This window comes from Meles meles, chromosome X (genome assembly GCF_922984935.1).
Source record: "Meles meles chromosome X, mMelMel3.1 paternal haplotype, whole genome shotgun sequence".
NCBI lineage: Eukaryota > Metazoa > Chordata > Mammalia > Carnivora > Mustelidae > Meles > Meles meles.
In genome coordinates this window covers 10,752,236-11,040,593 of record NC_060087.1, presented here as the reverse complement: position 1 = coordinate 11,040,593, position 288,358 = coordinate 10,752,236, and the positions used below count along the sequence as shown (strand labels likewise).

The 288,358-nt window shown below is 39.6% G+C and overlaps 1 protein-coding gene across 2 annotated transcripts; it reads right to left on the bottom strand.

Moving 5' to 3' along the window:
• Window positions 1–102,783: 102,783 nt before the first annotated feature.
• Window positions 102,784–278,053, bottom strand: GLRA2 (glycine receptor alpha 2). 2 transcript variants are annotated; one of them, XM_045995593.1, is made up of 9 exons: window positions 277,513–278,053; window positions 275,213–275,346; window positions 236,897–236,964; window positions 228,514–228,737; window positions 210,456–210,538; window positions 207,361–207,498; window positions 205,428–205,642; window positions 139,774–139,923; window positions 102,784–103,147 (listed from the first exon to the last, which is right to left on the bottom strand). In XM_045995593.1, exons 1-9 carry the CDS (start codon window positions 277,578–277,580, stop codon window positions 102,869–102,871), a joined length of 1,359 nt encoding a protein of 452 aa, XP_045851549.1. In that variant the 5' UTR covers window positions 277,581–278,053; the 3' UTR covers window positions 102,784–102,868. The 2 variants fall into 2 exon arrangements, with proteins under 2 accessions (XP_045851549.1, XP_045851550.1); XM_045995594.1 differs by lacking the exon at window positions 236,897–236,964 and adding an exon at window positions 236,734–236,801.
• Window positions 278,054–288,358: the final 10,305 nt, after the last annotated feature.

The following is a 288,358-nucleotide window of genomic DNA, read 5'->3' as shown; positions in this document are numbered from 1 at the left end:
CTCTTATTAGGACTCTCCCAAAATAAAAGTTTTTGTACAGTGAAGGAAACCATCAAAAAAAAAAATGACAAGACAACCTACTGAATGAGAGAAGATATTTACAAATGGTGTGTCCAATAGAGTCAATATCCAAACTATATGAAGAATTTAACCCCCAAAAAACCCTACAAATAATCTAATTAAAAATAGGCAGAGGACTGAAGAGACATTTTTCCAAAAGACAGATAGTTGACCAACAGACACACAAAAAGGTGCTCAACATCACTAGTCATCAGGAACATGTAAATCAAAACAAGAATGAGACATTACTTCACTCCTGTGAGAATAGCGAGAATGAAAAACACAAAAACAACTGTTGGCCAGGATATGGAGAAAAAGGAACCCTCATGCAATCTTGGTGGGAATGCAAGCTGACGTGGCCACTCTGGAACAGTCCAGAGGTTCCTCAAAAAATTAAAAATAGAATTACCATACAACCTAGTAAATCGACTACTGGATATTTACCCAAAAAAGGCAGAAACACTAATTCAAAAAGATTTGTGCACCCCTATGTTTATTGCAGCATTGTTTACAATAGCCAAGATAGAGAAGCAACCCAAGTGTCCACTGGTAGATGAATGGATAATGAAGATGTAATATATATGTATATACAATGGAATATTACTCAGCCATAAGGAAGAAATCTTGCCATTTGCAGTGACACGGATGGATCTAGAGGGTGTAACGCTAAGTGAAAGAAGTCACAGAAAGACAAATACCATATAATTTCACTCATGTGGAATTTCAGAAGCAAAAGTGAACAAAGGAAAAAGAGACAAAAAAAATCTGATTCGTAACTACAGAGAACAAGCTGGTGGTTGCCATTGGGGAGGTCCGTGGGGGGACGTGTGAAAGAGGTGAAAGGGAATAAGAGTATACTTATCTTGATGAACACTGAGTAATGTATAGAAATGTTGAGTTATTATACACATGAAACCAATATAGCACTATGTTAATTGAATAATAAGAGAAAACCCCCAAATTCCCATGCCCTTTGACAAAGAAATTCTACTTCTAGGAATTTCTAAAATTCCTAAGTTACATTTTCAAACAGGTGTTTATGCATGTGTGTACACACCTACAAAGTTGTTTCCTTTGCCATTGTTTATGATGTCAAAAAAATGAGAACTGAATGGAGTGGATGAAATAAGTTGCATACAAGCATTCAGGGCTGCTCTGTGGGAATGTGCACATGGAGGTTGCTCTCTAGGCAGTGACAGGGAAAGATCTCAACATATATCGTTCAGTCAGTAAAGCAAGATAAAGATCTTTTATGGTAAATTACCTTTTGCGTTGAAAAGTGAAAAAACGTGGGTAGATTTTCCTATGTGCTTACATTTGCTTATGTCTGGAGAGTAGGAGTCTGTGGTAGCCTAAGTAATGGCCACTAAAGATACACTCACTTCTTAATCTCTGGAATCCATGATTGGTACTTACTTGGAAAAGATGTGATGAAGTTAAGGAGATTATCCTGGAGGTTGCAGAGGGGCTCTAAATGCCATCACAAGCATTTTTTTTTAAGATTAGTTATTTATTTATTTGACAGACAGATCACAAGTAGGCAGAGGGACAGGCAGAAAGAGAGGGGGAAGCAGGCTCCCTGCCAAGCAGAGAGCCTGACATGGGACTGGATCCCAGGACCCTGAGATCATGACCTGAGCGGAAGGCAGAGGCTTAACCCACTGAGCCACCCAGGCGCCCCCATCACAAGCATTTTCATAAGAGAGAGGCAGTGAGTGATTATACGCGGAAGAGGTGAAGGCACTGTGACCAGGGAGGCAGCTGATGGGGGTCAGAAGCTGGAAGAGGCGAAGAGCGGTCTCCCCTAGAGCCTCTGGAGTGAGCGTGGCTCAGCTGACACCTTGATTTCCTTTCAGTGACACTGAGATCAGGCTTCCGACCACTAGAAATTTGGGAGAATAAACTTCTGTTGTTTTAGACCCTAAGTTTTTGGTACTTTGTTACAGTAGCCGTAAGAAACTGATTGAGCCATAAGAAACTGGTTGAGAAGCTAACAAAGGTTCTTTGGAGAATTGGGTGATTGAAGTAGAGCTGGAAGGAAGATTTTTCACCAGTGATCTTTTTGATCTTTTTATGGTGTTTTTTTTTTAATTAAAAAAATGAGATGAATACATTTATATTTTAAAATATAAACTGTTAAAAATTAATATCTCATTCAATTCGACCTTTCCCCCCTCTTGTGAGTTCGGGCCCAGCCCTCAGGTCTGGGGAATAGGTTCGACTGGGGACCTTCCTATGCTGTGCTGTCCTGGCTGGCTCCTAACATACAGACTCGAGGCAAAGAGCAGTCCCTATGGATTGGTAGCTGTTGGGACCTCTGCCACCGAAGCAGGTCCTAAATGCAGGCTCTGTATTTCACAGCTTGTGTGTGTGAGCTTTTTGGAGATCTTTGTGGAAGCTTTAGTACAGCCACATTTCATGATGAGGGTGAGAAATGACTTCTTGGGACTCCACTTTAACTGCTGGCTTTTGAACCTTGGGAAGCAGCATGGTGTTCCAGTGTCTTTTCCCACACTGAATAATGGATGTCTTCTCCTCTGCATATTTACATAACCAAAGGATTTCAGTCGGTTTTATAGAACAATAAAGATCAGTTGCAAGGACACCACCCACTCGCCACAGGTACCCTATTCGATATCTGCCTTGACAGGTCGTCTGTCATGCAGGCAGTCCCAAAGTTCTGCCATTCTGATGCCAAAACATTCCTCAATTCCATTCATTTTTCTGGCCACTACCTTGTTCGGGCCTCATCTTTCACCTGGATTATTGGGGCGGTTTCCTAACATCACCTGCCTTTTATTACTGCTCTCCCATCCACTCTCTGGATGGCAGCCAGAGTACTTTTTCCAGACACAGAACAGATCCTGTCCCCTCTTTGTTTATGACAAGTGCAGTGCTTCTCCTCCACCTAGTGAACCCCTTGACATGTTTTTACTAGACCCTACTTTTACATGTCCTCTTTCCCTGCCTTCCCCACCGCTCACCGATCCCTTTCCTTCTCTCCTAGTCATATCCTCCCATCTTCCAACAGCAGTTTCTTGCTGCTCCCTTAGTCCCTTTGACTTATCCTTAATCCTCCCTTGAAGGAGGACAAAATGTCCCAATGAGAAAGAAAAGAAAAACATCAGGATGCTCTCATTACTTCTCACTTTGAGAAATCACCTCTCTTCTCATTTTCCTAAGAAATCAGTGTTTCTTCTAAAGAAGCTGGACGTAGGTGATGGTCACTGAATCAGTCAAGATATGACTATGACATCACCTGTCTTTAGGATGACGAGATATCAGATACCCATGGACATCAGCTTTGGGGGCTTCATGGACCCCCAGGTGATAAGAAAAGCCCCATTTAATATCACTTTACATTAGCTGAACTTGGCCTGGTAATGTGACTGTATGAATTTGGAGCAGACTAAAAGAGAACTGAAATAATCATCTTTTAAAATAGCTAGGTTATATATGTCATAGATTATGTTAAATATCTTGTCCTATTCTATGGAATATTTTATGACATGTCAGATGTCAGAGAGATAAGTCAACTGTATGACAGAGGGGTAATTTGCTAGAGGGCAACATTTTATGAATATGTATTTTAAGATGTAATGAAAACATGAAATTAGACACTTTTTCTTCTGCTTTACTGGCCTTTATCAAGCTTATATCCTCACCGTGGAGCTTTGGTTCCCACAAGATTTTTTTTCTCCCTCTCTTAAGGGCTTTCTGTATTGATACACATAATCTATTACCAACCTGTGGTACAATTGCAGTGTATTTCAACTACACTGATGTAGTAGTTTCTTACCTAAAAATAGTATGTAGTTATTGTAGAGATTATGGAGTTTTGAGAATCAAAGCTGTTTATGGTAAAAATGCCTTAATTTTCTATATCTGCTTTTATCTTTACAGTAAGAAGAGAAGGTTGTAATAGACCAAACTCATCATGATGCTTTTAGTAATGCAATGGAAAGAATATTTTAGGCACTCAGAATACATCTCTGAAATCCTTGATCTGTATTAATTTCAGAAAATATTCAGATTCTCATATCTTTGGCTTGACATGTTTGCGGAATTTTTTGGGAGAGGATTAGATAGCTAAGAAGAAGAGAACACACACACAAAAAAGCGTATTTAAATTTTTTAGATCATTTTAGAGTTCTGAAGGGTTGCAAAAATAGTACAAAGTTCCTGTGTACTATTCCCCCAGTCTCCTTATGTTAACATCTTTCATAACTATAATAAAATTCATTTTAATAAATATACTATTTTCATATAAAGATCTGTATAGCTGAGATTATTGCCATCTGTCTTTCTAGTTATCTATTTTATTTTATTTTTTTCTAGTTATCTTTTTTAGATTTGAACTTCAAGAACGTAAAATACAGGGCTAATCGGATTTGTACCGTGGCAAAGACTATTTATTATCACCAGTCCATACTTAATAGTTCAGTTACTCGTGATATTATATTTTATTAGGTTTTATTCATTTGTGTGACATTTTTATTCTGTACCTCCTATGGATTAAACTCTTACAAAGTCCCTGCCTACAAAGAACTTCCCTTCTAGGTGGGAAACATGAAAAGACAGAACAAATGAAATGGACAATTACAATACAATATGAACATGACGGATGTTCTAATACAATAAAATTACTTCAGTAGTTAAGGGAGCATACAAGACATGACTCTAACCTAGTCTTGGAGAATCAGCAAAGACTTTCACTGAGGTGGCTTTAAATTGTGACATGAAGGAGTAGGAAGTATATCAGTAAAGAATAGAAGGGAGGTTATTTCAGGCTGGGGAAAAAGAATGAGAAAGTCTGGGAAGTGAGAGATGGGAGAGGGAGGGAGGGGAGAGGAGAAAGAGAGAGAGAGAGAGAGGTTATTTGCCAGAAAGGGAAAATAAATTAGGAAGCAAGGACTAGGAAAGGGACTGGTGAGCGGTGGGGAAGGCAGGGAAAGAGGACATGTAAAAGTAGGGGCCGGATCATGAAGGTCTTATAAAAACATGTCAAGGGGTTCACTAGGTGGAGGAGAAGCACTGCACTTGTCATAAACAAAGAGGGGACAGGATCCGCTCTGTGTCTGGAAAGAGTACTCTGGCTGCCATCCAGAGAGTGGATGGGAGAGCAGTAATAAAAGGCAGGTGGTGTTAGGAAACTGCCCCAGTAATCCAGGTGAAAGATGAGGCCCGAACAAGGTAGTGGCCAGAAAAATGAATGGAATTGAGGAATGTTTTGGCATCAGAATGGCAGAACTTTGGGACTGCCTGCATGACAGACGACCTGTCAAGGCAGATATCGAATAGGGTACCTGTGGCGAGTGGGTGGTGTCCTTGCAACTGATCTTTATTGTTCTATAAAACCGACTGAAATCCTTTGGTTATGTAAATATGCAGAGGAGAAGACATCCATTATTCAGTGTGGGAAAAGACACTGGAACACCATGCTGCTTCCCAAGGTTCAAAGTTAAGGAGACCTGTAAACATAGGCCAGGAATACCTCTGCAAGAACTAGCAGTAGACATGGGCAGTGACATCCTGTAAACAGGACTGAAGCAAGGGGGTTGCTGAACAGCCACTGAGACAAGGGTTTTGGAGTTTATGGGGAAGGGCTGGTTGGGGCATAATCTGTGGCTGGTGCTGGACCCTCCTTCAGGCCTAACTTCCTGGTGGTGCATGATACGGCATTCCTCCAAACCAGAGATGGGTGCTTGACCAGTCTTTCCAGCAGTCAACCATACAGGACCTGTTTACAGCATCAAAATTGTGTGAGAAGTCTGTCAGATACCAGTTATCTAGCTGGTTCCCCACTTACTTGAAGAATCAAAACCATCCTTCCCAGCCTGATCCCACTCCTTGGATTGAGGAATCCCTGGAGGTCTTGGTCAGCTGTGGGGAGATATGATATAAAGGGAGGAAGTGGACTTGCTGCTATCAGGAGGGGTGGAGGCTTGAGTGTATACTTGTCCGTATTTCCCCCCGGTGGTGGTGAAACAGGTGATACCGGTTCCATTTGGGTGTTAGGAGTGTGGAGAAGGAAGAGTCAAGGATGTTTCTTACGATATTGTTTTGGGATCTGCGTCAACAATAACACCATGCCCGCATGTAGGGAATTTATGTCCTATCCCTATTCTATACTTGGCCAGGCTTTAGGCTTTTATGGCTCTATCAAGACACTGGACAATAACTAGCATTTGCATAGTACTTTATCATTTGTCAGGAGCTTGCACAAATATTATCAGATGTGCTGCTTTCCAGTGCCCTGAGAAGTCCACCAGGCAATCCACTATTTCTCTTTTTCATAATAAGGAAATGAAAGCTCAGAGAGGTAGAATGAGTTGTTCAATGTAATACAGCTAAGAATTCCAGCTCTGAATCTATTTCTTATAATTTAGTCAAATACTTGTTCATTTATATATCCATTCTTTATTTCTTTTTTTTTTAAGATTTTATTTATTTATTTGACAGAGATCACAAGTAGACAGAGAGGCAGGCAGATAGAGAGGGGGAAGCAGGCTCCCCGCTGAGCAGAGAGCCCGATGTGGGGCTTGGTCCCAGGACCTGAGATCATGACCTGAGCCGAAGGCAGAGGCTTTAACCCACTGAGCCACCCAGGCGCCCCCTGTTCTTTATTTCTTATGCAAGTCTTTATTGGGTACTTCCTAGACCAGTTACTGGGCTAATCTCCAGAGATACAAAGATGTGCATGATACGGGTCCTGCCCTGAAGGCTTGGCACAGGCAGATGTGTTCGTAAGTAGGAAAAATGCAAGCAGATTTCTCCAAGAGAGTAAAGGTGTTTTAAGGGCCCAGAGAAATTCACACGAGTCAGCTCCATGTTCCCAGAGGGATATTTTAACTGGCACGTAGATGACACGTAGGAGATGTCAGGTGGAGGGGAAAGAAGGACACTCCAGGCAACTGCTTTCCCTTATTGTGTGTTCCATGGTTCTCTGATTTCAAAATCTTGAATGTCATTGAGAGAAGTGTAAGGTTAATGAGACTGAGTTATATCTTTTATGAAAAATTTGGGAGGAGAGAGGCAAAGATTGAATTGAGGGAGAACATTGTTTTGTACAAATGGTTAGATTTAATGAATAAATTCTTCCTTTAAAGATCTTTTTTTTAAAGTCAGTTGCGCAATAGAAGGAATTATGTTTCTAAAGTGGGTAATTATCTCTATTGTATTTCACAGTTTGAACTCAGAATACTATGCATTCCTTCAAATTATAAGGTAGGGGAAATGGAAGTCTCATAACTAACAAACAGAAAAGTGCAGTTGTTCACCAGGGTAGCATTAAAATCTCTTGCTAGAGCAGGTGAAAGTATGGTGGTCCTTTTGATCCTTAATAGAAAATACTGTGACATTTCTTTGGGAAGAGAAGCTCTAAAGTTAGACCTTTCTATCCTAATTCAATTTGAGCACTACTCCTTTCAAATGTTAAATGGTATAATGTGTCCTCAATTTCTATTGAACTCAATGTCTTCTGAATTTTCTTGCCTCATAATTTGTGGTTTTGCTGTACGCCCGTACCCATCTCATTGCTGCAGCTCACGGGCAGGAGACCAACACCAGCTGGCCTCCCAGAGCCCTTCGCTGGCTCCTGCGCCATCACTACTGTATAGACGAAGATGTCTCCATTATACCAACTCCACACAGCGCTCACGTGTCTTTTCCCTCTAAGCTAGGAATCGAATTACTTGGTTGTTGTTAGGAAAAGTAAGAAGAGCACTTTTACATATGGTGAATGGAACTCGGAGGAAACAGGATAGGATTGAGGCTGGTCCGTGTCCAAGGCAAAAAGCACTGTCGGTGACGCTGTACATGACTCCTGTGGTGTAGGACAGAGACACTGCTGCGGGCCCGGCCATCTGGGAGGCAGGCTTGGCTGTGAGCCTAGCGGGGCACTCTTCCAGGGCAGCCCACCTGCCTTCTCTCTAGAATGTGAACACCTAGACCTTTGTCTCAGCAAATGCTGGCGGAGTGAATGAGGCCATGGAACAGATCTAACCTGTCTGGTTCAGTCTCTTTGCCCATTGGAAGCATTTCTTTGAAGACTTATCTGACCCTAGAAATCTGTTGTTCCTGGGGTGGCTGCTGCCTTTGCACTCGAAATACCTCCCTGGATGATCTCACTCACTCAAACGGTTTGATCTGTCATCTATTTATTGGTAAATATTAAACTTAAAACTTAGTCTCTTTGTGTCCTTCTGCCTCTCCCTCCCCTTCTCTCAGGTCTGCTCCCGTCTCCTTCTCCATTCTTGTTTTCCGTAATAATTGACCCATTACATTCCCAAGAGTTCACTAGGCGCTTCAAGTAATCTGTGAACTCCAGGGGCACCTGGCTGGCTCAGTGTGTAGAGCAGGCGGCCCTTGAACTCGGGCTCCTGCGTTTGAGCCCCACATTGGGTATACAGATCACTTAAAAAAGAAATAAGTAAAAAAGCAGAGGCACAGAAACGTTCTTTAAAAAAAAAATCTGTGAGCTCCTGAAAACCACCATGGAATATAATTTCCCCTGTTAAATGTGTGTAGAGGATAGAAGAGAGACAAAACAAACACAAAACAAAAACCCAACATAACACAAAGCAAGCAAAACCCAGGTCCCTCCGAGGTCTTTATCCGGGTTTCTTCTGTGTCCTGGCTTTTCTTCGGCCTCGTCAGTTCTCCTGTCCAGCAAACAGCCTCTCAGATCCTTGCCTCCGCCTCATTCTTTTTTCCTACCTCCACTTCTATCCCTCATTATTTCACATTTTATTTACTATGATAAACTATCCGTTTGTCTCCCTGACTTTGTTGCATTTTTTTTAAATTTCTCTATTCTGTTATAGATTAGTCTCCCTAGAAATCTGTTTTTCTCATGATATCTTCTTCCTTCTTGGCAACTCGCATAGCGCAGCTCTGTGCTGTGTCCTAGCTCCCTCCAGATACCCTGAGTCTGCCATCCATGGGCCTTCTGTCACCTGGGAACCCACCTTTAGACCTGCACAGCCTAACTTGTTAACTACTAACGACATGTATGCTTGAACCCTTGAAATTTGACCTGTGGTCCTGAGGAATCAAACTTTTATTTAATTTTAATTGATTGACATTTAAATTTAAAAACTGAAGCAGTTTTGTCAAGGTGGATGCGAATATTCACAAAATGATAATTGGTATTTGATTCAGTTACTGGAAAACTTTAAAGTATGCTTGGAACAACATCGGTATGTGAATTCATCTTTTCAGTTACAAATCTTAAAGTATCTAAATATAGATCAAATATTTCTGATGAATTTAGCACCCAAGATATGAGATAGGCTCTAAGTGTAGAATACATACAAGATGTCAGAGACTTAGTATGAGAAAAGAATGTCAGGCGTCTCAATAGTTTTTGTATATTGAACTTTGTATATTGAAATAACATTTTGGATATATCACATTCCAGAAAATATATTTTTAATATGAGTTTACAGGTATACGTCATTTTATTGAGCTTGCTAGTTTATGTTTCACACAGTGAAAATTTGTGGCAACCAAGCCCACATTGAGAAGTCTGGTGATGCCATTTTCCCAGCAGCCTTTGCTCACTTTGTGGCTACATTTTGGTATCCTCACGATACTTCAAACCTTTTCATTATGACTCTACTTGTTATGGTGATCTGTGATCAGGGATTATGACTTGCTGAAAGTTCAGATGATGGTTAGCTTTTTTTTTTAGCAATAAAGTGTGTTTTAATTAAGGTATGTACTTTTTTTAGATCTTATGCTATCACATGCTTAACAGACTACAGTACAGTATAAACAGAACTTATATATGTAACTGGGAAACCAAAAAATTTATGTAACTCACTTTATTGTGACCCTTGCTTTATGGTCTGGAATGGAACCTTTAGTGTCTCTGAGATATGCCTGTAATCTGTTGCATTTTGCTTTTTTTTTTAATGGGGCCACTAAAAATTTTAAATTACATGGTGGTATGTATTATATTTCTATCAGACATTGCTGTTCTAGAGCAATTAGACCATTTTCCTTATTCTCCCCTCCCTTCAACTTAAATTTTCCAGGTCAGGCTAAATTTTTATTATTTCCTATAACTACCCTCTCCCCTATCTTCATAAATAACTCATACTTGTAAGATAATCTATTGAAATGAATGGCTTAGAAAATGTGATCCAGGCTTCCACCCCCATTCAAGAGTTTTCTAATCTTGTTCTTTGCATCTGGGTCATCTTTGTTTTCGTTTCCAAAGTCTATATTATCCTTTGGATCCAACATGGGTGACCTGCGTTACCCCTGTGCCATCCTTGACCATTTGCCATGGGTGGGTGTTTCTTATCTCTCAATTCCCAGAGGACTTAGAGTTGGTTTCCACATCCTAAGACTCATTGTCATACCCCATACTGCTTTGCATCACTCTGGTTTCTTACATGTAAATCATCCCTTCCCTTCTAGATAGTTCAGTCATTTGAGTTAGGCATCATGCTGTCTCTCTTCTTTGACACACCTACCAGATTTGAACTTTTTTTTTTTTTTTTAGCAACACAGAGGCTCAGTAAAGACCAATTGATTAATAAATCAGTGCGGAAGAATTCCATATAGTTGAAGCACACCCTTACTGAGTTTCCAAATACTAAATTTGGCAATTTTAATTAATTAAAGAAATATATTTGTATTTTCAAAGATGTACATTAGTAGAAACAGAGCTTGCCATCAAGTCAGCAAAGTAAGGCTTTATTTCTAGTTCTGCCTCTGTGGGCATGTGGCCTTGGTAAGTGTACTTTACCTGTCTGTAGCTGACTTGATTCACTTAGACAACAGATTAGCTCATCTAGCTCTCTCTAAGGTATAGGGCAAATTACATAGTTTATAAGTCTGTGCTGGAAATCGTTCTCAAATGCCAAACACAGTACTCTGAGTTTTTTAAAAATGGAACATGCTGAATAGATATTAGCAGTTTTTAAAATGTCAGAGTCATTATTAGGGATGTCAGTTATTATGTACAGACAGCATAAAGCAGCTAAGGGGTTATTGTCATATGTATGGCTGTTTACTCTCCAGAGCATGTGGTTCTCATTTTTTAATTAATGTCTGCTATTTAATTTCGTCTTTGAATGTCAGACTGTCACCTGTCACTTATTGGTGGTACCAGTTCTGCCTGTATTAATACCTTCCCTGTACTCATTCCACCTAATTTGGGACTTCTAACCTAAGGTGATTTGGGAAAACCCGGTAATGATAATATCAGCTCATCTGACTTACATCTGAAATTGGTCCTTTCATCCCTCAGCAACCATGGATTGGGTGCCTGTACCGGTGTGCGAGGCACCAGATGGTGCAGGCGGTAGAGAAAGAATAGTTTATGCGTTGTCTTAACGCACTTGGGGGACTTCCCGGTGAGAAACGTATCTAAACATTGGTGCAAGGGCTTCTGCAGGCCTTTTTCTTCACTTCTCATTTTCCAGCCCCTTTTCTGATGGCTACATCTCCCAGACAAGTCACCTGTAGGTAATACAGAGCTTAATAGTGACAGTGGTAAGTCAACACAGTGAGGAATTCTCCCAGGAACATGCAGAGACAAGTAGCACAGGACAGAAAGTGCAGAAATAGACTCCATGTTTATATAGGAACTGGCTTTATATAGAAGTGATTTCCTTAAACAGAGAGAAAAGGAGGAGTTGTTTATTGTCTCATTTAATCTTTACAATAAGCTTGTGAGCCAGGTGACATTATTCTCCCTATTTTATAGATAGGGTGAAGAAGACATTCACAAGTCTTGGTGGTAAATCTGGGAGAAAGTGTATTCTCTTTGTTCTGTTACTACCTGTCCTCAATACTGGGTTATTTCATGTGGTAAAGAATCTGAACTCTTCCTAGTGCTCAAAGGAAGCAAATAGAAAATATTCTGAACCAGTTTTCCATGTTACCCCCCAGGGATATTTAACAACAGCCGGAGACATTTCTGGTTGTGACAAGTGTAGTGGGAGGGTTGCTATTGACATCTCGTGGGTGGAGACCACGGAGGCTGCTAAATACCCTGCCAACACAGGGCAACCCCCAAGAAGGATCTGGCCCAAAACATTAATAATGCCAAGGTTAAGTAACCCTGCAGTAGATCAAAGAAAACTCTTAGTCCTTCACTGGTTCTGTAGATTAGTTTAAAATAAATAATGTCTTCAAAGTCTGTTTTTCATTCCTCGGGGGGGGGGTGGTCACACCATACTGAAGCAGGAAACAAGTGGGAGGAAGGTGGGAAAACGCTTCTTATGCTTAGAAATACTGGAGACATTTTCATTTTATCTTTCCTATAGGAATACAAGTAAAAGCTAAAGACCCACTATGTATCTACAGTAGACATTACTAATATTTGCCACCAAGATTTCCAAGGCTCCTCTTTTTGGTTTCGCACACATGCCCTCTTGAAGTTAAATGTAGTCATATGACTGGAATGTGAGTTGTGGATGGAGGCCAGTTTATGATTTTCCATGTTCTCTTCCTAGGCCACAGCAATTGCAGGAGTATATATTGGGATGCAGAAACCACAAAATCTGACCAATGTGGAAAATCGTGCCAGCACACGAGGAACAGCAACCCTGCCCAGTCTCCCAGATCTCCTAAAGACTTTGAGTAAGACATCATCCTTTGTTGTGTTACACAAGTGAGAATTTGGGGGTTATTACTTAAGCATATTCTAACTTATCCCAATATACCCGAGTTAATGAGCAAGTACTCTGGAATTCTTGAACACAAAAACTTCTGGGTTGTTACTTTTGCCTTGGGAATCAAGATATATTAGTATTTCATATACATATTCATTCCCACTGTTTTGTCAAATTCTGATTCACACTGAGGTCCTAGAGAGATGTTAGTCTCTATAAAACTTCAGCGGCTCGGGGCGCCTGGGTGGCTCAGTGGGTTAAAGCCTCTGCCTTCGGCTCAGGTCATGATCTCAGGGTCCTGGGATCGAGCCCCACATCTCTGCTCAGCAGGGAGCCTGCTTCCTCCTCTCTCTCCCTGCCTGTCTCGCTGCCTACTTGTGATCTCTGTCAAGTAAATAAATTAAAAAAAAACAACACAAAAAACTTCAGCGACTCTGCTTTAAGCACCAGGTGTTCTCACACATAGTTGTTGGGTGGGTATGTGAAGAAATTTTTTCTTAGGCTTTGGAAATACACCTTATGTTTGAAATGATTTCTTTTGGCATTAAAATATGCTCTGATTTGTGACATCCAAAGCTTGATGACTTTTACCTGCTTATTATATAAATTCTCTTATGTAAGCTATAAGGTAGATTTTATTTAGTTTCCTGAATTTCTAGATTAAAAATTAGGAAAATTCTAATCAACTTCTCCCTCTTTTGTAATGTTACTTTATCTCTACAGTCCAATGTGACTTTTGCCAACCCCTTCTATGAGTGTGTTCATTTTAACTTACACCTAACATAGTTACTACTGCATTTATTTACCTGCTCAAGAAGATTGACTTCATTGCCATCTTATAACTTTGTTGTATCAGCTGTTAAGTGTAACCCCAGGGTCGACTGCCTGGAAATCGCCCAGTCTTTCTGCCTTATGGGAATTGCCTTTTCCCTTGGATGTCAAATAAACTATCCTGAGACACAATGCCTCAGGTGGTAGAAAATCTAACGTGCGATCAACCTGTCTGAACTGTTTTCCGCATCTGACTTTCTGTGGTCAGTCCATGCCGTGGCTTCTTTCATTGTCACCCCCTGAACCCTGGCAACTGCTGTCTTGTAGCCGGTGCTGTCTCCATCGCTGCTTTACCTCTGGCTTGGATTACTGTTCTGCACCGACCCAGAGTGCTTTGGGACAGATCTTTTTAGAGGGTTTAGGGGGAATAGAGGAGTATCACGACACAAAATAGTCAAGACTCTCCCTATAAAATGGAATCACAGGCACTCCAGTTCTCAAGAATCCCTTGTCCAGCCCTTATCACTGGGAATCGCTCAGTGGGCGTCTCTTCTCTGGCCCCAACATATCCTCCCGATACTGGGCTTTCTTTCATTATTACGCTCTCTTCACATAGCCCCTTCCCTCATTCCTCAGGGCCCTACTCACTCTTTATCCAGTTCTCCCTTGAAACCCATAATTGCCCTTACTCTAGCATATACTATAATTTGACTTTCCCAATCTTTAGGGCAACCGTGGTCCTGCTTTTTCATTTTATAAACTTCAACCAGACGCTCTGCCAAACAAAGGCCATCTACTCTGGGCAGACCCCCTTCAGGAACATGTTTTCAGATGAGCATTTTCTTTCATCTGTCACACTGTTAAGAATGAGAGCTCCTGGGGCGCCAGTGGGTTAAAGCCTCTGCCTTCGGATCAGGTCATGATCCCAGGGTCCTGGAATCGAGCCCCGCATCAGGCTCTCTGCTCAGCGGGGAGCCTGCTTCCCCCTCTCTCTCTGCCTGCCTATCTGCCCACTTGTGGCCTCTATCTGTCAAATAAATAAATAAAATCTTTTTTAAAAAAAAAAATGAGAGCTCCTAATTTCCCAGTGAGGAGCCAGCAACATAAAGCATCGAGGCATTTACAAAGCCTGGGAAGGAGTAGATGACTTTGTGGGCAACAGCAGCAGATGAGAGTGCGGCTAGGTTGTTGAACTGCAGCTGATGGGATCAGAGCGGTCAGGGCACCATGGAATGGAGGCTCTTGGGAAGTATCATGTGGGCAGAAGGTTATTATTGAAAAGTGTAAGGAGCAGAACATCACACTCCAAACCAGAATTATCACTGTGGCTTCAGTCAGAGGGCCACAGTTAGTGTGGAATCAGAGAGAACAGTTGTAGGACTTTACTCCAAAAGGAAACATAAAATGCCCGGGGCGAGGCGAGACAAGGGTAGTGGGGAGAAATGGATTTGAAGCTATTAAGAAGGTGGGATTAAAGCTGGGTGGCCAGATGAGTCAGTGGGGCCTGGCTTGAGCAGTTTAGCGGGGTGATGGTATGCCCTGTGAGATAAGGGGATGAGGGAGGAGGAGCACTTGGGAGTGAGGATGGAGGAACTGAGGGATCCGGTTATGCGTGGTTAGTTTGAGGTACCCTCTTGCCGATGTTGAGTAGGCAGCTGTGGACTCACGGGTCCTGGCACCTACACACGTATCAGACTTGGTTTTAAATATTCTTGAGGGTCATGAGATTGCCAAAGCACAGACATAAATCAGGAGAAGAAGGAGTGGTGTTTCAGATGAATCATGTGGCCCGTGGGCAAGAGTCACACGTCTACTTTTTAAAAAAAATTTTTATTTCAATTCAATTTAATTAACATATACTGTATCATTAGTTTCAGAGGTAGAATTCAGTGACTCGCCAGTTGCGTACAACATCCAGTGCTCATCACCCCAAACCCCCTCCCTCAGGCCCTTCTCCCCATCACCCCATCCCCCTACTCACACATCTACTTCTTGAGGAATGAGGAAATTCAAGAAAGCTGGGCTCTGAGACAAAGGGGGAAAGTCACGGGTAGTAGGATGAGAAGGAGGAGGCAATAAATACAATGGAGACAGGTAGGGTTTGAGTGGCCAGAGCGACACACAAAACCACTAGAAAGTCAGGACTGGGGCTGGCTTAGGGAAACAAGTCTAGTCTGTTTTGCCAAACGGCTGCCTTTGATTCCTAGCTCTGTTAAATGGGGTGGAACTGAGAAGCAGGCCCTGGCATTTTGAGTTTGCTCTACTTTCTACAAAGCACCCTGTTAAAATTGGCAGAGGCAGGTAGCTCTGTAATAATCTGCAAAGGGCTGGAGGTGACTAATACACTTGGAGGAACAGGATAACATCTAACCCACATCAGTAGAATTATAACTTTGTTGTCTCTACATGCTGTGGGTGAAAAACAAGCATGGCATTTGAAGCCAGAAACTTGCTAAATGGGCAACTCTTAGTTTAATTTTTCTTATTTTAATTTTGCTGATGGCTCTGTGATGCTCCCCACCACCCTCCCTCTCCCCAAAATCTTGGCAAGCTTCTTCTCCTTCACACTCCTTTGCCACCCCCCCCCCCCCACCACACACCCAAAGAATTGTTATAGGTAATTTAACTCGAAAAGTCATTTCAGAATGTGATTTCTTTTTTGGTGAAGAAACACATGGTGATCATTTTAAAATTTTGAGTGGCTAAAGGAATTTCTGAGGTCTTTAAGGCAACTGATTCAACTGGAGTCTTGTTCTGCACTAACATATGCCAGCACCAAGGTCATTGCTGAAATCCAAGTACCATCTGTGCTTGGCCCTAGCACCATACATGCCTATGGTTAGTTGACAGGTCTCGAAATCCCTGGGTGATCTGCACATCTTGTCCTTAAGAATAAAAATCTCGGGGATACCTGGATGGCTCAGTTGTTAAGCATCTGCCTTCAGCTCAGGTCATGTTTCCAGGGTCCTGGGATTGAGCCCCACGTCGGGTTCCCCACTTGATGGGAAGCTTGCTTCTCCCTCTCCCACTCCCCCTGCTTGTGGTCTGTCTCTTGCTGTATCTCTCTCTGTCAAATGAATGAATAAAATCTTTTTTAAAAAAAAGAATAAAAATCTCTCCCTTTAGGGGCTCTTGAGCCTGAATTTTTCAACAAAATACTTTTGGTGTACGTAAAACAGTAGATTTCTTGGAGTCCAGCGACAAATTTGTGAGGTCGGAACCACAGCGTGGCCCAGCTGACTCTTTTCTACCAACTCAAACACCTTGGCCTTAAAAATGAAGCTGAGTTTTCCTATACTGATGTGAAGAAAATTTATTCAAGTCTTAGCACTACCTAGATCAGAAGATACCAGCACCAGTGTCCCAGTTTTTCTAGGATTTCTAGAATCCTTTCTTTCTGAACTGTATCTCTAATGCTCATAGTAGAAACTGTTCCCTGGTGACTTTGAAGGGAAGGGTTGATTGACTGAGGCCTGTAAATTTTTTTTTAAGATTTTTTATATTTATTTCAGAGAGAGAGAGAGAGCATGAGTGGGGGTGGGGAGGGACAGAAGGAGAGGGAGAAGCAAGCTTCCGGCTGAGCAGGGAGCCCAAAAGGGGGCTTCATCCCAGGATCATAGGATTGTGACCTGAGTGGGAAGGCACAGGCTTAATGGGCTGAGCCACCCAGGCACCCTAGGGCCTGTATATTTCTTGGGTTGTTTGATTATACTTCAGCTTCGAAAACAAAAGAGGGTAGCAAATCCAATTATCTAACATCCTCATTCACCTGAGGTCCCCAGGCCCAAACCAGACTTCCTATCTCTGCCCACACTGTTGCTCTCCTCCCACATTCCTGTCCTGCTGGAGAGTACGCCATCTACCTGGACACCCAGCTGAGAAGGATGGGAGTTTTCCAAGACATCTCCTGCTTCTTCACCAGTCTCCAGATTTTCTTGGTTCTATCTCTACAGTGTCTTACTTCTATTCTCTTGTCTGTTTTCCCACCACTTGAATGAAGGTCCCCACCATGTCTTACATGGTCTTTAATAGTGTTCTGAGCTTTACTGCTTCTCTGCAGCCTCTCACCCCTTATCTCAGCAATTGGCCTTGTCCTCCTTCTAGAATGGCCCTTCTGTGTTGCAAGTCTGACTTTCATTACAGTTTAAGGCCCCTCAGTGATTTTCCATGACTCCAGGATGATGTCTGAACTCTTTAGCATGATCTGCAAGGTATTGTCTCTATGGCCTGGTCACTGCCTTCCTTCATTACTCCACAATCCACCATTCTGCTGGTTGACCCAATGTTTCAGCCATGTCATGTGATGCCATGTGATGATCCTGTAACACACCCAAGTTCCACAGAGTTGTCCTTTGTTTCAAGTAGCCTGCATATTCCGTTCTCTCTGTCTGGAGTGTCTTTCCTCTTGTCCTCTGATGGGGAAAGTCCAGTATGTGTTTATGTGTATTGGATCATAAAAAAACTGTATATCGTTCTGTGAGTCATGTTTTTGAAAGTTTAAAAAGCATAGCTTTAGGACATGATCATAATCTCTAAATCCCCTTTAGTCTGAAAGGGACCACTGGCCCCTTGTACACATACACAAACGTGTGTGAAAAAAACAAGAGAGAAAAAAGTTTCATGAAATAGTTAAGTTTACTACATGGCAGGCGTTCTGGTATTTTTAATTCTAATTAGTCTATCCCATTCTATTTTGTGCTTTTTTTTTTTAAAGATTTTATTTATTTATTTGACAGAGAGAAATCACAACAAGGCAGAGAGGCAGGCAGAGAGAGAGAGAGAGAGAGAGAGAGAGAGAGGGAAGCAGGCTCCCTGCTGAGCAGAGAGCCCGATGCAGGACTCGATCCCAGGACCCTGAGATCATGACCTGAGCCGAAGGCAGCGGCTTAACCCACTGAGCCACCCAGGCGCCCCTCTATTTTGTTTTTTAAACAATCCTGGTTATAGTTATTCTTGGCCCGACCTAGAAACAAGTGGGAGCCAGGCGTGCTTGGTGGGATCAGTATCAAGCTGAAGAATAGAATTCCTTGCATTTTAAAGAACTGGAAAAATGTGTGACAGGCAGCTCAATTCTGAGTCTTCAAAGAGCCCAATGAAGTTTCCTGATTAAAAAAGCATGACCGGGCGCCTGGGTGGCTCAGTGGGTTAGGCCGCTGCCTTCGGCTCAGGTCATGATCTCGGGGTCCTGGGATCGAGTCCCGCATCGGGCTCTCTGCTGAGCAGAGCCTGCTTCCCTCTCTCTCTCTCTGCCTGCCTCTCTATCTACTTGTGATCTCTCTGTCAAATAAATAAATAAAATCTTTAAAAAAAAAAAAAAAAAAAAAAAGCATGACCTCAGATACTGGAGTGGTAGATGACCATTCAGAGCCAGGGACTTTGGTCTGATGGATATGCAAGCCTGTGCTATGGCCCCATCACTTGAAAATACTTCCAGCAGCCACACTGGGGGTCAGTCCCACCGGTGTAGTGCTTCTGCTTCATTTAGTTCCGCTGCTCTGGTTGTTCACTGCGCATATCGCACCGACTGATAATTAGCAGCTGAGCATGTCAACAAAGTCCACGCAGAATTTAAATCCCTTCCTAATGAGCAGTGATGTTTGTCAAGAGAACGCTCTTGTTTACTCTCTTGGATTTACATGCAAAAATATTTTTAGGTATTCCTATCTCCATGGGAGAAAGGAAGAGGAAATTAGAGAGCAAGGCAGATGCAAACAGGCCAAAATGACAAGTGACATAGCTTTTAAATATATCTTAAGCCAGATTTTAAATGAAATTATTTAATTATTAAGTTAGTGAAATCTAATTGTTTATTAAATTAAAGCATTTATCTTTTGTTCCCTCAGCACTCCCAGAATATATGTAGGTTCAATGTAAGAGGAAATTTCAGCTCATCGGTTCTTATTTTTAGTACTTCTTATATTGGCTTCCGAGGGCTGTTGTAATAAAGTTTTACAAACTGGATGGCTTAAAACAATAGGAATTTATTCTTTCATGGTTCCAGAGGTTAATATTCTGAAAACAAGACCATGTTCTGTGAAGGCCCTAAGGGAGGATCTCTTGCTTCTCCCTAACTTCTGATGGTTTGCTGGCAGTCACTGGCTTTCCTTGGTTTATAGATGCGCCACTCCACTCTGTCTCCCCCATCTTCACATGGTGTTTTCTCTTTGTACCTCTGTCTTCACCTGGTGTTCTCTCTGTCTCTCTTAGTCCAGGCTGATAATGTTTTTGCTAGTATAAAATTCTCATTAATTTGTCCATTTTCTGGTGAAATTCATGGGAGTCCTAGCCATTGGACATGAGGGTCTTCCACTGATCCTTCCTGGTTGATTCCATCTTTATTCCTATCTTCTGCCAAGATGGTTGGTTGGATCCATAAATCGGGTGTCCAATCTCTTCAACAAATTATTATCCAGCCACACACACCCTTGGTGTTCTCTCCAGAGCACATTTTGTCATCTTTTGCTATCTGAATAGACGGAGAATTTTTCAGATCATCAAGTGCTGGTCCCTTTTTGTTTGACAATTCCTCCTCAATCTGTCCCTTTCCTCTAGCATTTTATTATAAGCAGCAAGGAGAAATCAGGGCACACCTTCTGTCATTTGCTTGGAAATCTCCTCAGCCCCATGTCCAAGTTCATCACCTCTAAGTTCTATTTGCCATAAAACTCTAGGATACGATTCAACCAAGTTCTTTGCCACTTTATAGAAAGATCAACCAATTGTGCATGTTAATCACATCTACAAAATACCTTCACATAAACATATAAATTAGTGTTTGATTAAATAACTAGTTACTCTAGCCTAGCCAAAGTGATAAATAAAACAATCCATCACACCCCCAAAGTCAGACTTGGTCACATTTTGTCATAAATACTAAGTATTTGAACTTTTCTTTTAAGATAAAGTATTGCTTACTTATGCTTTTATTTGTGAGTTTTAGGCTTCATACTTAGAAACCTCTTGTATTTGTTTTATGGTCTTGTGTTGTAATACATATGGTTTTGAAAATGCTAGTTATTAAATTCTCGTCTCTTGAATATCATGCCTCTATTTAAAACATATTGCTGGGTTGCATTAAGAAAAGTATTTTGAATTTTTAAAATTTCCATAATGAAATTGAGGTGTTTTTTTTAATCACATGCAGTTTTCACACTTATTTGCACGATACAGGCAACATTAGGGCTGGCAAAACACAAACTGCAGCGCTGTGTGCTTCTTGCTAAGGGCTTACAGAATCAAGAGACACAAGAGTGGATCCACATGATAGAAAGAACTCTTGGCTACCTATTAGAATCACTTGGATAGCTTTTAAAAATCCCAGACTCTTTAAATCAGAAGGTCTAAGGGTGGTAGCCAGGTGTTAGTATTTTTTAAAGTTCTCCAGATGTGGTGGTTTAAAAATATACCCATAAATTCTTTGATACTCCTTTCTTCAACAGGTAAAATTTAATTTCTCCCTTATTGAGAGTGGGCTGGACTTAGTAACTTGTTTGTCACAAGACCATATATGGTGGTAGTGATTGTGTATGACTTCTAAAACTAGGTCATAGAACACTCTGAAGCTTCCTCCTGACTTTTTCTCTTGAGCCACATGCTTTGGAGGACGTGGACTACCATGGTCATGAGGACATTCAAGTAGCTCTAGAGAGTCCCAGGTTAAAAGTAACTGTGAGGCTTCCTACCAACAGTCAGCAAGGAAGTGAGGCCTTTGCAATGGTTTATTTTCTGTGTTGAAGGGAAGGAAAAATTCTTACTCTACCCTTCAAGGTCTTCCAGCTGGACCAAGAATTAAATTGACATGAGCGAGACTATTTTAGAAGAAAAAACCCAAGTTTTATTACATGTGCACAGAGGCGCAATCATTAAATTGAGACCTAAAGACATTACCAAGGCAGGCGGGCTTTATGCTTTTTAGGCAAAGAGACAATAAGTCTGGGAGGAACTGACAGGACAAAGAAAACTTAACGTTGGGATCTGTGATTAGTAAGGAATTCTAAACAGAATTTGGGCTAGGGTAGTCAATTAGTCAAAAGGAACAAGGGTTGTTTATACAGCTTTCTCAACCCTGAATTCCCTATCTTTGGTGAAAAGGATGTCTCTTTACCTCCTGATTCAAGGAAGGTGCCTTTCATGTGGGAGACTTATTTCTTGCTTTCAGGGGGACAAAGGAGCATCTGAGTGTCCTTCTTATACAGGCTGTCTCTTAAGTAGCTTTTCCTTAAAATAATAATAAGGTAATAATTTTGGAGCAGCCTGCCCTTGGGCCCCACAGTTTCAACTTGTTTCCCTGACATTTGGACAAATATTATTTTGGATGTGTCTGTGAGGGTGTTTCTTGATAAGGTTAACATTTGAATAGGTAGGCTGAGTAAAGCAGATTGGCATTCCTAATGTTGGTGCCCTCATCTAATCCATTGAAGACCTGAATAGAACAAAAAGACTAAGAGGGAACTTCTTTTGCCCACGTGCTTGAACTGGAACATCAGTCTTTTCCTGCCTTTGGACTTGAACTGAAATATATATTCTTCTTGCGTGACGAGCTTGCTGGCTTTTGGACTGGAACTGACACCATCAGCTCTCCTGGTTCTCAGGCTTCTGAACTTGGACTAGAACCACAACCTTGGCTCTCCTTGGTCTCCAGCTTGCTAACTATGCATCTTGGGACTTAGTAGCCTCTGTAATGTAATGTAATGTAATGTAAGCAAATTCCTTATTTTATAGATATTTGTATCCTATTTGATCCTCTTTGGAGAAGCCTGTCTAATACAGCCTTCTGCCAGTAGCCATGTAAGAGCACCATCTTGGAAGCCCCATTCAAGCCTTCAGATGACTGCAGCCCAGGCTACAGCAACCTCATAACAATTCCTGAGCCGGAAACCTGAACGAAGCTACTCCTAACTTCCTGATCCATAGAAACTATATGGGATCATAAATGCTTGTTGTTTTAAGCTACTAAGTTTTGTGGTGATTTGTTATATAGCAGTAGATTAGTACTGTACTGGGTGATAGCAATATACAGCCAAGCTTAAGGAGTACCATCTTATTCTTCAGTCAGTAAAAATTGTGAAAATCTGGCCTTTGAGTAGAGGGATCTTGACCACAAGATCTTGATCTTATATTGTAAGAGATCTGTCAAATGTCTAACTGAAGCAACAGATCTGTTGTGCTAACTCTTCTGTACTTCTCAGTATTTTCAAGTTTCTCCTTATGTCCAATCAAATTCTCTATCAGTGAGCTTCTTACCTGGACTATGTTAAACTGATCTGGCCCTTTCCTCTGTGCACTCAGAATTAACTTCTCAGCACTAGTAATTCTGGTATTGTGTTTGGGTGTTGACATCTTTGTGTTTGGGACAGGGTAAAAGCTCTGTGAAAGACATAATTTTGTTCAAATTTTCTCTGCTTGTTTGAACCTTTCTTCTTGATTTTCATAGGAAAAATCCCATAAAAAATAATAGAAGCCATTAGACACAAATTACCTGAATTTTCTTGTCATCAAACTGCCTTTGTATGCCATCTTTTCTCTCCTATTATTCTTGAAGAGTTGATGTCCTCTTTTCATAGGCTAATGTTTTCATAGGCTAATGTTTCCACCAGTGCTCTACATCACATATCTCCTCCTCTTCTCAGGAGCTGGTCTACATCTTCACTGCTCCCGCACTTCTGGCTTCTTCTCATTGAAACTACTCATGACTTAAGGACTGGACTCTTTCCTCAGTTGAACTCTAGTCTTCTAGAAGGCAAGAGCGGTGTCCTATTAATGAAGATTCATTGAATATAAGAGCGAACATATTAATTGTGAAAATACTGAAACACTTGATGAAGAATAGAGTTACTCTTTTTCCATATCTCCTCCCAAATTTGTATTTCATTTTGTTGAAAAGGAAAACTAAGATGAAAGTTAGAGCCTGTTTTCCAGAGATGTAGTAAAAGGATCTATAGATGTATTAAACTTAAAATAGAAATGTATCTGGCTGATGGTCAACTACCAGTGTGGCAACCTAATGGCCATTTAACAGCATTGAAAGCATTATATTGAAATAAGAAGCTGGAGATTCAAGACACTTTTTCTCTCTTTTTTTTTTAAGATTATTTATTTATTTATTTTCAGAGAGAGATCACAAGTAGGCAGAGAGGCAGGGAGAGAAAGAGAGGAGGAAGCAGGCTCCCCGCCCAACAGAGAGCCTGATGCTGGGCTCGATCCCAGGACCCTGGGTTCATGACTCGAGCCGAAGGCAGAGGCTTTAACCCACTGAGCCACCCAGGCGCCCCAAGACACTTTTTCTCTTATTGATACATGAGTATTCTTGATTTTTCTTTATTTTGCATAGTCAGAAAGGCATGTCTACTCAAAGAGCCTAATGAAATTTTCCCTAGGAGGCAGAGTAAGAGCCATTATTAGGTATGAGAATCACTACAGCAGGGTGGCTGCCATCCCTCTCAATTACACCCTTTATTATAGTCCTCTTTTGAAATGTAAACTACAAACCGACTACATCATTGGATTCTTCCATTGCATCCAATAATGTGTCTATTTTCTCCTTATTCTATAGGGCTTTTTTTTTTTTTTTTTTGGTTTTGGTTTTTGAAGTTCCATTTATTGCCATGACTTAGAGAAGGTCAACAAGACACAGAGGAAAGAATATGGACTTTGTATTTAATGAGAGTTAGTTGAATCCTGGTTCTGCCATTTATTAGTTATGTGACTTTTGGGAAGTTACTTGGTCTTTCAAAATCTCTTCCAAAATTTAAAAATGTCCTCATCAGTAAAAATAATGTATGGCTCAGAGTTGTCATGGACATTAAATGAGATAATTTTAAAACACTTGTTACAGTGACAGTTTCATTTCATTCTATATTCACAGATGACTTCCAAATATCTAACCCCAGTTTTCTCCTTAGATCCAAATATGTGATTTCAACTGCATATCTGAAAGACATCTCATAAAGGTATCTTCAATACACTGACTCCACTTCTTATCTTTCCTTTCATCCTTTCTCTTCTGCTGTTCTCTAGTTTAATTAAGAGTAACGTCATTCAGTTATCCAGCCTAAAACACCTTTGCTTCATCGTGCATCATTCATCTTCCTTTCCCTCAGTCTTCATCCCCAGGATCTGTCAGTCAACAAACTGTTGATTTTTCTCTAAGGTACTTTATTTATTTATTTTAACTTAATTAAATAATTTATTTCTATTATGTTCAGTTAGCCACCATATAGTAAATCATTAGTTTTTCATGTAGTGTTCAATGATTCATTAGTTGCGTATAACACCCCGTGCTCATCACAACATGTGCCCTCCTTAATACCCATCTGCTGACTACCCCATCTCCCATTCCCCTCCCCTCTGAAACTCTCAGTTTGTTTTCCAGAGTCCATAGTCTTTCATGGTTTGTCTGCCTCTCTGATGTCTTCCCCTTCATATTCAGTTTTTCTTCCCTTCCCCTATGGTCCTCCATGCTCTTTCTTATATTCCACATATGAGTGAAGCCATATGATAATTACCTTTCTCCGCTTGACTTATTTGACTTAGCCTATTCCCCTCCAGTTCCACCGATGTTGATGTGAATGGTGGATATTCATCCTTTCTGATGGCTGAGTAATCTTCCATTATCTCTAAGGTACTTTAAAAATATAGGCTCTCTGCTTCCTCCCCATTTCTACTGCTTTGGTTCTGACTCTTGGTTCTTCAACTTGGCCATTGCCTGGGTCCATGTAAACAAAAGTGTGTCATTCATTTGGTTACACACAAGACACATTTGTAACAGTGTCCTAGAGGACCCCAACAGCACTTGTAGCTTCTACAGATCCCCCATAGTACTTGCCAAGGATCATGCATTTGATGCTGTGGACCCTAGTAGCTTGAGCCGATGAGTCACCACAACCCACTAGACCCAGAGTCTCCAAACACCCCTTCAGTTGGCACCTTGCATCGCTAGATCCAGGGTCACAGCATACCCCAGTGTGATGCCCCCACAGGTGAAAGTCTTTTCTTACTAAAGTCAGCCCACAAATTCTGGAAGAGATGACACCTTCTTCAAATGTGCAGACACCTATGGAAGGCTGTAGAGATCATAAAGAATCACAGAAATATGACTCCACTAAAGGAACAGAGTAAACTTTCAGTAATTGACCTGCAAAGAAGTGGAGAAACAGGCATCGCTCAACAAATAACTCAAAATAATTGTTCTAAAGATGATTACAGAACTAGGTACAAGCCAACACACTTAAACAATTTAATGAAATCAACGAAGCACTCCAAGAACAAAATTAGAAGTTCATCAAAAGGAGAGAAAACAAAAAGAACCAAACAGAAATTTTGGAAGTTGAGAAACAATGACTGGACCAAAATTCCATAGAGAGCTTCAAAAGCAGACAGGACCAAAGAGAAGAAAGAGTCAGTCAGCTCAAAGACAGATTGTTTGAAATTGTCCAATTAGAGGAACAAAGAGAAAAAGGAATGAAAAGAAATAAAGAAAGCCTATGGGCCTTAGGGACACCACTAAGAGAAATAATCTATAGATCAGAGGATTCCCAGAAGAAGAAGAGAGGGAGAAAGGGCCAGAAAGCATATTTTTAAAAATAGTGGCTGAGAATGTCCCAAACCTGGGAAGAGACTTGGAAATCTAAGTTCATGAAATTAATAGGCATCCCCAAAATTTCAATCCAAAGCAGTCTTCTCTAAGACACATTATTACAATGCTATCTAAAAATCTAAGACAAAGAGAAGTTTTAAAACAGTAGGAGAAAAAATTCTGTTGTACAGCTGACCCCATATAAGGCTGGTAGATTTCTCAGCAGAAATCTTGCAGGCCAGGAGAGAATTGGATGGTATATTCAAAGTGCCAAAAAAAGAAAAAACTGCCAGCCAAGAATAGTCTACCCACCAAAATTGTCCTTCAGAAATAAAGGTAAGATAAAGACTTTGCCTAAGAAACAAAAGCTAAAGGAGTTCATCACTGCTCGACTTGCCTTAAAGAAAATGCTGGAAAGAATTCTTTAAGCTGAAATGAAAGTACCCTAACTAATAATATGAAAATATAGAACAGACTGGTAAAGGTAAATATATATAGCCAGATTCAACTATTCTCCTGAAATATGGGGGGTATTAACCACTTAACTTTACTATCAAGATTAAAAGAAAAGTATTAAAAATAGCAAGAGCTATTGGGTGTACAATATAAAGAGATGTAAATTGTGACATCAAAAACCTAAAATGTAAGGGTGGGGGTAAAAGGAAGAAGTTTTGTATGCAATCAGAGTTAAGGTCTGCAGCATAAAATATACTATGGTATCTATTAAGATGTTCCAAGTAAGCCTAAGGGTAACTACAGAGCCAAATCCTAAAGTAGATCTATACAAGATTAAGAGAAAGGAATCAAAGCTTACCATTACAGAAAATTATCAGTTTACAAAGGAAGACATCAAGAGAGGAAGAAAGGAACAAGGGAACTACAAAAAAGCCAGAAAACAATTGACAACAAAATGGCAACCGCAAGTTCTTACCTACCAATAATTACTTCAAATGTAAGTGGAATAAATTGTCTAACTCAGAAGGCACAGAGTGACTGAATGGATTTAAAAAAAAAAAAAAACAGACCCACTGATATGCTGCTGTCAAGACTCACTTTAGCTTCAAGAACACAGATAGGCTGAAAGTGAGGAACGGGAAAAGATATTTCATGCAAATGGAAACTAAGAGAGCAGGGGTAGCTATACTTATATAAGACAAAATACACTTTGAGTCAAGTGCTGTAATAAGAGCAAAGAAAATAATTACATATCAATAAAGGGAGCAGTTCATCAAGAGGATATAACAATTGTGAATACATATCCCCCTAATATTAGAGCACCTAAATATATTAAGCAAATACTAGCAGATCTGAAGGGAGTCGTAGACAATAATATACAGTAGGGGACTTCAGTACTTCGCTTTCAAAACAACGTAAGTATCTGTCAGTGGATGAATGAGTAAACAAGATGTGGAATATATGGATACAATGGAAGATTATTCAGCCATAGAAAGAAGGAAATCCTGCCATTTGTGACAACATGGATAGATCCTGAGGGCATTATGCTAAGTGAAATAAGAGAAACACAAATACTATATGATCTTACTTATATAGGGAATCTGAAAACATTGAACTTATGGAAACAGAGAGTGAGTAATAGTTGTCAGAGGCTGAAGGATGAGGGAAATCAGGAGATGCTGGTCAAAGCACACACATTTGTAAACATACAACTAGCAGGTTAATAAGTTCTGAGCATCTATTATACAGCATGTTGACTAATTAACAATACTATACTGTATTCTTGAAAGTTCTATTAGAGTAGAGCTTTAATGTTCTCACTGAAATAGCAGTAACAACAAGAACAACAAAACAGTTATTATGTGAGATGAAGGATATATTATAAGTAACTTTATTGTGGTAAACATTTTATAATGTATGCATCTATCAAATCATCACATTAAACTTACACAATGGTATATATTAATTACATCTCAAAGAAGCTTAAAAAAGAAGTAATGAGAATGCATGTTAGGAAAAATCTGCATTTGAGATCCTTATCCAATAGCCTGGAATCTCAACAGCACATTTCCTTTTTTAATTTACAAAGTTATAAATCGAGTTATTATTTATAATAAATGCCTCGATTACTTCCAACTTTTCGTGTTTTTAACTCTTGACAAATTATAACTCTTTTTATAATGAAGCAATATGTTTAATTTTTAAAATCATGCATCGATGCTAAAACCAAGTCCCTTATTTCTGTTGACCAACAGGGTTTGACGTATGTGTTCATTCCAGAAAACTGCTTGGCTTCTGGAAGGGACGAGTCAGCCAGGTGGAGGAGAGTCAGGTTCTAACCAAAGCAGAGCATGATAAAGTGACTGGCTTTCATGAAGAGCCTTGCTTTTTCTTCAGATCAGGCATATTCAGCATCTTGAAAATGTCCTTTCAGTAATTTGTGCACATATTTTGAGACTGATGCTCTTGGAAGGAAAGTACAAAATGCCAGTGTCTGAGAGCAATGATTTTAGCAATATATTCCTGACCCAGTTAAAGAATCTCACATTTCAGGCAAAAACCCATGCTCCCATTTTCCTTGGCAGGTCTATGACATTTTTAGTGAATTCATTACAATTTTTAAACCTTTTCCCATATAAAATATAATGACTATAATTGTAAAATTTTGAGGTGTAATACAATGGTCATCCGTTTTTTTGTTTGCTTTTGTCATTCTTATCCTAAAAGGAATGGACTCTGCTTAGGAAATCAGGCTGTTAAAATGTCCCCTGTTCGTGTGTTGACAAATGTGATTGGCTCATACAAAAGAGGACATGGAATCTTAACGTCTGCCTTAGGAAGAAAAGGTACATTAACAATTGAGAGGATAATGGCAGGGTTAGCCACTGCCTCAAATAGAATGAGCACATAGGACACACCTTTTGGCAGTGGAGGCGCCAGTTCCAGCCACCGCATGTTGTAGCTTTCCCGCTCTTCATTTAGGGGGAGCTGAGAAACATGTCTACCTTCCGTGGACTCTGTAGATGTCTGTAGTGCCCATGTCACCTCTCTTGCTCGCTCCTAATTTCCGCCATAGCTGTGTTGCTCAGTGTTTTGTGTCAGGGAGCAAGAATGCTTTGCCACCTTCACAGGGAGCAAGAGCCCCTGTCCCCTTTAAGGTCCTTCTGGCTGGACTAAGAATCAAATCGACATGAGACATGTTAACAGGAGAAAATCAGATTTAACAGGTGTACATACGGGGACTCCACATAGACACGGAAATTCCGGAGACAGGCAAAGTAAGGTCTGTGTGTCATTCTGAACCAAGGAGAGGGGGGCAGGTATCTGGGAATTCAGAGGAAATGAATGCCCTTCACCGGGTGATAAGAAGAGCAGAGGTTTGGTAATTAGATGTTTGCCCTACCATACACACGGGTCACTCAGATAAAGTTTATCTCTGTAAATAACCCTTCTCCTGAGAAAGACCCCCAATTTAGATTCTTCTGTGTGGTGAAGGGAGGGACAGAAGTTTCTCTTGAGCCCACAGGGTCTCAAATGCCTTCAGTTTAAAATAATCCACATGCCACAAGTGGCACCTTTTGGGGGGGAGCTCTCCTGAACCCCTTCACTTGCTTGTGCAGATTTGCCACACCAGTGTCTGTATTAGTTTCCTGGGGCTGCCATAACAAAGTACCATGAGCTGAGTGGCTTATGTAACAGAAGTTGTTGTCTCACACTTCTGGAGGCTAGAAATTTGAGATCAAGGTGTTGACTGGCCACACTCCCTCTGATGGTGCTGGGGAAGGCTCTCTTCCAGGCCTCTCTCGTAGGTTCTGGTAGTTTCTTGGCTTGTGGAAGCAGAACTCCAATCTTCACATGATAGTCTCCTTGTGTGCTTGTGTCTGTGTCCAGATTTCCTCATTTGGGTAAGGATACTAGTCAGATTTAGGGCCTGCTCTGATAACCCCATTTTAATTTGATTTCCTCTGTAAAGACCCTGTCTTCAAATAAGGTCACATTCTGAGATTCTAGGGGTTAGGGCTCCAACTTTCGAAGTTTGAGGTGGGGGGGGGAGACACAGTTCAACCCAGAATAGTGTCACACCTTAAACTCACCTTAAACCCTTGCTTTTTTGTCTTGTGCCTTCTCAAAGCTAAAGCTGTAGAAATCTGCTGGGCTCCAGAGGTGAGATTGTTGACATCGTTGGGGCCATCTTCTGTCAATCAGAGATGGGAACCCGTGAAAAAATGCACTGGCCTCCTTTCCTTTGGATGGATTCTTCTGGCAGGTATTCTGTCTTTTCTTAGAAGTCCTGAGGAGACTGGTTTCTAGTTACTTAAGTAGCAACTTCACTAATGTACTCTGACTTTGGCATTCTCTCCTGTCTCACTGTCCCTATGTCTGGACTACGACTTCTTGGGATCCCCTCTCAAACAGATTACCAACATTCTGCTGAGATTATCTCTTTGTCGCAGACTCTACTTTTGAGACAATCCAAACAGCTGCTTTTTTTTTTTTAAAGCTTCAGTAGAAAAACCAAGTAATGCCCTATAAGGTTGCATCTCAACTCAAGTTATACATGATAGTAGTGCCTATGGTTATGATATTAAGTATAAAAACTGTATTTTTCTAGTCCCCATGAACATGGCCTGTCTTGCTAGTATGATTATAGTAGACAGATAGAAAACATAATTTTATTGCTGAAAATAACTTTGAGACCCTACTCTCATGTTGGCAGGTGAGAAAATTGAAGCTCAGGGAGTATAATTGATAATACAAGAAGTTAAAAGTAGAGATAGGGCTAGAACTTAGATTTTCTGATGTCTAAATTAGCAATTTCCCCCACTACACACTTAATTCCTGTTGCCAGGAATACTTCGTATGTTAATAATTGTCATCCTTTCAAAGAGTGTTTTATAAGCTTTTAAGATAATGGAACATAAAGACAGGGCAGATTCCTATTTGTATTCTGACAAATGGGGTTAATGTCTCTCATAGAATGGGTGTTAAAGAGACATAATATTAGCTCTATAATGGCACAGATTTTTTTTAACTGAAGTACTGTTGACACAAAATCTTGCATTAGTTTCAGCTATACAACATAATGATTCAGAACTTCAGACTTTGTGCTCTGCTCACAAGTGTAGCTGCCATCTGTTACTGTATAACGCTGTTACAGTACCATTGGCTCTATTCCCTAGGCTGTACCTTTGCTCTTTGTGACTTATTCATTCCATAACTGGAAGGCTGTATCTCCCGCTCCCCTTTTTTCATTTTGCCGATTCCCTCTCATAACCCTCCCCACTGGCAACCGTCAGTTTGTTCTCTGTATTTATGGGTCTGTTTCTGCTTTTTTAGTTTGTTTGCTCATTTGTTTTTTAGGTGCCAAATATAAGTGAAATCCTATGGTTTTTGTCTTTCTCTGTCTGACTTCACTTAGTATGATACCCTCTAGGTCCATCCATGTTGTTGCAAATGGCAAGTTCTCATTCTTTTTATGGCTGAGTAATATATTGTGTATATATACACCACATCTTCTTTTTTCATTCATCTATCAATGGACACTTAGGTTGCTTCCATGTCTTGGCTATTGTAAATAATGCTGCCATAAACATAGAAGTACATACATTTTTTCAAATTAGTGTCTTCATTTTCTTAGGATAAGTACCCAGTAGTGGAATTACTGATCATATGGTGTATCTATTTTTAATTTTGGAGGGGATCCTCCATATTGTTTTCCACTGGGGCTGCACTGATTTACGTTCCCACCAGTAGTGTGCAAGTGTTCATTTTTCACCACATCCTCACCAACACTTGTTATTTCTTGTGTTTTTGATTTTAGCCATTCTGACAGTTATGAGGTGATATCTTACTGTGCTTTTGATTTGCATTTCCTTGCTGATGAGTGGTGTTGAGCATCTTTTCTTATGTCCCTTGGCTATTTGGATGTCTTCATTGGAAAAATGGCTATTCAGGTCCTCTCCCCATTTTTTTTTTCCTCTGCTCATTTTTTTACATTGTGTTATTTGGGTTTTTGTTGTTGTTGCTCTGTTTTGTTTTGTTTTTTGGTGTTGAGTTGTGTAAGTTCTTTATAGATCTTGGAAATTAATTCATTATTGGATATTTCATTTGCAAATGTCTTCTCCCATTTAGTAGGTCGACTATTCATTTTGTTGATGGTTTCCTTAACTGTGCAAAATTTTTTTATTTTGGTGTAGTTCCAATAATTTATTTTTGCTTTTGTTTCCCTTGACTTAGGAGACATATCTAGAAAAATGCTGCTACTGCCGATGTCAGAGATTACTGTCTATGTTTTCTTCTAGGAGTTTTATGGTTTCAGGCCTCACACTTAATCCATTTTAAGTTTATTTTTGTGTATGGTGTAAGAAAGTGGGTCACTTTCATTCTTTGGCATGTAGCTGTCCAGTTTCCCCAGCACCATTTATTGAAGAGACTGTCTTTTCTCCATTCAATAGTCTTGCATCCTTTGTCATAGATTAGTTGACCATATAAGCATGGGTTTATTTCTGGGCTTTCTATTTTGTTCCATTGATTTATGTGTATCTCTTTTTGTGCCAGTACCATATTGTTGTGATTATTATAGCTTTGTAGTATACCTTCAAATCTGGGATTGTGATACCTACAGCTTTGTTCTTTCTCAAGTTTGCTTTGGCTATTTGGGGTCTTTTGTGGTTCATTGCAAATTTTAGGATTATTTGTTCTGGTATTGTGAAAAATACTATTAGTATTATGATAGGGATTACACTGAGTCTCTAAATAGCTTAGGATAGTATAGACATTTTAACAATATAAAGTTTTCCAATCATGAGTATGTATGTCTTTCCATTTGTTTGTGTCATCTTCCATTTCTTTCATCAGTGTTTTATAGTTTTCAGAGTGCACCTCTTTCACCTCTTTGATTAAGTTTATTGTTAGATATTTTATTCTTTTTGGTATAATTGTAAATGGCATAATTTTCTTAATTTCTCTTTATGTTACACCATTATTAATATATAGAAATGCAATGCATTAACTAAGTGAAGGATAAAAATTCTATGATCTTCTCAATAGATTCAGAAAAAGCATTTGACAATATTCATTATTGATTCGTGATAAAAAAAAACTCTCAACAAAGTGGGTTTAGAATGAACATAACTCAGCATAGTAAAGGTCATAAATGAAAAACACACAACCCACAGCTAACATCATATTCAATGGTGAAAAACTGAGAGCTTTTTTCCTAAGGTCAGGAATAAGAGAAGGATGTCCCCTCTCACCACTTTTATTCAACATAGTACTGGAAGACCTAGCCACAGCAGGCAGACAAGAAAATGAAATAAAATGCATCCAAAATATTAAGGAAGAAGTAAACCATTATTATTTGTAGATGACATGATACCATGTATGGAAAATGCTAAAGACCACCAGAAGACTATTAGGAGTAATAAATGAATTCAGTGAAGTTGTAGGATACAAAATTAATAAATAAAAATTGGTTGTGTTTCTATAATGGGTCAGATTTTTGTCTGGTATGTTAGTGATCTATCCCAAGAACCTAGAATAATGTATGGCACAGAGCAAGCATTCAACCAACATTTTTTGAGTGAACAAATGAATGTATCCACGCTCAAAAGACAAGAAATAATTCTCTTTGCCTTCTTTTAGAGGGCCACCCAAAATCTAGTAATAGTATAATTATACATATCAAAGAGTATTTTAGATTGTTTATATATATCAAAGATATAATTTAATTTTTACAATATCCCTGTAAGGTAGGGAAACTGAAGCTTAGAGGGATTTTGTAACTATTCCATTTTCACAAAACTATTGCTTGTCCCAACCATGTCTTGACTATTTGCCTTTGATTTGCATAAGTTAGATAGGTGCAGTGTGAATGCTATAGAAGATGAGGACACAAAGATCTCTAGCCTCTAATCATAAATGAAGCATCAAAATAGAGCTCTAGTCTCTAATCATAAATCATAATCAAAAGATGATTTGCAGTCATCTTGCAAATGTCATAAGCCAAAAGGTGAAGGACTCATTCCAAGGTATTTCTAAACATTAAATCAGACGGAGTGTGAAAACTTATCATAAAATCTGAAAGAAACTTTATTTCTCCTTCGTGGGTTGTTGTGAGTCTGCTGGGAGTGAATTTTATTGAACTGAAATTACTTCCAGTTTCATAATTCCTTACGGTATTAAGTGCCATTATTATTAGGTTTCTTTGTCCAATTCATTGTTTCTCAGAAAAGTAATGTTCTACTGAACAGTGGCATCCAAACAAAATCTTCTTCTTGTGAAATGTCACCTTCCTTTGACAGCCTGAGAAACATATCCCAGAGGTTAAATCAAGGGCTCTGTATCAACTGTGTGGCTTTGAAAAGTTCCTTACCCACTCTAATGTCCAGGTTCTACATCTCTACTATGGGATCAAAAAGTACTTAGCTCATAGTGTTGTGATATTAAGTGGAATACTGAGGTCCAAGTGCATTGCACAGAACCTGACTCTTAATGTAAATGCTGCATAAAATATTGCCATTGCTACCACCACTACCGTCGTCATCGTATTGAAGAAAAGTCCCTTTGGTAATGGCATAATACTATTACTTGTGTGAAGAAAGATCACCTTTGCTTGGTTGGGGATGGTTTCTCTGGGTCTGAAGACGCAACAGACAGGGTGAAACTTGCCAAGATGATTTGTGTTCCTTCTAATGTGATTTTGGGCCTCACCATCCTCCACAGCTGTGTTGTCCTACGTGGTAGCTACCAGCCTCATGGAGCTCTTGAGTGCCCCAAACATAGGCAGTGCAACTGAGGAACTGAATTTTAAATTTTACTTAATTTTCATATGTTTAATTTTCTTTTTTTTTTCTTTTTTTTTTTTTTTTAAAGATTTTATTTATTTATTTGACAGAGAGAAATCACAAGTAGGCAGAGAGGTAGGCAGAGAGAGTGAGAAGGAAGCAGGCTCCCTGCCAAGCAGAGAGCCCGATGCGGGACTCGATCCCAGGATCCTGAGATCATGACCTGAGCCGAAGGCAGCAGCTTAAACCACTGAGCCACCCAGGCGCCCCATATATGTTTAATTTTCAACTTAAATGACAACTCGTGGCTAGTGGCAAGCTGACTGGCCAGCACTGTGCTTTGTCACACTGGGGAGAAACCTTTGCCAGCTAATGCCCTCTTAGGCTCTACCAGGAGGGGGAGCTAGAGGGAGATGTCCAGGTTGGGAGGAGAAGGGCCTTGCTCCTTCCTGTTCACTTTGGTTCCCGTCAGGCAGTATCAACATGGCAGTGACTCTTCCCTCTGACTGTGGCATTCGGTTTCAGGACTTGCCACACTCCCAGAACTAACCCTATTGCACCACTCCAAGTCACCAGGACCACCCAGCTGCCCAGGGCTCCCCCTCCTAACCTTTCAGTTCCAATTACCCAAACCGCTCACACAGGGGGATGTTTACTCCTTTTGTCTTTTCAACCCCCTGACAACAGTTCAGTCAACTCTCTAGATGAAGTCTTTTCGGTTCATATACATGGCCTGATGCCCTTCTCCTGCCTGGACTCCCCATACGGACTTCCTGGGATCTTTGTCCATGTGAGGCATGTTCCTGCTACTTCAGCCAAATGCAGTTCTAGCCCCATGACTTTGCCTTGAAATTCACTTGGGACTTCACTGCTAATACAGTTTAGCCAGAGTTTCCTCCTTTCTTTCTGCTAATTCTTAACCTCACCTTTTAACCAAAAAGTTGGAGGTTTTATTTATTTATTTTTTAAAGATTTTATTTATTTGATATATACAGAGAGATCACAAGCAGATAGAGAGGCAGGTAGAGAGAGAGGGGGAAGCAGGCTCCCTGCTGAGCAGAGAGCCTGATGCGGGGCTCGATCCCAGGACCCTGAGATCATGACCTGAGCCGAAGGCAGACGCTTAACCCACTGAGCCACCCAGGCGCCCCTGGAGGTTTTATTTTAACTACCTCCTTCAACTCCTGTTTCTATTGTATTTCTCACCGGATCTCAGTTTTTTTCATCTTACATTTATTAATTTTCCATTTTTCTTTAAATGGGTTTTCAGTTATTATTATTGTTATTTTTATTTTATCTTTTAGTTTCCTCCTCTCTTACTCTTGGTTTCCTAACTCTCATCTGTTTCATTTATGTTTTCCTTTCTGTTATTAATATCGGGTAGGTTTATGACAAAAACTTTAAAATGAACAAATTAACCTTTATTTTAAAATTTATAAATTTATGTCTCTGCTTCTCTTTCCTCATTTCTTTGTTTCATATATGCTTTAAACATGTTTAAAATTGTAGTAAGATACACTTAACATAAAGTTTGCCATCTTAAGCATTTTTAAGTGCATGGTTCAGTGGTATTAAATACATTCATATTGTGTAACCATCACCACCGTCCATCCCTGTGACTGTTTTCATTTTATAAGCCTGACACTTTGGCTCAGTGAGTTAAGCCTCTGCCTTCAGCTCAGGTCATGATCTCAGGGTCCCGGGATAGAGCCCTGCATCGGGCTCTCTGCTCAGCAGGGAGCCTGCTTCCCCCTCTCTCTCTGCCTGCTGCTCTGACTGCTTGTGATCTCTTTCTTTCTCTGTGTCCAATGAATAAAAAACTCTTTAAAAAAACCTGAAACTTGGGGCCCCTGGGTGGCTCAGTGGGTTAAAGCCTCTGCCTTCGGCTCAGGTCATGATCCCAGGGTCCTGGGATCGAGCCCCACATCGGGCTCCTTGATCTGCAGGAGGCCTGCTTCTCCCTCTCCCACTCCCCCTGCTTGTGTTCCCTCTCTCGCTGAGTCTCTCTCTGTCAAATAAATAAATGAAATCTTAAAAAAAAAAAACTGAAACGTTGCATCCATTAAACTACAACTCCCCATTCTTCCCTCCTCCCAGCCACTTGAAATCCCTATTCTACTTTCCATCTTTCTGATTTTGACTACTCTAAGTACCTTATATAAGTGGAATCATCCAGTATTTTTTTTCTGACTAGCTTATTTTACTTAACATAATGTCCTCAAGGTTCATCCGTGCTGTAGCATATTGTAGAATTCCCTTCCTTTTAAAGGCTGAATAATATTTCATTGTAGGTACAGACCGCATTTTGCTTATCCATTCATTCATCAGTGGGCATATGGGTTGATTCCACATTTTAGCTATTGGGAATAATGCTATGAACATGGGTGTATATCATGTATGTTTCAAATGACTTTTCATAAAAAGAGCAAAAACTGAGTGAGTCCCAGAGGCCACTGATGAGAGAGTTCTTTAAATGCTGATTTTATTTCTCTGGCTTCCCCTAATGGATCCCTCAGCCTAGATGAGGGATGTTCTCCCAAGGAGTTGACTATGTAGTGATGAAGTCATGTGAAAGTTACCTCTCGATGTGGAGAAAGGGGAACCCTCTTAAACTGTTGGTGGGAATGCAAGTTGGTGCAGCCACTTTGGAGAACAGTGTGGAGATTCCTCAAGAAATTAAAAATAGAGCTTCCCTATGACCCTGCAATTGCACTACTGGGTATTTACCCCAAAGATACAGATGTAATGAAAAGAAGAGCCATCTCTACCCCAATGTTTATAGCAGCAATGGCCACGGTCGCCAAACTGTGGAAAGAACCAAGATGCCCTTCAACAGACGAATGGATAAGGAAGATGTGGTCCATATACACTATGGAGTACTATGCCTCCATCAGAAAGGATGAATACCCAACTTTTGTAGCAAGATGGACAGATCTGGAAGAGATTATGCTGAGTGAAATAAGTCAAGCAGAGAGAGTCAAGTATCATATGGTCTCACTTATTTGTGGAGCATAACAAAGAACATGGAGGACATGGGGAGATGGAGAGGAGAAGGGAGTTGAGGGAAATTGGAAGGGGAGATGAACCATGAGAGACTATGGACTCTGAAAAACAACCTGAGGGTTTTGAAGGGGCGGGAGGTGGGAGATTGGGGAACCAGGTGGTGGGTAATAGGGAGGGCACATATTGCATGGAGCACTGGGTGTGGTGCAAAAACAATGAATACTGTTACGCTGAAAAGAAATTAAAAAAAAAGTTACCTCTCCTTGGAGTCATAATCCCCATTTGCGTTTGATCCATTTTCTTCACAGGAATACTTATGAACTGTGACATTTACATTTCACATCATCTAACTCATTGTGCTCTAAATCTATGGTTTATGAAATACGTTATCATTGGATTCTAGGCAAATCCTTCTGGTGTCACAAACCCGGAGAGCTCGGCACTAGAGAAGTGGTAGCCAGGGCAAGTCTGATTCCATGGTGTTCTCAGGTGGGCATGAACTTCTTGATACCAGTGGAGGCCAAATAAGAGGTTATATTGCCACTTCTTGGGCAGTTTTACCCCAGTCTGCTTTCTGCCTACTTACATTGAGGATATTTCTTTTCAGTTTTTGAAATCAGAGACATGGAAAGGCTTTTTTGAGGTACATTTGTCCTTAACTCCCTTTCCTTCCCATAAAGGCCGAAGAGAGAATGGGTGAAAGAGTAATTAGCACAAATATGAGTTTAAAAATAGTTTATCTTCTTTTGGGGAGGTTCTTTGATTTGCCAGTTTCTATTCTTGGCAACTGATGGTAAGGAGAAGGACCAGACCCCAAGGCTTTTATGTAAGTGGTCCAAGATGCCGCAGCTCCCACCTGAGGGTCCGGAAAAGTCATCTCAGCATATTAAAGCTGCTGGGGCACGGCTTTCAAAAAAAATTTATTTACCATAGCCCTTATTTTAGGTGCTTCCCTGTTTTTCCTTCAGGACTGAAGCCCCATCACCCTCACCAGCTGGGTGCTGGTGGCGACCGTACTCAGTGAGGATCCCTCTGTGGGAATTTCCATGGGCTGAAGAGAGCCACCTCACAAGGGTCAGACCACTTCCCCGTGGACACGCACAGTCATTGACTGGCTGATGCAAGAACAGATCTGGGCCCTTTGCTTCATTCTAGTCAGGACAATTTAAAGGTCAGTTCAGCATCAGAGCTCTCCACTGGGGTTCAACTGAGGGTCACTGTTGTGAAAATATTGCAGTTAACTTCTCTCTGTGCCAAAACCTGCTTTCCTCACACTCTGAGAGATGTTCCCAAGAACACTCCCACACCTAAGAGATTTGGTGCCAGGAGTGATGATAGGAATCTCACTCTAAAATAGGATTTGGGAGGTGGATTACCCACCAGTTAGCTAACAATCAGGGCCCCATCACTGGGGCGTAGTGAAGCATGGACAACCTATGGCATACTGTAGCCCTGGGATTATTAAAACTTCCAAGGGAAAGAAAAAACAAAACACAACAAAACAAACTTTCAAGGGTAGCAAACTGGAATAGAATCCTATTATCTCCCGCAGCCAAATAGGGGATAAACTAAGGTCATATCACAACATAACCCTGTCAGAGAAGTGCTGGCCTTGGAGAGAGGAAAGGGACTATGTCCCAGAGTTGCTGCAGGGTCTAGCCAACATAGGATATTAGGATCCAGAAGAGAACTATGGAACTGGGTCTTGAAGTGTGGATCAAGGGGAGTGAGCCAAAGTTGGACCCAGGAGAGGGTATCGATTTGCAGACACTCTCCAGTGACAGAGGATTTGACTTTCTGACAAGGACGCAAGGAGATGCTGCTGACTCGTAGTCATGATGACTCTCAGAAGCTTGGAGAAAACGATGGTCTGCACCAAGTCAAGTAAAATGGCAGAATTACCATAGTAGATGGTATAAGCAGAGCCAAAAGGCTCAGAGAAATGGGCACTCTAGCCTGGATGTACTGTGTAAGACTGGAAACCCCAACAGTGATGATACTCCTAATCCCCCAAGCCGGTGAATATGTTACTTTACATGGCAAAAGGAACTTTGCAGCTGTGATTAAATGAAGGATTTTGAGATGGAGTGATTATCCTGGATGACCTTGGTGAGCCCGGTGTAATCACAAAGCTCTTTGTTTTTTTTTTTTTGATTCTTTAATTTATTTATTTTTTCAGCGTAACAGTATTCATTGTTTTTGCACAACACCCAGTGCTCCATGCAAAACGTGCCCTTCCTATTACCCACCACCTGTTCCCCCAACCTCCCACCCCTTACCCTTCAAAACCCTCAGGTTGTTTTTCAGAGTCCATAGTCTCTTATGGTTAGCAATCACAAAGCTCTTAATAAGGGAAAGCGGGAAGCAAGAGAGTCCAAGAAGATGGCATGACAGAGCAGAGGTTGGAGCCACAGGATTGCTGACTTTGAAGATGAAGTAAGGGGCCATGAGCTGAGGAATGCAGTAGGCCTCTGGCAGCTGAAAAGGCAGAGAAATGAATTCTCCTCTAGAACCTTCAGAAAGGAATGCATTCTTGCCAACATCTTCATCTTGGCCCAAGTCTGAAGACTTCTGACCTCCTGAATGATAAGACAATACATTTGTGTTGTTTTTAAAAGCTGCTAAGCTTGTGGTAATTTATTATAGCAAAATAGGAAACTCAGAGTAATACAGGCATATACTAACACATCTGCCTCCATTGGCATTTGTAGCTGTTGGAATCACGGTAATGGGCCAGTATCCAGCCACCCCAGAATACCTTCTCTTATAGGTATGCCCCAGCATTTCCATACTGAAATATGTGCTGTTTTATTGGGAATTATAGACTTTTTTATCCTTTCTTTATATACTCTTCTCTTTGGGTTCAAACTCCTCAAGATCTCTTCCCGCAAATATCCCTCTGGTTTTTGCTCTGATCATTTAACAAATTCCTAAAGGTCTCCCATTGTATAAGCCTTCTCTTCCCTAGTGTGGTTCTGCACTGAACTCTCCTTTCCTCCTAGGGCATGCTGCAGTCTGATTGTGATTGTTGACTGAATGACGGTGACAGTTTTAGCTTTGTCCTACAAGGGTACACGCTCAGGCCAGGAAGGAACAATTTCTCTAAGCTAGGGTAGGAGAACTGCTGTTCAGACACAGGAGACCCAGTGGGAAGCACATCATAAGGGGTTGGGAAATTCAGGTCCTCCTCAAAGAGTTCCAGATACTGCCATTCAAATTGCTGGAACGGTACTCCTTCCAAGTCACTGCCTTCACTCATCCAAGACCTGGCAGGGCTCTGAAACCCAGTGACACTGCAATTAAGCAAGTGGACTTAGACTGGGTCACACTCAAAGTCTCAGTTAGATTTTGGGGTATTTTATTCCTACTGCTGTAAGAGAGAACATTATGTAAAAATCATATTATAGAAAAATCTTTGATTGTAATCTGTGCTTTGAGGTAGAAATTGAGGCATAGGAGGTTTTCATTCTCACGGCCATCAGGAATAGCCATCCAATTTAATTAGCCATCTCAGCCCTGCCTAGTCTGAACCCCTGAGTTCCTATATCTGATTATGGACGGAAAGTTCAGTGCCCTTTCCATTCTTGCTACTCAGCGAGTATGGTCCGAAAACCAGCAACAGGGACATCCCCTCAGAACTTGTTAGAAATGCAGCATCTCAAGCTCTACCCTAGGTGACAGTGAATTGGCTTGCATTTTAACAAGAGCCCCAGGATCCATGTGCACATTAAAGTCTGAGAAGCACTTTTAACACTCTATGTCAGCCAGGTAAACAAGACCAGATTCAGAGTTTGGCTTCTCACCCTCTTCTGGTTCTGCATTCCCTGAGGTTTTCAGTCTGAATCTTCAAGGGCTGGCCCTAGCCTCAGTGTGCTCTATATTCCCTCAGATTTAGGCCTAGGAGGAATGCGCACTGTCCCCTCCCCTAGAAGCTCAAGAAAAAGGCTGATTACCTCTCAGTAGTTTAACTGGGTCACACATTATTTCCAAACACATCACTAGGGCTAGGGAAAGGAGATGTGTTGACCATGTTTGCAGGCTCCATTGCTCTAACAAGGAGTGACATCCAGTGCAAAATGCTCAATGAACATTTTTTTAAGAGTAATTGATGGGATATCCCAAGAGAAGATCTGGGGACTTGATGAGTATTGATGAGTATTGTTTTACTAGAAAGGCAAAAAAAATTCTGGGCAGACAAAACAGCAGTTGTGTACTATGCATTTCCTACTGAGTTTCTGTGATGGCTCCCACTAAGAGTGATTTCTCATTCCTGATGGGCTCTTCCCCATCACTGTTCAGTTTTGGACAGCGGTAGTTCCCCTCATTCTCCCGAGTGGAGGATGGGTGCTGCAGGCTGCCATGCTCTCCTACTGTCTTTCTTCCCAGAATGAGTTGTTGGGACTCATCCTTTGTTGCATGTACATGCTTTTTTGTGGGGTCTCTCTCTCTGTGTGTCTTTCCTCTCCCCCTCCCTTGACCCCCTTTCCTTCCCTCCCTCTCTCCCTCTCTTTATGTGCCTTTGTTCCTGCTTCCTGGAGCCACCTCCCAAATAAACTACTCGTACTCCAATCCCTGCCAAGTCCTGCTTGGGGGAAACCCAAAATTGGGATACCAGGTTCTTGGATCAAATCTACCCCACTGCCTGTTTTTATATAACCCCCTGGTGAGCTAAGAATGATTTTCACATTTTTATCTGGTTGAAAAAAAATCAAAAGAATAATATTTTGTGATGCATGGGAATTATATGAAAATCAAATTTCGGTGTCTATGAAGTTTTATTGAGACAGAGCGATGCCCATTAGTTTATATATTATTTGTGACTGCTTTTGTATTTCAATACAAGGTTGAGTAATTTTGATGGAAACTATCTAGCCTACAAAGCAAAAATTATTACTGACTCTTGACAGCAAAAGTTGGCTTACCCATGATCTAGGCAACAAGTGTCACATTAAAATCAAATTGTTATATTATCTATCAAGTATAGACTAAACTCTAACCTTCTGTGTTACATCAGAATAATTTATTTCGGAATATCTTTATTTTTCTTTCAGAATATTTTAGACACTTAAAAAACTTAACAGATGTTCTTCTACCTGATTACCGGTAATGAAACTTCCTTTTTATTTTTTTTAAAGATTTTATTTATTTATTTGACAGGCAGAGATCACAAGTAGGCAGAGAGGCAGGCAGAGAGAGAGGAGGAAGCAGGCTCCCTGCTGAGCAGAGAGCCCGATGCCGGACTCGATCCCAGGACCCTGGGATCATGACCTAAGCTGAAGGCAGAGGCCTTAACCCACTGAGCCACCCAGGCACCCTGAAACTTCCTTTTTAGACCTTAGAGTAAGAGTTAATGTTGTAGGATACCCTCTTCTGGTTATATCTACAGAATATAGAGTTTAAAATCCAAAAATATTTCAGTATTTTACTTTAATATTTACTTCTTAATCTATTTAGTGCTTGACACATAGTAGGCAGATAGAGAATATTTAATAATGAACAAATAAAACGTGACCATAATTTTCCGAGGTACCAAGTAGTTCTCCTGTTTCATGTTGGAAAATTACCTTGTTATAAAGACAAGTGTTTCATTTTGTAAAATAAGTGGTCCCAGGCCACAGGGAAGCAGCTTCCCTTTTATGGTTGGACATAATCACAGTTCAAAGTCATTTGATCTACTCATATATTTCTAGAGCATGAAGCTACTTTGTACACAGAAAGTAATCAACACCTAAGAATTTTTCATTTTCCTTTATTACATTTTGCTGTACTTGCAAGTTCCCCATTACTTAGTAATGTACTTGGAAAATGTCCAATAAATTACATTTAGTATCAGCTAAGGTTTATTAATGTAGCCAATTCTATTTCATGTGGAATACTCTCCCTTACTGAAAAAAAATTGTTAATAGTTTTCTCTTGCTCACAGGCTACGTCCAAATTCCTGACTTAGACTTATCCTGGGTGCAGTCTATGTCTTTGACCATATCTCCCACTATCATCCAGTTGAACTTCGTCTTGCTCTAAGAAGCATCCCCAACCTCCCTAGCCCCCAAGTTGCCTCTTCTTATGCGTTACGTTTCCCAGAAACAGATTTGGAGACAAGGCTTTGTGTCTAAGTGATTTGTTTTTCTTTTTTTTTCCTTTAATTTTTAAAGGTTTCATTTATTTGAGAGAGAGAGAGAGCACATGAGCAGGGAGAGGGGCAGAGGGAGAGAGAGAAGCAGACTCCTGGATGAGCAAGGAGTCTAATGCGGGGCTCGATCCCAGGACCCTGGGATCATGACCTGAGCTCAAGGCTGATGCTTAACTGATTGAACCACCCGTGTGCCCCTGTCCAAGTGATTTCTTACGGAAGTGTTCTCAGGAGAAAGTGGTGAGGGAGTGAGGTAAGCAGAATAGGGCAGAGTATGATTGCAGGTGAGGCCTGTGAAGTGCACCTCAGCCTGATCCTACAGGGGAACTCAGGAGTGGGAGTTACTGCTCAGACCGCTCATGGCTCCATATCATTGGCTGATGGCTACTCGGGGGCAAGTAGAAAACCAGGCACAGTGGGCTTTCCATGCATGTGGGCACACTGGCCCTAGGCACTAAGGGAATCTTTTGAACAAAGTCATAGGTACAAGCTGTTAGAAGCAGAAGCACACTGAAGCTAGGGAAGGGTACATAGAATCAATAAGAGGGATTTCGAGTCCTATCACATTGTTTCCTCTAACATATACTTGCTGAGCGACATGTATCACCTTCTACTTCCAAATACCATTGGAAGGAAAGAACCCTGGGAGAGAATCTTGGCTTCGTACCCTACCAAGAGACCTTAATCATATGTCGGAACTTCTTAGTCTCTTAGATTGTGCTTCTTTCTTTCTTTCCTCCTTCTTTCCTTCTTTCTTTCTTACTTTCTTTCTTTCTTTGAGAGAGCACACAAGCATGAGTATAGGGGAGGGACAGAGGGAGAGGGAGAGAGAGAATCCCAAGCAGGCTCCATGCCCTGTGCACAGTCTGCTGCAGGACTCAGTCCCATGACCCTGAGATCATGATCTGAGATGAAGTGAAGAGTTGAACACTTCCCTGACTGAGCCACCTGGCTGCCCTTGGATTGTGCTTCTTTAAGTGAGCATAATTCTACACACCTAAGGACTGACAATTCTGCAGACTAAAGAAGATACCTGGGAAACTAGTACAAGATAGGTCTTCCATGCTTGTCACAGCTGAAATCATCCCACTTTGTTAGTCTCTAGCAAGCCCTTGCTCTCCTGGCCATAATCTAGACTTAGCGTCTATCGTATGACACAATGGAATGAATTATGAGCTTCTCTATTTAGTATATGTGCTGCCAAAGCGAGCACTGAGCTTCTCTATTTAGTACAGTTAAAAACCATTGCAAATGATGCATTATGCTCTAGTTGGGTTAAGCAGGAGTTTTCAGCCTCCATTGATATTTTGGTCTGGGTAATTCTTTTTCATGGGAAGCTGTCATGCACATTGTAGGATGTTTAGCAACATTCTTGACCTCTGCCCACTACATCCTACTAGCATTCCCCCAAGCTGTGACAACAAAAAGTGTCTCCAGACATAACCAGATGTCCCTTAGGGAGCAATAGCACTCCTGGTTGAGACAAGTGGCTTAAGTAAATTCCTAGGAGCCTGTGCAGAATTGATTTCAATCTTGGAAACCATGTAGTTTGATTAATGGCAGCATCTTTTTAAATATTGAATCAGTAACATTACATCAAAAACTAATGATGTATTATATGTTAGCTAGGTGAACATAATAAAAATAAATAAATAAATAAATAATTTTTTCAATTTAATTAATTAACATATACTGCATTATTTGTTTTCAGAGATAGAATTCAGTGATTCAGTAGTTTCATACAACACCCAGTGATCATTACTTCAAGTGCCCTTCTTAATTCTCATCACCTAGTTACCCTATCCCCTCACCCACCAACCCTCCAGCAACGCTGTTTGTTCCCTATAGTTAAGAATCTCTTACGGTTGGGGCGCCTGGGTGGCTCAGTGGGTTAAGCCGCTGCCTTCAGCTCAGGTCATGATCTCGGGGTCCGGGATCGAGTCCCGCATCGGGCTCTCTGCTCAGCGGGGAGCCTGCTTCCCTCTCTCTCTCTCTCTCTCTCTCTCTCTGCCTGCCTATCTACTTGTGATCTCTCTCTGTCAAATAAATAAATAAAATCTTTAAAAAAAAAAAAAAAGAATCTCTTACGGTTTGCCTCCCTCTCTGTTTTCATCTTATGTTATTTTTCTTCTTTCCCCCTGTGTTCATCTGTTTTGTTTCTTAAATTCCACATATGATTGAGATCATATGGTGTTTGTCTTTCTCCGGCTGACTTGTTTCACTCAGCATAATACCCTCTGGTTCCATCCATGTTGCTGCAAATGGCAATATTTCATCTTTTGATGGCTAAGTAGTATTCCACTGTGTATATATACCACATCTTCTTTATCCATTCATCTGTTGATGGACATCTGGGCTCTTTCCATATTTTAGCTGTTGTGGACACTGCTGCTATAAACATTGGGCTGCATATGCCACTTCAGATCATTATGTCTGTATCCTTTGGATAGATACCTAGTAGTACAATTGCTGGGCCATAGGGTAGCTCTATTTTCAACTTCTTGAGGAACCTCCATACTGTTTTCCAGAGTGGCTATACCAGCTTACATTCCTACCAACAGTGTAGGAGGGCTCCCCTTTTCTCCCCGTCCTTGCCAACATCTGCCGTTTCCTGAGTTGTTCATTGTAACCATTCTGACCGGTGTGAGGTGGTGTCTCACTGTGGTTTTGATTTGTATTTCCCTGATGCCAAGGGATGTTGAACATCTTTTCATGTGTCTGTTGGCCATTTGGATGTCTTCTCTGGAGAAATGTCTGCTCATGTCTTAACAGCAGCATCTTTTAAAGGCCAGAAATATTTTCTTCTTTTCCCTTTTTAAATAATAGAATTTTTCATGCTTTTTTTTTTTTTTGCTTTCTTTTGGACTTTCACAAGGTGAAAGGGAGGAATCTCACATGTTCCAAATGCAAGAACTTGAGGAGCCATACTTTGAGCAACATTTGGGTCTCAGAGACCCAGATGTCTCATATATGTCTTGTCCCAAGTCTCTGAAGGAATAAGGATTTGAATGCAGACTGCCTTGTTCAATGGGAAGCAGCCACTGAAAGACTGTGATATTGGGAAATAATTGATTATTTCCTCCATAATATTTTATTTGGGATGAGAGGAATAGAATAACTGTTACTGGATAAGACAGGATGTGCCAATCTCTTATTTAAAAGGAAAGATTAACAGTGTTTTGGGAATGTGAGTCTAATGAAGCATATTTAGGAGCCAGTATTTCTATACAAAATGCTATCCAGTAATCTTATCTTTATATGACCTATGGGTTCTGATTTCAATTTGTTTCAGTCATTCTTGTCAAAGAGAAAGCCAGACTAATTGAAATCGTCAAATTACTATAACTGTGATACTAATCCAGTAATTATCCTCTGAATTTAGTTTTCAACACTGAATATTTATATCTCTATTAGGAGCAGATAAAATTGAAAAAAAATTGAGTATTACAAATCGTAATCTCAGGAATTTGAACTGATAAGAAGACATAACTTTTCCATCTTAGAAAAATAATTTGCTATTTTCAAGCTCACCAGAAGTGATGATAGCTAACTGCGATCTCTCAGCAGGTGCCCTAACAAGTAGATCCCTGGGAAAAAATCACCTAATTTACACTATGACAGGCCTTTATTCAAGAGGTACAAACTTCCAGCTATAAAATAAATAAGTCACTTTACTTAAGTATAGTATAGCACAGAGAATATAGTCAGTTATATTGTAGGAACTTGGTATGGTGACAGATGGTAACTACACTTATCTTGGTGAGCATTTTGAAATATATATAAATGTTGAATCACTATGTGGTACATCTGACACGACCATGTTGTTTGTCAAGTATACTCCGATTAAAAAAGAGAGAGAGAGGTTGTTGAAGAGCTTCTGGGTTGGTGAACATGCGGAGGTGCAGGAAGAATGGTATACTTGGAGAGGACATAGAATTTCTGGGCCCTTTCCCCCATAACCTGCCCTCGCATCTCTTTCACCTGACTGTTCCTGAGTTCTATCTTTTTACAACAAACCAGTAGTCTAGTAAAAAGGGACAGAGATGGAGGCTTTTGAATCTTCGGCATTTGGGTTTGTAAACATTTAAAGATTTCAGCATGTTAATGATTGGTTTTATTTTTGTAAACCTGCTTTTATTTATTTATTTTTTTAAAGATTTTATTTATTTATTTGACAAAGAGATAAATCACAAGTAGGCAGAGAGGCAGGCAGAGAGAGAGGGGAAAGCAAGCTCCCCGCTGAGCAGAGAGCCCGATGCGGGGCTCGATCCCAGGACCCTGAGATCATGACCCGAGCCGAAGGTAGAGGCTTAACCCACTGAGCCACCCAGGTGCCCGTAAACCTGCTTTTAGATTCAGCAGTGCTTACAGGGGTCCTGAAACAACCCATTCTTGGTATGTGGTAAAGCAGAAATACCCACAGAGATCAGCAGACGGGGCCAACATCGTCTGACCCATTCCCCTCGAGTCACCTTCCAGTTACTCTGAGCCCAGCTCACATGGATAGCCAGTCGTTCTATCTTGGTCCCTCTTTCTGCTTCTTCTTCCAACCTGTTCCCTCAGTTTCATCCCTTTGATGACCCAAACGCCCACCAAGTGGTCCAGGTGACAGGTCTTCTTGCCTTGTATTAGCAAGTTTCATTTTGCCCAGAATCCTCATTCTGGTCAGAGTTGCACACCTACAAGATAAACACCCATTTCTCTTGCTAGTGCTGATCAGTCCTCACAGATTTACTTTGACTTTTTCTCATGATTAACTATTTTTGTTTGGTTAAGTGATTGTCAAACTTGGTTTCAGCAGCCAGGTTTTTCCCTTGAATAAAAACAGCTAAGCAGTCCCTGCATGTGAAACAGACCCACATCTTGCTCCTGGAGGAGTGGGGCTGGGGCCCAGGGGCCATCTTAGCTGGTCCTCACAGCTCCCTTCTCAGCTTAGGCTCTCCATAGACTGGAGCTTTCTGTTCAATATTCTTTGTGAGTCACCGCTCTAGTTCAGCCTCTTTATTTTGCCCAGAGAGAGGTACATGTTTGATGTTTCATTGCTTATTTCTGCCAGGGCCAACGTTTGAACTGGCCTGGTGCTCTTTTCCCGGTGGCCCTCCCCGCCATCGTGGCCAGATGTGCAGCAGGTGCTTTTTAATAACTTGAAGCAAATAGGCATTTTCCCTAGGATCATTCTCAACTACTTGCTTTTATCATTGTTGATGAGCTGAAAAATGGTCTAAGAAGACCCTGCATCCAAGCAGATGGTGTGCCACTTCTCACATCATGAGGATGTGAGAACCCCTCTTTTCCTCATTTCTGCTTTTCCTGCAACTGCAGAACGCTTGAGACCACCCTGTCTCCCCGCCACCCCAGTGGTTTTGAGAGCTATCAGGGCATATAAACCCGTGGTTTTGAGAGCTATCAGGACATATAAAATGTGACCACAGACAAATCGCCAATTGTATTCCCCTTCTCCTGATGATCCCCAGCAGGCCCGCTGGTCTCCAGCTCTGCACTCTGCAGTGTTTGTGGGCACTGGTGATCTCTTGCTTGGAGAGCTTGTGTGGAATGTATGGACAGTCTCTCTTTTCTCTTTCATCCTCCATAAAGTGGCATCTTATGCCCTGGCGCTTTGTGGAGTTTTTAATGATTATGACCAGGAATACTCTATAAGGCACAGACATTTGTCCAATAGTAGATGCTCAGTAGAGAGATAATTCTAAATAACCATTTCCATGTGATACTCAAAATAACCTCAACCCTCTGATCATTATAGCTAGGTAACTGAATCAAGCCAGTTGAGCAGGACTTCTTGGTTTGTTTTGTTTTAATAAGTTTTGTCTCAAGAATTCCCTTAATTCCTCAAAAAAAGTTGGGGGATTTCCAGCAGGCTTAATCCGCTGGGCCCACAGACATGCCCAGATACTCTCAATTCCTCTTGGTGACCCAGTGGAAGCCCAAGCTGAGACTTCACTATGCTATAAAAAGTAATTCCCACAACTTAGGATTTGTCTGCAAGTTGGACTTTTGTTTGTTTGCTTGTTTTGTTTTGTTTTGTTTTTAAATAAAATTCAATTAATTAACTTATAATGTATTATTAGTTTCAGAGGTAGAGTTCAGTGATTCATCGCTTATATAGAACACCCAGTGCCCATTCTATCACATGCCCTCCTTAATGTCCATCACTCAGTTACCACATCCTGCTACACACCTCCCCTCCAGTAACCTTCAGTTTTTTCCCTATGATTAAGAGTCTCTTATGGTTTGTTTTGCTTTCTGATTTCATCTTGTTTTATTTTTCCCCTCCCTTCCCCTATGATCCTGTTTTGTTTCTTAAATTCCACATATGAGTGAGATCATATGGTATTTGTCTTTCTCTGATTGACTTATTTTGCTTAGCATAATACCATCTAGTTCCCTCTATGTCATTGCAAATTGCAAGATGCCATCTTTTTGATGGCTGCATAATATTCCGTGTGTGTGTGTGTGTGTGTGTGTGTGTGTGTGTGTGTACCACATCTTCTTTATCCATTCATCTGTGGGTGGACATCTGGACTCTTTCCATAGTTTGACTATTGTGAGCATTGATGTTATAAACATTGGGGTACAGGTGCCCCTTCATATCACTATGTTTGTACCTTTGGGGTAAATACCTAGCACTACAATTGCTGGGTCATAGGGTAACTCTATTTTCAGCTTTTTGAGGAACCACCATACTGTTTTCTAGAGTGGTTGCACCAGCTTGCATTCCCACCAACAGTGTAGGAGGGTTCCCCTTTCTCTACATGCTCGCCAACATCTGTTGTTCCCTGACTTGTTAATTTTAGCCATTCTGACTGGTGTAAGGTGGTGTCTCATTGTGGTTTAGATTTGTATTTCCCTGATACTGAGTGATGTTAAGCACTTTTTCACGTTTCTCTTGGCCATCTGGATGTCTTCTTTGCCGAAATGTCTGTTCATGTCCTCTGCCCATTTCTTGATTGGACTATTTGTTCTTTGGGTGTTGAGTTTGATAAGTTCTTTATAGATTTTGGCTACTAGCCCTTTATCTGCTCTGTCATTTGCAAATATCTTCTCCCATTCTGTCAGTTGTCTTTTGGTTTTGTTGAGTATTTCCTTTGCTGTACAAAAGCTTTGGATTTTGATGAAGTCCCAATAGTTCATTTTGCCTTTGTTTTCCTTACCCTTGGAGACATGTCTAGCAAGATGTTGCTGTGGCCGAGGTCACAGAGATTGCTTCCTGTGTTCTTCTCTAGGATTTTGATGGATTCCCGTCTCACATTGAGGTCTTTCATCCATTATGCGTCTATTTTTGCGTATGGTATAAGGAAATGGTTCAGTTTCATTCTTCTGCTTGTGGCTGTCCAATTTTCCCAGCACCATTTTTTGAAGAGACTCTTTTTCCTGCTGGATATTCTTTCCTGCTTTGTCGAAGATGAGTTGACCATAGAGATGAGGGTCCATTCTGGGTTCTCTATTCTGTTCCATGGATCTATGTGTCTGTTTTTGTGCCAGTACCATAGTGTCTTGATGACTACAGCTTTGTAATAGAGCTTAAAGTTTAGAATTGTGATGCCACCAGCTTTGGTTTTCTTTTTCAACATTCATTTAGCTATTTGGGAGATCTTTTCTGGTTCCATATAAATTTCAGGATTATTTATTCCAGTTCTGTGAAAAGAGTTGATGGTATTTCATTAGGGATTGAACTGAATGTATAGATTGCTTTAGGTAGCATAGACATTTTCACAATATTTGTTCTTCCAGTCCATGAGCATGGACTGTTTTTTCACTTCAGTGTGTCTTTCTCAATTTCTTTCATGAGTGTTCTATGGTTTTCTGGGTGCAGATCCTTTGCCTCTTTGGTTAGGTTTATTCCTAGGTATGTTATGGCTTGGGGTGCAATTGTAAATGGGATCAGCTCCTTAATTTCGCTTTCTTCTGTCTCGTTGTTAGTATATAGAAATGCAACTTGTTTCTGTCATTGATTTTATATCCTGCCATGTTCCTGATTCCTATATGAGTTCTAGCAATTTGGGGGTGGAATCTTTTGGGTTTTCCACATAGAATATCATGTTATCTGAGAAGAGTAAGAGCTTGACTTCTTTGCCAATTTGGGTGTCTTTTATTTCTTTTCCTTGTCTGATTGCTGAGGCTGGGACTTCTAGTACTGTGTTGAACAACAATGGTGAGAGTGGGCATCCCAGCTGTGTTCCTGACCTAAGAGGAAAAGCTCTCAGTTTTTCCCCATTGAGAATGATATTCACTCTGTGCTGTTCACAGATGGCTTTTAGATATTGAGGGATGTTCCCTCTATCCCTACACTGTGGAGAGTTTTAATTTTAAAAAGATGCTGAATTTTGCCAAATGCTTTTTCTGCATCAATCGAGAGAATGATACGGTGTTCTTGTCCTTCCTTTTATTAGTGTGATATATCACATTGATTGATTTGTGAATATTGAATCACACTTGCAGCCCAGGAACAAATCCCACTTGGTCATGGTGAATAATCCTTTTAATGTACTGTTGCATCCTATTGGCTAGTATCTTGGTAAAAATTTTTGCATCCATATTCATCAGGGATATAGGTCTGTAATTCTCCTTTTTGGTGGGGTGATTGATTTGGGGATCAAGGTAATGCTGGCCTCAGAAAGAGTTTGGAAGTTTTCCGTTCCTTTCTGTTTTTTCAAACAGCTTCAGAAGAATGCGTAGTAGTTCTTTAAATGTTTGGTAGAATTGCCCTGGGGAGCCATCCAGCCCTGGACTCCTATTTATTGGGAGATTTTTGATTACTGCTTCAATTTCCTTGCTGGTTATGGGTCTTTTCTGATTTTCTCTTTCTTCCTGTTTCAGTTTTGGTAATTTATATGTCTCTAGAAATGCATTCATTTCTTCCAGATTTCCTAATTTGTGTTATGTAGTTGCTCATAATATGTTCTTATGATTGTTTTTATTTCTTTGGTATTGGTTGTAATCGCTCCTCTTTCAATCATGATTTTATTTATTTGGGGTCCTTTCTCTTTTCTTTTTGATAAGTCTGACCAGGGCTTTATCAGTCTTACTAATTCTTTCAAAGAATCAGCTCCTAGTTTGCTATGTACTTCCCTCTTAGGATTGCCTTTGCTGAATACCAAAGGTTTTAAACAGTTGTGTTTTCGTTTTCATTTGTTTCCATTATTTTTAAAAATTCTTTAATTTTCTGGTTGAACCGTTCATTCTTTAGTAGGATGCTCTTTGGCCTCCATGTATTTGAGTTCTTTCCAAATTTCCTCTTGTGATTAAGTTCCAGTTTCTAAGCATTGTGGTCTGAAAATAGGCAGGGAATGACCCCAATCTTTTGGTACTGGTTGAGACCTGATTTGTGACCCAGGATGTGATCTATTTTGGAGAATGTTCCTTTTACACTTGAGAAGAGTTTGTATTCTGCTGCTTTAGGATGGAAAGCTCTTAATGTATCTGTGAAGTCCATCTGGTCCATTGTGTCATTCAAAACCCTTATTTTCTTGTTGATCTTCTGCTTAGATGACCTGTCCCTTGCAGTGAGTAGGGTGTTCAAATCCCTTACTGTTATTGTATTGTTATTGATGTGTTTTTTAAATTTTATTATTAATTTATTTATATAAGTGGCTGCTCCAATGTTAGAGGCATAAATTTTACAAATTGTTAGATCATGTTAAAGAGACCCTTTAATTATGATACAGTGTCCTTCCTAATCTCTTATTACAGTCTTTTGTTTAAAATCTAATTTGTCTGCTATAAGGATTGGCACCCTAGCTTTCTTTTGATGTCCATTAGCATGGTAAATTGTTTTCCACCCCCTCACTTTCAATGTGGAGGTGTTTTTCAGTCTAAAATGAGTCTCTTGCAGACAGCGCATCAATGGGTCTTGCTTTTTTATCCAATCTGACACCCTGTGTCTTTTGATTGGGGCATTAGCTCATTTACATTCACAGTAACTATTTAAAGATATGAATTTCGTGCCTTGTATTACCTGTAAAGTGACTGTTTCTGTATATCATTTCTGTTTCTTTCTGGTCTGTGTTATTTTGGGGGTCTCTCTTCACCTAAAGGATCCCCTTTAATATTTCTTGGAGGGCTCATTTAGTGATCACAAATTCTTTTAGTTTCTGTTTGTCCTGAATGCTCTTTTTAAAAGATTTTATTTATTTATTTGACAGACAGAGGTTACAAGTAGGCAGAGAGGCAGGCAGAGAGAGAAGAAGGGAAACAGGCTCCCTGCTGAGCAGAGAGCCCGATGCAGGGCTGGATCCCAGGACCCCGGGATCATGACCCGAGCCGAAGGCAGAGGCTTTAACCCACTGAGCCACCTGGGTACCCCTCCTGAATGCTTTTTATCTCTCCTTCTATTTTGAATGACAACCTTAGTGGATAAAGTAATCTTGGATGCATATTTTCTCATTTAGCACCCCAAATAAATCATTCCAGTCTTTTCTGGCCTGTCAGATCTCTGTGGATAGGTCTCTTGCCAATCTAATGTTTTACCCTGTAGGTTATGGACCTCTTGTCCCAAGCTGCTTTCATGATTTTCTCTTTGTCTCTGAGATTTGCAGGTTTCATTATTGTATGTCAGGGTATTGACCTATTTTTATTGATTTTGAGGGGGATTCTGTGTGCCTCCTAGACTTGAATGCCTGTTTCCTTCCCCAAATAAGGGAAGTTCTCTAGTATAATTTGCTCCAGTATACCTCCTTACCCCCATCTCTGTTCTTTCCTCTTCTGTGATCCCAATTATTCTAATATTGTTTTGCTTTATGGTACCACTTATCTCTTGACTTCTCCCCTTGTGGTCCAGTAGTACTTTATTTCTCTTTGTCTCAGCTTCTTTATTCTCCATCATTTTGTCTTCTATATCACTAATTTTCTCTTTTGCCTCATTTATCCTAGCAGTCAGAGTCCCCATTTTTTATTGGATCTCATTAATAGCCTTTTTTATTTCAACTTGATTAGATTTTAGTTCTTTTATTTATCCAGAAAGGGATTCTCTAGTGCCTTTTATGCTTTTTTCAAGCCCAGCTAATATCTTTATAATCATTATTCTGAACTCTAGTTCTGACATCTTTCTTACATCCATACTGATTAGGTCCCTGGCAGTCAGTACTGCCTCTTCTTCTCTTTTTTGAGGTGAGTTTTTCTGTCTTGTCATTTTTGCAGAAAGTGGTCACTTTCTATTTGTAGAGTTGCAGCTATTCTTTTCTTAGATCTCCAGTTGAGTCCACAAGTGTTCAGAATGATTTGATAGCTACCTAGCTGAATTCCTGGGATCAGACAAAACTAAGGTCTCTTACTCCTCTACCATCTTGGACTCCTCCACAAGTTGGTCTCTTTTCTAGCCGACTGAGCTGGTCTGGAATAGGTATCTCTTTTTCCATGCTGCTTCCTTTCAGCACCAGGCTTCCCAGGTGTCCACCCAGCAGTGTATTCTGACTCAGCGTAAGTTCTTCTGAGGTTCCTCTACTCGATACTGACTGGCCAAGCATGGACTGTATTGAAAGGTAGAGTAATAGGGCAGGGGAATGATTACCAGTAAGAAAATCTGTAAGTGTAGAAAAGACAGTTACATTTTAAAAAAAAAATTTTTTAAGATTTTATTTATTTATTTGACAGAGATCACAAGTAGGCAGAGAGGTGTGCAGAGAGAGTGAGAGGGAAGCAGGCTCCCTGCTGAGCAGAGAGCCCGATGCGGGACTCGATCCCAGGACCCTGAGATCATGACCTGAGCCGAAGGCAGTGGCTTAAACCACTGAGCCACCCAGGTGCCCTGACAGTTACATTTTAATTAGTGTTAAAAAACAGTTTGCAGTTTATAAAGGCTTTTATATATACTTAATGCACTTAACCCTCAGAGCTGGGCATTATTTTCCTCAGAAGTTTCAATTTCTTTGATGATACTGTGCCAGGAAAATGCTGTATGTCCTCAGAGGAACTGATATTCACTCTCTTTAATGAAAACCAGGTACTTGTGACCTCATTTTTCCCTTCATACCTTGGCTTCTAGGAACCTCAGATTCTAATGTGATGAAAATTTATGGCTTTTATCAACCTTTATAGTTGGCATGCTTTCTCCCTTTTTTGGTTCTGATTCTTCCCAGCTTCACTTACTCTCTTTTCTTTGTTTTGCATTCATTCATTTTTCTTATTTTACTGTATGTTCCCTCCTTCAAAACATTTGAAATGGATTCTGGAAATTTATACCAAATGATACCAAAATAAAAAGATTGGGTTAGAGGACTGGAAATTAGAGTGGGAATATAAAAGGGCCCCAAAAGGAAATGTCCTAGTTTATAGACAATAAATACATTTGGCCAGAGCTTTAGGAATCTGATCCTTAGCTACCTGTAAAAGGATAGGAAAGAAAATATGCATTAGAACATTTGTACTTTTCCTCAGAGTTATATACTTCCCATGAATCACAGGAAAGTTTTCATCACTCCCAGGTTTAGATGAAATTTGCTCACTTTTTTTTCTTCTAGTCCTTTTAAAATTTCTGTTTTACCTTTAAATCATCGATGCATTTGGAATCAATTCTGCTGCACAATGTAAAGTGTAGTACCAGCATTTTTTTCCACAGGGCTACCTAATCATCTCTATATTTCTTAAAAAGTCAGCTTTATCCAACAGGTTTGAAATGCTTCTTCTATCATATGCTAACTCCTATGTGTATTTCTATCCTATATTTCTAGGCTATTCAGTTACATTGACATTTCTAATTGTGCCTAGTTACATATTTTTAAATTATTTTGCCATTTTGATACAAAAGTTGGGTATTCATCCTTTCTGATTGAGGCATAATATTCCATTATATATATGGACCACATCTTCTTTATCCATTCGTCTGTTGAAGGGCATCTTGGCTCTTTCCACAGTTTGGCGACTGTGGCCATTGCTGCTCTGAACATTGGGGCACAGGTGGTGGAGGAAATTATGCTGAGTGAAATAAGTCAAATAGAGAGAGTCAATTATCATATGGTTTCACTTACTTGTGGAGCATAACAAAGAACATGGAGGACATTAGGAGAAGGAAAGGAAAAGTGAATTGGGGGAAATCGGAGGGGGAGATGAGCCATGAGAGACTGTGGACTCTGAGAAACAAACTGAGGGTTTTGGAGGGGAGGGAGTGGGGGTTTAGGTGAGCCTGGTGGTGGGTATTAAGGAGGGCACAGATTGCATGGAGCACTGGGTGTGGTACATAAACAATGAATCTTGGAACACTGAAAAAATTAAATTAAATTAAAAATAAATAAAAAGAAAAATGTGCTTTGAAGATAAATTATAAATAAATAGTTGTGAAAAAAAATTGTGCCATTATAAATGTTTTAATACCTAGTCACACTTGTTATTCTTCATTGCTTTTATTATTTTTCAGGTGTTTACCTAACTATTCTTGCCTGTTTTCTCATTTAATTTTAGCTTGCCTTGTTCTAGAAAAAAAAATGGCATTTGTTAGAATCTTACTGAATTTATGAAACATAATATAGAATTTTTAATGACTACTTAATATTCTTTCATGTTGGGGGGCTCCTGGGTGGCTCAGCAGTTTAAGCCTCTGCCTTCAGCTCAGGTCATGATCTCAGGGTCCTGGGATCGAGCCCCACATCGGGCTCTCTGCTCAGTGGGGAGCCTGTTTCTCCCTCTCTCTCTGCCTGCCTCTCTGCCTACTGTGACCTCTCTCTGTCAAATAAATAAATAAATAAATATTTAAAAAAATATATTCTTTCATGTTGGTATACCCTAATTTATCTGACCATTCTGCTATTTTGGGACCTTTAGGTTGTAGGCATTGATTGTTTTTTCTGGTTTTTATTCACCCTATTTCTTTTGGGTAGTTGCCCCTTTCTCAGTCTAATCATTTTATTTGGTTGAGGGCCATTAAACAAAGGACCTCATCACAACTTGGTAGTTGGTTCAACAGACAAATTGATAACATAGGCCAAGCCAGTTAGACTCTTTCCCTACCTAGGATTTCTTTGAATAGGGAAGCTCATTGTAGGGTTTAGAGAATGTGACCTTTTTAGCCTAGAGTTGTAAGCGAGGATGGTTTTGCTTCATGGAGAACACAGCAATAAAGAAAAAGGCTGACATCTATAGAGTGTTCCCTTGACATGATCTCCTGCTCTAGAATCTGTAACTAGAATCACACTCTTGCTGGTTATGAGAGCTAAGAATCTCATTTTGTAATGATAGTCCCCCCCCCATTTTATTAAAGTATAATTGACAGAAATTTTATATATTTAGGATGTATAATATAATGATTTACTATATGTATACATTATGAAATGATTATCATAATCAGGTTAGTGAACACATCCATCACCTCTCATAGTTACCACACAGATCTAGTCTCCAGGGCACTTGGGTGGCTCAGTCAGTCAAGTGTCTGCCTTTGGCTCAGGTCATGATCCCAGGGTCCTGGAATTGAGCTCCACATAGGGGTCCCTGCTCCGCAGGGGTTCTGTTTCTCCCTTTGCTCCTCCCCTCCCTGGTTGTGTGCTCTCACTCAAATAAATAATAAAATTTCTTTTTTAAAAAAAGATCTATTCTTTTACCAAAGTTCAGGTATACAATCCAGTATTATTAACTGTAGTCACCATGCTTTGCATTAGACCCCCCAGAACTTATTCGTGTTGTAACTGGAAGTTTTTACCCTTTGACCAACATCTCCCTATTTCTCCCACCCCGTGGCCCCTGGAATCTACTGTTCTAGTCTCTGTCTCTGAGTTTGATGTTTTTAGAGTCCACATACAAATGAGAATATACAATATTTCTCTTTCTGTCTGGCATATTTCATTTAGCATAATATCCTCCAGATTCATCCATCTTGTCACAAATGGGAGGATTGCCTTCTTTTTATGGCTAGGTAATATTCCATTGTGTATCTACAGCACATTTTCTTTATTCATTCATCTGTCAATGGATACCTACGTTGTTTCCTTATCTTTGCTATTGTAAATAATGCTGCAAAGAACATGGGAGTGTAGATACCTCTTTAATACACTCATTTCATTTCCTTTAGATACATACTCAGAAGTGAGGTTGCTGGATCATGTGGTTGTTCTATTTTTGGTTTTTGGAGGAATCTCCCTTGTATTTTCCTTAGTAGCTACACCAATTTACATTCCCATCAACACAGTATGAGCTTTCCCTTTTCTTTATATCCTCACCAACATCTACTATCTTATCTTTTTGGTAATAATCATTCTAGCAGGTATGAGGTGATATAAAAATAGTTTTAATTGAAGTAGTATTGAACAATAAAAAAAAAAAGATATTTTTACTCCTTTCCTCCCTCTATGCCTTTGTTTAGATATGAGCATCTGTTTGAGCAGTGGGTATCTTCTAAATTTCAGTCATGGCCTTTCTGCCGGTATCCTATTCTGTTCCTTCCTGCAGCCGATGTGTCAGCCAAACTGCTTTAGGCCTACACCTTTGCCTTTCCTGCCTTTGAAACCTCTTCTGAGACTCCCAGGTCCTCCTATTTTCTGATTTGAATCGCACTATCATACATCACCATTAAAAAGAAGCACGTTCATAGCCTTCACAGATCCTCCACCCTTGCCAAGTTGAAATGCTTGTTCATGCTTTCTTCTGAGCTGAAGGTTTTGTGCAAGATACGTATGTATCCTAAGGCTAGCTCTTTACTCATCACAGATGCTTTTGGTTTTACTCAATTGCTGTTTTTCATAAACATTTTTTTAACCTCATCTTAAATTACTATATGCGATATAAGACTCAAGACAAATGGAGGTCAGTCAGTGAAAACACACATGACCAACTAGTTTCATACATTAGCCCTGTGATGCCTCCTTTACCTGGCCTATGGCCTTGTAACAACTGCTTTTTAAATGTTTGCCTGAAGAAAATGATCCATTATCAGAGTTACACAAAGCTTTGATTATTAAATCAGCAGGATTTTGCTTCCTTTTTTTCCAGTTTTTTTTCTATTTACATTCAGTATTAACTCAAGATTTTGGTTTTTTTGAGGAAAGAACACAGATCTGATTCCTCCTTCATAGCACTTCCAGGTGCTTACTAATTTATTTAATGGCTGAATGAATTTCCTATACACAGTTTTTCCCAAAGTGCCTGGCACAGGGAGTTGCTCAATAAAAATTTATTGAATGAAGTATGAATGTATGAATATGGAATGAAAGAGTGTAGAATGGATCAATGAACTAAGTGTTTTCAAAATAGAAATGTTCCAAATACCAGAGTGTTATGGCAATCTGATTTGTCAGTATAACAAACAATTCAGATGGTCCCTGACTTATGACAGTTGACTTGTGATTTTTTGAGTTTATGTTGGTGGGAAAGTGATACACAGCCCATACTTGGGATTTTGAATCTGGATCTTTTTCCGGGCTGCTAATATATGGTATAGTCCTCTCTTGTGATGCTGGGCAGGGCAGGGAGCTGCAGTTCCAGCCAGCCACATGACCACAAGGGCAAACAACAGATAGACTGACAGCCATTCTGTTTTTCTCTTTTGCCATAGCATTCAATGAATTACATGAGACAGTCAATACTTTATTATAAAAGAGGCCTTGCGATAAGATGATTTTGCCTGACTGTAGCCTAATGTAAGTGTGCTGACCAAGGTAGGCTAGGCTAAGCTATGATGTTCAGTAGGTTAGATGCAGTAAAGGCATTTTTACCTTAAAATATTTTCACCTTATGATGGGTTTATCAGGCTGTAACCCTGTAAGGTGGGATGTAACCCACCTTATGATGGGTTTATCAGGATGTAATTCCTGTCATAAATGGAAGAATATCTTCCATTTCTCTCTCTCTCTTTTAAATTACAAAACTACTTTTAATACTTTGGGGTAAGCCCCATAGGGGGAAAAAAAAACAACCCTGGGAAAAGGTAACCTCCACAACCCCAGGAGTGGCCCAGGGGGAGAGAGGCTCCCTGAGGGGAAGGAAGCACAGAAGGGACCTGGTACAGACTCAGGCCCAAGGGAGTGCCTTCAGTGCTGGGACCCGTGAGCACTAGAGGAGAAAACACAAGCATGATGGACCTGGCTCCTGGCACGCAGGCCAAGGGCAAGGGAGTTGGACGTGAAGCTACAAAGCTCTTGGATTGCTCCTTCTCTTTTGCCCTTGGCTGCTTGTGCCACATGGTCTCTCAGTCCCTAGGGGTAGAGAGGCTGTGGCCGTCTGCTTGCAGGCAGCAAGAGAAAGCCTGTCATCTTGGCACCTTCCCTTCACCAAGTCGCTCTGCATTTTTCTATTCTTCTGGCGGGTGAACTCCTGCTCATTTCTGCAGGTCATGGCAATGGCAGAGGCTCCGGCCTGCCTCTCTTGCATCCCCTTGTTCTGTCCACTCATATATTTCTCTTATTAAGCAGCATTTCTCAACCTCAGCACTGATGACTCTTTGGGCTGGATGATTCTTTGACGTGTAGAGCTGTCGTGTGCACTGTAGGATGCTTAGCAACAACCCTGGTCTCCTCACTAGATGCCAGTAGCTTCCACCACCCCGTTTTGACAATTAGAAATGTCTCCAGTCATTGACCAGTGTCTGCTGGGGAAGAGGGGCTGTGACAAAATCGCCCCTAGTTGAGAACCAGGGCTCTTAAGATCCTTTGCTTCGTTTCCTCCCTTCTCGCCAGCTACATGTTTAACAACGTGTAAATCATTTTTAAACATCTTTCTGTTCCTCCAGCGGCCGAGTGGACCCTGGCAGATCTCAGTAGTCTAATGTGCACTTGTCGTTCCCCTCTTGGCTTAAGGAACTGCAGGACCATATATTTCTAAGAGATATCACTTGCCTATCGTCAGCATTTTCAGGCTGAATGTAGCTGTCGGGCTTCGTTATGTTGAAGATGCTGTTGCCAACTTCAGTAAGCAAGCACACCCAAAAATGCCTTCTGACTTCCCTAACAAGTAAGTCCTGTTTGGCAGATTTAATTCACATAGATACTGAGGTATTTCATTAACAGGTGATGACCTGTCATTTCTGAACTGTTTTCTTACTCCTTGACGAAAGAAGGGGATTTGCTTTTAAACAATGGAACCATTCTCAATTACTGTGTCTTGTGAAAGAGAGAGGCTGATTGGGCAAGATAGTGGGTAGACAGTAACCTGTTATACTAGTCATCACTTACTGTGTGATAAATTATTCCCCAAACTTTGTGGCTTTATTTATTAATTTTTTATTAACATATAATGTATTATTTGCCCCAGGGGTACAGGTCTGTGAATCATCAGGCTTACACATTTCATAACACTCACCATAGCACATACCCTCCCCAATGTCCATCACCCAGCCACCCTGTCCTTCCCCTCCCCCCTGCAGCAGCCCTCAGTTTGTTTCCTGAGATTAAGAGTCTCTTATGGTTTGTCGCCCTGCATGGTCCCATCTTGTTTCACTTCTCCCTCCCTTCCCCTATGATCCTCTGTCTTGTTTCTCAGATTCCTCTTATCAGTGAGATTATATAATTATCTTTCTCTGATCGACTTATTTCATTCAACATGATAGCCTCTAGTTCCATCCACGCTGTGGCAAATGACAAGATTTTTGTTACTTTTGATGGCTGCATAGTATTCTACTGTATGTATGTATGTATGTATGTATGTGTATATATATGTGTGTGTATATACCACCTCTTCTTTTTTTTAAAATATTTTTTATTTTTTTTTAAATATTTATTTGACAGAGAGAAATCACAACTAGGCAGAGAGGCAGGCAGAGAGAGAGGAGGAAGCAGGCTCCCTGCTGAGCAGAGAGCCCGATGTGGGGCTTGATCCCAGGACCCTGGGATCATGACCTGAGCCGAAGGCAGAGGCTTAACCCACTGATCCACCCAGGCGCCCCATACCACTTCTTCTTTATCCATTCATCTGTGGATGGACATCTAGGTTCTTTCCATAGTTTGGCTATTGTGGACTTTGCTGCAATAAACATTCAGGTTCACATGCCCCTTTGGATCACTACATTTGTATCTTTAGGGTAAATACTCAGTAGTGTGATTGCTGGGTCATAGGGTAGCTCTATTTTCAACATTTTGAGGAACCACTGTACTGTTTTCCAGAGTGGCTGCACCAGCTTGAATTCCCAAGAACAGTGTAGGAGGGTTCCCCTTTCTCCGCATCCTTGCCAGCATCTGTCATTTCCTGAGTTGTTAATTTTAGCCATTCTGACTGGTGTGAGGTGGTGTCTCACTGTGGTTTTGATTTGTATTTCCCCAATGCCGAGTGATGTGGAGTACTTTTTCATGTGTCTGTTGTCCATTTGGATGTCTTCTTTGGAGAAATGTCTGTTCATGTCTTCTGCCCATTTCTTGACTGGATTATTTGTTCTTTGGGTATTGAGTTTGATAAGTTCTTTTTAGATTTTGGATACTAGCCCTTTATCTGATATGTCATTTGTGAATATCTTCTCCCATTCTGTCAGCTGTCTTTTGGTTTTGTTGACTGTTACCTTTGCCGTGCGAAAGCTTTTGATCTTGATGAAGTCACAATAGTTCAGTTTTGCACTTGCTTCCCTTGCCTTTGTCAAGGTTTCTAGGAAGTTGCTGCAACTGAGGTTGAAAAGGTTGCTGCCTATTTTCTCCTCAAAGATTTTGATGGATTCCTGCCTCACATTGAGGTCTTTCATCCCTTTTGAGTCTATTTTTGTGTGTGGTGTAAGGAAATGGTCCAGTTTCATTCTTCTGCATGCGGCTGTCCAGTTTTCCCAACACCATTTATTGAAGAGACTGTCTTTTTTTTCCATTGGATATTCTTTTCTGCTTTGTCGAAGATAAGTTGACCATAGAGATGAGGGTCCATTTCTGGACTCTCTATTCTGTTCCATGGATCTATGTGCCTCTTTTTGTGCCAGTCCCATACTGTGTTGATGATGACAGCTTTGTAATAGAGCTTGAAGTCTGGAATCGTGATGCCACCAACTTTGGCTTTCTTTTTCAATATTCCTCTGGCTATTTGAGGTCTTTTATGGTTCCATATAAATATTAGGATTATTTGTTCCATTTCTTTGAAAAAAGTGGATGGGATTTTGATAGGGATTGCATTAAATATGTAGATTGCTTTAGGTAGCATAGACATTTTCACAATATTTTTTCTTCCAATCCATGAGCATGGAACATTTTTCCATTTCTTTGTGTCTTCCTCAATTTCTCTCATGAGTACTTTATAGTTTTCTGAGTATAGATTCTTTGCCTCTTTGGTTAGATTTATTCCTAGGTATCTTATGGTTTTGGGTGCAATTGTGAATGGTAATGACTCCCTAATTTCTCTTTCTTTTGTCTTGCTGTTGGTGTATGGAAATGCAAGTGATTTCTGTGCATTGATTTTATACCCTGACACATTAATGAATTCCTGTATGAGTTTTAGTAGTTTTGGAGTGGAGTCTTTTGGGTTTTCCACATAAAGTATCATATCATCTGCAGAGAGTGAGAGTTTGACTTCTTCTTTGCCGATTCAAATGTCTTTTATTTCTTTTTGTTGTCTGATTCCTGATGCTAGAACTTCTAGCACTATGTTGAATAGCAGCAATGATAGTGGACATCCCTTCCATGTTCCTTACCTTAGGGGAAAAGCTCTCAGCTTTTCACCATTGAGAATGATATTTGCTGTAGGTTTTCATAGATGGCTTTGATGATATAGAGGTATGTACCCACTGTGCCTACACTGTGAAGAGTTTTGATCAAGAAAGGATGCTGTACTTTGTCAAATGCTTTTTCATCATCATTGAGAGTATCATATGATTCTTGTTCTTTCTTTTATTAATATATTATATCACATTGATTGATTTGCAGATGTTGAACCAACCTTGCAGCCCAGGAATGAATCCCACTTGGTTGTGGTGAATAATCCTTTTAATATACTGTTGGATCCTATTGGCTAGTAATTTGGTGAAGAATTTTTGCATCTGTGTTCATCAAGGATATTGGTCTGTAATTCTCCTTTTTGATGGGGTCTTTGTCTGGTTTTGGGATCAAGGTGATGCTGGCCTCATAAAATGAGTTTGGAAGTTTTCCTTGCATTTCTATTTTTTGGAACAGTTTCAGGAGAATTGGTATTGATTCTTCTTTAAATGTTTGGTAGAATTCACCTGGGAAGCCGTCTCGCCCTGGGTTCTTGTTTGTTGGGTGATTTTTGATGACTGCTTCAATCTCCTTTACTGGTTTGGGTCTGTTCAGGTTTTGTTTCTTCCTGGTTCAGTTTGTGTAGGTTATACATCTCTAGGAATGCATCCATTTCTTCCAGATTGTCAAATTTTCTGGTGTATGGTTGCTCATAAGATTCCTTATAATTGTTAGTATTTCTTCATGTTTGTGTGATCTCTCCTTTCTATTCATTATTTTATTAATTTGGATCCTTTCTCTTTTCTTTTTGATAAGTCTGGCCAGGGGTTTATCAATCTTCTTAATTCTTTCAAAGAACCAGCTCCTACTTTCATTGGTTTGTTCTACTGTTCTTTTGGTTTCTATTTCATTAATTCTGCTCTGATCATGATTATTTCTCTTCTCCTGCTGGGTTTAGGCTTTCTTTTCTGTTCTTTCTGAAGCTCCTTTAGGTGTAGGATTAGGTTGTGTACTTCAGACCTTTCTTGTTTCTTGAGAAAGGCTTGTATTGCTATATACTTTCCTCTCAGGACTGCCTTTGTTGTGTCCCAAAGATTTTGAACAGTTGTATTTTCATTTTCATTTGTTTCCTTGAATTTTTTCAATTCTTCTTTAATTTCCTAATTGACCCATTCATTCTTTAGAAGGATGCTCTTTGGCTTCTATATATTTGAGTTCTTTCCTACTTTCCTTTCGTGACTGAGTTCTAGTTTCAAAACATTATGGTCTGAAAATATTCAGGGAATCATCCCTCTCTTTTGGTACTGGTTGAGACCTGATTTGTGACCCAGGATGTGATCTATTCTGGAGAAGGTTCCATGTGCACTAGAGAAGAATGTGTATTCTGTTGCTTTGGAAAAAAAATGTTCTGAATATATCTGTGATGTCCATTTGGTTCAGTGTGTCATTTAAAGCCTTTATTTTCTTGTTGATCTTTTCCTTAGATGATCTGTCCATTTCAATAAAGGGGGAGTTAAAGTCCTCTACTATTATTGTATTATTGTTGATGTGTTTCTTTGATTTTGTTATTAATTGGTTTATATAATTGACTGCTCCCATGCTAGGGGCATAGATATTTAAAATGTTAGATCTTCTTGTTGGACAGACCCTTTAAGTACGGTAGTGTCCTTCCCCATCTCTTATTATAGTCTTTGGCTTAAAATCTAATTTATCTGACATAAAGATTGCCACCTCAGCTTTCATTTGGTGTCCATTAGCATGGTAAATTGTTTTCTACTCCCTCACTTTAAATCTGGAATTGTCTTTGGGTTTAAAATGAGTTTTTTGTAGACAGCATATTAATGGGTCGTGTTTTTTTAATCCATTCTGATACTCTGTGTCTTTTGATTGGGGCATTTAGCCCATTGACATTCAGGGTAACTATTGAAAGATATGAGTTTAGTGCTGCTGTATTGTCTGTAAGGTGACTGTTATTGTATATTGTCTCTATTCCTTTCTGGCCTGTTACTTTTAGCCTCTCTCTTTGCTTCGAGGACTTCTTTCAATATTTCCTGTAGGGCTGGTTTGGTATTTGCACATTCTTTTAGTTTTTGTTTGTCCTGGAAGCTTTATAATCTCTCCTTCTATTTTCAAATGACAGCCTAGCTGGGTATAAGTATTCTTGGCTCATATTTTTTTCATTTAGTTCTCTGAATATATCATGCCAGTCCTTTCTGGCCTGCCAGGTCTCTCTGGATAAGTCTGTTGCCAATCTAATATTTCTGCCATTGTATGTTACAGACCTCTTTCCCCAAGCTGTTTTCACGATTTTCTCTTTGTCACTGAGACTTGTAAGTTTTACTGTTAGATGATAGGGTGTGGACCTATTTTTATTGATTTTTGAGAGGGTTTCTCTGTGCCTCCTGGATTTTGATGCTTGTTCCTTCACCAAATTAGGGAAATTCTGTGTTATAATTTGTTCCAATATACCTTCAGCTCCCCCTCTCTTTCTTCTTCTGGAATCCCAATTATTCTAATATTGTTTCGTCTTATGGTATCACTTATCTCTTGAATTCTCCCCTCGTGGTCCAATAGTTGTTTGTCTCTCTTTTACTCAGCTTCTTTATTCTCTGTCATTTGGTCTTCTGTATCACTAATTCTCTCTTCTGCCTCATTTATCCTAGCAGTAAGAGCCTCCATTTTTTATTGCACCTCATTAATAGTTTTTTGGTTTCAACTTGGTTAGATTTTAGTTCTTTTATTTCTCCAGAAAGGGATTTTATTTCTCCAGAAAGGGACTCTCTAATATCTTCCATGCTTTTTTCGAGTCCACCTAGCACCTTGAGAATCATCATTCTGAACTCTAGTTTTGATGTATTACTAATGTCCGTATTGATTAGGTCCCTATCCATCAGTACTGCCTCTTCTCTTTTTTTATGGTGAGTTTTTCCACCTTGTCATTTTATACATATAAGAATATGTGAATGAGAAAACAAAATAGTAAAAGGGTAGCAACAACCCCAGAAAAATATACACTAACCAAATCAGAAGAGACTCAAAACTGGAGGGAGAAGTATGGGGGGGGAAAGAAAAAAAATATGTATGTATGTGTGTGTGTACACCCACCCACCCACACACACACACACACACACACACCTATATATATATATTAGACTGGTAAATAGAACAGAGCCACACACTTGATTTTGTGTGTATTTTAGTCTGTTAGAAGAAAGTACCTCCCAAAACTTTAAAGAAAGAAAAACTTACATGTATAAAAAAATATGGGCAAACATGATGAAGGGATGCAATATGACTGTAAAGATGAAAATTAAAATAGATTCTAAAAAAGGAATTGATATATAAGAAGTTGGTTGAAAAAAGAAAAGAAAAAAAAAGAGGAAAGAATGTGATCAGACTGGTGACTAGAACAAAGCCATGTGCTTGATTTAGGGTATATTTTGATCTATTAGAAGAAATTGTATCCCAAAATTTTAAGGAAAAAAAACCCATGTGTATACAAGGAATAAGGTTAAATACAATGAAGGGATAAAATATGACTATAACAATGAAAATTTTAAAAAGATTTTTTGAAAGGTGTCAATAAGATAAAATAGTTAAAAAGCATTAAAATAGGAAAGAGGAAAAAAATTTTTAAATGCCATAAGAAAAAAATAAAATTTAAAAAATTTAACTTTGAAAGACTAAGGGATCATGGGGGAAAAAGCCATGAATTCCATGTGTTGCTTCCCCCTAGCTCTGGAGTTCTTCAGTTCTCATTGATTGGTGAAGTTGGCCTTGGCAGGATGTTCTTGCTAATCTTCTGGGGGAGGGGCCTGTTGCAGTGATTCTCAAATGTCTTTGCCCCAGGCGGAATTGCACCACCCTTGCCAGGGGCAGACTGAGTAATCTGCTCGGGTTTGTTCTCGGAGCTTTTGTTCCCTAAATGCTTTCTGTCGAGCTCTGAGAGACAGGAATGAAAATGGCAGCCTCCCAATCTCTGGCCTGGAGGAGCCGAGAGCGTGGGGCCCCACTCCTAAGAGTGCCCGTAGAGAAAAGCAGTCAATCTCTCCCATCTCCCTGGTCTCCGGTTGCACTCTGTGCTCACCCAGCCTGTAACTGAGTGTTTCTATCTCTGGCACATGGTCTCCTTTGGAGTCTCCAAACCCAGCAGATTCCCGGTGCACTGCTCCTCATGGAGGAGGAAGGTGAGTCTCCCCAGATCTGCCACTTGTGGGGTCCCTTCTTGAAGAGCAGTGGCCCAACTGTGCCTTGGAACTTGGTTTAAGGTAACCCCAAGCTAGTAGCTCACTCCTTAGCTCCATCTCCGTAGTCCGCTTCCCTGCTCTGATACCTGGGGGCTTTGCCACACTCAGACACCCCTAGTCTGTTTGTAACCCTGTGGGTCCTGAGACCACACTGTCACCATGAAGGCTTCACCCCCACTTAGCCTCTGGAGCGACATCCCTCAGGGGAGCAGACTTCTAAAAGTTCTGATTTTGTGCTCCGCTGCTCCACCACTTGCAGCGAGCTGGCTCCTCCCCCCGTGGTTTTTTTTTTTTTAATTTTATTTATTTGTTTGACAGACAGATTACAAGTAGGCAGAGAGGCAGGCAGAGAGAGAGAGGAGGAAGCAGGCTCCCCGCTGAGCAGGGAGCCCGATGCTGGGTTTGATCCCAGGACCCTGGGACCATGACCTGAGCCGAAGGCAGAGGCTTTAACCCACTGAGCCGCCCAGGCGCCCCCCGCCCCTGCCGTGGTCTATCTTCCCATTGCTTCCGAATCACTTCTCTGCATGTCCTACCTTCCGGAAAGTGGTCGATTTTCTGTTCCTAGAATTGCTGCTCTTCTTCTTTTCTATCTCCTGTTGAGTCTGTGGTATTCAGAATGGTTTGATAACTATCTAGCTGAACTCCTGGGATCTGATGATATCTCAGTCTCCTACTCCTCCGACATCTTGCTCCTTCCTCCTCGTGGCTTTAAATAACAAACATATATGGTCTCAGTTTCTGTGGGTCAAGAATACAGGAGCAGCTGAGTCTGCAGGTTCTGGTTCAGGGTCTCTCCCAAGGTTGCAGTCCAGATGTCAGCTGTGGCTGCATTCAGATGACGTTTTGATCGAAGCTGTACTGGGGAATCTGTTTCACAGGGCTGCTGGCAGGGAAGGCCAGCAGATTTTGGAAAACAAGCAGACAATAAACACCCCAGGGTGCCCAGTTAAATTTGCATTTCAGATAAACAACAAACAATTTTGTAATATAAATCTGCAGTATTGGGGACATACTTTTACTATTATTGTTTATCAGAAATCCAAATTTAATTGACATTCTTTTTTTGAATCCCATAACCTTATTGGCAGGTCTTAATTCTTTGCCATGTGGGCTTCTCCATAGGGTTGTTTCAGTGTCCTTATGGCATGGTGGCCAGCTTCTCTGAGAACAAGTGACAGAGGTTGAAACTGCATGGTCTTTTTTGATACAATCTCAGAAATCACATGTCATCACTTCTGCCAATTTCTATCAGTCACATAGACCAATTCTCAATGTAGGAGGGGATTACAGAAGGGTATGATCATAGGGTGCCATCTTGGAGGCTGATTCCCACATCTATAATGTGGGATTTGAGAGGCACTTGTAGGATCTCCCTCATTCTCTAAATATTACTTATTTGTACAAGGCAGACTTCTAAGGCAACCCTTAATGAGTTATACCCATGTACAATATCATCTCATTGAATGTGGGCAGAGCCTGAGACTTGCTTCTAGCCAACATAATAAGACAAAGGTGATAAGATGTCACTCCCTTCATTAGGTTATATTATATGACAAAGGTAATAGGAATTCCTTTTCATAATTCTTTTGCATTATGTGAGTCCCTTTTAACCTACTAGAGCAAGAGACTCTCCCTTTCTGGCTTTGAAGGAGCTGCCATGTTGAGAGACCTGCTAGAGGGTCTGCGTATGACAAGATGGGTTGAATCTAAGAGTAGAGTGGCCATCAACCGACAGTCAACAAGAAAGAGGGGATCTCAGTTCTGCAGTGTAAGGAACTAAATTTAACCAACAACCATGTGAGCTTGGGAGAGGACCTTGAGATTCCCAAAAGGAATGAAGCCCTGGTGTCACCTTGGTTGTACCTTTGTGAGACCTGGAAATAGAGGACCCAGCTAATCTGTACCCAGGGTTGTGATGCACAGAAACTGTGAGAGAGTAAGTATGTGTTATTTTAAGCTGCGAAGTTTTTGATCATTTGTTACAAAGTAATAGATAATTAGTTCACCCTTGTATCTTTTGTACTGTATTGGGGCTGATATTCTACTCTCGGGAGAGTATCCTTAAATCTTACTCCCTTCTCATGCCCTCTGTTAAAATCTGTGCACTTTCACAATGTGCCTGAAAAGATATATAAAGCCAATTTGCAAAACCTGATCCAACAAGTAGTTGTAATTAAATGTGGAGAGTTGTTTAGATAGGTGAACAACAGGGGACTTTGAGTACACAGCAAGATGAACTAAAATAGTCTAGGAATTCAGGAAAGTGGTTCTGGAGAAAGTGATATTGAAAGTTGGAAGAACAATAATTTTTAGGCCAAAAAATGCAGAGTATGAAGGCAGAGAATTTTTTTAAAGTGTCAGCTATTGTGGTATGTCAGAAAAAGTACATAAATCCTAAGTGTGCAGATGAATACATTTGCACAAAGCAAACACCCACGTGACTGTAACTCACATCAAGAAATATTGTTACCTGCCTCCCAGAAGCCTTCCTGTGTTGGATTCTAGAGAGGAACCTGCCCTTCTCCTCTGCAAGTGTAAGCCTGTCCTAGCTTGTAACATCATAGTTTAATTTTGACACCTTTTAGACTTTATATACTTGAACTAATAGAGCACATGCTCTTCTGTACCTGGCTTTCCTCCCCAGTGTTATGTTTGTGAGATTCATTCATGTTGTTACATCTACCTGTAGTTACTTTTGTCTCATGCCTGCATGGTATTGCCTTTTAGGGGAATACCACATTGATTCCTGTTCGTGTGAATGATCTGGGTTGTTTCCTTCTTGGAACTGTTATATACAGCGCTGCTATGAACATCCTTGTGCATGGCTTTGGTGAAGGACAATTATGTTGAGTAGATACCTAGGAGTGGAATCAGGTGATAGGATGGAGGCATTGGACTTTTATTTATTTTTTTTAAAGATATTTATTTATTTATTTATTTGACAGAGAGATCACAAGTAGGCAGAGAGAGAGGAGGAAGCAGGCTCCCCGCGGAGCAGAGAGCCCGATGGGGGGCTCCATCCCAGGATGCTGGGATCATGACCCGAGCCGAAGGCAGAAGCTTTAACCCACTAAGCCACCGCACCCCAGCACTGGACTTTTTTTTTTTTTTTAAGATTTTTTTATTTATTTGACAGACAGAAATCACAAGTAGGCAGAGAGGCAGGCACAGAGAGAGGGGGAGGCAGACTCCCTGCCGAGCAGAGAGCCCGATGCGGGGCTCGATCCCAGGACCCTGAGATCATGACCTGAGCCGAAGGCAGCGGCTTAATCCACTGAGCCATCCAGGCGCCCCAGCACTGAACTTTTAAAATCAAGGAGTGAGGCATCTAATGTGGTTTATAGGAAACTGCCAGCAGTCTGCCTTTCCAGGCTTGGTTTAGACCACTCTCTGAAATACAAAAGAGTAGTTTAAACATTTAGATGCCAGAAAGCTAGGTCAGTTCTAGATGGCTCACTGCCCTGCAAACTACGTTCAATTTTGGACTTTATCCTGAGGAGCCATTAAAAGATTAAAGTAAGTGAAAGATCAAAATTCATTTTTTTCAATCCTCAAGTATTTATTTAACTCTCATTGCTTGCTAAACACAGTGCTAGACACTGCAATAACACCAGAAATATAAAAATATCATAGTTCATTGGCTACAGTTTGAAGAATGAATTGAAAGGAAGCAAGCCTGCTACAGGGAGACAAATTGACTGCTCTTTCAGTAGTTGTGAACCCCAGAAATATTTAATCTTATAAGGGTTTATTGACTCTGGTATTGATGTTTTCTGAAGTGAAGGACGTTGCATAGAATCATTGCTTTTTCCTGGATTAGCCAGAGGACTTAACTGGCATTTTTCCCAGAAGAACGGGGGAGGCTAGAGGAGCTGCCGGTTTGCTTTTGTTGACTGTCATCAGGCAGTCCTGTCGTAGGTGTGCACTCCGCAAATGCTACTGTAAAGAAAATAAGAAAAGCCTGAGGACTGCTGTCCTAATGGGGCTTTCGACCATAGTAACATTGCGGGCTGGGGAAAGAAGCACGATTCCAACACTTACTTACTTAATTTATCTGATAGAGAGAGGGGGGAGGAGCAGAGAGAGAATCCTCAAGCCGACTCCCCACCGAGTGCAGAGCCCAGGCAGGGCTTGATCCCATGACTCTGAGATCACAACCTAAGCCGAAACCAAGAGTTAGATGCTTAACCTATTGAGGCATCCAGGTGCCCCTCATTCCAGCACTAGTATCAGAAATGCAGACTCATGTTTGGGCCAAGAGGGCATCCTTAATAATCTCTGGTAGACATGTGTGGTCAACACACTCTCCTCTATACATGGAGATGGTTCTGTCCAAAATGGACCTTTCCCCATGTCATGACTAGGCTAACCCCCATCATGCTCTCTTTATTCATCCCCACCAAGGTTTAACCATCACACCTACACCATTCACACATTCATAGTGCCCCCTCATTCACTCTCTTTAGAGAAAGCTAACTCGAGACGTGCTCATCCTCTCCAGCAAGGATTGGAGCTACCTGAGACTTGTTTCATTCTATTCCCCAGGTATCCATTATCCACCTTCCACCCTCCACTGTTTCCCAGCCTTTCAGAATCTTTCTCACCACTCTTTATCCATTCACTAAATCCCATCTGTTCTACCTCAGAAAACCCTTATGACCAATTTTTTTTTTCTTTCCACCCCTACTGCTGACTTTCTCCCTCTTTCAGGCACTCTCCATCTCTTGAATGACCCCAACTGAAAGACCCCAACTGACCTCCTTGCTCATTCTCCCTACCCTACTTCATTTTCTTCATATGTCCATAAAGTAGTGCCTTTTTGACACTGTTCTCCCAGCTGCAATAAGGGTTCCTTACAGTAGCATTTGCAGAGTGCACGACTGCTGTAGCAGTGCCAGAGAGCCAACAAAAGCAAACCAGCAGCTCCTCCAGTCTCCCCATCGCTTCTGTGAAAAATGCTAGTTACGTTCTCTGGCTCATTCAGGAAAAAACAATGGTTCAACGCAAGGTCCTTCATGTCAGAAAACATCAATATCAGAGTCAATAAACCAATGAGAGCTTCTGAGATTGTTGTTGTTCATTCTGTAAAACCCACGATCACTGATCTGGAAAGTGATGAGATGCATGGGCCCAGAATGGACCCACTTTCCTTGAGCCTGGTCAGAAGAGACAATTGTTTCCTAGCCCTCTGAAAGCTCAGTCTGGGCCCAGATCTCAGTCATGCTGCTAATCCTTCCTCTAAACACCTTCCCCCAGTGTGCAGATGCTTAAGGTTTAAGATTCCCCTCAGAGCTGTTCTTGATATATCACTAAGTGTTGATCATACTGCCCTCTACTCCCAGCACTGTGTCCCCAATTCCTTATGATATCTCGCTGTTATATCCAGTCATGATTTCCTATCCAGTCTCTTTCAACAGCGTATCTCATGCCAACCTCTTTTCTCCACCTTTTCTGCCATGCCTTAATTCAAACCCTCATTGTCTCTGGAATCGTTTGCAACTGACCTCCCTGTCACCATTCCCCCTTAATTTATTTACAAGTAACCAGATTTTTCACAAATACTAAATTGCAGTGTTACTCTTAAAAACCTTCTGAGATTACTTCTTTAAGGGTATATATTTTGTGGCTATTCACTAATATTCTATTGTATGATATACACATTTTTTAATCCATTTATCAGTGAATGAACATTTCAGTTGCTTCTAACTCTTAGTGATTGTGAATAGTGCTGTTATAAATATTTGTGCACAAGTTTTTATTGGAATACCCGCTTTCTGTTCTTTTGGGTATATATGTAGGAATGGAATTGCGGGGTCACATAGTAACTCTATGTTTAACTCTTTGAGGAGCTGCCCACTGTTTTGCACAGGATTTGTACCATTTTACATTCCTACCAGCAATGTAAGAGGGTTCCACTATCTCTACATCCTTGCCAGCTCTTATGATTTTCTCAGTTTTGATTATAGCATCCTCGTGCATGTGAAGTGGTAACTCATTGTGGTTTTTTTTTTAATTTTTTTTTATTTGTTTATTTACAGCATAACAGTGTTCATTGTTTTGGCATCACACCCAGTGCTCCATGCAGTACGTGCCCTCCCTATTACCCACCACCTGGTTCCTCAACCTCCCACCCCACCGCCCCTTCAAAACCCTCTGGTTGTTTTTCAGAGTCCATAGTCTCTCATGGTTCATCTCCCCTTCCAGTTTCCCTCAACTCCCTCTCCTCTCCATCTCCCCATGTCCTCCATGTTATTTGTTATGCTCCACAAATAATGCTCATTGTGGTTTTGACTTACCTTTCCTTAATGCCTAGTGATGTTGAGCACCTTTCATGTGTTTACGTGCCATTTGTGTATCTTTTTTGGAGACAAGTCTATTCAAGCCTTTTGCTCATTTGCCCTTAGGATTGTCTTTTTGTATTGTGTTCTAAGAGTTCTCTTTACATTCTGTATATGAGACTCTTATCAGATACATGATTTGCAAATATTTTCTCCCATTGTGCAAGTTGTCTTTTCACTCTTATGATAGTGTCCTGTCATGCACAAAAGTTTTTAATTTTGACGAAGTCCAATGACTATTTTTTCTTTTGTTGCTTGTGCTTTGGGTGCTACAACTAAGAATCTATTGACAAACCCAAGACTAAATTTTAAGTTTCCATTTCCCACTGTGAACCTTTATCCTATGGCTTACGCAAAGTGAATGTCTAATAAATTCCTGGAAAGCCATTTCTCTTCCTTCTAGATTCAATTCAAATACCACCTTGGTGAATTCGCAAAACCCAAAGGGAGTGTTACTTATTTAAATACCTCCCTCCTTCCGGCAACGATCCTACCTCTGTGCTCACCTCGTATGTCGGTGTGTCTGTGTCTTTCTTTTTCTTTTGAGATTGTGGTTCTTTGAGCTCAGGGATGAATTTTATTTTGCTATGAAGCCTATGCCTTTAGTAAATGCTCAGTGTTTGTGGAATGGATGGATGAATGAGCAGTTATGGGAGCACACATTCTCTTGTTATGTCACTTTAAAGCCACTCCTTGCATCCCATTAGTTTTGTGGAGAGCGGGGAGCGATTTCCCTCTGCAAGGGTGAGATAGGTGTAAGACTGATTGAAATACATGGCATTGTCATTTGGCACCGAACCTCCAGCAAGGTTCTTGTCTCCTCATACTCCCTATGGCCCTTTTTGGAGACCTTCCAATTCTCTGAGGCTCCCTGCGACCCTCTTTACGTGAGAAGCTAGGAGAGGGGAACCTCACGTAAGATCTAACTTGGGCTTCATATTTATAAAGGGGTATACCACATCCTCTTTTATTCAAAGCTAGAGACGTGCTATTAGGAAGGAAAAAAGTCATCATGGGAGTTAGGAACTCTTTGATGGGAGTATATAAAAACTGAACACTATCCAGCTGCCTGAATGTTAATCTATTCTCTGGTTCCAAATGTAGTTGTAATAAGACACAAGACTACCTTTACCTGGGTTTCTTCCACCCCCCTTCTGTTCCTCTTCAGTATCCCATGCTTTCTCTTATTCACTCCTTTGTCTCAGTATTGAGACATCAGAAAGACTCTGCTTTAAGTAAAATACCATTTTTTTGGACTTAATGGTTATTGTATTTCATGAGGATAGGAACATCACATTTCAGAGAAGCAAGATTCACCTGTCTACATTGATAGAGCACTTGTTGGATCAAAATGAGAAGTGGCCCTGACTTTCTACTTGGAGAGCCATGACGTCACAGAGGAGCCACACCCCTTGTGGTAATAAGCTCATAGCCCATTGGTAGATATCATCTATGCCTGAATAAGGCCATGACGGTGTAACCTTTGCAGTGCCCCACATTAGTTCTACACTAATTCCAATTCTTCACAAATTCCAATAAATTCCAATAAATCACAAAAGTCCTCACTCTGAAGGAAAGATAGCCCATGCTCTAGTCACAGTAGCAATCCAACCCCAAAACAAGAATTAAAGCTGTCTTAGCTGTCTTATCTGAAACCCAGCCAATCAGTGTCAAAGTCTCACACTTTGACAGCCATTTAACGGGAAGCCTCTGACTTTGAACATGTATCTAAGACTGACTACTCCTATATCTTTGACAGTGTGACCTCAAAACAAACCCGTCCCTTAAATCAGCAGTTTGTTTTGCTCAGAGAGACTGCCTGACCAGCAAAGCTCTCTCTTCCTTAAGTAGGAAATAAATTCGGGCTTTTGATTTCAGAAATTGTGTCATGGTCTTGTTCTTTGTCAGTTTTCCATTACCTCTTGAATGTCTGCATATGGCACTATTATAAAGTTCAGTCGTCTATACTATACATAATATATCATGCTGCAGATGATAGTTACTGAGCTTAAAGTGTACCCACGCTGTGTATACAATGCTAAGTCTTGTAGTTATTGAGCATAAACAGAGGCACATTTTACACAGTCACAGGTTGAGAGACGATGTCTAAGGGGATTGGGTAAGTATTTCATTTATCCAAAATTTAAATCCTTTCTGTTTCTGTTTGATTTTTTTGATTGTCGGTTAGATAATTGAGTTTTCAAATGCATGGTCCTTGGGCCTAATTTAGCATATGAATGTGCTCTTAAAAATACTTGAAGCAATGTTTAGAGAGTCTGGAAATTTCACATTTCAGTCCAGATTTCCATCTTTTCCTGAAACACAATGGTAAACGTGGGTGTTCCAGGGCCTCCTTCGCTGCCTAGCAGCCCCCAGCACTGTGGAAGGAGCTGCCGGTACTGCCTGTGCAGTGGGTGCAGGCTCCCTTCTTTATCACAGTCGCAGGCCTCCGGCCCTGCCCCAGCAGGGAAGAAGACCACCAGTGTCCCTTTCTCAGCTCTCTCCTGTTCATCTTACCATGGGGACATACTCCTCTGCACAGAATATTCTGTCAGAGTGCACAGTGCAGTTCCTGTACAGGCTCTTAAATTTGCCCCCTTTGACCAAATGAAAAAGGGCTGCTTGTGTTATAAGCCCTTTTCCCCTCAGTGGTTTGGCACCTTGATTTCAGATTCTTCAAAGATTTAAATTTTAAGGATTTGTACCTCACTGTTTTGGAGGCTTTTTTCTTTTCTGCTCATTTCTTCCATTCATAGCATATTCTTCCTTAAAAAAAATTCATCCCCTGTGTTTAGCAGGTATGGTAGATTATAGAAATGGCCACAAGTTATTTTCCTTTTTTCTATCCATGATCTGAGAGAATGTTATCCCACACTGACTCTGAGCTGGCCTTGTGATTTCTTTCGGCCAATGGGACATTAACAAAGACGATGCAAGCAAAGCCTGGGGAAAGGTTGGGGCACTGGGGCTTGAGCTTGAGCTTCAGCACTGCGGCCACCATCATGTGAATGAGCCCAGGTTAACCCACTAATGCGGATGACAAGAGACACATGGCTAGGTCATCCTTATGACCCCAGCTCATGTTCACCCGATGGCTAGACATGTGAGAGAGCTCGTCCTAGACCATCCAGCCCCAGTCAGGCTCGCCCAAACCAGAAGAATCACTTAGCTGACCCACCAAATTGAGAGAAATGATAAACTTTTGTTGTAATAAATTTTTGTTTTAAGCTGCTAAGTTTGGGGCTGGTTTATTATATAGCAAAAACTAACAGATACAACCTAGATTAAAGGACATTCTATTACCAAAAAAAGACCCGCATTTTAAGAAAATTCAATATCGTGAAAGAAGAGAAAGACCAAAGAACTGTTCCAGATTGGAGGATAGTGAAGAAGCATGAAAATCAAATGTAATATGTCATATTAGATTGGATCTTAGACTGTGTGGGGGAAATGTTCTAAGACACATTGCTGGGACAATTGAAAAAAATTGGAAAGTGTACTTTGGAATAGATAATAGTATTGTCTTGAATTTGATAATTATATTGTGGTTATGTATCCTTGCCCTTTGGAAATACACACTGAAGTGTTCTGCGATAAAGTGACATGATTTATTTAACCTCCTCAGAAAAAATACTAATAATGATATTCTCTCTCAGAGCATAGATGATGATGATGATGATAATAATAATAGTAATAATAATGTTTGTGAGAGAGAGAAGGAAGAAGAAGATGAAGGAGGTGGAAAAGAGGAAGGTAGAGGACAGAAGAAAGTGTAGCAAATATTAAAGCAATTGTAGCAAATATTAAAAATGTATCCGTCTGGATAAAGTTATATGGGGGTTCTTTTTTTAAAAAGGGTTTTATTTATTTATTTGACAGAGGCACAGGGAGAGAGGGAACACAAGCAGGAGGAGTAAGAGAGGGAGAAGCAGGCTTCCTGCCAAGCAGGGAGCCTGATGCAGGCCTTGATCCCAGGACCCTGGGACCATGACCTGAGCCAAAAGCAGATGCTTAATGATTGAGCCACCTAGGTACCCCAAAATGGGGATTCTTTATACTCCTTTTGTATCTTTAAGTTCTAAAATGTTTATAAAAAGGTAAAAAGGAAAACTCAACAATTGAGGAAATAAAAAATTAATGTATGGCTTCCTTCAGAAACTTCCTAATAACATTATCTTTATACGTGTGTTTTAGGCAAAAGCCAAGATACTTTTTGAGTTTATCTTTGTACATGGTGTAAGAGAATGGTCGGATTTCATTCTTTTACACGTAGCTGTCCAAGTTTCCCAGCACTGTTTATTGAAGAGACTATCTTTTTTCTACTGTGTATCTTTTCCTGCTTTGTCGACGATTAGTTGACCATAGAGTTTCAGGTCCATATCTGGGCTCTGTACTCTGTTCCACTGGTCTATGTGTGTTTGGGCCAATACCATGCTGTCTTGGTGATCACAGTTTTGTAGTAAAGCTTGAAATCAGGCAATGTGATGCCCCCAGTTTTGTTTTTCATTTTCAACACATCCTTAGCAATATGGGGTCTTTTCTGGTTCCATACAAATTTTAGAATTGTTTGCGCCTGCTCTTTGAAAAATGCTGGTGGAATTTTGATCAGGATGGCATTGAAAGTATAGATTGCTCTATACAGCATAGTCATTTTAATAATGTTTATTCTTCCGATCCATGAGCATGGAACAGTCTTCCATCTTTTTGTGTCTTCTTCAATTTCTTTCATGAGTGTTCTGCAGTTCCTCGAGTACAGATCCTTTACCTCTTTGGTTAGGTTTATTCCCAGGTATCTTATGGTTCTTGGTGCTATAGTAAGTGGAATCAATTCTCTAATTTCTCTTTCTACAGTTTCGATTTTAGTGCATAAGAAAGCAACTGATTTCTGTGCACTGATTTTGTATCTTGCCACATTACTGAATTGCTGTATGAGTTCTAGTAGTTTGAGGGTGGAGTCTTTTGGATTTTCCATATAAAGTATCATGTCATCTGTGAAGACAGAAAGTTTGACTTCTTCTTTGCCAATTCGAATACCTTTTATTTCTCTTTGTTGTCTGATTGCTGTTGCTAGGTCTTCTAGTACTATGTTGAACAAGAGTGGTGAGAGTGGGCATCCTTGTCGTGTTTCTGATCTCAAAGGGAAGGCTGTCAGCTTTTCCCCATTGAGAATGATATTTGCTGTGGGTTTTTTTTAAAAAGATTTTATTTATTTGACAGACAGAGATCACAAGTAGGCAGAGAGGCAGGCAGAGAGAGAGGAGGAAGAAGGTTCCCTGCTGAGCAGAGAGCCCGATGCGGGACTCGATCCCAGGACCCTGGGATCATAACCTGAGCTGAAGGCAGAGGCTTTAACCCACTGAGCCACTCAGGTGCCCTGCTGTGGGTAGATAGATTTTATGAAGTTGAGGAATGTTCCCTCTGTCCCTGTACTTTGAAGTGTTCTAATCAGGAACGGATGCTGTATCTTGTCAAATGCTTTTTCTTCATCAATTGAGAGGACCATGTGATTCTTCTCTCTTCTCTTATTGATTAGTTCTGTAGCACTGATTGATTTGTGAATGTTGAACCCCCCTTGCATCCCAGGGGTAAATCCCACCTGGTCATGGTGGATAATCTTTTTTTTTTTTTTTAAGATTTTATTTATTTATTTGACAGACAGATCACAAGTAGGCAGAGAGGCAGGCAGAGAGAGAGGAGGAAGCAGACTCCCCGCGGAGCAGAGAGCCTGATGCAGGGCTCGATCCCACGACCCTGGGATCATGACCTGAGCCGAAGGCAAAGGCTTAACCCACTGAGCCACCCAGGCGCCCCAGTGGTGGATAATCTTTTTAATGCACCATTGGATCCTATTAGCTAGGATCTTATTGAGAATCTTAGCATCCATATTCATCAGGGATATTGGTCTGAAATTCTCCTTTTTGGTGGGGTCTTTGTCTGGTTCGGGGATCAGGGTAATGGTGGCTTAATAGAAAGTATGGAAGTTTTCTTCTGTTTCAATTTTTTGAAACAGCTTCAGGAGAATAGGTATTATTTCTTCTTTGAATGATTGGTAGAATTCTCCAGGGAATCCACCAGGTCCTGGGCTCTTGCTTTTGGCAGGTTTTGATCACTGCTTCAATCTTGTTACAAGATATTTGTCTATTCAGGTCGTCAGTTTCTTCCTGATTGAATTTTGGAAGTTTATAGGTTTCCAGGAATGTATCCGTTTGTTCTAGGTTGCTTAACTTATTGGCATATAACTGTTGATAGTAATTTCTGATGATTACTTCTATTTCCTTACTGTTAGTCGTAATCTCTCCCCTTTCATTTATAATTTTATTAATTTGGGTCCTCTCTCTTTTCTTTTGGATTAGTTTGGGCAGTGGTTTATTGATCTTATTGATTCTTTCAAAAAACCAGCTTCTAGTTTCGTTGATGTGTTCTACTGTATCTCTAGTTTCTATCTCATTGATTTCTGCTCTAATCTTGATGATTTCCCTTCTTATGCGTGGGGTTGGCTTAATTTGTTGTTGATATTCTAGTTCTTTAAGGTGTAAAGAGAGCTAGTATATTCTGGATTTTTCAATCTTTTTCAGTGAGGCTTGGATGGCTATGTCCCCTTAGGACCGCCTTTGCCATATCCCGTAGGTTTTGGACTGATGTGTCTTCATTCTCATTGGTTTCCATGAATTGTTTAAATTCTTCTTTGACTTCCTGGTTGATCCAAACATTCTTAAGCAGGGTGGTCTTTAGCTTCCAAGTGTTTGAATTCCTTCCAAACGTTTTCTTGTGGTTGAGTTCTAATTTCAAAGCATTGTGGTCTGAGAATATGCAGGGAATAATCTCAATCTTTTGGTACTGGTTGAGACCTGATTTGTGACCCCGTATGTGGTCTATTCTGGAGAAGGTTCCATGTGCACTTGAGAAGAATGAGTGTTCTGTTGTTTTAGGGTGGAATGTTCTGTATATATCTATGAGGTCCATCTGGTCCAATGTGTCATTCAAGGCTCTTGTTTCTTTATTGATTTTCTGCTTGGATGATCTGTCTATTACTGAGAGTGGTATGTTAAGGTCCCCTACTATTAATGTATTCATATTAATATGACTCTTTATTTTGATTAACAGTTGGCTTATGTAGTTGGCTGCTCCCGTATTGGGGGCATAAATATTTACAATTGTTGGATCTTCTTGGTGGATAGACCCTTTAAGAATGATGTAGTGTTCTTCTTTATCTCTGACTACAGTCTTTAGTTTAAAATCTAATTTATCTGATATGAGAATTGCTAACCCAGCTTTCTATTGAGGCCCATTGGCATGACAGATGCTTTTCCATCCCTTCACTTTCAGTCTGGATATATCTTTAGGTTCCAAATGGAACCTAGACAGCATATGGATGGGTCCTGTCATTTTATCCAATCTGCAACCCTGTGCCATTTTATGGGAGCATTTAGGCCATTCATGTTGAGAGTGATTATTGAAAGATATGTTTTTATTGACATCACATTGCCAGTGAAGTCCTTGTTTCTACAGATTGTCTCTGTAAATTTCTGTTCTATGTCACTCTTGGGTTCTTTCTTCTTTTATAGAACCCCCCTTAATGTTTCTTGTGCCGACTTGGTGGTCACATACTCTTTTAAACCTTGCTGGTCTTGGAAGCTCTTTATCTCTCCACCCATTGTGAATGTCAACTTTGCTTGATAAAATATTCTTGGCTGCATGTTCTTCTCATTTACTGAATGTGTCTTGCCGACCCTTTCTGGCTTGCCAGGTTTCTGTGGACAGGTCTGACATTATTCTGATGGACCTTCCTCTGTATGTAAGGAATCTCTTCCCTGTATCTGCCCTCAGAAGCTCTTGTCTAAAATTATGATTCATCAGTTTCACAATGAAAGACAAACTCGACATGGGTAAACGACCTCAACATGAGGCAGGAATCTATCAACATCCTAGAGGAGAACATAGGCAGTAACCTCTTCGACATTGGCCACAGCAACTTCTTTCAAGACACGTCTCCAAAGGCAAAGGAAACAAAGCGAAAATGAACTTTTGAGACTTCACCAAGATCAAAAGCTTCTGTACAACAAAGGAAAGAGTCAACAAAACAAAGAGACAGCCCACAGAATGGGAGAAGATATTCACAAATGACACTACAGATAAAGGGCTGATATCCAAGATCTATAAAGAACTTCTCAAACTCAACACACACAAAACATATAATCATGTCAAAAAATGGGCTGAAGACATGAACAGACACTTCTCCAAAGAAGATATACAAATGGCTAACAGACACATGAAAAACTGTACATCATCATTAGCCATCAGGGAAATTAAAATCAAAACCATATTGAGATACCACCTTACTCCAGTTAGAATGTCCAAAATGAACAAGACAGTAAACAACAAGTGTTGGAGAGGTTGTGGAGAAAGGGGAACTCTCTTACACTGTTGGTGAGAATGGAAGTTGGTGCAGCCACTTTAGAAAACAGTGTGGAGATTCCTTGAGAAATTAAATATAGAGCAACCCTATGACCCTACAATTGCACTATTGGGTATTTACCCCAAAGATAGAGATGTAGTGAAAAGAAGGGCCATCTGTACCCCCAATGTTCATAGCAGCAATGGCCACAGTCACCAAACTGTGGAAAGAACCAAGATGCCCTTCAACGGACGAATGGATAAGGAAGATGTGGTCCGTATATACTATGGAGTATTATGCCTCCATCAGAAAGGATGAATACCCAGCTTTTGTATCAACATGGACGTGACTGGAAGAGATTATGCTGAGTGAAATAAGTGGAAAGAGTCAATTATCATATAGTTTTGCTTATTTGTGGAGCATAAGGAATAACACAAAGGACATGGGGAGATGGAGAGGAGAAGGGAAATGGGGGAAATGGGAGGGGGAGATGAACCATGAGAGACTGTGGACTCTGAAAAACAATCTGAGGTTTTTGGAGGGGTAGGGGATGGGAGGATGGGTGAGCCTGGTGGTGGGTATCAAGGAGGGCATGTATTGCATGGAGCACTGGGTGTGGTGTATAAACAATGAATTCTGGAACACTGAAAAGAAATTTAAAAAAAAATAAAAATTAAAAAAAAAGAAGATATGGTCCATATATACAATGGAATATTATGCCTTCATCAGAAAGAATGAATACCCAACTTTTGTATCAACATGGATGGGACTGGAGGAGATTCTGCTGAGTGAAATAAGTCAAGCAGAGAGTCAATTATCATATGGTTTTCTTATTTGTGGAGCATAAGGAATAATACAGAGGACATTGGGAGTTGGAGAGAAGTGAGTTGGGGGAAATTGGAGGTTGAGATGAATCATGAGAGGGTGGAGTCTGAGATACAAACTGAGGGTTTTGGAGGGAAGTGGGGTGGGCGGTTGGGTGACCCTGGTGGGTGGGTATTAAGGAGGACACATATTGCATGGAGCACTGGGTGTGGTGCATAAACAATCTTGGAACACTGAAAAAAAAAATAAAATTACACCAAGAAAAGAAAAAAAGCCAAGGTACTTATTTATGTAGACATCAGACCTTGGGGCTTATGATCGAAGTGGGACATGGAGAATGCTGGGATCATGCTTATTTTATGTCCAGTACTTGGGGAGATAAACAGAAGCCCTTTGAAAATATGCAGTAAAAAGTACGCTAGATAGGGAAATGAAAATCTGGACTTTTGTCTTTGGTCTGCCACAACTACCTTTATGTTTTAAAGCAAGTTATTCAACTCTCTTGGCCTCAGTTTCTTCCTAGATTAAATGGAAAGGTAATTTGTTAAGGTTCCTATTGATGCTAACATTTTATATTTACATATATACAAATTTATATGTAAATGTAAACATATTTATAAAATACGTATAAAACAAAATCACATGTGTTGAGCAGTGACTTCTATTGTTGTCATCTTAGTGACTCTTTGTTATTATGTGGTAACTACACATGACATTTATTTATGGCTATAGTTGGGTGCCTCATTAAAAATATGGATGTGGATGTATAGTGAGCCCAAGCTTGAGTTATGTGGTTGCCCTGTAGAAGCTAGGCTATCTGGGATGATACTAGCAGAGAAAGACTTTTGCATGATCATGTTGTTGGAAGCCTCCACTGGTGTTAAGGGTATGTGGTACGGATTGTGAGGACTGGGGTTGGTAGGGATCAACCCCTTCCTCATACACATACATATAACCATATCTCCCCACGATGACACAAGAAAGAAGAATCACAATGACAGAAATGACAGGGTGACATATGGAATAGAAAGACACATTATAATCTGGAAGACATGTAGTTGATTGCCCATAGGGAAGACTTGTATTTTTAGCAGCACTAAAGCTTAGCCCAAATAAGGAGGCCTGTGTCACTGTAGAAAAATATCCTGGACCCTTTTGTTATTGTCAGGGATTTGGGGCGTATAACACAAAATGGCATTTTTAAGACAAGTGGTAGATATCTCTGGCTCTTGGTACCCTCCAGCCTTATTCTGCGTCTTCACCATCTCTCCTCCCGTCTCCGTGGCTTACTTTCACATTGCTCCCCTCCTGTTCCTTTTAACTCTTTTTTTCCCCTACCAAAGGCTGATGGCACTCACGAGTAATATTTAAGTATGTTAGAAGTCTCTCGGAGGAAAGGGGCTATTTAAAAAATTTTTTATTAGTGTAAGTGTACAGCTTAATGAATTCTCATAGACTGAATCTGCGGTGTAACCAGCACCTCCCTCCTTCCGAAAGAGAATGTCACCTGCCTCCTATAAGCCATTCTTACGTCTGTTCCCATTCCATGGCTTCTTTGAAGGGTAGCCATCATTTTGACTTCTAATGGGATAGGTGAAATCTGTCCGTCTGGAACGTCATATAAATGGGATCGCACAGTAGGTTTCTCTTTTATCTTCTGCTCGATAGTTGTGAGATTCGCCCATATGGGTGCATGTCGCTGTGGTTTGTTCATTTTCATGGCCGTGTAGTATTGCATGTAAGATATGCTACCTTCTATTTGTCCGTCCTATTCGTAGTGGGCATTTGTGACATGTTTGCATTTGAGCTATTATGAAGAGTGTTTCCTGGATCATTCTGGTACTTAACTTTGGGTAAATAGGGATATGCATTGGGTATAAACCTGGCCATAGGGAATATATGAGCTCAGCTTCTGTAGATGCTATGAGGGCGCTATTTTACAAGTGCCTTTTATAGGCCAAGAACTTGCTGTAACATCTTGCTGAGTCTTCACAAACTCCTTTCAGGATCTTATTATTGAGCTTATGCTATTGCCCAAGACACTGAGGTTTAGAAGGGTTAAATAAATTGTGCAAGGCCCATGATTGTTTGGGCTGGAGCAAAGATTAAAACCCAGACTGACTTGACTTCAAAGTCTTTTTTTTTTTTTATGATGCCCTCCCATAAGCTTCTGATCTCTGATTTAGAACCACGCTAGACTATTTTCATATGATTTAAGGATAAATGGCAGTGGCTTTCCAAGCAATGCTGTTTTATTGGTAACATTTCTAGCTATAAAAACATTTGATGCGTGTATTGCATAGAAATGCTGGCAAAAGGAAAGGACGCAAGATGTTAGAAATCTGTGTTCTCTTTGTTCTATGGCGAGGAAGAGATGGCTACCTGTTCCCCAAAAGTCTGAACGCCTTTTTCCTAGTGCGGAGTTGTCGCTGGCCAGCCAGGAACTGCATTTCATATCTTTCTTGTATCTAGTGGGACCATGTGATAGTTTGTCACCACAGGAATGTGAGTGACAGTGATGTGTTCTGTCTCCAGGGATCAGTAGTTGAAAGCAGGTGTTCCTTCTTCTCTGTCTTTTTTCTACACAACACACAGATACAGAGGATTCAGCATGGGCCTTGGAGTCCATGATGATGCCTGAGCCATCAAGGAGCCTGGGTTCCAAATTACTGCTTGAAAGAGAGGAGAGCTACCTGCCAATCAGAAATGCCCATTTTGGGAGCACCTGAGTGTCTCAGTAGGTTAAGCATCTGCCTTTGGCTCAGATCATGATCTCAGGGTCCTGGGATTGAGCCTTACATTGGGCTCCCTGCTTAGTGGGGAGTCTGCTTCTCCCTCTCCCTTTGCTCCTCCCACAACTCATGTGTACCCGTATGCTTGCTCGCTCCCTCTCTCTCTCTCTCTCTCAAATAAATAAATGAATGAAATCCTAAAAAAAAAAAAAAAAAGAATGTCCATTTAGACTTCACATGAGTGAATGATCAAGTTTTTTTGTGTTAAGCCTCTGAGATGTGGGGGCTTATTTGTTACAACAGCTACCATTACCTTAATTAATAAGTCAGAAAAATCTCCACATTCATTCCACCACTTCCTTCTGCTTTCATCATTTGGATTCTGGTACTTCTTCCACAACTGAAACCTTGAATACTTATCCCCACCTCTCCTTACTGGCCAGGATCATAGGAATTAAATGCTCTACTTTGCAGGACCTTGATCCTATTATCTTTGTGAATCATCTCAGTCCTGTTATTTATTGCATATGCTGTGACAGTGTCATGTCCTTTTATGTAATTCAGCCTTTGAAATTCTTTGTTCTTTGTGAAGGAAGCCATTATGGACAGGGGGGATAAGAGGTCTTTTTCATGGCAACAATGGAAAATTTAGTGGAACCTCTTTTTATATATAACCATGTATTTGTACAACTCTTTTATGCTTTTCAAACTCTAACCCACACAGAAATTGTGTGACATAGGACAGGCAGCTTTTATTTATTTTTTTAAAGATTTTATTTATTTGACAGACAGATCACAAGTAGGCAGAGAGGCAGGCAGAGAGAGAGAGGGTAGGAAGCAGGCTTCCTGCTGAGCAGAGAGCCGCATGTGGGGCTCGATCCCAGGACCCTGAGATCATGACCTGAGCCGAAGGCAGAGGCTTTAACCCACTGAGCCACCCAGGTGCCCCGGACAGGCAGCGTTTATTATCTACATTGGGCAATTGAAGAAAATGAAGTACACAGAGGCTCAGTCATGCTGGACTAGACGCCAGACTTGGGACTCCAGTCCACTGTCCTTTGGCTCTTCTCTGATGCCCCGGTGTCTATCCAAAGTCAGGAAATTATCACAGAATTGACCAGATTACATTATGACAGGCTATTACATTTGGGATTCTTCAATGTAGGTTTGAGGAATCAGTAGTTTAAAGAAATCAATGATTTCTCCAGAGTTTCTTTAAAGGTGGTGTCTTGTGGGCCAAATTTACATGTTAGTCCCCAAAGCTTAATTAGCCTATCATGGGGCCGTGATGTTCAGCGGTGTAGATTGAACACTACATAACCATATCTGGCAGCTCATACAGTCATGTAATGGATAAGACAAATGCCACAAGATCCAGGTAAGTGTTTGCACATTCTAAGCACAGGTCTGAGCCCTGTATCTGTAGGTGTAAATACTTCTTCTTTCCTTCTGCTTCAAGACTATGAAACTAGCAAGTTTCCCAAATGCTGATGCCCATCATCTCTTCCTGCCCACCCGTCTTTCCTATTTCCAGATTCACTCTGGCTGCTTGCCATAAAGTCTTATGGAAATGTTCCTTCCTTGGTTTGCCCCTCCACCAAGATTTGCCCTCCTTTCTCTGCTGACTTCTCCTCTTTGTAGATTCCCATTCTTTCCAAGGCCTCCCCATCCTCACCTTTCATATGAACTTCAAGATGATTGACCAAACCATGGAGTTCTTGATTCTTAGGACCCTTCTCATGAGGTACAGTCCCATCACTGTTTGTCTGTCATGAACCCCTCATGTGGAATGCCTTCCCTAATCCCACCCACTCTTCTAAGCCCTTCTTGAGCCTGACTGTCTACATTCAGGGTTCCTCCAACCCTTCTGATATTCCTGTCCTCTAAACACTGTCATGCGATGTCATGGAGGAGTTCTTTAGTAGGAATCAGAAGCCCTGGGTTCTATCATGACACTTACATGCATCCTGTGGCCCTGGGCAAGTAAGTCAGTTAGCTCTTCTAACTCTCAGTTTCCATTTCTATAAAATGAGGGTGTTTGGCTCATGACCTCAAAGTTCCTTTGCAGATGGCAGTTCTCTTAATTTATGCTTGATTTAAACTGATGGGATTCAACCAAGTTTTCGGCACGTGCCCTATGTAATTTTCCCATAAACTCAAGCATACTCAGAAAATCTTGGTCCATTTCCTGGGAGTAAGTACCAACGGATCCAAATCAGCTGAGGTTTTGGGGGAATAATTAAGTCATGCGTTTATCCCTTCACCAGCATATGTTTATTGATTGTATTAGTTATCTCTTGCTGTATGACAAATTGCCTTTAAACTTAGCAGCTTAATACAACAAACATTTATTATTGCACAGTTTCTGTGGGTTGGAAATCTGTGCATGGCTTAGCTGGGTCCCCTGGCTCAGAGTCTGTTACAAGGCTGAAATCAAAGTGTTGGCCAGGACTGCAATCAACTCAGGGCTCCACTGGTAGAGAATTTGTTTCCAAACTCATTTATATGATTGTTGGCAGGATTCAGTGCCTCATAGGCCTCATAGGTCTGTGGGGCTCAGTTCCTTGCTGGTTGTTGGCCAGAGCACTCCCTCACTTCCTTGCCGCACAGACCTCTCCATAGGGCATTTCAAAACATGGCAACTTGCTTCTTCAGAGCAAGCAAGCAAGCAATGAGACCCAGGAAGAGCAAGACAGAAGTCAGTCTTCTGTGACCTGATCTGGAAAGCGACATCCTGTCACTTTTGCTTTATTCTCTTTATTAGTCGAGGCCAACAAATAGCCATCTGCTTTTTCCACTGAATTGTGAGCTAATTGAAAACTCAGAAAAGTAGGTGAGGCAGATGGGAGGCTGAAAATGCCTACATTTCTTGCTTAACACTGGTTTTCTGTTAATGAAATCGGATGTTCTGCACAAAAATGTTAAAGGAGCTCTTTTCCAATTATTTTAAATGAGAGAAATTGCCATGCATTACAAATCACCCCCCACCCCCCAACCGCAACCCAGACACATGAAAATGCCCATATGTAAAGAATAAATTGTCATATCATAAGGTATAATGCTTAAAACATTTGCTTTGTTGACACCAAATAATTTATATGGTTGTTAACAAGTGGTTGCTTTGTCTACAGCCATGTCTTTCTTAGTGCTAGCAATATTTTAGCCACAGATCCCCGATGTTGACACTCTGCAGCACTTCACAATATCTGTGTGTGCTTCTGATCCCTCTAAACTTGATTTATTCTAAATGCCAATTGCATTAGGAGTGAAACTTGAGGTGTTTCCCGTACACTCTTTTGTTAAAAAAGGTTGTATTGATTTTTACGGCATTAATGTAATTTTTTTTAATACAACCCTCATTCCCCTGAAACGTACTTAGGTGAAGTTGGATATTAAAAGCCAAGAGGCATTTTCTTGAGAAAACATTAACCAAAGACACATTCTATGTGGTATACGTGTGTCACTTTTATTGTAAATAGAACTGCTATTGGAAAACGGGATTTCTATCTGTGGGCCAGCTGGCTCTAAAATTCTGTGCTCTAGACTTAGACTTGTCTGTTGAGTCATAGATCGTGTTGGAGAACCGTGGGCTTTCCCTGGAGGGAAATGTTGAAAACATTTCCTCCATGGCAAACATTTCCATTATGTTGAAAACATATGACAAGACCAGAGCACAACATGCAGTTTTGGAGGATTGGCCATCCCCCCAAAGAAAGGAAAGAGGAGACGGGGCGGTGGGGGGATGGGGGCAGGAAAACACCTTCAAACTCCACAATCAGTTTCAGTTACTTTTCCTGTCCAGAGAGGGGCAGAGAAGAGCCAGAAGGGATACCCCAGTGAGGTCCCTCCACATGTAAAGAAACCAAGTTTGGGAAACAAGGCCCTTTCCACAAACCCCGTGTTGTAGCTTCTGATGGTTTCCATGCACAAGACTCACAAGGGCATTGCATTCCAGGTGCTGCTCTCGTTACTGCCATTGTAGGCAGGGAAACTGAGGATTGACGAGGGTAAACAACACATCAAAGAAATAGGACCAGGAACAGAAGGAACAGACAGTGACACATTTGAGACTTGAACCCAGGCCTTTCCATTGCTGAAGCCTGTGTTTTTAACCACAGAGTAATAATACCTTACCATTTTGCTTGACTCTTGACTGTAACCAGAAATGGAGTGTTGCTGAATTTTTAGCTGGTGAATTTTGGTGAATTTTAACTGGCAAAATTTTTCATCCACATTTCTAGGGTCCATTTTTGTTTCCCTCCTTGTCCAGATTAGAAGCTCTCCTTTGCTTAAGTTACGTTCAGCGGTAGATGGATCTTGTCAAGTTTCAACAGGAATATTTAATTTCAGAACTTTAGAGATCATCCCTTTTTCATCCTCCTCCTGTCTCTTCTGTGCTCTATAGCCATAATTATGTTCTGAAATGCAAAATCAATTCTGTCTCTCCCCTGCTTAAAACCTTGTAATGGTGTGTCATTACTTAGCAGAGAAATCCCAAGATCCTGTAAGCAGGCATGTGACTTTATCTTTTCATCCCAGCTTTTCTTTCCAGCCTCATTTCTCATTCCCATCCCAGAATAAGATCCAAGCATTTTAAACTGTCTGCAGCTGGTATAGTTTCTCTCTGAAGGAGGATGTGGAATGCTAAGAGTTTTGACTGAATGATTTCGTAAAAATATAACCACAGAATCAGAGATGTCCAAAAGGCCTCAAATGCGTCTCCAGCTTGCTCCCCCTCAACCACCTGAAGTACCCCTAATATGACCTGCTGTTAAGACTGTTTCTTAAAAGGGGCACCTGGATGGCTCAGTTGATTAAGTGTCTGCCTTCGGCTCAGGTCATGATCCCAGGGTCCTGGGATCAAGCCCCACATCGTGCTCCCTACTCAGCAGGAAGTGTACTCTCTTTCTCTCTCCTTCTGCCCTTCCCCCTGCTCGTGCTCACTCTCTCTCTCAAATAAATAAACAAAATCTTTTTTTTAAAAGACTGTTTCTTAAAAATCTGGAGTTCCCAGTCATAAGTCTCAACGCTTTTATTGGGTTTGGAGACAATCAGGGGCTTTCAGCAAAACAGTGGGTTGTGTGTTTGTCCAACCAAGTGGGAAAGGAGACTACTGTTTGCAGAATTCTGAACAACTTCAAGGGGAAAGAAGCTGGGGAGGTAAAAAAGCTGGAATCCAGAAAAGCCCTCTCCTCACTAGGGCTAGAAAGGAAAGATGTAAAATCAGCCTCAATTCATTTTTAGTCTGAAGATTGGGGTCCTCTTGTCCCCTAGGTCAACCCACAGACTGGATGGAGCTAGGATAAAGACAGAACTTTGAGGTTGATTTGCAACATAGTGTTGCCTCGCCGCTTCATTCACAGCTTGCTAAATCAGTCCCCAGAGCCATTAAGAAAATTTCTGACAGAGGGAACCAAATGAGGAGCACATACTGAGTGTTAACCTTGATGCCTCCCAGGGTCCTTTAACAGGACCTTTTTGCTTATTTTGCTGTGTGAGGTTCAGATATTTGTAGCCTGCAAACCCTTACATGTGAGCCCATTTTAATGATACTGGTGAGCAAAAAAGAAAAAAAAAAATAGGTCCATCCAAGGCTTTCCTGAGATCAATACCATAATTACATTTTAGACCCTCCAGGTATTAATTTTCTACTTTCTTTCAGAAAAGCAATTCCATTTTCTTAGCATGGTCTCTTAGAAATAATGCTACTTCTCCATGGCTTTTCTGAAATTTTTTCCCCTGAGGGAGAAGGAAAGGCAAGCTTTCGGTTTTCACCTTTGCTTCTGTAGCCCTTCTCTCTTTTAAACTGAGTGTTCACTGATGCTCTAAGAAGACTATGCACAGTAAAAGGGCTGATGTGAAAATATTTTATAATGTTAACAGCTTGAATGTAAGCCATTTTGAGTGCTTTTTTTTTTTTTTAATTTCCAATTTTTTTTATTTGTTTATTTTCAGCGTAACAGTGTTCATTGTTTTTGCACCACACCCAGTACTCCAGGGCAGTACGTGCCCTCCCTATTGCCCACCACCTGGTCATTTTGAGTGCTTTCTGACACTCCTTGCTTTCATTATCTTATTTGACTAATATTAATTGTGTTGTCTAAAAATAATGCTAGTAATATTTGTTGAACACCTGTTAGGGGCTGATGATTGTTCTAAGCGCTTGACGTGAACTGACTAAATCTCATTAGAACTTCATAAACTGGGGCGCCTGGGTGGCTCAGTGGTTAAAGCCTCTGCCTTTGGCTCAGGTCATGACCTCAGGGTCTTGGGATCGAGCCCCACATCGGGCTCTCTGCTCAGCGGGGAGCCTGCTTCCTCCCTTCTCTCTCTCTGCCTGCCTCTCTGCCTACTTGTGATCTGTCAAATAAATAGATAAAATCTTTAAAAAAAAACCAGAACTTCATAAACTAGGTACTGTTTATACATTAAGAGTTAAAAACAGAGACAGTTTGAAACCTTTGCCCAAAGTCTCACCGCTAGTAAAGGCAGAACTAAGATTTGATCCCAGGGAATCTCGTGGCAGCACCTGTATGCTGAAGCAGTAAGCTGTGTCTAGCTGAATCTGTGTTCCTTACACTGAGCCAGGCACCTGAGAGGCTACAGAAAATGGGACACAATTGGTGCCTCGACTGGGTTGAATACTGTTCCCCCAAAATTCGTGTCCACTTACAACCTCAGAATGGAACTTCCTTGGAAATAAGATCTTAACAAGGAAATTAGTTAAGATGAAGTCATAGTGGATGAAGATGGGCCTTATGAAGCGTCCTTATAAGGAGAGGGAGATCTGCAGACAGGCCGGCAGAGGCAAGAAGGTCATGTGAAGATGGAGGCAGAGACTGGAGTGATGCAGCTACAAGCCAAGAGACCCCCAGGACTGCCAGCCACCAGCAGAAGCTAGGAAGAGGCAAGGAAGGACGCCTCCCTAGAGCCTTCAGAGGAAACATGGCCTGCTTGACACCCTGATTTCATGTTTTCAGCCGCCAGAACTAGGAGAGAATACATTTCTGTTGTCTTAAGCCACGAGCTTGTGATGATTTGTTACAACAGCCTTAGGAAACTAATAGAGTGCCCTTGCAAGTTTCATAGGGGAAATGGATAAGGAAATGGATAACTTAAAATGATATAATAAAATCTAAAAATAAATATACCAAATGTATATTTTATGTACCCAACATGATAGTTGTGTATATATAACTGTATATAAATGTATATCCAACATGATAATTTTTTATATTGAAGAAGCAATTTACTGTGGTGACGAAGAGCATGGATTGTGCAGAAAGACAGACTGACTTTGAATCTTGGCTGCGTGCGACATCTTAGAAGCTGTGTGGCCTCTGCAAGTTACTTTACCTCTCTGTGCTTTACTTTCCTCTTCAATAAAATAGGTTTTGCAGATCTTGGCCATTTGTGGTTTTATTTTATTCTTATGGCAGCCTTGAAAGGTGGGTAGGTGCAGCGAATATCATCATCCTCATCTTCCAGACATTGCCTAGGGTTGCATAAAGTACTCTGATGGCTGGCGTTACCTCTGTGACAGTAACCAATCCCTTAACTGTGCTAGGTTTCAGTTTCCTTGTCCGTAAAATGATGATGATGCCGGTGGTGATGGTTATCATACACCGAAGGCCTGCTCCATGCTGGGGTTTCTAATGGGAACCATCATTCTTCTCCATTACATGATCGGAGAATAAACTCATGCTACGGGAGAAAATTGCCCAAGACCACAGAGCCTATGATCACAGGATAATCTGGCAGAATTTATGTGCAAATGATTTGTAAACTGTACTGGTGCTGCACACATTAATTATATACAGTAAAAGCTCTCCTAACAACTTCCTTCTACTGGCCCTGATTATGCCAACTTAAACGTTTTCAACACTTACATCAGGAAAATGTTTTCCTTTCTGTATTACGGCAAAGTGAAACAATAAAAACTCTCTTGTCCCCTTTTACCCAAGAAGTTTGTTCAGATCGTCTCTCGATATGGTCTTCTTGTGTTTCCTTTTCACTTGTAGGTTTTCAATGTTTAGATGATATTTTAAAATTATAGTAGAAAAAAAAATAAAATTAGAGTAGTTACAATAGACCACACAAGAATAGACTCCACTCATAGGTGATAGGTTCAGAATGACCATCATTAGTGAAATAAAACATTAATTCAAGGTGGGTAGGAAAGGAAATGAGAACTAATATTTTCTCACTACCCATTATGTGACAAATACCAATCAATTTAGTCCTTACCTACAATTGTATGAGGTAGACATTATTATGTTCCAGTTTACAATATCTTCAGTACTGGGACTTTCAAGCTTTGCCTAAGGACACCTTACAAATATGAGACAGAGGGAGAATTTGAACTCAGATCTGATTCTACAAACTGTGCCTTTACAACCATGCCACCTGCCTTCGAGAAGAATGGGCAAACAATTACATGGAAGCAGAAGTAATATAAAGGAGACAAACTGCCCTAACTTTCCCTACCAAGGATACATGGAGAAAAGCTCATGGGAGTACTTGGAAAGGAACCAGGATAGAACTGAGGGGATTTTGGTTTCTGAACCCAAAGTTACATTAACATGCTATGTAGTATAGAGCCTATCACTTTAACACTCTGGGTCTTGGTCCTGTTAAGGTCTGATATTAATAGTCAAGTGACAAGTAAGCATTAAATTTGAATTGTGATCTGTCATAAAAATTATCTGAAACTTGGAAATAGACCAAAAAAAAAGAAGTTGCGGGTGCTCTTTCAATGCAGTGCTGGGCTTGACATTGTATTGTCTGGCCTATTTAACCACTCCATAGAGGCAGAGGTGAACTTGTAGAATTTTGTCCAGTAGAAGTGCAAATAATTTCTGTCTAAAGAAGAAATAATCCCAAAGGTTACTGGTTATGGGCCTACTGGACAAAACTGGTTGTGTGTCTAACTCTTGAAACTTGCTGTGGTAGTGCTTGTAAATACCTAACTTCCCAAATGTCTTTGGACTGGTTTTAACATTTTGCTACTTTTTATGAGTTATTAAATTAAATATAATTTTTGACATGTGTTAATTTTATATTTGCCTGAGTGTCATGATTTTATCTTTTGGGAAATTATGCTTTAAGAATATTTACCTACAAAGCGTCAAATCTGCAACATTTTCTGGAATCTGAGCTTCCGCTTCCTCTAAGAGACACAATAATGGTACTGGAAGTTGAGGCTGCTGCCTGGCATTTTGGGCTCCTCAGGCCAGCAGACAAAGAAGGGGATTACTGTACTAGCTGGAGTGACTGATCCTGACTATCAAGGGGAAACTGAGTCACTACTACATAGTGGAGGTAAAGGGAAATATGTTTGAAATGCCTAAGATCCCCTGGGGTACCTCTCAGAAACCCCATGTCTTAGAAGTCCCCCATCTTCTGATGAAAGTCAATGGGAAGCTACAAAAACTCAATTCAGGCAGGATAGCTAATATCACAGACCCTTAAGGATCTGTAGAAATAGGGTTTTACAGAACACACTTTGGAAAATGCTTATCTACTGATTTCTTCATTGTTACAAACCCAAAACCTGCTTGAGTTTTGAAAGCAATTTTTATGTGACTAGCTAGTATAAGGATGCTTACTTCCATCTCCAAGCCCCCATGCAAACACTCAATTAACTCCTTACTAAGTATTAACTTTCAATATTCATTGAACAAATACTGTATTGATTGAACACCTACTAAGTGCCATGCACAGATCTAGGATCAGGGAATACAACAAGTATTGTATTGTATTGTAACCTGTGTTTCTACTTTCTCACATGAAACTGTTCTTAAACTGTGTGTATGTGTGTGTGTGTGTGTGTGTGTGTGTATTTGTGCACATGCCAATAAACGGATAGAAGCATCAATTGGGAAGTGACAAATGCTATGCAAAACATAAGGCATGAATGAGACATGGAGTATAATGCTTGGAGGGTACTAGTTTATACAGGGTGGTCAGAGAAGTCTTCTCTGATAAGAAGACATTTGAACTGAGGCCTGAATTAAATGAGTGGATAAGCCCTGTATGTATCTAGAGCAGGTGTTGGTAAAGTACTGCCCATGGGGCAAATCTGGTGTGCCACCTGCTTTTGTAAATAAAATTTTATTGGGACACAGCTATACCTTTGTTGACATATCATCTCTGATTGCTTTCATACCATAATAGCACAGTTGAATAGTAGCAGCAGAGATTGTATTGTTTGCAAAGCCTACATAATTTACTGTCCGGCCTTTGAAAAGTTTGGCAACTCCTGGTCTAAGGAAAGAGGGTGCCAGGCAGAGGAAAGAGCAAACACAAAGCTCTCAAGCAGCAGTGTGGTTGGTATGTTTAAGCACCTGCCAGTATGCCTGGAGGGAGAGGGGATAGGAGAGGATGATGGGAGAGAGGTAGGGAGGTCAGACCATGTGGCCACAGTGAAGATTCTGACTTATTCTCTAAGATGGAAAGCCATTAGATATTTAATCGGAGTGACATGATCTGATTTATGCCTTAAAAGGGACTTTCTGACTACTGTCTTTCATTGATCTCTTTTCCCTTTCTCACTACTCTGCCTCTACATCTTCTCCTTAGAAAGCAGAGGGGTAGCTCAGGACATGATTATCCATTGGATCTAGTGAAGTCTTGGTTAGTTCTGATCCTTGCTCATGAAAGGTCTCCAAGCTCTTGATTCTATTAGTTTTGGGGACCTGGAACTTCTCATGAGGCTTCAGTCTGCAGGACTGACCAACCTATCCATTTCATGACCAGCCCTGGGACCTACCAGAAGAAGGTCAGTGTTGCACACACATCAAAAGAGCACCCCAGAGCTTTGCTCTCCTCTTTGAAGATACATTCACCCATTTATGAATCATTTGTACCAAGGTGATAGTGTTCTTCCTAAAGGCTGTCTCATGGTCTAAAATTATCACATACACAGTACTTTAAGTTTGGGGAAAACAGTATTGGTTTTTTAAAAGAATTTATTTCTTTATTTTGAGAGAGAATGTGCAAGCAGGGGGAGGGGTAGAGGCAGGAGAGAGAGAATCTCAAGCAGACTCCACACTGAGTGCACAACCCAACATGGAGACCTGATCCCACAACCCTGAGATCATGACCTGAGCCGAAACCAAGAGTCAGACACTTAACCAACTGAGCCGCCCAGGCGCCCTATATTACTTTTTTTTTTTCAAAGATTTTATTTATTTATTTGACAGACATCACAAGTATCACAAGTAGGCAGAGAGGCAGGAAGAGAGAGAGGGGAAGCAGGCTCCGTGCTGAGCAGAGAGCCTGGTGTGGGGCTCGATCCCAGGACCCTGAGATCATGACCTGAACCAAAGGCAGAGGCTTAACCCACTGAGCCACCCAGGTGCCCCTTACTTGTTATTTTTAAAATGTGTTTGTGGGGTGCCTGGGTGGCTCAGTCATTAAGCCTCTCCTTTTGGCTCAGGTCATGATCCCAGGGTCCTGGGATCGAGCCCTGCACTGGGCTTCCTGCTCCGCGGAAGCCTGCTTCTCCGTCTCCCATTCCCTCTGCTTGTGTTCCCTCTCTCGCTGTGTCTCTCTCAGTCAAATAAATAAGTAAAATCTTTTAAAAAATAAATAAAATGTGTTTGTACCAAAGGAGGAATATTGCATTTTTTTCTTATTTGGGGGGCATGTGTGACAATGTGAAGGTCATTTTCCTTCTTTCAGGAATGGAAATAACACCTCCTAAATTGAGTTCTGCTGGTCTTTTTTCACCCCCAGTATCATTTTGGCCATCGACTGCATCACAGAGAGTGAGGATATTCTTAATGCTGTATGTAGCATTTGAGTGATTTCTCTTAGGCACTTTTTTTTTTTTTTAAGATTTTATTTATTTACTTGACAGACAGAGATCCCAAGCAGGCAGAGAGGCAGGCAGAGAGAGAGGAGGAAGCAGGCTCCCGGCTGAGCAGAGAGCCCGATGCGGGGCTCGATCCCAGGACCCTGGGATCATGACCTGACCAGAAGGCAGCGGCTTTAACCCACTGAGCCACCCAGGCGTCCCTCTTAGGCACTTTCAACAGAAATTTTCTGTTATGCCCTTCTTGACCAAATTATTTTGTCGTCCATGACTTTTTACTTTCTCAGCTTTTCTCTTCCTAAACACGGTGTATATAGTGAACAGATGAGTCTGAGGAGTTAGGAAACAAATTATGCTGGATATTCAACCCGCAATATGACGGGTGACTTTGGGTGAGGCATTTAACTCATGGAGCTTCTGTGTATCTCTTGACCAAAGGATGGATATTGATCCTTTGCATTTGGACACCTTGGACAATTATTAGAATTGAATGTTGTTGCGGACACCAAAACATTTTGATATGTTGAAGGCACATCATGCTTGGATTATGAGGTTGTGGTGTCATCTTTAGTTCTACTTGGTGATCTATGAATTACTTGAATCATTTAAATTATACTTAGGAAAACCCAAATTGGTGAAAATAAGAAGAAGTTTAAAGCAGAGGCTGAAAGATTAAAAAAAAAAACATGTATCTGGCAGACATATGACTTATATTCATTCTACAAATTGGCTTCGGGCTTAAACTAGGAAATGCATAAATTAAAAGAAATTCTCAATAGATTTTTTTTCCCCAAAACTGTGAATCTTACCATAGGGAATTTTGTGCTGTGTTTCGGATAGAGCTTTCTTATTTGATATTGATTGACTAAGCATATTGTAAAATGACACTCATTTAATCTTTACTGGAAAATTTGGTTTCAGAACTTGGCAGTTCTGTTCAGCAGCACAGATGAGGAGTTTAATGCTAACACGGGAAGGCTTTTTAAAAATCTACAGCAAGTCTGGTTTATAGCATTTGTTTGGGGCCAAGGTGTTTGAGAATGCCATAAAGAGCCTTAAGCCTTAAGTCATCTCGATCTGTTGTTAAAACCAAGTGGTAGGAATTGAAAAATGTTTAAAAGGCAAATCTCCCAGTAATCCATTATCTGAAAAATTGTAGCAGTAGTTGGTTGCTTCATGTCATTGCTTTGTTGGGAAAAACTTCTATAACTTGGTCAGTAGGCACATCATATCCTCCCTCACCAACTTTTTCCTAGCTGTAGTAATAATACTCACTGGGCATTTGAGCTTTGGCAGACAGTACAGAGAACCCACAAAAACATAGCCACTTTCTTCTAGAAGCTTTGAATCTAATGAAAACTGGTAAGTTCTCTTCCTCAGAATCATGATTTTATTCTTGAACTATTTCCTTCAAATACTATTATGAAAGAAAAACATATCAAAATCTCCAATAACATTATAGGGGAGTTATCTATTTTTCCAGAGTATGTAGCACTCAAAAACCTTTTCCCTGAGATTTTATCTTATTTATACAATTCAAATAGGTGCACTGAAGAATTCTTCCCACTGAATGTAGATCTGAACCAGAGATAAGTCAGGAATCCATCTTGCTACCATTCAGGATGTCTTTGCCTACTCAGTGGCTGGCAGATATGCTTAGAGGTGAATCCTTTTAAAATCGTCTGAGGTGGGGACCGCCCACCCAAAATTAAGTGGTACACACATTAATTAGATATGATTGTTTAGCTTACGATGATCCCCCAAGGTGCCTCCCCATCCCTCCATAAGCAACGTAAGAGTTCTTCCTAAGAGTCAGACGCATGTCTGGAAGGCATTTTAGCCTCAGTTTACTATTTTTAGTGCGAGAAAGAAAAATGAGACCAAGTCTTTGCCTTATTTGTTTGCAAAGGAATGAGCAGTCAGACAGAAATGATGTTTTAGGAATGACACAAAAAGCAGCATTAATCTTGCCAAGGTGAGGAATTGTGAAGCTTCTTTCCCAGTGGATAACTAATACTATTCATGATAATAATTTTACTATTATCTATTAGTTATTGGGAATTTGCTGTGGTTACACACTGAGCTAATGGCTTTCCTTGCATTTTTCTCAGTTTATCGTCTTAAAACTCTATGAAACGAGCTCTTCAGAAAAGTCAGATAACTTATCCAAGATCACACTGTTGAGAGGTGGCCAAGTTAGTCTTTCTATCTGAAAAATTCCTGCTTTTAGCTGTTCTATAATATTCCTCTCTATGGAAATGATTCAATATTTGAATGGGTTTAAAAGCCATAAATATCAACTTAAAAATCTGCATCTTATCTGAAAATATTAAATGGATATCTTTGGTTAAGTCAAATGTGTAAGGGGTTAAGGTGAATTCCCTCTACTTCACTGAGGTTTTCAGCATTTTTTTTTTCATCATAGAACTCCCTTCCTGACAAGACCAGGATGGCTAGGTGAACAGATTGTTCTTTTAAATTTCTTTTCATTTTGATATTTCACAATTCCTCAGTGTTCTTGGAACTTTTTCAGAGCTCATATGAAGTATCCAGTATTACATTCTGCCCACAGTGACTACCAGTAGTTCCACATCCTCATTTCTCTGTTTCTACAATGAGAATAATATTTTTTCTTTCTTCCTGGGGACACTATACTATTATGTTAGGACATAACATCATAGCTCTAAGTGTTTTAAGTTTATGAGAAAAACCAGAAACAAAAATCCAAGTTACCATTGTCACTTAACTTACTTACGTTGTGGTGCAAGAATGGAAAGAATCTTAGGGAAGTTCTGTGGCACACTTAGCTTTATTGAAATTGAACAAATACTTTTAATAATCCCTTTTACAGCACATGTAAAATTTAAGTTTTTCATTATATTTTTACAGGTTGTCTTTTATCTGAGTAAGCAAAAATACGTCTTTTTTTTTTTTTTTTTTTCTTACTTAAAACATGTAGCCAGGATTCAAACCACGTAGCTCTGGTACCAAAAAGGCAACGGGTTATGAAAATCACAGTACAATTTTAAAATTCTTTAAGTTAGTTAAGGATATTTAAAACGATACTCACTTGATTGACAGTAGAAATCATGGGTCATTTGACATTAAGACCTAGTAGTTACACCTACAATGAGAGCAGAAATGGAAAGTTCAAGCTAATATGAGCTACACCATTCAGGACACACCATCTCCATAAATACTGTGGCCGAGAGGTTGCAATGGCTAAGTCACACTTGAGCAGTTAAAGTCACATGTAAATATAGCCAAAGCGAAAAAAATACAGTGTGCTGATAGGGATCTGAAATAAATGGGCACTTATTTTCAAGAGGGTATACTATCAAACCAATTGCACAATACACAATTTAAACCCTCAAATTACATTTAGGAAAGAAACATAATATTAAACTGCACACCTACACGGACAGTAAAGTAGAAATATGTTCTTTGTTGTTGGTGTTTGTATTTTGTTGTTGTTTTCTCAGTAAGTAGAAATAATTTACGACCCACAAAAGGATTTCTCAGGTGAAACACTAACTACAGACATTGTAAAGAACGTAGCTCAGAGTACTTGTTTTAAAAACGAGGCAGCATTTTCCTGAAAAAGTTTGGTCCTTGACTCACTATAGGCTAGTCACTATGGTCAGATGGTAAGCATTTTCTGCACGCGTGTGTGTGTGTGTGTGTGTGTGTGTGTGTGTGTGTGGTTTAAGCTAACTTCTCTGTACCAGAATTAGTCAAAACCAAACCAAACCAAAGACAAATAGCGTTTCAAGAACTTGACCTTGCGTATCATGTCTAATTAATACATCATCTGAAAGAACAATGCTAAAGTCTATGAAGGGAATTATGTTCACGTGATTCTGCAACACCTTAATTTTGTGCAAACGTTTTCCTTCATTGCCCAGATAACTTATCTTTATTCATGTAGGTGCCAGGAAACCTGCCCCCATGATCTTCCCACCCCCCTTCCCCAGTCTCCTCCTCTCTCAAAGTGATATAAAGACAATTTCACTGTGTATTTACAAGCACAACAGTTAGGCAAGAAAGTCCAGGGTCTGAAGGGCACATCTATTTCTTGTGGACATCTTCATGCCTGATGATCTTGTATGTGATCCAGTAAAAGATGTTGAAAATGAGGAAGGCCAGTGGGAAGGCAGCTCGAGATATCGTGTCAATTCTTTTTGCCCGGTCCACAAACTTCTTCTTGATGGCATCTGCATCTTTTGGAGGTTGTGGGAGCGGGTTGGCAGGGGTGGCCTTGACAGCTGTTCCATCTTTCACTTGGAGGCAGTGACCCATCCCATAACCACTGAAATTAAAACGACTTTCACGAGTAGCATCTTCTTCCTGGGAGAATAAAGACAGAGGAAGCACAGATTGGTTGTCAGTCAAATCAGATGGAAGATGCTTAAAATTCTTCAGAAGTAAAAGGATAAATCACAGTTAACTGGTAGTGTGGGAGGCTTTTGGAATGTGGAGTTCTCTTTCAAGTTCAACTCAATTATTCATGGAACAGATACAGTTCATTAACTCTCAGGCTGAGAAATTAAGAGTAAGAATAATGACTTTGTGGTCATTTTAATTAAGAAACAGAAACACTTATATTTAGCACTGACTTTCCCAAAATCTAGTTTATTAATCCATAACTTTGAATGGACTGTTTTAAAGCCAAGCCTCCAAATCCAAATATTATATCCTACATCTATATAGAGGTCCCTTCATTCATTTACTCACTTACGCATCATTCAGTCATTCAAAAATCATTTACTGAATCCCTGCTATGTACCTGGCGTTGAGCTAGGAATTTTTAGTTTTGTGGCTCATTCAAAGCCTAGTTCCTTCCGTTAACATTGGCTTTAATGTTAATGTTAGGCCCAAGATTAACCCCCTAAATGTATACCTGTTTTCCCTCCAGATTAAACATTCACTGTGTGGTAGTGAATATTTCTTCCATGGTTAATTGTCTGGTGTCAGTTTTTTTTTAGGCAATCTAGTTTTTTTTTAAAGATTTTATTTATTTGAGAGAGAGAAGGAGCAGGGGGAGGGGCAAAGAGGGCAAAGAGGGAGAAGCAGACTCCCTGCTGAGCAGGGAGCCCAACATAGGGCTTGATCTCAGGATACCGGATCATGACCTGAGCTTAAGGCAGACACTTAACCGACTAAGGTACCCAGATGCCCTAATTAAGTGTTTTATTTTATTTCCAGTATTGTGAGCATACAGTGTTATATTAGTGTCAAATGTGCAATACAGAGATTCAACAATTCTCTACATTACTCAGGGCTCATCATAATAAGTGTACTCTTAATCCCCATCATCTGTTTCTCTCATCTCCCCACCTACCTCCCCTCTAGTAATCATCAGTTTGCTCTCTATATTTAAGTCTGTTTCTCGGTTTCTCTCTCTCTTTTTTCCCTGTGTTTATTTGTTTTGTTTCTTAAATTCCACATATGGGTAAAATGTGCTATTTGTCTTTCTCTGACTGACTTATTCACTTAGCATTACGCTTTCTAGCCCCGTCCATGTCATTGCAAATGGCAAGATTCACTCTTTTTTATGGCCTAGTAATATTCCACCATGTGTGCTTGTGTATCTGTACGTATCACATCTTCTTTATCCATTCATCTATCAATGGACACTTGAGCTGCTTCCATAACTTGGCTATTGTAAATAATGCTGCAGTAATCTTCAACGTGCATGTATCCCTTTGAATTAGTGTTTTGTTTTTTTTTTTATTCTTTGGGTACCTATCTAATAGTGTGATTGCTGGATCATATGGTAGTTCTTTTTTTAGCTTTTTGAGACACCTCCATACTGTTTTGTATGTTGATTATTTCTACATGAATTAGATAAAACACTGAAAAACTGCAACATCAGGGTAAAGTGCAAATAGCTTTTGTAGAGCATGGAGTCTTGATGTGTGGCTGGGTCAAAATGGTGGAGTTGAAAAGGTGGGATTGAAATGACCTGATTAATAAAAATTTAGTTCTAGGGGTGCCTGGGTGGCTCAGTCAATTAAGTGACCAACTCTTGCTTTCAACTCAGGTCATGTGTGATCTCACGGGTCATGAGATGGAGCCCTGTGTTTGGCCTGCACTCAGTGTGGAGTCTGCTTGAGATTCTCTGTCTCTGTTCCTCCCTGCACTTGCTTGTGTTCTCACTCTTTGTCTGTCTGTCTCTCTCTCTCTCCCTCTCAAATAAATAAATAATAAAAATAAAAATTTTGTTCTAAGTAGCCACCAATTGACTCTTCTTTTAAAATGAGTTCAAGACCTTCCACAATACTGTTCAACCCCGTGAGTCACCAAAGGCACTGCACTCTTTATTTTGCCAGATAATTCCAGTGCTTATATTTCCCAAAACACAAGAAAACTTGGTATGAATTTTATTTCATCAGTGTTTATTGCATATCGGTTGTGCCTTCAGCCATGTGTAAGAGATATATGGAGTGAAGTACTTTAACATAGTATGAGTGAGAGCCCAACTGTAATCCAAATGGTACAGCAAGGACAAATTTATATCAGGAAAATCAGGCCAAAGATCTTATAATAAAGTAACTGTAAAGCTACTCCTTCATAAAATCATTTCCCAAGTACTTTAATTTATATGGGATTGTTCTATACGAGTTGGTTTAAGACACTCTATCTCATTTCTTGACAAAATGTAATAAAGGATTTTTCACGTGACAATGAATTGAGTGTCGAGTCTATGGCACGCATTTTGCTAGGTACTCAGAAGCAGTTGATGAAGTTAGACAAGCACCCTATTTGCATGGAGCTTTAAGAACCCAGTGGAAGTGTTCAACCTAAAGATACTCTCATATAAGGAAGCCTGACACTAGACTACTTTCATGTGCCCAAAGCTCAATAATGAAGACTTTAATTGTACTTAGCTTCAAATATTGAATCTTTTTTCTTTGCCTTAAAAAGTGATTGATGTATTTTATAGATGCAAAAGCTTTAAATAAGTATTTTAAAATGTGGAGTAAACAGATACAGTAATCATTACAGTGTTATCAGAAGACTTACTCAGGACTCAGCAGGAAAGGAAAAACACAGGTCATTAGGGGGAGAAGACTTGGGAGTCCCATGGGTTATAAGCTATCTTGGACTTTCTATTAACTAACTGGTAATTAGATCTCAACTACTGAGTGAGAGAAGTAGAAACAGTGCCAATTGGTTTTGTAAACAGACATACAGAGTAGGAATTTGAATATTTGGGTTATAGGTCATGCTCCAAGGGTTTTAAGCTGTGTTGATATTAAGCAAGCTATTTATTCTTTAAAGACCTCAGGGGGTTTCCTGGGTGGCTCAGTTGGTTAAGCATCTGATTCTTGATCTCAGCTCAGGTCTCAGTTTCAGGGTTGTGAATTCAAGCCCTGTGTTGGGCTCCACATTGGGCATGGAGCCTACTTAAAAAGAAATAAGGAATTCATTAAAAGCAGGCCTCGGGGACCTCATACCAAAAATGTCAAGGCTGGACTAGATCTGTGGGTCTCAGCTTTGACTGCTGGGAATGTTTTACAAGTATATGCATGCCCGCCTCCCCTCCTAACCCCATCCAGACCAAGTGAATTAAAGTTTCTAGGGAGATTTAAAATCCAGTAACTCTAATGCAGAAGGTTGGAAACCGGTGACCTAGATGAGCTTTAAGGGCCAGCTCTAAAATGCTGGACCTATTCTATGTTATTAAGTCTAAAATTACTTTTCAAATGGGAACTATTCCTCAAAGTGCATTTCCCGTTATCTGCCTAAATTTACTGTGCTTTTTTTCTTTTCCATATCTGTAGAATCTTATAAATTGCTGTTCTCACCTCTATAAACATTTAGAAAGTCATGATTAAGCATATATATCATTGCCTGCATGAGATAAGATTCTTTTTAAATTCCTGGATCCCTGAAGAAATAGAAAAGGCGGTTAGCTAGTAACCTGCTTTAGCACGTAGAACAAAAGGAAACCTAAATACCCACATCCATGTTTCTTTTCAGACTGACTCATTCATTTACTTTGTGTAGTCTTTCCTCACATACTGTGAATGGACAGCCAAAGAGATTAACTCATTCAATTAAGTACCAGAGCTGGAGTAGAAGGATGCCAGGTTAGGTTATCGTTAAGTGGTACATTGCCTGGCAAACTGTGACTGCTTAATAAATGTTTGTTGAGTAATGAACAAAAGGCAATTTTAAGGTTTTTTTCTATTCTTGAAAACACTCTCCTCATTCATTCAACGGTACTTCAAATTATGCTTCTGAGCATAGTTACAGCTAATTAAATCCATTCTTTAAAATTCTCCACACAAAAATAAATTTGTCGTAGGTAGAAATTATCCATTTAATTTTTCACATGCAGGCGATATGAATGCTAGTTTAAGGGTCTTCTTATTTACCGTTATGACTCATTCAATGCATTTTAAATATAGAACCTTAAATTATCCACATCAAAGGGTATGGTTTTGATTCAGAAAACATAATTGCAACCAATTTGAATTTTTGTGTTATAATGAATGACTAATTGCCTTTATAGCAGGTTCAGAATTAGATGTTATGGTAATATGGCAAGATTCCTATATGAGGGTAAAATGGGGATGAGCTTGAGTCATGGGTAAGCTAAAGTTAAAAGAAAGAACAATCTGTAAGCACAGCTTAGTTGAACATATTAACAGGGAGAATCAGATCTTCCCAGTAAGGAAAGAATTTCAGGCATATATTCTCCACTTCTAATTAGCCAGGAAACCAATTAGACAAGTATTGCTGCTGACCCACTATCTTCAGTAACTTTGAACAGTAAATACTTCTAGCTCCCTCTGTTTTGTTATTCACTGATTAAATTTTCACCGAAAATGAATCATCCAAACCTTCAGTACGTTCAATTTCTATATCCCACTTTGAGAAAATCTCCTTAAATCCCATCCTGCCATATGAAGCAGTGTCATGGCGCTATGTAATTCATTTGAGATTTGTTATTTTATTTAATTCGTGCCTCAGTTTTACCTGTTGTAAAATTTACTCATTCCTGTATTTGAATAATTCTTGTCTAGATGTGAAATGGAAGCTAAAGCTCACCAGAATTGCACTGTAGTGTATTTTTTGTCATAAGCAAGTGATTTCAATATAATTAAAGAACATGGTATTTATAAAATGAAAGATTTTAGGGGAGCCTATAGTTACAATTTCTGTTTTATGCCCTGGAAAGGAGGAAAGAAAATGGTTTCTAAAAACTGGTGTAGGGAAAACCTCTTTCCATCACATTTCTCAACCAGATTCTTTGATTGGGTTGAGTCTCTCTTCTGTTGACTCCAACTCCAGGTTGCAGTGAGCCTCAATCGGTGCAAGAACATAATGGAGTCTCTGGCCCTCCTTAGAAAACAGTGTGAGCCCATGGTGAGGCACCTGGGTGGCTCAGTCAGTTAAGCAATCGACTCTTGATTTCAGCTCAGGTCATGATCTTAGGGTTGTGAGATTGAGCCCCACATCAGGCTCCGTGCTGGGCAGAGAGCCTCCATAACAGTCTCCCTCCCTCTGCCCCCCGCCACTATTCCCCCACCTCTTAAAAAAAATCACTGTGAGCCCAAACACAGCAGGTCTCCCTGCCCCATCACTGAAAAAAAGACCGCTGATCAAATGAAGGCTGGATAATGTTTAATTATAAGGCCTGCTGATTTCTAATGCCTGGACTTGGGCAGGAAAGATGGTCTTAAGAAATTCTTAATTCTTGTGGCCTCAATTTCCTCCTTTGAGTCACAGGGACTTGGGGATCGATATGAATAATAAGTAAGAATAATTTATTGATTATAACTATGCACTAAGCCGTTAAAACTACAGTAAGTCCTTTCACCAAACTGACCATGGAAATCACATGCTTTCAGAGAAAATTGAGACTGAGAGAAGTTATGTGGCTTTCCAAAGTTATATTCCTAATAATTGTTGAAGCTGAGATTCAAATTCAGGTCTGTCTGATCCCAAAACTGTCTGATTCCAAAGACTCTGAAAGTTTGTAATTATTATAAATTTGTCCCTATCAAATCCCAAATAGCTTCGTTGAAGATTATGAATGAAGAATCTGACTGAACTTTATAGAACAACAAATTTGAAGTAAAGTAAACCAAATATAACCCTTTGTTGTTTAATGATATCTGGTAAAATGAATTAAAAGCCTCAGTGTCATTCTGGGTAGACAGTAAATACCAATCCCCCCCCCCCCCCCAAAAAAAAGCTCAATTTTGGAGCAGCTCTTTTTCAATGCAGTATATCATTCATGTTACTTTTTGCACAAGGAACTTCCAGTATTCATTTCTTGAGCACTTACTCATCATATATTTGTATTTCCAACAAAGATTCATTGAGGACCTGTTATATGCCAGGTGTATGGTAGGCATACAACAATAAACAGGAAGACAAAATTTATACTTTTTTGGAGTTTACAGTCTCTTGGGGAAAACCCACAGTACCAAGTAAAGAAACTATGCATGCAAACACACAAACACTTCTCCACACACACACATTTATACATATGGGTATTCACATGCACAATACTCCTACCCACTTACACACAAATAAAGATGGGTGCTTTGGAGGAAAACAGTCGAGGCAAGCAACTTAAGAGAGATGCATGGTGGAGAAAGGAAAGTACTCTGATTAGAGTACTCTAATCTCAGATTGAGTACTCTGACAGAAAATGCTGAAGGAGATGCCAGGCACTGGGCCATTTGTGAGGGATCCAGTGGTAAGCAAAACAGATCAAGTTGTGGCCTTCAAAGAATTCACAGTCCTGAGATGGAGACAAATGTAAATTAAACTAATCACAGGAATACATAAATGCTAACTATGACAAGGGCTCTGGAGGGAAGTTACAGGATGCTATGTGAGTTTATTAATGGGAGGCCTGGTCTCATCTGGCACATGGGAGAAGCTTTTCCCTGAGGAAGTGCGATTTTGTTACAGACTTGAAAAAGCAAAGGCATTAAAGAGGGGTAGGCAAAGTGGGGAGATGTCTGAGATGGGAGGGTCTGCTGCAACAGAGAGATGATGGGGTGGCTCCCGGAGCGCAGGGGCGAAGTGGGGTGAGACCAGGTTTCACAAGTGAGCGGGGGCTGGATCATATGGGGCCTTGCAAACCATGCCACTGGCTTAGGGCTTTATTTTCAAAACCGTGGGAAGCAAAAGATGAATAAGACCTTGGGTTTTTCCGGGGTGGAGGGGCATAGAGAATAATACAAGACACACCCTGAGATATGCACGAAGGTGGACTGGTGGTCAGATGTGCCTAGAATTTCCAGAATTGGTGAGGGTATCCACAGTAATATAGCTGAGATACCCCAAGCAATGTGCAAATCATCTGTGATAGCCCCCATCTGGAAAAGACTCTTTCACTACCTATTGGTTTTTAGACTACATTCTCGACTTTCCTTTTTATTATTATTTTAAAATTTTTCTTCCCAGTTATATTAAAAATTGGGTAGTCAGGAACTCTGGATTTTGGTAGCTGATTTCCATTATCGTCTTCATTCACTGGAGGGTGAGCTCCTGAGAGTGTGCTGAAGTCATCTCTGGAGCCCTGTTCCCTGGGACAGTGCTGACCCGGTGCTGGCCGTGATCCTCTTGATTCTGAGTAAAGGCTTAGAAAGGATATACTCCCTGGGGCAGAGAAGGGGATAGTGATTGCCTCTTAGTTGATCTCCCTCTCTTTGCCAATTGCAGTCCTTTCTGCAGCCTCTAAGAATTTCCATCCCTATCCCTCTCACTATAGACATGATAACCTTGATATTGCAGAGGAGCAGAGGAAAATACTAGAACCAAATCGGAAAGACTTTGTTTGAATTCACATCTTTACTATCTCCTAAATGTGCAGGTTTGGGAGAGTCCCTCGGATTTTTTGCTCTCCCATTTCCTCCTTTTTAAAAGGAGGAAATTAGTCATTTGGCCATCTTTTGAGTTTGAGTACAGGACTATAATGCTAGCTAGTACGTTGCCTTAAGACTAATCTCTAGCTGGTTGATATGTTTAAGAGTTTTCTTCCCAAGCAGAGACTAGAGAGTATGTAAATAAGGGTCTTAATATCTTCTTCCTACCCCTGCCCTGATCGTTTCTGCTAGGTTTGGCTTCGTGGGCCTGCATACTGTGCAGTCACACCTTGGCCCAGTGCTTAGAAGGCCCATACTCGGTTTCCTGCTTTTCTAGAGGCATCTTAAAATTCATAGTATTTTTGAACAAGGGCCCCACATTTTCATTTTGCACCAGGCCCCGCAAATTCTGAAGCAGCCCTGCTTTCTGCCTTTGTGGGATTGAGGGAATGCGAGTGGCCCACTGCTTCTATTCCCAGACTTCATAGCTTTCAGCAGTTTCATCTCCTTAATGACCACTCCCAAGCTCCTTTGTGTGGCATTCAAGTTCCCCTATGTCCTGCCTTATACCTACTTCTCTCATGGGGTTCCACGATCTGTGATTTTAGTCAGCTTCTTCCCTTTGCATTGAAAGCCCCTCCCCTCTCTTCACCTGGCAAGCTCCTGCATATCCTTGAAGACCCCACTCTGCCATCATGCCATTCAGGATGCCTATTTTTTTTTTTTTTTAGATTTTATTTATTAATTTGACGGAGATCACAAGTAGGCAGAGAGGCAGGCAGTGGGGGAGGGAAGCAGGCTCCCCGCTGAGCAAAGAGCCCGATGCGGGGCTCGATCTCTGGACTCTGAGATCATGACCCGAGCCGAAGGCAGAGGCTTAACCCACTGAGCCACGCAGGTGCCCCCAGGATGCCTATTTTTGACCCCTAAGCCTGCGTCATGGGTTCCTCCTCAGAAGCATCTGGTACCTGCTTCCATAACAGAAGCTGCTGCATCATATTAAAACCAGCTGTTTAGGGGCGCCTGGTTGGCTCAGTGGGTTAAGCCGCTGCCTTCGGCTCAGGTCATGATCTCAGGATCCTGGGATCGAGTCCCGCATCGGGCTCTCTGCTCAGCGGAGAGCCTGCTTCCCTTCCTCTCTCTCTGCCTGCCTCTCTTGTGATTTCTCTCTGTCAAATAAATAAAATCTTTAAAAAACAAAACAAAAAAAAACTTGCTTTAAAAACAAACAAACAAACAAACAAAACCCAGCTGTTTACGTGTCAGACTCCTTGATGACCTTCAAATATAGGGACCCAGTTTCTTATATTTTGATAACCCTAGTACTTAGAATGATATTTGGCTGAAGCTTCCTATGTCAAATATATGTATATAAAGAAAATGCTTCTTAAATGAATAGTAGAAAAAAGTCTGTTACAATAAAAAAAAATGCTTCCTTGCTTACTTATCATGCTTATCATGTTGCTTACTTTTGCACATCAACCTGACATAAAATTAGGGCAAACTTAGACTTAACAATGCCCCTCAAGCACTGAGGTGTTTATGATCTATTTTTGAGACACTGTCCATTTTTTTGGTTCACTGGTAAACTAGTGAGCAGCCCGGATAGTGTGAAAATACATAAATTTAGATCAAACTGATTAACAATCTTAGTAAACAATGTATGCTCATTTGCAAAGAAAATAAATGGCATGGACAAATACGCCAGGATACAAAAAAACATTTCTTCACTTAGACATCTATTTGCAAGTCAAAATAATAATGCTAGGTAAATGAAAAGATAGTACATATTAGATATATGCAAATATTTCACCAAATAAATTAGACCTTATCAGTTATCACCCATAGCAAAAGACTAAGGAGTGTTTGCATAACATGAAAAGTGTCTGAGCGCACATGCCATCCCTTTGGGTTTGGTGAACAGAATATAATTCCTGTAAATCTGTGGTCATCACCAAACATTGTTTTCATGTCATGAAATTCTAATTAAAGGAACATTTTGTCTTAAAACAAATGAATGTGTGCCCTGTGGTGCCGTACATCATTTAGCTATCATTTCACACAACTTCCTTCCTTGCCTGGGTCATGTGTTATTTCTGCAAGTCTCCAGGTGAAAATAAAAGCCCACAGGGCCTCCTATACAGGGCAAAGCTCACCTCCAGTGATGGGGGGAATCTGTGGGCAAGGAGGACGGACAGGCCTCAGTTGTGGTATGAGCTGGGATTCCAGAACTGAGCCTGCCACAGTCTACAAATACCTTGCAGGAGTTGGGGCCCAGGGATGGCATTGGGCTAAAACTCCTGATTGTCTACAAAAACCCAACTCTCTCTCTTCTTCCAGTGGTGGATCTTCCTTGAGCTCAGCTCAGGGTTTTTTAACTGTAGCACGACTGACATTTAGGACCAGGTGATTATTTGTTGTAGGGACCTGCGTTGTGTTTTAGAGTATTTAGCAGTATCCCTGGATGCTACCCACTAGACGGAAGTAGCGCCCTTCCTTGCAAGTTGCGATAATGGGAAAATGTCTGCAGACACTGCCAGACATCACAAAATCACCCCTACTGAAGAGGCCCTGTCTTAGCCGGTCCCGTATGTTGCACATCCAGTGTTGCATGCTGGTGTGCGTTGCCCAATGGTGGATCCTCAGAATCATTCCTACCAGAACTCCTGTAATAGTCTTCTACCTGGTTCGCTGGCTTCTAGATCCTCCCTCCCAACAATTATGTCTAGTCTCAGGACCCCAATTCAAGGGATCCTGTTCAAATGTGAGATAAGGGAGATCCTCATTAATTCAAAACTCTCCAGTGGATCTCACCTCACTCGGTAAGACAAGTCCTTGCAATGTCCCCTTTACCTCTCAGACCTTAACTCCCACTGCCCTCCTTACAGCCCACGTGTCAGCACACTCTTCTGAAGAGCCAGAGAGTAAATATCTTAGATGTCATGCGCCATGCGGTCTTTGAAGTATATATATCCTTTCAGTGTATACTTGGAATCGAATTTTCTTTTAAGTGACATATAAACTTCACCCTACTTTGGATCACACCTCACCTGCAGCACCATGGTTTTTAATGGACTGGAAGTCATTATTTAAAAGTAATTGTTTGACTTCTGGCTCGAAAGCTACAAAGCAGAAATGTTTTCACTTCGTGTCAGCTGTAGTCCTAGAGAGTAGTTTAGAAGTTGGTAACATGCTGGTGAGGCTTCGATTCCTCAAGAGTGAAGCAATGCCTTGTGTCTGGAAATTCTTTTCTCGTAATCTCTGTCAATTCTGGTCTAGCAAGAATGCTCACAAGACACCCGAAATTCTAAGAAGCGTGAAGGGGAACATCTTCCATCTGGAGTATGAGCTGTTCGATTATTAACACAGTTTGCCATCTGCTCCGGGTGCAAACAAAGTGAACATTGCAACTGTCTATAGAGCACCGACTCAAGGGGACGGGTGATCAGAGGATGAGCCCTCTGCCAAACTAAAAACAAGAAAGCAGCAGCAACAAAATCACACTTACTTGCTTCCTAACTTGGATGATTGTGACTGCCAGGACCATTATCCTGGTCCATTATCCCTGGACCATTATCTGCTCCTGTGTGTGTGCGCGTGCACGCACGCACGTGCACTTGGTGTCAAAAAGTGGCTTAGGATATCTGTTGTTAGGATTAGCTGTCATTTACCTGACACTGCCATTCCTGTTGAAGAGCCTGCCTTAAGGCTGGGGAAAACTATACTTCCCACAATTCCCTTCTTGATGGGTTTTATGTTAAGGTTTGTCAGTAAGAAGAATTTGAGAGATTTCAGAGGTGGAAGGGAGACAGAGGCTATTTTATTTGGGGGCCTGTGGGCATCAGATGAGGTTGCTTTATTAGACATAGTAGAATTCCAGATCTTTCTGTGGTCTCCCATTTTATGATCTCACTTGCCAGGCTGGATATGGTGGCTTCTCAGGTTTCCCTGTGAACACCTGCTTTTCTACCGAGAGCTTCGGGTTAAAGTCCTCTCTTTGGACTATAGCCTTCCAGAGCTTCATTTTTGTAGTGACTCTCATATTTATATAAACCTTGATTTCTATATTAAGCCCCTTATTCTGGTAGTATGCTTAGTGTCTCTGTTTTCCTGACTAAACCCAGACAGATACAGATAATACAGGTACTCCAGGCTTATAAGTACAAAACACCATTTTAATGCAAGTTACTATAGTTTTATTCAAGTAAGACTTATTAAGCATCTGGGCGCCTGGGTGGCTCAGTTGGTTGGGCGACTGCCTTCGGCTCAGATCATGATCCTGGAGTCCTGGGATCGAGTCCCGCATTGGGCTCCCAGCTCCATGAGGAGTCTGCTTCTCCGTCATTCTCTCTCTCTCACTCACTATCAAATAAATAAATAAAATCTTTTTTTAAAAAAAAGACTTATTAAGCATCATAATGTTCCAAACATTGAAAAGAAATGAGGATGAAAAAGAGTCCTGCCCTTGAAGTCAGCAGGGGGTTTAGAACATGTAGAGAAGTGGTTCCCAACCAAGAGTGATTTTGCCCACCAGGGGATATTGGGCAGAGCCTCGAGAATTTTTGGTTGCCATAATGGAGGGGGAGGTGGTGTTATTGGCATCTAGTGGGTAGAGGCCACGATACTGCTAAACATCCGGCAGTGCACAGGACACTTGGCCACAGCAAAGCATGAATTATCTAGCTTGAAATCTTAATGGTGCTAAGGTTGGGAAACACGGACACAAAAAAATAATTCCAATAGAATGTGGTATGTGCTATGGTAAAGGAATGTACAGACCAATAGGATAATAGGAAAGAGGTCATGTTAGACTGGAGTAACTAAGGAGAAGTTCAATGACATCCTTTCTCTATTAGCACCATGAAATGCCCTGTCTCTGGAAGATATACATGAGTGTTCCAGAAAAGTGAGCCATGTCAAGAGGCAGCCTTATTTCATCAACTGAGCCTATTTTTAAGGCAACTACTCAACATCACAAAGGCACTTGTCTGTGCCTTTTGGCCAGGAGTTAGTATCTTTTAATATTTCTGTATTTTAATCAGGGAGGATTTGTTACAAAGGACAGAAACCTGCTTCACGGTGGCTTAAATAATTGGGGAATTTCTTCAAGAAATTACTATGAAAAGTATTGTAAGAAAACCTCCTGAGTCTCCAGGGATCGCGAAGCAGTGCCCTGTATCCTGGTTTCAAAGCTTGGCCCTGCCACTAACCAGTGTGGGAGCTGGCTAGATGACTCTGTCCTCTGCATACCTCAGTCTCCTCTGCAGTAAGACAGAAATAGTGACAACTTCCTTTAGGGTTTTTGAAAGGATTCAGTGAGATAATGTATATTAAGGGCCTATAGCAGTGCCTGATCTATAGTATATAGTCAATAAATGTTAGTAATGATGAGGATGCTGATGATGGTGTGAGCAGGGCTCCCCAGCCCAGGAACTCCAGTAATCAAGTCAGGAAATGAGATTGTTCTCAATCTCTCGTGGCCATTATTCTCTCCCATTTTCAGTTTTTCTCCTTTCAGCTTCTTTTACTTATGCATATTCCAGCTGGGCCAACCCAGCCTCAAACCTATGGGGACGTTGTCTACTCAAGTCCTCGCTATCATCTGTCATTTAATTAGAGTACTCTTCATTCAGATTCTTGAAAGAGAGAATGTCGTGGTTATCCCAGCTTATTGACTGTTGTGCTTGGGTCATTGAATAGGAAAAGGGGTATGAAATACAAACAAAATAGCCTGAGGACAGAGTAAGGTGCAAGCATGCAGAATGTCCCCGGAGGCATACCACTTGAGGAACCACAGAAGGAACAGGAGAGGCTGGCCTTGGAAACAGATGAGCCTGGTTCATATGACAGGTGTTTTCAACCCAGGTTGCTAATCAGAAACAAATGGTTGACATTACAGGTAGACAGAAGTCAACTCACCATGAAGAAGAACTTTTAACAACTCTGTGACTGGACATGGAGCACAACACCCTGGAAGGTAATTAATTCCTTCTTGCTAGAGATGTTCAAACCGTTTGTTAGAGATGTTGGGTATAGACGTAACATGTCGAGTAAGCAACTAGATTACCATTTCCTGTACCTACTAACTGTGATCATCTCTGATCATATGACAATTACTAAGATAAGAAGTCTAGGAGGACAAAACACATGGAAGGTGCTGACCCATGTGCAGGAAAGATGTATTCAATAAGCTGTGCCCTGCTATGACCCTCCTTGACCTCCTGGAAGTTTCTAGTCATTCTGATCCCATTTTGAGAAACCCTGCTCTAATATACTCAGCCCCACAGAAACAGATTTGTTCAGGTATATTTTCTCTTTCAGTTATCTTTGATTTGCACAGTATTTTATTTCATTATTTCTAAGGGTTTCATCTAAGCAACAGGTCCTTTACTACTGTTATAATTTTAAAGAAGATTCTAATATAGAATATGAAGGGTCAGGGGTGGGAGGTTGGGGGAACAGGTGGTGGGTAATAGGGAGGGCACATTTTGCATGGAGCACTGGGTGTTGTGCAAAAACAATGAATACTGTTACGCTGAAAAAAATAAATTTAAAGTGATCAGGGTATGGTTAAAGCACATACACAAAAAAACGTGTAATATAATATAGCTCACTGAAAGATACTTCCTGAATTAAATTATTTGAATTATTTGTTCCTACCTTTAAACAGCAAAAATCTTGGTCTGTCATAAAGAAATAAATGTTCCTTTGTTTTCATTTAAAAAAAAATACCGACTATGGAATAATGAAACCCCTGAAATAGTAACATATAACCTCCCATTATATGAAGAATTGGGCCCTGAATGGGTGTATTTCTGGAGGTCAACACACCGTATTCACAGAGTCCCATCTTTATTCAGTTTTGAAGCCTATAGCCACAGGGAATAATATCAACCCTCCAAGTAGCCACCTCTTCGCTTCCCTCCCACTGCTCGATTTCTACTGAAAAGAGCTCACAGGGAGAGGAGGCAATGCTGTGGGCCGTCAGGGTTTGGTAAGCTGGTTGCTGCTGCCGGAAGCTCAGTAAAACTCAGGAACTGAGAACTCAATCAGTGGGACTGGAGCTCTAGTCTTGCCCTGGATCCCCTCCTCGCCTCTTTGAAGAGACAGGTGAACGTCATGATGGCATCACCCGGGCATGACTTGAAGAAGCATTAGGAGGCTTTGACAGAGGGGCAGCGAAGCATGGCCCGAGGAAAGAGACATCTGCGGGCCATCACTTCATCTTCCACAGAACAAACACATTTTCTGCAGGTGAACAACTAGAAACCTGCTTTCTCTGGCCAATCATTATTTCCTCCTGAGTTTGAATGATCCCAGTAAGCTAGATCTTCTCAAAGGAATATGGGCTGTAGGTTCTGTTTTAAAATGAGCAGTTACTGAAGCATATGAGCCCTGTAAAGCATGGGGAAGCACTTTTGTAGTGCTTTTCCCAAAGACATTCAGAGCAGCACAGTGAACCAGAAACATGGTCTATGCTCCGTTATTCCGGATTATTGTCTGGTTTTGCAGATCATCTATGGCCTCGCTCTCTTCTCCCTTCCGTACAACCACTGGTTCACTAGCACTTTGACTGTAGCTTCTTACGAGCAACTCTTGCCGAAAAGAAAAAAAAATAGAAGAAAGAAAATGGAAAAATCATAAAGTGAGGTTGGTTGGTTGGTTGGTCTCTCTCTTTTTTTTTTTTCCTGGAGTATCTGTAGCACATTCCCAAGATCTTCCTTTCTCTCTGCTTCATTACTATGGTTACCAGATTTACGATTTCAGACAGAAATTTGTCTATAGGCCCAGAGGGAAGATTGATTGCAGTAAACACAGAAGACAGAGATCAGGCACAATTTGAAAATAATATGGCTCTCTGTTGAGCTGTTAACCAGTTGAGTTTTTGGATCTTAAAGTGTGTGAAGGGTACTTGGCATATAATGGGGAATCAGTCTCCTTTTCCTTTCCAAAGATGTCAGTGCAACAGTCATGATCAAAGGCAAAGAGTAAACCTTACTGATTATAAGAAAATATATCTTCATAGAAAATAGACATATGTTCTGGGCAGGTGCCTTTTCTCTCCTCAGTTTGTGCCTCCTGATAAGGCCGATGTCCCACCCCACTGAGGACGAAATGGCTCTCACGCTGCAGGCACAGGTTACTGCATGATGAGCCCACTGGGCCATGGGCATCCCAGTGCTCAGGAAGGGGTGGGTGTGCGCTGGTAGAACAAGGGCCAGTGGCTCAGAGAGTTTGGGGGAGGTGCAGTAATTAACTCAAGGACCACCTCCCATCCCTGCCATCATAGCAACCAAATAAGGACCCTGCGACAAGATCTGTGACTGATTCCTAAGTGTGTCTGCGGAGGTTAAACCAGAGAAGATCTGGTGAACTCATCTGCTTGGCCTGAAATGGGCTGAAGGCACTCTTTTGCCATGACCCAAAGTAGGAAGCCTCTTTCCCACAGCCACCCAGGACATACACATACACACACTCCAACATGCATTAGCATATTTAACAGAAACCAAAGTTTCACAAAGGGGTATTGACATTTCCCAGACAGGATGCACTCTGATAATTTCTCAGTTTTTCCCCCAATTTGTATTTTTCCAAAGAACTGGTATTGAGCCACTGGACTGGCTTCATGATGCACAAGTCAGTCATACCCCATGGTTTGAAAAGTACTGTGTTGAATGGCCTGACTTGGTTCCGGCACCATCAGTTGTCATTCGTTAAGTCTTTACTGAGCATCTACCATATGACAGGCACGTGATAGTCATGGGGAAATCGAAATGAGAGCCTTCTAAATAAATACACAGGAGAGTCCTGACAGTCCACACTTCTGTCTGAACTCACTGTAGCTGTCCTGCATCCTGCTGAAGAAGGCTCTGGGTGGGCATTCACAGGAGATCTGAGAGATGGCCTACTATGTATCAGGTGTTGTGCTGGGCTCTTTACATGTCCCATTCTTTCTGTCCAGTGATTCTCTTTGACTTTCACTTGCCTACTGCATGACAATTCAACCTTCCCTCCTTAGCTCAAATTAAAGCTCCCTCCAGAAGGCTCTTGCCTCCTGCTTTTCTGCCACCCGTTGAGCAGGAAACACACCATTTTTCTAGTCTCTCCTAAATGCTTGTCTTGCATTTATTAGGTTGGATTTTAATAATACAATTGTGAGTCTTTTGTGCACTAAACAGTGGGCAAGTAATCAAAATAATACATAGGACCGTTTTAAAGAGTCAAAGGGCATTTTACATGAACGGGAGAAGATAAGGTTACCAAAAGAACTCAATTATACTATCACAGGGAGCCGGCTGTTCCTTTTCCCCCAGATCTGTGTGTTGGGCTAGACATGAGATGTCAGTGGGCTGGATTCTTAAGAAGACATAGCTGTCTCCCTCTGCCACGCCCCATATAAGAAATGGCATGACTTCTGATACCTTAGTACTGGCTAGTTTTCCACTTTCAGACCACTGAGCTATAAGCCCTGAGCAGAAATCGGTAATTCATTCCACAAATATTTTTCAAGTACCAAGTAGGTACCAGGCAACATGACAGGCTCATCAGATTGAAAGAATAATGAACAGCCTCTGCTTTTTAGAGGCTGTCCAATAACATTTTCCTGAGGGTTAAAAAAAAAAAAACAAGTGAAGGAAAGAGAGAAAATATTTGATGAGTGTTGGCTGTGTGCAAGGCACGGTTGTTGCATGCATAATCTTGTTTACTTCTAATAGTAATTCCATGAGAAAGCGCTTTATTAGGCCCTTTTTACGGATGAAGAAACTAAGACCCAGAGTGATTTGACAATGGCTCCGAATCACCCAACAACTGGAGTACCAGCCAGGATCTAAATTCAGCCGGCGGGACTCCTGGCAGAAGCTCATTTCACTATGCCATGCTTCTCTCTCACCTCTTGCTTCGTAGGGTTTGAAGAGAAAAGGTATATATATCTTAAGAGGGCAGAAATTCACATGGCAGAATTATTCCAGAAAAGGGTGCTCTAATGAAACATGTTGACAGGGGACTTGGCGGGGATGAAGCAAGCTGGCTTTAGGACAGGGATTTTTATGTGTTTTTTTTTTTTTCCTTTTATCAGTCTGTCCTAAAAGACAGGAAGTGTGAAAGAGCATTTGATGATTCAATGACGAATTAAGGCATCGAAGGTCTGGCAGACAGGAATTGGCTGTACGACATTTAACAAACCTCCTAAATTCCCTAGGAAAATCTCACTGCTGAACTACTTTAATCCGAAGCATTTTGTGCTTCCCAGAATAGAGTCGTCTGACTACTTAGAACAATTATTTTACCATCATACATATGAGCACAGTTCAGTGCTGTTAACTAAGGTGAAACTGTTCAGCCTGGCATGCATTCTACTGGATGGCAATTCATACTGTCTCCTCCTCGTGCATGTGTCCTCGGAGCTGAGAGGCCACCTTCTAACTTATGGGCAAAGGTGTTCTCTGGAGTTCTCATTGGATACCCAATACCAACAGGATAATCTCAAGCCACCAAATAGCTAGTGCTACTCTTAAGAAATCCAACCAACCAACCAACCAAACAAACAAACAAACAAAAACCTACAACATAGGATTAGATTTTTCTATGTGATTAAGAGCCTTCAGAATTAAAGTAGGTAAGTAGCTATTAACATAGGTAATAGGTAAACATAAGCGGCCATAATGATGAACTTAACATTTCTCGTCAGGTGACAATTCATTTTATTTTGTGCTTTGGGCCATTTCTCTATGCCTTAATCATGGGCCTTGTTTTAGACTGCACCTATTGCCATATGCGTAGATTTTTTAAATGGACTATTTGCAATACGTTCAGAGCAGCACTTCTCAAGTGTCAGTGTGCTTGTGAATTTCCTGGGGATCCTGTTCTACCAAAGATAAGGATTCTAAGAGTCTGGGTTGGGGCCTGACAGTCTGCATCTCTCACAAGCTTCAGGTGATGCCACTGCTTCTGGTCAACACGAGATACTCTAAGAAAACGAGCCTCTACAACAGCGGTTCTCAAAATCGGCTGTACATTGAAATCACCCGGGAAGTCTTTAAAAAATCAAGATGCCTTGACTTGTCTTCTACTCCCCCAAAATACTAACTCATTTGGTCTGGGGTGGCATCTGGGCACAGAGAACTTAAGAAACTCCCAGGGGATGGTAATGTACAGGCAGGATCAAGAACTTTGCTCTAGCGGATTGCCTTGTCTCTAGAGAACATGAGGGCTCATTTCTGGTGTGACTTCTGTTGCTCTTGAATAAATCCAGCAGCAGAGTGAAATGAAGTGGGAACATTCAATAACTTAACCTAATGTTTACACTCATGTCAACTTCTCGAAAAGCAATTAAATTATACGCCCAACAAAATTCATACCCCTTTCACCAGGGCAAAGAACCATATTTTGGATGCGTTTTTTACTGTCTGGTGTAAAAAAAAAAAAAAAAGCTTACATAAAGAGCTAACTGACTAAAGAAGAAATTCCTAATTAAAACGTTTCTCTGACTGGATAATCTTTTGTGTTATACTAGCCTAGTTACTCCTGACAGGAGTGGTATCATTGTTCATAAGCAGGTTACCATCACAAAGCTAATTTTTTTTCTCTCTCTCTCAAAACCACAGTCATGTGTGTGCTCAGCATGTCTCTGTCCCTTAGATCAGGGCTTCTCAACCTTGGTGTTGACATCTGAACGCCATAATTCTTCGCTGCGGCTGCTATGTCCTGTACGCTGTAGGAAGTTTAGCAGCAGTCCCGCCCTCTACCCGCTCGATGGCAACAGCACACACAGTCTCCCACACACCCCCCAAGCTGTGAGGACCAAGAACGCCTCCAGAAGTTGCCAAGTGTCCCCTGGGGCAAGGAGAAAATAATCCTTGCTTGAGAACCTCTGCCTTAGATCAAAGGAGGTTTCCACATCCGTGACTCTCACTTGCGTTTTGAACATCTCAGTGTGGCAAGCTCTTCGGGTTCATCTGATGAAAATGAGAGGTAGGTCAGCAAGGTAGGATGAGGCCATTTTCTGGTGAGCATTGACTGCCACCTTACAGAGCAGAATTTTCATGGCCTGTTTAATTATTCTATCTTATTTATTCACAATGACAAGAGGAGGTTAGAATGCTTCGCAGTTAACACTGCAAGATGAAATGAAGTGCACAAATACTAGTTCCTCCTTGAGGATCGCCCCTCCTCATCAGCCAGAAGTACTCTCCACTCCTAGGAATTGCCAGAGCTCCACCTGTAATTCTGCTATGGTTCTTGACATTCTCTCCCCATATTAGAAAAGTTTTGTACTTCATTTTTCTTCTTATGGATCCCCAGAGCTGCATGGAAACAGGTTTCAAGCAGTTTTCATATCCCCACTTCCCCTTCGCTAAAACAGAACTCTGTACAAAGCAAGCCTTCTACAAAATACCCGAATAAGCGAACCCTAGGGTTTGTCCAGCAGCTTAGAGTGAGAACAAAGGAAATAAGGGCTATTTCCATGTATGCGCTTCTACACGGAGCCAGGATCATTTATTCTCTAAAAGGCTACACTCGCTTGTGATAATTCTTCAATCAGGTGGGAATAACTCCAGCTTAAGTGTTTCGTTCCCAAAGAGCTTGTTACAAAGGAGAAGAATACCGAGAGAAGACAAATTAGAACTGTGATTACGAAAGCGCCAGACTTCTCTCTCGTTCCGTTTGATCTTCTTATGAGAATCCAGTTGGGTTTACATGTAACTGCAGTCTGCATCACCATGGAGAATTTTATAGCAATTAAGAGCTAGACTGGAGAAGGAGAAGGTTTTAAGATAGCTGCCATCATCGCCGTTCTAAGATAGTAGGCGAGCCGAAAGCACAGGCCTGATTTCAGGGACGTAGGAAATAGAATTGTATTATGAAACCCGTCAAGTTCCTTGGAATACCCAGTAGCACAGAATATTTGATCAATGCCAACTGCAAGTTGCAATAGATGGAATGCTCTCGTTTTTCTGTAATTTGGAGAAACGACGATTCTGGCTTCAGGGATGCCACCCATCGCTCCTTCTAGATCCTTAGCCGTCTGTTTCCACACTTGAGGCACAAAACGAATTCCAGGGTCTGTTTGGTATTTGGTGAGGAGGCAGAGGATGGGGTTAAATGGGACTGTAACTGTCATTAGGCTCCTGGCAGGAAAGGCGTTGCACCGTCGTTCGCTCGTGTTCGCTCCAAAGCAACCCTGAGCAAGGATCTGTGTGCAAGTGGTTTATCTGGGACATAGAATGGGAAGTGCAGAGAGGGAGTGGGGAAATGGGACCGGGAAAGGAGGAAAGTCAAGAAAGGGCCTGTGAATGAGCAGCAGATAACTGTTGGCAAGTGGAGCTCAAACCTCTGAGAGACTCAGACTTGAACTACCAAGGAGTGAGGAAGCTCGGTAGTCAGCCACCCAGCTCCAGCTCTCATGGGTCGAGGGCCACCCCTGACGCATTCACCTCCTGCCACTTCCAGCTGCTTCGAGTATGGATGGAATATACTGGAGTGGCCTGCAGACACTCTCAGTCACAGGAAACCACTGCTGTGTGTGGTGGTCAGAATAATGGCTACCAAAGATGTCTCTCCCTGTCCTAATCCCTGAAACTGTGAAAATGTTACTTTACAAGACAAGGGGAGTTTGCAGGTCTGATTAATTTAAGGAATTAGAGATGGAGAGAGGGCCCTAGATTATGCAGGTGAGATTAATTTAGTCACGTGACTCTTAAAAGTGGAAAGCCTTGGGACGCCTGAATGTCTCAGTCCGTTAAGCATCTGACTTCCGGCTCAGGTCGTGATCTCAGGGTCCTGGGATCAAGCCCCAATGGGGGCTCCCTGCCCAGTGGGGAGCCTGCTTCTCCCTCTTTTCCTTTTCCCACCCCGCCCCTCCTGCACGCATGTTCTCTCTCTAATTAAAAAATACATATATTTAAAGTGGAGAACTGTCTTAGCTGTGGTCCGAGGGAGACGTGGCTATGGAAGAAAAGGTCAGAGAGAGACAACATCGCCAGCTTTGAAGAAAAGGGGCTGTAAGTCCAGGAATGTGAGTGGTCTTTAGAAGTGGGAAAAGGCAAGAAATCAGATTCTTCCCTAGAATTCTGTTACATAAGTGAGACAAAGGCGGCCACTACGTATTGGCCCCTGGATTCTTTTTTTCACTGTGGGCTGAGACCTATTAGCTCCGAAGGCTGCTGGCATCTCAGTCAGTTTTTCTCATTGAATGATTTTTCAGATGGTCCAAACAAGCAGATCTTTAGCCGTCTAAAGCCGGACTGCTTCGCATACCTCATGAAACCATGTGCAGCATCTGCGGACCAGTGATAAGACAGAGCCTTGTGGTTTTAAGACCCTCAGCTGCCGTGCCTTTTGAAGCTCTCTGAAACTGCCGCAGGCTGCTGAATGACGTCACCTAGACAGGTAAGCCTCCTCTCCGCTGGGAGTCCCTTTGCTCTCTTCCCTTCTGGGTCGCAGCTCCTTGCTGGAAGATTCCGCCCCCCCTCTCGTGCTGCCCTGCCAAGCCTATCCCATACAGCTGGGCGTGTGGTGCTGCTTCTCCTGGGCGTGCCTTTTTCCTTGATCAGCCTCCAAATTGCAAAAACCCGCACAAGCCTTCAGAAGCAGTGCTTCCTTGCCAGGACCTTCTGTTTGTTTTTGTCCAGTGAGGCCCATATTCTGATCTCCAGAATTGCAGGTCCTAAGTTTGTCTTGGTTTAAGCCACTAAGTTTGTGGTGATGTGACAGCAATGAGAAGCATTTCTTACTGCAAATAGCTCAAACCACAAAGACCTTTCTGTATTGATACTTGTTTACGGTGAGCTTTGCAAAGGCTATGGTATGTATCCTGGATTTGGAAAGGTAATTCCAGCAAAATTACAAAAAGATTAATTTCTGTGTGTTCATAATGATCTGTGCTCTAGGGAGGGGCTTGCAGGTAAGCATAGACTAATTATACAGTTAAAGGTAGTTTTTAAGAAGTTTTTATTGATTTATTTGAGAGAGAGGGAGAGAGAGCACACATAGGGGGTGGAGGAAGGGAGGAGCAGAGGGAGAAGCAGGCTCGCCTGTGAGCTCGGAGCCTGATGCAGGGCTTGATCCCAGGACCCTGAGATCATGACCTGCGCGGAAATCAAGAGTCAGACACTGAACCAACTGAGCCACCCAGGTGCCCCCAAAAGTGTGTTTAAATAGAAATGCTGAAGTGGGGGCACCTGGATGGCTCAGTGGGTTAAGGCCTCTGCCTTCGGTTCAGGTCGTGATCCCAGGGTCCTGGGATCGAGCCCCACGTTGGGCTCTCTGCTAGGCAGGGAGCCTGATTCCCTTCCTCTCTGCCTACTTGTGATCTCTCTCTCTCTGTCAGGTAAATAAATGAAATCTTAAAAAAAAGAAAGAAAGAAAGAAATGCTGAAGTGGTATTTTCCTGAACTTGTGCCTCATTCCAATCCGACCCGTTTTTAGGGAGCGCTGTGTCTACAGTCCAGTCTGATCCTAGCATCTGTAAAACTTTTTGGTGTCTCCCACTTCAGGAGCACCTCAGTCTTCCTCCCACACAAGCGCCATGTCCCTAGTGTTCTGCTGGGCCCATCGCCTCATGACGACCTTCCCATAACTGTTCCTCAGCATGAACATCCCTCTTAGCCTCCTTTCACCCATCCAACTCCTACTCCTGGGTCAAGACCCGGCTGAGTGGTCACCTCGCAGGTGCTACGAAGTGGAGAACCTGCTCTATCCTTGGTCCTCACCGAATCTTGCACTTACACCTCACCTGTAGCACAAGACCGGTTTCTGCTTTGAAACCATTTGTCCGTGAGTCTATCCATCCTAGGCAACAAAGCATAGACAACACAAAAAGAGACTAGCTGATAAAGTTTCTCTTCTCATTTTAATGTTGAATTCCCTTTTAAAATGTTGTGTAGCAAGTCTCTTAAAATGTCTGTATGCAAAACTGGAACTTCAGCTAAGTTTGCGGATTATAGGAATATAATACATCGTACTGATGTTAGAGACCCGAGGCAACTGTCCTATCGCAAGGAAAAAAGTGGTGGCAACTCCTGTATTGTATTGGTCTCATTTTCGTTTACGTATAAAGTGTCCTCCTTTCGTTGTTTTTCTCCTCTTTGCGTTATAGAGTCACTGCTACCCCTCCTGGACCATCACATGAGCCGTACTTCTGTCTCCCCATTGCTTTGAGGAGGAAGCGCAACCTTCTTAGCTTGGGGCAGAGTCTTTTCCTTGCCTGGCATCTGCTCGGCTCTCCGGGCTCCTGTCTTGTTCACTTTGAGGGAGCCCAGGTGTTGGTTTGGTCCTTGTCTTTGTTGGCTTTTCCAGAAGGCCCTGAGACAAGGATTTGAGTGCATATAGTTTATTTGGGAGGTGAACTCAGGAGGGACCAGTAGAGAGTGGGAAAGTGAGGCAGGGGAAGAAGCTATCTCAATTCAACATGTATTGGTAAGCAGGTTAGAGTGTGGGTAACAGGCTCAATCCCACTGGGAATTACTGGGAGCCAGTTTGGAACATACCTCAGAGGGTCAAGGAAGCTGGGATATTTATTTGTAGTCCCCAACTATTATGGGCAGAGAGCTGTTCCTGGAGTGAGTCCTCAGTATTTCCAGCTTGCCCTGCATGAGTTGAGCATGCTTCTGGGGCCTAAGATCCCTCCTCTGCACACTGTGGCAGAGCAGAACTTAGATCCGGAAGCCATCGCTGTATATAGAAACGAGGACTGGCATGGGAATAATGGGTGGACCATTGCCAGCGTTTAGCACGGGGCCCCTCCAGCATGTTCCCAGAGCGGGCCTCTGGCCTCTAGCCCAATACATGCCCTGTGTATGTGGGAGTTGTGTCTGCTTCTCAGTCTGTCTCCCCCGGACTGTGAGCATCCCCAGGACAGAGTCCGCTGGATTTTGTGCATGGCTTATGGTAGGTGTGCTCTATGGTTACACTGAGTGCATGGATGAATGAGTAAAATGAGTTAGTCTGAAGAGATGACACTGAGGTTAAGGGAAAGAGAAAATGATGAAGAAATCCAGGGCTAGAAAAATAAGATCTAGTAGGAAAGAAGGCAAAGAAAACAGAGATAATGGTAAACAGGCTGGGATGAAAGAAAGGACTGGAGACACTGAAAAGATGGGGATTTCCTCTGAAAGGCTGCTTCTGCACACTGCTTCGCATCCTGCGAAAAGAACATTCCATATCGCGAGCCCTAAAATATGGCTGTTTCGACACCTGGCAAAATGGAACAAGCTTGGAAGAAAAGCACTTTACAAACATTTCAGGCCTCTGTGTCCCTGACAGTTACCAGCTCTCCACCCTGGTGGTCTACGGGAATTGTAAAGTACAATGACATTTATTTATTCTTGCTGGCTTTCACAATTAAGTCCAAACTCCTAATCCATACAGGTCTGATAAAGCCTCAACTAAACTCCTCAACCTTTAAGACAAAAAACAAATACGCCTTTTACCTCCCTGAGGAAGAAGTTACAACCTTTTCCACATCCTGCTTGCTAAGGAAGTGGTTGTTACCTTAATTAATGATCTACAAAACCCTCTTTAAACACAGTGTGCAAACACGTGGCAGAATATAGGGTGAAATGTTAAAGGACGAGAGAGAACACACACCGTTTCTCTATACTCTTCTTGAAAGAAAAAGCTGAGATGATGGAGATTCCTTTCCAAGGACATGGAGAACGGAGACCTGTAGGGATTTCCAGTCTAAATATGTCTTTATAAAGTACCTTATATTCGGTCTGTTAATCTTTTCATGGCTAGTTTTTCAACATGGAATCACTGGGGTTAATGTCCTTGACGTCATTATGGACACATGAGTAGCCAAGGTATGACGTAACGATAACATTTTCACTACTGAAGGCCGTTTTCGGGCTTCTTTGGCCCCTCAGTTCTCCGAGTGGCCGAGTAGACTAGCAGCATCAGTATCACCTGTGCCTGACACGTACTTGTTGGAGATGTCCCCGGCTCTGAGTCCAGCTTGGGGCTGCATTCCAGGACTCTGTTGGACCTAGGCCTCCAGGGCCTGGTTAGAGAAGGACTGATCTAGAGCCGCTCAAGAGGTAGCCCATATTCCCGCAGTAGTCTGCAAGTGGACGAATGTGTTTGCCATTGGTTCTTCTCCATTCCTGTGCCTCTGTCTGGTCCAAGTAGTGAGGATTCTTCTATGCATTCTCACAGTTGTAGTCACCAACCGATTCAAACGTTCCCACTGGATTCTTTCTAGAATGGATGAAATCGCTGGTCTCTTTAACATTGTCCTACTGCCCTCGCTTTCTCTTTAACACTAGAAACATCATTGTGTGTGTCTCTATAAACACGTGTTTACGTGTTGAACTTAAAAATAAGCTTTCGTTATGACTGTTAATACCACTGAGCATTCCCTAAATGGGTGTGATAAAGAACTTCCATTTTTTCCTACCCACATACATGTGTCTTCATCTCCCAGAATTTGGATATTCAGAGTGTAAACTTAATAGTTCCCAGACACGGGCCCTGCCTTACCTCCTGCATGAAGCCATGCATAGCATCACAGATTTGTTTTCCTAGGGTGTGTGGTGTGTGGATCCATGTGATTTATGTTTCAGAAGCCGATCAGATGGCGTTTTCCTTCATACTCAACTGAGTGTGCATTTGAATAAATAGAATTTTAAAGTAGGCTGCTGGAAAACATTTGCCTTATTCTAATGTAAGGGAGAGAACTGGCCATCACCCACTGAGCCCCACCTACGTATGAATCGTGGAGGAATTGACTGGAGGTTTGCAGGACTGAAAGCACTCTCACGAATTAGTGGGCAGATGTATGAAATTATGTCACCCTTGGGAACAAGAAATAGGAAACAATTAGGGTATACTTCTCAATATGAAACTCTCCTAACAATGTTCTAAACTAGGGTTTTCGTTACCATGGCACAATCAACATTTAGGACAGGATAATTTTTCATTTTATGGGTGTGGGGGGGCAGCCCTGTACATGGTAGGAAATGTAACAGACTAGATGCCAGTAGCCCCCTTCCCTTTGATGGGACAGCCAAGCCTGTCTCCGGACATGGCCACAGGTTCCTTGGGGGGCAAAACTGCTCTGGCTGAGAACCACTACTCTCAGCCTTTGGAGAGGAAAAAGATGAGCCAGTTCAATGGATTCCTTTGCTTGGATCTGTGGGGTTGATTAGCCTTAGTGATGGTACCATCTGCATTTCAGTAGTCAGCTTTCAGCATCAGTTTACATTCTATGGGTTAGAAGGCCCTTCATGGGTTCTCTACCTTTGGAAAAATTGCTTTCCTACTTTCCTACTTAGGAAGTTTAGGCACAGCCTGTAACCACGGGAGATAGAATGGAAGAATTCAGCTTGCCCTTGATTCTTTCCTCTTCTCTTGTTTAGTCACTATAGAGTGGAGGCATGAACTCATTATTTCAATCCTATGATTATAAAAATCACTGTTCGTGGGTCACATTTTGCTGTGCAATCTAATTTTCCTTTGTGGAAGAAAGACCAGAGGAATGCAAATGGGGGAGGGGAAATGAAGCTATTTTAAGATGTTTGATTTTAATCTGTAGAATATGCTCCCCATTAAATTGAACAAAATCTTTATGACCCAGAATCTGGTACCTAGTGGTGGGGAAAGTAGATACTAAAATGAACAATCACTAAACAGAATTTACCACGTGCCAGGGTTTTGTTTTGTTTTGTTTTGTTTTCTATGAGCTTTACTCACAGGAACTCACTTTATTCTCACCATAGTCCTGTGAGGGGAATACTATTAACTCCATTTTACAAATGAGAAAACTGAGGCACAGAGAGGTTTTTGTGTTTTTTTTTTTTCTTTTTAAGTAACCTACCAAGGTCACAGGACTGGCCAATTACAGTGCCTCCATTTGAATGTCGGCACTTCAGGCCCCTCAATTTTGAAGGCAAAACCAAGAACTTCAAAACTTGAATCCCTCACAGGATACCCACCTCAGACAAGGCTAGACTGAGATAGTGACAAAGTCAGACACACAAGGCTATTTCATAACTTTGTCGAAGCGAAGCACAAATAAAAACAAGGTCACTGCTACCCAGGAACATCCTGCTCTTGGTTAAAGTGAGTGACTGCTCTTTCTTTACCAATAAAACTATCATTGTTTTATCCTCACATGAGTCTGCGCTTCTACAGATAGGTTACTGAGATACACAATTATAGAATTTACGCCTTTTGTTGTTGTTGTTGTTAGAAAGAGAGAGGGAAAGAGGTAGAGAGAGACAGAGGGAGAGGGAGAGAGAGAATCTTAACCAACCTCGATACCCAGCAGAGGCTGACATGGAGCTCGACCTCACAACCCTGAGATCATGACCTGAGCCGAAATCAAGAGTCAGATGCTTAACCAACTGAGTCACCCAGGCGCCCCAAATTTCCCCCTGCTTTCTGACAACATCCAATCTAGAGCAAACCCCGGCTTCCTTAGGTTTTCCTCCAAATCACCCAAGTTTTACAGAGGGACCCTTCTTCCACTGCTCCCCATGGTATGTGTTCTTCCTCACTGCGGAGTAGTTAATCCACCTTGTTTAAGTACAGCCTTATTTCTTGTGGCGTTTGGCTGAAGAGTGTTGACACTACTTGTCAATGTTACGAAGCTGAAAGTGGTAGTTAATTTCAGATGACTAGATCAGTACCAAAAAGATTAATACAATCTAGAAAATGAGCCAAATCCAATGAAGTGAAAATTTACAGCAATAAATATAAAGTTGTTTATTTAGGTTAGAAAAAAGTCAAGCACTCAGGAGGAGATAACTTGATAGCTATTCGTATTAATAACAGGAAAAAAAGACTTGGGAAATTAACAAGCCTTAGCAAAGTAAAAAAGAGCCAGTAGTAAACTAGGATGACTTAAAAGCTCTATTGTAATTTAATGCTCTGTTAAAAGCTGCAGATAAAGAGGGGACATTAGGGCTCTTTTGTGTTACCTGTTGATCATGCCTGGGCTATCTTTCCAGTTCTGTGACTCATACTTCAAGATGTTCACAAGCAAACCACAAAAGGGTGATGGGTGTGCTGCATGGCTCTAAGCCACATCATAGGAAGGACTAGGTCTTTTAAGCTCAGAAGATTTGAGAAGACCTTCCACCTCACCATCCCTAAGTGTTTGAAGGGATGTCTCCAGGAAGAGAGGAAGGAGATTTTTACCTCTAATGAGGAGGAGGGCTGGTCTGACTGGGGACATTCCAGGACTCCATGGATTCAGATAAGCCACTCCAAGATGACCATTTGCTCTGGATTTTTGTTTTCTGGCTTTCACCAGTGGGGTCTCATGTTCTGTTGGAATGGGAAAAATCTAAGGCTCTTGGAACAGTGGGGAGGAAATAGCGTAGGGCTTCTGGGCCTCCTGAGTGGAGGGACAAGGGCTTCTTCTAAGTTGTTTCTCTCCTGGCGGCGTTGCATTCAGATTTGAGGCTAAAGCCTGGATAAAAATTGTTTATTGTCCTTGTACGTTTATTCCCATTCAGTAGGTCAATGAGAAGATGATTGGTTGAGAGTAAGAGTCAGGTATTTCTAGGTAGCGCATCCTAGATAATATCTACCAATATCTTTCCAGTCTTTTATTCCTCTGCAGACATGCATCACTTTCTACCCATTGTTTCTCATGTTTATCAAAACGAACACATTGGTTACTAAGATGCTTGAAAGAGCAGGATTATTTCAGCCCTGTAGGATGAGGAAATGATCTTTTGAGGAATTAGCAAGTTAGCTAAGACTTAAAGGGTAGATGGTGGGGAGGGTGCAGAAAATCACAACAAAATGAGTACTGAATTTACTCTGCCAACTTATTATCATCTGAGAACTTTTGCTCAGGGCCTCACATCCTCACCCTCTTGTCCAGTCAGGTTGAAGCCCCATATTTTTTGGGAGGTTGAAGTCCGAACAATGTGTTAACATTCCTTTTAAAAGGCGGCTTATGGTGATGAGCACCAGGTGTTGGACAAAGGTGTTGAATGTGTATATTGGCCACCTGAAACTAATATAACACTGTAGTTTAACTGGAATTAAACGGAAAACTTTAAAAGCAAAGAGCTTATCATTCGGTGGCCTAAAAACCATAACTGTTTTCTCAAGCGGCTGCAATTTCTGTTTTGTCGCTGAAAATAAAGAAATCGGGCCTCTGTGGGCAACTGGAAATATCTGAAACCAGGCTCAATGCCAAAAGTCTGGTGTGGTATGGCCAGATAGTAAAAAAAAAAAAAAGAAAAGAAAGGAAACAACAAAAGAAAGGGAGAAACTCAGGTGAGGCTTTAAAGTTCTTGTGGGAGGGGCGCCTGGGTGGCTCAGTGGGTTAAGCCTCTGCCTTTGGCTCAGGTCACGATCCCAGGGTCCTGGGATCCAGCCCCACATCGGGCTCTCTGCTCAGCAGGGAGCCTGCTTCCTCCTCTCTCTCTCTGCCTACTTGTGACCTCTGTCTGTCAAATAAATAAATAAAATTTAAAAAAATAAAGTTCTTGTGGGGAAATTGTTATAAACATCATGTGGTATGAAAACTTCTTATTGGAGCTGAGGCAGTAACATAAAAATAGGATTTTACCACATAGACCTGGGGATTGGCCCAACCATAGGGATTTGCAAGTTCTCTCAGTTGAAGATGTGGCTTTGATTGTTTCTGAGAAAGTCTGCTTTGGTAAAAGTCACAGTGGCTGCTTTGTGAGATGCAGAAAAGATAACCCAAGCAACTAGACCTGGCCACAGACTGCCTGGCCCCTCCTTGAAAGTGACCCTATTCCATAACTTCATTGCTTAGTAAAGAGCAGGCATTCTTCCCAGGCAAGTAAATGTAGTCTGAGGCGTTCTCTCAAATATCTTCCTTGAATGCATCTTAAGGTCAGTGTCACTTTGGAAAATGATTTGCTCTTGGTTTTTTTCTTATACCTTCTAAATAATCAGCCTGTATTCTGCTGCAGAGGTCAGTTCCCCAATGACTTTTTTTCACTGGGCATATTGAACTTTTAAAAATGAGGGTTTTAGGGGCACCTGGGTGGCTTAGTCAGTTAAGCATCTGCCTTCGGCTCAAGTCATGATCCTGGAGTCCCTGGATCCAGTCCTCTGTGTGTGTTTGGCACCGGGTGGCGGGGAGGGGAGTGTCCCCTGCTCATTGGGGAGTCTGCTTCTCTTTTTCCCTCTGCCCCTCCCTGTTAGTGCTCTTTCTTTCTCTCTCTCTGTCTCTGTCTCTCTCTCTCAAATAAAATCTTAAAAAAAAAATAGTGGTTTTGTTTTAACAGGCTACAACCTATTAGGGTCTGTGAGAATTTAGTGGTTCATGCCTAGCTGGACCAGAACTAGGGCATGGTAAGGCCTCAGGTGCAAAGTGTAAGGGGGTGCCACAACCCCAGTGCTCCGGGTCAATCTTTCCATGCAAATACTTCATTGTTAGTGAACAAAATACCAAATTTCTGATGAAACCAGCATCCGACCCTGTACTTGTGTGCTCACCTCACTTGCCTTACCCTCAGCCTATCTGTACTTAAAAAACTGAATAGACCGTTAGAGTGCATTAGAGGTGTTTGTTTCAAGTACGTCTGTGACTCAGAGAGAGAGACTGGATCATAATGTAAGATCTAAAATGCGACGTCTGAGCAATAGCAGTTAAGGCCAGGGACTGTGGAACCAGACTTCCTGCATGTGTGGCTTTGGGCATTTTGCTTAACCTCTCTTTGCTTTAGTTTTCTCACCATCTGTAAGATGGAGATAAGAATACTGCCTTCATCATTGACAGGGTGACCACATAATTTACCCAAACACGGGCAATTTTGAGAGTGGAAAATGGCACTAACACATAATCCAACTCTCTGATTTTTTTTTAAAGATTTTATTTATTTATTTGACAGAGAGAGATCACAAGTAGATAGAGAGGCAGGCAGAGAGAGAGAGAGGGAAGCAGGCTCCCTGCTGAGCAGAGAGCCCGATGCGGGACTCGATCCCAGGACCCTGAGATCATGACCTGAGCCGAAGGCAGCGGCTTAACCCACTGAGCCACCCAGGCGCCCCCTCTGATTTTATTACAAAATAAAAACGCATTCTCAAACAAAATTATCCTGCAAAAATGACAAAAACATTCAGTTGTGAACTCTCCCGAGGTTCAACAGCAAGACTGCTCAGCCACTGTTTTGGTTTTTCTGTCCATTGAAACTATGATTTTCCACGTGTTCCACTGACCCCACCAAGTGGTGGCCTAGTGGTGTCATGGATTTTGTGTGCCATGTCATGGACCAAAGCTGACACCCCGAGTGGCCAGCAGGATAGCAGTGTCCCCTTACTGACAAAGGCCAAAAGAAAATCTCCTTTATCCCCAGTCTCTTGTGTCCAAGTGTACTCCATTTTGATATCAGCAAGCTCCCTTTGAGTTATCCTGGAAAGAGAGTGATATGGCATTGCTTCTGGAAAGGGTCAAGAAAAGAAGCCAGAGATAGGGACAGTTATTTTTTAGATTTTACTACATGTTAAAGTGAGAATTCGTCCACTGTGCGTGTACGCCCCCACCCCAGAAGATGACGGCGGGACAGAAAACAGATATAGAGGTCGACCAGAGCCATTTCATTTTGTTTCAAGGCAACTATTAAATATTGGTTTAAAATGAATAATCCATAACAAATGCTAAATTACACCAAGGCAGCAGGACAATATGCAAGAGCAGCACTTTGCACAGTAAGCTGGGCTGTATGATCACACTACTCATCTGGTTGTTGTGGGGATTAAATCAATTACTGTATGGAAGTTGCCTAAAACAGTGCCTCGTATACAGTAAGCCTTCAAGCAGCGTTAGCTCTTATTACCACTGTTATTTTCTAAACATGATTCAGACTTTAAAAACTTAATGTGCTGCCTTAGATAAAACAGATGCCATTTTCTAAGGGACACATAATTGGAAATGTCTCCTAACCTTTTTTTCCCCCCAAAATTTAATTGTCAATGAAAATAAGAGCCTTGACTGCAAAGGTCCAAACATGATTTGTTTTGCTCCCCACCTCCTTCTCACATCTTGAATTTGTTAATTAAGCTTTGTATTTTGAGTGGCCATTTTGAGATGCATAGTCAAACTCCAGAACATCTCCATGCGAAACATCTAAACTTGGATTTCTCAACAAAGCAGTGACTACGAATGCCAACTGGCATTTCTAAGGAGTCTCCCCTTAATGTCCACCACCGTCAGCCATCTCAGGTGTCTTTCTTGCTCCACTTTGCTGTGCCCAAACTATCTTGCTTTCTTCCTTACTTGACCGCAGGTCCTCTGGAGCTGAAGTTGAGTTCATTCGACTTCATCATTGGTTTCCTTCGTCACTGACGTCATCTACCAGCCTCCATCCCTTAGTAGTTGATAACTTTAGGAACACTTTCATTATCAACGCAATACCCATGAATGCCACGTTTTGTGGAGGGTCTTCCATAATCAAATGGATAACTGGCCCCATGATTGGCCTTCTAATTCCTGGACTGCCTCACCGTCAATTTTTCCTCTGCTGGACCTTGGCCATATACTCACGGTCATACACTTATGCTTGTCTTTATTTCCTGTGAAATCTTGATTTTTGAGCATTTCTTTATCCCACTCACCACTGGCTTGTGTCCTTCCAGCACAGCTATTTTAATATTCTTATTTCAGCATTTCATTGACCTCAGTGAAATGGACAATCTGTGTGTAGCCAGTGTCTCCTACATGTTCTCACTTTACCTACCTTAGATTCCCTGGTTCATCACTACCAGTCCCTCCAAGCACCCTTAACTCCCCTGCTCTCCCTCCCACTTTCCCTTCCTCTCCTCCAGCTCCTCAATTGTCTTTTTTAAACCTACAGTGTTTTATTAGCTTATGTACAATATAGTTATTCAACAATTCCATACATCACCCAGTGCTCCTCACGACAAGTGCACTCCTTAAACCCCATCACTTATTTCACCCATCCCCCCACCCACCTTCCTTCTGATAGCCATCAGTTTGTTTTCTATAATTGAGTTTATTTTCTGCTTGGTCTCTCTCTTTTTTTTTCCTTTGCTCATTTGTTGTTTCTTAAATTTCATATATGAGTGAAATTATATGGTATTTGTCTTTCTCTGACTTATTTCACTTAGTGTAATACTCTCTAGTTCCATCCATGTCATTGCAAATGGCAAGACTTTGTTATTTTTATGGCTGAATAATATTCCTCTGTGTGTGTGTGAGAGAGAGAGAGAGAGAGAGAGAGAGATATCTTTTTTATCTATTCATCAATCAGTGGGATGCGGGCTGCTTCCATATCTTGGTTATTATAAATCATACTGCTATAAACATAAGGGTTCCTGTATTTTTGTATTCTTTGGGTAAATACCCAGCAGTGCAATTGCTGGATTGTAGGGTGGTCCTATCTTTAAGTTTTTGAGGAATCTCCATACTCTCTTTCATAGTGACTGCACCAGTTTGCAGTCCCACCAACAGGGCACAAGTGTTCTTTTTCTCTAAATCCTCGCCAACACCTGTTTGTTTCTTGTGTTGTTGAATATCTATTCTCTTCAAGTTATTCCAAAAAATAGAAAGAGAAGGAAAGCTTCCAAATTCATTCTATGAGGCCAATATTACCTGGATACCAAAACCAAATAATGACACCCCTAAAAAAGAGAACTACAGGCCAATATCCCTGATGGACATAGATGTAAAAATCCTCACCAAAATACTAGCAAACGGAATTCAACAATATATTAAAAAAATCATTCACCATGATCAAGTGGGATTTAATTTGGGTTTGTAAGGGTGGTTCAATATTTGCAAATCAATCAATGTGATACATCAATAAGAGAAAGGATAAAAACCATATGATCATTTCAATAGAGAAAAAGCATTTGACAAGGCACAACATCCATTCATGATTTAAAAAAAAAAAGAAAGAAACCAACAAAGTAGGTTTCGAGGGAACATACCTCAACCTAATTAAGGCCATCAATGAAAACCCACAGCTGACATCATCCTCAATGAGGAAAAAGTAAGAGCTTTTCCCTTAAGGCCAGGAACAAGACAAGGATGTCTATTCTCACCACTTTTTTTCAGCACATACTAGAAGTCCTCACCACAGTAATCAGACAGCAAAAAGAAAGAAAAGGCATCCAAATCAGTAAGGAAAAAATAATGAAATAGCAGAAAGTGAAATTAACTAATCCCATTTACACTTGCACCAAAAACCATAAGATAGCTAGGAATAAACCAAACCAAAGAGGTGGGAGATCTGTACACTGAGAACTAAAAACCACTGATGAACGAAATGGAAGATGACACAAAGAAATGGAAAGACATTCCATGCTCATAGATTGGAAGATTTCTGCAATAGCCTCTTAACTTATCTGCTGCTGCTATGCTTGACCCCATGGATCATCCACTTGATATCCTGGTATTGGCTATGCTGAAACTAATTTGTGGATTCCAGTCAGTTAGCATAAAATCCATTCCTTTATACTGGCCTGCAAATTCCTATATGAATCTGAAATCACCTATTCCTCCAACCGAATCTATATGAGAATCTACTTTTAACAAGCGCTTCATGTGACTCTTATCATAAGATACAGACAGAGCCTAAGAATCTTCCACATAGCATTCCAAGGAAGTCCTATCAATTATTTAGAATTGGGAAGCAAAATGAAACTCATTTTCCATTTTTGGTCCAGGAGAACATACAGTCAGTGGCCATCTACTATGCTAAGCCGTGGAATTCTGGGAATGCATTTTATGTGCCGAAATGCCCTCACATTCCCATAATTTCCTGGGTGGCACGAGTGCCACGTTGTGCAGACTCCTGTGGATGGGGCTGAAGAAATGGTTATCATCAACAAGGAGGCAAGGAGGAGAAAGTGGAGAAAGGCTTGATACTCAACAATGTACAACAAAAAGAATGTGTCTGTTTCCCTGGGCTGTGGTAGGACAAAATATTCCTCAAAGGCGCAGAAGAGAAACAGGACAACCAGCCAGATACCAGTACAGAATATGTGCAAGAAACATTTTGGTAGGTGAGGTCAGGACTCTGTGAGCTCATAGGCATACTAGCTCCTCAATGCAACCAAAATCTAAACCACAATAAATATTTAGCTTTGCAACTAGGTATTTGCAAGCGTTAAGATCGACAGTGTAACATTTTTTTGGTTTTGTTGCAACAGAGTAGTATTTAACTATGGCTTTAATAACAAGTTTAATTCTCAAATTTTAGGGGAACTGTCATTTCCTGTATATAAAATTTTAACTTCAGTCATCTAGTGACATAGTTACAGGCACTGGGATCCTCCGTATCAAAGGACATGTTTTTTTCTCCCAGAATCTGAAACTGAAACCGAAAACTGCAAGCCTCCTGGTGTCCCGTATGAAATTGGATCATAAGCCAGAGTGGTGCTTTTCCAACATGTACAGGCACTGAAATTCCCTGGGTGGGAGCTTCAGAAACCCTGACTCCTGTGCCCCATCCCAAGACTGGGATTTAATTGATGTCAGGTGTGGCCAACGTGTGGGATTTTTGAAAGATCCGCAGGCTATTTGAATGGGCAGGCAAGTTTAGGAACCACAGAGTAACCGATTTTGAGCACCTATTTGAAACCTCAAACATCTGGATGGTGTAGAATTTGGGTTTATACACTAAGTTTAAGTCGAGATCGGTTTGACTGGATTTATCAAGTTGTGACCAACCTGGTTAGGGACCTTATTTACATAAAACCAGAGCAACTGATGAGAAAGTCAGTTAAGGCAGTTATGTACATAAGGTCACATACACACAAATTATTAATGTTCAGAACAACGGGATTTTAAAGCGGTTGTGTCAAATTGAGTATATATCTCCAATTAGAGTTGACTGATAAAACACAGAGCTCCCAGTTAAATCTTAATTTCAGATTAACAAATTATTAATGTAAGAATCTCCAACGCAATACTTGTGACATCTTTCTACCAAATGCTATTTGTTGATCTAAAATTCAAGCTTAACTGCATGTCTCATGTTTTTATTTGCTAAATGCGACAACCCTGGCCCAATTTTAAAGGACTGACGTGAGCACTAATTCAGTATTGTAGGACACCTCAGGACCAAAATGAACCTTAGCCTTTTACTTATTATGTATTCTCGTTTCTGAATTCCATTGCCTCGGTAACTACGTCAAGCTCTACCTGACTTTGTCTGTGCTAAGGATCAGCTGTACCTTATTCTGTCTCTTCTGTCTTCTCCGGAGCCGCAGAAACTCCTTGTGTTGCCTGGAGACAAAGTTCACTGCTGCATACTCCAGCAAGGCCGCAAACACAAACAGAAGGCACACCGCCATCCAGATATCAATCGCTTTCACATAGGAGACCTGAAAGAGAGAGAGAGAGAGGAGGGGGGCACTGTGAAAAGTTGTGGAGAAATCGGATTCCTCGTGTTGGGAGAAGCAGAATACCTCATTTTCCTTCATCAAGGATTTTCTCTCCTTTCCTTAAGAGAGTGCTTAAACATTTTCCATTCTGCTTGCAGAATTGGGGCTGAACAGTGAAAATGACATGCCCTTTGCCCCAGGCCCTTGTTCCATCTCTCTCAGTATAGCCCATCTGCTCAAGTAGCCTCATCCTTGAGACCAGCTCCAAAGATGACTACAAGAATTTCCTTAGTTGGAAAAAAAAAAACCACCAAAATTTTGAACCTGTTTATTTCCTTCCATTTTTTCCCTTAATATTTAAAAACTAGTATAATTAAGATAATCCCAAAACCCTGGATGAAAAATAAGTTCCAACACCTATTGGTAATTTCCATCATTCTATTGATCCTGACAATGAATACCCACTTCTAAATACTTTTAAGCTATCACAATTAAAAATTATCCAACCCAAATAAAACATCAAGGCTCTGGTCTTAGGAAGGGATCTGGTTAAAAAGCAAATTTTATAACACTTCAATGGTTGGCTGAGTGTTTAGTATACCTTAAAATTTGAGAAATGGGATTCCGGAAGCAAACAGTTTTTACTTGTAATGGAAAGTGCCCCTCATCTCACCTCATTTCCACTTATTTTTTAAAATTACTAGATGGTGTTGTAACCTCCTAGACCACAGACTACAAAGGATGCTTATCAAACTGTTAGCTGAATGTGTACTATCTAACTCTGGAATTTTTTTAAAAGGTTTATCTATTTGAGAGAGAGGAAGGGAAAGCACACAAGCAATGGAGGGGCAGAGGAACAGGGAGAGAAGCAGACTTCCTGCTGAGGGGGGAGTTGCTGAAGGGCTCAATCCTAGGAGCCTGAGATCATGACCTGAGCCAAAACCAAGAGTCCGGTGCTTAGCCAACTGAGCCACCCAGGCACCCCTAGATCTAATTTTTAAATGTGGTTTCCAAATATTTTGATATCAGCCACTGAGTGTTTACCAACCAGTATTGTAAGCATTTTTCAAAATTTTTTTGTTGTGTTATGTTAGTCACCATCATTAGTTTTTGATGTAGGGTTCCATGACTCACTGTTTGCATAGAACACCCAGTGCTCCATGCAATCCATGCCCTCCTTAATACCCATCACCAGGCTTTCCCCTCCCCTCTAAAACCCTCAGTTTGTTTCCCAGAGTCCATAGTCTCTCATGTTCATGTCCCACTCTAGTTTCTCCCACAAATAAGTGAAACCATATGATAACTGTCTTTCCCTGCTTGACTTATTTCACTCAGCATAGTCCCCTCCAGTTCCATCCCTATTGATGCAAAAGTTGGGTATTCATTCTTTCTGATGGCTGAGTAATATTCCATTGTATATATGGACCACATCTTCTTTATCCATTCATCTATTGAAGGGCATCTTGGCTCTTTCCACATTTTGGCTATTGTGAACATTGCTGCAGATGACATAATGCTCTATGTGGAAAACCCAAAAGTCTTCACCCCCAACCTACTAGAACTCATACAGCAATTCAGTAATGTGGCAAGATACAAAATCAGTGCACAGAAATCAGTTGCTTTCTTATGCACTAAAAATGAAACTGTAGAAAGAGAAATTAGAGAATTGATTCCACTTACTATAGCACCAAGAACCATAAGATACCTGGGAATAAACCTAACCAAAGAGGTAAAGGATCTGTACTTGAGAAACTGCAGAACACTCATGAAAGACATTGAAGAAGACATAAAAAGATGGAAGAGCATTCCATGCTCATGGGTCGGAAGAATAAAACATTGTTAAAATGACTATGCTGCCCAGAGCAATCTATACTTTCAACACCATCCCAATCAAAATTCCAATGGCATTTTTCAAAATGCTGGAACAGACAATCCTAAAAATTGTATGGAACCAGAAAAGACTCTGAATTGCCAAGGAAATGTTGAAAAACAGAGCTGGGGGCATCACGTTGCCTGATTTCAAGCTATATTACAAAGCTATGAACACAAAGACAGCATGGTACTGGCACAAAAACAGACACATAGACCAGTGGAACAGAAAAGAGAGCCATGATATGGACCCACAAGTCTATGGTCAAATAATCTTTGACAAAGCGGGAAAAAATATCCAGTGGAAAAAAGACAGCCTCTTCAATAAATGGTGCTGGGAAAATTGGACAGCTATGTATAGAAGAATGAAACTTGACCATTCTCTTACACCATACACAAAGATAAACTCTAAGTGGATGAAAGACCTCAATGTGAGACAGGAATCCATCAAAATCCTAGAGGAGAACATAGGCAATAACCTCTTTGACATTGACCACAGCAACTTGTTTCAAGACACATCTCCAAAGGCAAGGGAAACAAAAGTGAAAATGAACTCTTGGAACTTCATCAAGGTAAAAAGCTTCTGCACCGCAAAGGAAACAGTCAACAAAACAAAGAGTCAACCCACAGAATGGGAGAATATATATGCAAATGACACTATAGGCAAAGGGCTGATGTCCAAGATCTATAAAGAACTTCTCAAAGTGAACACTCAAAAAACAGATAGTCAAGTCAAAAAATGGGCAGAAGACTTGAGCAGACACTTCTCCAAAGAAGATCTACAAATGGCTAACAGACGCATGAAAAAGTGTTCATCATCATTAGCCATCAGGGAGATTCAAATCAAAACCACATTGAGATACCACCTTACACCAGTTAGAATGGCAAAAATCAATAAGACAAGAAACAACAAATGTTGGAAAACTTGTGGAGAAAGGCGAACTCTCTTACACTGTTGGTGGGAATGCAAGTTGGAATGGAGGTTTCCACTTTGGAAAACAATGTGGAGGTTCCTCAAAAAGTTAAAAATAGAGCTACCCTATGACCCAGCAATTGTACTACTGGGTATTTACCCCAAAGATACAAATGTCGTGAAAAGAAGGGCCATATGCACCTCAATGTTCATAGCATTTTATCTGTATTTTCTAATCATTATAACAACTGTATTACCCCCAATTTCAGATGAGGAAACTGGAGTAGAGAAGGGTTAAATTATTACTCAAGGTCACAGAGCTAGTTAAATGGCAGAACTAAGATTGGAATTGCATACCAGTCTGACTGGTGGATTTCCTTTCCACACAAGTACAAACACACTACTAGGATTATACAGTCTGTATCTTACATTTCTCTTTGACCTTTAGAGTGAGTATTTCTTATATCATTTAACTTTCTTCTAAATCATGCTTGCCTAATGGTCCAGACCATGATGAATCATTTTGTATTACAGGGCAGCTAGGCAATTTGTAGTTCTATTGTTTGCTACTATAAACTTCGGGGCTATGAATATTCTCCCCCCCCCCCAGTAATATTGGCTGTATCTCTGATTATTTTTCAGATCAGTTTTTAGAGTGGGATTATGGGAATAAATGATAAGAAAACTGGCTTCTGGCTTGGGAAGTTAATAGCAACGCGGCGGGTATAAAAGCAGAGGCTCCAGAGTGAGATGCCCCAAATAGAGGACAGCACCCTGTTCCTGACTAACTCTATCATTTTGCCAAATTGTTAAACCTCTTTCTGCTTCCCATCCTTGTCTGCATAATAGGGACAATAATACCTATCTCAGAACTATGTGGTGAAGATCACTTAATATGTGCAAAGTACTTCAAATAGAATCTGGCGCAGAATAAGTGCTATATAAATGTTTGCAATTATTTGTCTACATAAGGGTGTGATTTTGTTAATGGAGAAATTTTGGAAGAGACAGAAAGATCCAGGAAAATTTTAAAAAATCACCTATGATCCTAATATATTATTATTTTTAAGGTTACCACCTGCGTTATACTATTTGTCTCAGTCAACCTGATCTACTGGTCAGTCCCACACATGTTGCGACAAAGTGGTCCAGCACTTTCTCATCTCCAGCACTTTGAATAGATCACCCTTCCTACTTGGGATGCTTAGTCTCATTCTTTCTGATTCACAGAATCCTTCAGGACTTGACTCAGGTGCCAGCTCATCTGGGAAGCCTCTCCAACCTTCTTACTTTCTCCCATCTGGTTTAGGAGCCATTTTTCTTTGCTCTCTCATCATTCTCTGTTGAACTTGTCCCTTCTTACCCCCATGAACTTCCCTGGCCCTACCACTAGACCATAAGCAAGTTATTTATTCATTTTTTGGAACAGGCTCTGTGTATTATTAAATCTCTGTATCACCAGCACAGGACCCAGCAAATAATGAGTGAGCATTTAGATATGTGGAATGGATGGATAAAGCAATGACTGAATGACAGTAGGAATGACAGAAATACCGGGCCATCTTTCCATCTTTGTATTAAATTTCAACAATTCTACACTATGTAACATTACCCACACTTGCATGTATTTGATATTTCTAGGAGTAGACTGTGAGTGCATTTTAATTCTCTCAGCACACTTAGCATGCCTGGAATGTTTCTTCCCTTAATAAGCAGTCATTTGTCTTGTGTTTGCTCTTCTGGAGAAATCCTGTTCTCCTGTAATAATAGAACATTACCAATCACAGCATTCCCAGTTATATATTATTCAGAAGGCCCGTAAATGTTTTAAGACCCAATAATGAGAGGAATTTGTCAGTGCCTGGTATATGTCCATACCACGAGCTAAGTCCAATAGAGCTGACTGTCATTCCTCCCCTTCGTGGTGTTTACAGCATTTAGTAATTTGTAAACCTTTTCCCCATCTCATTCTGGCCATCAGCAGGCCAAGCACGTATTTGGCTTCTTTTATAGCTGCTCATAAATGAGTCCTTTCAGTCTCTTAATCATTTTGGTTGGTCTCTGAGTTGCCTCCAAATCATGAACATCTTTCCAGCATTGAAGTGCTGGCATTAAATGCATTATTCACACGGATTTAGAGGATGTTGTGAGACATCTATTACATATGATGTGATTCCCCTCGGTGCTGGTCTCTGAGGATTGAAATGCCTTTTTGCTGCTTTTACCCAGCTCTGAAGTCAGATTCTCTCTCTTTGGCTGCTAATCCCTAGACGTTGTTAGCTCACATCTTCTCCTGTCACATTCTTTTTATGATTCTTGGGCTTACGTGATTGCTTCCTGAACTACTTTACTACAGTCTTGCAAAAAAAATAGTTTTTGAAGGTAATTAAGATCTCAAAATGCTATTATGTTTCCAGGCATACTTAATTCAGGAAAATAAACATTGAGGGCCTACTATGTGGAAGGCACTGTACTAGGTGATGGTGGGAGGTGGGGAAAAAGATACAGGATAACTGAGATGCACCTTGATACTTCCCAGTTGTACTTCAGAGCACCCCATTCACACTGTGCTCCAGAAAGTGTAATTCCCATGCGTCATGGAGCAGCGAATTACAGTCTATGGGTCAAATCTGACCCACCACATGTTTTTATAAATAAAGTTTTATTAGAACACAGGCATACTCATTGATTTATGTATTGTCTATGGATGCTTTCACACTAAAATGGCACAGTTAAGTAGTTGTGACAGCGCCCATATGGCCTGCAAAACCTCAAATACTTACTACGTGGTCCTTTACAGAAAACATTTGCTATCCCCTGACCTAGACTGTGGTGTTGTCTGATTTTTCCTGAGGTTATACATCATAGTAACACTTCCTGGTACTTGAGAAATGCATGGTCTACTGAGGGAGACAGTCATGTGCACATATAACTGATACAAAGTAGATGGTCTCCTGTGCCAAGGTGAAAGAAAGACCAAGAGGCTGTTGGAATATGGGGAGGCTGATGTTGACAGGGAGGATCAGAAGAGGCTTCATTCTTCAGTGATGTGGCATTTGACTAAAGGTTTGTGGAAATCCAGGACTTTGGTGGGTAGAAAGAGCTAAAAAGCAAGGCCACAAAGATGGGAGAGTCGGTGGGCTTGGGGATTGTGAACAGCCTTGGAACCAGGATATGCTGTTAGGTACCTGGGAAGTGCAGGGTAGGGAGTGAACAGACAGGCTGGGCGAGCACACGGAAGGCCAGGCCCAGGGGTTTGGGTTTCAGACCGCTTGTAAAGATAAGCCGATGCTGGTTTTGAAGTGGGGTATAGATGTGTAAGTCCTTTTCTAATTATCCTGCTGTTTTTTGTCCTCAAAAGCCAGAGTCTTAGCAAAAGCAGACATTTTCCCTTCTTACCAAAATTTGCCTTCCTTCCTCCTGCCACTTTCAACTCTGTGCAAGGTAAAACCTTGCAACCTTCTCTTCCAAGCTAACAACATCTCGGAGTCCTTTGCAGGATCTTCTTCTATTTGTAATTTATGTTCCTTGAACTCTACCTCTTTGGTTTTCCTGGCCAAGTTCTCATGAATCCCATATCCTTTTCCTGGGACACCAGTTAGAGATCGGCCACTTCAATTGGATCTCTTGTGCAATGTGGGCAGAAGTGCCACTTTGGGGCCTCTAAAATCTCTCATGACGTCCTTATGATTTAACCCTTCTGCAGCCACCTTGGATATCACTCATTTCAGATAGCAGTGCCCAAAGATGGTAGAGGCCTCTTTCCCTAGAAGACCCAGGGCCACCCCCTATACAATGCACTATAATTTGAGTGAGAAATAAACTTTCGTTGTATTAAGCCACAGAGATTTCAGGATTTTGTGTTTCCAGCACTTCCAAATCCATCATTCAGTCCTGACCTCTCACCTCTCATCGCTGTGCTAATTCTTAAAATGCCTGCAGTTAGTATTTACAAAATCAAAAACTCATTAAGTGCCCATCCTTCCCTTTCATTTGCTTTTCATCATTCTTCCCACTAGCAAACGTGGTTTCACCATTGGTTCTTTACTCGCCTTTATCTCTATTATTCAATCTGTTGTAAAAACTCAACGTCTCTTTCTGCAGAGCACCCCAGGGTTTACTCTTTTCTCTCCATTTTAAAGATGTCACTACAGCCCTGGCCATCCGTACTTAAACCTGATTATTATAACTTCCTGACTGAGCCCCCCGCTCCCTGTATTCAGGGCTTCTCTGTGGCAGTTGATCCTTTTGCTTCTGCGAGATTAAATTTAAAATGCCAATGACATGCCAATTACATTTGCAACACATCTGCTGATGAACAGCCGAGGCCGCCTATTATAGGCTCTAGTACCCAAGATCTCTCACAGTATGTGTCCACCCTAGTTAATCAATCTTATTCCACTCTTTCCTAACACGAACCTTGTACTTTGTTTAAGCAATTCTGCTTATCCCTGAGGGGGCCAACTCCATTCCTACTGAGAACCCCAGTGGTCCATAAATGGGTGTGATTTTACACCCCAGGAGACCTGTGGCAATGTCTGGAGATATTTGGAGTTGTCGCAACCAGGGGGAGGTTCTACTGGTGTCTGGGAGGTTGAGGACCAGAATGCTGTTCACTCTCCTATAACACACAGAGCGACCCCCACAATTAAGAATTGTCCAGTCCCCAATGTCAATAATTCTGTGGTTGACAGACTCTGAGATGGAGAAAGCAAAAACTCCCTGAGCCCAGGCATCTATATCTAGTCCAGTGGTTCCCCACTGGGGACAATATTATTCCGAGAAGACATTTGACGATGCCTGAAGAAGTTTTTGGTCATCCCAACTGGCGAGTGGGGTTTTGTCACTGGCTTCTGGTGGTTAGAGGCGGGGGATACTGCTATAAATGGCCAGCAATGCATAACACCATCCCCATGGCTTAGAATTCGCCAGCCCCAAATGTTAATAGTGTTAAGGTTGAGAAAACCTGGCCTATATATTTCTGCCAAGGTAGAAACTCTTCCTGCCTTTCCTCTACCTGTTTACTTCCAGATAATTCCTCAAGGAGTAGCTCAAACTCCATCTCCAGAGTGACGCTTTCTCTGCCCATTCTAGTCCACAGTGGTCTTGCCCATCTTTACGATTTGTATTACACTTACAGTTAAGATCGTACAGTTTAGTCTTTGCTTCATGTATGCAAGTTTTATCCACCCAACTGAAGTGTATGGTACTGGAGGTTAAAGACCCAGTAATTTCTTTTGTATCTATGCCACCAAGGACAAGTCTTTGAGCATATCATAAGTGTCCCATAGTTTCTGTTGATTGACAAGGGATCCAAGCCATATATAAATTCAGATTCCTTTCACAATCAGTGCTTTATATGAAGGATCCACCTACCGAAACAAAAATGAGAACAACAAAAACTAAAAGGAAAAAATTAGCTTCAGTCTTTATAGGGGATAATATCCAGATTACTCCTTATTTATTTGCATTAAGGGAAAGAAGCATACGTATTAATTTCGTGACTTTACAGTTTATGTAGTTTGCAAACCTATTTTGTGAAAAAGTAGAGCTAGTCAAATGGGTTAGGTTTTTGTGGCGCTAAATAAACATTGACCTGGTATCCAAACACATCGGCTAGATGGTGGAGTTGAGCTCATTGCTCAGTTGTTTTGGCATCATGTTGACATTTCTTGGAGATATCTTGCATCACCGTTCTTTTCAAGACTGTCTTGGCATTTTTTGAAAACTTGGGCAAGTTTTCTAGAGTTAAATTTTTTTTTTAACTTTTTTTTAAAGACTTTATTTTTTTATTTATTTATTTTTCCCCCCATTTTAGAGTTAAATTTTTTATTAATGATTTACTCAGATCCGTTTCAAAAGTGAAAATCAAGCCATGAATTTATTTACTTTAGTCCCGTAATTTGTTTTGTTTATATTCAAAAAACTACACCATATTCCATGTCATGAAGCTGGTTGTTTAGGGGTTAGGCCATTTTCTACCCAGGGTTTATATTCCACACAGAAGACTGAATCATCATTGTATGAAGTTTGCCTAGATGTCCATACAGCTTGGATGCCCTCTCCATCCTTCATGGGCAGGTCACTCTCCTGTGACAATTTGTCAACAAAAATATACCCACATTCTCAGTTTCTAGACTGACCACAGAGAGCTGTGACATTCCTCCAGCGGACAAGTAAGGAGGGTTAGTTATGAACACATATGGAGAGAAATTCCCTACAGTAGAGAAAAATCGCAAATGGCTATGATACTATTTTTTTTAACTAGGCTCCACGCCTAGTGTGCAGCCCAACGTGAGGCTTGGACTCACCGTGAGATCAAGACCTGAGCTGAGATCAAGAGTCAGACCCTTAATCCACCGAGCCACCCAGGTGCCCCCCAAGTATTGTTTTTTAATAGAATATTGTTTTTTAATAGAAAAGAGACTATAGAAATGGATTCATAGGGCAATCTCAAAATACTGAGATATTTTTATTTCTTTGAGTGGAATGGTCTCCGACACCCACCTGCCTGAGTCAATGTTTATTCTCAAATTGTACATATAAACCGTTGCTAAACCAGAATAGAAGCTTTTCAGCTATGTACAGTACAATTGCTTCTTACCTAATTTAGAAGGCAAATTTTTAATTAACCCTTGTTAATGCAGCTGTTAAAATGACAGATACCGGTTGGTCACAGAAACCCGACTTGCGCTTTCATCATGTGGAGCAGAAGTCTTTGGTAACTCCAATGAACTTGTGTTTCATCCACTGCCTTGAAGTATACCACCACTCTCTCCATCCTCATTTTATGGGAGAAAATAATTTTATTAAATGCATGTCTAAATCTCATACACCTGGTAATCAACCATAGAGGAAATGAGAAGTCTGGCTGCTACTTTGTTTTGACTCTTACCTGCATTCAGTCACTGTAAAAATATCATCAGAAAAAATATAGACAGTTGAATTAATCCTAGTGCCAAAGATTCATGGCGTTGTACAGTTTTGTCTTTATAATTTCATTGCCAAGTCGCCATTTTTATTGCCTAATTAAAGAGCTCACATCTGCTGTTTAATGCAGATTTCCTTGGCAGAGAGGGATGGGAGCAGCACCAAGTACCTAGCCCATCACAATGTCACTACCCTTGCCCCTTTTTCTTAAGCTCTTGCTGGGTTCTGGGTAGAATGTTGAATAAATACTCTTGCAAAGGTGTTGTTTGTAGAAACAGCCATTGGGTGGCAGTGCCTCCAAGGCTGGTATCTGCAGGAGACAACTGGAAAAAAATGGTACTCCTTAAATCACAAAACTTTCGTTAAGGACAAACCTGAACTACCTTCAGGGACCAATTCGTTTGTTGGGTGGCACACGGGCTGAGATAGCTGATTATTTCCAAAGATGAGTAAGTTTCTCTCCATTATGGTGGTCAGCAAACTGTTCAAAGTAGCTTGCCCAAAGCCTACGACCACATTGAGTTTTAATGGGTGGAGAGGTTAAGGGAAGGGTAGAACTGCCAGCCCCAGAATAGATAAGGACTATTAGGTGGTGTCCACTGTTAGAGGGACCAGAGGCACGCCCTATGGCAAGGCACCCCCAAGTGTCTCAGCCTTCTGCAAATGTAGGCATTTGGGGAAGATGCCAAGGTGCAGAGGGAGCGGCCTCTGGAGGAAGGAGAGGAAGCAGGACCAGGGGACACATGCTTCCCTGTGTTTGTTTGCACATGTCTCATCACATTCTCAGCTCATGGCCTGGAATACTGATTTCTCCCACAGTCCACTTCCTGTGGCTGCACCCTCGGTGCCACAAGGGCAGTACAGTACATTCTCAAACAAGGGCAGAAATGAGGAGGGAGTGCGACCTGGGAGAAAATTGCCCAATAATGAAAAAAAAAAGAGCCCCAATGAAGAAAAGAGCCAATTCGATGATCTCAGTGTTAGAAAGACAACCAGCAGCTTTGGGGGGGGGTAGTAATGAGAGGGTCCTCTACTTCACAGATATTTGTGTGGTCAGTGTGTGTGTGTGTGTGTGTGTGTGTGTGAGAGAGAGAGAGAGAGAGAGATCAGGAAGACTGTGAAGATGGGAGGAAAGAAAGGAAAGGAATAACTTTAGAGCCAAGCCAGCTTGGATTTGAATTCTAGCTGAATGACCAGTGAATTTGGGAAAATCTCTTAATCTGAGGAAACCTCCGTTTCCTCATACTGAATTAGGGGCCCAAGGATTCTAGTGTCACGGGATCACTGAAGGACTGAAGAAGACACTATGTAAATCTCAACACTCATTTGGCAGGTTGCAGACCCTCAGTCACACTGGTTGGCCAAGGATGAGCTCCTGAAGCCATTGTGAAATTCAAAACTTGCATATCTCAAGGCAATTTTCCGAGGAGGAATAAATATAAAGTAGAATTTGTTGTATTTCAGGTTCTGTGCATGCATTAAGACCTTCTTCGTATTTTGACACAGCCCTATTTCAAATCCACATAAGCCAAGTTCACATAAAATGGAACCTCACTGTAGACATAGTGATAGAGGACTATGTCACAGGAGCTGATAGGTGCTGTTACCAAAACATGACAAGAAACCACCAGAAAGCAACAAAAAGCCTGCAACAGCACAGCTCTAGGAGTCATCTGCGTTATAAAGATAAAGACACTTGCGTTGACTGACCAGCTACCACAGTCTCATGGCCAAAGAGTGGTTGAGCTGTTCTTCCCATCTACCTGGCATGATTCCACACTCCTGCTTTTTTTGGCTCATGGACCCCTGTGGGAACCTCCCTCTCTGGGGAGTGAGGCAGGAGAATTACTCACAGGCTGTGATTTCACCAGATGACAGCATCTGGTGTAAAAGAGAGGGGGAAAGGCACCTGCGGTAGGGCAGGCACCTAGGAATCGCAGTACGGCAGTACAGTCACGCCTGTGGCGGTGGAGACTCTACAAACATGAGAGTTTAAAGATAAGACACAAGCACCCTGTTCTCAATTTGCTTTCTCGGTTGGCAGTCAGTGCTTTTTTCACTTCTTTATATGTTCCCTTATCCATCCCACCCAGGTTCAAAGTTCATACTTGTGAACAAAGAAGGAGAAGGGGGAGAAGGTTAGTAGGGAGAGTCCGGTCCTGTTCTTTGGACTAAGGCTGAGTGAAAGGCCTTGGAATGATGGCCAGGGTTTGTTGTGACAAAGGTTTTCTCCAGCTTTCCATCTTGTGCTCCCCAGGGTGGAGGTTAATGGGAGAGGGAGTATAGAAAAGCTGAGGTATCCCTACCTCCTAGACTGGACTTGTCGGCAGTGCTCCCTAGAGTAGGCTGAGGAGGCCAGATCACGAAGGCAGCCCCCATCAAACGTCTCACCCTGACCATTTCTGAAACTCAGAACATTGGAGCCAGTGGGCAGGCCGGTGCTGAGTACATGCAGGCTTTTCATCGCCCCACGGCAATCATGATGGCGGACCCCTGATTCATGCCCACTTCTGAGATGATCAGTAGGTAAGAGCAGTGAGGAATGGCTGATTCTGAACTATAAAATGGTGGCAGTCTTAGAAACCCAGTTCGATCACAATTATAGAGAAGCTACTTCCTTGAGAAAGCCTAGAATCCTTTCGTGACTTCAGGGTATGAGAGACTTCTCCCAGTGCAGACCATCCCCACAATGTACCTGAATCATCTGAGCGCTGGGATGCTATGTCCTGGGGACAAGAACAAGTGTTCTTTTGGTAGAGGGACAAAAGCTATTCAAAGACTGTTTCACAGCTGAGGACATAGTGTGAGATGATAACTGAATGGCAGAGCCCACAGTAGCTGAGAAGTTTACCACCCAACCCCTGGCTCTGTCCTTGTACTTGCATGTGAGCTCACAGTGGAGGCAGCTGGCCAGTGGGGATGTGTCTATGATAGAAACTTGACAGAAACCTTTCCTTCTTGGCTTGAGCCGCTGAGCACTCCTGCCTGGTACTTGCTAACCTGAGGCCCCCAAAGCTGAGCAGCTGTGTACTGTTTCATACCATTCACAGTAAAACTGAAATGGAAAAATTCCAGGCCCCCGTCAGTTTCCAGATAGCATGTGGGGAGGAGAGACCAAGAAAATGAGCTACAGTTCCATCCAGGGTTGAGAATGAACTGATACAAAAGCCCCTGGCTGGGCTGGTGATTTCAATTTTTGTTACTGTAAATTACCAGCGAGCTGGCCTCTATGGTATCTATTTCCTGTAGCCTCGCAGCTTTTCGATGCGATCAGCTATGGCTCTCTCCTCACCACAAAACCCAGAAGCACAAATCACCCACAAATAATTAGAGACTTATTTGCAATAGATACTAGCCTGCGGGAGTCTGTTAGTAATTAAAAAGAAATCCTACAGCTTCTTGAACAAAATGACAAAAATAGACGAGTGAGCCCTTTGAAGAAATAATAAAAAAACATCAGGAAGCATTATTATTATAGTTCAATACGGAAATGTACAGATGAGTAAAAACAATACATTGTAAATGTGAAAAGATTTTGGTAGGACTCATTGAGCACACCGGTTTCTAATATATCAGTTGTATCTCTCTGCTTCAGAGAGTTATGAGCAATCTCAGTCCCTTGGTGGCAATCAATCCTGCAGGATTATAGAAACTCAGAGGAGGTAGCAGAGCTGTGATGGAGAGAACACTGAGAGGATGCCAAGGATGTGGCTTTTGGCTTTGCCACAGGCTAGCTTTGCAAACTGGATCTCACTGCTTCACCTTTCTGGGCCTCAGGTTCCTTCTTAGAAATAGAAAAGGCTTGGACTTTAAGGATCTTTAAGGTTTCTGCTATTCTATGATTCTGTGACTCAAGGGAAAGAGAAAGTGATGAGAGAAGCAACCAAGTCAATAGCAGGATGGAAAATATTTGCGTGTGTAATACTGGGAATGGCAGATGCACTGAAATCACCAGCAAATTCCATGCAAAAGTCTCCTGTAAACAGTCAGCATCTTACCTCAGGCCCCTGAACCTCTCCGCTTCTCTGCCTAAGAGATTTTCCTGGTGCTTTAAGAACTTTATCCTACTTGACTTGTATAGGAGGAGGAACACTGTGAGGGGCAGCCCCCAACCATGGAGGAATGGAAGTTGAGTTGACAGATAAAGACCTCAGATTTCCCATTATTGGTGGGACAAGTCCAGTGAAAATTCTGTGTGGTTTTTCAGAGGATCCCCAGTAAGACAGAACCTTAGCTGCCCTCCATGATAACCAACTCAGTAATACACTTTATTGGCTTTTTCCTTTCCTTGTTTACACTCTCCACTCTCTCATTTATCCTTCCTGAGACCACCTCCCAAATGAACTATCGCATCCAAATACTTGTTATAGGGCCCACGGTTTACTAAAACAAATGACCCAAACCTGAAATTAGATCGGGAAAGCCTGACACAAATCTGGTGCCTGCCACATGAGGCACCATTTAGAACCAGCGTGGCAAACCAACCAACCATACCTCCTCCTGAAAATTCCTTTCTGATTGACAAATCAGAAAGGCTGGTTTGCACATCATCAATAGGAATGGAGTGTCCACACAGCTCAAAAATCAGTCTGGAGAAATATCAAATCAATTTGGGATCTATTACCCATATAATCTAACACCCATTATTTCTCTTTTTGTTCTAAACAGCTAGTTTTGAACTGATCCAATGAGAACTGTGTAACTATAACAAAAACTAATACTTCCTATCAATAATATGCAAGAGGAAATAATGAGAGCACCTTATTTGCAGAAACATAATCTGTTCCATGCTAGGGATGGTATTTGTTAGGGAGATTGAGTCATAGCTCTATTTTGACCTATAAGGATGTACAAGTTATGAAGGTACAAATTTATCCTTTTGACAGGACATCAATTAAAAATGTTAACAACATTACACTAAAAGACCAATGAAGACTTAGTTTTAATAGCAGCCCCCACTGATGCTTGCCTCCTGGCATGAAAACCCCCCTCCCTTGACTGTGAGCTGGACCTAGCATCTTACGTCTAACTCATAGCGGCAAAAGTGATGGGATGTTACTTTCATTATTAGGTTATAAAAGAGAGACTTCCAACTTGCTTGTACTTTCTTTCTTGTCGGCATGCTCTCTCTGGCTCTTTTCATGTGCTGGCCTTTGTGGAGAGGGCTCTCTGGCAAGGAACTGAGCGTGGCACTCAATCAGCAGCCAGTGAAGAGCCGAGGCCTCTGTCCAACAGCCCAGAAGGAACTGACTCCTGCCAACAACCACATGAGTTGTCTTGGAAGTGGATTCTTCTCTAGTTGGGCCTTCATGTGAGACTGCAGTCCTAGCTGACACCTTGATTTTAGCCTCCTGAGAGACCCCAAGACAGAGGTCCAGTAGAAAGTAAAAATTAAAGTAAAAAGTAGAAAGTAAAGATTAAAATTTTCTTTAAGCCACTAAATTTGGTGTTGGTGTTGGTGTGTGTGTGTGGGGAGGGGTGTAATTTGTTATATAATGATAGTTAACTGATATATGATGTCTTCAGGAGAGAGCAAGAGGGAGAAGAAAGAAGGAAAGGGAGATGAGTTGTCTTGGGTCTTGCAAAGTCAGAATTTGGTAAAATTTTGTGGCTTAGTTTTGAACTTTTAAAAGAGAGAAGTTTAGTTAAAAATAATAGCCAAGTTATCTGGAAGGATGTAATTAGCATAAGAGAACAAGAACCATAACACATTCATTTTTAATCTATTCGTTCAAGCAGGCTTCCTGCTTAAACATCTATAAACTAGCTATTCAAAATCAATTCACCTGTGCTGGAGTCCAGGGGTCATCAACTACTGCCTATGAGTTAAATCTGCCCTATTACTTTTCTTTGTAAATAAAGTTTAACTAGAATGTAGCCATACCCATTCATTTACATATTGTGTATGGCTCTCCACTTACTACTTACAATGGTAGAGTTAAGTAGTTGCAATAGAGCTCTAACAGCTCAGAATGCCTAATGTATTTACTCTCTAGCCCCTTAGAGGAAAAAAAAAATCTGTTGTGAATTCCTGAACTAATCATACATTGTAATTCAAGTAAATAATACCCAGGGTAGTCTAAGTTAATAAATTTTCTCTAGGGTTTGATCAACATAGAAGGTACAACTAGATAATTCATATCCAAATATTCCATTGTAAGGGCTTTTTTTTTTTTTCTGGTATCACTTAAATTCTCATCTCAATTTGTTATTGCTGTTGTGTATACAGATATAGGGTCCCAAAATGAATTGCATATTTTTAGGGGTCAGTCAACAAATCCTTGCAAATTTGTTCAATTGTTGATGGTCACGCACTCTATCCATACTGTGTTGGCATGGTGGTAAAACCCATTTGCTCCAGTGTTTGACTTTGAGGGTCCAAATCAGGACTTACCTCTTTAAAGCTATACATTTTGGGCAAGATAACTTAATCACTCTGTGCCTCAGATTTCTCAGCTGAGAAATGGGGACAATAATGGGGCTGATCTCATAGGTTTGCTGTAACAATTGAGATACACAGGAACTAACAAGGGGGTAATGCTTGCAACTGGGCCTGGTAGCTTTTAAATGCTCGAACATGTTAACTCTGATCATCACAGCGGAGCTGACCTCTTGCACTCCCATCCTGCCATTAGAGTCAATGCCTTGAGTACTGCAAATTAGATTAATTAATAGTTTCATCCAATTTAAGATCTTCATTAAAATTAAATGTGGGAGTCAGTCTCATGTGACTCCTTCCTGGATGGAAGCACTTAAGAGATTTTGGGCAACTGCTATATCTTGAAATCAGTGCTATCAGTGAGTGACTAATTTTCCTGCCACTATTCTTGTTTTAGAATGACCTTTTGGCCTGAAATGGCTTGGTTTTACCTTTAAATCCCCAACTATTTATTTTTAGAAAACTGTGCCAAATTATTCTTGTGGAATTTAGATAAACAGAATGCAAACTGTATATTTGCACAAATCCTATTTAGAGATTCATTTATGTTTCTGTAATTCATAATTGAATTTGATCTTTTCCATTAACTTTTATCGAACCTTCTCCAATATTATGACTCATGGTGGTAATATTGAAGGCATTTATGAGTAATATTATGAGAATACAAAGTTTGTGTAATTTTGGCTAGTTTTCTCTAACATTCTGAAGCATATTATCACCATGAAAAATTAGTATTATGTATGTTGTGAACTAACATTGGTCTTTCAAAAATGTTTCAATATACAATTTGTTCTATCTCCACATACTATAGCTGTGCAGATACTGAGGTCAGAGAGCTTGAGAGATTTCCCTAATGTCAAAGGACCAGTTAAGAGCAAAGCTAGGCCTGGATCAGGATTCTTGGTCCAGCCTTATTTCCATGGTGGCATCACATATTCATTCTAGTTTTAACATTTGGGATATTTTTATTGTACTCTAAGTCTTTTGACATTGTATTTCCCAGTCCCTTAAACCCAACAATTAACTGGAATATTTGATTAATCAGAATGCGTCCTATAATGGGTCTTTTCAGGGGACTTATGCTTATGGAAAGGGTTTGGCCCAGATGGTATCTTAGATTCTTCCTTATTCTTTTGTTTTTGCTCATGGATAACAGATTTTTGCATTATTCACTGTTCAGATATTTGTACCATGCCTCAGTGATGTGGATAGTCAAGACTGAGTATATTGTCCCCTCCCCCAATTTGAGGATTGATCAAGTTCAATATTTGCCTTGCTTGTCTGTACTAATTCTCCAGTGGTGACTGAGATTATTTAGAGTATTTTGCAAGGGCTAGATGACAGAACACCAATCACAGAATTTTAGAGCTGAGGCAACTTTCTAGATGAGCTAACTGAATTCCCTCATTTTCCAGATGAGGAATGGAAATGCAAAGGGCAAGACTGTCTATGACTGCCTGCTTTAATCTATGCTGATCCCATGCATTCTGAAAGCGTAATTAAGCATGGAGGTGAAGGTGCTGTTCAGAAGAGATAAACAGCAACTAACTCAAGATGTATTTGGATTAGCAGGCTCCCATTCGGGAATGAACATATGTCTTGAAAAATTAAGTTATAGAGTCAGTCACAACTCATTGCAAATTACTTTAATATAATCAGTACTTAACTGAGACTGGCCTAATTGGCTGGAATTTACATTGCAGAAGAGGAAAAAAGGACTGAGGTGGTTTCTGAATGTTGGAACTAGATCAATCATATCAGATTAGTAGCTTTGTCAAGGGCTGGGTACAGAATAAGAGTAGAAATATTGAAAACTGACCGCTTTGCCATTTTTTCTGATGTACTTGGGCTCTTGGTGTGCTACTGACCACATCTGGGTACCAACATTGGGGGCTGCCAATGTCTGGATACAAATCACAGGACTTGTTTAGAATGGTATCTTCTTGCCAGACACCTTTAATCTAACCTTAATATTTTCTTCCCAGTATCTCTCTCCCTCTCCCTATTCTTCTTCTCTAAGAGGAATTCTAAAGAAGGGAAAGCTGTGGAGATACTCATCCATTCATTCCACAAATGATTCTGTGCCAAGTGCTGTCAGTTCCCGAGGATACAACAATGTACAAGACATCTTCCCTGTTCTCAAGGACCTTGAATTTGTTGACAAGTAAATAAGCAGTTGTAATACAATGTAAGAATTGTGAAAATAGCAGGAAGTGCAGGTGCTAAATGAACAGAGAGGAAAGGAGCCCATCTGGGCTTAGGGTGTGCATGGTTTGAAAACATGTGTCAGAGGAAATGTCCAGTAAGATGAGACTTGAAGTGAGCATGAATGGAAGACCTAACAATGTAGTTAATTAATAACATAATTAATGAGGAAGATCTGACATTTTTGAACTCTCTGAATAAAGAAAATGCTCTTTGCACATATTCTATATTTGCACATAGAGTATTCACAAAATCAACCATGTACTAGACTACAAAGATCATCTCAATAAATTTCAAAAATTGGAAATAGTACAGCAAGCATTTTCTCATAATATGGCAAAACTAGAAATGAAAACAAGAACAACAAAATCCAGAAAATAAGAAGACCTCTCATTTTGGGGTAAAATGCATTTCTCTTAATTTTTAAACCAAAGAAGAAATATGAACTGAAACTGCATAATGTCTAGAAAATAGTAAGAAAAGACATATTGCAATTTATAAGGCCTATCTAAGGCAGTACTTGGAATATTTATATTTAATATTGTATCAATAACCAAAATAGATTATAAGAATATAGAAGAGAGGACTTAGAAGTTGTTTTTTATAAGCAGGAATTAATGAGTTAGGAAAAGAAAATCACTTGAAAAACAAATACAGTGAAAAACTAGCTTTTTATAATAAAACAGGAAGATAAACTGCTAGCTGGTCTTACCAAGAAAGGGAAAATATCATTTCTTATTTTATATGGTTATAATAGTCAAAAAAAAAGAAATTAAGACTACTAAGAGACTACTTTGTTCAACTTTAAACATATTTCAAAACATGGAAGAAATGAACTTTAAAAAAATATTATTTACTGAATCTAATCCCAGAAGAAATTGTTTAAAATTCAAAGTAGACAATTTTCCTAGAAGAAGTAGAGACATTTATTCAAGGGCTACCTTATTCAGCATATAGATAACTGTATGATTTCCCTCCTTACATAAATTAATATGATGTACTTTAGCAATCGATTTTCGTAGAACAAATTATCATTGTATTCTTTTTTTTAATATTTTATTTATTTATTTGACAGAGAGAGAGGTCACAAGTAGGCAGAGAGGCAGGCAGAGAGAGGGAGAAACAGGCTCCCCACTGAGCAGAGAGCCCGAGGCGGGGCTCGATCCCAGGACCCTGAGATCATGACCTGAGCCCAAGGCAGAGGCTTAAACCACTGAGCCACCCAGGCGCCCCATCACTGTATTCTTTAATAAATCCCATTTGGTTGTAACTTATTTTTTATTATGTTCAATTAGCCACTATATAGTACATCATTAATTTTTTTTTTTCTCATTTTATTTATTTTTTCAGCGTAACAGTATTCATTCTTTTTGCACAACACCCAGTGCTCCATGCAAAACGTGCCTTCTCCATTACCCACCACCTGTTCCCCCAACCTCCCACCCCTGACCCTTCAAAACCCTCAGGTTGCCCCAACCTCCCACCCCTGACCCTTCAAAACCCTCAGGTTGTTTTTCAGAGTCCATAGTCTCTTATGGTTCGCTTCCCCTCCCCAATGTCCATAGCCCGCTCCCCCTCCCCCAATCCCACCTCCCCGCAGCAACCCCCAGTTTGTTTTGTGAGATTAAGAGTCATTTATGGTTTGTCTCCCTCCCAATCCCATCTTGTTTCATTTATTCTTCTCCTATTTTTGATTCAATGATTCCTTAGTTGCATATAACACCAAGTGCTCTTCACAACACGATCCCTCCTTCATACCCATCACCCTGTTACCCCCCTCTCCCCACACCATCCCATCTGAAACCCTCAGTTTGTTTCCCCGGAGTCTATATAAAGGCAACCCATGGAATGGGAGAAGATACTGGTTATAACTTATTTTTTAATGCCTTGATGAATTGTCACATAGAATTATTGCATCCATTTTTCCAAGTCTTATCTGCAGTTATAGTGTGTGTGTGTGTGTGTGTGTGTGTGTGTAATCTTTTGGGGGAATTTTGATATCACTGTTTGTTTTATGATTTAGAAGTTTCTCTTTCATACATTAGGCTCTGAAATAGACAAATAGATTAGAATTATTCTCTTTTCAAGTTATATTAGAAGTCCTCTGTGAAGGGATCTGGGCCCAGAACTAATGTGAGAAATTATAAGATTGTCTTCTGGTATGCTAAACAGATATTTGTAAAATTTAACATAAATACTTGATAAAATATTCAATAATAGTAATTTGGAAACTATGTATGCAAAAGCCAGAACTATGTTTAACAGGGGAAACACTGATACGATAACAACTAGTATCAGGAACAAGGCAGGGATGTGCACAGACATTAAGGCAATTAGCCAAAGAACTTAACTAATTAGAGCTATAAAAATTAGAAAAGAGATGGTAATGTAACTACTTATGAATTGTATAACAATCTACCTGGAAAACCCAAGAGAATCAACTGAAAATTCTACAAGTGTTAAAAAAAATTCACTAAGGTAGCAAAGTACAAAATTAATATATAGAAATCAAAAACTTTTATTCATATAAAAATGTAATGAAATAACTTATTCACCATAGCAATAGAAAAAGAATAAATGTTTACAAATACACTTAGGAAATGTGCAAGAACACAAAAGTTGATTTAGGAATTAAACGAAAAGATATTCCATGTACTTGCATAAGAAGTCTCAATACCATGTAAGTTCTAATCCTTTTATAGATTAAATTTGTAACTGTATGTGTTCCTGATAAATATATGAAATGTTTACCTGTTGAGAGGGGTACAAACTTAGGAAATGGGCCTGTGGAAGAGGGAGTCAGGGGAGACTTCTTTTTAGTACATTATATGGGCATTCATATAAATGTATTGCAGACACGTCTCCAAAGAAGACATGGAAATGGCTAACAGACCCATGAAAATATGTTCAACATCATTAGCCATCAGGGAAATTAAAACCACACTGAGATACCACCTTACACCAGCTAGAATGCCAAAAATTAACACAGCAGGAAACAACAAATGTTGGAGAGGATGTAGAGAAAGGGGAACCCTTCTATACTCTTGGTGGGAATGCAAGTTGGTGCAACCACTTTGGAAAACAGTATGGAGGTTCCTCAAAAATTTAAAAATAGAGCTACTCTATGACCCAGCAATTGTACTACTGGGTATCTACCCCAATGATACAGATGTAATGAAAAGAAGGACCATATGTACCCCAGTGTTCATAGCAGCAATGGCCACAATAGCCAAACTGCAGGAAGAGCCGAGATGCCCTTCAATAGATGAATGGGTAAAGAAGATGTGGTCCATATCTACAATGGAATATTACTCAGCCATCAGAAAGGAGGAATACCCAACTTTTGCATCAACATAGATGGGACTGGAGGGGATTATGCTGAGTGAAATAAGTCAGGCAGAGAGCGTCAATTATCATATGGTTTCATTTATATGTAGAACATATGGAATAGCATGGAGAACATTAGGAGAAGGAAGGGAAAAATGAAGGGGAAGAAATCAGAGGGGGAAATGAACCATGAGAGATTATGGACTCTGGGAAACAAAGGGTTTCAGAGGGGAGGTGGTGGGGGAATTGCTGAGCCTGGTGATGGGTATTAAGGAGGGCATGCATTGCATGGAGCACTGGGAGTTATATGTAAACAGTGAATCATGGAACACTACATCAAAAATCAATGATGTACTGTATGATGACTAACATAATAATTAAAAAAAAGAAGTTAAAATAAATAAATGTATTACCTGTTCAGAAAATTAAATAAACATTTTTATAAATCAGGTGTGACTAGACCTCTAAAGCCTGAACATTTATATACATTTTGTTTGGGCCCTGGAATTCTTACCAAGATAATTTCTCTATTTTTTAAAAAATGACTCACATCTGAAATACAGCTTTTTTTCCCCTATAGTAACACAAAATTTTTTATTCCTTTTGGATTAGAACTAGCTTTTAAAAAAAATTTTAAATTCCATTAGTTAACATATAGTGTAATATTAGTTTCAGAAGTAGAGTTTAGTGATTCATCAATTACGTATAACACCCAGTGCTAATTACATCACATGCCCTCCTTAATGCCCATCACCCAGTTACCCCATTCCCTCACCCCCGCCCCTCCAGCAACTCTGTTTGTTTCCTATAGTTAAGAGTCTCTTACTAGCTTGTCTCCCTCTCTGATTTCGTCTTATTTTATTTTTCCCTCCCCTCCCCTATGATCCTGTTTTGTTTCTTAAATTCCACATATGAGTGAAACTGTATAATTGTCTTTCTCTGATTGACTTATGAAATACAGTTTTGAAAGTTAGCTTAAGTGAATTGTGTTGCTCATTTTCATGCAGTAATATAGAACCTGAAGTTAATGTGAAAAATATGAAATCGTTCATATCTGCCCCTTTAAGTAAAATTGTCTTATTAACTGTGAATTTTCATTAAGAAGTCTTTGTGTGTGTGGTGTGTGTGCATGAGTGTGTTTTGCTCTGCTTCATGAATTTTAAAGAGACAGAGATCTTAGAATGTGTAATTCATCTTCATTTATCACAAGCCAACAAAAGGACTTACAGTGACAAACTGGGGAGAATTCAGGGAAATAATAAATCCCAGATATCCTTGCACTTTAGTTCTACCCACCTAACTATTCCACTCCCTTTAACAAATATATTCTGGAAATTAAAAGTGATAAAATATTCCTATTAGTATTATATTTATCTGAATAAAGTTTCAAGTTTTAACAAATCATAGGCTTGAGATTATTCAGATCAAAAACTAGGTAATCTGGGAAAATATACTTAATAATTCTTAGACTGGATGATATTGACAAATCTATTTTAAAATTAAGTTTTAGCAAAATTATCTACTTTCTATAATTTATTATATTTCTCTTGGCACAGTTTTCAACTACAGTATTTTTCCCAGATGGGTGAATTTTCCTGCCCTTTTTCTTTGGAATTCATTTTCTCTGATCATCCAGCTTGTTCAGAAATTGACAATTCTTCTTTGATCAGTGTGAGTCATTCTTTAATATCAAGAATAACAAGAACTAGGACTGCCAATGTGTTTATTGTCTTTAGACAACAAAAATGATGATAATGATGGCCTGCTGCTAAATTTGAAGATTATATATGATCTTTTACCATGATTCCCACAGGTACATTTCTTCCTAGATATTATTAAAGGTAAATGAAAAAATTTGAGGTCTTCTCTCTTTAACAGAAGGAAAATATTCCTTTCTCAAAGTGTATATATTGGCCTCATTAAAGTATCTGTTCATTCATTCATTCATTCATTTAGCATCTTTGAATATCAGTAAAATACAGTGTTTTTCATTGTGCTCCTGAAACCATATTAAGGACTAGAGATTAAAGGATGAATGAGAAAGGGTCCTGCATTCAAAGAATATACAGAAACGAAATAACATGATTTATATTTTAATCAACGAAATCTGCATCTCTAACCAGAACCTTCTATTAACTCTGCCCTTGTGTATATAATGCCAACTCAGTAACTCTACTTTGATGTTTCATGGACATCCATACTAACCTGCTCTACCGGAAATCTTTCCCGTGGTCGTGTTAGTTGGTACTTCCATTCTAGTTGCTATGTTAAAAAGTTTAACTACTTTTTCATTTAAATTCTACATTTCAGGGGCATCTTGGTGGCTCAGTCATTACGAATCTACCTTTGGCTCAGGTAGTGATCCCAGGGTCCTGGGATTGAGCCCCACATGATTGGGCTTCCTGCTCATTGGAGTCTTCTTCTCCCTCTCCCTCTCACCTGGCTTGTGTTCCCTCTCTCTGTCAAATAAATAAAACTCTTTAAAAAAAATCTATATACAATCCTTCAGGAAGTTCTGTTGGCTCTAATGCAATATACATCCAGCAGAATGCGACCATTTCTTGTCTCCCCACTGCCAGCCACTGGTCCCACTCTACATCATCTTTCATTTGAACAACTATAATAGCTTCCTAAGTAGTAGTATCCCAGCTCCCTCCCTTGTCCTTCCAGGATCTATCATCAGCAAAGTAGCTGCAGCAATATTTTTTAAAATAGGAATCATATCATGTTGCTTCTCTGTTCAAAAAATTCCATTGCCCATATTTCACTGAGAATATAAGCTGAATGGTACTGGCACTAAAACAGACACATCGACCAGTGGAACAGAGTAGAGAGTCCAGATATGGACCCACAACTCTATGGTCAAATAATCTTTGACAAAGCGGGAAAAAATATCCAGTGGAAAAAAGACAGTCTCTTCAATAAATGGTGCTGGGAAAATTGGACAGCTATGTATAGAAGAATAAAACTCGACCATTCTCTTACACCGTACACAAAGAAACTCAAAATGGATAAAAGACCTCAACATGAGGCAGGAATTCATCAAAATCCTAGAGGAGGACATAGGCAGTAACCTCTTCGACATCGGCCACAGCAACTTTTTTCAAGATGTCTCCAAAGGCAAAGGAAACAAAAGCAAAAATGAACTTTTGGGACTTCATCAAGATCAAAAGCTTCTGCACAGCAAAGGAAACAGTCAACAAACAAAGAGGCAACCCACGGAATGGGAGAAGATATTCAGAAATGAAACTACAGACAAAGGGCTAATATCCAAGATCTATAAAGTACTCCTCAATCTCAACACCCAAAACACAGACAATCACATCAAAAGATGGGCAGAAGACATGAACAGACACTTCTCCAAAGGGGACATACAAATGGCTAACAGAAATATGGGAAACCGTTCATCATCACTAGCCATCAGGAAAATTAAAATCAAAACCACATTAAGATACCACCTTACACCAGTTAGAATGACCAAAATGAACAAGACAAGAAACAAGTGTTGGAGAGGATGTGGAGAAAGGGGAACTCTCTTATACTGTTGGAGAGGATGTGGAGAAAGGGGAACTCTCTTATACTGTTGGTGGGAATGCAAGTTGGTGCAGCCACTTTGGAAAACAGTGTGGAAATTCCTTAAGAAATTAAAAATAAGGGCACCTGGGTGGCTCAGTGTGTTAAAGCCTCTTCCTTCAGCTCAGGTCATGATCTCAGGGTCCTGGGATCGAGCCCCACATCAGGCTCTCTGCTCAGCACAGAGCCTGCTTCCTCCCTTCTCTCTCTCTGCTTGCCTCTCTGCCTACTTGTGATCTGTCGGTCAAATAAATAAATAAATAATCTTAAAAAAAAAGAAATTAAAAATATAGAGGTGCCTGGGTGGCTCAATGGGTTAAGCTTCTGCCTTCAGCTCAGGTCGTGATCTAATTGAGCCCCACATCGGGCTCTCTGCTCAGTGGGGAGCCTGCTCCCCCTCTCTTTCTGCCTGCCTCTCTGCCTACTTGTGATTTCTCTCTCTGTGTCAAATAAATAAAAAAATAAAAATAGAGCTACCCTATTACCTGCAATTGCACTACTGGGTATTTACCCCAAAGGTACAGATGTAGTGAAAAGAAGGGCCATACCATATGTACCCCAATGTTTATAGCAGCAATGGCCACAATCGCCAAACTGTGGAAAGAGCCAAGATGTCCTTCAACAGACGAATGGATAAAGAAGATATGGTCCATATATACTATGGAGTATTATGCCTCCATCAGAAATGATGAATACTCAACTTTTGTATCAACATGGACGGGACTGGAGATTATGCTGAGTGAAATAAGTCAAGCAGAGAAAGTCAAGTATCATATGGTTTCACTTACTTGTGGAGCATAAGGAATAACACGAGGACATTGGGAGATGGAGAGGAGAAATGAGATGGGGGAAATCAGACGGGGAGATGAACCGTGAGAGACTATGGACTCTGAGAAACAGACTGAGGGTTTTGGAGGGGAGAGGGGTGGGGGGTTGGGTGAGCCTGGTGGTGGATATTATGGAGGACACGTAATGCATGGAGCACTGGGTATGGTGCATAAACAATGAATCTTGGAACACTGAAAAAAAGAATATAAGCTGAAATCTTTCCATTGGTCAACAAGGATCCACATGACACATCCATCATAATTACTTTGACCATATTTATTAATTTCCCCTTCATTCTCTACTCCAGAAACACTGTCCTCTTTGTTGTTCTTCCTGTGCCTGGAATGTTCTTTCCTAGATACCTATGTGCCTTTATCCTTGCTTTGTTTGGTCTTTGCTGAATATTTTCTTCTCAATGAGAAGTGTTGAGGAAAAGTCTACTCTCACAATACCATTTAAAATTGTATACCTCCATTTCTGCTCCCAGTCTGCCATGGACTTTTTTTTAATCCCACAGCCTGTATCTCCTTCTAAAATACAATATAATTTACTTTTTTATTATATATATTGTTTATTATCTGTCTCCTGCTGCTGCAATGTAATGTATAAAAGTGTAGGGGGGTCATTTTTATTCATAAATCCAAAGAGAACCTGGAGCATAGTAGATATTCCATAAATCTTGGATGAATTCACAGAGTGAAAAAATTTTTCAGAACTCAACTTGCAGCAAATAAATTCATTGAATGACCAATTTACCATATTTAATAAATTTATCGAGTTATTAAATTACTTTAAAACTATTTGTGGTGAATTGGCCTGTTTCCAGCCAACTGTTAAGATGGGCTATGAGGTCTTATTCTGGAGCAGGAGTCAGCATACATTTTCTACAAAGTGTCATACAGTAATTATTTTAGATTTTGTATTCTCTGTCACAACTACAGAAGCTCTATCTTTGTAATACAAAAGCAGCTGTAGAAACTATGTAAATGAATGATGGCGGCTACATTCTAAAAGAACTTTATTTATAAAACCAGATAGTGAGCTGGATTTGCCTATGGGCCATAGCTTGATGACCTCTGTTTTAGAGGACTCTAGAGCCCTTAAGGGAGATTGAAGGGATTAGGTCATGTACCCAGTGTCTGATCTGGCTAAACTTAAGGGATTTTATCTATTTGGACTGGATTCAAATACTGGATCTGTATTTATTTACCTTATCAGATTGGGCAAATGAGTTACTCCTCCTCTTTTTCATCTTAAAGTGGCAAAAGCTGTCACTATTCACAGACATGATTCTATACATAGAAAATTCTAAAGATTCTGCCAAAAAAACTACTAGAATTAATAAACAAATTCAGTGTAGTGGAAGGATACAAAATTAATACCCAGAAATTGGTAGTGTTTCTATACACTAACAAAAAATTGCAGAAAGAGAAATTTTTAGAAAACACCATTTACAATTGCATCAAAAGTAATAAAATACCTAGGAATAAAGTGAACCAAAGAAATAAAAGACCTGTACCCTGAAAACTATGAAACACTGATGGAAGAAACTGAAGATGATATAAACAAATGGGAAGATCCATACTTGTGGACTGAAAGAACAAATACTGTTAAAATTTCCATACCACTCACAACAGTCTACAGATTCATAGCAATCCCTGTCAAAATACCAACAAATATAACTAGAACAAATAATACTAAAATGTTTATGGAACCACAAAAGACCCTGAATAGCAAAAGCCATCCTGAGAAAGAAGAACAAAGCTGGAGATATCACAACTCCAGATTTCAAGACAAACTACAAGGTTGTAGGAATCAAAACAGTATGGTACTGGCACAAAAAGAGATACATAGATCAATGGGACAGGATAGAGATCCCAGAAATAAACCTACATATACATGGTTAGTTAATCTTCAACAAAGGAGGAAAGAATATACAGTGAGGAAAAGACTTTTCAATGAATGGTGTTGGGAAAACTGGACATGGACATGCAAAAGAATGAAACTGGGACACTTTCTAACACCATGCACAAAAATAAACTCAAAATGGATTAAAGACCTAAATATGAGACCTGAAACCATAAAAATCCTAGAAGAGAGCACAGGCAGGAGTTTCTCTGACATTAGCCATAGCAACATTTTTCTAGATATGTTGCCTAAGGGAAGGGAAACAAAAGCAAAAATCAAGTATTGAGACTTCATCAAAATAAAAAGCTTTTGTACAACAAAGGAAACCATCAACAAAACAAAAGGGCGATCTACTGAATGGGAGAAGATATTTGTAAATGATATATCTGATAAGGGGTTAATATCCAAAATTTATAAATAATGTCTACAACTCAACATCCCCAAAAAATCTAATTAAAAAATGGGCAGAGAACCTGAATAGCCATTCTTCCAAAGAAGTCATGCAGTTGGCCAACAGGCACATGAAAAGATGCTCAACATCACTCATAATCAGAGAAATGCAAATCAGAACCACAATGAGATATCACCTCATGCCTATTAGAACGGCTAAAATGAAGAAGACAAGAAACAACAAGTGTTGGCAAGGATGTGGAGATAAAGGAATGAAAGAGGTATAAATTGGTACAGCCATTGTGGAAAACAGTATGGAGATTCTTTGAAAAAATTCAAACAAGAAGTACCATATGATCCAATAACTCCACTATTGGATATTTATCCAGAGAAAATGAGAACACTAACTCAAAAAGATATATGCACCCCTATGCTTATTGCAGCATTATTTACCATAGCTGAGACATGGAAGCAACCTAAGTATTCATCAATAGATGAATGGATAAGGAAATATATATATAAGGAAAAATATATATATAATATATATATATAAATATATATATAAGGAAATATATATATATTTATATATATTAATATATATATATGGGAAAATATACACAATAGAATATTACATAGCAATAAAAAGGATGAGATCTTGCCATTGAGACGAATGGATGGACCTCAAAGGTATTAAGCTAAGTGAAATAAGTCAGACTTAGAAAGACAAATCCCATATAATTCACTCATAAGTGGAGTCTAAAAATGAGTAAACAAAAAGCAGAACTGTAATACAGAGAATAAACTGATGGTTGCTGGGGTGGAGAGGAGAGCTGGGCAAAATGGGTGAAGTGAAGAGGGAGATACAGACTTCCAGTTACAGAATGAGTAATTCATGGGACTGAAAAGCAGAGCATAAAGAATGCAGTCATGACATTGTAATAGTGATGTAATGGGACAAATGGTAGCTAAACTCCTAATGAACATAGCATAATGTATAAACTTGTCAAATCACTAAGTTGTACACCTGAAACTAATGTAACATTGTGTGTCAACTCTACTCAGAAAAATAACCAAAAGGACGTAGGATGACTTGAATGGATAAGAATAACAAGACCCATCTGTATGCTGAGATTCACTTGACACCTAAAGACACATAGAGACAAAGTGTTGGGCAAACAAATGGCAAAGATTTAAACCCATCTCAGAGGTGATCATAAATTGAGGAAGTGTATGCGACAAGGGAAAAAATATAAATACATGGATGGCCATTGTCTTCTCTTTTCTTTTTTCTTTTGCTGCTAAGGCTGTGGCCTCTGTGGTGAGATCAGGTGAATGAGCACCCATCCTCTTGGCTATGTAGAGTTCAAGCCAATGTGAAAGAAAGAGTTACCCTATGACCCAGCAATTGCACTACTGGATATTTACCCCAAAGATACAAATGTAGTGAAAAGAAGGGCCATTCATACCCCGATGTTCATAGCAGCAATGTCCACAATAGCCAAACTGTCCTTCAACACAATAGCCAAGATGTCCTTCAACAGATGAATGGATAAAGAAGATGTGGTCCATATATACAATGGAATATTACTCAGCCATCAGAAACGATGAGTATCCACCATTTGCATCAACATGGATAGAACTGGAGGGGATTATGTTAAGTGACGTATATCAAGCAGAGAAAGACAATCTTCATAAGGTTTCACTCATATGTGGAACATAAGCAATAGCACAGAGGACCATAGGGGAAGGGAGGGAAATCCAAAGGGAGAGAAATCAGAGGGAGATGAACCATGGAAGACTATGGACCCCAGCAAATAATCTGAGGGTTTCAGAGGGAAGGAGGGTGGGGAGAGGTGTAACCAGGTGATGGGTATTGGGGAGTGGACATGTTGTGATGAGCACTTGGGTGTTATACTTAACTAATGAATCATTGAACACTGCGTCAAAAACTAATAATATATGATACAGTAGGTAACTGAACATAAGAAAAAAGGAAGGAAGATAGGAAGGTAGGTAGGTAGGTAGGTAGGTAGGTAGGAAGGAATGAAGGAAGGAAGGAGAGAAGGAGAAAGGAAGAAAGAAGCCTAGTAGTCTACATAGTAGACTGATGTATACTGGAAAAGACACAGAGCTTCTCTAGAGAGAGAAAAAGACTGGATTTGGGCAGAAGGGGGAGTTGAGAGGGAGGGAAAGAGGGAAGAAAGTCTATCCTGGGATGGGTTTTTCAGGAGAGAGTTTTAGAAGTTTGAAAGAAATGAGATTGGAGGTAGCTCTCATGAACTGCTTTGTAGGCCACAGAGATGGTGAGGGGAAGAAGGGGGAGAAGGATTCCAAAAAGTATTGCTCTGTGTTATGAATGCAGTTCTCCTTCTGGAGTTTTTAGAGAGAATGTAATAAGGACAAAAACTACAATTTAATTTTACTGTGTAGGACTTGGAATAAAACCGTTTTACTGCCTGGCCAGGAGGCAGCCTAATTTTATAAGGGTTACATAAGTACAGCACTAAACACAGAGTCTGACACAGAATAAGAACTTAACATTGTAATTATATAGTTTTTGCTACAGTATTTATACCTGATGAGGAGGGATAAGGGACAGCTACATGGAGAGTAGACTTAAGTTGAATTTTCTAAGATAAGTAGGTATTTGTCAAGCACATAAGCTGTATGACTGTGATTTCAGGCTGTGGAACCAGAAAGTCTGGCATTTGAGGCCTGTTTTGGCCACTTCTTGTATGCCTTTGGATAAGTTGCTTAATCTCTATGTGACTCAGGTTCCTGCGAATGAACATGACAATAACTAATGCATAAGGGGATTATGGGGATCAAATTTGATAACAAATGTAATACACTTAGAAAATAGATGAAATCAAATTAACTTTATCTTGTGTTAGTCAATGTTGTTATTATTATGAATATTTAACCTGCACTACTAGAGCTGAATATCATGTGAAAAAGAGACCTATCATGGATACATTCATTATCATCATCAGCAGCAGCAGCAGCAACATCATCATCAAGAGTTGTTTCTTTGGGGAGTTATGTTTTAACTTCAAGATTTGCCATTAAGACTCCTATAATCAGAACACAGATCTCTAAACGCTAGATGGACTTTGGTGGTTGAACAGTAGAAACAACACCACGGCACCTTAAAAAAAAAAAAAAAAAAGATGGTTCACGAAGCAAGACAGCAACAAAATAATGGTGTTCTGGTTCTTACCTGGAATGAGAGATATCTAGTGCCTGGAACCAGAGCTGAGTTCCAGCTCTCAGAAAGCCAGGCCTCTGATCCTGGCTTTTTGAGCAGTTCACAGAGCTTTGACAAGAGACAGAAGCAAGAGAGTGCCTCACTGAACCTTTTCCTCATATAACAGAGCTGGGAGTACATCCATGGAACTTGAGGCACTGTCTAGAGCAGTAAATATTATCTCTGTGTTTGGGGACACAGTCCGACGATTCCAAAGTAAAATACTCACATATTGAAAAATGAAGTTCAGCCAATGAGGATAATGCTCTGGTTTTTGTTAATTTGCTGCTGCCTCAAATATTAGATATTTTTACCTTCAGGTAATTTATGTTTCCCATAAATGCACTATAGCTTTGATAGTTACAAGACTCCAATAAATCTACCTGGTCTTTTAAGCCACAGACTAGTGACACCTACAAAGCATCCTTGCCTTATGTCTACCCCTGACTATTCCTAGCTTGGTTCTGCCTCAGGGATTGTTTTCTTGCAGGCTGTCTGCCTATGCTTGCCTGGCTGACTGCTTCCATCATTCAAGGGTCTGCTCAAATGTCCCCTTCTCACAGATCTCTTCTCTGATCACCCAGCTACGTTGCTATCCCCACACAATTTACCACTCTCCATCTCTTTACTGTGTTCTACTTTTCTTCTTAGTACTGATCACTACCTATGTGTCTATTCTTTATACTTTTGTTTATTTGTTTGTTTGTTATTCCTATCACATTATAATATGAGGACAAGAGTTTTCCTGTTTTGGTTATTTAATCACTGTATCCTCAGTGCCTGGAATAGTACATGGAACAGAATAGATGCTCTTAAGTATTGAATGGATAACTGAATAACTACTCGAATAGCAAGTCATTCATGTTTGACTGACAAACAAATGGGTATCCTAACAAATTCAGCGGTCTGCTCAAGGTCAAAGACATCATGTCTTATAGAGTTAGGACATGAATCCTAGTAATCTCTCCTGCGTTAGTACCCCATCAACCATAAACATATAAGTGAGTAACCACCATGTGCTAAGCACTACACAAAGGGAAACTTAGAGGACACATAAAAAGTAGAAGAGTTAGATGTGGCCTTCAAGGATCTTCCAGTCTAACACTGAGTATACAACCTGTACAGCCAAAAGGATACAAATCTTAACCTCATAGTGTTTATTCTAGAGAAGTAGTGTTTCTCAGCTGTGGTTGCCCTTTAAAATAGATGTGAAACCTAAGAATAATACCCATATCAGGTCCCCATATCAAGCCAGTTAGAATCTCTAAGAGTTGGACCTAACTTTGGTGGTGGTGGTTTTTTTTTTTTTTTTTTTTTTAGTTCTCTGTGTGAGTAATGTACAGCCTCTGCTTCAGAAACCATTGCTGTAGCCCAATGCATCCCAAGTTATAGTGTATGCATGAATCACCTAGAGATCTTGTTACATTGCAGATTGTGATGCGGTAGGTCTGGGACAGGGCCTGAGATCCTACATTTCTAACAAGCTCCCAAGTGATGCCGATACTGCTGGTCCTCGAGTTCAGTATGGAGGTTCCCAGGGGGCAAGAAATGATTGGTGTTTGAAAATAGTCTATATGTAGTTATGAAATAAACATGCAGAATTCCGTGTTCTAACACAGATGGATCTGTTGCATAGACCCTGTATTTCATAGTGAGATGCCATTATATCTGGGAAAGAATTGAAAAACAACAATGTACAAAGGCAAACTACTGAGCCCTGTATAAAATGCAGCCAACAAGAACTGGGAGGATGCTGAGGGAGGCAATTAAGAAAATATCCTAATTTTTAATTTTTTAAAAAATTTTTATTTATTCATTTTTTCAGCGTAACAGTATTCATTGTTTTTGCACAACACCCAGTGCTCCATGCAATACGAATACTGTTACGCTGAAAAAATAAATAAAAATTTTTAAAAAAATTAAAAATTAAAAAAGTTAATTAAAAATATATGAAATACAAAATACAAATAAAAATATAAGTTCTATATTTTTAATATTTTTAAGTGTATATATCTGTTGGGAAAGTTTGAAAATCTATATATTTCTTATGATTAGTTCTACTTAAAAATGAGTTTTAATGATGTATGATTTACATACAATAAAATCCAATCATTTAAAAAAAAATATCCTAAGAACTGAAAATAAATACTTAGCTGTGGAAACCTCCTTCTGGACTGATTCTGAGAATGGCACAGATCCAAAAGTGCAGCTACAGAAGCCTCCTTCAGACTCCTCCAGGGAATAGTACCATCCAAGGGTCAAGAGGCCTTTTTTTTGGGAGGGGGTGTCAAGAGGGCTTTTATACAGGAACCTTCAGTTCGGATATTGTCACCAAGAATAAGAGACTTCTCATGAGAATCTGATCTGGTCATCACCTCTCCGAGTCTACAGCAGGGAGTAAATCAGAGGTAGCTAAAAAAAAAAAAAAAATGAAGAAAGGCCCCTTTCAGGTGTCCTTGCCTGGAATAGAGGAGGGAGAGGGGGAACCCGCCACTGCAAGACTAATAGGGAACCTTGGCAGTCACTCAGCTCCCTGTACCACAGAAGCTCCACACAACCCAGACTGGCTCTGAGCTCAACCTGGTTTGTTTTTACTCAGCTTCTCCTATTTCCAAAATGAAACTTCACGATTCTGGGATTTACCCAACTAAGAACTTGCTTTCTTCTCTAGAAAATTCCCAACATGTAGGTAGCCCCTGTGCACTGTGGACATCATACCTGGCTCATTTGTTTCCATCCAAACAGCTCTCACACTCCTCCATTTTGGGATACCTTGAAAATCCAGGGTACCACATCCTTTACCCCCAAATGTTTTTAGCATTTATCATGCTTAGGGCACTGAGTGTAAATGTAAGTTCACCAGACGTGGATGCTGATTTCAGAGACTAAAAATGTGTTAGAGGTAGAAACACCCGCATGTTCTTTGGAGCTTTACATTTCAAGGCACCTGATTTCACTGTGGAATATCTGCATACAGATATCGGAATATCTGAATGCAATAACATGGAGTTAAGCTACAACGGGATGAATAGACATTCTAATATAAAACATAAATTTATATTTAATGTTATATATTTTATATTTGAATATTATAATACAGATTTATATTATAGTATTAGGCATGATTTTACCTTGAAATCTCTTCACACTCAGATCCTTACATCTTGAAAAGCACATTGCGCCCTATCCACAGGTTTAGAATTACAGAGTGTTGGGAAAAACAGTTCTGTGGAATTATGTAAAAGCTCATCCTTGAACTTCATTTAATAGCAAATTCTTCCCTCATGAAACAGTAATACCACTTTCGGAAATGACTAAGCTCTTGCTGTCCCTCAGATTCAAGAAGAGAAGAATAAAGAATATATTCACATTTGCATGCAATTATTTCAGAGATGACGATCTCAATTATTTCAATGAGTACTACCTTGTCATAGTTGAATTGTTGATACATATCTTCTGGAATATAGTGTTACTGATATTACGTAGATACTAAGCAAAAGGGTATAGGAAAAATTCTTTCTTCTGCCTTTCACCCAAGAACGTGCTTCTCAGCATCCACACTCCACGAAAGGATATCCTTTTGATTTTTAGTTAGGCAATATAGCAGAGGGCCCTCTGTTTGCTTATTCTGGTTTCTAAGTGGATATTGATAAAGTCACTAAAATAATAAAATCCCATGTCAAAGACTCAAGCCTGGGGTGCCACAGATAGGCTTCCTCTAGCCTTACAAACACAGGTAAACGTTGGTCTTCTTGACTTCTCTTTAGGAGAGGCAAATGAAAATGAGACTCTGTGCGCTCAAGGCCATTGGGGTGGAGATGAGATTGTGATGAAATCGAAAGGACTAGGCGACTTTTATTATATTAATAATAAAAAACCTGAAGCAATAAGCTTTGTTTTCTTTTCTTTTTTTTGGGGGGGTGTCCATGCTGAACAAATTGCTACTAGAATTCCTTGGTGGGTAAAACAGTTAGGATCCACTCCTTGGTCTCAGTGCCCAGGCTCCACTAGGGAGGAGGCTGGGGGGGAGTAGAGGCTCTCTAACGAGACAGGAGACGTCTTTGTTTTCCCAGAGGTGAAAGGTATAAGGAACATTCAGATGTATTTTCCCTTCCTGCCATATTTACTCAATTAACATGTCACTAAAGAACAAAAGAACAGAAGGGAACAAGGGAACAGGGATTTTGTTATTTATTTTTTTTTAACAGAGCTTAATTTGCACACCAGGAAGAAAAATTGATCTTCTTCTTACGTCTGCTACTCTGTTGAGAGTGTTCTGTGCAGAAAATCAATTTCCTTGTCTCAAGTTGGTTTGCCTATTTAATTAATTTAGAGGCTTAATGGAGACAAACATGATTAAAACACAGTTTGAGAAAGCTTTCGAAATTGTCGTTTATTATATATAATAATATTTCATCAGAGATTTTCCTGTAGTCATTATGGTGTGTTTAGATTTCGTTTTCCTTACATCAATGTTTTATTAGTTCTTGAAGGTGATTAGTGCAATAGTCCTGTGATAATCAGAAACTAAAATATTCCCATTATGCTTTAATATATGCAATATAGTACTGCCTGGGCTGGAATATTGTGTTTGACATGAATCTGTAACTTGGTGTTTTATTTGGCTTGTCTAGAATTCTTACATTGGACAATCATTACATATTTGTCAACTAATTCATAACAATGAAAAGTTTTAAAGATCAACTTTTAGAAAACTACTTTTCATATCTGTTTAATATTTTTTAGCTCTACTTTTTTTTTTTCAAGTAAGTGATCAAAATCCACATATTCCTGATGAGAGAAGAAGACCTAGACAGGAGTATATCTGGGGAATCAGATTAGGCAGGTCAGAGAAAATGTAAATGTTAGGGAGAAAGAGGACATATTGTATCTTGGGCTTTATTTGCTTTAAAACTTAATCTCTCAGCATTAAAAATAAAGTTTATTTAAGGTTGCCTAAATGTTTTTGAGTTATTAGGAGTGACCTTACTCTTCTTGTTGTCCTCAAATTTTTGCTAGCTGTGCTCTACCTACGTTGCCCAAGCATACAGCCATTAGGTACTATGCTTCTTTGTAGCCTTAATTTCGTCTCACTTCTACAGGTAAATAAGGACCTCCAGTCCTTATTCTCTAAAAGTTCTGAGTATAGAAATACTATAATGTGCTTATTCATTCAGCTACTAATGGCTGTTTGGGTCATGTTCAGTTTTAGAATATTGCAAAGAATACTACTATGCACATTTATATATAAGTCTGTGTAGACATATATTTTAATTTCTTTTGGGTAAATACCTAAGAGTGGGATTGTTGGGTTATATGGTAAGTGTGAATTTAATTTTATAAGACACTGCCATATGGTTTCAAAATGCGCTTTAACGTTTTGCATTTTTTGCATTCCTACCAGCAATGCATGAGGATTTCAAATGCCCCACATTCTCACCACCATTAGGTAGGCGAGAATCAGTCTTTTTAACTTAACCATTCCACTGGGTATATAATGGTGTCTTGTGATTTTATTTTCCATTACCTAAAAGACTAATGATGCTGTCTTTATAGATTTTCTTTGTAGTATTTGTTGAAACTTTTTGGCCCATTGTTTTATTGGGTTGTTTCTCTTGTTATTATTGACTTGTAGGAGCCCTTTTTATATTTTGGATATAAGCTTTCTGTTCAGTTATAGATCTTGCAAATATTTTCTCCCAGTCTCTGGCTTGCTTTTTCATTTACATAAACGCCATTTTAAATTTAGTAAGGTCCACGTTAGCATATTTTCTTTTATGGTTTGTGCTTTTTGTGATTTGTCTGAGAAAACTTTGTCTGATCCAATATCTCAAAGACTTTCTCCTGTGTTTTCTTATTTAATAATTTTAGCTCCTACATTTAGATCTGTTGTTGTTCAGGATTCAGTTGTTCAAGATTCATTTCCCCTGTGACTCCTTCCAGGAAGAGTTCATCAGATCTTCCTTCTGTCCTTTCACAGCACCATATGTACGTTTACCTCAGAGTACTTAATTATAATTATTTATTTAAATGTTTACTTTCCCCGCTAGGCTATGAGCTTTGGTAAATAGTGACAAGTCATCCTCATTTACGAATACCAAATGCTTAGACCATCCCTGCTATGTAATGGGCCCTCAAACAATACTTGCGTAATGAATGAATGAATGAATGGACAGATCGATGGATGGATGGATATAATTGTATAATAATACTTAAATCATATTTTTACAAAGCACTTTGGCATCAGCATTTCATTAAAATCTCACAAGAAACCCATGAAGCCAACAGTGTGTTACATTGATGTTTATAAATTATTATTGGTTCTCCAAAGCCTAGATGGCAATTAAGGATTAAGATCCAACTATGTAACTTGATTTTCAGAAGCGTCCATGGTCTTACCCACCGCTCGCACCTGTCAGCTTTATTCTCTGCTTCTCCCTTTCACAATTGCACTGGTCAACTCATTGTTCTTCACTTATGCTATTGATTTCTGGTTTTTTACATTCATCCAAGTTGTCGCTTCCACCTTACAATTCTCTCCACCTCATCTCTGCCTGAAAGTATTCTACCCATCTCAAAAACCAATACTTGTATGTGCCTCCCATAATCTGACCAGAGAAATGACCAGGTAAATGTGAGTTTTCTTCATTTATAGAGCCACAAACCTCTATCTACCTCACCTTGAAATAAATGGTGTTTGTCCTTAGCTTTTTACCAGTTTTCTCTTTATATCCAGCTTCTGGCTGTGGCAGGCTCTCCTCTGTTAGTGGGTTCCCCCTGCTCCCCTGTTGCTCCTCTGTTCAGCCTCCCGTATCCTCAGACCAGTAGTCATGAGATCTGGATTCCAACTCTAGCTCCGTCAGCCACTGACAGTGGGGCTTGGGCCCTTTGCTGTCTCCTTTGTGAAGGAGATCTAGCCCTGCCTACCTTCGAAGGCTGCTCTGGAAATTAAGTAATGGGGAAATCACTTGTACATTTAACATGCTGTCTGAGTATAAACTATCATAATCCTTATTGTCGTCAACCTTTAGCTTCAATCCATGCATCTCTCTCTCTCTCTCTCTCTCTTAATTTTTTTTTAGATTTTATTTATTTCTTTGACAGAGACAGAGATCACAGCTAGGTAGAGAGGCAGGCACGGGTGTGGAGGAGCAGGATCCCCACTGAGCAGAGAGCCCAATGCAGGGCTCGATCCCAGGACCCTGAGATCATGACCTGAGCCGAAGGCAGAGGCTTAACCCACTGAGCCACCCAGGCGCCCCACCATGCATCTCTCTTGAAGGCAAATGTGTTTGGGAGAGATGTTTTGGGTATATTTTTGGTATTTCCTCAAAATGATCCTTGACTCCTCAGTCTCTTTGTGGCCAAGGTAAACCCAGAACACAACCCTCTCATTCCTCACTGCATTTTGTTTTGTGTTTAATTATATGCTTTCAGATCCCTCTGTGCATTGCCCACATCTGTTCATACTTGCTCATGTCAGGCTTTCTACAGCTAATGTGAAGAGGAATAATGACTTATTTTGCTTGATTTATTCAGGTTTTTGCAGTTGTGAAAACCTGGCCCCAGAGTGGCTCTCACTGTCTTTTGTGAGGTCCCAGGCATACAGACAGCAGAAAAGGAAAACTGAGGCCTGGAGGAAGCAATCACTTCCTATTTTCAACATCATCACAGGATCGTGCCTACCTAGGTCCAACTGAGGTTATGGCAACGGGGCTGCCCACCTCCTTCTGCTGACGGACCCTCCCCAACTTTGCTAAAACTTCCCCTTGGGCCTATGTCATTCTTGGTCTTCTCTGTCACATGTCTACCTGCACATCCCACTTATCCTCTTCCAAGCCCTCTGGATTTGTCTGAGCCTAAATCTGGCTCCCCAGTAAGTGGAGTTTTCCAACTCCCTCTCATGGGAAGGGTTTAAGTTAAGTTATTTAGTGGTAGATGGAGAGGACACAGTTAAAAAAGCACTTACTCCTTTTCTAATGATTGCAAGTTATTGAACTCCTCTTGCCTCAGTTCGTAAATGTGTCAAATGGGCTGTCGAGAGCCCCTACCTCATTTGTTGTTTGATTAAATGAGGTAAAGGGCTTAATGAGTTAATCACATGAACAATTTATTACAGTGCCCCGTACCAAGTAAGTAGTCGATTCAAATACAGTATGCTAGTCAGTTGAAGGAGCCTAGAACAGAGCCGTGTCTTTTAAGACATGGCTTCAGACTCTTAACTGTCTACGTTCTAATCTCACCTCTGCCACTCACTGGTCATATAGTCCAAGTTGGTAGGCTGAATTTCTTCATCTATCTACAATAATAGTAACCTTACCATATAGGGTTGTATTAAGCATCATATAACATGACACGTATAAAACACTTTTAGTACAGTGCTTGGTACGTAATAAGCAGGCAACTCAATTGGCTCTTTTTTCCCTTAGGTTACTGGAACTCTCCTCCCTAGTTATTAAATCATGATCTTCTGGAGCACTGTCCATTTGTCTCCCCTCATTCCAGATGGATGGCTTTAATGATACGTAGTCTTAAATTGGGGTTGGAAGATGGAGAAGCTATTTTTGCATAGACTAGATCTGTGGTACTCTTCAACTCACAGAGGATCAGTGGAGTTATTGTGCGAGGAAAACAAGGGAACCGGCAAGCAAAGGGGCAGTTTTAATTCACCCAAGAAACAAAAGCCCTTTAATTATTTCTCAAAGCACATCTATCTCACTCTGTGGGAAAACCAGCCATCTAATATTGCACCAGGTCTGGCAAGCCCCAGGTGGACGTTGCTCCAGAATCTGTGATGAGTTCTTGTTCTAGTCTTTCCTGTAGGTTAATTACAAAGAGGCAGGATAATGGATTGAGAGCTGTGTTTTGTTTGGATCTCTGTTCCAAGTATTTTGCTTTGAAAAATGACTCTGCTATTTGCACATGTATTTGCGCAGAGTAGCTAATTATGGGTTCAAAGAAGAAAAGACCAGAAAACAGAGTTTATAGTCATTTCTCCATATTTTTTCTCCGTTTCATATTGTTAAAAGTTTAAGTTAATTTCCATCCCCGAGGAAGATCCTGGAAAATAAAATGCAGTAAGAATAAGAAGCACATACAGCCATCAGGGATGGAGAAGAGAAAACATGAAGGCGTCAATTAAGTGTTCACCTTCACTAGTGCAAGAAAAGGAAGCATATTTATTAGACACTTTGATCTGTAGGTAAAGAGGGTCTATGGCTCAAATCTAGGAAAATATATATTATCCACCTTGCAGTTCTCTTTCATGTACCCATGCCAAGTAATCAAACCATGAGCAGAACAAGCAGAAAATTTGCTCTTCACCTTTACATACCTAAGCCCTCACTGGGGATCAGAGAAATTATATAAGTTGTACGAAATCAATTTTTCTCATTAATGCCATATACAAAAGTCATTCAAGCTCTTTTTACTTATGCCACCACCAAAATTCTACTTAGCTTGAAGATGAAAGCGTAAGCATTAATATCTTTTTGAAGATTGAACAATGAGCAGTATTTACGACACTCATTAAAGTGTTGTGATTAGTACTAGAGGGTAGTACTAGAAAGGTATAGGAAAAACAAGAAAGGGATTGCTTTTATCAAACTATAAAGCCAAAAGCCAATACTGAACTGAATTATCTTCTCTCATTTGTTCCTTTCCCTTGAATCAGCATTTAATTTGACAAGTAGGGATGTTTAAGGATAGAACAGTACTTTAAACAGTTTAGAACCACTTATTTAGGTAGGAAATAAAATTTATTGTTTTGTAGACCAAGGAGCCTTCTAGTTTTTTTTAAGCATGCTAGTTAAAAAGATAAATCCATCTTCGGAAATCATATCAACAAAAGAAACAATGTAAGTTAGGATAATAAAACAAATTACGCAGGGGCACCTGGGTATCTTAGTGGGTTAATGCCTCTGCCTTCAGCTCAGGTCATGATCTCAGAGTCCTGGGATTGAGCCCCACTCAGCAGGCTCCTGGGATGGAGCTCCCCGCCTCCCCCCACCCCACTCTGCTCAGCAGGGAGCCTGCTTCCCTTTCTCTCTCTCTTTCTCTGTCTCTCTCTGCCTGCCTCTCTGCCTACTTGTGATCTCTGTCTGTCAAATAAATAAATAAAATCTTTTCAAAAAATTACCTGGATTTGATGCCCTGGGCTTTTCCTTTTGAGATTTTGGCTGTGGGGAATACCATACTTCTTTGCCTTGCTTAAAATATTGGGTTTTGAATCTTCATTTCTTTCTGAACGTAATTCTTTACTTTTTAAGAAAGCTTAGAATATTATTTGAAAGAGAAATTTTCTGAATATCTAGATTGCCCTATTAGTTCCTTAAAATCCATGACCCTCAATTTCCCTATTCCTAAAAAAAATTCCAGTTCATTTCTAAAATCTGATTAGTCTATCTAAACTTCAGTTTTCTATCAGACAGAGCAAGAGATGTAAGCTCTGGTGAGGAGAGGACTCTGGATTCAGAAAGAAGAGTGTCATTTGGACAGCATCATGGGGAATCTCTCTGAAAAGAGTCCCTCCTAAGAACCAGAAGGGCTGCAGAAGAAGGGTAAAGGATATCAGAAGTGTAGAGCAATTCCAGCAACATTGGTGGCATGCCTGAGGAAGCAGAAGCCAATGAGAGAAATGTGGATAAATGTATCATTTTCTTAATAGCTTCTTGCTTAGTTCTGTGTTAACACACACAGGACCCGTACTCCCGTCTTCTTTCTTTTCCAAGATTCCTGAATCGACATACCATGTTTTCTTCTAATTTTGGAAACTATTTTTATCCCCACTTTACACCTCCCGCTTTTCTAGCACCTTGTGACACCTGTACTATGTATGCTTTAATAATGGATTTTGTGATGATGATGATGATGATGTTAGCGTGTTCCTATTTCATTCATGGAGCTGTCATGGCATTCTTGACCTTGGCCATATTGCTGCAGGAATGAGAATGAGCCTTCTAAGTCAAGGAGGAAAGTGAAGCACAAAAAGCAAAATGACATTCCTGGCATGATTCAGATTTAAGGAAAAATGATTGTCAGACCCAGTGTTTAGTCAACTCTCTTATGCACCCACAGGAAGATGCAATATTCTTTTCCTTGTCGCAACTATAGTGTGGTCATTACTGTGAAGATGGGATTCATTGGAGCCTTTTCTTCTTGAGATGACCCCATAATCTCTAATAATCTGAGTCAATCCATGAAAATAAATAGGATTTCATAGGATTTTTAATTTTCTCTAACCACTCCTCATCTATTGCTTGGTCATTTGGAAGAATGCAAAGAGAAGAAACCAAGTGGATTAATTTTCTGTTGTGTAGCATAGTACCATAAATCTAGTGGCTTAAAACATCCATTTGTTAGCTCATTTCTATAGGTTGAAAGTTTGGCTCAGCATGGCTGTATTCCGTCCATAGGGTCTCATAAGTTTGGAGTCAGGATGTCAGCTAGCTTTGTTCTCAAGTGGAACCTTAATTCCTTTTCCAAACTCATTTTTATTATTGGCAGAATTCATTCCCTTGTAGTTACAGAACTGAAATACCTCTTTCCTTAATCACTGCCAGCCAGAGTCCTCTCTCAACTCCTTAAGCCTGCCTATACTCTCTTGTGGCCTTCCCCATCTTCAAGCCAGAGTAGAATCTCTCTTGTGCTTCACATCTTTCTGACTACCTGTTCTGCAACCAACCAGAGAAAGCTTTCTGCTTTTAAGGGCTCGTGAGATTAGATCTGGCCCACCTGGATCATTTCCCTATATTAAGGTCAATTATGCCATACAACATAACACAATCACAGCAGTGATATCTCATCACATTCATAGATTCTGGGAGGAAAGGGCATTTTTAGAGTCCTGCCTACCATATCAGGTCAATGAACATATTTAAAGAGATCCAGGACTGTCTTTCCTTTGAGCGAAATAATTCCCAAGAATCATTTTCTTAAAATCCATGAAGTAGAAAGCTTAAAAAAAATAAGCAAAATAAAAATAATTGCTTGGTGGGCATATTAATAGCAAAAAATCCATGTGGCCATAACTCAAGGAATTGTGCAAAAAAAAAAAAATCTTGACCAAGTTCAAATTGTTGCATTCTTACACGAGCACTTTAGGGAAGCTAAATTCCTGATGGCATTGGATAATAAAGGATGTGATTCCCTTGATTCCCTTCTGAATGTAATGATTCAGCAGAGGAAAGACAGTCAGCACTGTTCTCTGTCCTCATTACCTCAAATGACTGGAGGAGCTGGGTGGACTGAATGATCATACCTGGTTGTGCCTTGGAAGGTCTCTTTCTTGAAAAATTATTTCTGACATGGCATTGGCACATGTAAAAGGATAGAGATGAAGACGTGGTTTTTCCAGTATCAGGAAGAACAGATTCTCATTAGTAGAAGATCTGCCAGGCACCTAGCCTAGGCAGATGGACTTAATGAGAGAAAAAGCCCATGGCCCTCTTGAAGTTACTGACAGAGAGTAAGTGCTCTTACTTAACAATGTCTCCCCTGCCACATTTGACTGGTGTTTTCTGGCTGTTTGGATGTCCTTGAATGTATAACCTTTATCAGAGTGCCTTACAGATTTTATAAAATGATTCTTAGGAAACCCAAGTTCCCATTGTTATTAAAACATTCCTGTGTCTTGGGCTGCCTGGAAGGGGAGCTGCTCTTTTTTCCCTACATCTTTTAGTTCCCATTCAGGGCCAAACTGAACAATTTACGAGTCATGAATATGTATAACTTGGCCTGGGCCCTCCTAACTCAGGCACCAGTGGAGCTATTAGGCATATGCTGGGTTCTCAAAGCCAAATGGACGAGAAAGAACATTTTCAATAGGTTTCAGTGATCATTTCAGTGGTCATTCCAAACAGCTGGTTCTGGAGATTCACACCCCATCCCCCAGTTTTTGTTCAAGTGATCCAGATCCACATGTGAATGCTTCCCCAGTTCATTGGATAATGTTCTAATCTTCTCGTGATTAAACAGACACAGTGAGTTCCTCATCTGGCACCCTATGTAATGTTATTAATAAGCAGTACTTCTTGACGGATTGCTATATACTGTACATCACTCTAAGAGCTTTATACAGGTTAATCCCAGTGCTCTCCCCAGCGCTGAGACAGGCAAGTCATGTCATGATCCCCATTATACAGATGAGGTATCAGAGGCATGTAAATATCACCAACATTATATGGCTTGAACCCAGATATCCTGACTTTAGAGTCTATGCTCTGAACCACTAAATTGTGGGATGGTATCTCACTTCTAATAACATATGCAGAAGAGGGATCCTACCAGACAGAATTTTGCACTTGAGAAAAATAACCATTTTGGAATCACCACTTTTGGAAACGCCACAGAGAACTTCTAAAAAGATAGAAATTGTTACTCCTGAAAAACCTCACTAGATTGATTTATGAATTATGTAGAATTCAACATACAGTACTCAGATAATAGAGTTCAAATAAAAAATGTGCTTGCTTGAGAACACAATGAGCAAAAACTTGGAATAAGCACTTCACAAAAGAAGAGAACTAAGTGGCCACTAAACTTATCACAAGGTGCTCATCATCATTCCTGATTAAGGGCATGCAAGTTAAAACCCAAATGAGCTACCTCCAAACCCCATCTGAATGGCCAGATGAAGAAGACTGACATTGTTGATACAGATGTGGATACCCTCACACATTGCTAGGGAAGTGTCAATTGTTTTAACGATTTGGGAAAACTCAGACCCTGTGGCCCAGCAATTCCACTCATAGATATAGTCTCAAGATTAAATGAGTGCGTATGTTCATCAAAACTTACGTGTCAAATGTTCACAGCAGGTTTAAGACACAATAGACTAAAACCTGGATGTGATACCCAGCAACAGAGACTGGTCAACAAAAAGGAGCAAATTACAGCTACACCAACAGCACAGATCCATTACATAGATATCCAGTTTTGTGAGGAAAGCCAGTCATAAAAAATACATAGTATAAAATTCCACTCATATGAAATACAAGAAGAGGCAAAACTAATCACTAGTTAAATACGTCAGAACAGTGGTTTCCTCTGAGTGGGGAGTTGACTGTGAAGGAGAAATAAACTTTCTGGGGGTACTGGAAATATTCTACATCTTGATCTGAGATATATATATATATGTGTGTGTAAAAATGTGTAACCTTAATTAACTTAGGGCATTTTATGCATTTTAATGCATGTATTTTTTTACTGTAATGAAAAGAAAAGATTTGTGCCTAGGAAATTTTTTTTCCATGATTGAACAGAATATTTTAGCTCTTTTTCCTTTCTTTTTCATTTACATGACATTCCTTTCCCTTATGTTGCAAGCAATATACTTTTTTGATTATTTTTTTAAATGATGAGTTTACCATATAATTCTATGCATCTTCCAAACAAAAATTATAAAAAGAAAAAAAAGGGAGCTACTTAAATAGGGTTAACCTCTCAAGTTTAGACCGGTGTCGATTCTTTTAGACCGGTTTTTAGGCATTTATTAAGAATTTTGAATCTTACAAAGACACCAGAGGTCAAAATTGCTAATGAATGTGCAGCATTTGAGGAGTGGAAAGCAGAGGGGCACAGGGCCCAGACCTGGAGAGCTGGCTTTAGCAACTGTCCCTGGGGTTCCCATGCTGACACTGGGATAGAAAACCATTGTCACTGAATAGAGAAAACAAAAATAATTACCACACAGGAGGGAATTTCTTCTAAGAGTGTTTCATTGCCTAATTTAACTAATTAAATGTTGAGGATTTCCTCCCTTCTGATGTGGGATTTTCTCCAATGGAAAATTCCTAATCTTCCTTTAGTTACTCACTCACTAACTATATATTGAGCACTTACTTCATACCAAGTTCCGTGCTAGGCTGAGTACCCAATGGGTCTCTGCCTTCTTGAGGTGTAAGTTATATTTCTGTAGGTCTACCGTGTCCTATTTCTCAGCACTGGGTCTGTGGTTCTCATTAAGAGTCACCTGGGAAAGAAAGTTTGAATAACTTCCTAAGAAAGACCAGCAGGACTTTGAAGGAGAAGAGAAGAGAACTTAGGGAATACATCATGCAGGACTTTACTTGTGCAATGTGTCAAGTCAGACCCCACAATAGCCTTAAGAGGCAGCTCTATGATAACTGGCTTGACCAAGGGCACTTACAGCCAATAAGGGATTCAGGTCCAAGGCCTATGAGCCCTGGACATTTTAACCTGTGGGAAGCTGCCTCACTTCCACCTTTCTAAGGATCCTTGGCAAACCTTCCTTTTCATAGTCCTCAAAACATCAAAGAAAGCACATATGACATAACTTTGGCATGCTTTTCTTGCATTCTCAAAGTACCAATTCCCTAACCCCTCTCCACGTGAGACACCAAGTGCCAGAGTCCAAGGATATTGGGTTAGTGGTTAGGAGACATGTAACTGAGCCCCTATTCTTTCTCTAGTAAAATCTTCTCTGGATATGGATAAAATCTTATCCATAGAGGCAATAATAGTATTTGCCCTACTTACGTCCAAGACTTGTTTTGATACTTAAATAACAGAGGAGAGATTTAAAAGCTAAATATTCATGTAAAAATAAGGCATTGCCATTAATAGTTTATCCTCCCAAATGAGCATAATATTGTATATTTTTATTTCACTGTTTTAAAGGGTTTTTCTTTGTTTTTATGTATGGTTTTTATTTTTGAGGCTCTTATTTTCAGAGCTACATAGAAATTGACATTCATGTTCTTCAATATATGTACCATTATATATGTATCCCTTATATGAAACCCATGGGAACATTTAAGCACTGTAATTCAGAGGTTTTCAGATTTTATTAAGGTAATACTGTAACATGTAGAATTTATTACATATTACTTGCTCTTACTGGGGCTTGGGGAAGACCCTGTAATCAAACACATTAATATTTCTTTGGCAAACAGTGTGAATATTCACACTAAACGGGATATGTAGAATGTATAATTAACCTCCCATTAGTTCAGGACAGGTTTGCTGCCAAATGAGCTATGGAAAACCTTTTGGTTTTCAGAGCTTTGGGGATTTCAGAAGTATGGATAAGGGATTTTGGACTTGCACATTTTCAGAAGTGCTAAATAGTTATGTCTTATATTACGACTGCTTCTCTCCCCCACCCCCACAATTTTAGATGCTTTATGGACATTCCTTTATTGAGTAGGAGCTACCTTGTCCTCCCCACCACTCTCCACCCTGGGAGAAACTCCTTCTCTTCCTCCTCCTCCTCTTCCCCCCACAGGGGAGGGTCTCTGGACCATCATGTACATCTATATATCTGTTCTCTTGATAGCTACTGATTTGTACAGGGCGAATATGCAACCTAAGCTAGGCTAATTGGGGTCCTTTCCCCAACCCTGCCTATCACAGCTGACAGAAATAGAAGTGAACTCCTGTCCCAAAACAGATAATCCTTTCCTCTGGGAATTTAGAATTGGGCCAGAAAGAGAACAGTCCCTGTTCAGGTACTCAGCATACAACATGAACATTCAGGCACTGTCTATAGCCAGTCTTGCTACCCTCTGTGGATAAGAAACAAGAGAGAGAGAATAGAACAAACTAGGTCTCTTATTTTAGAGACAGAGAAAGAAGATTTCCTTTGTTCTTTCCCTCTCTCTAGCCCAGTTTGGATGCTTAGGCACCCATTAGATTCTACAACACATTTCACTTGCTTTAAAATAGATATAACTTCTTTAAAGTTTACTTCAAAGTTTAGAATAATTACAGATTTATGGAAAGTTGCAAAGACAGCACAGAGAGTTACCATATAACCCATACCCACTTTTCTCTGATGTTAACATTTTACTTTTTTCTGGTTGTATTTGTTGAACCCAATGAACCAACGTTGATTCCTGAGGTTTTACCTAATATTTTTGTGTTGTTCAAGGATTCCATCCAGGATACCATATTACATTTAGTTTCTATCTCTCTGTAGACTCCTTTGGGCTGTGACAGCTTCTCAGACCTCTCTTGTTTTCAATGACCTTGACAGTTTTGGGGAGTACTCGTTAGATATTCTGTAGAATGCCCCTCAGCTGGGCACTGTCTGTTGTTTTTCTCATGCTTAGACCAGGGTTATGAGTTTCAGGGAAGAAGACTATGGAGGTAAACTTCCCTTCTCATCACATTGGGTCAAGTTTGCATGCTCTCAACATTACCTGTCATTGTTGATGTTGATTTTGATCATCTGGCTGAGATCGGGTTTGTCAGGTTTCTCTACTGCAAAGTTATTTTTTTTTCTCCTTTCCATACTGTCGTCTTTGGAAGAAAGTCACTACGTATACCCTACACTTAAGAAGTGGGTAATTGGGGGCGCCTGGGTGGCTCGGTGGGTTAAAGCCTCTGCCTTCGGCTCGGTCATGATCCCAGGGTCCTGGGATCGAGCCCCACATCGGGCTCTCTGCTCCGCGGGGAGCCTGCTTCCTCCTCTCTCTCTGCCTGCCTCTCTGCCTACTTGTGATTTCTCTCTGTCGAATAAATAAAATATTAAAAAAAAAATCTTAAGAAGTGGGTAATTGGGGGCGCCTGGGTGGCTCAGTGGGTTAAAGCCTCTGCCTTCGGCTCAGGTCATGATCCCAGGGTCCTTGGATCGAGCCCCATGTCGGGCTCTCTGCTCCGCAGGGAGCCTGCTTCCTCCTCTCTCTCTGCCTGCCTCTCTGCCTAGTTGTGGTTTCTCTCTGTCAAATAAATAAAATATTTTAAAAAAAAGAAGTGGGTAATTGCTCTATCTTCTTTAGGGTAGAGTATCTACATAAATTCGTTGGAATCCTTCTGCATGGGAGATTTATTTACTGTCCCCCAAATATTTTTATTCATTTGTTTCTATCAGTGTGTACTTATGGATATTTATATTATAATATGGGTTATAATCTAGCACTCCTTTATTTCATTTAACTTGTTCCAGCTTTGGCCACTGGAAACTCATTCATTCAGTTCCTGTGTCCTTTTGAACCTACCCCTAATCGTTCTGTTTGTGTCCTGATACCAGTATGGCCAGGGAATCCCAGGAGTAGTGATTCCACCTGGACACAAGAGGGAGTACCTCTTTGCTCTCAATACAAACCACAGTACATTTGATCCCCGGAATTTGGGGTTGGGAGACATATACTCAGAACTCCTTCTTAGGAGTTGTTTCCAGTAGGGGTAACACGAGACACACATCTCACATGACCTAATTAACTTCACATGAAGAACAAATTAACACTTCTCTGGGGGCTTCAGAGACAGTGACAGAAATTGTCTTGCGTTCTCATATTTTGACGTGTGCATTTTATCCCTTTATACAACGCATTTTCTTCTGAATAATGACACAGATTTTGGCCCTCATATTTCTCTTGTTTGCTTCTTTGGTGACATTTACTCACAAGAGAAGGTTCCTACTCGTAAGCTACCACCTACGTAGTCTAACAGACACACAGGTGTTACATAAACAGATCCAGCTGATGGATGGTGTCATCATTGATTCCTAGGAAACCTCCACTAAATGGTTCTGGGCCTCCTCTTCTCTCAGCCCCGTGTGTGTAGTCAGAGTCCAGTTTTGCTGTCTGTCTTCATTTTCTCACTGGATACAATAAAGCTGACTTATAATTCTGTACTTATTTACTCTCATTGCAATTCAGAAGGTTCATTTAAATGTTAACTGCTTGGTGTTTTTCTTTAAAGAACTGCTCAAAAACTATGTCTTTGTGAAACACTCTGCATTTTACAAAATGATTTCTATGGAGATACTAGCAATTGTGGGAAGATTTGAGAATCTTTATCAGCTTTCCTGTCTTCTCAGGTTAAACTTGCCATAGGCATTTTTGCCTGCTGATGCATGATTAATAGCACACATAAGATTTTTATTCATTTCCTAAGCTTTATTACTCATTTTAATACTACACTGACTTGATTTTAACCCATTTAAATTACTTATTCCAAATTTCATGGAAAAATGTATTCAAACATAACGATTAATTCACTTAATTAACCTTTTGATTAAAAAATAAAACCCCAGTACTTATCTATATGGATTTTCCCCCTTGAAATAGACTGTGGAGAATTGCAACTTAGAAGCTGTATTTCAAGTGGCTCCTAATTATGGTAAAATCTACATGGAAGAGGAATTAAAAGAATTAACCTATGCATTGCTTGCATGATTTCTTACCAAAACCCTTGCTGAAAAATGTAGGTGCTGCTGTTGTAATGAGTGAACATTTCTACCCCCTGTGAGTCAGCTAGTCTTTAAACCATTTCTGCGGGGCCTCAGGGTCTAGTTAGTAAACCCAAATGCTTTGGGCTGAAGTGGATGGTTTCATTTATTAATCCTACAAATTTCTTTGCTCTGCTGCTGGGTCTCATCTCTGGCTAGAAACAGTAGAGGTTCAAAGATGAACAATATATAATCATTGCTCTAAAGGTGAAGATTGTCTAGCACACGAATAAAAAGAAGTGCAAAAATAACCATAATACAAGGCAGAATGAGATAAAGGTCCAAGGAGAGGAGCTTAACCAGTCTAGTGGAGGAAGAAATTTCTCTTGGGGCTGGTGGGGGTGGGGACCCACCCAAAGGCCTTACATTTCCTTATTTTTCCACCTCACTTCTGAGTATAATCAACATTTGGGCTAAGTAGGATGACTACTCCCAGATCTTCGGTGTTTACTCATCTCTGGTATTTGTTTTGGGTCTTCTCCTATCATTTCTGCTTATTGTAATTCTAGCTAACCTTAATACATGAAGGCAAATATTGCTGCCTCCATTAAATCATTCAGTGTTTTTACAAACTTGATGTTAAGATATGCATGTCCCTTCTGTGACATCTCGTAGCACTTGCTTTTGGTCACCTTTGTAAAACATACGTTGTTCTATGTACTTCCTTGCTTCTTCCAATTAGGTCAGGTGTGTTATTGGAATATAGCCACACTCATTTGTTTATGTATGGTCAGTGAAGGCCTTCATGCTCTAGCTGCAGAGTTCATTTGCAACAGACACCTTATGACCCACAATACCTAAAATCCGTGTTATCTGGCCCTTTGCGGACAATATTTGCTGACTCTTGTACTAGATCATAAATTCCTCAAGGGTGGGGACGATCTTCTCATCTCTTTGACTTACTTAATGCCTAACATAGCAGGTGTACCTTGAATATTTATTGCATCAGATTAAACCAAAATGAAGTAAATAACTATGTGATTTAGTGACTGCATCCATTGGGGCAAGCAGGGACCATTAAGAGAAATTGACTCGTGAAGAGGAGTTGCCAAATGGGAGGTAAGGTCCCTACTTCCCAAAGTAGTCCACAGTGTGTTATAAAAAAAAGAGTCAAGAATTATCAGTCAGCTATAAGCCTAAATATGTTAGAATATATCACTTTGAAGCAAATCTTTTAATGAAACATTTTGTAGAGAAAAACCAACTCTCCTATTAGGATATTAGGATGCCCATACATCCTCATTATTAATTTCTTTATAAAAACATTTGTTCTCGGTCTTAGAGTTCATAGACCATGTATTAATAAATGCAGTCTTCATTGATTAGAACAACTGTACTCTTAGCATTACAAACTAATGCTGGTTCTGATAATTATTTCAATTATCTAAATTGTCACATTCAATTTATTTACATCCCATGTCAAATTTTAAAAATAAATCAAGGATTCAAAACCATCACAGTGACTTCCACTTAAGGCCAAGAGGGAATAAGAGGGACCAGATTTACCCTCCATCCTGAATCACTAAAAAATCTGCACAAAACATGAAAAAAAAACCGGATTTCAAGGCACTAGATGGGCAAAAAGGACAGTGATCCCTGAGAGATGGAAAACAGATGCAGTTGGTCCTGTATTGCTCCTGTGTCCTGTTTTGAGAGACCTTTCAGGTCATGATGTAGAGAGGATGAACAAACTCCCAAAACTGAAAAGATGGAGCTGAGGGTCTGGGGAGTCCATGGAGTCTAGAATTCACAGGGCAGAGTACCAGAATGGAGAGAATTGCCAGGGGAGACAGACAGTGAGTTCTAGAGGTCTGAAGAAGTTTCCTCCAGAGCAGTCAGCAAAGTACTGATAAGTGCCTACCTGTGAGCAAAGTAAATGAGGCCAGGGAAAGAATAGCCATAAAGAACTAGAGGAAAGGGTATTTGGTGTTCTCCCAGGGCCAAGGATGGCGCTTGTTCCCACAACCAAATTAGAAAACCTGATCATTCTTGGGGCATTACAGTATTATCAGCTAATTACATACTCAATAGTTGTCCCTCCAATGAGATGTGAGCTCTCTGAAGGCTGGGGGGGGGGCGTGTATATTCTGCTTACTTCTATATGCCCAGTGCCAAGCATAGTGACTGGTTTTAGAAGAAGTTCAGTACAGTGGTTCATTACATCTAAGATGCCAGTATTGGAAGATGTGCTGTTATTTTATGCACCACTGAGAAAGAAAAACATCTCTAATTAAACTCTGATTTGCCTTCAGTTTTAAGCTGCAGCCCAAACTCAGAGCTGTGAAAACAGGAAAAGTGCATCTTAGAATGTAGGCTATACTGTGAATATTAAGTGAAACTGAATGAGTAAAGACTAGTCCTACAACGTATTTCCATATTTACAGACCATACTTTTTGTGGAATCCCACAAAAAGAGAAACCCTTATGTATGCTTTGGAACCAACAGGTTTATGGGTAAAGGAAAATGGTCTTCTCTATGAGCCAATTACAAAACGTTCATTCCCTTTTTTAGTGACCTTTTCATTAGGATTACATAAGGCAAGAAACACCGTTAGGCACCAATTTGTTTAGTATCTTGGACCTTCAAATTCTCTCCAATGACAGAAAGCTGTTAATTTCCCTTTCCAGAAGAGAGGACTTTCTAGCAAGTGAGCAGAAAACAACAGTAGGAAGCAAGATAAAGGGTGAGACTGTTCCAGGGAGAAGTCAGAACTGGTTGGAAAATACATTATGATCACTTAACACTGTGTCCCATAATTTAAGAATATAGAAGGAATCTCTAGGTTACAGAATCCTTTGAGTCCCATCAGTCAACCCTCAAGCATATAAATTGCAACAGTCGTCAAAGGACATCCATTTTAAAAACTGAAGGGACATTAGTGACTATAAAATGAGGAGAGTAGCAAAATAAGAAAGGAATAGAGTAGGGTCCAATGAAGTTTGAATTCTGGCTTTTGCACTTATTGTATAACCTTGAGTTTTAATCTATGTAGAAAATGGGACCAATATTATCTAGCTCATAGGATTATGGAGAGGATTAAATAATATATGAATGAAAAAGCACTTTGTAGCCAGTTTAGAACCCAGAATCAATAAATATTAGTGTTTGTGATTTTTATTCTGAAAAAGGAAGAGGAAGAAAATGCCTGAAGTTATGAGTATTCTCTATTGTTTATTCATTATTTGTACAATCTGGGTTTTTTAAAAAAAATTCTTTATTAAAATGTTTTAAAGTACCAGGATCAGAAAGAAAATTTAAAAAAAAAAAAAAGGGAAAGGAAAGAAAAAAGAATGCCTTTGTGCCAAAATGTTCTTGTAAGCTCATTTGGGGAACCTGTATTTTTTTTGCTTTACCAAACAACTTTTATTCCCCTTTTTAGAAACAAAATGTGCCACTTATATTGGAAACAAAAAAGTGCCAGGATCATAGCTGTACAGTTCAGTAAATGACCACAAAATGCACATGCCCACATAACCACCCAGGTCAAGAAATAGAACATTCCTTGACCCCTGAAGCTCAATCCCTCATGGTCCCTCCCAGTCACTAATCCCTCTCTACTTTCCAAATCCCAACCATAACTCTAGTCCAAACACCCTAGATGGACCAGTGATTTGAATCTTCTTCACTGGCTAGAAAAACAACTGGACAAATTACTTAACCTCTTTATGTTTCCATTTCCCTGCCTGTTACTTGATGATGCAAAATCGGGCATATGTCATCTGTTTGCAGTGACAAGACCTATGTGAAGTGTTTAGCACAGGGCCAGGCACGTGGAAGGAATCCCGCAGCTGTTAACTTTGAAAGATGGCGTGGCCCCATGATTAGTCGTTAGGCTTAAACAACAGGTTTAGCTCTGTATGAACTTGAGCAAGTTGTTTAACTCCTCTGTGCCTTGGTACCATCATCTCCAAAGTGAGGATAATAATAGTATCTAGTTCAGAGTGTTGTTGTGAAGTTCAAATGAATATATACATGATAAACACTGAAAACATTTGCCCAGACCACAACAAAATTCAGAGCTGCAGCTCTCAGCCCTGGCTACACATTAAAATTTTCTTTGAATTCTGATGCCTGGACCCTACTGCCAGATGGTTTAATTTCATTTCTCCGTGGTGAAGTCTGAGAAGGCTTAAAAATTTCCTCAGCTGATTCTAATGTGCAGCAAAGTCTGAGACCCTCTGCTTTAGTGACACTTTCTATTCAGACCGATTAAGTTCCGGCAGTAATTCTTCCTCTGATCACCAAACATTAGGAACTGCTGAACATGGTCTTACATTACTTCAGCAATAACTACTGAGGACTGCTTCTGTGTATGTCACAGGGGCTATGCAGAGTTGAATGATACTAGGTCCTCTCCACAAGGGGTTTACAATAAAGGACACATGGGCCCTGATCACTGAGCCCGGAGTCGAAAATGCAATGATTGATATAAAGCACGAAGTACCACGGAGGCAAGGAAAATAGGCCATTTACAGTTTATGGAGATCCATGAGGGCTTCATGTAAGAAGTGGCATCCATTCAACCTGATCTTTTTTTTTTTTTAAGATTTTATTTATTTGAGAGAGAGAGAGAGAGAGAGAGAGAGAGAGCACAAGCAAGTAGAGGGGCAGAAGGAGAGGGAGAAGCAGATTCCCGGGTGAACAGGGAGCCTGACACCAGGCTTGATCCCAGGACTCTGGGATCATAACCTGAGCCAAAGCCAGATGCTTAATGGACTGAGCCACCCAGGTGCCCCCACTTTAAACAGATTTTTAAAAATGAGAAGTGAATTAACCTTCCAGTCATCAGTTTTCACATCCCTAGTGGGATTGCGGAGGCTCTTCTAACAACACACAAGTTTAAAATTTTATAAGATCAGTTCATGTGTAGTTTCGAAAATATTTTGATACTCCAGTTTCATCAAGGCACAGTCAATTTGGGAAAGCAAATGAAGTTGTACCCCCTTCCCCATTATTGAGAGGGATGGAAAATGATTTGCTTAGATGTGTACAGTTGGCTTCAGATCGGAGCTCATGGCCTCTCAAGTCCTAGATGTAGCCCAAGCAATCCTTAAGTTTAAATGCACAGTTTTTGATAACTAAAATCACAGGAAAACAAAAATCCACTTTGTTTTTGTTAGGTAAAGAAAGGAGAATATTTTCTGATGTCTGGGCCCCTAGGAAAGAGTACAGTGTGGCACCTGTGGCCCAGAGTGGCTGTCAAGAGCTCACATGAGGAGAGTCCTGGATGCCTTCATTAGAATTCAGAGGCTCCACATACATCCGAACAAACTGGAGCAGCAAGAAGGGGAAATGGACACTTGCAATGGCACACTGAGAAACTTCCAAATTAGTTGTGACAGTGCCAAGGAAGCAAAACTTAGATAAAAATAGCCTGTATGTACACTCTCTCATCATCTAAACCGTTGCTGTTTTATTATTATTTCTTTGCCTAGATTGCTCTATAAGAAACAGCTATCAAAAAATGTCCATGACACTATTTGATACATACATCCAGAGAAGCAAAACTTTAAAATAATGTAATTATGTTATATAACATAGGCAGTCAGGGTTCTCTGTGGTAAAGATGGGCCCCTGGCTATGTGGGTTCCTTTTATTTGTTCTATATCCTTAAGAAAGTTTAGATGGATTTTTCACAACGACTAGACTTTACAGATGTGTATATTCATTCATTCATTCATTCATTCTATCAACAAACATATACTAAGCATACACTATAGGCTAGGTGTTGTTTTAGGGAGAAAACTAGATAAAGATCTTTGCCCTCATGGCATTCATAGTCAAGCTAAGGGAAACAGGCAATATACAGGAAACATAATCCATAATGGTGTTTTATACAAGTCATACTGTTGCTATAAGGTAATAAAGTATAGTGGGAAAACAAAAAAAAAAGTGAGAAGTTGGGTCAGGGTATTGATGAGGGCATGGCTGCGGTGACAAAGGCCAGAACAGGCTTTATTGGAGAGGCAGGATTTGAGTAAAGACTTGGAAAGGCTGGAAACATTTATCATGTAAATATCTGGGGACAGAGTGTTCCAGGCACAGAGAATAGTCATTGCAAAGGCCTGGGAATGAGAACATGTGCATGGCATATTCAGGAAACCGCAAGGAGGCCACTGTGCCTAGAACAGAGAATAAGGAAGTGGTGGTTATCTGGCTGTCATCTTGGTAACTGAGAAAACTGGGCCACATGTCTCTCATCGTTCAAAAGGCTAGCCTGGCGGTATTCACATGGTAGTGTGTATAGGGTCGCAAGAGTAGCAAGAGAAAGCTAGCTACAGTATGCAAGCATTTTTGACGTCTCTGCTTATGTCACATTTGCCATTGTCCCATATGCCAAAGCAAGTCACGTAGTCAAACTGATAGTCAGTGTAGGAGGCGCTATTACCCAAAGGGTATGGATACAAAGAGGAGAATCATTATAGCCATTTTTGTAAAAAAAAATCTACCCCACTGCCCATACTTTACTGAATTATAATGTATTTTATGTATATGTCAGTCTTCTTAATAAGTTCTGTTTCTTTATGTAGTACATGTTCCATAATAGTTGATTTTCCCCTCACTGTGTGGCGGTTATAAGAACCAAAGACATTTAGGCTGTATGACCTAGATAGAGTTACCCATTTTAGTGAAATGGAAAGAGAGAGTTCAAAATAATCCTGTTTTTAACATTTTAAGAAACCTCAAGAAGTTAAAAATAGAGCTACCCTATGATCCACTAATCACTCTACTGGGTATTTACCCCCCAAATAGAAAAACACTAATTCAAAGGGATACATGCACCACTGTATTTATTGAAGCATTATTTACAGTAGCCAAATCATAGAAGTTGCCCAAGAGTCCATTAATAGATGAATGGATAAAGAAGGTGTGTGTGTGTGTGTACCAGAATATTATTCAGCCATAAAGAAGAATGAAATTTTGCCATTTGCAATGGCATGGATGGAGCTAGACAAAATAATGCTAAGTGAAATAAGTCAGAGAACGACAAATACCATATGATTTCACGCATGTAGAATTTAAGAAACAGAACAAGTGAGCAGAGGGAAAAAAGAGACAAAGCAAGAAACAGACTCTTAATTATAGAGAACAAACTGGTGGTTGTTAGAGGGGAGGTGGGCGGGACCTGGCTGAAATAGGTGATGGGGGTGAAGGAGGGCACTTGTGAAGAACAATGGATGATGCGCTGAAGTGTTGAATCACTACATTGTATGCTGGAGACTAATATAACACTGTATGTTAACTGTACTGGAATTAAACTAAAAAATAATAATCTTGAACCTTAGAAGCTATCCCAAAAAGATTTATGAACTTCATGAGGACTTGAGCAGAAGCACAGCTTGGGTAGCTTCTCCCACTGTCAGCTTCCCTGTAAAGGCTGCCAACAGTATTCTTGATCTAAAGTGCCACTGGTGCTCCAGCTCTGTCCCAGGAGTTTCGTGCACTTCATCTCTTTGCATATTTTTATCATATACTCATTATATCAAAAACTCTTTAATTTGCTGTGTCTCAGGAAATATCGGAAGGGAAAGTTCATGTAGTCTCCCATATATGCAGACATCTGGCTAAAGCAAGCAGGCCTGCAGATCAATTTGCCAAGGCTTAGCTTTCTTACTTTTCAACCTTTTATCTGAGAACTAATTAAAATCTTGATTTTACAAGACAGAATTATTTCCATCTTCTTCCAGAAATACCAATCTGACCTAGGAGATTCATTCAAATTAGCTGGGGATGTACTTGATTCAAGGAGCAATCATTTTTTACTTTTTTAGAGTTAAAACAGACATCCAGACAAATTCTCGTGTCAAAACTTCTGTAAGTATCAGCCTTACTGCTTTCATAGTTTCTCTTACTACAGTTTCTAGCTAGAAACATTCTCATGGGGAATAAAGCAAGATCAAACATGGTAAGACTATGGCCTCTTTTGTTTCAAATTTCAAGCTGTCCTGGGTTTGGCAGCTGCTTGAAATGGTCCAGCTGGTCTTAGTTGACCAGATGGCTGAAAAGTAAGGGGAAATTTCCTTATATAGGACATAGGGCATTTCAGTTAATAATGGCCAAAGATAATACCTCTGGATCCGTGCTTTAAGGAGATGGTTAGGGATCTGTCAAGTCACCTGCATACCACATCAACCCAACTGTCCCCTACCAACACTGGCTCTCACCTCTACAGTCTCTGGGCTGCTGCTACAAATGAGGACTCAAGATACACTTAGGAGTAGCTTCAAACCATTCAGCAGTAAAAGCAAATACAGAGTAAAGGAAAATAATTGTTTAACTCTGTTTGGCCACATTCAAAGCCTGCCTGATGTCTCACAGCCTTCTATTCAATTCATCCTGATTTTTTTCCTGTGGGTCAAAAAGACAACAATACACCCAGCCTTTAGTCTACTACTAGGGGTTTTGTGCTCCAAATAGAAAATTACCAGCAGAACAGCTTCTTGGAGGTTGGCAGAGATGTATATTTAAAAAATGGGAAGGCACCTATAGAACAGATACCATGCTGGTATTTCATTTTCCTGTATTTAGGGAGGAGATGGAACTTCTGGAAACCAAATCAAACCAAACGAAACCAGACCAAACAAAACAAAAACCACAAAAAGCTTTGGTTGGCAGGAAAGCAGGAAATTAACTTGGAATCAATAAACACAAGTTTCTTACTTGAAATGTGTTTAAAATTTGTGAAGCACGTTGGAAACCTGCCCAGAATGTCTTCTAGAAAAGCTTATTTGGAGTGTAGCCCAAATATTATGAGTAGGAAGTCCTCGTTGCCCGGAATGACCTTTGCCACCCCCTACCTTACCTATTTAATCTGCTTCATAGATTCGGCTCAGGATCCCTCCAAGCCATTTTCCTAACACTACTTCTCTCCCTCCTTCTCTGGCTCTCTTCTTCCAGCCCCTTTCCTCCCCCTCCATTTCTCCCTACTTCATTTAATAGGTTAGGCATCCTTCTGGGTGTCCTCCACTATGGTAAGTGTGTAACAATTACCATTCCAAGTATCTGCCTCTGGCATACTAGAAGACAAGTTCCTGAGGGCTGGGATGGTGTTTTATTTATCTCTGATTTCCTTAACCCCTAACACAATGGGTGGCACAGAGAAAACATTCAATAAATATTAGTTGAATAAATGAATGGATGAGTGAATCACCAATTAAATTACACCTGGCATACCACTTAACCATAAGTCTTTTTAATACTGTATATTCCATTACTAACCCACTCTTTACTGACCACCTACTATGAGCCAGGTGTTGTGTTAAGCCTTAGGTATGTAAACATGGATGATATCAGTGGAGCCCTTACCCTCAGGGATAAAGCTCTAAAATTAAGTATGTTTATTCATGAGTGTAACAGTATGGGAATGGGATATTCTTTTCTCAGAACGTCAACTTAAGCCTCACTCTTAAGGGAGACTCTACACATATGCATGAAGGATACAGGACTTGCTAGAACAAAGCAAATGTCCTCTAGAGACAGTTGCACTGCATACCCTGTACCATTACAGAAAACTAGACATTTGAAAAGAATTACTTGAAGTAAGGGATTCATGGATAATGACAGTGCTGTGGCCTTTCCCCTATTTTCCTAAAGATGGGGAGAAGAGGTTTCCCCCACCCTGGTAATAGAAAAGACTGGCATCTCCTGCACATGTCATGTATCTGTTGAGCTGCTGAAATTTCAACATATTGCTCCTGGATCGGAGAGTAAAGGTGTTATTAGGAGAACTTGTCATGTATCCTCAGAAGTTTGGGTTGTATGAAAAAGTGAACAACAGTACTTGTTTCTCACCTGAATAAATTCTGAAGGGAATAAGCTAGCTAGAATACCTAAGACGGTAGGGTGAGAGCAAACATGTTAGCAGTTAAGTTGCATTTCCACTATTTAGCAAGGCAATGAACACACATTCTTGGTGGGCCAAATAAATGGTGTGGAAGATAGATGTGAATCATCTTCAAAACATGTCAACTCGGAGGGCTATCTACTTGAGTAAGGAGAGCCTGGGAGTAAGAAGTTCTATGAGATATGCTAGTAGGAGGTGATAGATAAGAGGAGATAAGATACCAGCCAGAGATTGCATTATTCATCCATGAATGGTGTAATGTGCAGGATCCCCAGGAATTACCAAGGAACTCAAGTTCAACCATCAAGAATGCAGTATTTGGGGCGCCTGGGTGGCTCAGTGGGTTAAAGCCTCTGCCTTCGGCTCAGGTCATGACCTCAAGGTCCTGGGATCGAGCCCCACATCGGGCTCTCCACTCAGCGGGGAGCCTGCTTCCCTTCCTCTCTCTCTCTGCCTGCCTCTCTGCCTACTTGTGATCTCTGTCAAATAAATAAAATCTTAAAAAAAAGAAAAGAATGCAGTATTTGGAGGCTTCCCATTAGAGATGGCGAGAGTTCAAATACAATAGTGTCAGTCTTGTACAACTTTCTTCCATCCACTCTTTCACTCTCAGCCCTTAACAGTAGAGAAGCAAGCAACAGGAGTGGGGAAGAGAATTGGAAAAGCAAGGGTAACAATTATGAAAAGCAAGGGTTAGAACAGACAAATGTCCACCTCTCTGGACATCTTCAAGCCAAAGATTAGGCCTGGGCTAGGGGCAAGGAAGGAAAAGAGCATTGAATTGGTTGTTAGACTAAAGTTTTATTTCAAGCTATCTGATTTTTTTTTAATTTATTTAATTTTTTCAGCTTAACAGTATTCATTGTTTTTGCACAACACACAGTGCTCCATGCAATACGTGCCCTCCCTATTACCCACCGCCTGGTTCCCCTGATTTTTAAAAAATCTTATAATGGACTGTGCTAAAGTATTTATCACCAATACTTTAGCTGTCTATTAAATTGTAAAACACCTTTGTTCATTCTGAGTCTAATGGCATGGCATATAGTAACTGAGAATCTATGGAATCTTTCTGAAGTGTCCTCCGGTACAGAGAAAATAAAACCAACAGAGGATGTTTAATGGAAGTGACTGGAGAAAAATCGAGCCATTGCTTATTCAGATGCTCTAGAGCTTAGCCCATTCAATAAATTGCCTACCTATGAAAGACACATACATGGGTTTATACACACACACATGCGTATAACAAACTTTCGCTCACCTCATTTGCATTATGATTATAAACAAATAATGGGCCATCCAAAGAACATGGTATCTTCTACTCATAAGGCCCTTTATGAGTCTTCTAATATTACTTCCCATCCCATGGAGCAGTCTTTTCTATTATATTATGGACTGGGAACAAATAACAATAAAAATAACCAGAATGAATTGAGTGCTACCATGTACAAAAACTGGGCAAAATGATTTATATATGTAATAACTCATCTCATCCTAGTTCAATTTTTACAAGGAGTAGATAAGGTTATTCTCATTTTAGAAATGAGGAAACAGGCTTGGAGAGGTTGAGTGAAAAGAAGTCTTTAAGATTTAGATCTGGGAGGCCTGTCTGTACTTCAGAATATGTATTTGTGGATATATTTTTAACTTCCCAAAGTCTACTTGAGGACTTCTGAAGAGAGACATAGTCCTTTAGAGAAATTCCATTCCTCTGTAGTGTATGTGATATTATTATGAGATTCTTCCATATATTAGAACTCTAATATTTTCAGCAAAACATTTATAGATTCTGTGTTAAGTCTATCTTCTACATGGTCTCCCATGGGGAAACGTGGTTGTTCATTAACTTCTTTATCCATTCAATGAGGACTTATTGATCATCTAGCATAAGTAACAGACTGTACTAAATGCTGAAGTTAACCTGATGAACAAGACAAAATTTTTGCCTGAATGGGAAGATATTGGGCATCTCCCTACAGATTGTCCCTCATTTGTTCTAATAATCCCCAGTTTCTTCTTTTTTTACAATTGTAAAATAAGATTTAAAAAATATATCAGGGCGAGATGAACCATGAGAGACTATGGACTCTGAGAAATAAACTGAGGGTTTTAGAGGGAAGTGAGGTGGGGAATGGGTTAGCCCAGTGATGGGTATTAAGGAGACACAGATTGCATGGAGCACTGGGTGTTATATGCAAACAATGAATCATGGAACACTACATCAAAAACTAACAATGTACTGTATGGTGACTAACATAACATAATATAATAAATACATAAATGAATAAATACACACACACATATCTTCTAGAACACAGTGAGACACAAGCCCTCATATACAAATATGTAGTGATCACACTTAGAAAAGCAAATAATAAAATCCTAAATATCCAAGATAGTAAGATAAATGGTGATTAATATACCAGATAGACTATTATGTCATTGAAAATTATGTTCATGATAGATTTTTAATGCTATGGAAATGGAAGATAGTATATAACTGTCTTTATAGACAGTTTTGATCCTATTTTCTGTGTGCGCATGTGTGTGGTTTTTGCCTCCAAATGTGCATCAAAGAAAGGCTGGAAGAAAATATACCAAAGTCTTAACAACAATTACTTAGTGGATAGTTAATGTTAATGGTATTTCCTATATCTTCTATTTTTTCTCTAACAAGCATGTCTCACTTTTAAAGTTCAAGGTGCATGCCTAGTCTGTAAAGGGCTACAGACTCTGAGACAACTGTACAATCAGCACAGTGGTGCTTCTGCTTTGGGGACTACAGTGTTTATAAATTAAAACGATTATGTGTGTGTATGTGTGTGTGTGTAAACGTATGGTCAATTTTTTATTTTCCATGACTCACTTTTTATCCCATTTTCCTTTCTCACTGTTATCCCTATGAGTCACATCTCCCCACAGTCAATTGAGAGCCAAACATGTTTAATAATAGCCTAAGAAAAACATACGTAGGATGATAAACCTACTGATGGCAAAAGGATAACCACTATGAGTTTGGAGCCAAGTATAAAATGACTTTTGATTATGCTTATCTCTTAGTTTATCGGAGTTCCTGATTGCCTCTACAGACAAAGATCACTGCTCCGTGACCATTGATTCAACAATAGTTTTGACCATTGCTGTAGAATCATAATAGCTAATAAGAATGAATAACAAATTTATAAAAACAGAAGCTCCCATTTTGAGAATAAAAATGACTACTTTTTAAAATAGCAGTGGGAATTTGGAGGCTATAAATGTCTTTCTTTTTGACATTATCTGCTTACAACTTGTAACCAATACTTTAGCTATCTATTAAATTGTAAACTACATGTTTTGTGCATCCTGAGATTTAATGGCATAGCATGCAGTGATGGCTAGAACTAATGACTAACAAGGCATAAGTAAATGAACCTGTTTGGGTTGAGGCACACAGTGGATTAGAATTTTTATTAGGTAAAATTGATTTGTGATTATGTAGCTGAAAAGAAAGCTGTTAGTATTTCTGCTATCTGTATTTCAATAGAAATGCAACGCAAGTATTTTGTACAGTATGTTATTCGAGAAAATTAAAAAATATCAGAAATAGATTTATCCCTTTCTCTATTAGCATACAAATCCAATATTTATCTTGGGAGGCATAGAAGTTGGAAAGTTTGTATGACCATTCCCCCAGCATTCAGTCCATCTCCAGGACAGCCACAGACCTCCTCCATATGTCATCTTATCGTCCAGCACAGCAGATAATGTGGAACATGATCTAACATACCTCATGTCAAATGCAGCACAACTGAACAGAAGCTCAAGCCAGCAAAGATCGGGGATTATACCTCAATTATTTGCTGGAACTAGGTTTTGGAGAGACTGCTCAAACAGTATGAGACAGTGTACAGTGAATACTAAATTGAACTCACATTCCTGGAAAATTGAAACCCAGCGACTCAATGTACTTTTCTAGTGAAAACGAAATACACATAGGCACTCTTTCGGGGTGCTGGGACATTTCATGAATAGGACAATTATCATTTGTTTTGGCAATATTTACAACTATAGAGGACTTGCCCTCACATAAAAATAAAGTATACAGCCATTATGGATTACTATTTAAAGTGCTACAAAATGTCTATGTGTACCTATTATCCATCTCACACTTCTTTATCCACCTGCCATGGTTGTCAGAATTCTCACCATCTTGGAAGACTCCACTGTTCTTTCTCTAGGTAACTATGTCACTTGAAAATAATAGTGTGTCAGCCTTTAAGGTAAATTAAGGAATGGCAAAGATTCATGTATCTGCTTTGCTGCACTCTAATTTTTATAGTTATATCTCATATATACCAATGACATAGCTTTTCTGTATAAATTTCCAGGAGCTTAATTTGAACTTTTTTTTTTTTTACTGTAAATGACTTCATTGAGCATATGAATCACAATAGGCTCACCAATAGATACTTGACAATATAGCATAAGTTGCATCAATCTTACTCTAATTCCTACAAGTTTCATGGCTCATGAACAGCATGAGGTCAAAAGCACTCAAGGACTTCTTAGACGTAATTCCTGAGCCATGTTTCTGCCTCCACTCCTTCCTCTCCTCTCTCTCAACCCTGATTCCCCTCTCCCCTAATTGATCTGATTAGGAATCTCCAATGTCCTCAGAGCTCTAATTCTCTCAAACTCAGCTCTTTGTTCTCTTCTTACATTGTACCTCCAACAGTACCACAGGATGCCAAACATTTCTGTCTTCACAGCATTGTCCAGGTCACAAGACCTTTGACAACCCGTGCCTGCGCCCCAATCCCCATCACTTGTTGTCAAGTAAGGAGACTTCTTACCTTTGGCAGAGATGCCCTGGAACCCGAACTCTGGGTGGTCATTGTTAAGACGGTGGTGATGCCCAGTGCAACCCTAGCAGGGGCTGCATCCATGTTTATCCAAAAGGAGACCCAGGACAAAATGACTATCAACAGACTGGGGATATACATCTGGATCAAATAGTATCCCATCTGGCGTTCCAGGTGAAACTTAACCTCGATGCAGGTAAACTTTCCTGAAAGCAGGAAATAATGATATAAAATCCAATTCGAATTTGTCTTTCCCATTCTTGCCTCCCATTGTTTAGTTTTTAAGAGTATTACAGGTGGATTTGGAAGATGGCACAAAATGCTCACCCTACATAACCAATTCAACTCTTTTTCAACTCTACCAGTAATTCAGTTAACAGTTGTGAGAATGAGTGATCCAAAGAGTCACAGGACTAAGGGCACCTTGGTGGCTCAGTAGGTTGGGCATCTGACTTTTAATCTCAGCTCAGGTCTTGATCTCAGGGTTGTGAATTCAAACCCTGCATGAACCTGCTTTAAAAAAAAAGTCACTAGACCAAACCATTTTTCTAAATCTGTGCTTGTAACTTGATTATTTAGACAAAGCTTCAGAATTTGCAAGCCTGTCAGAAACTGACCAGTAGAAATAGCCACATTTTGTGAGGTTATAATATGTAATATATAACATATAATACATAACCGGTGGTATATATGTATAGCATATAATATATAATGCATAATATGTAACAGTTTAAAATAGTAAAGTTCACATGGGGCTCTCAAAGTATTTGGAAAATTGTCTATCTTTGTGCTATTCATAATAAGAGAAAAATGTACATTTGCGTATGCCCTGCATATAATCTAGTCATTGTAACAATTTCCTAGCTTTCTGGGTAATTGCTTGAGGACACTTAGAATATTCCTAGAATCTATTTACAGTGTTACAGTATTTATAAAAAAGAGTACATACAAAGATATTAAAACTTTTAACATCCTATAAAGAGCCAGATGTTCCCGCCCCTTGCCATTTTTCTTCCTCTTTAATTGGTTTGGAGACAGAACCCTGGAAAGTAATTTGGCTTAGTCCACACAAATTATGAGAGATAAGGTTGGATTCCTCTTGGTCAGGAAAAACACCTTGGAATCAGGTTTTGGTCACTTCATAAGAAGCACTATTGACTATTGGAATAAGTATTCATGAACATTCTATTTCACAAGTGACCTGGAGCAGTCACTGAATAAACCATCCTGTCTAGCTTGCCTCTCCGTGATCAGCTTATGTGGTATCAAACACTGGGACATTCATAGGAAAAACCATCAACTTTACTGGACAGGCATGATTTTCCAGGTAACAACATATGCCCACTTGTTACTACCAACTCATACTCTCCCTCTGACCCATGTGTCTATCAGCACTACTGACAGTGCATGGCATTAGAGCCAGCTGAATTCCCATCAGCTGGTTTTCATCCAAATTCTTATCACCATCAAGGAGTGGAGAGCATAGTAACTGTACTTCTGGGTTTACAAAGGCCTATGCAGTTATTCCTTTCTTCCACTAGGTCAGAGAATACAAACTGATCTGAGGATCCAATGGCAAGAGTGGATGTCAAGAATGGGCCAGAATTTATACATTTCCTGCACTATATACAAGGTCTTGTACACATTTCCTCAGACTCATTTGACAGCACGTGGTCAGCAAGGGAACAGCAGAAGAATCCCAAATCTTTTTCCTTCTATCTCCATTTTGGAAAAATTATCTATTGGGCTCACTGATTTATGCCAGAGGGCCCAAGCATCTTATCTGTAAAAGGGTTTTTGAGCCAAGGTCTGTGTCTTGTAGCTCCATTTTCTTGGTAAAGATACAGCAATTAAGGGGGTGTGATATGTAGGCCATGTTGCAGAATAGAGCCCACTTGGCCTTAGCAGCTGAAAGTAAACTTACCAGTGTTATAGTGCTTCGTGCAATAGCCAAGTTCCTTCTCTTCTTTCAAAATAAACTGAGGCAGGGTCAGTCCTTCAGCAACTTGAACTGGACCATCACTTAACCACTCAAATATCAGGTCATTCATCGTGTACCCAACTGGAGTAAACAAATCATAGCGAAAAATTAAATGCATCTTTCCAAGAAAGCTTGAAAGTCTAGCCATGTAAAGAACAAACAAGAAAACCATCTAAAGCAGACACATGCTCAATCAATTCAAAATCATTTTTAGTAAAGGAGCTACAATCATCATGTCAACTACATGTCATTGAAGCCAAAGAAATTGAAGAGAGAAAGCTATTTCTGAATGATTTTTTCTGTGTAATGGGAGAATGGAATCTATAAAGTCCATTTTCTTCTGCCCTCTTGATTTACTAAATCTTTCTGAAGAACAAACAAGTAAATGAATATAAAAATCCTTCGAATGTTGTCTTTACTTGAAAGAGCTATGTCTGTGACAATCCAGCAAGATAATCCAATTCATGGCACTAGTCTTAGTATTTCAAATGAAAAGAATTCTTCTTCTTTTTTATTAAATGAGAATGAATTCATCACAGTCCTGCCTAAAATACTTCCATCGCAAACCTGGCCCCTCTTCTAGGGTATCTTAGATTCGTTTTCAGAGAGCTTATGTTAGGATCATAGGGAAAGGAAGGGAAAACTGAAAGAGAAGAGATCAGAGAGGGAGATAAACCATGAGAGACTCTGAGTCTGGGAAACAAACTGAGGGTTGCTGGGGAGATGGTTGGGGGGATGGGGTAACTGGGTGATGGACATTAAGGAAGGTACATGATGTGATAAGCACGGGGTATTATATGCAACTAGTCAATCATTGAACACTACATCAAAAAGTAATGATGTATTATTGTTAGCCAATTAATTAGCCAACATGTTGGCTAATTAAATTCAAGTTTTAAAAAAAGCAAGCTCAGGTTAAAGTTCTTATGGTCAGTCCTCTGTTATTTTACCAAGTGGGGAGGCATAGGCAGACAACCTAAAAGGAAGTTGTGGAATAATGCAAATCGGGAATGTTCATTTGTGCTAGCATCTTGATAACTGGGCCCACTCATCACAATGACTAATATGAAGTAAAACAGATTCTCCATCATGTAAGGTCATATTGTTATATGACTCCTGAACCATACAAAGCAAGAATGTTATCGGTTTAGTAAACCAGAGTTAGCTCTTAGTTTCCAAGTTCCCACCAACTAGGTCATCATCTGCTAAGTGTTTCTGGATCTTTTTGCACCCCAGAGACGAAGGCTGCTATTCCTTCAGGTATCATTTCTCTCCCTTCCCTCTTTGTGGTATTTGAACTCTAACATGAAAGTGAGGAGGACAAGGGATATTATGTGAGGTCTTGGTGAGCCAATAACTTGAGCATATTTATTGAGTTTATAGATTCTTGTTTACTGTAAGATAGTGACTCACCAAAGCTACCCAGAAATGAACGACACAGTTAATTGGAATCTACTTTCCTCTTTCTTTGAGCCATGTTTTTTATTCAAAGCCAAAAATAAAATATGAAAAGCAAGGAATTATGAAGAGGAGCCTGTACAAGCATTGATGTTCCACAAAGAGAATGGCCAACCCTGTCTCTTGCACTGCAACACTATATGAGTACTTGCTGGGTGTCTCCAACCAATGTGAGAATGTGTAATCCCATATTCGTATCCAATCAACTTCTTACTGCTCACCACAACAATAGTTGTTGCCAGCCATCCTGAAGCCCCAGACTGGGACAGACCGATGAGGGCAAGACAGATGGGGAAGGAGGAAGTAAGTAATATGAGGGTTAAAAGGAAGGAATAATTCCCATCCTTCCCATTCGAAGTTAGTGGTGAACACTTTGTGGTTTCGTTACTTCTAGGGCCTGCAAGGACCAAGTGTATTTACTAATTGAGTTTTTTAAATCTTGAGGGAGCCTCAGATGACATTTATGCTTGCTGTTTTACAGAGAAAACAAGTGTTGGGTTGAGGCAAGAGAGAGTTTGGACCAGTAGAGGAGACACAACGAAGGAACCATTATATAAGAAAATGTTTTTCTCAACTTTCTTCTCAAGAGAAGAGGCAATAGGGAAAAAAATAAATACATAAAACCTATTGTAAATCAGAAATTCTCATTTTGTCCCTGACAACTTCTTAAAACAAAGACATTTCATTATTTTGTTTATTTCTGTAGGGAGTTTCAAGGGAAATCTACAGTGATTTTAGGTGATCACAAGAAAACCTTGTCACTGCCTCTTTTTTAATAATAGTTGATGTGGTTTTTTATCTTTATTATTCATCTAAACCAAGAAGTTAAAAGTATTTGCTTGCCCTTGCCTCATTAAATCTCCTAACATCCCTGTAGGTCAGTATTGCTTATTATTCTTTGCACTTTACAAACAGAGAAAGTGACAGAACAAGCCAAAAAAATTTTCATGTCTCTTGCCTAAAAATCCTATTACCTTGGAGGCATCAGCAGCGTATGGCACGTGTCAAAGATTTCAGTGACATCAGGGCTAAAGCATAAAGGGGACAAAGTGGACAGCATTTCTCTATTTCCTTCCCCATGCCTTTGTGGATCCCCTACCCATCGAAGGGAAATGCCTATTCTTCCATATCATCTCTGGCCGCCCTGTTCTTACGTCCTCCTTCAGCTAAGGTCCCTGTATCTTGTTCTCAAATCAATTATCCCTTCCTGCCAAAATTCCTTTGGGGTAATGGTCTATATGAACATAAGATAGAAACAAATACAATTTTCTGATGAGAGAGTGATTCATTTTAGAGATTGAATGACAAGTAATTTTAATTTTCCCAAGAGATATTTTCATTTCAAATAAAAGCTACTAAATCACGTTTGTTTTTGTGAGGAAGTAGAGATATTTGGCATTTTACTTGAAAGATTTTCTGTGTATGAGACATGCACACTTGCTTGTCCTTCTACTAGGGCCTTGGGAGTTGGTAATAGGTAGAGAATGAGTCTTATGAGTCCTTTCTTCTTAATCACATGCTTAAAGAACCAAGTCATCAGTTAAAACAAGCAGGCAGTCATTTCAACAGTGGGGACTTACAGCTCTCCAGCTGCATTGTACAAGTCTGGACATCCATTGGAAAATTCTTCAAGTCCATGGGACAGGATAAGGTCAAGGTGAGTCTTAGAAAAAAAATTAAAGACAACTTTTAGATCTGTAAGGTCTGATTCTTGAGAAACAAATCAACAATACATTTGGCATTAAACAAAGTGACAGTGATTCAAATAATGAAATCCAAGCTCCACGCAGTGCAATGCTCTTTATTTTTCAAGTCAACAAGTAGTCGTTGTAAATTTTAAAAATATTATGGAATTTTGTTATAACCCCTTACTCTCCATTTCCCAGCTTCCAGTCTCTGACTCCCACCTCAGTGATCTCAAGTTTATTCTAGAATCAACAAGAGCACCGAGAAATAGTATCATATGACAACAATGGGCTCTTGCCCACACTGATGTCCAAAACACGTAAAGTTTATAAAGTTTATACTATTTTAGAATTATACTTTGGGAGAGGTGGACTTTGCTTCAAGAACAGTAAATGATGTGATAAACATAATTGGTTGTGATGGGCATTGGTTCTCCTTCCATCAAATGGGCAAATGCTTAACTCTTCATTTGCTAATCCACACGGACAGGTTCACAATATATTATAGCACTTATTCTAGAATTGTGACAAATCTGGAGCAAGTAATGCTTGAGTTGAAAAAGACATTTGAGGACGGTAGCTTACACATAGTCTTCACCTCTCCGCACCAAAGAAAGCCTGCTATGCTCTTCCTTTCCTTTTGCCTTAACTTTTCAGAGCTCCAGCCAGCTCTGACCATGCCCTGTATCAGAATACTGATTGAGCTGCTATCTCTTTCCCACCATTTCCTTGTTTACTTCTCAAGGAGATGATGCACACCTCTTCCTATTCAATTTTTCTAGACCTCAGAAATGTAAGGAAGGAAAGTGAGAATCACCGGATCTAGGTTCCCTTCCCACTATCACCTCAAACACTCTCTGTCCCCTAAGAAAGACCTTAAACTCAATAAACATTCACTCCCTTTTCAAAGAATGGGATAGGATAAAATGATGCTAATCCCATTTAGCTCCAGCATTAGCGTCCCTGTTACTCTAAAGTTCACTGCTCCAAATTTTGTTCATTTTCTCTCCGACATCTTTTATATGTGTAGAACGCTCTGATGCTCGAACAGGTACCTAAATTCTCCTTACTGTCATGCTCGTTCTTGCTCTCGCTCCTCTCCCGGTTCCCTTGTCTTTTCCTTTCTCAGCTTCATTTCTTACGTTGCGCGCAAGCCAAGGCAAAACAAGAAGTAGTAGCACGCTTATGTTAAAGGAAAACATGCTTGGGAGTTGAGTGAGATCAGGGGAAGAATCTATGCTGACAGTCTTCCAAATTTTGTTAAAATACAAGAATGATTGGGAAAAGCAAGATACAAAGCAGTGCACTGTAATCCCAATTATGTAAAAACAAGCTTTCCGTCTTGGAAATAAACAACACTGCTAAAAGTAAGTACTTCGGTTTGGTGGGACGATTCCCATTTCGTTTTTACTCATCTGCCATTATCTCTGTTGACAAGTATAATTTATTTGAAGGTGTCCATCTTCACATAATTAAACAGGCCTATCTTCAAACAATAGCTGAAAGGTAAAATTATAAAGTTCCATCTTATTCAGTAATCCTTTTTTATTATTATTAAAATTGTGCCATAAACATACAGTATTTCACCTTCTCTGATAAACAAACTACCTAGCTTCTATGGGCTGTTCTGAGAACACAAATACCATGCTTCTAAAAGAAAGAAAATAGCTTTGAGTTCTAAACAACTGACTTTAAAATAACATTTTAGACAGGAAATATAATTTTTGTCAGTCATGGAGTTCATTTAGAGATAGATATAAATGGAGATACTGATATTTAGATTTTTTTCCATCACAAAGACTTTATTTTTTTTTTTTTTAGAAAACACAATGTTGTTGAGATTAATGGCATGAACTCCTTAAGGTAAAAGTAAAAGAATCAAAATGAAACTTTCCAGCAATCGCTAGCATAATAATTAAAAAAAAAGAAAAAAAAACTTTTTAAAACCTGGCACTTTATTAAGGGGGAAAAGAGCTCAGCAGGATCTATGGATAGGGTTTTGTTATTAAAACAATGAGAATCTATTTATTCTCTCCTATTTTTTTAAAATGAAAATATTTTCATCAAATAAAAAATATGTTCATCAGACAAAATCAATCAGGGGGCATGTGCATAATTTAAGTGAATCAAATCCAGAAACTGGCAATTTCATCATCATACTTTTGAGAAGTTAGAAAATAGTAATAGTGGAAATAAATATGAATACAGCTTTAAAAAACACGCAACACATAATTCAACTGTATGCCATTTGCTATTGGAAACAACCCAAATTTAATATTCTTAATCCTAGGCTTGCTGAATATTATTTTTTTGTGAAGTGAACTTTTCACATTGATTTAGGGAGACGAGGCCTCACATACCATTATTTCTGCCTTTGTGGAAGATCTCACAGTTCTACAGGGACCCGGAATTCTTTGGGTCAAAACTATGAAAAGTATGGAAAATTCCACTGAGAGAAATTCCCAACGAGCATGAAACTATCTGAATTCTGTCTTAGCTGAGAACTCAGCCAATATTTTCCTTCTTCCTTATTTGTTTTTCTAATTTCCTTTCTTGATAGGTTTTGTATTGGAACCCAATGGACACCAATATAAAGAGAAAAAGTTAACGGCTCGTAGTTTGCTCAATCAGGTCATTAGCTGAGCAAATGGGAAGAGATTGTAGAGACCTAATCAATCCCTTCATGGGTCACAGAGCCCATAATTTATGAGGTCTTGTTTACCACATATCTGCAGGCCTCAAGTTCAGACTCGCTCTCTACTTATTTTTTTTCCTTTTTCATTGGAGTATACATTAAACACAGTAAAAACATACCAGTCTTATGTTACAGCATAATGACATTTTACATCTTTATCCACCTATCTAACAAGCACCCGGATGCAGATTTAAAATACACCCATTACCCCAGAACTTCCCCTGCTCTCTCTTGCCTGGATAGAACCTTCAAAAGTAACCACCACTGTACTTCTTTTATTTTTAAGCTATTTTTTTATTTAAAAAATGTGAATTTTGGGGAAGGGGGAATTAGATTGATATCTCTACTGAGATGTAGAAATAGTACCAAATAAGACTGACACAACATCATACTAAAACATGAAAAAAAATTTTTTATCTCTTTTACTCTGGCTCTCCATCTATTTTGGTGGGTCTTACAGAATTAGTTTAATTGAAACTCAGGCTTTTTGCTGCCAGATACTGCCTACAGCGTGTCAGATATGCTCTCTTCTTCCCCGTGATCTAAAATATTAAGGCCACTGCCCCTGAAGGCACTGAGTTGAAGCCACCCATTTTCCATTCGTTTTTTGTTAAAGAACTCATTTCCTGAAGCTTTATTACACATTCCCTGTCACTGCGGTTGACGTGCATGTCGGGGGACCCCTGCTCCTGTTTGCACAAGGTAAAGAATAAAGTTTCCTTACAGGGGCCCTGTGACTTCACTGAGAGTAAGAAAGCTGCGCACCCATTTCTATACTAAAAGCAAAAATAAACAAATTTAAAAAATGAAACACAGGAAGCCAGTCTCCCAAAATCTCATGTCCCTTCCTTATTCTTCCTTTCCTGCTCAGTTCACCCTGCCCATCAAATCGCTCTCAGGTTTATACCTTACTGCAAGTTTAAATGACTGGTAGAAGCAGACATTGTAAACTGTTTCAGCTACCCTTGCATGTCTCTCTCCCCTGTAACAATGCAAGACCGATAAAGCTGGGGACTCTTTTTTTTTTTTTTTTTTTTTAACCATCTTAAACAGTGCTTGGCACAGAGTATTCAGTAAATATTTGTGGAACAAATGAATGAATCAGCATCCTAAGGCTGTGGAAATGGGAAAGGACTGTGGATTTAGAAGAGAGGAACATGGTCACCAGAGCCGAGGGCTATTGCCAAATTACACGGCAGGCAAGGGAAGCCAGCAAAGCTCGCTTGCCCCTTCTGTAAGTTGCTACGTGGTTCTTACTAGAAGTGCAGCAAATCAAGCTGAAGGAAAGTCAGGAAGCCCAGTCCACCTGTCCTTGAGCCTTGGACAGAAAGCTGGGTCCATGTTCAGGACTGCTGTCACATAGCTAGACAGATGCTGATTAATTGTTAGGGTGGACAGAAAGCTCCCTGACTCCTGAAACAAGTATGAACCGGTTCATACGGAACTCAGTGTTAGAAATGGGAATTCATTCTCAGTGAAAGATTCTTGAGGGGGAAAAAAAAGCCATTTGAAGAAAAAACAAATTTTCAGGTAGAAATACAAATTTTAATGAGTGATCTGCTTGCTTGAAGCAAAGATTGCTAGTGTACTATTTTGGGAGAGTTGATTCTAATGGTATAGGAGTCTGTCTTGCTTGGAGAGGAAGGACAAAAGGATGCTTTTGTGTTTTTCAGGAGAAGCAAAAGAGTCTCTGATATATTCCTTTTGTTTCTCTGTTAGGGACCATGTTTAGCACACTCTGTGTAGCACACCACAAAACCCCGCAGAAGGGACAGGACTTATGGGGAGGGGTTTGGTTTTGTTTTAGCATTACAATGCTTAATAAGGAAAAATAAAAATGTAAGGGATGATAATGATAGTATTCATAATCATAATTTTGTGAGCACTTGCTATAGGTCAAGTACTCTTATTATTTTACAGTCATGGGATACCATCACATAATGCGGTGTCCTCTTTGTTTTGAAGATAAGCAAATTGAAGCTCAGAGGTTAAGCCATTTTCCCAAAGCTACAAAACCATTAAGTTACCAAAGTTAGGTTTGAACCCAATTTTAATTGATGTCAGATCCATTTATTTTTTTCCACTCTACTACATTTTCTCCTTGTGGGGGAAAAAAAAACTTAGTCGTTTATCATCCTCTTTTGTTTGCAAAGTCAACAGAGTGAGTTGTAGATACCTTAGTTGCCCTGTACCTGGTCAGGGATACCCTTTTCATTTTTCTTCAGGAATCCAGACTTCTCATGATCTATTCTTTTAAAAACTCTAGCCTCTCCTGGTAGCTTCTCAGAGTAGAAGTGTCATTGACTAGGGATCCAGGGACCTAGGTGGTAGACCCTGCTTACCCATAAAGAGCTATTTGACCTTAACTAAATTTCTGGCCACCCACAAGCCTATCCTGTTCAAAATTTTTATGAACCATGAGAGACTATGGACTCTGAAAACAACCTGAGGGTTTTGAAGGGGCGGTGGGGGGGGGGGGGTTGAGAGGTGGGGGAACCAGGTGGTGGGTAATAGGGAGGGCACGTACTGCACAGAGCACTGGGTGTGGCGCAAAAACAATGAATTCTGTTACACTGAAAAGAAAAAGAAAAAAATTTTTATGATTCTAAACTCTAAGTGAAAAAGACCAGATTAAAATATTTCTTCTTCTAGGTGAATTTGCATTCTTGAATATAATAAAAACTTTAAATGCCAGTAATAATGCTTCTTAAAATAGGAACTTTCTGGCTATCTGGGTATATCAGTGACACATTAATTGCCCCCATTGGGCCTTGTCATCCAGTACCCTAGAACATAATCCACTCTTTTCCCAAGAACATAAGGACAGCCTTATGGTAAAATGTAGGTTTGTTGAAGTTCTCCTCTCAGTTGTACTTTGAAATTTCTGAACCATGTGACATTCTCATGCCAGGGAGATTTGACAGAACGCATCCAGGATCAAACAAGAGTATCCTCTGAAGCCACCTAGACCTCAAGTGAAAGTAACCTGGGGGCAAGTTAGAAGTCAAGTTAAAAGTACATCATTAATATAACCTACAGATGGGGAAAGGATCAGATAATGTTAGGGAGTCAGTGTATTAAAAAACACTGCCAGGCCAGTTGTCTGATCAAGACACTTTATCATAGTGGATTTAAACTCTGGCGGGCCTAAGTGTCATCTGAAGGGCATCTGAATCCAGGTTCTCAGGTCTTTTTGATAACAGCCCAGGCAATACTGATGTTGGTGTCCTGGAGCACATCTTGAGAAGCATTACTTCCACATGTCTCTATAGATGACTTTAATTACTGTCAACAGCAAAGATTAAAAGGAGAAAATTTTAAAAGGGAAATAGGAAGATTGAGAAAGAGGTCTGTAATTTTTCAGTGATGTTAGCACTTTCTCTGGGAAATATTACCTTCTACTTGAAACCAGGGCAGGACAGTTAGGCCCAAGTGGGGTTCTAAGTGATTGTACCAGGGTTGTGAGACAAGAGGTGTTAATCATGATCCTCAGTCACAATAGAGAGTCATGCTGGTAAAGTCATGGCAGTGAAACCAAGGTTACTCCGCTGGCAGCCAAGGATATGGTGGGTGTGGGGACATCTGGGTGGCTCAGTTGGTTAATCTCCAACTTTTGATTTTGGTTCAGGTCATGATCTTAGGGTCATGGAATGGAGCCTCACATCAGGCTGTGCTCTGCGGGGAGTCTGCTTGAGATTCTCTCTCTCCTTCTCCCTTTCCCTCTGCCCTTCCCCCTACTTGCATATTCTCTCTCAATCTGTCTCCTCTTGCAAATAAATAAATAATCTTTTTTAAAAAAGAATATAGTGGATGTGGTCAGGAAACTGGGGTACTTGCTAAGAAGGGTAGGAGGACAGTTTCCAGGTACAGCAGAGAAGAAACCAAATCCATGTCTATTAAAACACACAAATGGGCAAAGGTAGACAATGGAACTCTAGTCAGAGCAGTGGCGGTGTATCAGGGCACTGTCCCTGGTCTCTGGGCTCGAAAATCAGCCACTGAGAAATTTCAAAGGAAGTTGTATGCACTGGATGAACCTCAGCTACACATTTTACAAAGCTCATGGTACTGGGCAGGAAGGCACACAGAGCACAGAGGAGACACAGCTCCAGGTCCTCAGTGAAAAGATATTAGTGTTAAACAGAAGTCTAGCACATCCATTCAGCAATTTTTGACAAGTGTTTATTGTGCACTGTGCATACCAGACACTTGAAATTACAGTTTCTCTTGAAGGAGATCATAGTTTAATATTATTATTATTATTTATATATTACATGGTAATATGTATTAATTATATATACATTCTTTCAGTGGAATCTATTGCAAGAATTATGCATTCATTCTTCAACTTCTTAAAATAGTTCCCAAATCCCCATTTAAAAAATATTTCCAGATTATGTCAATCAGACACAACTGAACTGAATTAATTAAGTAAAAGGTTTTTTTTTTTAATTTCTTCCATTTTATTTATTTTTTCAGCGTAACGGTATTCATTCTTTTTGCACAACACCCAGTGCTCCATGCAAAACGTGCCCTCCCCATTACCCACCACCTGTTCCCCCAACCTCCCACCCCTGACCCTTCAAAACCCTCAGGTTGTTTTTCAGAGTCCATAGTCTCTTATGGTTCGCCTCCCCTCCCCAATGTCCATAGCCCGCTCCCCCTCTCCCAATCCCACCTCCCCCCAGCAACCCCCAGTTTGTTTTGTGAGATTAAGAGTCATTTATGGTTTGTCTCCCTCCCAAAGTAAAAGGTTTTTAATTACTCCCTTGTGGCCTAGATCAGTGCTCACACTGGTTGGGTAGAACAGATACCCTTACAGACCTAGATCCTGAGAGGGCTCTTTGAGTGTATCAGGGAAGTAGGACTTGTTATAATCATTTGATGCTCCTAAATAAAAGCCCAACGTACCCACAAAAGGATCTTGATCTATGAAGAGCAAAAATAATTGGTTCAGCTTTGGCAAGGCAGGCAAGAAATGAAATTTTTAAACTTATCTTCTGAAAGCTTTGTAATTAAATATCTGCTTTGAACTCACTCATCATAGAAAGCATAGACTAGGGTCCTGCTCACTCTAGCCCTGAGCTATTCACCTAATCTATGGGCAAGCACAGCTTGCTTGGCTGTGCTTGGCTGTGCTTGGCTGCACCTAGAAAGGCTTTCCATATAAGTAAAGATTGAAAATTCATGGTGTGTAAATTATTAGAAGTTCCAGAAAGATCCCATTGCATATCCTTGCTCAAACACCTTCCAACTCTTTGCTGCTACATATAATTAACTAACAGACATTTAGCTAAAGACTCCCATGACTATTAAGATGCAAATATAGGGAAATAATAGTGTTCTAAATACTGTTAGTCATTTCCTCCTTTGTGTATATGAGTTGATGGAACCTCAAATTCCCTACCAATATCCCCAGGAGCAGACTTTGATACTGAGAGTATTAAACGGAAAGATGAAGCCTGGATGGAAAACATGGCTTAGAACAGTGTGGCTAGGGCACCAGAGAGAAATAATTTGTTTCAGTGTTGTCTAGGACGAACGTAAACCCCCCACTGGATCTAAGCTGTATGGTTAGACTCTATCCTCTTAATTTCAAAGAAATATAAGACCTGTTTTTCACCTTTGACCTTAGGATTTGGAAGTGGTGCCTTATATCACTCTTGGTTCATTGCCTGTTCTACTTCTCTCCCTTGACTAAAATGCCAGTGACTGACTAGGAAGGTCCATATTTACCAAACATTATAAAGGCATCACAGAAAATACCCATATGCATTGAGAAATACTAGCTGGGAAGGACAAAAATACAATATCTGTTCCCATCTGTGCCTGGTCCTTTTAGAAAAATGTGCACACATATGGTTGGCCCATGTTAATTAAGTCCAAATATGGACTGGATTCAACTTGGAGAGTAACTGAAAAATCTGTGGCTAAAATTTTTCCAAATGCTTTGATATTTCCTGAAGAAAAATGTTTTGAAGGTGTTGAATAGGAAAGGACTAAATTGGACACCACCAGAAAGAGGAGCTCAAAGCACCGAAGACTCAACTAATACTGTTCACATTTTGGTTACATTTTACATTTCAGAGTCATTTCAATATCAGAGTATTTATTTGTACACCCAGATATTCATCAAGATAAAATGTTAGGAAGTCTGCACATTAGAATAATGAGAACTGACTTGTCCTTGGTCACTTTATGTCTAAGAGCGTTGCATAGCAATTTTCTTAGCCATTCAGTATCTAAAAGTACAGTATAATAATTTTCTTAACATTTTGTTTGGGATTATTTTACTTTTAGCAAAAGAGAAAGGGAACAAATGCTTATGAACTGCAAATAGGGTTTTAAGAAAACCAAAGTAACTTTGTATCTGCTAACAGCAGTGAGAAAAACTGCTACTTTGTGAATATTTCACTTCATTAAGACTTCTATTGTGATAACTGTTGGAGAGTGCTGGCCACTGTTTCTGGTGGCAAAGTCTGGAGATACAACGGAGCCCTGGTCAGATGGTAGGATGCTCCATCCTTGACTAGGTAACACTGAAATCCAGCACAGTTCCTCAGTTTACTCTTAACAAGAAGCTAGAGAGGAGATCTAAGCCATTATCTGAAAGAAGATGCATCTATCGCTTCTGTTATAAGCTAAATTCCTCTCAGAGGGAGGAAACTCAAGGCAAGGAGGATATCCATCTGCTTGAAACTAGGTATGGAAGGTGAGAGGAGCCTCAGTGTTAGCAGGTACTGAATCAGGAAATGTTTATGTGTATGGGTTAGGGGGAATAGGGAGAGCTGTCTCCCCCCTTTCCTCCCTTTCATCCTACAGCCACCTCGGGGTTATTATGACATTCATTGAACATTTAGTATGAATCTGGAATTGAGAAAAACTGCAGATCAATGAAAGGTTAAATGACTTCTCACGGTCACTTAGTAAGATTGGATTTGACTCCTAGTCTTCCTAAATCTGAGAACTGATCTCAGAACTGACATCTTCCCCAACCCCACAGCATTCTGTCTGTAATCCCCACCTCATTTACTGTTTTCTATCCTTTATTTAACTGCTAAAATTTAGCAAAGTATCCCTACTAAAATGAAACATCAAATAAAGCATTTGTTTTATTGTCCTTTGAAAGGAATGATCAATCAGCTATGGGATGGCCTTGCTCTGAGTGTGTGTCATGTGTAGAACTTTACATAATTATGTATATCTTTAATTGTCTTTCAATGACTGTCCAGTGATAAGTGTGTTCTCTTCAGTACACATGTTGGTTTGTAACTTTAAATGCCACAAGCAAGGATACACTTGTTGGAGAGACTGCTGAACTTTGAGGATGTAAAATTTTTTCCCATTTTAAAATGGGCTGCCTTTCTTTTGGATTATGTGCTATGAGAATGCACTAAAGTAATGCATGTGTCTCATAAGAACCATGGCGATATTATACTTTTTTATTTTGGGATTAATACCATCCGGGGAGGCTTTCAAAGGCAGCAGTATGGACCAGGTAGGAGCCCATGTCAACATGAGTTAAACAGGCTCACGAGGACTTCTGAATTTCCTTTGGCTTCCTGCCACAAGAAAACGCAGATAATGAGTAATAGCAGACTAGCCCTTTGACTCTGCTGGCTCAAATATACCATGTAATTTCCTTTAACCTATATATCTAGTTAGTAATTGTCCCAGCCAACCATCTTTGTATAATTGTCTAAAAGTATATAAACCCATAGTTCATGAATACATTCTAAAATAATATCTCATGGATACTCCTGCTGAGTGAATCAGAGCGTATAAATGATCTAATTTGCAACTGGGAACTTTCTCAATAGGGAGTTTAGTATTGAGTATTTGTCATTGTGAAAACTATATGTTGAACACAAGGCTGCCTCTTAAACTACAGGTAGTCCAATATTTGCTGCCCCACTCCAAAATGAGGATCCTCTTCTCAAGAATTGGATATTTAACTTGTGAGAGAAAGACTCAAAGATCCAAAAGTAAAAAAAAAAAAAAAAAAAATCCAAAAGTAGTTTGAGATAGGCATCTTAAACTCAGAATCCTCTCTTGCTTACTCCCAAACCCTAAGGGACACAGAGAACTCACTCTTATTTCCTCATACAGAGGGAATTTTGTGGGTGGGAAGGAGATAATTTTTTTAAGATTTTTATTTATTTGAGAGAGAGACAGAGAATGAGAGAGAAAGAGAGCATGAAAGGGAAGAGGTCAGAGAGAGAAGCAGACTCCCTGCCAAGGGAGCCCAATGCAGGACTCCATCCTGGGACTCCAGGATCATGACCTGAGCTGAAAGCAGTCACTCAACCAACTGAGCCACCCAGGCACCCCTGGGAAGGAGATCATTTTGAGTTATAAATGTATGATAGAGCTATAAGGAGCCTTAGATTTTACCTAATCTTTTCTAGTTCAATCTCCTGTTATGGATGAGGAAACTAAGACTCAGAATGACTGATGGGGTTAGAAAAGCAGTTCTATGAGCCTGGAGGATACAGTAAATGATGCAAACAAGTGTGGAGATCCTCATGCTCTGAGCTGCCTTCTCAGTATTCTGTTCTTCACACCATTACCTTCAGAGCAAACCCTGATGAATGTTAATGCAGTGGAAAGTTACCTCCAAAAGGAGGAAAATCTACTGGTTGCTATTTCTAGTCCAATCAGGTAAACAGTCAAGGACAAGTGTTCATGCCAACTGCCACATATTTCATTGCACAATTCCCTCTTTTCCTCTAAACAAGGGTAAAATCTTAATGCTGTTGTATCTGAACCACTATTATGCCCATGAGTATATGTGAATTTCTGAACCCAATCCGAAGCTTGACAGAGCTTTCCAGCACTTTAAGAATCTGTCATATAGGGCACACTTTCTAAACTCTAATACTTGTACCCTCAGTGGTGTCTTTTTTGAGAACCGCTGCTTCCCACCCTCCCAACCTTGCTTGACTCTAGGAAGAATGGAATCCTTGGGGTTTCCATGGCATTTCCCAGCACTTCTCTGAAGACTCACTGCTTAATTCTGATGTGGGCTCTTATGCTACAGTCATTAATTACTGCATTAAGTCAAGTCACAGAACTAATGAGGATTTGGACACATAATTGGAAAATGAGAATGTAATTTTGCCGGGATTATAGGATAGAAAGATAAACATGGTTCAAATAGGCACAGAGACAAGAAATCACAGCTCTTATAGCTGCCTTCTAACAGAAAATATGGGCTTATGTGTCTCCTCAAAATTGAGAGTAAGATAATCCAACTATCACCATTGGTAACATTTAGGCAGGTCTAAGTTCACTGTGCATTTTATTTTCAGCTCTGACATCTAAATAGAGAATTTTCTTTTTTCCTATGCCATAAAAATCATTCTGTATCTAAAGTTAGAATCTTTTGAAGTTCTTGCATCAAGCTCCGGATGAGTCAAAGATAGGAGGTTATGTGAGAAAAGTTGGCCTTTTATGTGTGTGGGTAGAGTCGGTCATTAGACAGGATTATTTGGGGAGCTCCATTGGATGTCTGTCTAGAAATCTACACTCCACCTACTCTCAGTGGTGCCTTAATCTATTATCAGAGGGAGAGGCATGTCAATCCCCAAGAGTTCTCTATTACAACTCAAGCACTACTGGAAAGGTAGAACACTGAATCATCCACACCTAGAATCATGAATTGAATCAAAAGAGATTAATAAGAAAATCACCTCCAACACCATAAAAGAATAAGTTTCAGGTCAGATAATGTTTGATGATGAGGGAGAGGAGATAGCTTGGTGATAAGGGGTACTATTGTGGAGGAGCAGTCCCATAATTATTCATGACTTGGAGGACTCTGTGTAGTTGGAGGGTAGCACAAGACCCCTAGGTACTTGGTCAGTCAAATAAGAAGACACTGAAGGCAAACAGTATTTCCTTACCAACTTTGCTTCAGGTATACCCATTCTGTAGGTATGCAATAAATATTAAAGCAAAATTGTTAGCAGTTGGAGGATCGTAACTTCATTAAGGACCTTTTCCTCTAAACAAACAAACAGAAGTGCTGAATACCCCAGTACAGGAAATATGCATACACTTTAGGGGGATTCAAGGACCTGCTAGAGTTTTCACCAAACCCACAGGTTAAGAACACCTACTCTATAGGGTCACACTCAAGGAGTGGGTCTGTACTATCTTTAATGTCTGGAGTTTGTAGGGATCTGTCTTGAGAAACTTACTCTTTGTTTTAGAGCCTGGAACAGAAAGCACAATAATTAAATTACAAGAAAATACGAGGGCCCTAGAGTATATGGCAATTCCACTTTTGATCTGTATCCCTATAGCATATATTGTATTCTACTAATGGTCTTGACCAAATCATCTCTTTCTAAAGATGAAGAAATAGAAATTCAGAGAGTAAGACATTTCCATACGTCATTCAGCACGTTCTGAGGCCAGAAACTCAAGCCCGAGGGTATTTTACTCTAAAATCCTTGTCTACTGTAGTATCAGAAATAACCAGGGTAGCATTCAGCATCATAAGTTTCAGAGTAGGAGCCCCAAAGTGTACAGCAAAGTAAAAACTGGGAGATGAAGAACATGTTGGTGCTGAAGTGAAACACACTGTAAAATTAAATTAGCAACATAGTGTTGATGACCAAGCATATGTCTACTAAATCTAGTGGGACAAAAATGTATGAAAGTAAAAACAGTGAGGTAATTCCCTCCATTCTTCCAAAAATGGTAGCCATTTGTTTATCATGTTAACAAATGTAGGAAAAAGCTACTGATTTAAGTTGTAGCAACTGTGATTTAAGTTATATAAGGAAGAATTTCTGCATAATGTTAGAGTAACTTATTATAGGATCCAAAGAGAGACTATAACGTTTCCTTCTCTGAGGGTCTTTAAAACTAAAATGAGTTCTCAACAGGTTGCCTGAAGGTAGGAAAGTTGACTTAATGACTTTAATGGTTCTCTTCAGCCCTTTCATCCCTGGGATAGTAAAATTTTTCAGAAAGTAGTTACGTTATGTTAGTGACATATGCTGTTTAAAACCATCAAATTGCATCAAATTGTTGCACCTTAAAGTGAAAGTCAATTGTTGCACCCTGAATTTAAACAGTCTTTTCAGACATTTGCAAAATTTGAAGATACTTTATGTTCTCATCTTAAATCTTACCTTCTTCCTCCAATAGTTCTTTGAAAAATGAGTCCCAAAAAGGTTGGTTCCAAAATGACCCGCCTTTGGAATTGTATTTGTTCCTGTCTTTGGACTTGAGTTGGAGCAAATGAAGAATTAATGTGCGGTAGGAGATAATAGCATTGAAATAGAAGTCAAGAGCTTTGATTCTTGGCCTAGCTTTCCTATTTATGGGTTCCATTATTGTACCTCATCTAACTTGCTGAAAGAAGTCACTTCCTCATTGATAAAACAAGGGTATTGGATTAGATACTTTGCAACATAATACCTTCAAATTAAACAATAATCCTGAGGTTCTATAAAAGTCAGAATGCTGGCAGAAAATTCTCAGAAGCAATAGAAAGTAAAGGAAGAAAACAAATATTAGCAAAGGCGTTGTGGACAAGTGAGACAAGCTGCTCCTCTCCAAAAATACCTTCTCCTTTTTTCTCTCTTATTGCACACCATAGGCCATGGTGCCCTGACTTTTACTGCAATCCATTATATTCAATTCAACAAATATTGTTTGAGTAATAATATGAACAATACTCAAGGCTCATCTCACTATTCCACTATGGATTCAGGCCTTTTTAAGTAACATGAATTTAGAATTTGACTGTCACTAAAGGGAATGTAGAAAGCAAGATGTGTGTCCTTGTTTATACTTTGGTCATGGGTGATCAATACTTAATGTAGTAGGTCAACAAAAAACTTAAAAAGAAAACAAAGAGTAAGATCAAATGTATTAGGGAAGTGAATATCCAAGAAGAAATCAGAAGAGAAGTGGACAAAAATAGATTTGACAACTTTTCATCAGCAAAGACTGTATCCTGCCGAACTGGATAGAAATTTTCTAACAATGAACTAACATTTTTAGCTCCTATTTAAAAGATTTGTTTGAATTTTACTTAAGTACCCCAAGTGTTAGAATCTGCAGGATACTTGTGGAGTTTTAGTCTATTGTCCCCTCTTTTTTAAACTGCTGTCTTTTAGGAAGCTTCCTGGAAAATGTAATCTTGCTTGTTATGAAATCAATGGACTGCGTAGTTCTCTTTGTGTTCTGTTTGGGCGTCAAAGCCTTAGGCTTTGGTTTCCATGTAGAGTTAATTTTACTACTGCTCCTACAAAGCCGAGAAAGCATGGAGTTGTTTATGGATGAAATGCTATCCTCCATTTGTTTTAGGTTTCAGAAAATGCAAATATAAAACATCACCAGAGAACATTATATTTTTAATGTGGACCAATGTTTAAGTAGTTATTTAAATATATGAGGTAGAGGCAATTCATGAATTTATCTTTGGTACTTCTATTGTATCCCTTCCTTGTATCTTTCTTAACCATCTTCATCCTGATTTCTCATCTTCATAGGCATCAAATGTACTATCAGAATGAAAATTTTGTATCAGCTCTTTCAGCTTAGTATGAATTTAAGTCAACGGATTCCCTCTTTTAGGGGTATTTACATTGTAAACCTGAGAGTAGAGAGAAAATCTTTCCTAATGCAACATCAGCAGGAATCTTTCCAGCACCTTTAAGACATCAGAAACTGTCACCTGCTTGGCCTTAAACTTGAATCGGACCTGCAGCTGGGCATATATGAGCACTAATTACTCCTTGCCTTCTAGTTAAATTGAGTCCAGTGACTCAAGTAAACAGACATGTAGGTGCCAGGCCCTGAATTCTAACAAGATTTGAGTCACACATTCATTTGCAAAGTTAGAGCCACTTTTCTTTTTCTTGTTCCTCATTTATTCCTATTACTTAATTTATCTTATGTCTGCCTGCCTTGTTAGACTGGAACCCTTCCAGGGCAGAGACTGTATCTTACTCAGCTCTGGATCTCTAGGCCTAGCACAATGTCTAGCTCATTGAAAATCCTTCCAGGCAAATAATTAGATTCCTGTCGTTCAATTCTCCCAAGAGCTGTGTTTCTCTAAAATGGCATGCCCAGTTCTCCTACAGCAAGGATCTTTCTTCTGATTTCATAGAGCACCCAAAATGAAGGAAAAATCTAAAGCAGCCTATGCCGGGACAAACTCTACCCAATCAAAAACAATTGTCAGGGTGTTTCAGAGCTTATAATATGCTACAGTGCAAATGAGAGATGGAAGAATTGCGCGATCTAGGTCTGGGGAGCATTATATTCTTCATGGTTCTAGATTGGAAAGGCCTTCATAGAACAGAAGGGGAAAAACTTGGTTTTATTTCAGCAGTGCACGATGCCAGGTATTTACTAGAGCAAATGCCACCCAAGGCCCAGGGGGTTCGCTGAAGCAGCTGATACCCTGTGCTGCTTTTTATAACTCTCCTCCCTAGCACCACGCTCCACATATGTCCCATTTCATCAGGTCACCTCAGCTTAGGTTGTGCCCAGTACTGCATCTTACATCAAACACATGAAATATTCTGTGTTTCCTTAAAATGTTTATAAAAATAAAAATAAAAGTAAAGTTCCTTAAAAATCAAGTGGAGGAAGTTTCCTGGTTTTTGTGTAAGCAGTAACTTGACCAGTTTTTACGAATGAACAGCCTCTTTCATTCCACAAGACATCCGGTCTGTCAGCCATCAGCAACCTGTGAAATCACCAGGTTAAGAATGGAATATGCGGTGCAGACCTAAATTGTATAGAGTTTTGAAATGAGGTTTGATGGTGGTGATTCCACAGACTTTTGAAAATTATTTGCAAGGATACAAGCTGTGTGTCCATTTTCTTTCGTCATAAGATTGGAGAGAAAGGGGATATTCTATAAGACATCTTTAAAATGTCAATATTTATTCAACAAATATCTCTCATATACAGTACATCTTCTTGGACCTTCCAAAGGAGTTACAGAAGGTGCGAAATCCAAATGTCTTGGCTTTAAAGAGCTTACTGTTAGAAAAAATGTTAACTTTAAAATACAGACCGCCATATTTCATTTACTGAGCACATACTCTTTGTCAGGTACTGTGGCGAGTATTTCTATACGCGCTGTGTCAGAGATTGGCAAATTATGACCAAAGGGCCAAATCTAGTCCACTCTCTAGTTTTATAAATAACATTTTATTGAAGCACAGAACACTCAGCTGTTTGAATATTTGTCTATGGCTTGCTTTTGTGCTACCATGGTAGAATTGAGTAGTTGTGACAGAGTTGAGACAGTCTGGCCTACACCGCTGAGGTACTTACTGTCTAGACCTTTACAGAAAATATTTGCTGACCTCTACTCTCTAATCTATATCATTCATTCTCACAAGAATACTTAGAGATAAATATAGTGCTCCTTATTTTACAATTAGGTAACGGAAAGTTATAGGTTATGTAACTTAGTGGCAAAATTTGGATTCAATTTGAGATTGTGTGACTCCAGAGATCCATGTTCTTATGCTAAATTCATATACAAAAATAGCCAAAATATGAGGTAAGAAGAAATAAGACCTTATAGAATCACAGAGGAACTAGAGTTCAGAAAAGAAAGACAGGATTTTGAGGTTAGGGTGATAACGGTTCTGGAGAAGATCACATTTGAATGTAAAATCAAAAATGGATCTCGAGATCTGTCACTCCCAAGCTCAAGCCCAGGAAAAGTCGAGAGATCAAAGTTACATGTTTACTTAGAAGGAGATCTGAGATGAGAACTAGTTTTTCACGCACCAGCCCAAAGTATACTGTCAATGACCATGCTGAGCCACTGAATGTTTTTTTATGTGTGGTTACAAGTTATAGGATGGCAAAATTATTTGAAATGGAGAATTTGTACATAATGCTCAATGATTAATTGAACTAAAGGCCTGTACTTCTTTTATTGAAGCAATCAAAAATACATGTATGCAGGTATTTACATGATATCCACTCACTGTCTTCATATATATATATATATATATAAATTTATATATGCAAATTATATATGTACATTTTATATATGAATAAAAAATATATGTATTTTTTTGTTGTTGAGAATCATACTGCTGAGGCCATGGGAACCTCTGGCATTCTCACCAATTTTAAGATTCAAATGATAACCAAGAGACCACAAAATCCAAATATTTATATACAACTTACCCCCCAGACTCAGGCAGCACTAGGCCAAGAGAGAAAGGGAGAAGTGAATAGGTACAGCCAACAGACGCTTACCTAATACTGTAGAGTACTTTGCCATTTTTTGAAATTCGAAGCAATTTGTTGTCAGTGGTGACATCATGGAAGTTGGCACCCTTCTCATTGGCAAAGAATAAATCTGGTTTCCAAATGGAGTCAAGCATGGATGGGTCCAAGTCCAGGGAGTCATCAGGGTACTCGCTATATGCCAGCCGTGAATCGTTCCACTGTTGTCTCAGAAAAATGTTCACTCGGTAGTCCTATGGAAACCCCATGCATGAGAGTTACTTATCATGCAGTCTGGCATAAGAGGTCCATCTACATTTCCCCTGTCTTCTCCCTGATTTGCTGCAACATCCGTGTCTATACAAACCAGGCTATGTATATATTGGCCAAAATAAACCACTCAGTTCTATTAGGAGTGGGAACAGAGGGGAGAAAGAAAGAAGGCTCAACCAAACCAGAACACTAAGGGAACACATTGAATTGGTTGAATTTTTTTATGCTTAAATTTAAATCAGTGATCCTGGGGGGAAATAATACTAGCTCAAGCGGGTTTTTCCACAGAGAAACGTAACCGTGAGTACAGAAGTCACACTGTGATGGTAGATTGTCAAAACTGATTCATTTTCCACATCAGAAATGACATATCTCTATTCTCATTCTGCTCAGATGCTCTGGGCAAAAGGAAACCCACTCTGTAGTTTTGGTAGTAGAAATCTTATTATAAAACTCTGACATGATGGGACAATATTTTTAAAATTCATCTCCATAAATATTAAGATGCTTCATGTTGACAAGATAATTCCCTCACACTACTTACTTTAAAAATTCTTAACTATTTTATCATTTCTTTGAATGGGTTGTATCTATAGTAGTTGACTTGATACTTCATCAATACAGAGATATTTTTCATGTTTTTTCCTGATCTGAGCACCTCATGATGAAGGAGTTCTTCCTTATGGAAGTGTCATTCCCACCTGATCTGGGAATTTACTTCTTTGTCAGTAAATCAGCCTGAGACAGTGACTTCTTTTCTGGGAATATCTACTCAAAGGTCTTTAGGTTTGTGAAAACTGTTGCTTTGCTTGGTGGAGTGGATCCCAAAAGAGGCTTTAACAGTGTTCTCTGGTCAAGTAGTACTATATTTCAGAGATAAGAGTTGTTCACTCCTGATACTTATGGTCACTTAGGGTGATACATACTCATACCTTGTTACTCTCTTTCCTTTTCATTTTTCACTGTTTGCTCCATCCCCGCATCTTTGGCACAAGGATTTTTGGTCATTGTTTATTTTACTCTAATGGTGACCACCTTGGCCAGGTTTGCCTGAGAACCTCCCACTTTTAACCCCCGAAGTCACATATTCAGGGGACCCATTCAGTTCTAGGCAAAACTAGGATGGTTGATTACTCTATTAGGTACAGTGGAGACCACCTCAGGATGGTCAGTTGGGGTTCATTCCCTCAGGGCCAAAGAAAAAAATAGGTTGTAAAGATTAGGGTATGTGGAAAAGAGCTTCAATCAAATTCCTTCTACCTATTAATTACTAAACTATCTAAACTCCTATGACATTTTTTCAAATACAGCCATCCTAATTTATCAGGCTGATAGAGTATTTTGGAGGTGACAGGTGTTGGAAATAGTGCCCAATGTAGGTTTAAAGAATACTAATAACCAAATAATTACTAACTTCTGAAAGTCAGTCATCAAAACCCAGCTCATTTGGAAAGGCTGAAATATTAAAACAAATAACCTTAAAGTTCTCTGTTGTACAACATAAGAACTTTCTGACTTGGAAAATTTTATCAGCTGACTTTTTATTTGGGATTTTACCAGGCATGCATGGCAAATTTTCAAATCTAAGAGGGCACTATTGTGGGCCCAGTCAGGCTTCTATCCCATCCTGTTTGCTCACTCACTCCTCAAGCGAGTGAATTAAGGGAATAGCAGAATCTCAAAGATGTTCCCGTCATATAGTTCTGGAATTGTTGAAAGGGACCAGAGGATTGTAACTGGAAAGAGATGATCAGTTCAGTGTTTCATTGGCAACAAGAGTTACTGGAAGCTTTGGAATTGTGTGTGAATAAAGAGTGAGGTTGTATGATATGTAAAAAAATCAAACGGGGGGGGCTATTGGAAATATAATAATCCAACTTACATCTAAGTGTGAACTAGATACATCAACTATGAGCTTTCCTTAAGGTTTTCTGAGGGAGAAAAAAATGCAGCTTCTCCAGTGTTTGACATCTACTCTTTAGGGTAGGAACGAGTTTACCTTAACAGAATGTTGTGTGTGGGACGGGTTGTGAAGGGATTGGGGGTGGTCTAGGGGCTTGTTTCAGTAGGAAGTAGGAGAGAAGAGAATCTCAGAGAATCTCATCCCTTAGACAATTCCGAAGGTAAGAAACTCTAAGTATGAGAAGTAATGACAGCTAGAATAGAGGTGAATAGGTTAAATATCTTAAGCCATTGGGAAGCCAAGTAGGCCCCACCCCTGCACAGGAAGAACTTATAGGATTGGAAAGACCAGAGAAGCCAGATAGACAGTATGGGCAGCAAAATCACCAAGAGAACATCATTGCAATCCTCCCTTGAGCCTGAGAAGGATGTAAAACTGTATATTGAGAGACTCTAGAAAATATTACATGATGACATACAATATGAAAACATTGACCTTAAAAAAAAATCTTAATATAAATTTTCACAGCTAATGTACATCTTTTTAAAAAGTCTTTCCCATGAGTATTTTTCTTCAGTGTTTCCTGGTTTTCTACTTTGAATTTTATATATAGAAAATGATAAAATAGATTTTCCCAATATTAGAACTTGTAAAAGAATACTGAATCTGTCATATCACAATAAAACCATTAAATGTCCAATAGTCAATTTAAAATAAATTAATCCTATTCATAAGCAAGGATATGTAGAAAACTTAGAAGAAAAATATAGCTTGTGCCACAATGACAAGAATTATATGGAATACAACTTTTATTACATCATTTGGGGGTATTTGTTCTTTATATAAATATATAAGAATTAAAATTTTCCATGCTTTTGTTTATGATGATATATTCTAAAATAAACAACAACTCTTAAAACCTTTTAGAAAAAGATATCCAAGGAACTACAGACGTAGACATCCAAGGAGAAGATTTTTCTGGGACTGGACCTTTGTAACTCAGTTCACTATGATTTTCACTGTAGGGTAAAATTTTGACACATGTGATTTCTCTCTGCATCATCTCTGTTTATTTAGCGTTAGGTTTATTTCCTCATGATATTCCAAACCACAGGAGGTAGTTATGCTCTTCTGGAGTTTTGCTTTGTCTTTGTGTTTGCTTCCAGGTTTAATAAAATATTAAAGGCGGAGTAAATATTGAGAGACATGCTTAAATGTAGACTGAATTTTCCCTTATACTGCCTTCTCTCTACAAAGACATTCTACTTCAAATAAATGTCATATTCCTCATATTACAATTTGTTTTCCTATGATTGACTCTCTGAGTATTAGATTAGGTCCTGGAAACATTTGAATGAAAAAATATGTATATATGTGCAAATACGTATGTATTTTTTCAAGTCATATAATCTTTATTATATTCTTTTTTTTTAAAGATTTTATTTATTTATTTGACAGAGAGAGATCGTAAGTAGGCAGAGAGGCAGGCAGAGAGAGTGAGAGGGAAGCAGGCTCCCTGCCGAGCAGAGAGCCTGATGCGGGACTCGATCCCAGGACCCTGAGATCATGACCTGAGCCGAAGGCAGCGGCTTAAACCACTGAGCCACCCAGGCGCCCTCTTTATTATATTCTTAACACAGGTACTACAAGTATCTACATTCCATAATATGATTTCACATCAAGTTTATTATTTCTAAAGTTTCACTTTTCCTAATACCCTCTAATCCTATGCCCATGCCACAGATGGTTTCCTTAAGTTGAATTATTTTGGTACTATTGTATTTGATCTAGCATTTATGCACAGAGACTGCCACTCTGTTTCATACATACTTGCATTAAACCTTACTGTCACTCTCTTATTATTTTTATATGTATACATTTCTCCATCCAATTATGTTATAAAGTTATCAACCACAAGGATTTGCTTTGTTGATTCCCCACAGTGCCAGTTTGGCCCTTTGGTTTTAACCTCTGGCTACAGTGCAGTAAAGTTTTCATCCTCCTGAGTCTGTGCTCACTTTGATATGGGAAGTTAGCCTTGAATTTGAAATTTTGGGGAGGGTGCACTTGTTTCATGATGAATTCAGGCTTTAACATTGCACTGTTAATTTAGAGACCAAAGTCACCTTCTATCTCAGTTGAACAAAATGCCAAGCTTGGGGTGGATTCTTGGTTCTTCCTTAAGAAGTCAGAAATAAGAAATGTAGCTACCTGCTCTTCCTGCTTAGTATCTCCTCATGACTTGCTGATGCAGCTATAGAATGAAAGGGAGCCCATCATGTCAGTTCAGCAGTCCCAGCCCAGCAGGCGTCCTCCTAAGGGGCTGTCTACCTCTTATCCACTTCTCAGAACGTGATTTCAGATCCGAGATGAAAGACCGCTTCGCTCTGCTGCAGTGACCAGCAAAGCATGTGGAACTTATCTTGTGCGGACAAGTTTGGGGGAGCTGGAATTATATTATGGAGATACTCTCTGAGGGAACACATTTCATGCATTTTTAGCTCTTTCTCCCCCACCTCAAATCTGTTAAACAAGGAGGGAGTTGGAATCTGCTACTGTGGCATGGAGAGTGTTCCAGCACTCACTGGTCTGAGTCACATTCTAGCCACCCAGATGTTTGAGACTCTCTCCTCTTCATTTTCTGATGGCCCAGGCTTGGGGAGAATCTGCATGCAGATGGTATGCAAATACTCTTGACCTTTACTGACATTATAACATCCCCAAAGGATGTCTTTATATCAGGAAAGTGGGAGTTGCTATATACTCCCCATCCTCTAAATTCACTTGCCATCAGCAGCTAAAGTAAAGGGGGGGGGGGGGGAAAGAAATGGTAAACTGACGTTCTCAAAACTAAATTAACCTGTTTCATCATACATTCCTTACTAGTCTCCTAAGTGTCATTTGGAACCACAAAAAGCTTGTTCTACAGAAATCTCTTAATACAGGTCAACTAGCAATGACCCTCAACAGATCCTTGTGACTCTTCATGAAGAAAAGTGTGTATTTCAGGGGCACTTGGATGGTTCAGTCCATTAACCATCCGACTCTTGATCTCAGCTCAGGTCTTAATCCCAGGGTCATGAGTTCAAACCCCAAGCTGGGCTCCACACGGGGCATGGAGCCTACTTAAAGATGTGTATTTTGGAATAATGTATATCATCATAATGATTCATGAAAGTTTCCCTTAGAATAACACAAATACATTGTCTTCCAATCACATATCCTCAGCACTAACATATCAGAGGAGTGAGAGGCAGTATTGGGTCTATAAGTAAGCCTATACTTTGTGGGCAGGTAGTACCAATAGTAATTTAGTGAGATAACATCAAACATAAGAGGGGCAAACTCAATAGCACTGGAAGAAAGTCATCCTGAGTTCTTAAAGTGGATAGTCATTGTCTCTTATTTAGAAACAAACAAATACCCAAGCTGGATCCTTCAATGAAGCTATCAGGGTTATAGAGTGAGAATGGGGGGAAGGGGGAAAAATTGATATGTTTAGAAACTCAAAATTCTGAGGCATTCTTGGAAAAATTCCTTCCAGAAAACAGAGAGAAAGCAAAATTATCATTGGTCTCCAGTAGCACTGGGACATGTCCTCAGCGACCACATACATTACTATGCAGAAAAACTAAAGGTCTGATGTTCTGACTTCAATTAAAGACAGTTCAGAGAAAAATCTGGTTCTGTTTAACTTTTTTGACCAATTTTCTTTCAGTCAGAATTTGTGAAAGTGTGGGTCACATCACGGGTGGGGGAATCTCAAGGTTTGGGTAAGGGAAGCTTGGGCTCCGATGATATTCTTTGGCGCAGAGAGTGGATTCCCAGGCAGGGCCCCACGGGTCTAGCAAGATAGACTCTTTCAAAGTAGAACAACTCAACTCTCATATTCTTGTGAGCATCTGACTGACATCTATTTAAACACTAATGCCTCAGGTCCAGGATTGGTGATCTAGGGCCTGCGGGCCAAATTTGGCCACAGCCTGTTTTTTGGAGTGTAGCCACACCCATTTCCTTACTGTTGTTTATGGTTGCTTTCCTGCCCAAAGGGCAGCATTGAGCAGTGGTGACTCGGAGACTCTCGGGCCCTCAAAGTCTTAGGTATTTACTGTCTGGCCTTTTACAGAAAAAATATTGGCCAGTCCCTACCCAACATGGCGTGAGTATTTATTAAGCCTGATAGAGTTTCAAAAAACATCTATTTTAGTTTCACATGAAAGCTTTAATTGAAGAAAAGATCCTTTTTAAAAGCCAGTTGAAGTTTGTCATTCCATCAAAAGCTAAGAAATAAAAGAAGCACAATAAGCATCACTCTTCTGACCATGCGATGCTATCTGTCTCATACAGCAAGATAGGCAGGCTGTTCATTGTACACTTGAGCAATGATTTCCGAGTTTTCTCATAGGAAACATGACAAAGGACGCCTTCATAAGTGGCCAGGAAGTCCCTAAACAGCCCATTTATTAAACACCATCAGTAGCTATTAAAGACACAGGAAAACAAGGACATCCAGAGTTTCCGTTTTCATCTCCGTGAATGTTTGGCTTTTTCTCACATTAATAAACATTGAACATTTACATTTTTGATTGAGGGTAAATGCAATGAGGAGATTTAATCAAAGCAACTTAGGATTCTAATTAATGCAATCAGCATTAGGTCGTGCAAATATCGTCATTGAATGCCATCGTGTAAAGCGGGTGACAGTGATTTGGGCTACTGGAAGATTTGCCCCTCTTTTCTCCGGATAAAACCAAGAGGGGAGAGACAGAAACTGAATGCCAAGCCCAGAATTGGATTAGTCTTTTTCTGTTTACTTTTTCTTGTGAGTCACGTAATAACCCTATCAGAACTATCTTTTTGAGTAAAATTCTTAATGCACTACATCCTGTCAGAGCACCAGAAGTCTCATTTCTGGACAATGCTGTGTCAGTAATATTAAAATGGGTAGTAGAGTTCCATTATGTCTAATTTTGCCAGTGAAAAGGAATGGTAAAAGGTAAATTATTTTTTTTAGCATCGAGGACACCAAAAAGTACGGTAATTTGTTAAACACAATCCTAATAGCCTAAAACAGAAAATTTATAAAGACAAGGGAACACTATTTTTTACTTCTCAATGGTATTATGCTCATTATTTCACTTGAGTGTTTCTAGGACATCAGCCACCATAGTACTTAGTTAAGCTCAACTATATTTTATTTTGACTTCATCCAATAATACGGCTGTATACTTTACATAGTCATGAATATTAGAACCAGCCAATTGATTTAGGACTTAAAATAAATCCGATGAGGAGCAAGAAGAAATTTCATCCAAATTCAGTCTCCACACTATTGCCTAGCACTATAAGGCTATTGATCTAATAGGCTGTGTCACAAGCAACACCATCACCAAGACATTTTTAAGGAATATTGGTGGATTTTATAGTATCTAAAATCTGTTTCATTTACATGAAATATGTTTGCACATACATTATGATGAGCTTCTAATTAATTTTATGTTTACTGGGTTTTTGTGGTGGAGGGAGCCATGCATGTGATGTAATTGCTATAGATTTGGGACCACTATCATTTGCCAACAAGATATTGTGTGTGTGTGTGTGTGTGTGTGTGTGTGTGTGTGTGTGTTTATTACAAGGTCAGCACCTTCGGCATATATCTTAAGTGTAGCATATCTAAGGCTTGACTGTGTTAAAACTTCCATTATATGAAAAAGACTGGCTATAAGATATATCTCCCAAACTATGAAATATATATTTCTGAAACATTAGAGATACAAATATTAAAATATCCTTAATGTTACACTATGCTTATTACTGATAATTCTACCTAAATCCAACCACACAGCAAATGTTTTCAAAATTTCTCTGGCATGGGGATAAGATATTGTTGACTCTGAAGTAATGAACATTTGACTAATGACTTTCTAAAGTGAAAGTGTATAAATAATCGCTTTCTAGGGGTAAATGAACTTGGAAATTGGCATTCAGTAAGTGTCCCACAATATAAAACAGTGCTTCTTCGATCCCATATCCCATTCGTTCACACGAGGGCTTCAATGCTCAGTCCCACTCACCATTGTAGTTTCTGCTATTGACCCAAAGCTGTTGATAAATATGTTGCAGGTAACATTTACAGGAGGCCCTGCAAGTTGAACAATAAATAGAAAATTTGACAGGTTGTGTTCATAGCATAATCAAGTCATGTTTTTCTCTTGCCAGTGGCATCGTAGCACTTACCATGGTGGTTTCTGTGACCGATCCAAAACTGTTGATAAAAATATTGCAAGTAACGTTTACTGGAGGACCTGCGGAATGCAATAAGAATGTTGCAATAGACATTGAAGCAAAAATACAGCTCCATCAACATCTGTGCAAATGACTAGAAATGTAAACTAAACGAAAATGATGGTGAGGTTGCAAAAACAAAACAAAACCAAAAAAAACAAAGAGCAAAAACGTTTTACCCAGAGGTTCAGAGTGATAACATTCCCACTAGTATTTCAAATATGATAACTTACCAGCTGAGTTTGGGGTTTAGAAAATATAAGCTGGAGACTATTAAACTGAATTCATTGTCAGTAGTTGCTATCAAAATAGCCTTTTGGGTGGGTGGCTTTCTTCCACCTGAAGCTCATCAACATTGTAGACATCAACAGTGGGTGCCCCACAATGATGAAACAGCTCGGGTTATGAGTTCAAATGGAACTGCATTTTGCACTGTGGGTGAGCCAGAAATATCCACTTCTTTTTGCATGACACCCTTTAAATCTGTGGGTCTCATTGATTCTCCTGATACATTTGAATTTACCCCATTCATTATATCCTCTGACCCCCAATGAAAAATGGTGTTCCAAAATACAAAACCAAAGAAAATGAGCTGACTTTGAGAAAGAAACTCAGAAATGTCACTTAATGTCCATATTGTAAATCAAGCGTTATTAATTCTCAATGTGCTTTCAATAGAGAACCCACTGTTTTTCTCCAGAGACTCAGGGGCTAATTCTTTTTCTCTTGCTCTTGGTCTCCCACCCAAGCACTAATCAGGCTCTTTTCTGCTTAGTTTCTGCATTCAAATGACAACAGGTATGTTCAGGGGGGTATGACCGCAGAACCTTTGCCCTTCGATGATAGATATTGTTGTCTAATGATTTCTAGTTCCATGTTGTTCTGGGGAGTATATTTTTTGCCTTCATGTAGTTACCCCCTAATGCTTTCTGGGATAAGAACACATTGCCAAGAACCATCTATTCACTTGCTGTTTTCCCCAGTGGAAAATTGTTTCTCTTCACTCTACATGGTCTCAGCAACCTAGTGCAGTCTACACTCCAGTTAGCTCTGTACCCGACAAGCCACTAGAATGTAAGTGAGGAGGAGTTTAGGTTGAGGTCTCCCCCTGGGGCTGGTAGTAAAACACAGCTGTGGTGGCACTTGAGCACCATGTTTTTAAACCCTACAAGTTGCTGGGTTCTCCAGCCTTTGCCTTTGAGGCAAGGAGACAGAGGCTGAACAGCTAATTTAAGTCTCCAAGCAAGAACATTTGGTAAAAGAGATATGTTAAGCTTTTTTCTTTAACATAACTAATGTTTCTATTTTTTTAATGAAAAAAAACTGTTGTGTTTATTTTTTTAATGTTTATAGGTATAGAGTCACACCCCATCCCATTACCAAAACATTTTTCAGCCTACGTCTTTGAGATATTCCAAACCTTTTAGTTCCTCCCTTCCCCTCTTATTTCAGCATCTGCCAAGATGACCTCCTCTCCAGGGTCACTTCCTACTCTGATTTGTTTTTCTCTTAGATACTCAAAACAAAACAAAAATGAGTCTCTTCCCTGGCCATAAAATTCTATGACAAATATATTTTTCTGCTAATAAGAAATAAATTTAGACAAGGTAGAAGCGAGCCATGAGAAATCGTGTATGTTTGCTTTTTTCTTTGCAATAAAATATTTCATTTTAAATAGCAAAACTCAGGATGGAAAAGTTTCATGAATTTTTATATGTGAGATAGGTAAGACAATGAATGATGATCAGATAAAGAAACAGGAAAAAGAGAAATGTCATCTTAACAAGAGGAATTTGAAAATTCAAACATAAATTGTCTTCTACTGCACATTATCCATTTGTCTGGCCTCCCCAATTGGCTTGCAAGCATTTAGGAGGCTGGGTCATATCATGGTGTATTTATTTTTATCCTGCCAGTAAATGGAAGTGTGAGTATATTGCTGGAACTCAAGATATTCTTTAACCTACCACCTACTGACACACTGTATTAGGCACATTTAAAAAAGAATCTAGTTTGGTCCTCACAAAAGAGGAAATGTTTTACTGCACCAGTACACGTTTCAGATGAGGAAACTGACGGTGAGACAGGTTAAGTAACTTGCTTAAAGTCTTGCCACAGTAATTAGAAAAGCTGACACTCCATGCCTCATCATTTGGATTCCAAAAAACCTAAACTTTCAGCCATGCTCTGCATTTATTACAAGATAACCTCTCTCCCTCCTGGCCTGCCAACTGTGGTACTTTCCCCTGGCTTGTATATTTCTGGGATAATTTGATCCTTTATATCTGACCTCTTCAATCTTGGGCATTGTCTCAAGTTTCATTTGCATTTGGATGTAAAATCTTGGAAAGAAGAAAAGGCAGTTTTTTGATGAGGGATTAGCTCATGCATATATTAAGAACTGACACATATTAAAACCTTACTGTGTGCCAGTGAGTGTCTTATCCATTCTTCAGTAATTAGATGCTACCATGTCCCCCACTGTATAGGTGAGGAAGCTAAGACACAAAAGCAGTAATTAATTTTCCCAGTAAATAAATTAATTAAAAAAAAGAGGTTGTAAGAGGTAGAAATTGCCTAACTTTGGGGACACTTTTCTTAACTGCAAGGGTGAAATGTCTGAGGCCAATGGAATTATCTTCATGAGAGAACCTACTGGGACTTGGCCTGCAAGTTCTTCGAGTTAAATGTTAGAACTATTTACCCTTTTGTTATCCTGATAGGTGCCAGCACAACCTTTCATCTGTATTTCTTTTTAAGATTTTATTTATTATTTATTTGACAGACAGAGATCACAAGTAGGCAGAGAGGCAGGCAGAGAGAGAGGAGGAAGCAGGCTCCCTGCTGGGCTCCATCCCAGGACCCTGAGATCATGACCTGAGCCGAAGGCAGAGGCTTAAGCCACTGAGCCACCCAGGCGCCCCTCTCCTTCCCTTTCTTTATCACTTGCTCTCTCTTCCTTTATTTTTTGCCTTATTCTCTTAAATTATTCGGGTGTAGGTGACACACAATGTCCTTTTTGTTGCAGGAACACACAATAGAGATTTGACAAGTTTAAACACTAACTGTGCTGTGCTTACCACAAGTAAAGCTACCATCTATCCGCATACATTGTTATTTATAATATCATTGAATATATGCCTTATGCCATACTTTTATTTCCGTGATTTATTCATTTCATAACTGTAAGTCTGTATCTTCCCCACCCCTTCACCCATTTTGCCTATCTCCCACACCCTTTGGCAACTATTAGTTTGTTCTCTATGTTTACAGGGCTGATTCTGCTTTTTGTTTGTGTATTGATTTTTTTTTTAGATTCCACATATGAGTGAAATCATGTAGGATTTGTCTTTTTCAGTCTGACTTATTTCACTTAGTATAATATCCTCTAGGGCCATCCATGTTGTCGCAGATTGCACAGTCTCATCCTTTTTTAATAGCTGCATGATATTTTTGTGTGTGTGCGTGCGTGTGTGTGTGTGTGTGTGTGTGTGTACCACATCTTCCTTATCTGTTCCTCTATTGATGGACTCTAACATTGTTTCTGTATCTTGGCTATTGTAAATAATGCTGCCATAAACATAGGGATGCATATATCTTTTCAAATTAATGTTTTCATTTTCTTTGCATAAATAACCACTAGTGGAATTATTGGATCTTATGGTAATTCTATTTTTAAGTTTGTGGGGGAATCCCCATATTGTTTTTCACAGTGGCTGTACCAGTTTGTAATTCCCACCAACAGTTTATGAGGGCTCCTCCCGCTCCATCTTCACCAACACTTATTATTTCTTGTGTTTTTTATTTTAGCCATTCTCACCGGTGTAAGGTAGTATTTCATTGTAGTTTTGATTTCCATTTCCCTGATGATGAGTGGCGTTGAGCACCTTTTCATGTATCTGTTGGCCATCTGGATGTCTTCTTTGGATGAATGTCTATGCAGGTCCTCTACCCAATTTTTAATTGGGTTGTTTGTTTTTATGGTGTTGCGTTGTATAAAGTTTCTATATATTTTAGATATTAATCCCTTATTGGACATACAATTTGCAAATACATTCTCAATTCAAAAAGAAATTTTTGATTCCTTTGATTACTCATTCAGTCTCTTTACTTGTTATAGTCTGTTGAGATTTTCTATTTCATCTTAAGCCAGCTTAGGTAATTTTTGTGTTTCTAAGTATTTGTCCATTTTTTTTCTTTTTTTTTTAATTAATTAATTTTTTTTAAAGATTTTATTTATTTATTTGACAGAGAGAGAGATCACAAGTAGGCAGAGAGGCAGGCAGAGAGAGAGGAGGAAGCAGGCTCCCTGCCGAGCAGAGAGCCCGATGCGGGGCTCGATCCCAGGACCCTGAGATCATGACCCGAGCCGAGGCAGCGGCTTAATCCACTGAGCCACCCAGGCGCCCCAGAATTAATTTATTTTTATTTATTTATTTATTTTTTCAGCGTAACAGTATTCATTGTTTTTGCACAACACCCAGTGCTCCGTGCAATACGTGCCCTCCCTATTTCCCACCACCTGTTCCCCCAACCTCCCACCCCCAACCCTTCAAAACCCTCAGGTTGTTTTTCAGAGTCCATAGTCTCTTATGGTTCGCCTCCCCTTCCAATTTTTTTTTTATAAGCATATAATGTATTTTTATCCCCAGGGGTACAGGTCTGTGAATCGCCAGGTTTACACACTTCACAGCACTCACGATAGCACATACCCTCCCCAATGTCCATAACCCCCTCCCCCTCTCCCAACCCCACCTCCCCCCAGCAACCCCCAGTTTGTTTTGTGAGATTAAGAGTCATTTGCACTACTGGGTATTTACCCTAAAGATACAAACGCAGTGATCCGAAGGGGCACGTGTACCCGAATGTTTATAGCAGCAATGTCTACAACAGCCAAACTATGGAAAGAACCTAGATGTCCATCAACAGATGAATGTATTTGTCCATTTTATCTAGATTATCTAATTTGTTTATAATCATCTCTGATAAGTCTTTTTTATTTCTGCAAGGTCAGCAGTAATGCCCCCCACTTTTATTTCTGTTTTTAGCTATTGGAGTCTTCTCTCTTTTTTCTTTGTCAGTCTTCCTAAGGTCTGTAATTTTTGTTGATCTTTTAAAAGAACCAACTTCTTGTCTTCTTGGTTCTCTAGTTACTTCTCTATTTTTTTTCTCCACTCTATAATTTACTTTGTTGGAGAGCTTTGGGTTTATTTTGCTCTTCTTTTTCTAGTTCTTCAAGATACAGGATTAGGTTATTGATTTAAGATCTTTCTTCTTTTTTAAAGCAGGCATTTACATTACAAATTTCCCTCTGAGCCCCGTATTCACTGCATCCCATAAGTTTTGGTATGTTGTGTTTTTGTTTTCATTCATTGCTAATTTCCTTTGTGATTTCTTCTTTGACCCATTGGTTGTTTAAGAGTGTGTTAATTTTGAAATATTTGTGAATTTTCTGGTTTTCCTTTTATTATTGTTTTTTAGCTTCATTGCACTATGGTTGGAAGAGATAATTTTTATGATTTTAATCTTTTAAAATTCACTAAGATTTATTTTGTGGTTCAATATAAGGTCTATCTTGGAGAATGTTCCATGTGTGCTTGAGAAGAATATGAATTTTCATGTGGTTTCACTCATGTGGAACATAAGGAAAAGTGCAGATGACTGTAAGGGAACGGAGGGAAAACTGATGGGAAGAAATCAGAGAGGGAGATAAACCATTGGAGACTCTTAACTATGGGACACAAACTGAAGGTTGCTGAAGGGGAGATGGCTGGGGGATAGGGTAGCTGGGTGATGGACATTATGGAGGTCACGAGATGCAATGGGCATTGGGTGTTATACACAACTGATGAATTGTTGAACATTACATCTGAAACTAATGATGTATTATGTGCTGGCTAACTGAAGTTGAGAGGAAGGAAGGAAGACAAAGAAAGAGAGATGAAGAAAGAAAGAGAGAAAGAAAAGGTAGAAAGAAAAGAAAGGAAGGGAAGAAGGAAAAGAGGGAGGGAGGAGGGAAGGAACAAAGGAAAGGAAAGAAAGAAGGAAGAACTCTACTGTTGCTAGGTGGAACACTCTATATATGTTTGTTAGGTCTAGTTGATTTATACTGTTGTTCACATCCTCTATTTCCTTACTGATCTCTGTATAGATGCTCTATCCATTATTGAAAATGGTGTATTAAAGTCTCCAATTATTATTATAGTAGTATTATTTCTCCTATCATTTCTGTCGAGGTTTTCTTCATGTATTTTGGGGGCTCCATTATTTGGTGCATTTACTTTTAGAATTGTTATATCATCCTGATTATTTGACACTTTTATCAATATATAATATCAATCTTTGTCTCTTTTAAGAGATTTTTCCTTACAGCATATTTTGTCTGATGTTAGTTTAACCATCTCAGTTCTCTTTTGGTTACTATTTGCATGGAATATCTTTTTCCATCTTTTCACTGTCAGTCTACTTGTGTCTTTGGATCTAAAGTGAGTCTCTTGTAGATAGCATATAGTTGTGTCATATTTTGTTTTACCCAGTCTTACAGTCTATGTCTTTTGATTGAGGAGTTTAGTCTATTTACAGTAAAAATAATTACTGGTAAGGAATGACTTACATCTGCCCCTTGGTATTTGATCCATACATATCTACAGCGTTTTTGTCCCTCATTTCCTCTATTACTACTCTCCTTTGTGTTTAGTTGAGGTTTTTTTTACAGTGAATCATTTTAATTCTCTTTTATTTCTTTTTTGTGTACTTATGTATTTTCTTTGTGGTTACCATGGGGATGATATTTAACACCCTAAATTTATAATAATTTAGTATGAATTGATACCAACTTAACTTCAGTAACATACAGAAACTCCACAACTATATAGATCCATCCTCCTCCCTTTGTGTGTTGTCACAAATTACATCTTTATTCATTGTGTGTCCAGTAGCATAGATTAACAACTTTTAAAACCATTTATTTCTTAAATCCTGGAGAAGATAAAAAGTGGAGTTACAAACCAAAACTACCATAATACTGTTTTACATTTGTCCATGTATTTACCTTTACCAGAAATTTTTGTTTTTTCATTAGGTTTTAAGTTACTGTCTGGTGCCCTTTCATTTCAACCTGAAGGACTCCCTTTATCACTTCTTGTAAGGGTCGGTCTGGATGTAATGAACTTGTGCAGCTTTTGTTCATCTGAAAATGTCTTTATTTCTTCATTATTTGTGAAAGGCAGTTTTGCTGGATATCGGCTCCCAAGCTCCCAGTTAGCTTTATTTTTTCTTCCAGTACTTAAAATATATCATTCCATTGCCTTCTGGCCTCCAAGGTTTCACTGAAAAATAAGCTAATATCTTATTGAGGAATCTCATGTAAATAATGAGTTTTCTATTGCTGTTTTAAAATTCCTCTCATTGTCTTTGGCTTTCAATAGTTTGATTATAAATGTTCTCAGAAGTGTGGGTCTCTTTGGGTTTTCCTACTTGGAATTCATTGAGGTTTTTGGATTTGTAGATTCACATTTTCATCAAGTTTGGGGAGCCATTGTTTACTTAAATACACTATTCAAATATTCAAATATTCTTCCCACCTCTTTCTTTCTCTCTTCTCCTTCTTGAACTCATAGAATGTATACGGTGGTCCATTTGGTGGAATCCCATTGGTAAACTTGAGTAAAATGTGTATTCTGTTTTGGGCAGAGCATGTGTTTAATTTTCTTCATTCTTTTTCCTTTATGCCCCTCAGACTCACTAATTCAATTGCCTCATCTTCCAATTTACTGATTCTTTCTTTTTCCTGCTTAAATCTATTATTGAACCCCTCTAGTGAATTCTTCATTCCTGTTTACAATAATTTTCAGCTCCGGAATTTCCGTGTGGTTCTTTTTTATATTTTCTATCTCTTTATTGATAGTCTCATTTTACTCATGCATCACTTTTATGATTTCCTTTCATTCTTTGTTTTTGTTTTCCTTTAGACCTTTAGGCATATTTAAGACAGTTATTTTAAAGGCTTTGTTTAGTAATACCTGGACCTCCTCAGTGATCATTTCTGTTAATTTATTTTGTTCCTTTGAATGAACCATACTTTCCTATTACTTTGTATGCTATGTAATTTTTGTTGGTAATTGGACATTTGAATCTTATAATGTGATAACTCTGGAAATCAGATTCTCTCCCTTCCCCAGAGTTAGCTGGATGATTTGATTGTTGAAGGATAAAGTAGCCCATCTGTTTCCCAAGCTCTTTTTGCAAAGACTATATACCTTCTCACTTGTGGCCATTGTAATCTCTGTTCCTTAGCTTGTGTTCAGTGAGGTTTTGACAGAGATTTCCATGAATACCAAGAGTTAACAGATCAGCCAACCAACCAAACAAACAAATGAAACATACCTCTCCCAGAATGCAGATTGTCTCCATGCTGGGTATTCCTTCAATACCTAATCAGTCTTGAAGTGAACCTACAGATCAGCCCAATGTGAAATCTTAGGATCTGCTCAGGTCTTTTCTGAGGATGCGTCTTGCCCTGAAAATGCACATGGCTTTCCACATTCCCCTGCCTATACAGCTGATTTGAATTTCCTAATTTCCCTGAGAAAATTTCCTCAACTTTAGCTCTCAGGCCTTAGATGGTCTATTGTATATTTCTACTGTAATCTTTTCCCCCAGGCATCTGAAAGTCTTTAGTGTTTTCTGCAGCTGTTTTTCCATCCTGAGTTCCAAGTTAGGTGGAACAGAGATAAGCACTATTTTGGGTTGAATTGTGTTGCCCCCCCCCCCCACATTCATATGTTGAAATACTAACCCCAGTACCTCAGAATGTAACTGTATTTGGAAAGAAGATCTTTAAAGAGGTAATTAAGGTTGAATGAGGTCATCAGGGTAGACCCTAACCTGATACAAATGGTGTCCTTATGAAAAGAGGAGAAAAGAAATGCTAGGGATGTGTGTGCACAGAGGAAAGACCATGTGAGGACAGAGTGAGAAGGTGGCTATTAGCAAGCCAGGGAGATAGACCTCAGGAGACACCAATCCTGCTGACACCTGGATCTTCGACTTACAGCCTCCAGAACTGAGAGAAAGTAAATTTCTGTTGTTTTAGCAACCCAGTCTGGGATATTTTGTTGTGACGGCCCTAGCAAACTAATACAAGTACCTTGCATTAGTCCTTCTGGTAGCACACATTGGTTAGACTAGGCAGACAAAATCATTTGTGAATATTTTTTATTCTGCCCCCTCCAGAACCAAGGACCAGTGTTCCACACTGAGAATGCAGGTTGCCACTAAATCAAAACCCAAACCACTGTTGGGGAGGGAATGAGGCAAGAGTGAGTAAAAAAAAAAAAACACCACAAAACTTTCCTACCATTGGAAGTTGGCTTTTTCCTAATTCAGCAGTGTCTTGGTTTCAGCAAACTTTTGACTGTATTCTAGAGTTAACTCTGACACAGTTAGTCCTGACAGTTTCTATTTACTTTTTGATATTTCTGTGAGGGAACAAGAGATTGGACCTGCCTACCCTGCCATTTTGTTAACATCAACCTCCTCCTCCCCAAAACTTTAATATGTTCTTGTGAATTATGGTGTTCCTGAAGGAGAACATAGGGTGTACTGTTCTCCAGATTTATCTGACCATAGGAGATTTTTTTTAAAATAGACCATCCCTTTAATGAAGCACATTTCAAAGATGGCAAGCATTCTGTACAACATAGTTTGGAAAATGCTGATCCACATTTTTCTTTTTTAATCCAGTTAACAAATTCTTGTTGAACAATATTATTTATTGTTATGGTAATAATAAAACTATGACTAAAAGCAATCATAGGGTTATAATAAAACTCTATGCTCCTGCCAATGAGGGGATGTTTTATTGGGGGCTGCAGGGTAAGTGCCTGGGATGGAGAGGTAATGGAGGAAGAACAAAGAATCAGTAGAGATCAGCTTCATCTTTCTCAGTTAGTTGTCTAAGACTGAATTTCTGTAACGATCCTGTGGTCTAGAGACATAACTCAGGGATGCAAGTGAAAAACTCTGCTTGTAATCAGATTTGATAAGTGTATTAATTCCTGCATGAGTTCTCTTAAAACTCAGTACTCTGGATGATGTGTCAGCAACAGTTTTTTTGTAAAGGGGCAGATAGTAGATATTTTGAGCTTTGTGAGCCACAGAGTCTCTGTCACACCTACTCAATTCTATCTTTGTAGTGAAACTAGCTATAGAGAGTATGTAAACAAATAGGTGTGGCTGTGTTCCAGCAAAACTTTACAGAACAGGTGGATTAGATTTGGCCCATGGGCCAAGCTTGCTGGGCCGTACTCTGGGCTCAGAGTAGGAGGTTGGTGAACAACAGAAATTGTTGTAAAATTCTATGGTTTTTCCACACCTATGAGTGAGGACTGGCCGTGAACATGGAGGAGCACAGGGACTGCCTGTAGGATTATCTATAATCAGTTTGATACTGTGATTGGAGACATAAGAAAAACCTACTTTGGCAGCAAGGTTGGATGAAAAATGATGTCCTTTGAGCCAACTACGCCATTGTGGGTGAAAAACTACTGAATTTGAGTTACACTGCTATGTTATTACAAGAGCTAGGAGGCAGTATGGAAGAAAAATGGGGCTAGGCCAGATAATGTGAACAACAAACAGTATATTTGATTCAGTCATTATATTTAATATGTTCGCTATCTTACACCTTTAAAACCTGAAACCAACTTTTATATCTTCTACCATGATAATGAAAATTTTATCTATTATTCATAGTGACTATATTAATATAAATTCGTGTGTATATATATATATATCTTTTTTGACCATAGCTTTCTAAGCTAAGACTAAATATTATTTATTTTTTTTAAAGATTTTATTTATTTATTTGACAGAGAGAGATCACAAGTAGATAGAGAGGCAGGCAGAGAGAGAGAGAGGGAAGCAGGCTCCCTGCCGAGCAGAGAGCCCAATGCGGGACTCGATCCCAAGACCCCGAGATCATGACCTGAGCCAAAGGCAGCGGCTTAACCCACTGAGCCACCCAGGCGCCCGACTAAATATTATTTTTTAAAAAGCTTCACAATGGATTCTATTTAAAGGGGGGTGGGAGGTTGAGGAACCAGATGGTGGGTAATAGGGAGGGCACGTACTGCATGGAGCACTGGGTGTGATGCCAAAACAATGAACACTGTTATGCTGTAAATAAACAAATAAAAATAAATATTAAAAAAAAATAAGCAGCAGAGACAACTATTGTATGATATCACTTGCTTGTGGAAACTAAAAAAAAAGCAAAAACAAATTCAAAGAAACAGAGTAGAGTGATGGGTCTGTAGGTGAGATAAATGGGGAGATGTTGCAAAAGATACAAACTTCCAGTTATAAGATGAATAAGTTCTTGGCATATAATGTGCAGCATGGGAACTATAGTTAATAATACTATGTTAGATATTTGGAAGCTGCTATGTGAGTAGCTCTTAAATGTTTTCACCACGAAAAAGAAATTGTAGTTGTGTGATGTGATGGAGGTGTTAATAATAATAATGGTAATTATTAATTAATTAATTAATTGATAACAATTTAATAATAATTATTAAACATGGTAATCATCTTGCAATATTAATTCTATGGTGGTAATCACTTTGCAATGTATACATGTATAAATCAACACATTGTATGCCTTAAACCTACACAGTGTTATATGTTGATTATATCTCAATGAAGTTGGAAAAAAATTAAACAAGGGCTGTAGCAAAGATTTAAAAAATAAGCATTGGGAAAGAATAGGAAATCGTGGGTAACCCCAGAACAAGTAATCACTATTCATTAGTTTTGCCTCAAGAATGTTATTTTCCAACATCATTTTAAGGAGAAAGATTTAAGAGCAGAGGGCATTCTTTGAGTTCCAAGATGAAAATATTATTTTTTCCTCTTGCCACAAATAGGTAAGAATGGCATTTTCATTTTGTGTTTTATTACTAGTAAATAATTTAATGTGTCATTAAGTACCATGGTTGCTTTAGTATAAGACCCTTGGATGGGAATGCAATATTAAATATATGTGCTTGATTTATACAGAAATTAAATTTCCTTTGGAATAAGAAGTTTTTGTCTAGCACAAAGATTCTTGCCATTGGCTCAAGAGATAAAAGTGGAAAATAAAGCACACAGAGGAAGCAAGAAGATGTATAGTTAAGGGTCAGAGCCTTGCTATTTGAACAGGGAGAAGCAGTGTTTCTTATGATGGCTTCCTGTGTTGCATGGTGCTTTGATGCCCGTGAAAGAGAGAGGCTTGGAGGATGGGAGGATTGCAAGGGGCAGGAATGGCTTTTCATGGTGGTAGTCCCTTTGTGAGGGGTGATTTCAGGTATCTAATAGGAGAGAAAGGAGGTTTTAAAAAAATGTCATTATTATAATTATAAATGATCACATAAACCAAGTAACCCATTACATTATTTTACTCTCCTTGATAATTCATCATGAATGAATTATATACCATTGGTCCTTCTGTTCAACACATGGTCAAAATGGTTTTACCAGTTCTACTTCATTTAGTTTGGTTGCTGGCATCCAGGTCTGTGCAAAGGGCAAAATATTTATGGAAGTAAAGAATTTGGCCATCTATTGATTCTCACAGCTTATGAGATAGTCCAACAAACCATTTGCTTTGGGCCAGCCATGTTGATAAAATGATGAAATTACCTGATAAAGCAATTAATTAGCACCGAAGATAGCTTAAATATAGAAAACCAAATGGCAGCTTCTGTGAGTCCTTCCCCCTAATGACTACCAGTTGTTAAGTGCTCTCACACAAGGATGAGTGAAAGGACAGATAATCCAAATAGCTCAGATCCGTGTTAGAGGGCTTTGAGAATGTCAGCAAGTTTCTATTTTTTTTTCCATGCTGTGAATTTCTCTATGATTTAAAGACAAGGGATAAGACAGGGACCATTATCTCATATAGGATGATTACTTTTAAGAAAGAAAGTGGGTGCTATTGATAATTACGCAGAAACACCAGGCATAAATCAGGAATGCCCTGAGAAAACCTGGACTTTGGGTCATACTACTCAGATATTTTTGAACTATGGTGACTATGGTCTGTCTTGTTTTTGCCACTAGTTCTGCTCATTTCCACCTGTGAACTTTGAACAGTACAAAAACTCTCTGAGTTTGTTATGTCTTCTATAGAATGGGAATAATGATGCTTGCCTTGCTGTTAATTGTACAAATTAATAGTAATATATGGAAAGCACATAATAGTTGCTCAATAAGTTGTAGTTCATTCATAGTAATACTAGAAGTATTAATATCATTATTACCAGTTCACTGGCTTGTCAAAATATGCCTATGCAGGAGGTGTGTCATTAAACCCAGTTTAATATAAAATAAACTGAAATGTTGAGACTACAGCTTAGATCTCCCAACATTTTCTGTGCTAATCTTGACTGAAATAATGCCCATCTCATCCAATTTTCTTTCTCTTCTCTCTGTAAACTCTGTTTTTCTCTCAGCTCTATGGAACTTTTTAGCAGGACCCAACACCTTTTAAAATTTCTTTCTTCCAGAAGTTTTGCATAAACATTCTTTTTATTTGGACAACCACATAGCACTATGGGTTTGAGATCATTGCTGCTAGCTTCTTTCTTTTTTTTTCTTTCTTTTTTTTTTAGCTTCTTTATTAAAATAAGGTTTCTCGACCTTGGGATTATTCGGTGTTGTGGGAGTTGTCCTCTGCATTGTAGGATGTCAAACAGCAACCTTGGTTTCTACTCATTAGATGCCAGTAGCCCCCCAAATTTCATGGTCCCTATTGTAATAACCAAAAATGTGTCTAGACATTGCCAAATGTCCCCTGGGAGAAAAAAAAATCACCACTGGTTGAGAACCACTGGATTATAAAAAGAAGATAAAAATGGGAGGATGAATGGAAAGGTTTTTCAACAAGGATTACATGTTATATAATAATGAGATGAGCCTCGGGTTTATTCTGCTTAGCCAAATATATGTTAGGGTCATATTAAAATATTTTTGGTCCTGTGACTTTCTCATAGGAACTCTCATGAAACATATACCCTTTTTTGGGTTTAAGAAATTAAATTTGGTGATTCTTTGTAGGCATTTACTGAATTCTGGGCATTACCATATTATAAGTCTTCAGTCATTCATTAAATCAACAAACATTTATTGAGTACCCATTATGTGCTGAGTATATCTTTGGCCTTCTACTAATTATCATTTACTATTAGTTGGTGAGTTGTGGGACTAAATATAAGAAAATCAGGCATTATGGACAAGTCAGAAACAATTTGCTGAAAAGTCCTTGGGTCATCCTGCAAGAAATATCAGATGGAACAAAAAGTGTGTGCCTATCCAAGCATCACACATAGGGCATTTTTTAAGCCTCTTTCTAATAAAAGTGAACTGCTGCTTTTTTGTTCATCGTAAGATCACAGTGACCTTAAAGTGAACAGATTTCGTTCTGGGAGATTTAGCCAGTGACAAAGTTCATTTACTATTTTAAAGATCTCAGAGACTAGGGGCGCCTGGGTGGCTCAGTTGTTAAGCATCTGCTTCCTGCTTAGGGCATGATCCCGGGGTCTTGGGATCCAGCCCCATGTTGGGCTCCCTGCGCAGCAGGAAGCCTGCTTCTCCCTCACCCACTCCCCCTGCTTGTGTTCCCTCTTTTGCTATCTCTCTCTCTCTGTCAAATAAATAAATAGAATCTTTTAAAAAAAGATCTTAGAGACTAGATATAGACCCTCATGTTGGGAGTAATTTGTAAATGTAATCTACATATGTTTATGCTATCATAAAATGTCATGAGGAGAATTGCTTAAAAAAAAAACAGATGAGATTCTTGCTATTTTGGGATTAGGATCGATAATAAATAAAGACCTATTTAGTCTTAGAAGAAGACAATTTTAAATGCCATTTGGAATTAGTTTTGAAATGAAGAGACCTGAGAATTTCTCATAAACCCAAACGATATTTCCATTGATTTTAAGAAGTAACAAAAATAAAATTAAAGACAACTTTCTCTCATGTTAATTGGATCCTTTACTACTTTGCAAAATGAATAGCAAGTTCAACAACTTGTTAGGTCCTGACAAATTCAAAATAGATTTGTTTTGCATTAATAATTTTTGGAGAAGAAACTACACTGAATTTAGGTTTATAATAATGGAGTAGGTAGGTGCAGTCTACCCACATACACATATGTGTTTCCATGCTCAGATCTTGTCATGCTTCAAAGTCTAGTTCAAATGATACCTACTCAGTGAGTTTTTCCATGATTCTCCCCACTTGAATATCATCTTTCCATATCCCCACAACTCTTATCATGTTGTATTATGGTCAAGTTTTCGTTTCTGTCTAATCATTTCTAAGATACTCTAGAAGGGTTATGGTTCAGATCTGATTCACTGTAATGTTTTCCAAAGCATTTAGTATAGGACTATGCACATACTAGACATTCAGTAAATGCTCAATGAATATTACTTATCAAAATATAAGCATTTTTGTGTAGGAAATGCCAGTGACATTCCAAGAAATCCATGCATTTCCATTTCATTTCAGCATAGCTTTCAATATGTGGCATTTTAACATTTAAATCAATTGGCCTCCATCCCTTCAGCTTCAAAGAGTAGTTCATTCAAATGGTTGTTCATTTAAATCAATTGTCTCATCTCACTCCCGCGAAATCAAAGGTGAATTCTGTTTGCTATTCTCTCAGAGCACTCAGCAGAATGAGAAAATTATGACAACATGACAGTCACCCATGAGTAGCATTACAACATGGCCCTCTGGAACTACTACTGAACTGCCTTGTTTGAGGTGGGGGTAGGGAAACTACTTGACTGTTTTACTCCCTCCTAACGTTCTCTCTCACCAGTGCAGCATGAAATAACGGTGTGTGTGGGGGGGGGGGGAGAGTGGGAATCATAAGCCCCAGAGCTTGAAGAACTGGATTTAAATCCTGGCTCCGCTATGTACTATTTGTGTGACCCTCTGTAAGCTGTTGAATCACTGGGGGCTCCTCATCGACGAAAGAAATATCTTCACCGAACGCTCAGGTCCATTGGAGGGACTGAATGTGGTTGTGTGTTTGAAATGCCACTGCTATCTCTTTTCCTACCATCTCCTTCCCCATCAAGAAAGGATTCCTCTTAAACCTTGAGATTTTTTTCCTTTATTTGACAACCAGATGTACTTTTCTCAAGCACCATATCTCTGCCCTACATTTTATATGCTCATCCCCACCTACAGTGTTGAGAAAAGAGAAAAAGTCCTGGATTTTAATGGTATAAATAGGCTCTAGAAAAAAATATATATATATATATAAAATCTCTGTTGGAGAATCATGAATGTAGGGGGGAAATGTGTTTCAATGGAAACTATGCATTGTCAATAGTACACCCTTCCATGTTATCTGATTCTGATTCTCTGGGAGCAATTTTACAATTCTATAAATTTTATAACTGATAGCAACGTATCCTTTGCTTAGAGATGTGTAAATTCTGTCCTGTTCTGTACTGTAGAAGTTCCAGTGACTGCCTTCCCCCACTGTGGAAAGAGACTAGTTTTGCCTCCTTTGGCACATTCATTTCTATATTCTTGATCTATAAATGTGTCTATTCTTTGGATTTTCTTTTGAACTGGCTATGCCCTCTCTCTGGTTTCCTCATTGATTAATGAGTTAAATAAAATCTTTAGCATGTATTCATTTTGTATCTTCATGAGAGTCGTGATTTTACATTTATTAAAAAATTATCTGTTAATGCAAAGGTTTTTTTTTTTTTTTGAAGGAAAAAAAATGATTGCCCTTTAGAAGTGTTAGACTCAGAACCAGGTTTTGGAAGCTTAGAGACCTAAATTCTGTTCAAGGCCACTGCACTGCTGGGCAACCCAGCTCTTGCTGTTTTGCTGCCAAAAGAGATCTTAAAGCACCATGTCTGCCAATATATAGTACCTAAGTTCTCATTTCCCTCCACTGCTCCTCTGTGGCTTCCACAAATAAGGGACTGTTTTCTCATTAGGCATTCTGCACCATTTCTCTGAGGGTAGGAAGGTCACCATTGTACTGTTAGGAAACAGAGGTTTTCTATGTCAGCGAGAGATCTAAAAATAGAAGCCAGATTTCCTGACATGCACTCCTCTCTACGAACAACTAGGCCAGCCGCTTCACTACTGCAGAGGGAAACCCTGAAATCATGATGTTTGTGGTGTTTACATGTGCTCAAATTTGACTAATAGGCCCCTAGCACTTACGTAGTATAGTGCTTCCGGGTCTCTTACCTCGTGCTACACTATGTATTTTTGTAATTCAGTTGAATTAGAAGGCCATTTATCGGACTTCTTTATATTGGGTGTTTATTAGTTTGGATTACCCTGAAGTCAAGGACTCGGTTGAAAGTAGTTTATTAAAGAGGTGAATGATACACCATTTGGGAAGTGGGAAAGAGAGACAGGGTAGGGAAGGAAGCTAAGAAAAGGTCGTTTAGCAAGTCCATTATTCTTTGAGGAAAAATGAAGCTTTATCCCACAAGCAACTCTGGCAGGCACAGTTTTCTGAACTATGCTACCCAGGGAAGGAAGAAGCTGGGGTATCTTACGTCAACTCCCATCCGTCACTGAATGAGAATATTCTCAGGGGGCATTAATTCATCTTCGCGTCTGGTCTGCCACAGGGGTGGGCAAAGTGGCTTAGGTCGGAAAAAGCCCTCAAGGAAAGAAATGTAAGTGTTGGCATTTGGAAGTCAGATGGTGCACTGAAGTGATACGGGATTTAGGATATGGTCTGGGTGCTTCCAGTGGGACCTATAAGGCACTGGGGAATACCAAAATGTACTCAATCTTTGCAGTCAATAAACTCACAGTCTGTTATGGCACACAGACATAAATTAGACTAGCTGTAATATAATGTGATAATAAAACTAACATTTTAAGGGAATATAGCAGAGGCAGTGAACATGCATGTGACAGGAGAAAGGGAAAGAAGAAGGATTTTTTGTAGAAAAGTTGATGTATTTCTTAATGTACAGAGGACGGGGAAGATATGGCTCTATTTCATAAAAAATCCATATTATTAGCCAAAGCGTAATCAGCAATCGAAGGTTGGACCTGCATTACTGCTCTTTTTATTATCTCCCTAAAATTGAAAGACCTCCAAATTTTGCATTGTTTGGAATTTTTTAAAGTTGTGGAGAAACTGTCCCATGTCTGGAAATAACCTATATTTCCACCTCCATCTCACTGTGATAGGATCTCTGATCCCAAGCTGAGTACAGCTGTCCCTCTAAGAATGAAGAAGCTAAGTGGCCTCCTCTCATTTGCCACAATTGAGTTCACGCTTGAAGTGGAGGGTGTTATTCTCCCATTAGACATCATCACTTCCTGTGAGCTCATGACAACAAGCAGGAACATCACTTTTGGGACCTTGGCAGGGTTATAATTCAAAGACATGAGAGTCTTGATGCTTTGCTAAAGAAATACAGTAGGGTTTGTACTCCTAATCTTTCGCTCTAGAGACAAGATTTGTTGAAGCTTCTAATAGGTTCTAATTTTGTGTGTTGTGCCAAACACAATAGAGCAGCATTGTACAAAAGAATCCTTTGATGAGAAATGGCCCCATTCCCAAACTCTCAGGTAATGGAGGCAGAAAGTCCCTCAAGTTAAAAGGCAAGAAGCTCACTATGAGAGTCTTCTCTCCGGGGATTACCCTGAGTTCGTGCATACCTCCTCAAAAGTTCCCTTCAGGTCAAATGCACTGTTCCTTTGCAGACACAGACATTGGTAGTCTGCCTTGGGTACCGTTAGGAACAGTGCAGTGGGTAAGTATGTGGGCTCCAGCACGAGAGAGCCTGAATCTGACCTGCTGCCCTGCCTCTCCCAGCTGTGCCAGCTGGAAGGATTCTGACCATCAGCTTCTGGATCCAGATCCAGTAGGGAATTGGTGACTTAGTACTTGTCAGTTTTGTAGGGAATAAATGAGATCCTGCACACAACACACTGACCATGTGGCCTGACACAGCATGAGGGACTGATCACTGTAACCCTACCTGTAGTTAAAGTTCTACCTCTTCCTTACACTTCAGCCATCATCAACTCCCTTACTCAGAACACCTAGTGTCCGTGACATAATTCCATACACAGCTGCATGTTTATATAGCAAAGAATTGACTTGTGTTGCCCAGACTTGCTTTTTTTTTTTTTTTTTAAGATTTTATTTATTTATTTGACAGAGAGAGATCACAAGTAGGCAGAGAGGCAGGCAGAGAGAGTGAGAGGGAAGCAGGCTCCCCGCCGAGCAGAGAGCCCAATGCGGGACTCGATCCCAGGACCCTGAGATCATGACCTGAGCCGAAGGCAGCGGCTTAAACCACTGAGCCACCCAGGCGCCCCGCCCAGACTTGCTTTATGTGTCTTATTTCATATGTTCATCAAGATGGCCCCCTTTGAAAGGAGAGTGACCGTCCTGTTACTGCTTTCAATAAGTTTCCAAAGAACCTAGAATTAGGCCCATCCTAAGTCCTTCTTCCAAATACTTTGTGATTAATTTTTACCTTGCTACAAAGTAAACTTGACTTTGTGCATAAGCAGCCCCTGCTTCTTTTGCTTACGAAAAGACCACGTATGTTGTTTCAGAGAATGGTGTCCTTTGTTCTTAAAGAACACTATTCCAGGAAGCAGCACATAAATCTTCCCTCCCCTGTTATCTTTGCAAGCTTGGGCTCTTCGTGTATGTTGGAAGTCATCGTAAAGGGAATCGAATGGCAGACTTCAGGTCCCAGACTTAACATTTGTTCCCACTGTGTCCAAATGATCGAGATTATTAAAGGAAAACATTCCTGGGGCCCAGATAGTACACCGCACTAGGAAGGAGGCTATCAGACTAGAGAAAATGCCAGATGCTTTTGGTATGTCATCGTCAGCATTTTTCTGGGATATATTTAAATACATCACGAATTTGTACTGAAAGAAGATGTAAAAAATGACTACAAAATGCCATTAGTCAGAGACAACAATCACAGAATGTGTAACCTGTGAAGAAGCAGCCACTGTATCTCTTCTTCTTTCCTCAGCCACTAGCTGTCTCCCCACCCCCATGATCCGTAAGCTAGTTCCAGTATATTCCAAGCAGAAAGCCGTTGGGTGATTGGGAAATCAGCTTTGCTCATTCATTTAATCATTCATCAAATATTTATGAAGGATTAATAATGTGCTCGAATTGGAAGATGTAAAGTTGAATAATAAACAGATTCTGAGGAAAATGCTTCAAAGCCTCTTGCAAGCCTCCAGACTCACAACCCCCGGCGTGGCTGTATAATTAAGAAATGGATGCAGGTCTGACTCATGAACTTGGTGTACAACAACACAAATCTTCTAGGCCTTTACTGTCCTACTAGTGGTAAAAGGGTGGACTCATAGCATACAACCTGGGCTTGAAAGCTAGCTCTACACCCTTTCTAGCCATAGGACTATGAAAGACCACTGTGCTCTCTTTTCTCAGTTTCCTCCTCTGTAAAATAGGGATAATAATAAAATGGATAAGGTATTAGAAGGATTCAGTGAATGAATATGCAAAGTGTTTAGAAGAATGCTTGATACATGGTAAGGACTCAAGTAATGTAAACTAATATTATTGTTATTAACTCTTTCTGGGCCCCTACAATGAAAAATGGTGTGAAATATATGGATAGACGCAGCAAGCAATAAAGGGTTGGCCAAGAAGGCAAATGATGGGTATCTTGGACACTGAGCCCCTTTACTTCCTCATCTTTTTTCCTGAGGGACAAATAATCCCTTCTGGCTTCATCTTCTTGGTCTTAGGTTTAAAATGTTTTTTAAAAAATCTCTCTAACCAGTAAGCCTATTGATGTGTATTTTTAGTAGAAAACACTTTTTATGATGCATTTAAATTTTACAAATCTTTCTAAATGTCTAGGTGGACCTTCCTGATAGTAAAAAGGACCATTAAGACAAATCACCATGGGATGCTTGGGTGGCTAAGTCAGTTAAGCATCTGTTTCTTGATTTCAGCTCAGGTCATGATCTTAGGGTTGTGAGATCAAACCCTATGTCTTCAGATTCTCTGCCCCTATGTTCCATTCTCTCTCTCTAGCTCTAAAAAGAAAAAGACAAAACCAAGTATCTGCTGCTCTTTTCCAGCTTAATGGTGACTATACACCATTAGGGACCAGCCCATGCTAGGGGCAGCGACTCCTCTGTGGGAGATGTTGGAGCCCAAGAAAATAGAAGCCGTTAGATATGAACCTACCCTGAATTCCTTCCTCTCCACCTGTAAAACTTACTGTTGAAGGAAGTGATATTTCTCCTTGAGTGCACGAGTAATCTCTCCATCTGTCCTCATGACATTGCTCCCTTCTGTCCTTTCCAGAACTCTGCTTCATCAGTTATCTTCTATATTTCTTGCACTGTCAATCCACTTTTCCCTTATTTCACAAATGCATTCTTCTCATCTTAATATTAAAAACAGGACAAAACAAAATCCTCCCTTCTCTCAAACTCTGTAAGACAATATCTGATCTCCCTTTTCTACCCTGGCATTAGTCTTTTTTTTTTTTTTAAGATTTTATTTATTTATTTATTTGACAGAGATCACAAGTAGGCAGAGAGGAAGGCAGGCAGAGAGAGAGGGAGAAGCAGGCTTCCTGCTGAGCAGAGAGCTGATGCGGGGCTCATGGGGGACCCTGAGATCCCCCAGGCAGAGGCTTAATTGAGGCACCCAGGTGCCCGGCATTAGTCTTTTAAATGAAAAGTCTACATACTCTTTTCTCCACTTTCTGAAATCTCATTCACTCAACAACCAGATACAGTCTAAGCTTTCGTCTCCCTATTCTAGAGAAATTTTGCCCTTGCTAAGGTAAAAAATGTCCCAGTGAGAAAATCCAATGGTCTATTTCCTCACCTCTTTCTATACAACATTCCTGCTGCACTTGGCATGGTTGATTTCCTAATTCACAAAACTCTCTCTTCCTTTAACCTTAGTGACTACACCTTTTCCAGGTTCTTGTCCAGACTTTCTGATGACTGCTTCTCGGTGCTCTTTATTGAGTCCTTCTCTCTTTTTTTTTAAAGATTTTATTTATTTATTTGACAGAGAGAGATCACAAGTAGGCAGAGAGGCAGGCAGAGAGAGTGAGAGGGAAGCAGGCTCCCTGCCGAGCAGAGAGCCCGATGCGGGACTCGATCCCAGGACCCTGAGATCATGACCTGAGCCGAAGGCAGCGGCTTAAACCACTGAGCCACCCAGGCGCCCTATTGAGTCCTTCTCTTCCCCCACTCCCTCAATGTCCGTATGCATGCAAGTTTCATCCTGTTACTCTTCTCTATTCTTTCTGTACTTTGGCACTGAATAATCTTAGTTGATACTATTACATTCTCATGACTCTCATTCTTACATTTCTAGCCTGACATCTCTTCTTGGCTTCAAATGAACATTTTTAACTACAGGTTAGATAGCTCTGTGTGGATTTGTAACAGTCATCTCAAAAACATTTCCAAAGCTGAACTCTTCTTATCTTCCTCCTTCAGCATCTTCTTTCCTTTATATCTCCTCTTTGGGTAAACAAAATCACCATCTGATCAGCTGCCTAACCAGGAAACTTGAGTCAAACACTGTGCGTTCTCTTGTACCCTCTATATTTTTTCTAATGCAATTTGGCTTTAAATTTATTATGTTAATCTGGTTTCTGCTTTCTAATCCCATTGTCACTGCCTAAGCCTAAACCTTCACTGTTTCTCTCTTGTGGGTGATTGTCATGGGACCTTGATTTCCCCTTTTTCTAGTATATCATTTGAAATGTATCTTGAGTTATCTTCTTAGAAACCACATTTAATTATGCACCTTCTCTGTTTAAAAACCTTGTAGCTGGGGCACCTGGGTGGCTCAATGGGTTAAAGCCTCTGCCTTCGGCTCAGGTCATGATCTCAGGGTCCTGGGATCAAGCCCCGAATTGGGCTCTCTGCTCAGTAGGGAGCCTGCTTACCTCTCTCTCTCTACCTGCCTCTCTGCCTACTTGTGATCTGTCAAGTAAATAAATAAAAAATCTTTAAAAAAAAACAAAACCTTGTAGCCTTCCTGTTATCTATGGTTGGATTTAAATGCTGTAATATTCTCCTTAATACTCTGGCCCTAACTTCATTCTCTAACCCCATTTTCTATGAAACCCCCCCTTTGTACTTCCTCTAGGTATACTCATCTTTTGTTATCCTCCAATCTAGCCATTTTCTTTCTGGACATCGAGAGTTTCCTATCTGAAATTTGCTTTTTAATTCATTGAATACCTACTTATCTTTCAAGACCCAATTCAAACATCACCTCTTTTATGAAGCCTAGAGCTACTTTTTTTTTCTCCTCTGTAGACTGACCTCTCACATATAAAGGACTCTCCAAAGAAATATGAAGATTATCATTAGTAGTAGGTGCCTTAGTTGGGCTTCCTAGGCTTTGTGAAAATTTTTTTGTCCATTGCCTCATAATCTGGGAGAATCCTATGCCTTAAAAGCCTTTCTTAGATTTTTGATGAAGCTGGAAGATGAGGCTCAAAAGGGGAATTTTAGAGGAAAATCAACAACAAACTCAATGGTTGGAAGGAGTTATGGGCTATAACCCTGAAGGGAATCTGACAGTACTTTACCAATTGGAACTTACTGGTAATTCAGGTGTGTCCAATAGTCACAATGAGTATCATTTGCGTACACTGGTTTTATTTACTAAACACTGCAGACATTGAGTAGAAAGTTGTCTCAGGCCAGTGGATCTTATTTGGGTATGTTTGATGCCACCATACATTCCTGTTCAGAACTGGGCATGGAAAATAAAGCTTTTTATACATGGGATATTGACCCTGGAATAGTGGTAAGGTAGAAGGAGGTGGGCTAGAAAGGTTGGAGGTTAGAATGCTGGTAAATTAAAAATTCTCCTTTTAATTCTCCTCTACTCGGTGCCTAGCACAGTGACAAATGCACAAAGAATACTTGATATGTATCTATATGTGAGTGAATCCACTAACTCAACATTAAACATTTATTAAGCTCCCATAAAGACAGGAAATGCATAAAAACCTGAGACTTCAAAGATAAATTAGACTTACCCTGAAATAGAAAGGGGAGCAGTTACATTAAAAATAAATTCAATGTGAGCACACATTCTCTCTTTCTTCCTCCCTCCTCAAATAAATAATAAATCTTTAAAAATACATTCAACAAAGTATTACAGATTGAGTGTCTTTATCTTCATTCTTTAAATGATGACCTACATTCTACTCCATCTTAGATTTTATCTGTTTGGAAAGGTAGTGTAGATCTAAGTCGTGTCTGGCAGCAAAATAACTTTGTTCTTCCCCCTAAATAAGGAAAATGGTAAACAAAATTCCAGCCATCTTCCATTCTGAGAAATGCATAAGGAGTCAGATGAGATAATGTATGGGAGAAAACTTCATGCATTTAAAAAAATCACAACTATTACCACATAATAATTTATTATTTTAGTTCAATGGTTCACACCCAACTTTGTTTTATTACAGATTCTATGAGTAAAGATTGGTATTATAAGTTTTTCTATTCATTTGATAAATGTTTATTGGCCTGACCTACTGTCAGATATTGCAGGTACAGTGGAGAATGAGATAAGCCCAATCTCTGGCCTCCTTGAACTAGTCTAGGAGGGAAAGAGACCAGGAAGCCGCCAATCACAATAGAGATTATAGACTGAGAATGAAGGACAGGTTGGAGTTAGGTAGTTGAAAAGAGGCTTTCTAGAAGCAATGGTATGGATGCTGAGGGCTGTAGGACGCGTGGGCATTAGGCTGCTGGAAAGCCAGGCACAGTGAAGGTAAATGAAAGTCCAGAGCACCACAGAGAAAAAGTTGGAGGAACAAGCCACAGCACTGAGGCTAGAACAGAATGGGAGGGCATGGCTGGAAATGTGGAATGGTCATGTTGAAATGGACAATATTGATTCTCCACCTAGATTCCTTTGATTCCATTTATCATTTTGTGCCTCTTACCTCAGTGTGCTTTTGCTTCCAGTAGCCAGAACACGTGGCCTTTCATAGAGGACTGTCCTAGGGCTACCGGGGGTCCCTTTGCCCACATGAAAAGAGATAGAAGCATTTGGGAAATTTACTCTCCCCACCCACCGACATGCACCCTGAGGGCAGTCTTTACTCAGTAACTGACAGAGGGGAATATGAAAAGCCAGGTCTTTTGCCTCCGGTCAGGAAAACCCCAGGATGCAGCTTACACTGAAGAGTTTCCCCGGAAACTCTGGGATCAGGTTGACCCCTCCTTCTGTTGGTCTTTGTCTGAGATCACATCCGTATGGGGTCCCCCCCATTCTTTTCTGACTTTATCACTCTCTTATCTGTCTCTCCTGATCACTTATCCTTAATAAATTACTTGCACACAAGGCCTGCTTCTCAGAAATCTAACCTCAGATAGTTGTAGTCAAAAATCTAACCATGAAGATCTTTATAAGCCATGTGCAGGTGTATAAGGAAGTGATAAGTCCCAGGAGAACTTCAAGAGTCGTGAGAGGCCTGGAACATCGAGGATACTAGTATTTTGAGCTCTGCACTCTCTTGGATGACAGCTCAGCTTGCTTTTCCTGTGCATTCAGATAAGGATATAGCCAATCAGGCATCCCAGAGCAGCTGCACTATGAATTTTCTAAAAAAAGTATAGGAGTTTATTTCTGATCTTAGCTTGCCTTTAGAATCTATTTATTATCCATTCTCTATTTCTTTGCCTTCTTTGCACCTGCCACAGCAGTAAATAACTTTTACTCAGCAGTAAATAACTTTTTTCAAAGGTGTCATTTTGCAATTTATATGGTATATTTCACGATGTCACTGATGGACACTTTTTGTTAGTGCCCTCAACTGTGTTGCTCTCGCTGAAGCAGATAATTTATTCTGACATTTATACAAAAAGTTAGACACTGAGGGATACTCACTCATTTGAGACTTTACATATGCACAGTTTATTATGGCCCATAGTGTTAGCACCTGGGTCCAGATTCTTATATAATAATGTTCTTTTAATGTATAGAGGAATGAGAAAGGTCCCATGGCGGAGGAATCATAACTCAATCATGGAAGCTTCACGCGTCAATCCACTGCTGCTGAGCTCCGCAAAGATTCCTTCACCCAAGCTGTTTTGCTGTTAACTGTACATTGACACCTCTTAAATGAACTCAGTTGGGGTGAGTGGGTGCTATGGAAGACGCTTCACCCAGGTGCCCTATGCAAACCCGGTTGCAAAAGTAGGCAGGAAATAAAAAATGTGCGTATAATTATGCTGTTCGCTGAGTCTGTCTCACAAGTAGAAATGTGGGATTTTTTCCTTGCAATAACTGTGTTCTCTTGCTGAGGAAATCCTTTTTAAAATGGGCTTTAGGATATTTGCCCCAAGTCACAAATTCATACACTTTCCTGAAAGCCCAGCATTTTTAAACTTGGTTGGCATCAGGAGATCTATGGAACAGGAAGCCACCTGTTGGGTTTTAAGTGGGAATATCTGTTCAGAAGATTTGAATAAAGGATGAGCTTAAATGAGGCATATGTGCCTAATAAACAAATGTGAATATTGGAAATGTAGGTAGTACTTGGGGGGAAATAAAAGGAACATGGATTCCAAACTGTGGGTAATTCCTCCTATCTTTGGAGAGCTGGAAAAAATAGGCCTGCTAATATAGGATTAATTTGGTAAGGATTAGGTTGAGTATGCTGCTGGTCACAGAGTGGGCACTAATTCTAGATAACAAAATAGGAATACTCCAGAGAAAATAAATACTGAATAGTGTAGCAACTTTGTTGCTAACAAGCTATGATCTCAAATTTTAGAAGAAGCAGAGTGGCATTTTATCTATCAAAAATTCTCCTGAAAAAAAAATGGACATTTTGGTGCCAGTTTTCCTAAGACATGGCATTGGTCCTATGTGACATTTCCTTTCAAAGAGACATGATCTCTTCTTAAATTTTTTTATTTGGGGAAGATACTATATACTTCATTTTGAAAGCAAATCTCAGAATACTGGAGAAAATGTTATCTTCTTGTTCGTATTTCCTGACTTCTGTAACTAAGGATTCACCAAAGTCTTCTCCTCAGTCCCATAATATCTAATGCAACTGTCTGCCTCCTAGAAATGGAGAAGCAGCAGTGACATCAGGAGCAAATGATAATAAGGAATCAAGGAATCTGAGTCAGTCACCCAGGCTATATGAAACAAAATTTAAGAGTAAGCAAACTGTGTAGGCTGAAGAACTTCATTAATCTTCACTCAGTTACTCTCCAAGGTGCTGTATATCTAAGACTGCCAACCCTCAATCACCAGAAAAGCTGAAAAATTGGTATCGCGTTATCTGTGGGTTGTACAGTGGAATGTCAGCAACGCCAATGCCCTCACTGTGGATACTTTGAAGCAGTGTTTCAAATGAAGTACTAGTCTCATACAGAATGTGTAGTGGCTCCATCATCAATGTGTCTTCACCTACTGTATGAAATAAATGACATGGATCAGGAGCCATTGGTTAAATCTAAGGTAGCTTTAATACTTCCCAACCCCTACTTTTTTCTCTATTTCCTCCTAAGATCCTGGAGTAAGAAACAAGAAGAAAAAAGTCATACTTGGGCATTTGACAAACTCTCTCAGAGAAAGCATGGGGGAAGAACTAGTAATAAAGACATATGTATATAAATTGTATATATATACATAATATATACAATATATAAAATATATATACCTCTATATATAATAATATAATATATAAATATATATAATATTTTTTCAAGACATTTAGTGATTAGTTCAAAGACATTTATTTCTCCATCATCTTTATTGAAAACAATTTTCAATAGTTTTTCCTGGGAATTCACATATGTAAGTATGAAATATGATTAATTTTGAGAAGACTAATATAGAATATATTTTATTGCTAAAAAATGAAGACTTTGATTGTAAATCTATACAAGTTATTTAAGATAAATCTTGCATAATTTCAGTTTTTTAAATGTGAGTTTTTTTAGTATGGATTCAAATTTGAAAAATTTCATTTCAAGGAGGTGATGGGAAAAAATTCTAAATAAACAGTTGGTTGGAAATTATATAACCATAAGATTTACCCATCTTGGAAAACTGCCTGAAAGAGAAGATGGCAATCCAAAAGGAAATCCCTCATACAGGCATTAAACTTTGTCATAGCCTGCTGAAGAAATGTCTTTAGTTCAAGGTTAAAAGTCACTTGTTTAAATGTGTATTGGTCATTCAGCATTCAAGAATCATAAAGACTAAAACAGATGATTATCAGATCAAAGTATTTTGCTGTATTGACTAACGTAGTTTCTTTTGTCTTCGATGTTTGTTTTTTTCAAAATGTCTCTGTTTGCTCATTTATTTATGTAAATGAAGCAGGAGATAAATAGCCTGCAATAATATTTTAACTAGTAGAGTAATTCTCTTGTGGCAGCAGAATGCTAATGTTGACCATGTATCAAAATGAAAGCCACATTTACTGAATGCAGAGGCCTTCTCACTCTTATGGATATTATCTTTCCAGCAGAGCATTATAGGTTTCCCATCATCATCATCATCATCATCAATTTTCAGGGCAAAAAAATCATTTAGATTTATGGATTTTCCCAAGACCACATTTTCCAAAAGATATTCCATGAAACCTCAGTTCCCCAGAATGTGACTCATTTAAGAAATCCATGATCAAATAAGTATAGGATACGCACCTATGTAAAAAAAAGTTTTAAAAATATTTGTGTATTTTTACTGCAAGTTTTCTCTAAACTTTTAATATGTTAGTGGATACTGGGACTCTCTCAGAGGTTGTTTTGTAAAATTTCACATTTTTATTTTCCACTTTTCCATTTTAAACCTTTTATCTGAGAACATTTTGTGGGACTAATGTTTTGAGAAACATTTTTGGCCAGATGCTGAACTAAAGAAAAGAAACATGGCAGCTACTTTTCCCAGAAGCAGCCTCTGTACATGAATTTGCTACCACCAAACTAAATGCAAGAAAAAAATGTAAATGGCTTATTTCTTCAGTAATCCTCTTGTAAGTTTCCAGAGTCTTTCCGTAGAATAATGATCATCCTTGAAATATTGGGAATTGAAATAAGAAATGAGCAACTGAAAAAAAATCTACGCAGAATTAATATTTCTCAGAGGAAAGACCAATTCCCTAGAAAAATTGGATGTATCCAAGCTCTTCTGTGGTTGAATTAATAATTTATAAAAGCACATACCACAGAATTTTAATTTAGAATATAAAGACCAGGGACTATCAATGTTGGAAGTGACAAAGACATCTTGCCTCAAGTCCTTTATTTTTGGAGGTGACAAAAATGAATCCTAGAAAGGTTAGGTGGTGTGCTCCAGGTTACAGCTGACAAAACTAGAGTTAAAACCAGTCCTCATGAGTCTCAGTTTCCTTTTTATTTTTTTCACCTGTGGTATTTCATCCCCCCTTTATTTAGTAAGGCAATCCCTGGCATAGAGTATCTTGGGAAAAATACTACAAGAAAAATATTATCCTTCAGACACAAGGGCAACATTTTCTCATTCTGGTCTTATAGTGCTTAAGGTGTGAGGAGTTATGAATTTGTTCAAGTGAATATTTTAAGATCCCATCATTCAGCAATTCTGGAGAGGTAGAGCTGGGGCAGTGTGGGGCCCAGGTATGTGCTTTTTTAACAGGACTCAGATGGCTCTGGAACAGGTGTTCTGAAAAGCATTGTTTGAGAAAGACATCACATAGTCTCTACAACACTGAAGTACTAAAACCAGAGTTAACCCAAAAGGAAAAAGTAGCATATAAGAATTCCACTGTGAGTATTTCACACTGTATTTATTAAATACATCTAATGAGTTGTTCCAGTGTGGTTTGCCACATGTGTGTATCATTCACTTTTCAGAGACTTTGAGGTTCAAAGCTAAATACATTGACCCCTTGTTTCCTGAATATATTTGGGAGGCAAAAAAATGCTTTTTCTAAGAGAAAACCTGGCAAAAGAAATCTCAACTGCCTTCTTAAACATGAAGTGGTTCTTAGAAATCAACATCTTGAAGTATTTAAATGTAAATAAATCAGAAAATGATAGATTATATTATCTTCTATATACACTTGGGTTTTAAAAATAAAAGAAAAATTACATGGCAAAGTGGTTCTGAGATTTTCCTAAAGTAGCAGACTTGCCATGATAAGTAGCTGTATTTCAGGTGCAGTAATCAAACCAACAAGGAGTGGAAAACAAGCAACTGTTCCTTCAGCCTTGCCATTTCTTTGAAATGCACACCACTCTGCCCTGGTCTTCGTGCTCTTCTAACCTCCACCTAATCTCCTCTTCTTCTAACTCTCTACAGCTCTGTGTAGAACAGAAGAGCACAGAGGGAAAGCATGTGTCTCAGAAATGCTGCCCCAAAGAGACTTGACATTAAGTCTTATGCTCAAATCTAAGCCCACCACACACCCAGCAGAAGGCGCCTGTAGAGGATCGCCATGGAGCAAGCACAACAATACAGTATTGGCAAATGTAGACACATATTAGATAGACAGGAAACTACATTAATTATTTTCATATACTCTGCAGAAGCTTTCTCTCTCTCTCTCTCTCTCTCTCTCTCACACACACACACACACACACACACACACACAGACACATATGCACACATACCATTCCATTGGTTGCACCTCTTTCAGATGTCTGTTTAGGAGAAGGAACTATCACCTTACATTATCTTCATCTCTCTTCTCTGCCTTTGGAGGTATCAGTAAATATTGGGATAATTTATCCCAACAATACCCCTCTCTCATTTCCCTTCTTTCCCAAGACTGATAAAGGAAGACTAACTGAACTGATTATCATTTTTTGATAAATGATTTTTTGGTCCACCACCTGAAGACTGAGGGATGTCTTTGCTCTTATGTTGGTTTTGTGTTGTTATCTTCCATTTCCTGCTCAGAGACATGCTCTTCTTTTTCCTGTTCTTTTCTGTACCTTGGGAAGCTGACGTTTTGAGTTTGCACCTTTGAGCTCCCTTGCTCTCTGACTTCTTTTTTTTTTTTAAGATTTATTTATTTATTTATTTGACAGAGAGAGATCACAAGTAGGCAGAGAGGCAGGCAGAGAGAGAGAGAGGAGGAAGCAGGCTCCCCGCCAAGCAGAGAGCCCGATGTGGGGCTCCATCCCAGGACCCTGAGATCACGACCTGAGCCAAAGGCAGAGGCTTAACCCACTGAGCCACCCAGGTGCCCCTGCTCTCTGACTTCTAATTGGATTTGGCCAATGAGACTCCCACGAGAAAATGAAATACAGAGGAGAGTGAGGTCTAAATATTTATTCTCTAGCTTTCTCCCTGCTAGGACAGCACTGATTGACTACAGTGCTCTACAGATCTCATTAGGTGGTCTGTCTGTGTAGCCACATTCTCTACTTCCTGGTGACCTTTCCCTCCCTTGCTTCTTCAGGTCTTGAAGTACTAAACTCTCTTTTGGGGATTGGTTTCCAAACCCTCTCATACCCCATTAAAGTGTGCCATTTCTTTCCTGCAGAGGTCCTGGATGATACAGAACTCAATTTACAAATTATATTCCAGTTTTTAATGAAGTAAAAACAGACATTTAAAAGCTTGAATTTTTGTTTACCACTGTATACTTAGCAAGTAATAGTAATTACTCACTATTTAAGAGGAACAAACAAACGAATTGTGTTTAGACTGCAGTATAAAGATGTAAACCATTATGTGTAATTTGTTTGTGCCCACATAGATGCTCCCTTGCCACAGATTTATTCTGTTGCTTTGAAAATGCATGGGCAGGTGTAGCTTATTTTTCCTCAAGAAAATATGGCCCCCTCTCCCATCAGAGAAAAAGAAGAAGTCAAAAACAAACTTAGAGGCTGCCTGGGTGGCTCAGTCGGTTGGTGTCTGCCTTCAGCTCAGGTGATGATCCCAGGGTTCTGGGATTGAGTCCCACATTGGACTCTCTGCTCAGTGGGAAACCTGCTTCTCCCTCTCCTGTTCCCCCTGTTTGTGCTCTCTATCTATCTCTCTCATAAAATCTTTAAAAAAAAAAAAGAAAACAAAACTTAGGCAGTCACATTCGTGGTAATTGCCCATTGTCTTTCCATATTTTGACTTGATCCAGGATTTTGGCCTCTTGGATAAACATGTTAAGAAAATAGAGACACCATTTGATATACTCACGTTCATAAGGATATGGCATGAGTCCAAGGCAGTGTCCAGCTTTTCTCTTGTCCTTGCCCCATGACCACATTTGGGGGGCTAGCCAGACTAGACTCCAAGAGGGTAACCAGTGACTTTATTTTTAAATGTCCTGCTCACTTAAGAATATCACTTAGAGACCTATTCCTTTTGTGAAGGTCCTTCCTTTAGTAAGCATTTCACATGGCGAAAAATGTCTACAATCAGTCATAAGTGTCCAGAGGAGCCCTCTCAAGAAAGAAGTCAGTGAGAAAATGCTGTGTGCCACAGTCAGGACAGCCTCACAGGTGTTAACTCCAAAGATAACCCAGAACGCTTCCAAAGACCTTGTTGTTATGAGGCTTGATCAACTATATTTCCATTTTTAAGACCCTATTCCAAACATGTAATCCAACACACCAAAAAAAAAAAAAGTCAACACTACCAAGAACAAACAAATGATGATTTTTTTCGCAGTCTAAAGCGGATAACCCTAAGTGGACACATTATAGTGTCCAGTCATTAAGTACCAAGATATCCCAATATCAATGCTGTTATCTTTTTTAAAAAAAAATGAAGTCTCTATTATCAGTAAAATAGACAGAATTGTCCTTCAAGGTGGACAAGCAGCACTATAGAGATTAGGATAAAATGTTTAAGCTCTTTCATTAATGAAATTAAGGATATAAAGTTACCCAGAATCAACCAAGGAGCAAAACAATACATTCTCAAAAACTCAATTATGAGCTTCCATTTCTATTGCTCTTAACCTGCCACGTTGTAGAGACCAAATGTTCTCTTCAAAATACTTACTCTAAAATAAAAAATCAATTCTGCATGCTTGTGCAGTGACCCTTGCAAGTGCAATAACTGGACAAGAAATTATATAAGAAATGACAGTCATATATCTTCAGTTAAGTTTAGGGTCCTTCTTTCAAGGACTAAGTAAAATTGGTTCTTTCTTTTCCTTGGTTCATTTAAAAATGAGTCCAAGAAAATAATCAGGGATGGGATTTGAATGGATAAAGATAATTCCTTCCCACAAATGGCTCCCTCTTTGTTTCATATTTAGGAATATGAAATAGCTTTTTCAGGTTGGAAATCTTCCCACCAACCGAATAAAAGGAGAACCAGCTGAGACACATGATGTCTATGTTCTGATTACTGCAATAGGATTCTAAGGCACTGAACTTTTCTGACTTGTTTTTATACCATTAAAAAAATCAAGCAATTATAAGACCCCAACCACCATAAAGGGTTAGCTTTGACAATATATCATCAGCGCCGGTTACAAAAGAGAAATGAGGGGCTAGTAATAGGGACTGATAATTCAAATATTTGCAATAAACTTAATAGTTAAAAACAAATCATTCAGATGCATGATCTCATTTGATGCTCAGAACAACTCAAATGCAAAGGTAGAAGAAAACATAAGGCATGGAAAGATGAAGATATCTTTTCTCAAAAAGGACATGAACTTGGGTTTTCTGAATCCAAGTCTAGGACCCCTCTGTCACCATGGACTGGAAAACATTTACTTTGCCAGAGCCTATTAGAATATTATAGACGTCTCCTTCCTGATGTCACCTCATACTACAAGCACCTTGTAGGCCAATAGTAGAAGCCTAGTATATACAAATGTGTTGGTTGGTGTCCATACACCAGAGAAAAGCTAGATTGTGACACAACCAATGGACTTCAGATGTTCAAAAATCTTCATCAACATCATTTCTGAACAAAACTGTCATATGTAAATTTCCCTTTGTTACCTCCAGTCTTTCATTTCAATAATACTTTTCTCCTTTTTATCTCCTATTGCTTTGTTCTAAAAATGGCTGCACTCTTTCTGCAACTTCCTGCATTCAAGTCAAATACTTCTGATACTTGCAAGCATTCTGTTCTTTTTCTCGGAAAACATAGTAACATCTGATGCCCGCATCTACCAGGGCGATCAAAGAAATGATCATGCTGGGGCTGCATTATCCCTAACTGAGAGAATCACCCTTTCCAAATGTCCCTGCTGGACATTTGTGCTCAAGCCACCCCCTACAGGGATTGGCAAGCACAACATTTGAGCTTGAGCTCCACTTGGCTACAGACAATAAATAGAATTTCCAAGGGAAGAAACCTGAACCTCTAGTTTTTTGAAAGTGGGCCTATTTCTACTTGTATCTGAAACACCTCTTGAGCTGATAACTCCTTAGAAGATGAAGGAAACCATATTGCATGCAAATGTAGGTTTTAATGTCACACATCACACTTTCAAATTTAGGTCTCCAGACATAGAAAAAAATTAGTGTGCATGGCATGCACAAAGAAGTGGAGTGAATAATTATCTCCTGGCATCATCCATTCCAGATCCTATTCCAAAATGAATGCTATAGTGGAATGTATTTATTCACATTGGGATGAAATTTAGGATATAACTCTAATTTTATTTTCAAAGAAAATTTCATTAAAATAGATAAAGGCTTTGTTTCAAAGAGACAGAATCAGAACTAATGTATTTTGCCCAGGTTTGAGCATTTCATTTGGCCTCCTTAAAAGCTTAATGTTTAAAGTGGCATTCTCAAGATGCAATAACACTGACAAAGGAGTATCTGATACGATGATGGAGTAACACCATGATAAATCAACCGACAATGAGACAAATCACCCAAGTGGGGAAAGTGACCCCTCTGTTGACATAGAATCAATATTTACCATGATTTCAGAACCAGGTAATTGTGAATGGACTTAGCTTGTGTTTTCATCTGAACTGAAGATTTTGAAAATTTGTGTTTTGACAAGATCTGACCCAGGTCTCTATGGATCTTATAGATAGAACGCAACTGGCAAATCTGACTCATGACTTTGTTTATACACTTGAGCTTCAGCACATCAGAAAAGCTATTTTTTCCCTGTAGTTTCTAAGAATGGCTCTCAATTACAGAGCCTAAGTCTGATTCATTTCTGGTCCCCTTTTCTAGCTTACATACATTGGCTTTCTTGTGTATATGCCCATTATGACATCCTTCAGAGGCCATCAGGGATATGGAATAGACATGAAATATTTTAATGACTTGAAAGTATACAGGAAAGATTCCTTCCAATAAGAAAAATTATGTGTATGCATTTCCTTTTCCCTTGCCACTGTATGGCAGCAAGGAAAACAGAGAAGAACTAATATTTAATAACACATCTAGAAAAGCCATTCCTTGTACCTCAACCACCCATATTTCACTCTTGCTTTTATTTTTGTGGTCAAATCTTGCCCTTCTGTCCTCTTATTAATTACTATTGTTGTTTTCAAAGTCATCATCATCATCATGTTCATTGTTTTTATGGCCATTTGGTTTTTAGCATTTACAGCATGCCTGTCACTGTCTAGATACAGTCACATTTCCTAATCATCCTTCATTTCTACCTACTATATAAAATTTCTCATTGGTACATTGCTAATCAACCATAGTAAGTTACAGTAAGTCTATAGTGTTCTTCCTAGCCTCCTCACTGTTACAAGTTCCCTATGATCTCTTTTATTTCTTTCTCCTCAGCTCAACTAAGATCATCTTTGCTAGTCACTGTGACCACTGGTTGGTTCCTCAAAAGTTCCTACCCTCAATGTCTACTACAACTAATTGGTCACACTAATCTTCATAAATGATCTACATTTTCCTCTCTTTCTTGGTCCTTATATCCTTATTCCAGAGAAATGATGACTTCCTTAACTACATTGTGTATGTGTGCATCTTTGTGTTTGTCTGTGTGTGCATATATATAACTCTCTCTATATATAACTCTATATACAACCCTCTCCTCTCAGATGCAGTGTGGGGTGGGGTTGATAAAACATAAATATGCAAAAGAACCATATTAGACATATGAAGTTTCATGGGAATACCAAGGAGTGAGAATTATTTTACTCTAAAATAATGGGGAATGTTTTATATCCAGGAAGATCCAAGATTCTCTGAATAAAGAGAATTGTGGGAGCTGTTATGTAATTAACCTTCGATAAATGGTTCATGTAAATAACATTTATGAAAGAGGATCAGGGTTCATTGAGGAGGAGAGTTAAAGGGAGTGGGAGACAAAACTCAGTGAAATCCATTAATGTTCGAATCTTAAAGGATATCTACCCCATTTCCCTTTTATAAGCCTTTAAAACATCCTGTGCTCAGGTCTTTAAGCAGTGAAAAAAATCTCAAAAACATGGCCATGCTTTCCTACACTTGATAATCTCTCCATTTATTTATCCTTTAGGATCATGAGAAATGTTGTTTCCAAAGGGTGACAACCCCAGAAGAATGAGAAAAAAAGCTGTGTGAAAGTGATTGCTCATTCTATGTGGTCATTTAAAGTAGCAAATGGCAACATGGGTGTTTGTTTATTACTCTGCACTTTTCTCCCCTTTCGAAAAGTGACTTCTAGAAAATAATGAATAATAGCTGCTATTAAACAAGATCCACATAAATTTGAAATGATTTTCCATCTCTGGGCCTTCTCTATGAAACCTTCCATGAATAGCTTAACAGGAAATCATCTCTTCATTTGTTGGAATCCTGTAGCATTTTATCTGTACTTCCTCATGTTACTTAACTCTTAACTACTTAACTATTTCTGTCTCATAATATATATTACTTTATAAATATTCATATAACATCTGCCCTCCCCACTAAAATTTTTGACGATAGCACCCAAACCTGTTTCATCTCTCAACTTTTCAATGCATACAGTAGTTGATTTCCCATATAGTTCAGACTCAGAAGTTATTGAATGACTAAGTGAATAAATGTAAGAATGAGTGGTCCCATTGAAAGCTCATTCTCAATATGTTACTCATAGGATTTTATTTCAAATATTGACTTCCAAAGCAATGACTACAAAATTAGTATGAAATGGGATGAGCATGAAAATTGTTTTCAGGAATATCAAGCTTTGAATTTAGTTCTGTTGTTTCTTTTGGAAATACTCTATAAATCAGAAATACTTGTTTTGTCAAAATTATGACATAACTCTTTATAAAATGTGCCCTTAGCTGGGTATATTCAGAGTTGTAGCATTTAAAGCTGAAATGAATCTAGAATTTAATTTTCATGCTCGTATTTGCCAATAATAAAAATTAATCAAAACTCAAAGAAAGCAATCCAATTAAGTCACTAATAAGCAAAACCAAAGCAATGGAATTACAACATAATATCTAGAATATTATAAGATTCTTCTTTTGTAAAATATTATAAGCACTCCACAATGCATTACTTTAAATTACAAGGTAAAATGCAATTGTTTAAAATGTGTATTTAGAAATTAAAACATCAAAAATAATTCATTCATTAATAATTGGTTCTTATTTAGCATAAAAATAAATCAAATAGATAAATATTTTTACAGATGATTAATTACATTTTTATAACGTTAAATAAACAAAAATATCAAACTTTTTGGTTTGCTTCCAATTGAACAAAGAAAGTATCCACCATCTTTGACATGTGCACTTTACAATTCTATATTTGTTAATTTTAGATAAACAATTTCAAATAAACAATTAAAATGTTTAAATAAAAGGAAACCAAAAAGTTCTGCTGTATTCAATTAGAGCCTCTTGCCACAATGTTGAGAAATGAGAGAGGCCTGAAAGTGTGTAAAATGGCACGTTTTATATTGAGATTCTAACTTCACTTTGGGAGTAGGTATTTAAAACGGAAACCAAAGATTTTGAATAATCATTGAATCTTGAGTGATTCCTGGTAGACACACATATAAATCAAATCCATCATTTACTCTTGGAGTCATTTCCAGTCATTCTCCCACTTAGGATCAAAAAAGGGAATGTAGCAATAATCTCTGACATTAGTTTTCTTTGTGGAATAGAATACTAATGAGGAAAGTTTTCAAAAGAGGCAAACAATGTATAAAATTTAAACTATTAAATTGGCTATCTCAAAAGAATGCCAGATGAAATGAATACTACATTATTTTATGATAAAAAGCCCTTATAACTTATTTCAGATTATTCAAAAACCTAGATTTCCCATAGGCTTAACATAAATTTAAATGGAGCCTACCTTTAAAATTTGGCCTGATTCTTGCATCGTATCCTGATGTCCTTCCCATTAATTTGTCCAAGAAATCTGAAGGTGATAGGGTCTGCGAAGGTTGTTTTCCAGACCTGGAGTCATGGTCTTTGCAGAAAGCCGTCCTAAACACATCATCAACTTTTTTTAGCAACAATTTCATTCTCGATGCTTGAGAGCTAAGGCTCACAGAATGTTTGACATCATGTTTTGTTAACATATGTGTTATGTTAGTACGAAGGAACAGAAAATTAAAAACTCTTTGGTCAACTTCAGAATTTGTACATTCTCTAAAGTTAACTTTAAATGATGAGAGTTAGAAATCCTGAGTCATATCTCCCAGATGTCCAAACTATAGCCATAAAGATGTTTAAGATGATACTACATGCATAGCTTATTTTGTAGATTTTATGGACTTATAGTTAAAGCTGTTTCTTTCTGGACTCATCAGAGAAATGAAGATGATAATTTCTAAAATGTGATTGTCTTAAAATCATCCCCCCATGACTCTCAACAATTCTTCCAGCATTTTAACCCTGAATATAAATCCTCTACTTTTTATTGGAAACATATAATAAGATGGGCAGAACAAAGTAAACAGTGAACTAATTATTCCATTGCTTATTTTCTCACCTGCTAGATTCTATTCTAGCTATCAACTATTAATAATTTTCAATGCATTGTCTAAAAGAAAGGCTTCACTTGGAAATTTAACTTCATTCTAAAATAGGTCAACAATAAGTGTGTCTGTACTTCTATTATTTTATCAGGTGTTATTTATATATTAGCATTTAAATTGTTCACTCTCCAGTAAAGTAGTCATGAAAAAGAACTTCTAAATCATTTTCTCTTCTGCATTATCACAAACACTAAATGTTGATTGGAAAATTTCTCATATTTTCATTTTCCTTAAAGGGCTTATAAAAAGAGCCTATTTGGTTTGTAGTGAAATGAATTCTTTCACAATACATAGTGGTTGACTGAATGTCTATTTCTTCCCTAAGGCATAATATTTTACAAGCTTTATTTTTAATAGTTTAACAAATAATCTTGTTAATTCTGTCACTGAGAAAACACCACATTTTTGCCAGTTTTTCAAAGTAGTATTAAATGCAAAGTATTAAGTGCAGAGGATTTAAACATTTGGTAGGAGTTAAAAATTGATACAATCATCTAAAAATACTCACATTCCCATATGCAGATTCATCTGATTAATCAAGTTTTATTTAATTATGATGGTGGTGGTGGTGGTGGTGGTAAGGATGGTGATGATGATGATGGTGATGATGATGCTTCTAATGAAACCCAGCCTACGGTTTTTCTTAATCATAGTAGGTGTGAACCTGAAAGGAACATAGTGGGTTTTCCCAGTACTCGTAACATTAGCTATATGTTCCATTTATCTTGGTTCTGTAAAAAAAATACCATAAAATCTAGTGAAAATTAAATGAAGAGTCCTACACTTTGCTGTATGAACATCTCCTGTCTCTATGCTGTCTTAGAACCTCTGCCATTAGGATGGCTATTTCACTTACTGGTAATCATCTGATAATTTGAAGTATAAACTGATTTGACAACTTATAAACTAGGTAGAAAATACACACCTGCAAATAATGATTTGCCACTTATTTTAATTATGGATAGTCCATTTCTCATGCAGAGATAAATACAAACATGTCATATTAATTAAATTTTGGTAGGCATTCAGTTTCCAAATATACTGAGCAATGGAACATAGTGGTAAAATTAGATTTTAAATATTTTTGATGTTTCAAGAAATTTCCTGAATTGTAGTGCTCATGGTATGCATCTAGTTGCTGAAATACAATAGAAGTTTCAAGTTGACTACGAATTAGGGTTCTTTTATATTTTATATAAAATGAGCATGCTCCTTGTAAATTAATCCAATCACTTCCACCATATGAGAAACATTGCATCCAATAACCATTTTAAATGACTTTCAGAGAAATTTGAAAGCAAAAAAAAAATCATCATTATATAGAAATGTAAAGAGCATGCAACTCATTAGACTTCCTTAATATCACATTGCCTGTGAAAATGTGTTGAAATGCATAGAGTGGGGTTATGGATCATAAAACTTGCCTTTGAAAATTTACCACCCTCCCACCATAATTACGCCTTTTAAAAGAACAAAAGAAATATAACTCTCCTCTTCAAAATTAAAATAATATGGTACAGGGCATAGAAAAATAGATAAAAATGTATGACACGTTCTCTTTCAAACAGTTTTCATGGGGGAAAATATCAGCATGCAAAGTCGTTTCACCTACCTGAAGTGGTTTGTCTCTAAGAAAAATGCAAACAAGGCTGTCAAAATGTTCACTAGCTGCCGGTTCATTCCTGTTTCTGTGATGCTTGTGGAAAATATCTCCGAAATGATTCCAGAAAGAAGCTAGGACAAAGTATCTATTTATTGTCCAGATTCAAAATCTGGCAGGAATCTAGTTTCCTTGAAAATCAAAAAGAGATTTGGGTTTGTACAGTTTGCTGAGAAAAAACAAAAAGTGCCAGTCCTAGGCATCATGGTCAGGTCAAAGCGGGGCTCAGGACCATCAGTTAACCAAGGAAAGACAAAGCCTTAGAACTGATGGATTCCCCAGCTGCTTTTCCTGAATAATAAAAATGCCGCTACCTTAATCGCATCACCATGCAAAGGGGGCTGGTGACAATGCCATGCTGGAAGTCGGGTTGCTGTGGCTTTTGTTTTATGTCCTTTCTGTTTAGCAAATCCCTTTTCTCTAGAAAATGTTCTCTTCTTAAAAGAAGTTGTAAATGAGAGAGAAGAAAGGACTCTGCGCGCTAGAGCGGGCACGGGGGAAGAGGGCAAAATTGCTGAGATCCTGTGCTGGAATGAGAGCTACAGAGAGACGGGAGACGTGATCTTACCCAGCCTATAAATTTCAGCACTCGGACAGCTCCTAGCTCTGAAGTGCGCATGTTTCCTTTTTCAGTCGCTTGGGGCGGGGGTCGGGGAGAGGCATTCAAGAGGGGACAAGCCTGATGTTCAAAGGCAAAGAGTGGCTTTCTGTTCACGGAAAGGGTGCTAAAGGGGGATGCGATGACAATCAGGAGAGAACAGAGATCAGGGTAGACAGGGAAGGTGAAGGAGATTAGGGTCTGACCCCTAGAAATGAGAGTCTGTTGGTAGGTGGGCGGGACGGGAGTTTGAAGCAGAAAAGGGAATACGGTGAAGAAGTGGGAAAGGGGAATTGGGGGAAGCAGAAAACAGAATCCAGAGTACTGAAATTATAATAGGGGAGTGGGTAGTTCACTCCTTGTCAGTGGAACCTAAAGGCAAAAGAGGAGTCCTGTGTTGCAGAGAAGGGGACATTCCCTTGGCATAGACAAGTCCGTGTGCAGAAAAAGGCTCATGAAGATCAATAATTTAATTTAGAAGCCCTTTATGCCTTCTTTGCCCCTTGAGTATTTTCTTTTGATTTTAGCCGCCTGTTCCCAAAGGATCTCTACCTCTCTACTAGGGAAAGTCCCTTCCGCTGAGCTTTTCTTCCGCGGCTCAAAATCCTTGGGCATCCTATTCAATTTGTAGAGGAGGAAAAATAAAACAGGCCAGCAGGGGGCAGTAGCAATCTTTTTCTGCCCTGATTTAAGGTTAGAGTAGGGTTTCACGTAAGAAACAGAAAAGAAGGGTGAGACTGAGGGTTGAGTTTTCATCTGTCCATTCCAGATGTTAATCACCAAGGAGGGCCATGCAATAAAGTGTAGATATTCTCCTAAACTGGCTAAGGAGACAGAAAATAGTGAAAGTTTATAAAACCTATACAAAATCATGACAGGTAATCTTGCTATTTCAAAGTAAATTTACAAATATTCTTATTACTAAAAGAGGAAAAGTAAATAGTCCAATGCAAGTAATTAGCAGCTTCTGGTAAGGAGAATGAACAATATGTGTTCTACCATGAGCTATTTGCCTGTAAAATATATCTCTTTAGTCACCTTGGCACTCTACTGCAGGTCTTAATCTTAAAACAAAATGATTAGTTTTTAGTCCATAAATGACTAATCTGTCCTTGGATTAATTAAATATCATAGCAGAGTAACAAAGGATTCTATATTTTTAAAAAGTAGGTTCTGAGAAAAAAATCACAAGTTCTTTTCACTTCTTAATGTTAATATAAATCACCTGAAGATCCTGTTAAAATGCATATTCTGATCTAGTAGGTCTGAGGTGGTGCCTTAAATTCTGCATTTCTAACAAATTCCTAGCTGAAGCTGATGCTGCTGGTCCACTGATCTCACTCTGAGTAGCAATGGTCTATATGATCTTTTATTAGATTTCTTTCCTACCAAGAGAGTGAGAATATAGGAATCTTTCTTTAGATGAAAAGCAGCAAGTGCCCAAGCATTCTGCTTACATACAAAATCAATTCTTTGGATGTGTTCTCTTAGTTCTCAAAGCCCAGAAAAGGTGATTCAATTTAAAAGGAAAATAGTATAGTGTAGTGTGAGACATCCCTGGACTGCAGCTTCGAATCTGCTCACTTCCAAATTCATCCACATGGAAACTCTAGGCCTGATTTTATCCCTGCAGTCCTGACCCAAAAAATAAAACCAATTCTTGGAAATATATTTCTTCAACTGGTGCTATGGGAAAAATCATATAAGAATTTTTTGTGTTCAAGATTCTTTTCAAAAGGAAAAAATAGGGGCACGTGGGTGGCTCAGTGGGCTAACCCTCTGCCTTCAGCTCAGGTCATGATCTCAGGGTCCTGGGATAGAGCCAAGCATGGGGCTCTCTGCTCAGCAGGGAGCCGGCTTCCCCCTCTCTCTCTGCCTGCCTCTCTGCCTACTTGTGATCTCTGTCTGTCAAATAAATAAATAAATAAAGAGGAAAAAGAAAAGAAAAAATACGTATGTAAATGTAGAAGAGAATGATTTGTCCCAAGTTTGTTTGAGCTTGTAATGGTGCTTAAAGTAATACGGTCTTTGCAAATTATTTCATTCAATGGTAGAGTCTTCTTATTAGCCAGGAGTAGGGTGAGTAGGGAAACCTGTGACAAAGAGAAGCTCTGGCCAGCAGCATGAAATCACAGCATTTACTATTTTAAAGTTGGAAGGCACTTTAAAGGGGAGCTAGTCTAGCCTCCTCAATTTTTTAAAACTTATTTGACAGACAAAGATCACAAATAGGCAAAGAGGCAGGCAGAGAGAGAGAGAGAGAGAGAGAGAGATCACAAGTAGGCAGAGAGGCAGGCAGAGAGAGGAAGGGAAGCAGGCTCCCCGCTGAGCAGAGAGCCCAATGCAGGGCTTGATCCCAGGACCCTGAGATCATGACCTGAGCCGAAGGCAGAGGCTTTAACCCACTTAGCTACCCAGGCGCCCCAGCATCCTCATTTTTTTAAAAGATTTTTTGTTATATTATTTTTTTATTATTTAAGAGAGAGCACGCAAACACGCTGAAGGGCAGAGGGAGAAGCAGACTCCTGGCTGAGCAGGGAGCCTGATGCGATGCAGGACTGGATCAGATCCCGGGACTCCAGGATCATGAGCTGAGCTGAAGGCAGACACTTAACCAACTGAGCCAGCCAGGTGTCCCAGTCTCCTTGTTTTACTTTTTCAGCTCTTTTCAACTTGGATTCCAGCTCTATCAATCCACAGAAACAGCTCCCACTAAGTCTTACAATGAATTCCTTGTAACTAAGGCCAAAGGATATTTTTCTGTTGTCATCCTACTTAACATTTCCTTGGCCCTGAAAATTATTGGTCTCTTTTCCCTTCTTTTCTAAAAATTATTTTTATTTTATTGTGGTAACAACATTTAACATGAGATCTATTCTCTTAACAGATTTTTCAGTGTGCAATACAATATTGTTAGCCATAGGCACAATATTGTATAGTGGATCTCTAGAACTTATTCATCTTGCATCACTGAAACTTTATACCCATCGATTAACAACTCCCCCATTTCCCTCCTCTTCTCTGTCCCTAGCAACCACCATCCTGCTCTCTTGAAGTGCATTCCTTCCTTGATTTCATGATACAGTGTACTCCTATTCTGTCTTCTTGGCAGGCATATCCTACTCTACCTGGCTTATAAAAGTTAGATTTCCTAAAGGCTACATTCTAGGTTTTCTCTTCTTCTCATACAATACTCTCTTAGACAATATTTTGCATGTATATGCCTTCTGTTACTCTCCTACACAGATGGCACACAAATATATATATATATTCTATCCAGATCTTTATATCAAATTGCTTCCTAAACAATTCCCGCTGAATGTCTCAAATGCTCCTCAAATTCCCCGTGTCAAAACCAAACTTTTAATACTTCCTCCAAATCCATTCCTATTCTACTGTGGCTGTTTCATTGTTGCCAACCAAAAGCCAAGGTATCATCTCTAAGACTCCTTCTCCAGCACCCACCATATTTAGTTCTTCATCAAGCCCTATTGACTTCATCCCTCATATGTTTCCAAAATCTGCCCATTTCTCTCCATCTCACCCTCCACAACCCCAGCTGAGCATTCCTTATCTCTTCTCTGTATTGTAGCAATACAATACAATAGTTGCCTTACTAGTCTACCTGATCCAATAGTTTATCCTCCTCCACCTCGTTCTATACACTCTAGCCAGAGTAGTTGTTTAAAAGTCAAAAATATGATTATATCATATGCCCTGATTAACACTGTGGCTTTCAACTGATCTTTGGGTAAAACAAAAACAAAAACAAAGCTACCTAATGTGACCTGAAAGTTCCACATGGTCTGGCATGCCTCTATTGTCCTTCACCTCGTGCCCTACTCATCTCATTTCTTCCCCTATAGCAATATTGGTGTCTTTTTAGTCCCTCATGCTTACCTTATTGCTTAATCCCAAGGAATGCTTATGCCTCTCATTTTGTCTTGTTAATATCAACTTATTTTTCAAGTCTTTGCCCAAATGTTATTTCCTCAAGAAGGCCTTGACAGTTGACCTGTCAACTCTCCCTATGATAGTCTTCCTTAGTACTCAGCAACTCTGAGTCAAAGAGCTTGTTACCATTGCATGGATACATATGTATCGTCAATTGCTTAAATGATGAACTTTGTAATGGACAGGGACAGCATCTGTTATTAGACCATCATTGTACCCTCCTACATTCCCTGATAATGACAATAATAACAATGGTTTTGATGATGATTAGGATACAATTTTTAAAATGCATCCAGAAGTCTGCTTAAACAGAACAGTATACTTAAATAAGTATAGTTTTGTAAAAAATTGTTACATGAAATTAACAAATGAAGAACTATGATTATTTGACAGGAAACCAAGTTGAGTGGCTCATGAGTCTATAGCATGAGATGAAAGTACAAGTAAGAGACTAGGAATCTGATATCCTTGATTCCAATTCCAACTCTAACACTGATCAATTACGTGACCTTGGGTAAGCCATTTAATCCCACTGAGCCTCATTTTCATCATATGTAAATTATAGATGATAACATTGCTATGTAAAATACTACTATATGAAATGCTCTTGAAAGTCATATGAAATCATAGCTAAGTTCTTAGCATCTATTGGCTGCTAAAATTCATGTTTTGACTTTATCCCTGGGCAGTTCTGCTTTCAAACACAGTAACTCTTGGGAGCTTAGAAAAGGTCTTATTTGCAATGCAATGGAATCCTGAAGTGGAAAGCACCTATGCTTCTAAATCACCAAATTACAACTTGTTGAGGCATGTGGCACCCTCATTTTGTACTCTTCTTATCAGAGCAATGAGAAGATTCTGACCCATCCTATAATGTCATAAAGATCAACATAATATTTGGTCTATATGATCCTACATATTAAAATTTTTAAATAGATATAAACAAATGTCTTGTGAACAGCAGCATTGTTTGAAAAATCAGTATCATTTACTAAAACCAAGAAACTTCTAACATATAAAATGCTTTACAGTTTTTAAAATACTCATACTACGTGGCAGGCAGAACAAAGATTAGTCACCATTTTTTTCCCAATGAGGAATCTAAAGTTCATGTACACTGATCAATTGTCCCACATTCACATGATTATTAAGTGACATAGTCATACTTTCTATATTCACTACCCAAGTAAACAGACTTATTTCTCATCATATGTATGACTGATCTTATTTCTGAGTCACTGAAAACCCTACTATATACCTATTTTAAGCTATTTTTAATTGCTATGTTTATTATTCCATTGTAATAAGTGCCCCCTTTCTTTTTTTTAAATTTAATTTTATTTTTCTCAGTGTTCCAAGATTCATTGTTTATGCACCACACCCAGTGCTCCATGCAATACACGCCCTCCTTAATACTCACCACCAGGCTAGTGCCCTTTCTTGAGGATTTTGGTCTCCATTATATTGAGATCCAGTTACCCAGAAATAACAAATGAAAAGCCCAATATTAAGAGTCTCAAAGTTGACTTCCTTAGTGAAGGAGTTCAAAGATATCTAATATATCAATATCCTATGTCAGGTTTCCTTGTGAACTCTTATGGGTCTTCCTGCAGAAAGATGATCATCCTCAAGTATGGACATTTTTTTCCTCCATTTAAAAAGAAATAGAATTAAGAAAGGGTTTGTTAATCTCCAGTTGATGCCCCCCAAGAAGTAGAGGTTTGTGGCAAATCAGAGAGGGCAAAAGGTTGTTTTACAATATCTTTAGTTTCTTGAGGATGCTTCCTGACAGAGAACAATGAAGTCAATTTCATCTTGATAAAATGCACCTTCTGAATTTTAAGAGAGATTCTCTTGCCTCAAACATACCCTTTTCTTACTATAGGGCCCTGGATCAGAATGAATTTCTGGATGAGGAAATCCTCTGATATGGGGGTGTGATATTTGTTTGATATGATATTTGTTAAATCATGTGGCTTGTGAGATAAGTAATTAGAGACTGCCATTGTTTGATATATGTAATATCTCAGGAATCAGGTAGTGAGTCTACCTCTTGAGTCTGAGATCTCTAACCTACCACTGCAGGGTCAACAAATCGCTCTTAACTTTCACGGCCACTCACTGGTCTATATGTTCTTTATCCCCTTGCAATGCTTGTGTTAGAAATGAAAGGAACACTCTAGAGCCACTTTGTTGGATTAAATAAGTTGCTAGGAGGATGGGCATTTAAAATGTAAGGTGAAAACCGAAGCATAGTTCATGTTGATTTGTGCAGGCTGCCAGAAGCACTAGTACTGATGAATTTATAGCAGTTTTCAATGGCCAGCATTATCCACAGAGCAAGGATGCCAAAGAGCTGATTCGCCCTGCATTTATTCTCTTTCATTTTTAGAAATCCAGTTTGCCTCTCTCCTTTATCTTTTGGAATGGATAAAGATGCTCAGCATGCAGAGAGGCAAGCTTCAAGGCCGTGAAGTCTTAATATGAAATCACTTTTCTTCCAGGTTTCATGCAGACAATTGGATGTCTATCCAGAGCATTTCTGGATTAAACTACTTAAAAGTCAGAAAAATCATTTTGGGATTGGAACACTCTTGCTTATTAGTGTTCAGTGTTCACAGATCGCAAATGTGTCCAGCACTTGAAACAATTTCTATTTCCAGCGATGATTCATACAAGTGATTGCTTCTCCGTTGGCTAAGGTGAGAAATGCAGCATTTCTTTTCATAAACATCAAGTGGGCAAACAGTAATTTGGAGGATAAATCAAATGTAATCTCACTTGAATGTATTAGAAAAGTTCCTCCTTTGCTACAATTCTAAAAATGAAAATAATGAATAATAATAAGATTGTTACAGTATCACTTGTCTTAGAATCTTCTAGGTTCTACAACTGACATGAAAACTCTCTCAACCCCACCTTCATTATCATGATACCCTTGCTGAAAATGTCCTCCAAAGAGTTCTCAAATTTTAAAGTTTTGTAATTCGTTTTATTAATGTTTATCTCCCCTCCCCACAAAATGCCTCTTGGTTCGCAGAAGACTGAAAAGAAGCTGATTTTGAAGGAGTGAATTATTTTAACTTGAACAATAGCAGTAATTTTACATCTGTAGGTAACTAGCATTTTGTAGTTGAAGTGTAGTTCCATTCATTATATTGAATGATGACATTTTTTTCAAGATTTTATTTGTTTATTTGAGAGCGAGAGAGAGCTAGAGAGAGAAAGAGAGCACACACTGAGGGAGGGGAGAAGCAGACGCCCCCTGAGCAGGGAGCCTGACGTGGGACTTGATCCCAGAATCCCGGGATCATGATCTGAGCCGAAGACAGACACTTAACTGAACCACCCAGGTGCTCCTCAATGATGACATTTTTACTGTTGTTGTAAAGCACAGCATAAAACCTAACAGGGTAGTGCATACATTATCAACACTCCGGCCAATCATCCAGTCAGCAAATAATAATTAAGCATTTACTATACACAAAGTACTATATACATCTATAAAGATGAGATAAAGAAATTTAAGATATTATTTCTACCCTCTAGGGACTTATGATCCATATGTGAAGATAAGAAAAATAAATACTGTAGAAGTGGGCCTCACAGCCAGGGTATCATCTGAGGAAATCAGCTTACTAACACTCAAGGGCTTCAAAACATAGCATTCACCGATCTGTTCTGCACAGTGTAAACTCTGGTTCTTATATGGGCAGGTCCACAAAATTAATCTCATCAGTGTCCCAAATATGTTACTAATTAGGGATGTGACATATTAACTCTATAATACCCAAGAGCCTGACATATAAACCAGAATGAAAATACAGCTATCGAGCTACCAAGTAACCCATATTGGCTAAGCAGCGTATAAGCATCTTGGGTGCACATTGCCTGGGAAGGCTTCATGATAAATATGACGTTAGACTAATAGGATCTGACTGAATGGTTGAGATGTGAAAACGTTGAGTAGAACCTATCTCAAATAGACTGGTGGAGCCATCTCCAACTTCATAATGCCCATTTGTGAAACTGAATATTTATATTATCTGTTCTCATTACTCATTTCTTAGATTGCAATTTGATTTCTCAGACTTCTTTTTTTTTGCTCCCTTTCTAATCAACTCCACTAATAATTGACATAGCCATTGGTTTTTGAAAATGGTATATTATAAACATTTTATGCTTATAAAAATATATATGTGAAATATTCCATCTCTTAAATTAACTTCTATCCTGAATATTATGTTACCATTTTCTTGCTTTGATTTATTATTCTAACACACAGACACAAACATACACACATGTTGTTTAATTTCTCATGTTTTAAACTGTACCTCTGGGGCTCCTGGGTGGCTCAGTGGGTTAAATCCTCTGCCTTCGGCTCAGGTCATGATCCCAGGGTCCTGGGATCGAGCCCTCCGTCAGGCTTTCTGCTCAGCAGGGGGCCTGCTTCCTCCTCTCTCTAACTGCTTCTCTGCCTACTTGTGATCTCCGTCTGTCAAATAAATAAATAAATAATCTTTAAACTGTACCTCGGTTGAATGAGATAGTATTCTGTGGCTTGCTTTGTTTGATCAATATTATGTTATTATACATAGCAAGAATTCATTTATTTTCACACTACACTGCTTCATTCTGTAAGCATTCCACAATTTACCCATCCATTCTACTGCTGATAGACTTTTGGGTTAATTCCAGATTTTTTGCTATGATAAATAATACTGCATAGTATTATTACACATTTCTTCTACTGTACAGATGCATATTTAGAGGAGGAAAATTTATTGAGTCCTAAGGTATGCACAGCTTCAATTTTATTAGATGATGCCAAATTGTTTCCTACCGTGTTGTAATAATTTGCGCTCTTGCTATAGCATAAGAAAGTTATAATTTCTTTTTATCCTCACTCATAGTTGATGTTGTCAGATTTTTAAATTTTAGCCAATCCAGAGACTATTAACCAGCATCTCACTGTGGTTTTAGTTTGCATTTACCTAACTAGTAATGACCTTGAGTGCCATTTCAATGTGTTTACTGACCATTTGTGTTTTACCTATAAAATACATTTCTTTTGAAAACTATTCAATTAGGTTGTTTCCTTTTCCTTATTTATGTGCAAAAATTTTTTTTAAGATTTTACTTATTTATTTATTTGAGAGAGAGAGAGAAAGAGAGAGGAGGGGACAGGGGCAGAGACTCTCAAGCAGACTCCATACTCATGGGGCTCAATCCTACAATCCCAAGAGCATGACCTGAGCCGAAATCAAGAATCAGATCAACTAAGTCACCCAGGTGCTTCTGTTTAAAATCTTTCTTATAAACATGATTTGCTCATTGTATGTTTTACAAATATCTTTTCCAATTGATAGCTTTTCATTTTCTTGATATTATCAATGTAATAAAAATTCATTTTTACCTTATAATTTTTGTAATCCTTGTCTTGTAATATAAAAAGTATCAATATTGATATTATGAAGATGTGTTCCTATATTATCTTCTAAGGTTTCCAAATGTCATTCACATTTAAATAATTAATAGCTTGAGTAAATATTCTCTATTTTAATTATCTATGTGACTGTCATATACATATAGTTGTAAAATGATGTGTGTAGATCATATATGAAAACAAGAATTAGGTGCTCCCCTTCTAAAAATTTGGAAATTAAAGTGACCTATAATATCAATATAGCATATTAGCGCATAGATTTGCAAAGCCACTTCAAAGAGATAAAATGGGGGTGCCTGGGTGGTTCAGTTGGTTAAGTGTCTGCCATCAGCTCAGGTCATAATTTCAGGGTCCTGGAATGGAGCCCCAAGTCAGGCTCCCTGCTCAGCAGGGAGTCTTCTTCTTCTTCTCTCTTCTCATGCATTCTCTCTGTCTCTCTCAAATAAATAAATCTTTATTTAAAAAAAAAGAGATAAAATGGCTCTTAATCCAAAAAGATTTGACTGTTGTTAAGTAATGTATGACAGTAATAACTTATGGTTTAATACAACAATATATTACTAGGTTTCATAGGTTGAGTGGGTTCATCTGGACATTCTGGTTTGAGATCTCTCAAAGGTGTTATATGGAAGCTGAGGTTGAGTTATCTGAGGACTCAGTTGGGTCATACTTCCAAGATTGCTTACTTACATGACTCATATTTAATATTGGGTATGGGGTACTGGATGGGAACTCAGCTGGAATGGCCAACTAAAAGATCCACACATGGCCTTTCCCTGAGGCTTGGGCTTCTTCCACTT

Excerpts from the sequence above, each read along its gene's own strand:
- GLRA2 (XM_045995593.1), bottom strand. The coding sequence starts at position 277,580 with ATGAACCGGCAGCTAGTGAACATTTTGACAGCCTTGTTTGCATTTTTC. Across the intron at positions 205,643-207,360 it reads CACGAAGCACTATAACACTG|GAAAGTTTACCTGCATCGAG; the intron begins GTAAGTTTACTT and ends TCCTGCTTTCAG. Across the intron at positions 103,148-139,773 it reads GACAGAAGAGACAGAATAAG|GAAGAAGATGCTACTCGTGA; the intron begins GTACAGCTGATC and ends TTATTCTCCCAG.